General features: G+C 41.2%; 1 protein-coding gene across 3 annotated transcripts; it reads left to right on the top strand.

The window, feature by feature from the left end:
- The first annotated feature begins 27,361 nt into the window (after window positions 1-27,361).
- ptprua (protein tyrosine phosphatase receptor type Ua) lies at window positions 27,362-241,685 on the top strand. Of its 3 annotated transcripts, none has more exons than XM_073463613.1 (30): window positions 27,362-27,615; window positions 84,001-84,129; window positions 133,079-133,350; window positions 145,188-145,269; window positions 152,141-152,256; window positions 157,059-157,230; window positions 159,427-159,720; window positions 165,605-165,925; window positions 170,482-170,591; window positions 174,367-174,568; window positions 178,146-178,248; window positions 180,190-180,469; window positions 184,315-184,351; window positions 193,784-193,922; window positions 196,419-196,448; window positions 196,862-197,022; window positions 197,375-197,562; window positions 202,326-202,398; window positions 203,903-203,979; window positions 210,014-210,050; window positions 214,799-214,896; window positions 217,435-217,551; window positions 217,731-217,885; window positions 221,518-221,653; window positions 224,026-224,175; window positions 228,123-228,437; window positions 233,539-233,664; window positions 238,072-238,229; window positions 238,967-239,102; window positions 240,621-241,685. In XM_073463613.1, the coding sequence occupies exons 1-30, from the start codon at window positions 27,546-27,548 to the stop codon at window positions 240,681-240,683; spliced, it is 4,347 nt and encodes a 1,448-aa protein (XP_073319714.1). In that variant the 5' UTR covers window positions 27,362-27,545; the 3' UTR covers window positions 240,684-241,685. The 3 variants fall into 3 exon arrangements, with proteins under 3 accessions (XP_073319714.1, XP_073319713.1, XP_073319716.1); XM_073463612.1 differs by having other exon boundaries at window positions 27,362-27,627; XM_073463615.1 differs by lacking the exon at window positions 27,362-27,615 and adding an exon at window positions 82,210-82,293.
- Window positions 241,686-260,022: the final 18,337 nt, after the last annotated feature.

Genomic DNA, 260,022 nt, shown 5'->3' with positions numbered 1-260,022 from the left:
TCCGAGTAAATTACAGGGGTAGTTTCATAGACTGTGGATTGTGTTTCCTCACATGTTGCGCACAAGACAAAGAACAACAGGAGCAGCAGCAGAAGCATTGGTTACATGTCTCAAAGACTCCTGAGTGTTTGAAAGGCTGTTAAAAGAGAGGCCAACACGCTGAGGTTTGTCAGTATCAGCTCGGCTATGGCACATTTCGCTGAGAATATAGACGCAAGAGCATGACATGTTGTAGTCAGTACTTTGTCTTATAGGCAGGGTGGCTTTGAGCTCTATATCTATAGCATGAGAGCAGGAAAACAGGCTCATAAATAAACTGTCATCATACCCCAGCAGGTTAAACACATACGCTTGACATAAAAATGGAGTGACAGTGTCAAACCATGTGTTGGGTAAACAAAGGGTTTCATCTGGTCTTAAATCATTTTCATCTTAATTCTTTTACAATTTCCAGGATCATATACTGTATATACAATATGTATATAATTTATACAAGATAAGAAAGCCTGCTAATGAACTGGGACTGTTTAACCCATCATAATGAGGCTCTTTAAGCGTTATCCACTACTGCTGTCAGTTTTTCAAAAAAGACAAGTTCAGACGAATTTGAACGAACATGTCATTTGTTCAAATTAATTAGAAAATAACCCAGACCATGTGTGAGTCTGAGATACAGTGAGCTGAGACTGTCACAGAAGCGTGTGGCCAGCAATTTCACTCCAAATGTGGTAAGAGAGTGTGGTACCCTTCAGTAAGGTCCACAGTGTTCCACATGTTTCTGGTCTCTGCTGCCTCAGATTAGTTGTGGTTGTAGAGTGAGGTAGCTGCTGTTTACAAAGTCACCAAAACAGCTATAACTTTGTTGACCATTATTTGACATCATAAAGAGCCGAAGTCACGCCCTGTCCGGTTTGCCCCATGGGACCAAAACACGTAACTTAAACCTTGTAGAACTGGTTCTGTATATTAACTTGCTCACAGAACTAACAAACTACCCATTTACATAACTGCAGTTGTCAATATGTCCAAATTTATTGTGATTTTTACGGAGCCCGGGGTGACATGGATGTGTTTTTTTATTAAAATGCTTATGGAGACTATGTGTGGATATACTAATATGAGAGTCGAAAGCCAAAAAAGTAGCAGTCGGTTAAATATAGGTTTATGAAATAACATTGCAGCAGTGACTACTGCCAATCAGGACAAACAATTAACAATGGATGCAAGTGCATATAGTATCATATCCATATGAAAGTTGTGACAGAAAACCCGCAGGTGGAAGGTCTTTTACATTTAGTAAAAGACCTTCCATTTTCCAGGAGATTCTCACACAGACCACATTATCTCGGCTCTCACAGTGGCACTAAACACATGTTAACTTCCTTCAGTCTTCGTCCTGAAGCCCCAAACTGCAGTGGACAGGCGAGAGCCGACAGATGGAGCGGAGCGCCAGTGCATCGTGTGCACAAAACAAGCATGCAAATGACTAAATTGCACATGTGAATTACTAAACTGCCCGTGCGATGTAGAAGTTCGCGCACGTGTGTTTGAAAAACAAAACAAAAAACACACATCCATGTCACCTCCCGGGTTCCATAGATTTGAACCTTTGTTAATACTTTTTCTGTGTCGAGTTGGCGGCCATGTTGGTGTTGGTGGCGTATACTGAAACCATGTAGTCCACTGAGCGGTTTCACACAATACTAGATGATATTTTACTTTCTTGACTTGGAAAATGATCTTTTAAATTGACAAACATCATATGTGTGGTTCATGGCACAGTTCAAGTGGGAACAAAAAATTATTTGTCTTACAGCATTCACTACCATACAAAGATTTTCTGAAATAAAGTCCCATGAAGCAGACAGGAAGAGGTGTGACTTCGGCTCTCTATGGGGCAGAACCCGAAAATACTTCTAGACTCTTCGATGTCATGATTATCCAGTTTTGGACTGAGAAAACAAGCAATCTGAAGGCATCATCTTGGGTCTGTGAACCTAGTGTTTTTTTTAAAATGTTCACTGTTTTTTAATACATTATAGATAAACATAAAAATGTAAGATTTTTGCTCGATTTGTTCGAGAAATAATCTTCAAACAAAGAAAGCTAATAATTATTAGCTCCAGCCCAAATTTAGACCCCATGAAACAAGAACTGTGGTTACCCAGGCCTGTTTTTCTTTAACAGTGCACGAGCAGCTCTTTAAAGCTTAACAAAGCAGGATTTAAACCTTTCTTATCAGCCATAAATGGCAATTATAGAGTAGCTGTAATGGCTGGAGCTGCTGCCAATAGATTTTATGGACCATCTTCACCCCACTTTTATTCCCTGTGGTATACAATTTACTGATGTAACATTACACCATTTCTGGGTAACAAAATCTTGCAGGTTTAAAAAATATATATAGACAGCTCCTCACTGCCTCTCGGGGTTGCCAGATCACAAAGTTGCCAGGTGCAGCTGTAGGGCAGAGCAAGGCAAATGGAATTTGAAGAATAAAAAAACCTTTGCCTCTGTCAAGTAAAATAACACAAGTCACGTGTGGCCCCAAGAGAATGAAATGTTCCACATACCAGTTAAAAAATATGCTGTAGATTTTGCTAGACCAGAAACCTGCAAGAGTGCCTCGAAATGAAAATGTTAAAGGTTAATTCTGGTAAAAAAACAACTTGGGTTTAGTTTTGTGTTTCTGACCATTATTTATCAGTAAAGATGACATTGTACTCTACATGCCTACATTGCTATAACAACAACACGGAAACACAACAACAGTTTATCCAGATTATGAACCACTTCAATTTAAGATAAAACTGAAATGACAAAACATTAATATCTATCCTTCGGTGCAGAGTAAAACCTGGCGACCCCAGCAATTATCGTCGTCCACAATGTTATTATAACTGATAGGACAATGGCCAAAACTATGGAAATAAGACACAAGCAGTGGATTTTTCCTTAACGTTTCTCCCAAAGATGGCACATGCAGACCAAAATGGAAAGAGGTCATCCTCTGAGAATCATCAAAGTGCTCAGTTGGCATTTCATCTATGTAAGTGGACATGATGGTTGTGCTAGAGGAAAGATCAGTGTATTCCATGGCACTCTGCCCAGTCTGAGAATGAGTGCATATTCTGGCTTGATTCAGAATCCAAAAGCATTATAATTCTTTCTTTGCCGACCATGACCATCCGCACCGAATGTAATGGAAGTCAGGCCATATGTTTTCAATGTAAAGTCAGATTTCAATTGCTAAAATGTCAATTAAGGGGACCTGATGGTGGTACTAAACAAGAGGACAGATAGTCAGCAGATTTATCCAGCGGGGAACACAAAAACCTGAGCTTAACTTGATATAGACCTTGGTAAGGGAGGGGATGTTATTCAGAAAGACTAAATCACTGCAAAAAGGCCATCCTCTCTCCTTTGCCTCTACACCAGGTCACTTCTTCTTCCATCAGCACGCTCCTTCTCCGGTCTCTAGAATAACTTCAGCTGACTAACTTGGAGAACTTGGCTCGTATCAGCCGTGGAGGTGGTCACGAGTTCCAGCTCGATTGTTGTTAAACTGTTGAGTGTCATTTGCAGATAATCAAATAATAATAATAATAATCAAATGATGCTTTGGGTTGGTAGGTTGGGCTGCCATTTTACGTACTGCACTTTTAAATGTCATGGCTATTTGTTGAACTGTTACATAGCCTAGACATAATTACTTAACACATACCAGATAATTCAACTACGATATAGCACTTAGAACCACATAATTGGTTGACACTGTATTCTACTTTGTGTAGAAATAGAAAAGGGAGATGCAATTTTATAAAAGACTGTTAGTGGACTAAGTTCTGTAAATAGTTCTGTTACTCCCATATCAATTTCAGGCGTAAACCAACAACTCCCGGTTATGCCCCGCCCATTCTGAGTATGTGTATGGACACAGATAATTTGATTGGCTGAACAGATACAGATAACGATGTACTCGCTCATCCCTAAACGATACAAACCTAAACAAGCTTGCAGCACTTACCTTTTCTTTTGCAGCAACTTTAATTTGAATGTTTTGTTCCCAACGCTATTTTGCAGGGACGCCGTCGCCACATCCTGGCCAGCCTTTCTCCAGCGCCGACACAGGGCTGTGGAGGTTTCCCCTCAACCTAACCAACCTGCAAATTTTGGGCTCATGTCGTTTTGGGAGTTACTGGCAATCAACCTATAGTCAGTGGTTTAGGTACGAGGATGTGTTGAATCCATCACAGTATTATATAAACTCCTGTGCCATGTCTTTTCATCTGAGAAGCTTTCAAACTCATGGATCTGTGACTCAAACCAGCCTTCCTGGATTGTATCTCAAAGTCACACTGGTACTGAAATAACACACTCCCACACAGTACTGTTTTTGGTCTGAACACCTGTTTAGTATTTTCTACAGTAATGTGAAGGTGATATAGCCATTAAATAATAATAACTACTGAATCGGAAACATAAAAGACCAAAGTCAAAATATATGTTTAAATAAATATCCATTTATTCTAGAAGGGACCTTCAGTGCCAGTGTGACACTACTAAAACTACTGACACAAGAAGCTGAGCTGTTGGTGGGCCGCTAATCCAAACTACTGCATCATCCCAAACACTCCAGTCGGTCTTGCTTGAAGGGATTTCTGGCTCTGAGGACCGCTGTGTTTACAGCGCAGACAAAGAGGATTGTCGACCTTGTCTGATTTTTTTTGGGCAACTGAGTCTGTGAAGAGAACTAATAAAACTCTGGCAGCCTGTGCCACCATGTGCCACCCCATCTCCTCGCTCTGCCAGCCATGTTGGCGCGTGAGCCAGCAGCAGAAGGTGCAACTTCCCTTCTCCGGGGCCTTGACAAGCAGACGGGGAGGGGGAGGGCCCCTGTGAGCGATGGAGGGAGCCCGCCTGATGGACAGAGGTGTTAACCCCATCGTCGGGCAGGGGGAGATAGCGGCGTTCTTGTTTACACACACCGAGGCCGGATTGTCACCTTGTCTGTCAGGGAAACATCCTATCTGCCTCCTCTTATCTCAGCGGGAGACAGCCAGCTACTCTGTTGGGGAGATCAGCTGAAGCCTCACATCACCATAAATCATTTCCCTCAGCCATACCATTGTTGCTTTTCATGTTATTTTTCCCTTCACCACTCCAGATACTGCTGCTCCACTATCCTTAAATGGCTTCCCCTCTTATGCACTCTCCAGTATTGCTTGACAATGACCCTGTGCCCCAGTGCACCCATGAGGCACTGAAGTGTATACATTTCCATAAAAGCTGCTCCGTGAGATGAAAACTTACAACACTGGGGTCATAAGCATTTTTGGTCTTTGTTGAGAAGTATGCAGCCTATTCATCAAGCCATGTCGTAAATGTCCTTTTTGCTATTAAAATGTGCTGATTGTTAATCTCTATGAAGTATTTAGACAGTTTAAATGCTGCGACCTTGCACAGAGAATATTCTCACAGCAGCAAAATGGATCTTGATTGTTTAATTGATACAAGTTCTGAAGGATAGTGAACACTCCGGTAGGAAATATGGCTTTTGTATGACAATTAAAACATTTGTTAGCTACAATGTGAGCTGGCTACAGGAATCCACCAGACAGGTTAACATGAATTAAAATAAAGCCCTGCACGAAGGAGGCACACCAGAGTAAAAGAAGCACACAATGCATAAGGAGGGTTGACAGAGCCTGAGGACGTGAAGAGGCAGCGTGGATGTACTGCGGTGGTGATGGACAGTTATTCTAGATATAGATTTCAAGGACTGAGGGGGTGAGATCAGCAGAGAGAGGAGTCCCAGGAGCTGAACATTTTCATAAATTGATGACTGCTATTGTAGGAAGCCTAAGTGGAGAAACAAATTGATGAGTGGGAAAGACGAGGGTTTCGAAAGGAGCCAAGGCTTGTCTGTCTCTCATTCTCTCGTTAAAATGCAGGAGATAAAATGCCATCAACTGCAGAGTGGGACATCCCATTTAAAATTAAATAAGACCAATTTGTAGTGTCAGACAGATAAGGACCGGAACGGCAGATCACGAAAAAAGGAGAAGAGTTGCTGGTGGAGTTAGGGGGGTGTTGTGGCCAGTTAAAGGAGCTGGGAAGTTCAGTTCCTGTATGCATAGATGCCTGTATGAGTGTGCGTATGGCTGTATGCCTGTGTATTTTTGTAAACGTTTTTTATTTTTATTTTATTTTACTAGCGCTTAGTCACAGTGAACCTGCTCAAGCACAGAAGCAAAGCATGCCCATAAATTACTCACGGCACACAGTAGGCGTTGGCTGCAGCTTGAAAAATACTTCAAAGCATGAACAGCGTGAGTGCGAGGCAAACAATGCTGTATCTCTTGTCAAATTAATAACCGTCAGTAAAAATCTATTTTTATATCTTTTCCAAAAACATGAACTGAAGTGTATTGATTCTCATACAGACACTGGAACAGCAAATAGGAATACAGTACAGAAAAAAGACTAGAAGAGGGATAGATTATAGCAGTTTAAGACAAGTTACAGTTCTAATTGACAAGGTTTACAAGGTGAAATGATTATAAAAACATTTTTTAAACGGATGTATGTTTGAGTCCTTTGTGCTACATTCACAGAAAAAAAAACAGGACAATCTACTTTATTAAATGGAGTGTTGATAATGAATTAAGGCGTCTCACAGCCTGAGGAGTGAAGCTGCTTCATAGTCTGGTTGTACGGCAGCAGATACTTCTATGTCTTTTTCCAGACGGCAGCAGGGTGAACAGACTGTGGCTGGGTGGGTGCTGTCTTTAAGTCTCCTTTGGGCTCTGTGCAGACATCTCACCTCACCAATATCACTGATGCCCCGTGCATGTGATGGTCTTGGCAGTTTTAATCACCGGAGCAGAGCCTTCCTGTTGTGGGCCGTGCACAAACCATTCCAGTTTGTGACGTTTCGACTCAGGATGCTTTAATTGCTCCTCTGTAAAAGTTTACCAGAATATGGCTCCGGAATTTAGCCTTCCTAAGTTTTTGTAGGTAGACTTTTCTGTGCTTATTTAACCAGGGTGGTGATGTGTGATGGAAGTGTTCACCTGCTCCACCTGAGCTCCACTGATGTGAACAGGGGTGTGTGTCTCAGCAATCAGCTCCTTGGTTTTGCTGATGTTGAGCATGGTGGTGTCGTCGGCATACTTCACTATAGAGTTCTCTTGATGTCTGGGAGCGCAGTCATGGGTGTACAGTGTGAACAGGAGGAGGTTAAGCACACAGCCCTGGGGGGCTCCAGTGTTGAGCGCTAACATAGAGGAGGTGTGACTGCCAATCCGTACTCTCTGGGGTCTGCTTGTGAGGAAGTCCAGTACCCTGTTGCAGAGTGTTGTACTCAAGCCCATCACTCTCCTGCTTTTCCAATCTACATGGCACATCATCCAAAATCCTGATTAAATTCCAACACATCAAGAACTCTGCTGCTCGCATGCTCACCCACTCCCCTCCCGAGACCACATCACCCCTTTCCTCAAGAAGCTCCCCTGGCTCCCTGTCCCACAACGCGTCCAATTCAAGGTCCTTCTCCTCACCTTCAAAGCCCTCCATAACCAGGCCCATTCCAACCTCACCGACCTGCTCCACCGCCACACTCTCTCCCGCAATCTCCGCCCCTCTGATGCCAACCTCCCGTCTCTACCACAAAGGACCAAGCACCAAACCTGGGGCGATAAAGCCTCCTCCATAGCTGCCCTGTCCCCCTGGAACTCTCTCTCCAAAAACAGCCAAAACTGCACCAACCTGTGTACTTTTTAAATTTAATTGAAATATAAAAGTGTCTTTGAGTATCATGAAAAGACAAGTTTTGTATGTAGGCTCTTTGTGTTCAACTCAAGGAAATGTAGTTGCACCACTGACTATAGCAGCGCTTATATGCTAACCTCTTGAGGAGCAGCCATTGTTGTTTTCAAACAAAGTGTCTCCTGCTAAACCACACCTGGAGCTGCCACCTGTGTATGAGGCACCAAGTGACTCACAAGGTAACACAGTGCATACAATCTGTCCAAAACTGGCCAAAAAGTTACATTTTTTTCAATGTACTTGATTCATATTCTGGAACAAAAAATAAAAAAAAAATAAATAGAAGGCAGAGTTTAGCAAACAGAGATCTCGGAGGTTCCCATGGGCATGAATGGGCTCCCAGTTGACTCGTATATGTACACAGAGCTATATGGAAATGAGGTGTAAGAGTCTACGTCATGCTAATGGCTCTGTGATGCTTTGAGTCCTATGCTAAAGTCAGCATGATAACATCCTCACCATGCTGACATGCTGATGTTTAGCAGGTATGCACCATCTTAGTTTAGCTCGTTAGTATGCTACAATTTGCTTGAACTAATCAGCTGTACAGCCGAGGCTAATGGAAATGTCAAAGTTAAATCAAAGTACTGGAGAAATTCAAACTTTGACCTGATGTGATGCAAGATGAAAAGTTAAGGGATAATCAAAGTTGTCACAATTCACCCTTAGAGGATGATGACTACCAAATTTCGAGGGAATCCATTTAAAAGTTGTGGAGACATGTCACTCAAAACTACAAATGTCAACCTCATTAGACGCTCAAAGAAAGGTCAGGCGACCACCAAAGCCTGTACAATTGTCTGTAGAATATTTTGGGGCATTCTAGATCTTGAGATATTTCATTGAATGAAGCTGGTGTTGGTGGAATTCATCCTCAGGGGACTGTGAATGTCTGTACATAAATTTCATGGCAGTTCATCCCATAGTTGTTGAGATATTTTAAATGTCTGGATCAAAGGGATGGGATGGACCAGCGGACTGGTGCATGCCTCCAGCGTGGCTAAAAATATGAAATAATAATAAGTATAATAAGTATTAGGAGTCCAGCTCATTAAGTATGCACTATCTTGCTTAGATAAAACACATCTTGAGCTTTAAGCTTCCTCTTACTTTTTTAAGTTACAACAGTTACAACAAAAATGGAACTTAATAAAAGGTCTGTTTTCTTGAACTGCACAGGTAAGTAGCAAAAACCAACAACACACAGCTTCTGTTGTCGACTTGTAAGCAGCTCCCAGACATCCTTGCGTATCACATCCAAAGCAGGACAGGTGCATCTGTCAAAGCCTGATCGAAGTGTGCGTCAACGTCAATCACTTGACGGAGGCGAGAGGTGTGAAACGATGTGCTGTTTCAAGTGGAAAAGATATGATTTACTGCCTGACGCCCTGATTTGACGTGAGATGTTTGAGCGTGATGAGTGTAGAGAATCCACTCCACTATAGTGAACTTTGATGTTGGGAATGGCTATCAGTGGAAAACTCTCTTCTCACATAAAAACTCAGCAGTGAGTGGAAGTTCCTACCAGGGAGAGCATGACTCATTCACCACCTTACTCACCGACAGCAAACTGCCAACTGCTGCCTTCACGAGCTATGAAAAGCAAAATAAAACAGGGGTCCTAGATGCCCACTCTGTCAACAGACTTAATAATGTTACCTTCACAGAATTGGAATGGATATATGTTAGATTTTCAGCAACTAAACTATAAAAAAGTGTATTTGTGTTTGTCACTTTAAACAGTTTTAACAAAAAACAAGGCATAATAGTTTCCACTTTTTTCTACATGATGAGTGATTGTGTCGGTCTAACTTGCTGAGAAAAGAAAAACAGAGTAAGCTGTTATTAAAATCAGTGACTTCCGATGGAAAATGCTGAAGAAAAAAGTATGTGAATACATTAGTACATATAAAAATACCCTCACCAAACACACACACTTACACACGAACACCGCCACAAGGGGCTGATATTTTTAGTAATGCTATTCGATCAACCTGGCTGGCCACTATAATGAGGCGAGGGAGATGGAGGCTGGTTCCTTTCACAGGTCAGCGGGCTGACAAAGCCCAGTGTCCCGGTCTGGAACCGTGGAGCTGTCTGCTTGCTGGGGTTTGTCAGGGCTGCGTGTGCCTGTATGGGAGTGATCTGTATTCACCTCCACTGCGCCATGGTCTTATTCTGTTTAATATGGGCTTGCTGTAGCCTCCCCGCCATCACCTGGCACTGCAGAGTTCATTCTCAGTGTGTGTTTTTATCAGCACCCCTAGGGGCATATGTAATTGCTCCGTGCTGATGAGAACAGCCCCAGCTCAAAGTACCATCTCATACCGCAATTACACCCATGGAAGTGAAGGGAAAAAAACAGTGGAAATAAAGAAAGTACCTGGTGCGGCGTGGCAGGTGAAAGACTAGGGCCTTACCTCCTCCTGCTGAGCCCAGCCAAGGCTGATAGACGACTAAAAGTCAGCCATCTCCTTGGGGATAAAGAGTTTTTAAGCTGTTAATCCTCCGTCTGTGGATGATTGAAGTGAACATCTGACATTTGAAGCCTTTTATGTTAAAGTTTCCAAAGCTTACAGGTGTGTGTGTGTTGCAGGGTAGCTCTGCCAAGACAATACAGGTGGTAAACTTTCAGAAGTACTTCCTGTGTCCTGTGTGAGAGTCGTACACACAAAAGGGGGAATCTGAGGGGTGCTCTCGCCCAGACTGTGACAGCTCGCCATTCCTCTGCTTATGAAAATAAATGCTGACGAGTGTTGAACTGGCTGGGGTGCTCGGGTGTCAGGCGGGGAAGAGAGACGGCTCCGCGGGCTGACAGGCCGACGCGCCTGGTTTGCATTGAGATGCATGACGCAGCCCTTCGCCTCGGCCCCCTATCCAGCCTCTGTGGCCCTTCGGTTGCTGCTGGGGGGAGGTGTCTGGCGGTTGGAGCGGAGCTGAGGCTGGGGCTCACAGCCAAGACAACATGTCTCCTATCAGTATTCCACTGTGACGAGTGCTGATGCTGCCCTGATGCTACAAAACTTCAGCCTTTGTTTTGGTCTGTCATTGCACTTTTCTTCTGACAACCACAACTTTTGCTTTGTGCCTGCCTTTGTGTGTGTAAATGTGTTTTTTTTTCTCTGTGACTCTCAGCATTTGAATGCTGCTGAATATTTGAAATGGCCAGCTGCCAGCTGCTTTTGTCCACATGGCCTCAAAATTGAATAACTTGACCCATGCTTATATTAGAATTCCTGCAAGCAAAACCCATTATACTGCTAATTCATAAAGCGTCAACACCAATCCTGCTGCATCTCCTGTCAGTTTTCAACCAGAGGTAAATAATCAGTAATGGTGAAAACAATAGTCCGAAGCACTGTATGTGTAATATTTGGAAGAAGCTCTGAAAAGTGAAGCCAATGCTGAAGTGCCTTAAACCTGCATTCTTTCCAATGGCCAGCACGGGGCGACTCCACTGGTTGCAAAAAGAAGTCAGATTGTATATAAGCTTATGAGAAAACAACCCTACTTCTCACTTGATTTATATACTCAGTAAACAGTTAAATGAGTTTATGGTCTCAATCATTAGTTTCAAGTCTTCTTCAATACAGCATGATGTTCAATATGTAAATTATGGTCCCCTATAGAGTAAAATAGATGATAAAGCAGGGTATGCTTTAGGACATGGGGCTACCTTGTGATTGACGAGGTGCTGCTGGAGGGTGTCCTTGAGGTCTTAGCCATTTCCAATAAATATGTCCTCCAAGGCGCCGCCCTCTCATCCAAATATGGTCACTTCTGGCTTCAAAAAACACTATGATGGTGATGGCTGTAATGCCAAACTCAGGCAGTAGTCCTCAAACCAATGGGTGACACCACAGTGAGCTTACACTCGGCTAACAGCTATAATAGCAGCTGTGTAAGGCTTAATGGTAAGGTAGGCTAGTTAGTAGTTAGCAGTTAGTTTCTCTGTTTCTGTGTAGAATATATGTTGTGGTACCTGGCACGGGTACAGATACGCACTAGTCATGTGCTCGATATCTATGTGTGTGTGTGTGTGTGAGTATCTGTGGTGTTGGGTTAATGTTAGTGGGTATACTGATATGAATACCCACTAAGTGTCATGTACTTTTAGCTGTGGGCTCTGGGTTGAATTCACAGACTTTTACAGTTGATGTATATCTGAGATGCTACTTGAAAGGGTCAGTGAAGTCGCACAAATTCCAATAATTAACTTGTAAGTCAAGCATATGCACAAATTGCATCACTGAGTTCAAAGTGTTAATGTTTTCTACCAGCTGCACACAAAAAGCTTTGCTATCTCAAGCAATCTAAAAATAAGATTCAGGAATATTTTTGTCCACATACAAGAGGCTGGTCAGGACAGTTCAAGTCTGGACATAACAGCAGGTCCAGTGAGCGAGCTCTACTCTGCCTCCGGCTGTCTGATACCAGACCATCTTACCTGAATGTGGCTGCTGATGAACACATGTTTGACCATAAGAAAAGTACCTTTCCTACTCACAACATTTTGTCTGCATTATGGAAGTTTTCTTGTGACCTTTTTCTGCATTTGTGTTTCTCCCTGCAGAGGAAGGGAGTGACAGGCATTATTATTGAGCTGCAGGGGCAGAGAACCACTGTCACTACTATTTTAGACAAACATTTCTCGGCCAGTTTAAGTTATAAACTTAGAGTAGGTGCCGGTTGAGTTTTCATTGTACAGTATTGGTGGAGAAGCAGTACGTTTCTGTTGGCCTTAATCTGCTGCATTAATCTTACTTGCTTTTCCTCAGTGGTGGGAGAAGTCATCTCTTTCTTTTATTTCAATAATACCACAGGCAAAGGCTGCCTGCTTTGTGTAAATTTCAACAAGAATGCTCTCATGGTGAGGCAGCTTAACTCTCCATTACCAGCTTCATATCCAGCTTTAGAGCATTTATTCAACAGACATTTAAACCATTTTATGATTTGGTCATTTGTATTCCACTTTTTATAATAAACAATAAGTTTATCATCCCAAAAAAATCTCTCATCAATTTTTTCTTTAATTTGTAATCTGCTTGTCTTTTCCCAGCAGGAACCTCTGTTTCTTTTTACTTTAATTGTCTTTTAAATCATGCTCGTCTCCAAATAGTAACAAGTCATCGTGCCTTGTCTCAAGTGTGAACTTCATTTTTCTAATCTTATTTCATAGGGAAATGTGAATTTTGCTTTCCTGCCATTATAAATTGTTATGTTTACTATGTATTAAGGCTAGAGAATTATGGAGCCACAGAGTAGGTTTGTAGTGGTTTAAAGGTTTGGAGGGACTCGTGGTGTTTTTCCACCAGAACTTTCAATGGTGCAAAGTCAAACCGAACCATGCTGATTTGCTTTTCCATCACCAGTTTTACTGCGCCGAGTTGAGCCGAGCTGCGCCGAGCTGTGCCCGTGATGGACGTGCTGCAGAGTAGGGCCAAGCCAGGCCCACCCCGCCTCCAAGTGGGCTGCGGTGATGTCACGACTGCAGCCACCTCTTAACAGGCACCTGTCTCCCCCTCAAACAATTGTGTGTTGCAAATCGATACTCAACTCATGTCTGTGCAGGAAACCTGAGAGAAAGTCATTTTAAAAAGTCAGTGTGTTCAGCTGTCAGTACTTTTGTATCTTCTAACTAAATCTCTTCAGTTTCTCTCGCCCTGTTTGTTCTTTCAAACATCTGCTGTGTTTTACTGTATCATCATGTTCACTTTCAGCTGTTTTGGGAGTCATGTTCAGTTACTGCTGGTGAATATGCAACATTTCCTGTCATGCTGCTTTATAATAAAAGTTAGACCAGTTGTGGTGGAAATGCAGATCCTTCCACGCCGGGCTGCCCCACCAAGTCATATCAAGTAGAGCCAGGCCGGTAGATGTAATGGAAAAACGGCATTTGTCTCCACGACTGCAGCTCTGATTCTCACACCAGCAGACGTAAAGCGCTACCAGACACAACCAGACTGACCCGGTCAACCTGCAGTGATAGTTTTGGCATGTGTTGTACTATAATTCTGCATTAAATGTTTAAAAACAACTAGACCTTTTTGTTATATATTTTGTTGAGTTGTGTAATTATCCATTATCATTAACAATATCTCAAATGTTTCCAATGATGTTCAAACCCAGAGAGTCTGAGAGTCAGTAAGGATAATGAGACTAATCGTAACATGAAAAAAACAAAAACCTTACCCTCTCTGTGAATATTCACGCTTGTCACAGCAGATAGAATTTGACTGCAGGATCATTTGTGATCAGAGCTCCACTCTGTTATTTCGTTATTTAAGAGCTTTTATTATGAAGCAGCACAATGAGGAAATGCTGCTTTTTCACCATTTCCACTGAGGACAACTAAAAACGCCTTTCTCTCAGGTTTTCTGCACAGACTCGAGTTGAGTCTTGCAACACAGACTCATTTGAGGGAGAGACGGGGGTCGTCACTGTGGCCTGCTTCGGTGCAGGGCGGACGCAGTTTGGACCTACTCCCAAGAAGGTCCATCAGTTAATCATGCTTCTATGTTGAATGTATCCTTCCAAGACTTGAATGGATGTAAACATTAATGGCATCCTCCTCGGCTGAGCTGTAATGTTAGCTAGGTTAGTTAGCTTAGTTAGCTAGCCTCTCTTCCAGATGCACGCTCTTCGCAAAAAAAATAGTCCCTACGTGAAACTGCTCACAACGATGAGCAGAGGTACTGCGTTTGGTGAAAGAGACAGGTGCAGGCAGTCTACTCTGACTGATGTACATTTACACAGGTAGATTGCAACTAGTGCTTTGTGCTGCCTAATAAAGTCAGTTTCGAACAACATAGGTAGGGGTATATGCTGTTTTACTGCCCTAACTTTAAAGTTCTGTTTAAACTAAATTTATTCTATGTAGAATTTACTGCATGTCCCCAGCCAGATGCTGCCTCCTAGTCTGTTTCTCTTCACTTCTACCAGAAGACTGTACTCTGCTGGGGAGACCTAGTGTCATTAAACTCCATTAAAAGTGATAAGTAGCTGTGTAATACTGCTATGTTGGGACAAACTGCAATTCACATGCTGTTCTGCTTGATATATAAGGCGGCAATAGCCTGCGACTCTGTGTCCATTACACACACGTGCCAACTTAAAATGCCCCTCGACGTGGCCAATATTTTCAAACGAAGTGTTCTGTGAGGGCGCTGTGCATGCACATTCATCACAAGAGCTGGCTCGCACTTGATGTGGATCTGAATGCAGCAGCGAGCACGCAGTTGGAAAGATGCAGCCTACACGACAGGGTGTATTTAATTTGTACAACACTGAGCACTATCTGAAAACAGAGGAGCACAGGCGGTGTTTCTCTACTACATTTTAGGACTGGCTGAGTAAAGAGGACTGAGGAACATTGGCTGATTCATACTCTATTTGCATAAAATATGTTACTGGTAAACAAGCTGGTAAGATTTTAAAAAATGTATTCAGTCATTAATGTGTTAACAGGCATACTAGTGTCTTTGCTGTGGGTTTATTGGGTGTGTTTGCTCATTTTATCCTGGACAAATTCTAATCCTGAGGTTGAGATACCCGGTGCCAGCTGGAGAATAGGATCCTGTGCTTAATCACTGTCTATGTGTGCAGGTGTCTTACATAGTAATTAGTCAGTAAAACAAAGAACACGTAGATTACAGTGGATCGGATTGTTGTATTACATTAGATAGATTAATCTAGATTGGTTTGCAAAGTGAGAAAACAACAAAAGAAACACAAGTTGGACATGCAGCAATATAAAGAGAAAGATTCTGCCACAACAACAGTAACACCAACACGGAGACAAATGCTCGGAGAGGACATGAGTGAAACTCAGGAGCCTAAATGAAATTTTTTTAAATTAAACACACAGTATGTATTTTCTTCTGCAAGGGTTCTCTCAATCAAAACAAAAGAAGCAAGTAGCGTGGGATCATGGGATTTGTTGTCCTCATTGTTAAATAGCCACCACTCAAAATCCATTTACGTGACTAAGACAGAAATGTTTACACACATTGTATTAAAGTTTTATTCACTTTATTTTTAAGGTGAATAAAACTTTATGTTTATGTCAGGCTCTCAAACTTTCTTCTTCCCTCTACCACCACATGAAAACTAACCCATTTGCCAGAATAAATGTTGGCAATGTACGCTTCTGCAAAACGTTCAAACTTTGCATTTCTTTATGAGACTTAATATATTAGCTTGGTATTGTCTGATTTAGGCACAAAAACCACTTGGTTAGAGATAGGAAAAGAGCACATTTCTTAAAGTACCTGTTTTGGTTGCCACTAACATGGCTGGAGATGTCCTGACTTCTTGTTAAAAACATTTGTTTTTGTGTCGCCACAAACATATGACATCTTTAATATACAGCAGTCAGACAATAAATACAAGTGATCATAAGTGATGACCCTAAAGATGGGACCAAAATAACAGACAATAAATATGAAAAAAAAAGAACTTATTTATTTATTTATTATTCAAATAATGTTTTGCTACTTGGGTGCAGAGGAAATAAGTTGCAAACACAACATTGACATGTCATCACCCGTTAAAGGGAACCTCAACAGATTATATTCTTTATACTAAAGATTTATACTTTATACTAAGTTTGTTTACAGGTGTAGGGGGTACTATTGCACATGTGTAAAAAGAAATGTATAAAGTATTTAATATCACCAGAGGGAGCTGTGAGAAATCTGACAAATGTTCTTAAGTGATGTCACTCAAACCTCAGAAACAATCTGTTGGTGTGGAGGTAAACAGATGTGAGCTTACCAGTCCTCTGCAGATGTTCCTGATCTCTGCTGCAGGCTAGATTCAGACCTGAATCTCTAGCTGAACTGATGAGTTGCATTGTGGGTAATGCAGATGCCAAGTTTTTTCCATTGACTGCATAAAATATGGACTGGGCTTCTGGATCTAATTAATGAAGCCAATGCAAATGTGCTTCTAACCTGCATTGTTTCTGATAGCCAGCAAAGAGTGGCTCCATTGGTTGCAAAACAAAAATCTGATTGTATGTAAGCTAGATGCAAGAGCCTTATTCTCACTTGATTTATTACCTCAATAAACAGTCTCAGAATGAGATTATGGTCTCAGTTGCTCCTTTTGAATCTCTTCAATCCAGCATGAAGTAAATGAAGGTCCCATTTGGAATATAATAGACAATAAAGCAGGGAATGACTGGGGTGCGGTTACCTTGTGACTTGTGAATTCTCTACCACGGCATGTTCTCTCATTCTTAGTCAGATCCAATCATCCAATCTTACCCAGCGCCACGCTCTCATCATAACATGGTCAGTTCCAGCTCGAGAAAACCAAGATGTCGACGGCCATTATGCCAAACTCGAGGCTTCAAAACGGTAGTCAACAAACCAATTGGTGGTGTGCCAGTGGGTTTGTGCTGGGGTTTGACAAGGAACTTGGTTTTCACAAAAATCTCAATCTGTCATCAAACAGCTCACAGGTATATGTAGGTCTGGACGGTTTCATACAATATCATAAATCAGTGTTGGTAGACTGTTAGTGTGTTTTAGTGACTGTTGCACTCTGCACATCCACAACCAGGTTATCTTTTTGCTGCAGTGACTAGAACAAATCTTCTACCCGCATTCACTGGTTTTACTTTAAAGTATGTCACTCACTAGTCACTCCCATCTATACTGTATGTATTGTTTCCATGTGGCCCCCCCACCCACCTCAGCACCTATGAGCATCAGTGCACTTATTAGAGGCACAGTCTCTAACACTTGATTAACACCCACGTTTCCATCGCTAACACACTCGATTTATTTTTCCTTTTGACACTGATTAAATTCCCCCGCAAACCTAACTCAGGTTTATTGGAAAATTAATGTGTGGGAATGAAAACATTGTCCACAAAATGCCCCATAATTACAGCGCTGGTTCAATACATCTGCCTACTGAGTGGGCTTTCTGCCACACTAACTGAGCAACAAATGCCTGTAAGCTTCAGAATGTGTCGCCCTCTGCTCACTCTGGAAACTTTGCCACTCATTGTTTTTTCTTTTAATTTACGTTGTACTTGCTCATGATCTAAACCAGAGACTGTGTGTGAAAGGTCAGCTCAGAAATGGCATTTGTGTTTGGGAGCTTAGTGCGTGTCATGAGTTTGAATAAATATTCTTGGACTGAATATCATTCTGAGATGCCACATATGATTTCGTCTTCTGTCAGTGGAAATGTTCGACATATTTTGTGCAGTCTGACAGCTGAGGTGGGTGGGGAGGAAGGCTGCATTCAGCACAAACCAGCAAATAATAAACATTTTGTTAAATCAATACATTCCACTTACTTTGATTGAATATGATATTTTTTATTCTTAACTGTTTTGTTTTGTGTTGAATACACACATAAATTGCCTTACCTGCACTTTATTTCCTGGGTAAACTCCAAAAAGGACACAGGCTCACCATTAAAATCAGGGTTCATCAACCATAAAAAGCCAGGTCGATTCCTATTTTAATGACATATTGCTGAACATTTAGAATGGGATTTTATAAGAGGTTTAAAGCTTTTCTGTTAACTCCTACACACTGACTTTTGGTGCCTTGTTGATGTTGTCCACTTACTGGGACCATTTGGACCATGGCCGTGCAGAAACATAAAAGGCAATATGTCCACAAAGTGTCACTCTGATGTGGGTTTGTGGCTTTAGTTTGGACCTCACAGACCATTGGCCATTAGTGAATACTGTTAGTTACCATTGTGGGTAGTGTTAGCAGAACAAAAAAATTAAATTTAGAATGTTTTGAATGACAGAAATAAGGTTGCGTAGGTGTTTTGTGGGAGCTGGGCTAACAGCATCTAAGTTAGCTCCTGCAACTGTTAGCAAACCAGCCCTTGACTCTTGACTGTTGTTAGCTAATTGAAGCAGGCAGGCAAACTCTCATCAGACATTTCACTTTTCATAGCAGGAAAACTATCAGCACTAACAATGGTTCCAATCATAAGTATCACCGGTGCAGTCACGGGTGAGAATAGCAGCATGGCCCTGAAACTGAAACTAAATGGACTGCAGCCATTATTAATGCAGACATTTCTTGAGCAACTAAATAGTCTCCTTTGTCTTAGTTAAGTGTATAATCTTAGTTACCTTGATAACGGACAACCACGGCCTTGATAAAGGAAATTCACATCATGGAACTCTTTAATTCTGCCATGTCTGTATTTTATCAGGACACATTTTCATCCATTATGCCTTAAATAACATGATTTTTCATCATTGTCCTTGTATTACCAGCTTTTACTGTGGTTTCCTAAATTAACTTATGCAGACTGTAAATGAGCCGAGGTGCCAAACATGTTACTTGCTAGTAATAGCTTACTCAATTTGCCACCAGGCTAACAGCTAACAAAGAGGCAATGTAAGACTGAATAAGTAATTTATTGGTATGTTACTGGAGTGATAGTAAAATGGACATCCAGATGCTTGCCTCAAAATGAGATTGGAACCACGACCATCTGAAGCTCAGAACTCATTGATCTGATCTCTTTCATACATTGAAGGCCGATATTCGCTGCAGTTGAAGGCCACACTGCACCGCACACCTGACCAACCTCAGAGCAGCTGCTCAGGCCGGAGATCATGCATGATGTGGGTGAAGCTGTGACCATAAAAACTGAGTGCAGTTTGTACATTTTCAAGTGCAAACAAGCAATTTTGACAGTCTAATCCACAACTCCTACTGTCCTGTCAGCCTGTGTTTATGATTGGTAAGTACTGCATGAAAAATGAGTGAATCACTGTTTGTAATGCTGTTTTTATTCCTGTGTAAGGAATGTTATGGCCATTGAGGGCGTCCATCTGAAATTAACTCGTAGACCAGCTTTCATAGGTAACTTCAAATCTGCTCTAATGAAGCTGCACTAATCAGTATATTCACATTAACAATGGATCAATTGACTTTAAATAATCAGTAATTATAGTCAGTCCTACTCTGCAGTTCCCCTCAGGCCCATGGAGTGTTTTTAGCTGGAGCGCATTTAAACCACTCTCATCAACCTAATTTTCAGCAGCAGCATCCAGTTGTTTTCAGTGAAAAAGCTCTAATTAACACACTGTGCACTACCTGGTCAGCACCAAACATGTTGACCATAATGGTTGGAACACATATCCTGCTTTTGTAGTTCATGGCGGCTGTGTTGCTGACCTGCTGCGGTTCGCTTTGTGTGTGGATCCACACAGGCAGCATCCCTGCTGCAGTGCCGCTACTGCCAGACCTTTCTTTTTACATGGAGTTTACCTTTGATAATTATCAAGAAACAATGATCACCTGACTTTCCTTTCCCCTCATTAAAAGAGTGAGAAAGCAGTAAAGACACGGAGCAATGGACAAGAAAGAAAAAGAGAAAAATAGAAATAGAAAAAATTAAAAAATACTGCCCTTCACATGTTGTGTGTATTCTCTTCATGTCTGTAACAAAATAAACTGTAGTGAAATGCTGGTATTATGTTGATATGATATGCTGAGGTCGTTTCAGCCATGGTTCGCATGGCTTTCGCAGAATAAATAGGTGAGACTTCACACCTCTAGGTGGCGCTGCAGCCTTGCTTGACGTGCACTGCTCATGCCGGCTATGTGTCGGCTCTAACCCGTTTACAGGGGCGCCAAAATGAAAAGCACGACACTGCTCACGCAGGATGTGTGTTCAACCCGTTACATGTTTATTGGATGATAATTATTTAAATATGTAAGTGTTGTTTTAGGATGTTTCATCTTCTGTTTTTCTTTTGTTACCAATCAAGAAAGAAAAGAAAAGTTTTTAAATGGACACTCCACTAATTTTACATAATGTAAGTTAAAATGTTTGATGCTTCTCTTTAGTTTAGTAGCAATGTAGCGCTATGTTGAACTGTGACTCATCACATGGAAGAACTCTTGAGAAGAAGAAGGATGAGCTAAAAGTTAGCTCTGACAAGCGACTTCACACCTACCAGCAATAAAATGATGTGTGGAATTAAATCCACCTGTGAGACCAGTGTGCTGCTCAATCAGAGCTCTCCGTCTGGCTGACGCGCTGCGCCACAGCTCACTGAGTCAGTGGAGTGGCTGACTAAAAGGAAAACACTTTTTCACATCATATAGCTTTATTTCTTAATAATTAACCAGTTAGTGACCAATTAATGGGTGTCGCAATATCAAAAGCAAACCATTTATTGCGACTAATGGAATACACTTATGCTTGGTGCTGATGGCTCCACTCTTAAGATGCTCCCTGAATTGACTAAGCTGAATGTTGTGCCAAAGTCAGGGAGCCCAATGCAGAAAACCCTCCCAGGGTACACAAGAGTGAGCCCAAAGCAAGACAATGAATACAGTTTTTTAACCTTGAGCCCTGATAGGACTCTACAGAAAGATTTGGTGGAGGCTGGGGTGGTGGTGGCAAGCTTTCTAGCAGCGGCAGTGTGTGGCAGCGTTAGAGTAGGAGCGGTTATGAGTGAGGAGGGAGCCATACTTAAATGGACTGCATTGTGGTGAGAATAGCTGTGATTGGTGTGAATGACGGGTTACGATGATTCAATCGGCAGACTGTCAGCTGATTACAGCCGGGGCGAATGACTTCTAACGCTTAGCTTCATTTACGTCATGACTGTGTGTTATATCTGGATGTATTTTTGCGATGAGGCACTTTTTGTCTTGAAAATGACCTATTATGGCTGAAAATGCAAAAGTCGAATCAATCAATACACATTTGGACATGTTTTATAGTACTGGCAGTCAGTTAAGGCTGCACACAGTGCTAACGTCCCACTGGCGGAGCAGTGGGTGGTTAAAGGTCAAAATCTCCATCAGCCTCTGAATGTTTCGTCCCTTCGTCATTACCAGGCAAGAGATAATCTATGTAGCTGCAATGTGAAGAAGGCTGTGACTGTACAGGTACTGCTGGTGTAGTGACCGCAGTTAACTCACCAAACTTTACTTAGCTGCAATGCTACAACCCTGGACATTTGCATTACTTCAACCCACCCACGCTACTCCATGAAAACAGGTGCATGCACAACTGCTCTGAATTCCCAATGCTTGCATAATAGAGGCCATCACTTCTCGTTGTGCACTATAATAGCTGTGGAAAAATGAGCAAGCAAAACATTCAAATGCATGAGAAAAGTAAAGTGTGTGTGGATTCCTCAGTTCCAATTCAGGTTTGTTTAGAAAAAAAATCTTTGCTCTTCTGAATAAAAATCCCTAGGGTGTAGAGGAGAGCACAATCCAGTGTGATTGTTTTACCACATGGTGGATTAAAGCGAGGCCTCCTGAAAACACGAAAGAATACCAGCAGATCCTATCTATGATGACTATTCATCAGTAACAAGGGGAAACAGAGGCGAGCTGCGCTGCTGCCCTGATGAATTATGGAACAGCCGAGACCTTAAGATGACCTGTGACTTAACTCTACTGAGCTGCCTGTATACAGAACATATTGTGGATAATAAAACCACTGCTAAAGGCCTGACTCAAGCACTGCATCTCAAAAAGTGCCACAGCAGCAGCAGGGCATCCGCTTGCTCAAAAGCTTCCTGTGCAACCCTTCAGTCACTTTTCTGCTCATATTAAATCACTCTAAATGTAACACATTGACCAAAACAACTGCAGCAGAGGAATTCTGTCAGGTTGACCTCAGCTGTGTGCATTCAAGGGAAAAGGCAGAGAGCACAATACTCTACAGTGTACCAATCTGAGATATAGTGCAGGGTAGACTCCCTTATATTTGCCTTTTCATTTATACACTACTTTAGGCTGATATTAATGTAAAATATTAATGAAAAGATGTTGCCAAGATATCTCTTTATATATTATATGTACTATATTGACTTATTAAGTAATAAGGTCAAAATTGTTATCACCAAAAGGACAAAAAAAGTATTTTTCTGTATTTTTCTACAGTCATAGCACCTCTTCCATTTATGTTTTCCTGGGGGCATGAATGTTTTATATCAACTGACAAACAGTGGAAGTAGTATTTAATCGGTGCAATTTTTGTGAGGTTGAACAAGTTCATAACATCACATAAACCTGCAACCCCGAAAACAAGTTGTGAACATAATTTTATATGTCCTGCGTCGAATGCCTCTGTAGTAGTCCAAGGTGTTGACCGGCTCCAGCTCTGAACGGCTGTGATGAAAACACAACAGCCAGGTGGACATGCTAATTTTGGCCCCTTCTCAGGCGTGATGCCAGGCTATCACATGAAGATATTGGTGCACGCTTCTGAACAATCTTTAATTGTGTTGCACTCGAATGAAAAGTACCAGAACATGTCTTGTAAAGAATGAAAAACAGAGCTGTTGAGAGAAGTTCACACTCTGCTTACTTTCTCACCTTCACACACCTGGAAAAGTTGCTGCTACAGGTGTGTGTTTGTGTGTGTGTTGCTTTTTTAGGTTTGGTTACAGAAACTGTCAAAAGTATCACCAACACTGATTCCCATGAGAGAATGGTATGTGGAGAGACAATTTAAGACGTCATTTGATCATCTGACAAGCAAACCAAGGTGTTAACACTGTGCCAAACCCCCCGTGTAAGCTATGCAGACTAATTTCTACAGCTTCCTTTCTGAGTAGAGACTGGTTTCTGAGAAGCTAAAATAGAAACTCAGTAGGTCCAGATTTTGTGCCAAGACACAGCTGTTACTGTCAGTGTCTAATAGCTAACGTGCTTTGTACTGACTTGAGTCCTCCACAGAAGTTGACAGTGCGTCTCCTAACATTGTCTGTCCTCAGTTAACTATCAGCTGATGTCAAGGAAAACAGCAGCTCAGGTGCTCGAGCCCTCAAAGCCTGATCTGGTTTCATCTTCCTACGAAAAAGAAGTAAAATGACGAAAAAATTGCTGCAGTATGATGATAGTTTATATTTCTTCTTTTCTACACAAGAAGTGAGAGAATTTCAAAGTTTAGTTACTTTTAGTTTAATCCTAATATGAGTTAATTGCCCAACAAATAGTGTTGTAGGTGTGGAAAAGAATAAATGGATGCTCCCCTGCAGATGTAACTGATTTCTGTTTCTACTGGTGGGTGTTTGTCTGATGAAGATCACCAGCAGGAGCTCTTTTGCTTACCACCTTCATCATTTTCAGCTATATTACTGGTGACACGGGCGACATGAAATACAACAGAATTAATGTGGGCAAATTAACGGGTTATATAACATGTAATATAAGCACTTTATGACCGAGCCGTTAACGTAAGCACAGAGGAAGTTATTAGATTTGAAGGGCACGTGGACTGCTATATCACTGACACCAATATATCAACTGCTCCCAATAGTTTAGAAATTCACATTGAATTATTACAGCCCAGCAAATGAAGCAAGCTCACAATATGCCCCCCACTACCATCCTCCGAGAAATAAATATCTCCCAGACACAAGTTAAAAGCCCTGAGGCTACAAAATCAATATTTCATAGGCAGGAGGTGATAAAGAGTCTTGATCCAGCTCTTCCTGTCTTTGAAGCAGCCAGTAGTCCAGTAGCGAGCAGCAGGATGGCTCGATGCCATCTGAAGCCACAGCCAAGTGGATTTGGGCCACTGAGCAAATTTAACAGGTATAGGAAAGAGTTGGCTGCACTTCACTCTGCAGTCTGTTGATAATTTTTGAAATAAAAGCCGGGGAGACCAGCACAGGGTATATGTGAAGCTATTTATCCATCGACTTCCAAACTGTGGCCCTGTCACTTTGGATTGACCCTGTGGAGAATCGAAGGCCAGGGGATAACAGTATCCTGCACAGGCTGGGTCATTATGTACTGTTCAGCAGGTCTAACTGCCTCTGCTCAGAACTTATTTACTGGAGTCCAATGTGATGCAGGAGTTTAAGTCTCAGATCCAAAGGTGGTTGGGTCCAAAAATCAAGATCTTGGATGTTTTACATTGGCAGACATTTGTGACATGAGATCCTTACTTGGATGGAGGGTCTATGGACACTGGGTGTCATACACTGTACAGAGTGTACAGCCCAGTGAAGCTGTGATCTGTGATTCTGGGTTAAATAAGTAAAAATGCCTTGACTACACACCTATATGATGTGGGCTTTGATTCATAGCTTTGGTTGTCAGCCATTAATAGACACCACTGCAATGCAACATGTCTGGACTGTTCACTGTTAGGCTGCTCATCATGCTTTAATTCTATTAGTAACAGTGTTTAGATGATTTAATTTACTTTGTGGAACCGAGTGACAGCTGCACAAAACTGGAGTTACATCCATGTAACTCACATTATTATCTGGACATGTCTCACTACTGAACAGGAGGCTACTGCTGCTGCAACCGCTGTGTTTACGTTCATTCATATAGAGCAGCGAGTGCAGTGAATAGAGGGTCTGCAGGTGGCCTTGCTTGATGTATTTGACTGAAAAGCCATCATTTTGTGAGTATCAATAATCTCCACCAGCATCAGAAAGATGCACATGCATTATCTGATATAAGTGAGAATAATGATGACCTGATGCATTTTTAGAAATCCAGTCCTTTCCTCTGTAACACCAGTGTTCTGATGTGTATCATACTGTTTCTGTCATATTTCATTCTCATGTATTAAAAATAAAGAAAAATCCAACAATTCATTTGTCCATTGCTTATCAATCATAATAAAGTATTGAAACAGCTTTTGGATCTTTGTGTTTAAATGTGCGCTGTTTTTTTAGCTGGATTACCAAACAGGCAAACGTGGCAACTTCCCCGTCTCCCCAAAGGTTCTAGGATCTCTGTGTAGCAGTTAAATTGTGATGTAAATTCATTTTAATTTGCTTCTTTGTATGCACAACTAAATCACAATGTTAACTATCATGATTAACATGCCCTTGTTTAGGGCTTGTGATGAGCCCTAAACACGCTCCTGCACATTTATCCAATCTAGATCTAGGTCCTGTCTCCCCATCTCAAACTGTTTTTTATACCTTCATTATTCCAGTTGGTGCAATGTTTGCATCAGTGGTTCAACATGACAACAGTTGTGGGCAAGGCTGGATTGCTAACTGGGAAACTGGGAAAGGTGGGCAACTGCCCAGCAGCCCTGGACCCACAGGAGGGCTAAAACCCTCCTGTGGGTCTGGGGCTGCTGAGCTCCACCTTCGCATCAACTCAACACCTACATAGTAAATTTAATCTTGAGTTAGGGCATTAAAGGGCGTTTTTGCCCTGGGGCCCCCTTGCATGTTAGCCCAAGCCCACTCTGTGATGTTTGTTTCATGTTGTTTTCAACATGGGAGAAATACATTTTGTTTATATACAAGCCTGATTCAATAAAAAGATGGACATTGTGTAAAAGATCAAACAGAATGTGATCATTTGTGAATCCTTTTTGTCATATCTCAATTGAAAACAATGTTTTACTTCATCAACTCGATATTTCTTCTGTAAATATCTGCTTATTCTGAATTTGATGCCAGCAACATGTTTCAAAAAGATTGTGTCAGGAGCAACAAAAGACTGGGAAAGTTGTGGAACGCTCCAAAAACATTTGGAACATTCCACAGGTGAACAGGTTCAATGGTAACAGGTGATAGTATCGTGATGGGGTATAATAGGGGCATCCTTGAAAGGTGATTGACATGATTGCATAAAGAATATTACTACATGGGCTCAGGAACACTTTGTAAAATGGTTGTTTTGGTTGTTTGTTTGCAAAGGACTGCATTCTGATTTGTTTCACGTTACACAACTTTACACAGCTCGAACTTGACCCTGAATCTGAGGCCAGATGAGGTCAAATCCAAGTTAAAGGTACAACAAGCAGAAACCAGTGCTTAAGAATGAACAGGAACATAGATCAAACATTTTATTCCTGAATATATTTACATCATTAAACGAGATGATACATGCAAAATAAACAATAATTAAAGAGAAACTCCATGAGTGAGGTCAGGGTCGGCTGCAGAGCACTGCTGGAGCTGGGGAACGGGACTCAGCAGCAGACTTTGCTATAGGCGTTTATTCTGTGGCTTGAGCCCAAGCTGTCCAGGTAAAAAACTGTGTGTCGTTTTATCACATTGCCACCCTGCTGCCTCACCAAACTGTCAGAGAGGGGAGACATTTGTGAAAAATAAACTGCCATCTCTCATGGACACTGATTTGGTAGCCTTTGGCAAGGTGTGACTCCCTCAATACCCCTGCACCAATGAGTCAGAATTTAATCTGGTGGGTTTTAGCATAATACTGGAGAACAGCAGCCAAGAAGAAATGAGTCTGTTTTGGGAGCCAGGAATGCACTTAAACGGAACATTGAGGAAAAACGTCCCCCTCTAATGAAACAGTCTGGTGACCTATAGTATTTCTAATAATCAATTTTGCCTTTGGGAAGTGCAGCTCATCATATGCAAGGGGGGTTTGTGCGGGTGTTAGTAGTGAGACGATTCCCCTCCTGGCCACATGGAGGCGCCGCAGACCCGCATTCCTGCGTCCCACTTGCTCGCTTGACAGTGCAAAAAGTAGCGGAGCCGTTACAGGAGGAAGAGGAGGAGGAGGAGGAGGAGGAGGGGGGGCTGTTTTTGAACGCTTGAGCTGGAGATCAGATGCTCCCTGTGCGGGCTGTGGAGGGAGCAGGCACGGGGATTCAGCGATGAGCGGGGCCGAGCGCACAACTTCTCTCCAGTCCTGCTGTCGCTGCTGCTGACTGCTGCTGCTGCTGGAGTTTTCTTTAGGATTTTCCCTCTTGTGCACAAAACGAGCTGGACTTTACTTCTTTCTGCCAACATGTATTCAGCAGCATTGCTACTGATGCTGGCCGTCAGGATCTACGCAGACAGCATGGAAGGACCAACAGGTAAAAAAGAAGGTGAAAAAAAAAAGATGTTTGCTTGTACCTCTCCTTTACAGGGACACTGCTGTTTTAAAGTTGATCCTCAGGGTTTAAAGTCGCTCTTATCTTAACATGTGGAAGCAGAGGGTTGCGTTTTGCTCTTTTGGAGGTTTCACAACTTTCTAAGTTGTCCTTTAACTGCAGTCAGCGGTGTCAACTTTCTCCTCCGTGCGCACACGGGAAGGTTATTATTCCAGGGGCGCGCGGTGGGAATGTGTTCTCCTTCATCCTCAGTCAGAATATAATCACAGCATCGTTTCATTACACGACTCACTGCTATTTGTGATTGCTCGATTTTTCTAAAGGACGCTCCGTCTCCAGATTTAATCTGCAAAGTTAAAAAATAATAAGCTGAAAGAATGAAAGTGGATTCATTGTTTAGCACCGTGGACACACTCTGTCTCTGTCTCTGTCTCTGTCTATCTGTCCGGTGCATTCAGCAACATGACGTTTACTGTCATGTTTTCATTGGTCAGGCTCCACTACGTGCCAACACCATTATCTCCTCCAGTGTGTCATGTTAATGTGAATTACATCCTAGGAGTGATTAAGTCATCCCTTAGTGTGTCTTTTTTTAAATTGCTGATGTGTATGAAACGGGCTGCTAACTTTGCTGCATGTTAACAGTATTGATGGAACATGTTGCATAATGAAGTTGCTGATGCAGGCTGTAATCTGCTCGACTGGTTCCAGTTTGGAGCAAAATGAGCCATCAGAGGAAAAATGTTGTGAACAAACACAGGAGGATGTGTGTGTTTTCTGCTGCTACAGAGCAATACAGTGGGGATGAATTGGTAATGTGAGTGTTGCGCCCCAAATAAAAATCACAGCTGATCCAAATATTCTCTGTGTTTATCCGTCAAACTGTGATAGACAGACACAAGCAGACAGTTTTAAAGTGTGCTCAGAGAGGAGGAACGCTGAGATTTTTAAACCATAATAGGTGAAATCCACAGAGCGTATCTGAGAGAGGAGCTCAAATCCTCTCTGCTTTGCCTGTGGCGAGTTTAACATTTGAATGGCTGAGCAGTTTTTGAAGATTCCTGAGACCTGTGAACCTTTTTTCTTTTGAGGCATGTTGTGGAATACGGGGGGGGGGGGGGGGGGGGGGGGGGGGGGGAAAGCGCCTCTGGTCACATTTTGTCAAGTTGTGTCAAGTGAGAGTACCAGTTGGTTTGTCTCAAGAATGCTTTGCAACTGGTGCGAGCGACGATATAAATACTCTGGTGCACCGGTATCAGTTACACATGCAGCTACCCAAACCAGTTGCTGAACAGACTGAGCACTGAGCCACTCCCTGCTCTCCAGGATCAAGTTGGTTCTGTAGGCAAGATTTAATGGAACAAGCCAACTGTCTTATGAGATTACATTGAACAACAGGGAGGACTGTCTCATCACCAGCTGGCATGCATTCAGTTTATTTGTTGGAAGTGGACACAGGTGGGGCTGCTTCACACATTCCGACTGAAATGTGCTGCACCACCTTTGCATTGAAGAATAACAGGAAGCTGGCAGTGAATGTAATCTTGTTTGCAGATTTCTTTTTAACATTTACCCAAAGTTGTAGTTTGGCTGCTTTTGTTCGAAGTAAGGTGTGCATATATTAGCACTAATAGAACTAATGCTTATTTTTTTATTAGTCATATGTGGACAAAATGCCAGTAGACGATGACAAATGCCTGTCACAATTTCCCAAAGCCAAAGCGAGGCATTCAAATGAAATGTTTTTTCCGACTTAACAGTTCACAACACAAATATATTCAATTTACTATCATGGAAGACTAAGAAAACCGGAAAATAGTCACATTTGAGATGCTAAACCAGAGAATTTTGACATTTTTATGAAAAAAATACTCAAAACTATTATTAAAATAGGTGCTGATTTATTCCTGTCTGTTGATTCATCATTGCAGCTCTAACTACTCGTGTAGTTTCCACAACACACGCTTGGTAAGTCAGATCTGTGGTAGTATCCTTAGACACACACAGGGTGGGTATTGTTTATTTTTGATATACCAATACCCACCTTTGGTCCCAGTACCTATTATTTTTTCTTAGTTGAGGAAATCTGAACTTGTTTTAGGGCTGCAACTAATGTTTATTTTAATTATCAACTAATCTGCCAATTTTTCTTGTCATTAATCAATCAATTGTGTAGTCTATAAATGTGAAAAACATGTGAAAAATGCTCATCACAATTTCCCAGAGCCTAAAATCTCCTCTTTTGTCCAACTGGCAGTGCTAAAGAAAGACTCTTCATTTACTGTCAGAGATGACAAAGAGAGTAGCAAATCCTCAGAAGCTGGAACCAGCAGATGTTTGACATTTTCGTTGGCAACTAATTTAGCTTTTGATCAACTGATTATTCTAATTGTTGCAGCTCTTAATTTGTTTTAACTCATTATTTAAGTTTGTGTATCACAATTTAAGATCTTTGTCTAAATAAAACACACTATTTTGATAATCAGATTTTCTTTGGAAAAAAAAGTCAAAATTCTCTGATTTCAGCTTCTTGAATGTGAATATTTTCTGGTTTCTTTTCTCCTCTCGGACAGTAAACTGAATATCTTTGGGTTGTGGACAAAACAGGACATTTGAGGACGTCATTGGGGACTTTGGGAAACACTGATCAGCAACTTCTGACATTTTATTGACCAAACAACTAATCGATTAATCGAGAATAGAATCGACAGATTATTTGAAAATGAAAATAATTGTTAGTTGAGGCCTTTTACACACATTAGGTTGCGTCACTTGATGCACGTCAGTTGATGGTTGCCAGGTTTTGGTGATTGTGATAAAGTGCAGATTTTCTTTTTCAAAAGATATCTTTTTGGAGTTGAATACCTTTGTTCGACAGATGATAGGAAACAAGGGTAGAGATGGAGAATGACAACTAAAGGTCCTGGCCTGTCGAGGATGTTATGGTTCATGGTCAGCACCTTCACCCCCAGGCCACCAGAGCCCCCAAGGACTATGTATCCTGATGTGTGGTCATCCCTTGTTAACGCTCGTCAAGACATCACCTGTCTGTGTGCTTACATTAAAATTATGTGTGCAGGTGTTTTGATGTGTGTCATATGGTGTGTGCTGCAACTTTCGCTTCTTGACTATTGTCACTAGTCGATGGTACTTAAATACTATTTAGGTTTAGTACACAGCTACATCTTCTGTCTGAGTCTGAGCATTGCAGTTTGCTGTTGTACATGCAGTTCTACCTGCACTTTACATTTCTGTTGTATTCAGGCACATGCTTGAGTGCGTGCTTCTCTTAGAGGTCTCTTACCTCAGCTCCATAACTTCACCTACAGAATGTATTATTGTAGAGGTGAGGCGAAACCTGCTGTGTTGTTAAAGCACACCTGGCCTCTGTTAGCGGGGGGGCTCCGAGGAGTCAGAACAAAAAGGTAATTTAATCCCAAAATGAAGCCACGTGAGCGAACCCCAACACTGAGCGGCGCTGACACGCAGCTCCACACACTCCGAGATTGGAGGTCAGTAGGAGGTTAGCTCGAAAAGACCACACCGAAATGGGCGCTGACACGAGGAGGTGGGCTTTCACGGGCTGCTGGGAGGATGTAGAGAGGGTCCTCAGTGTGTAGTGGTGTGGATCCGGCTCAGTGTTAATCCAACAGAAAATAGCCTGACACACACGGCTCTCCTGGGGCAAATGTGGAGGCTGTAAATGGAGAAAATGGAGCGTGTGCTCACACAAAAGGCTATGATGAAATGTGGTTGTTCTGGAGGAAATAACACAAGATTCTTTAATAGAACAATAGTGAATTGCATAATAGCTACACGTTGTTCAAGAAAATGAGTACACTCTAATTATAGTTCATGATAATGAAATGGGAAGGAACAAGGGTTGTTTCGACACCCATTTTATAAAGGAAGAAAAATCACAGAAATCTATCAATATATAACCCGCATCATTTACCAGACAGTTACAAGCCCTCAGAGCTGTGGGACTGAATTTCTGAGGCGACAGACTAAACAACCTGGCTTTAATTGTCTCTTTGCCTGAAGAAAAATGGATGCAATCAAACTTGAAATGGATAAAAATGACCAATTAGAAGTGATAAAGTACAGCCCACGTTTCACTCCTCACCTTTCTGATGCAGCATTAGACGGACTGCGTATTACAGTCTACCCCGAGCCCATTTCTCTTAGGTTTTTAAATGGATGGGTCAAGCATCAAATGCGTGGACGTATTCAATCAGCCAAAGCAGCCTGTTAGATGGAGCCAAAGCAGCCGGACTAAGATAGAAGTCAATAAGGCCTTTCCTCCCCTATCTTTCACTACTTTGATGGCTTTCGAGAAATTTAATTGCCTCTGCTGTTAGTTGCCAGTCATTCTGTTCGTCTCAGAGTTTTACTGGCAGTGTGGCGAAAGCATACTTGTAAAGGTGTTCCACAGAATTAAAAATTGTACATTTAATCATCACAGCTGAATACTTCATGGGTTTTTTTTAGAAGTTCTGAGACCTGTGTATAGCTGAGAGAGTCTACAAACTTCAGTGGCTTTATTTAACTGTGGCGTGATCATAAAAATGATTTTCTCTTATCATCAAGGGAGGAGTCAGGGCCACTGAAATCAATTTTCTCCAAGACAGTTGGGTTGGTGGAATGCAATATCGACTTCAACAGAGCTTATTGTGACCGTCAACACACCAAACTGACTGCAGAGAACCAGCGTCAGGAAAGACTGACTGTTGCGTTGCCAGTGTCTCGCCCAAAAAGCTGCATTCTGCTTCCACATTCTACTGCTAGGTTCAGCCACTGGTGTATCTACCTAGTTAAGCTAACTGATCAGTAAATGTCCAAAGTCTGGGATGGCTTTTGACAGGCCATTTTATTTTTGATGATGTCAGTTTTTCTGTTCCTACACAAGATGTGATGTGGACAGAGCTGGGCTGAGTTGTACTGGTGGCCATATTTGTTACATTTGATTTTCTTGACTCATTTATTCAGGTAATTGGATGTCTGTGGCTCAGGAAGTAGTCCATTAATTGGAGGGTCAGTGGTTTGATCCCCAGCTGAATCCCAAGATACCGAACCCCAATTTGCTCCCGATGGCTGTTCCATCGGTGTGTGAGTGTGTGGATGTGAATGACTGAGCATAGAAATAATGTGGGGTGGTCCTGCAGGTCTGCAACTTGCACTGCAGCCACTGCCATCAGTGCATGAATGTATGTGAATGTGGCATGTGTGCAATGTGTTTTGAGTAGGTGTTAGCCAAGAAAAGCGCTATATAAATGCAAATCCATCTACCATGTACCATTCAGTCTTGGAAACCAGATGTTGGTCATTCATGGTGGCAGCAATCACACCATCCCTGACCATTATCGGCTTGTGCAATATGTCTGTGACGTTAATCCACCAGCTACTCACGTGTGCCTGTCACCAAAATGCGTTGTTAATGGTGCTGACAGTGCTCCCAGACCGCCGTGGCCCGGACCCACGAGGCGTCTTTGTGGGGAGAATGGAGACAGTCTTCACCTCTCCAGGTGTTGGAAATGTGTTGTTTTTCCCCCCATCAACAACAAATCATTACTGAGCAGATGGAGTTGTGCCAGCAGGCACCGCACTGCCTGTCAAGCTGATCGCTCAACGTGTTTAGACAATAAAGTTAATTTGCTCACTTTTCAGCATCCTCTCCTGTTGGTGAATGCCTATGTCGGTATTCAATTTAGATTACTTTTAAAGAAGCTGCTGGGTTTGTGATTGCAGTTGCTCACTCTTCCCTCAGTGACTCATTTCATTGCTTACACAGCTTTCAGTTTTATTTCAACAAGCTTTATAATGATCTGCTGCATGGAACGCTTCATGAAATCACTAAAATAGTTAAGGAAAATAAATTCACATAGCGTGAGCGCATCAGCTGCTTGAGAATCAGCTGCTGGTGGAATTTGGATGCTGTGTGTTGCAGGTATGCAGAACGCTACTAATTGTATGATTATAGAGTCTCAGAAGGCTGATCTGCTGCCGGGCAACAAAAGCGAAGGAGTGTGAAGCATCCAGACTTTTCTACTATACTCAGCTTGCTTTTTAGCAAATTTTAGAAAAACCTCCAAGTGCCTGAGATCGCTGTCTGCACTCCTCCAACCACTCTCTTCTTCAAATACAAGAGCTCACCGTCTGCCACATATCATGTCTCAAATTGTCCATTGAGCGTAGAGAGCACGAGGATAATGCTTTGAAAGCAGCCACAGAGGCAGCTTACCCAATTGCGGTCGAGCAATTGCACTGACAACAATATTTGTCCCTCAAAACTTGACTAGATTTCACGTCTGGAAAGTGTCTCCTAATTCCTCTAAGAACGGAAATATCATCAAGCCAGGCATGAACACTTATCTTGTCAAAGCTGAAAGAATGAACCTCGCACAATTTCACCTTAAAACACTTAAACACCGACGGGTAACAGTTGGTGATGTGCCCTGCATTCCTGGGCCTCTTTTGTTGCTTTGGTGGTGTATATGGACTCTGCCTAACTGAGAACACTGGAGCTGTGTCTTAATTATAAAAACATAAAAAACAACACAGTAATTCTAAGCAGGTTTTGCGTGTAGACTTTTGAAAAGTGACAAAAAAAAAGTGAATACAAATTCCACTGGCTCTGCTTTTGATTGACACTATTGTCAAATGATGGACAGCACAAAGAATGCAGAGGGACTGTTGGAAGCTGCAAAACATTCAAATAAATTACAGGCTGTGGTGAGACAAGGACAAAGGACAGTCGTTTTGAATAAGTGTATTCAATAAATTATTGAAATAAGTTTCATTTGCAAGTAATTCTGGCTTTATTTACATGTGGAATAGGAAGGAATAAGGAACATGCAACATCTGTAATGTAAATTATTAAGAACAAGACTAAGGTGTCTATAACAAATTCAAAATTAAATTAAATAAATAAAGGGAATTCTGACAATATATGCCTTTCAATGAATGTATACATTTATGTTCTTTCCTGTTTCGGGGATTTCAAATGTAATTGTAACTCAATTAGAAATCAAATTAGATATCACGTCTTGAAATGGGAATGGAAAACGATGGAAGTGTGCCAGCCAGTTGCAAAAATAACCTTTGCATTGGTGCGGATCAGTTAATCACCACAATAGTTGTTTTTTCTGCCAACCAATTATTGTTTGATGTAAAAGTCTTATTTCCTGTTTGTACAAAACAAACAAGTACAAGTGACTGCTAAGTATTATGTAGTACATATCCCAGGCTATTTATATGTAGTATGGAATTGGGACACAGCTCAGGTCTTCATTCAGACACACTCAGATGTATGGCTGTGTATTGAACCCTAAGACTGAAATGTGTTTGTGCTTTAAGTTCTTGTTTGGCTGCTTGTGTTTACACAGCATTTACGAAATTTGGCGTCTTTTGTGAAATGAAAAAAGGCTTTTTTGAGAAAGTAAATGTGAGGCATCCAAAAGTATCACGTCCTGTATCCTCTCAGCTTATCATCATCAAAAAGGTTGCAAATGACACTCTACTAGCCCTGCTTAGAGGAAGTAGGCAAAGCAGGTTGAGGGAAGATGGGTGGAACAGAATAATTATATTAGAGCACTTCTTCAAAATGTAAGTCCTGGAATGCACTCAACATCATTGATGATAGATAACAGTGTTTGAGGGAGGATTTTTGCTTTCAAGGATAATTTACCCTGTGGTATTGAAATCGGTGCACACACAGGGCAGTGTTTCCCCTTGGATGGAGCTGTAAAATTTTTTGTATGTTTCCAGAGTGTGCCATCCTGGAGGTTTTTATAGTACATGCGAGGTGTGTGATGTGCCAGTCAATTAAAGTCGTTTGAAAAGTCAAACATGAAGTGGGCAAAACCCTAATGTCTTCCCTCTGGAGGGGAGAGAGCTATATGAGGGAGACGCACAAAGTAGTGTCGTAACTCTGCTAACGAACACTCTGTCACCAGCTAAGGAAGTTACATTGGTCCTGCCAACACCGCTAGTTGTGTTTACAGTGATATACTGGGGGCGCAAATTAGATTTACGCCTTTGTGATTTAACAAACAAGCTATTAGTTTATGTGTGACCCCCGTCAACTGAGTGTTAGCTAGAGGCTAGCTGGCTGTCATTCAGTCTTCCAGTTATTCATTCTTAACTCTTCCTTTTTCTAAAAATGAATTTGCATCACCACCTTGTTGTATTATCAAACAGTGTTAATTAAATTTAACAACATTTTCAGTGATAAAAAACTAATATTTATGATGATCTTTTAGGAATCCTATCCAAATAATCGTTAATATCTCTGAGGGATTCTGTGGATCGTCTTTGATTGACAGATGTCCCGCGTCACGTGGATCCTCCGAATGCTGTTTGTTTCACAAATAAGTGTTTAGTCGTGTAACATTATTCCTGTCAAATGACTGCGTTTGCTGTAATGTTACTACGCGACACGTGAAGCTGCAGGACAGTTTTTTTCCCCTACTGCGAGAATGATGATCATGATATTCATTTAACCTATATGCTTAATTCTTTACTCATATGTGTGAGAACTGTACGCCTGAATATAGTAGCGAAAAAAAATACATCTTCAGTTTTTTAAGTCATAAGATGGAGTCACCTCTGTTTCTAACTTGACTAACAAGTGTGTTACAGTGCAAAATAATATAAAGTTAGTTTCTTAAATTATAACGTGTCGCCTCTTCTCCGATTATATGCTTTACTCACAGGTGTGTTAATTGACCAAGGTATGAAGCATTTAAAGCGCAAAATCATATAGCGCTCAGAGAAAATGCAGCCATCTCCGTCTCCTCCTGTCTCCTCTCCTTTTCTTTCCCTCCTCTCCAAAATGAATTCAGCAGCGGTGGTCACATTTCAGCAGCGGAGGTGAGCCGTTGCTTGGTGTATACAGGGGAAACACTGCATGGCCATCTTGTTGGGAATGGCAGGTAAGATTGATGATGTAGGATTCCGTTGGTTGTAGCAACGTCCGTGTGCTTGTATTAAGGATGAGCTGGGCACAGATATGAGATATGCAGGAGCATGACTGTTCTGCAGTGACGGCTGCCTGTCCGTTCAGCCCAGGCCTGCTTTCCGTCAGATTCCGCCTTGTTGCCATTACAGCCCAGATTTGTCACCGCCTCTGACAGCCAGCCATGAATAATCTTTATGAATATTCTTCTACCGCTTGGGCTGCCCTGCCGACGGTGTGTTTACACTATGCGGCTGAACCAATTGTCCAAGCTATTCCCTGGCCATGAAACCTGTGGTCGGGCCTGTCATTACTGATGACAGGTTGATGTGAGTTGTGACGCTGGCAGCGGACGGGAATCTGTCGCTTGGTTATTTCTGCAGCATGAGATGACCGAGCAGCAGATTCAGCAGACAGGGTCAGAGTTCAGCCACAAGATGATTTTGTGGGCGATGTTGTCAGCAAGTGTCGCTTTAGATTGAGATGACATCTGGCGCCAAACTGAGGGAATAGCATTCCTCTTGCTTCCTTTCCTCTCTGCGGCTTGCGGAATAAAAAAACTGCATGATGCCAAAAGCTATTTCTTTTCAGCCCTGCTACTTCCTCCTCAACTCTTTATCTCCCAGACTCTTCCCTCTTGGGCTCACATGTTTAGTCCTCCGTGTCATTAAAGTGGAAGACCATGGTGCTGATAAACTCGAGTTAGATTAACTGCCAAACTACAAACTCAGTCCTTCCTACACTTCATTTTCGTAAGATACAAAAAAAAAGTCTGCGATGTGGAGCAAGACCCGGGGTGTGTAGGTCCCAGGGTGGCGGTAGATATTACACTTTAAAAAGTAGCTGTTTAAAGTTATCAAACCTGTGGGCCTCAGAGTGTCCCTGTGGCGCACAAGAGATATTAAAAGTTGAAGGGGAAAAAAAGTGAAATTATTAAATAAATAATATGACATGTCCCTCAGCGGAGTGAACAAGGGCACTGCGGCAGCGCCTGTTCACCCCTGTCAAGGTTAGCAGTGACCCTCCTGTGCACAGCAGGGGAGGTTATGCAGCATGAGCAGCAACACCTGCGTGTCTGCTATCACTGCGGGACATCTTCATCACCGCCTTCTTCACTTCCTCCTTCCCTAAGTAAATTTGGATCAGCGCCACTTTTGGTGGCTCAGTGTTGCCCTTTTCAGGAGCATCTTTACTTTGTAACCGAATACATGAAGTGTCAGAGCTCCAGAGTGCAGGCTGAGGGAGGAAGGGAGGGCGCGATGAGTAATACTTTCCATCTGCAACTACTCCAGAGGTGCTTTTGAGCACATAACCCCCCAACCTCTCCTGTGCAGCTGCTCTGTGGTCGGCCAGTTCATGTGGCATGCTGTTCCACCACATCAGAAGGCAAAAGTGTTTATGGCTGTTCGGAATAGCTATCCTGTTATTTTTTTTTTTTTAAAAAAGAGTGGTGAGAGGTAATAACCATTCAAATGATGATAGAGGTGCATCGATCCAACCTGTTTCTCCTGACCCTAAGTCCAACACTTTAAGTCAGGGTGGACAGAGTAACAATCTGGTACCAGTGCTGGGGGCGGTTCTGTTCCCAAACATCACAGAACCTCCCCCAGCACTAGCATTAGAGCATTCATTTTCATATTGAGTGACATCAGTTGAGAAAGGTGTGGGGGGGAAGGGTGGTTTCATACTCTTTACAAGCAGTTAATGCTTACACCTTAACACCAAGCAGTTCCCGTTGTGACTGGGAAGAACTGTGTCAGTTTGCAGCAGGATGTGTGAAACAATCTGACATTTCCTGGAAAGATAGGTTTGACAGTGAAATGAATTCAACACTTCCACCATTGGCTTCCTGTTGGGAATCAAACCCCTAACCTCGGGAGTGTTGATTCCTCACTTCCCCATCTTGGCCCTGTTGCCCCTCAACCCATCTGTCATTTCTCTGCTTCTTCGAGACATTACTTGCCACATGCGCATTTTCTGTTAACTCCGTCTCTTTCCTCTTCCTACCTTCCCAACTTCTATGCAGTGGGGCCACCTTGGCAGCAATTCAGACGATGGCGGTATTTTGGCAGTTCTAAGATGCAGTAGCACCTGGGCCAGCATCTGCTGTGTTTGCCCTCCAAAAGCCGTCTGCTTTAGTAGCGAGTGTGGAGGTTGCGGCCCCTGTGGCCTCTGAACTCAGACAGATAAACGTAAAGGATTACATTCATGAGCAAGGAGCCGAGGGATCGTGTCCCGCCTGGGAATGAGAGAGCTGTAGCATCTTTGCATTCACAGAGGAGTGCGTTAGCCTAGCCAAGAATGATTGGAAGCATATACCTCTAAAATCCTCATTCTGTTTTATGAGATGTATCGCAGCCGGTGCCCGGAGCATGATGTTGTGGTTTTTATAAGCTTGCCGTTACAGGAGGCATTGAATCATTGATTCAATAAGCAAGACCCTCAAGAGCAGGTGCAGCATTTCAGATGGAGGCAGAGAAAAAGAGGCTGAGACTGAAGTGAAGAAAGTGGGAGAGGAGAGGAGTGTGTGGAGTTCAGGCGGCGGGTGGGGGGGGATTATTGATTTCATTGGTGAAAGCTGTTGGGAAACAGCATGGAAATCAGCTGGTGGTCGGCTTTCTGTCTGTGCTGCAACTTTGAGCATCACCTTTCATCTCCTCGCCACTTTCTGATGTAGCAGGCCGGCCTGAAGTGAAAGTGACTCAAGGGAGGCGTCTCCAGATCGGCTATGGAACATGTGTGTCCCTGTGCCCTCCTGGCCTACACCCCTAATCTCAGCATCAATAGAGTCTGAGCAGATGGCTCTGTGGCCGGGGTCACTGAGCCCGTACACAATGATAATAGGGCAAGAGAGGATGATGAGGCTGGCCCAGACGCTGGAGGGATGATGCAGGGATGACCTGAGCAGACATTGAAAACAGATCTACTTTGTTTGTCCTTGCATAAGGCGCCAGTTGACATATGTTGTTTGTGAGTTGGTTTAAACACAGCCTCCTGTATATTGACCTAGAAATGTGATGAGAGCAGCAGAAAGCCTGCCATCAAAAGGCTGCAGCAGTTGATTTTTTCTCCAACTCTGTGTTTCATATTGAAGCTCCTCGCTGGTGTTAATGTATTATGAAACTAAAGTAGTTTCTCTGGCGCAGGAGGAGCACTGGCTCTTGACTGTAGGAAACAGGTTACCCATGGAGTTAAACTGATGTTGGCTTTTGAGTCTGGCAGCCATATTTTAGGATAGATGTTACTTGATTTTGTTCTATATTCAGGCTACATTATTGCCAAAACAGTTCCCTAAAGGTAATTAAAATTCATTTTAGGGCTTGATCACTTTGGTGTCTAAAGTAGGGTTCAGCCACTGTGGATTTTTGAGGGGAGATATTAATATTATGCCAGCGCTGATCATTCTTATGCCAAAACTATTCCCACTATATTAAATATTTAGTTTTATTCCAAAATCTTACTCTCGTCTGGATAGAAAAGCCTCTGAAATAGCATTTCAGCCGATTAAAACTCTCTATTTAAAGCCAAGTGAAGTGGCAGGCAGGGTGTTAGCATCAAGGTTTTCAGGGGAGCACTCCCAAGGGTGCTATGGGCAATGCCTATAGCATGTGTTCAATACCTGCAAACTGATGTAACAGTCTTTATGAAACAAAGTCAGGAGGTGGAAGAGCGCTCACCTGAGCTCAACTCAACTTTATTTATATACCACTTTAAAAGCAGCACAGTCGATCTATGATGTGCTTTACGGTGCAGAGAGAAGATAACAAAGGCAAGGAGACAAAAACTACAGAAAAAAATGCAAATCACTTATCAAGGCATGACACAAAGCAACATCTGTAGAAAAAGACAAACAGGAGTAAACATTAAAATCAACAGCAGTAAATGCATTGGGACGGGAGCGTGTCTAAGTATTCAGACACATGAGAACTTTGATGTCGACAAATGTATCGCATTCTCGAAATACAGCCCAACATCCGTACCACAGCTACCTCTTCTGTTTGCATGGAAGACTCAGTGTGTGCTACAGTTGTCAAATGATGCAACTTAACGGTATGCGTTGCACTTCAAAGAGCATTCCACCGATTAAGCATTGCACTACTCTTGACATCTTCGGACTCACAGTAGACAGTTAAAAAAAAAAGAGGATCAAAATCAAGGCAGCGGAACCAGAGACATCGTCTTTTTTATTCCACACTTTTGTCTTCATTGTCAAAACCTGGCATTGCCCGTAATACAACTCGACTTGGTTCACTTGACTGTCTTGAATCGAACTGTGTGACATTTAAAAGTAACAGTAAAACCCCTGTGTGTGTTATGTCATTTCTCATTTGCATTCTGAACAATTTCTTCATACAGAAGCTACACATAGGCTTGCTATAAGAGCCATGGACTCTGAGTTAACATAACTTTTTAAGCGTTATTCAAACTAAGTTGGAGAAAGTTCTGAGCCATCCAGGAATTGATGTCCTCCAGGCAGTTTTTCAGGTCTCTTAATTTATTGTGGTTACAGGGCTGTAAGGGTAGGTAAAGCTAGTTGTTGTCAGCATAACTGTGAAAAGAAATATTGTACTTGTGGATAATGTGTCCTAAAGGGAATATATAGGTGTAAAAGAGGCTAAGACGTATCAAACCTTGGGGACACGGCAGGAAAAGGCTGTGCTTCAGCCTTAAAGCGAGAGTTTAGTACAAAGTCCTGACTCAGCCGCCAGAGGAAGGTCATTTTCCACCTTTAGTTATGCAAATGTGCTACCTGACATCCCCATTCTTTACCTCCTCCATTCATATCGTATGACATGTATAACAACTACAGCATAAAATTTCAAAGAAGTCGGGACGCTGTGTAAAACATAAATTAAACAGAATGTGATGATTTGCTTTTCTTTTTTGACACACTCAATTGAAATCAGTACAAAGACAATATATTTATTGTTTTGCCTCATCAACTTAATTGATTTTTGTAAATATATTCTATTCCGACTTTGATGGCAGCTTTCAAAGAAGTTGGGACAGAAACAACAAAAGACTAGGACTATTGTAGAATGCTCCAAAAACACCTGTTTGGATCATTCCACAGGTAAACCGGTTCATTGGACACCCGACCCGAAGCCGGTTCAGACAAAAATGTAGAATAGTGATATTAAGTGAGAACTGATAATAAGTGATGGACCTACTGTCTGTATTGGGGCTGAAACACAGAATGCCAGTCGAGCTCAGGTTCAAACAAAAAAACGGGTTACAGTGGCCCCAATATGGTTGGCAGAAGAGAGGAATGCATTTGTAGAACAATGTATGACATGTTTGTCATTGTCACTCCGGAGGGACGGCTCGCACATAAATGGCTTCTGCCTGAATCTGTGCAGCCCCGCCCACAGAGTCCCAGACATCTCTAATTATATGCACAGGAAAGTAGGCTATGTATTGTTTTCATATCTCCACATTCACCCCACCCCCTCCACGCTCACCCCACAACCACTCACCAACTCTGTCACCCACTTTCTGCCGGGCCGGAAGACCTGTTGTTAATTAAACCTGCCAATCATAGAGAGAGAGTGGGGGAGGGAGCAGAGGATGGAAAGAGTTCTTCACTTACCAGAAATTGATTTACGGCAGTGCTTACTTTATGGTAATAGAGTCAGTCACATCTTCATTTTAGAGGCTGTAGCCAAGGACAGGAGCAGTTGACTTAAACAGTATGTGTGTGTGTGGATGTGTGGATGTGTGTTTTGTCCTCAATCTGTATACGCATGAGTGCATTCAGGGAGGGTGGAGTAATTAATGGAGGACCAGAGATTAGGACTCCTGTCAGAAGTGACAGCTCTTCTTTTTTGTCTTCAGAGAAAGGAAGAGAGGTTGAGTAAGGAGCCCTGTAGCACAGTCCAACACGAGTTTGAGCCTCCTTATGCCTGCGAGTCCTTGCCACCAGGGCGATGTCTTTGACCCCATGTGTTGTCCATGTTTAATTAAGAATCCGCTTGAGAGGGATTACAGTAACAGGCTGGGTGAATCTGTAGAGGCAAAGAAGTGAGAGCATAAGTAGAATCACTAATAGACGGTTTTGTGTGGCTGGTTGGCTGGGTACAGAATGGGTGGGGTGGGGTTGGGGTACTGAAAGCATCAGCCTAGCCATGTGAGTGAAGCCTAACAAGTTTGTAATAGGATGGCCAGCATGTTTTGAGGTGGTTTACTGTAAATCCTCAGCTGAGCGGTTTTCTGCATAATTAAGTTGATTTGTTTGGGCTTAATTGGCCTAGAGGCATGCTCGACTCGCTCACCTTACTGGACTGCTTACTGCAGCACCGATGTAAGAATGCCCCGCAACAATTCTTGCCTTTCAGCCAAAAGAGAAAGTGCACACGGACACACAAACAGTGACAGGCACATGCGTAGGTAAGGGGGAAAAAGGAAAATGGTACACTTAAGAGTACTGAGTGTAAAATCCTTTTTCTCACATATGTGTCACTGAATAATTTTGAGGTATGCTAGACCACCACCTTTACTGAGCCACCATCACTGCTACTCCTATTGCTGTGAAGTGCTTACGCTGCTGCTCCTGCTACTAATTCTTCTTCTTCTGTTACTACTGGTACTTGTACTAGTTGTACTTTCATAGCTGCTGATGCTACAAAGTACTAGTCATTGCTACTACAATTAATTCCACTGCCACTACTTTTACTATAGCTACTGCAACTGTTAAAGCTTTTGCTGCTTTGTACTAAGGCTACAACTACATCGACTACTAATGCTGCTACTTCTGCTACAGCTAATTCGTCTCCTGGTGCTTGCTACTAATGCTACCATGACTATTACTAATGTCCCCACTTCTCCTACCTCTGATGCCAATGCTGCTAAGTGGTATTACTATGAATGTTCCAATATCAGTGCTTCTTCTGCTATACTTCTAGGACTGCGTGATACAGCCTTACTAATGCATTATTTTTAGACTATATCGCAATGCACGACATATATCTTGATATTTTGAAAACTCCTCAAAAGCACCTCATAAATGCTAGGACTGGGAGACGACATCAAATGCCACAACAATTTTACCGAATACCTCGATATTCACATTGCAACAATATTGTATGGATGGCCGTGGGTACTTTCACAACATATTAAGACAATGAGATTTTTGATAGATAAGCATCAGTAATGTGGATGTAATGACTAAGTGGGTAATGGCAAATAGAACAGTCCATTTAGTTCAGAAAATGACATCACTTTACTGTAATGCAGCTTTTAAACCCAGGAAAAGACAACATTTATGCCATATCACAATATAACGATTTAATGTAGGTATATTGCTCATTTTAGTATTCTACTAATAATACTAATGCTGCTAGCTACAATTACTCATTTTCAAACAAAATGGCCAAATTCCTTTGTTCCAGCCTCGAAATTGTGATGATTTGCTCCTTCTCTTTGCCTTATGTGATTTCAGCAAAAGCTAACTATTTAAGGATGACACCTTTGACTGTGGGAATTGTTGATGGATGTTATTCACTATTTTTTGACATTTTAATTAGAGCTCGGACAGATATCAATATTAGGGAGTGAGAATTTCCAATATTAATGTATCGGTAGATATATGCACATTTTTTTGCAATGATCCCTCAAAGGTCGTTGTCAAATACTTGTGTCAAAGACATGTAACGGAGATAGAATATTTTACAGTTTTATAATAGACTTCAGTCTGAAATGACATCAGTGCACTGAAACAATAAACTTAACTGGGAATTAAATAATTATTAATTACCCCAAGCATCTTTTTCTGAATTACAATCTCTAAAACTAAAGTTTGTCACATTGGCGCATGATGGCAAAATTGGCTGATAATATTGGTCAAATGATATCTATGTGATCAATTGGAAAGAAATAAAAATCTTTAGTTGCACCCCTAATGCAGACAGAAGACATAGTCACATTACAGTAACCTAGATTTATCAATTGAATATTATTAAGAGGCTGCTCTGCTGGAGCATTGGCCTGAGTCAAGACTGGGAAATAGGAGATTGGTGTAACCTGAGGGGACCAACACATGTCATATGCCACTTGTGAGCTGCTCTTGATGCACGTGCAGGGGCTACTACAACCACTGCTGCTAGTAATGATACTGCTACTACTAATGCTGCTACTCTCTCTGCTGAAGCTACTACTACAACACTTGCTTCTTTCAGTGCTACTCCCATTTCTATGACTAGAATTAATGCTGTTGCTTGTGCTGCTAACATTGCCCCCCCCCCCCCAAAGACAACTGTTGACACATTAATAAAGTCTACAATTAATTATAACCATTAACTTCACTCTTTCTCTGTACATATCTGTCTAACCATGGTTTGAAGACGTTAATAGTATGTGTTAGCCCCTGCTGTGACTTGTCTAGCCTTGAACCTGGGATATGGAACCCTGGCTCTGGCTGATGGGACCACTAGACACCTGATTTCAGGACTGACCTCTAACTCCTGCCGTTGCGGGAGAAGACCCAGGGGCTTGTGTGGATTTTGGTGGTGCAGTTAGCCAGAGGGCACCAGGTTTGTTTGCTCTGCCCAGACTCTGACAAGGTATCTAGTGGGCGGGAGAGGCAGAAAAGACAAAGGACTCTGCAAGCCTGTGGGTGTATTTGGGTGTGTGAGGTTTGACCTAGCCCAGGGCATGAATAAAAATGTCCAGTAATTGCCTGATTCTGTCACTGAGATCATTACCACAGGTGTTCGAGCCCTTGCGGATGCAGACGGGGATGTAAGCCTGGAGAGCTTTGACAGAAAAACAACCTTTTTCCCCAGATTTTTTAAAGACCCGGCATGAGTTTATAATGATTAGGTAGGTAGGGGCCCTTTCACTGTCACTAAATTTGACAGTTGGTCTTAATGATGTTGACATTTCAAATATGCTTGGGAGAAATGTTATTTGCAGCAGTCGCCCTCTCCCTTCATGTTATGAAAAACAAAATCATTGGCATGTGAAATTTGCGTGGTGGAGGAGGAGGTGGGGAAGTGGTTGTAGCAGGAACTGGGAGGAGGGCACAGGTTTTTTTTCTAGTTGATTAGGCAGCTGAAATCATCCTTTGTGAAGGCAAGGGAGGGAGGGAAGCTAAACCTCCCAGAGGAAGGCCTTTTGGGTTCATTGCTGCTGGATTGATGCATGGGGGGGTTTGTTCTGGGCTCGCTTTCAGGGGCGTGGGCCCATTCAGAGGCGAGACTGGAGGCTCCTGGATTTATTCCGGCCCAGTGGGTAGCTGCAGCGGTGCCGACGGGCTGCGCTGGAGGATTTAAACCCCTATCGCAACGGCAAAGCAGCATGCTACTCGCAGAAAAAACGAGAGCAGGGAAGCAAGACCGTATACTCTCATTATCAGAGTCTACAGGAGACTGAAGCAGAGGGATAGACAGAAAATGATTGCTGCAGAAAGAGAAGCAGAATGAGCTGTAGCAACAAAGAGTCACAGCGATGGAAAAAAGTACAAGATGGAGGAAGAAATAACAAAGCAGAAAGTTTGTGATGCCTCAGTGACAATAAACCTGTCTTCAGCTGCAGACTGAAAGAAGAGTAAAGGAGAGAAGGAGATTAGGAGAGGAGGAAGATGAGAGGGCTACTTAGTGACTGTGTGAAGGATAGAGAGCCTGTTGTCCACTGTTCGCACACAGCAGAGACACTGTCTGCAGCTGCATGGACCCTGTGGTGGAGCTCCATCTGTGGGACTATGTGTATCAGAACAAACGCACATAGAGAGAAGTCGCACTAAAGGGAGGCTTCTCATTAATGTGCGCCCCGGCAGAAGGCTCGTGTTAGAGACCATTACGTCCTCGTAAGAACTGCTCGTTTGTCAGGATAGTGCAGGAGTCACGTCTGATTTGTCTTCTTTATTGTGCTGCTGCACTTATTGCAAAGTCAACCCAGTCCACAGATAGTTTAAAACTGGGTCTACGTAATTCCCCATGTGGAAAATATCCATGCTGAGCGTCTTCACATACATAGAGGGTGAGTTAAAGAGAGCGCAATCTATTTATTCTCCTGGCCCTCTGCCGTCTCGGCCTTCTTTCTAGAATTCACAACACCCAAGGGAGATGCTTCATTTTTGTAAACCAGGTGCAAGGGACAGGAAGCAGTTTGTGTGAACGCTGTAACTGTGTCTGTCTATACATATATGAGTTCAGTTAAAGATGCCCCTTTAGACTTGGGGAGTAGCTAAGCAAGTTTTCTGGGGCATCCTCCCTAAAGTGTTACCCTCCAAGTAGCACAACGAACCAAAAGTCCATCTTAAACGTAGATCTGAGGCGACTTTGGGGCGATTTCATGGGGGAATGGCTGAATGGGCCTGTCTGCTGGCTTGCCCCAGGGTTACAGATGATGAATGGACGATCTCAAGGACTGTGTCCTGGAGTAGAGACTTTCCAGGACTGTACAGTGTGACCTTGAAGCAAACATGAAGAAGATTCACAACTCTGGTCTGATTGATGATCTGTGGACCTGATCTCTCACCTCCAAACTCTGTGGCTGCCGAGTAGAGCGACATGTGGCGGCTATTATGCTGATGTATTGGTCTGCTGATACAGGCCTTCTATTAAAATATCAGTATCAGACAGATAGAGCTGTCCACAATGCGTACAATGATGATCTTCACCTGTTATAAAGGAGATGTCCTAAATCCATCATGATTCTAATGCTAAGCTTTTTCCAACAGGCTCTTCAAGTATGCATTCATTTGTTATTCAAGGTTCGAGTTGTATCTACTTGCCATTCTACAACACAGGTTTTTACAACTAAATGCTAATTTTTTTTACGGTAAAGTGCAGAGGATGAGTTCAGGAGTCTCACAGCCTGAGGAAAGAAGCTGATCTCTAGTCTGGTGATACAGCATTGGATACTTCTGTATCTTTTGCCAGATGGCAGCAGGGTGAACAGACTGTGGCTGGGATGGGTGTCAGCCTTCATTTTCCCAATATTGTGCCCAGTGGCAGACTGGAGATCCAGTCAAGCTGGTGGCCTGGCACCATTTCCATCTGCTGTCATGTCTCATGAGACTAAATGAATGAATAAACTCACGGTCTGTCCTGTGTTGTTGGTAGGAAACGATCTAGTTGTCTTTGCAACAGTGGCGCCAACAATAATACCACTTGGACACAATAGGGCTGAAAAGTTTTCTGTTTCCGCTTTGGAATTTATAGACTCGACAAATATCAATAGCAGTATTTACCTTAAAATTTCAGTCTTGTGCTTTCATGATAGTCTCAGTGCAATACATTTTCATCCTGACAAGAATACCATACAGTTAAAGTTACAGTTAAGTTAAAACATTAAATTCTTGATGTTGAAGTCAGTGCACAGTGGCACAGCAGCATATCAGGAAGTGGCAGATGATTATAAAAAATACTGTATTCCCTGGAATGCATATCAGTAATATCCTGTTTCCATTGTGTCATCGGTGTCACTCAGTGCATCCATTAGGATAAAGGTAAACTGTCAACACTGACAGACTTCACAAACAGGACTTGTGCATCTAATGTGAGCAGGAGGCTGTAAATATATTAGTCAGGTTAATGCTGCATTCATGTCAGAGCAGATTTACCGTAACAGTACCAGCTGATGATGGCAGTTTGGTGACAATGTAAATGACACAACAGCTTCCAAATTATAGGAATAAAATCCCAATTTCCCACTTTTCATTTATCTCCTGAACTCATAACTTTATGGTCCAGCTGTTGCTCTACTTCTCCCGGCCAGTGCGCTATTTTCTACCGATACATTTTCCCAACAACCGTGCTGTGTTAGCCATGTTCCAGTCCCCAAACCTGACTCCGCAGATCACACTGGAATGGGCTTGATTATTTCAGCCAATATCACAAGTGGATCTGATTGCAAAGACCCTCAGCTATGAAGAAGAGTGATTATCCAAAGTGTAAAAAATGCATTTATCAGAGAATACCTCACTATGTAATCTATGGTTGTAGTGTTCCATGTTATGTAGTGCTGATTTCCAGATTCTTCTTCAAATGGATGATAATTACAGTCCTGCTCTGACAGATCGTACACTTTACTTTATTGAGTGGCGGGGATAAAATGAGAAAATTGGTGGTATTCTGTCCCCAACAGCAGCTTTTCTAGCCCCCAAAAATACAGAGAGAAAATGCACCAGCAATCATCGATGCTTCATTAACAAACTGATGATCAGTGCCTCTTTTTAAAGCAGGAAAGGGAGCTGCTGGCCAATAGTTGGCATACCATTCCTCTTGCAAATAAATTACCCACTTTCTCAATGACTCATATACAATAGATTCTAATTATAATCATTCTCGAGGGTTTGGAGGAATGTGTTATATCGCTAAGAAGGCTGCCCATGCTGAGAGAGATCCCAAGACTCTGCAATGCTGAACGCCGCCTGTTGCTTTTTAGGTTCTGGGCGGGATTATTCTAGTCAATACTCTAAAGTAAAGACAGGTTTATGAGGGCGGTTATTGCCCCCCCCCCCTTCCGCTTCCCTCTGATGTTCTACTAAATTCGACTGAATATCTTTAGAGAAGCGTCTTCTCTGAGGAATGTGCTCCTCCACAGGGGACCGGGTGTATTTGTAGAAGCGATCTGTCTACTTGAAGAATGTGTCTCCTGAGTGTCTTAACTCTTATTTCTTCTCTTACTGCCAATATGAAAGAAGACACAGCGCTGTCTGCCCATTATCCTCAGGGCTTAGTCTCTCCTGTCTTCTCAGATGAGACTTGGGATGTGTGTGAGGATGTGTGTGCACATGTCTGCATCTGTTTATCTGCATTAGTTCATGTCTCTGCTGCCGTGATGACATTCACACCTTGTGGAGCTCTCATCAAAACCTTCTCCTTCCCAAAACAATATCCAGATATTTAGTGGAATTGCAATCGACTTGTTAACATAAAAGACTTACTGTAAGATTTACACTACAAAAATCACTGTTTTATTACTACATGTTTTATTAAACTCCCCAAAACCCTGTAATAAGTGAAAAAATCTCTCTGTGTTGTAACATAACTCCCAACATGTTTGAAATGCAAAAGAACTTGTTTCAACAAGCGCTATGCCTTTTATTAATATTATTTCACTACATTATTTCTCTTATGTCAAGAATGTGTTGTACACCATTTATTTCTATTTTTAGCATAAAATAATAATAAAACAAATGGTGTGAAAATTAAATCTTACAAGAAAGACCAGGTGCACTAATACAGAAAATGAAAAATGTCCAGTGTTGTAGTGTTGTTAACAGGATCAGAAAGAATACGGAAGTGTAAATTCAGTCACGTAAAAACTATCAGGCAATAACTTTTCCCACTCGTTTTCTTTACATTCTATTTGGGGTTGTGCTGATACTGATACCATTATAGGAAATTCCTCCAATACTGCCTAATGGACTTGGTATTAGTAAGTACATTGGCAATGCGCCAATCCAATACCGCACAATTTATTGATCAGAAACTGGAAACTCCTACTTCCTAGCAGCGACCCGTACACCTGTATTCAACTTAACAGAATTTTTTTTTGTGTAACTTCAAGCATTTACATAACAAAACATGAATACTCATTTAGTAGTTTAGTCGTTTCTTTGCACTGGTATTGGATCGGTACTTGGTGTTGGCTGATACATAAAATTCAGGTATCAGAATCAGTATCGGGAAGCCAAAAATGGTATTGGTATCTCTTAATACTATTGTCTAATGACACCTATGATCAGTTAGAGTCTCCAGTTTATCTACCCTGCCCTGTATGGACTGTTGAGGTCGTGGAGCAAGTGGAGAAAACCTACTAACATATGGGGAAAATAATCATACTCCAGTTAAATTCATTGATGTGAGTATACAGTAAAGTATCAGATGTGCTAGTATTTCTAGCACATCAAAACAAAAGCTCTATGTGTCATTTTTTCTCATCTGCCACTTATTTTACTCAAAGAAAATGACACGTGTCCAAAAATAACAGGTGTAGCGAGAATCTATGAAATTAGCATAATATAAAACCTCCAAATGAGTGAGAGAGTTTTTAATTAATACCAGCGACTCAACAGTTAGTCAGGCAGGTGTTGAGATTTCTGACTTTCAGAACTCACTTTCAGTCCTGCCTTCTGTTGTAGAACCACACACACACACACAGACACATGCACACATCACACACCACACACGCACACACTCCCTCAGCTACTGGCATTTCCAGCTCACTGATGGATGGTGCAATGAGCAAGCTTCAGCTACGAAAGCTAAAACGCCTTGTTCTCACGCCAGAAAATGACAGAGACAAAGCAGCATTTTATTACAGTATTTATCACCATGTTTTGCATGGTGACGTAGCACCTCTTAACCTCACATTTTTATTTGACCTCAGCTACAGTTAGTCAATGGCTTTATTGTTTCTATACTATCTGCAGCACATTCAACTTGTCAGCATCGCCTCAGGTCTCACTTTTTGCCAGTAGAGGTCGATAGAAGTCAGACTGCTTCATGCAGTTTCAAAGCCTAATGTATACAATGGGCTTCATAAGTTTTTAAAAAAACATTTTTTTTCCACAGAAACATAGTTGGCAACCCTGCAGTAGCACTGCTCTGTCTGTATGAATAACACATGAAGACAGAGATGGCTGGTAGCTGCGCTGGTTCCCACGCAAAACCCTCTGCCGCTGGCTTTCCTCAAGGATCAGCTGCTCATTAGAAGCGTGTTGTTGCTAATTCATCAGCAGCGTTAGGGCCTGCATGACCACCTCCACTCAAACCCTGGCCATGTCAAAGAGATTTCTGTTTCTTCTTTTGGAAACACTGGTTGAAGCTCCAGCATGATCCAAGCAGCATGAAGCCTCAGAACTACAAGCCATAGAAGCAGACAAACAGGAATAGCTGAAGGCGTCTCTTTCTTCCTCCCAGACATGCATGCACATTCACACTCATGCACCATCCCACTGTCACCCACTTTTTTTTTTCTTCCTCCCTGTGCTCTTATAATCCACACAAAGACAAATACACACAGGGTTTTTGTGCTTCGTTGCTACCCACCTGCCACCCAGCCCGCACCTCTTGCCTGTCCTGGCCATCAGTCAGCCTTCCTGCCGCGCTGCTGATGTGACAGAGGAGCCGTCAGAGCATCTCAGTCAGAGACTCTGATGCTGAGCCAGAGTGACAGAGCGACAGGGGGAAACGCGCCAAACAAACAGCCAGTAATATTGCCCTGTCCTTTCACTTCCAGCTCTCTGTCAAACCAGAGTGCTGACAGAGTGGGAAAAAGTACAGACACCCTTTAACATGCACACACCCAAGCATGTCCTCACACACATACATAAATGCAGCATGTTTTATAATTGGATCATTTCAGAGAGGCGTTATTGCTGATGCACATTGAGTGATTTCCAGTAGCTTTTCTGCTGCAAAGCTCCGTCAGCTGAATACAAAGATTCATGAATGCCAAAACTGTATCCCTCCCGTTCGGTATGTGACTTTGCTATCGTAACCCCCCTCTGAGCTGTGCCGAGTTATTTACACAGCTTCGGGTGAGGATTATGTCCGCGGGCCCTGATTGTTTCCCATGCATGGCGGGCATTAATGTGTCTGGGTAGCTAAACAGGATGGGTGATGCACAGAGATGCACAGGCTCTTACCTCAATCAAGGCCTGGATGATCCGGGATTACTGGAGATCGCATCCATTCATTCCCTATCGGCTGCAGCTTGGTCGGTCTCCAAGACGCCCGCCTAGTACTACATGCTAATCACTGCTGAGACGCAGCATCTGCAAAATTTCGGCACTAGATGATTGTAGGAGTGCTTATGAATGTAGAGAATTCCCATATATTATACTTTTGGGGTAGAACCCAACCTATATACAGATATTCTTGGCTGATATTGGTCTATCACAGATGTATTGGTATCAATATATATGTTGTTCAATATGTGCCAGTATGACTTAAAACCTTATTCTTTTAAGGTTCAAGGTTCATTTAATGTCATTTTACAGCACAGGGATGTACAACGAAATGCAAGCAGTAGTCCCTTTATGCTACGTTAAAATAAGTTATGATGGAGTGAGAGTCTCACAGCCTATAGAAAAGAGCTGCTCTGTAGTCTGGTGGTATGGCAGTGGAAAATTTTGTATCTTTTGCCAGATGGCAGCAGGGTCTTTCGGGCTCTGTGCAGACCCCGAATCGATATAACTAATGCTCAGTAGATGGGTACCAATGATGTTGTGGGAGGTGTATTGGCCTATATGTTAATATTGGAATATTTCAACGCCTTATATCGGTATCAGCATCTGCCCTAAAAATTTGTATCTGTTGGGCTCTAATTTGGGGCAGTAACTGTGGGAAGGTATGTCTATTCAGATTTGATGCAAGGACATTTCCTGCTTTTCTTGCTGTAGGAAAAATTCCCAAGTCTTGACCATGTTTTATAAATGCTAGATTAGAGAATCAGTGACAGACATGCCTTCTTACATTCAAACATACAGTTTTATAAGCACTACACTGCAGCAATTGTGGAACATTTCTCCACTTTGTGATTCTGCACTGTGCGACTTTGCCAGCTTTGACAATGGCTCATTTTTCTGTTATTTAGGGTGCAAAATAATTAAAGCGTGCAGTGCCATTATTGAATTTAATGTGGAAAATCAGCCCCTTTCCTTTCTGAAATAGTCATTGTCTCCTGGCTGAGTTCTGCGGAACAGTGACAAAAGAGATTAAGAGGCCCTAATTCTCCTCAGAAATCCACTTCAGCCCGTCTAGAGAATCTAGCCCGAGGGTTGGAGAAAGCTTTATATCCCTATCGCCAGACTGAGCTCCTCTTAGCTTTATGTGTCCCCAGTCTCACTCCCATTCAGCAATGACAGGTGCATCTGATAGTGTTCACCTGGGGCAAATGACTGAGATTACTTCTTGGACGCCAGCTCGCCAAGACCTTCTGACCTCCAGATGGACTCAACGGGTTTTCACACATCTGATTGCCTGTGAAAGATACCATATCCATGCTAATGTGGATGCATAATTCAAGAGACTACACTCCTCTTGGCTAACTGTTAGGTGACCTTTGACCCAGGCACCCAAGCAGATCTAGCCCTCTACACTAAGGCAACATGTTCCGGCATTAGGCACTGACTAGGCACTCACACCGTCTCGCCACTCATCTTCTAAGGCATGTGTTTCTGTAAGTGCAAGTCCCGTCAGTCTTGATTACACTCAAACACAAACATAGATGTGTCCAGCAGCATGACTGCAGGCTACAAAAACTCTGCAGGCTGCCAAACACTGAGATCTGGCTGTTCCCAAAGGTGACACCCGTGTTCGTTGAGTCGGCGATGAATTATTCTCCCCTTAATCAGGACAGAAAAGACGCTGTCCGTCTTCAAATGGGCTGCACGGCCGGTGTCGCTGGCATCAGGGAGTGTCATAAATCACCTCCTAGACTTAGATGAAAGTATGAATCTTGTGTGGGGGGCTTGCACGGTGCACAACTCCATGGATCTCCTTACTCTTTGGGGCTTGTGGCCAGATGGAACAGTTAACAGGTAGTTAATCTACCCTTTGGCTATGACAGACCACCAATGGAGGGGAAGCAGCTACTGGGCAGCCTGTACCTCGATTAATCTCCCTTCATTCCTCCCATATCTCAGAACCTATGGATTTCAAGATTGTGACCAAAGAGAGTAATCCCATTTAGAGCACCCCATCTGGTCCAGATGTATTTGTGCGTTTCATCTCTCTAAGAGTGAATGATTCATTTTGTTGTGTCGGGGCTCTCCGCCTGAATAAAGCATTAGCTGGCAGGTTAGCCTAATGCAATGCTCCCTTCTGGAACTTCACCCTGTGATAGCCTAAGGGTGCAAACATAAGTGGATTAGAAAACACACACGCTCAGAATCCACTGTCTGGTTTATAAAACCTGCATGTCCCGGCTTCTCTATCTCTCTCCCCTCCCCTTAAAACAAACCAAAGCACTTGCAAACAAGCACGTGCATAAGCATGAAAAGACCCACATGCTGGAATATATTTCCGATGCATTGACTTGCGCCGAGCATCTCAACCTGATGCTAACACGAGGTGAAGTACTATCCGGAACGGCCCGGCCACGAGGCTCGTCGTCTGCGGGGTGGCACAGCACCAACAGTGTGACAGCGGACAGTAGTTACATCCTCGAGCAAGGCAGCAGGGGAGAGCGAGACCCAGAGATAATGATGCAGTACATGTTGCTTCCATTTCTTATTTATTTTTTTTGCCATCATTATGCTGTTTGCCTCATGGCCTTTTTCTTCAGGCAGGTCATTAGTGGGATGTGATGGTGTCCAAAGCTTTTTTCAAGTGACAAACGTGATTTAATTCTACTGCACTTTCTCCATTTCAAGAAAGGACGTGGTCCTGTGCCCAACACGGGGATACATCATTACAGAGCGACATGTCCTCTGTTTCTCCTTCACAGAGTTTCCAGTGAGGTCCCAGGGGTCCTTGTGTTGTCTGCATTAGATAACACATACAGTGCGCCTTCCATGCACACAAAGAAAAACATTCATTACTTCACTATCGACACTGTGTACTGTAAAGACGGTGTGTATATTAATATGCGGGGGGATGGCGTGGCTTGTTTTTGTTCAGGCATGGCGTGAACTGAATGTCTTCAGACAGCATTAGACAATGTAGGCATGACAGGGGCTTCACTTAATTCATTGACCTCATTCTTTGATCTTGTTTATTTGTATTCTTCTGGCTGCTTAGCAGGCCCGTCTAATGACGGCGGGCAGCTAGTGCGGCACAGAGGCTCAAGCTAATGCTTTGTCTGTTTTGAGACCCACAGAGATAAAGAGAAGGAGATGTCAGATTATTAAATTATTTCAAACATTATTTCTGCTCTTCCTCTTATCCTTTGCGGCGACTACACGCGAAAGCAGGGGAGTAATAGACTTTTAAACTAACTCTGTGAATGGCTGATTTAATGCCTGTATTTCAGAACACTAAATCAATACTTTGCCCCACCTTCAGGCTCAGCTCAGCAGCTCCTATAGGATATCCATAAATTGAGTGGATGATGGCGGCCAAGTCAAAGCCACCTACTCCCATTAAACCCCATGATGAGGAGGGATAGGTACAGGTCACATTGTCCAAGGCCTGACAGAGATTAATTGAGGCCGTGTGACTTTGTGCACCCACAGGGCCTCAGGAGGCATCTCTGTCCCTGCCCTTAAATAACCTCGCCGTGCCCAGCCACCTTGCCGACAGTAACAGGTGAATATTTTATGAACCACAGGGATTTGAGAGAGACCGCTAACGATTTTTTTTAGGTGACATCTAATGGCCTCAGATGTGAGAGAGGAGAAGGATTGGAGTTTACTTTCTCTCGACTCAATATGAAGATTTTGCAATCTCTTCCACAGGCAAGGGATGTCTCGATTGCTTGGGCAAACTAAGTGTCGTGTTCATCTGCCCTGGCACTTGAGTTTCATTTTTTTTTTTTTCTTCTTTTAAAGGGAAGGCCGAACTTGTGAGAGAGCAACTACAGTAAACTCTGTAGGGAAGTGTGGTTTTTAAGAAAGGCACAGATGGCAATGCTGGAAGGAAATGCAACAACAAACTGCGGTGGAGAATCTAGCTGTCATTTGTTTTTCAAATCTTCAGCTGCCTGGGACTTTGTCTCCGTCTGCTAATGTCAACCTGTCTGTCTGCGACAACGCTTCAGTTAAACTGCTTTTCATGCCGGGGAATCTTTCATTGTTTGTGAGTATGAGGCATGCAGGGCTTTCATAATTGGTGATTTTCTGTCACCAGCTTATTTCTGAATAGCATCCTTCCCCCTACACACACATGCAGTATGTGGTAACACTTTTGGAGATGTACAGTACACCTCCTAATTTAGTAGTTTTGGATGAGATCTTGGAACATTAAAACACTGCTATAAAGGAGTTGGAACGGGCTGGAAACACGAGCTGTCAGGCGATCAGATTGGATGGTAGGTGTGTTTGGCATTGACGCCAACACACAGACAACATGTGATACCTCAAATGATTACATCCATACTATGCTTTCTATGCTTTACATTGAATTGGGACTTGCCTGTCTTGTCTTGCAACAGGGGAGTCAGACTTTGGACTAGGGCTTTGTAAGCCGTGACTTAGGACTTGTTGTTCTTGACTCTGGACTTTTTGGTCTTGACTGAGGACTAACTTTGGACTTGGGAATTGATTTGGGACTCATCTGTCTTGAGTTGGGACTTGTTAGTCTTGTCTTTGACTTGGGACTTGTCTTTGACTTGGACATATCTGGACTTGACTATAATGGTCTCGATTCAGGACCAGTAGAAAGTAACTGGGGACTTAGCACTTAATGGATTTTACTCTGAACTTGACTGGTGACTTCATTTATTTCCGTCTTGGAAAACAACGACTTTGCCCTACCTGTTGAGGTAATCAGGCTAGTCGATGAAAAATAAGACGGGAAGTGTAATAAACCAGAATTATCCTGTAATCTTGCTGTGCTGTATTACTGCCCAGGAGAATTACACAGTTAAATATACTTCAAACAAACTAGAAAAACTGAAATGCATCATTTTCTCTGCAACAAAAGATTCTTCCTACGATAAAGCAACCAGACACAGAGTTTTTAGAGAGCAGCATTTTTTACCTTAATGAACCCGCTGTGAGCAATCCAAGCCCACCTTGATTTGGCTCACACAGGTTTTATTGAGCTCCATAAATGTTTGGACAGTCTTTTCCCTTTTCGCCTGTGTGCTGTTATTAGTCTGAAAATGAAATGACACAGTAACTAGAGCTATGGATTGTTTGCTTCATTTAGAAGCCATTTTCGAGCATCACAAGATCAATAGTTACACAGTTTGAAAATCATCCTGCCATTTCAAGATGCCAGACTCAGTCATATCCTTTTTCACTGCAAAGAGATACGTATGCGAAGGGAAAGTACTGGGGATTATCACTTGTATTTGTGTGTAAGTGTCTGTATTTTCACATCTCCCCGATCCAGGTGTGTACAAACTCTTGTGTAGGTGAGGATGTGCTCATACGTGCCACTGCAAAGTGTGTGTTCTCACATTTTTGCAGTGGTTGTGTGAGTGTTTGTGTGAATGTGTGTGTGATTCCATCTGTTGTGTTTGAATAAATGCATGCCTTTTCAAATTGCTCTCCATAAACGTCAGAGCAGAGTACATCAAAAGGCCCCATTGCCTCCCCCTAGGCCATTTCACCTACCTGGTGAAATTGCGAACTCCCTAAATCTCAGCGCCCGCTGCTCCATTCAGACTAAATTACCTTTTGTACACAAAGATGTGACACGTCGTTGCATGAAAAACATCTCAGATTTCATCACTCTTTCCGACAACTCGGTCGCTCGTCCTAGCTCCTCTCTTTTCCTGTTTTTTCAACTCTCATTTCCGTTCTGATGAGCTGCAGGGTGACGAAACCCAGGGGAGGGAGGGTGGGGATGGATGTCGTCTAGACGTGGTGGGTTACAGCTGAGATGGGAGAGGGTGGAGTTGGAATAATTCGTGCACTGTGGGGGGTACGAGGAGAGGAAGGCTCTGGTAGGTTTGCAGAGGCTCGTGGGGGGTAAATGGAGATAATTGGACACATTTTGGAGGCGCAGAGGGAGGCTGAATGTTCGAAGGAAGGACGCTTCCCTTCTCCTCCATCCTTCCATCCCCTCACACTTATGATGAGATGAGGTGTTTGCTGCAGAGAATTGCAGTTTAAATGACAGCAATGCAAATGCAAATAACCCCTATGAAACACCTGCATCCTCATGTGGCTGCTGTTTTTTTTCCCCCCTGCACTTCGCATACGACTAATTACCACTTGTGACTGAGAATAATGCTGCGGTGATGATAAGGGGATGGCAAGGACATCTCTCCTCCACTGGGGGCAGTTTCCTGGGAAAATGCAGAAGTTTTTGAAAAATGAACGGAGTTAGAAGAAAGAAGTAGAAGTACATTATTTCAGCCCCACAAATAAGAGTCGTCTGAACCAAAAGACGGTTTCGATGAGGCAACTGTGAAGGGATATGTAAGTCCTGTTTTGCTCATTATAAACCCATGTAACTCTAACTAACGCTAAAACAAGGCTGGCAAGTAATAAGTTTCGATGAATCTGTCTTTTTTTTATTTGTAATGGATCTCTCCACGTAAATCTCAGATCCCCAAACTTTCAATAAGATAGAAACGGGAAGAGCAGAGTACCCTGATGCTACCTTGACCCTGAAGAGGGTCGATTTATCAAAATTTAACCTAAACTTTTTACATCATCCCTCCTTTTTGACTGGTTCCAGATTTCCTACCCCACTGTAATGTTAAATATTGTGTAAATCAATAGAAAATTTAACAATATTTTGTTGAAATAACATTAAAACTAGCAAAAACTAAATGTTTCTTTTCAGTATTAAACTTGTGTCTGTTGAGCAAATGACAAACGTTAAACTCTTCAAATAATCACTTGTCATCAACTGACATCACAAAACGAGTTTTTCTTGATGAGACTTTGACTGATTTCTGTCACCTGTCTTTGCTCAATGAGCATCACCTGCTTTTCTTTTCTTCCCTGTCAAAACTTTTCCATTTAGTATTTGACACATCATTTTGATATCTGAATGACACTTGCTAACCTGAGCACTTATCGCGTGTGAACGCCTCTTCATGTGAAAGAAACTCATCCAACTTCAGTCCTGATTTATTTTGACAACTAATTAATCTGCCGCTTATTTTCTCAATTGATCCTTTCTTTCAGTGCAATGTCAGAGAACAAACGGCTGTTATAAGTTTTTCAAGCTTAGGATGATAATAAGGATAATATTACTTTTTTTAAAATTTGGATTAACAGTACAATATACAAAGATATTCAATTTACTGTCATCCAAGGCCTTGAAAATTACTCAGATGATTAATTATTAAAACACTCATGGGTTCACTTTTACTCAGTTAATTGATCAACTAATGTTTGCAGCTGTAGTGCTAAAAGCATGTTTGTGCACATCTTGTATTGTGCTTAATCATTGTTTCACACTCTATTAGGGCTACAACTAGCAATTATTTTCATTGTAGATTCATCTGTTGGTTTTTTTTCTCGATTAATCTGTTAGTTGTGTGGTCTAAAATGTGCAAAGATACGCAAAGATATTGAGTATCCTTTCGTAGAGGAGAAAAGGGCTGTAATCAGAGAGGTTTGACTCAAACTGATGAATGGATTTATAAAATAGTTGGCGATTAATCAATTAATTGGTAAACCATTTCAGCTCTGTGGTCCATATTTTCTATGCCTGGTCATTGCGTCCTTGCCCTTGAAGATTATATTCTCTTGATTGACTACTCAATGAACTGTATTATGATTCCTGCACTACTATATGCACTACTAGATAGATGAACATTTTCATGTACTGTAAGAAATCATAATTTTTTCTGAAGTATGCCCCTTCTGCTTTTTTAGTACTTTTCATTACACTTGCCAGGTGTTTGACTTTCCTGCTGAAGGAAGCATTTACACGCACAACGTGCACAGTGCAAGTGTTGCACAGTGTGTGACAGAGGTGCTCTAAAAACTGATCTCGTCCTCAGACGTGTCACTGAATGTTAAAAAAGGAGAAAGTGAACTGAACTGAACCCTTCACTCGTGGTGGCTATTGAGCACCACAAACATGCTTAAACACCCCTGTGCTGTTGTTGTTTTTAACGATCAGGTTTTTCCGACAGATATTCCCACATGACTTGAACGCATCTTTCCTCTTCACTTCCCCTCTTCTCATGTGTCTTGTTTCTCACTTTCTTGCCTCTTAAGCTCACTTGAGTTTTCCCGTCGCAGCTCTCTTGAGCACCTACCCAGTCCGTCATACATTCACACTCCGCTCTTCCTGTGTGAATGCGAGTGTGTGTTTGTGTGAGTGCGATGGCCCGAGGTAGTGTCTATCATCTTTGAAGATGATAAATCCAGTCATCTGTTTGTTTTCTCGTTCCTTCAAGGTGTTTCACCTCACGTGCCAACGTATATTGACATGTTTGCATGTTTCCAATTTCCTGTACGTGAGTGTCCTCTGTCTGTAGTTTGGATCATGTGAACAATCTCATAAACGTCAAGATTCTTCACATAAACTAATATATTCTCAAGTGAGTTCTGTACAGTCTGTACATGTCCAGACATGCCTGTTGGTTTACTGGTTCCAGCTCCTCCAATATGAGGTTTTAAGACTTTTCTCATTTTCCTCCACTACTTCCTCAATAGACCAAACAATCCATCAATAAGCCAGGAAAATAATTGACAGTGATGGAAATAATAGTCAGTTAAAGCAGAAACTTTCAACTCTCCCACCTCTTAGCGTTTCCCTGTGGTATTACTGTTGGCACTGCCATAGCAAACATGGCAACATAGCTACTGTTAGCAGCCTGGCTACTGTCCAAAGCAAAAAAAACTACTGTGAGAAACCCAATCTCAGTTGCTGTGAAACGGCAGAGTAGAACACTTGGTTGTATTAATAAGTAGGCAGGTTTTGTTGCTCACTGATCTAGTAGAAACAACGGCAGGTTTGAACCGTCCCAAGTCCCAGTGGTAAAGGGAGACCCATATCAGAGAGAGAACGGACTTTGACACAACACCGGAGCGCTCTCCATTGAGTGAATGCCCGTCCGTTCACTCATGTTTTACCTCGGTTTCTGTCACGCTCCCTCCTCTCCTTCTTTGTCTTCTCCATCAGCAAGGTTATTTTTCTTTTGCAGTGTAGTGTTTCCACAGTTATTCCAGTTGTTCCGCTGATACCTGGAGATGGTGACCGGGGAAAAGTATGCCTCTTGGACCTTAATTTTCCGGAGAAAAATTCAGATTGATTCTCGGGGAAAAAAAAGAATGGATGCTTATCATTTAGATACCTCTTCCTCATAATTACCTTTCAGATATGCTGTGAATCTTGTCTCTTTATCTCACCACAGTGTCATAATGGAGTAATATTTTAACTTAACTCATTAGGCACTGGGATTGTTGGCTGCATTATAATTAAATCTTCCTGTATTATAGCTGTATATCTATTGTATTCTATTTCATTTAATGTTGTTTTTTTGTTTTATTGCTTTGGTATTTTGTTGCTGCAACAGTTAAATTTCCTCAGGGCAATCATGAAAGTTTCATTTTTATCTCATCTCATCCTCCTTTCTGTTTTTCCTCAAAGTATCTGCTGCATTCTTTTTCTCTCCAAAGGAGTGAACAGCAGCACAGCGCTGCCGCTTCAGAGCCGGCACCCGCTGTGCGCTCAGATCATCACATGATGCTGGGTTTCTGCCTGACAAAGCAAGGGTTTCGGCTGGAAGACGCAATGATCCTCAGGGAAAAATTTTTTCAGCACTAAACAGTAAAGCAAAATTTAAGACTGCAGCATATAAACAGGCTCAGATAACGATTAGAGGAAACTGATTTTTTTGGCCATCCAAGTTGTTCAAATAGCCTCAGCACAGCCTATTAATATAGACTGTTTGTATATCATGAAAAATGCATCATTAAAGGGGCACTCCACTGATTCTGCACATTAGACCAGATTACTTGTCATGTTAACTGATACTCAGCCTGTGAAAACAGTTTGTGAAATGTTTATTCTGGCTCTTGGGAGACTCGTCAAGTCTGAGGAAATATCCCTGATGATGTCATGGCGATGTTGTCATAGTCATCTCAACTTAGGTTTCCAAATCATTACCACAAGTCTGCATTGTTCCCTAGGGGTGTCAGCGTTTGTCAAAGCCATTTTTACAATTTCATTTCATTTAATTGATTTTTTTTATTTCCCGCAAGGATGGCTATGAAATTGATCATGGGTTTCATGTTCTAACAACTGTCATTTACATGTTAAATTCTCCAAATGCTGATTTTACCCTGGTGGCTTTTTGCAGGTTATGGTTAGACAAGTTCAAATAATTATTACCAAAAATAAAGATGCCAGAGTTCAACAACAAATTGATGCAACAATAAACAACAAAAGATAGAAAATTCTGTTTGACACAAGATTTGGTTTCTTTTCCCCAAGCAAAGCAATAAAGGATCTCTGGCAATGTCATCACATCTGTTCGATAATTGAATTTGAAAGGCTGTTTCGGTCGATTTTCGATTTAAAATTGTGACATAAATGGGAAGTAGGAGAGGGTCTAATGAAATTATGAGATGGAACTATAAAGCTGCATAATGGGAATTATAGTATTCAATGTTTTTTGAGTGTTGTCATGCTGAGTGTTATCTCAGCTTCTGTTGCGTAGCCCAACTTTACTGAAGTACTGAGTCAATGGAAAAGAGTTTATTATAACAATGAGCAATAAAGAGTTTAAAGCTGCGAGAATTAATTGATTAATCGATGAATTGATCTATCAAATAAATTGCCAACTATTTTGATAATCAGTTACTCAATTTGGGTAATTTTTTAAGATAAAAAAGTCAAAATTATCTGATTCCAGCTTCTTAAATGGGAATATATTCTGTTCTCTTTCTTCCTTTATGACAGTAAACTGAATATCTTTGGGTTGTGGACAACACAAGACATTTTAGGATGAACACGACACATTTTTCACCATTTTCTGACATTTTCAAAGAACAAACAACTTATCGATTTATCAAGAAAATAATCAAAAGATTAAGCAGCAAAATAATCATTAGTTGCAGACCTACAAGTGTGAGATGATGAGTACAATACAAGATGTGCAAAAACATGCTTTTATACACTTCCTGTGTCCTCAGTATTGCCCAACTCAATATTTAAGGCCAATACCAACATCAGTAATTGAGAGTATAAAAATTTTACAACATTTTTTGTCTTTCAGATGAAAAAAGGATGTCAGCATGCTCTGGTGGTCAGACTTGTACTGTAGTGGAGACATTTTAAACCACCACATTTTCTTCTATGTATCAGCTGACATACTGTATATACCGATTACTGTAGGGGTTGACGGGCTCTATATCAATTACATGACTCTCGTTGAAAAGTGAATCCTCTCACACATCCCAATCAAAACAACCACTTCATTTTGTCATTGAAGAGCAGAGAGCTGCACTGCAAATCTCATCACATGGCATTTCATCCTGAAAAGAGAAATGGGACGCCTGCGAATACAGCACTACTGCTGGGATCAAAGTAACAAGATTGGGTTATCATTCAAATCATAATGAATACTGAGCTGGCTTGGCTTTAATGGGGCCAAGTGAACAGATACACATATGGAAATAGTCCCCAATGATGCATGGAGATCAAGTCCATACTCCTTTTTCTCTGGACCTGCAGGGAAATGCTCCACAACAACATGTCTGCAACATCATAAGATTGTTCTGCTTTTTTGTGTGTTTTTATGTGCAGCAGGTACAAGCGCTCGAATTCTCTCTCCCTCTGTTGTACTCATTAATTTTGCATTTCACGTCATTTAATAAGAGCCCAGGGAGAAGAACACCTACTGATTGCTTCTGAAAACAATTCAAAAAAGACAGATTGTCCTGATATGATAAAGAATATTTTCCCCACTATGTAAAGAACAGCCCCAGGGCTCATCGCTCTGTGCATTATTTTGCCTTTTTTTCCCCCAGCAAAATGAAAGTACAAAGTCAGATGTAAGAGGTGTGAAGACAGCCTGATGAAGTAAACACTTGTTCTCCTTTCATGCCTATTTGTACAGACTCCTGCTTTACAACACCACTTCTTTTCCAATCCATTTGCTCTTGAATGAAGCCAAGAAAGCGGTCAGTGGCTTCAGTAGAACCTGTGCTGAGAGTGTTTGGGCTCATTAGCCCCTGGGAGACTTTGTGCTAATGCTCTTTTTCATTGCTCTCCAAGATTATGAAAAGCTACTCTCCTCTAAGCACGCTCGTTTCCTCTCCGCCGTGTCAAAATACAAATGGAGGCCTCTCTTCATAGGGTGGACACCAACACACGCACACACGTGATGACTGGCTTGACTTTGCTGTTTCGTTTAGCGCTCGCTCAGAGATGAGAGAGAAGAGAGTGAGGCAGAGGAAGAGCGTGGCCGATAAGGCAGATGAAAGCTGTGGAAGAAAAGAGGGAAACGAGGGAATAAACTGCTCTTTGAGGAAAATGTTAAGATCAGTAATGTGCTTCAATGTGGTGATTAAGAGGACCCACGGGTGATAGAAGTGGTGGGGGGCCCAGGGGTTAGATTTTTTTTGGAGCCAGGATCAAGGCCAGATCGACAGCTCCCCAATTCCCCTTCACCCCGGCTCATTTCCTTGATGGTTCAGCACTCCTGGCTCCCGCGTCTCTTCCCACGATACGCACTCGCAGACACACTCTACTACACAGAAAGCCGATGGTCATTATCACCCACGAGCATCCTGCAGGACTCCGAGGGCCCTTTCTACTCGTCTTCATACACCAGTGTCTGAATGAAGCCATCTGTTCATGGCTCCTCTGTGTCTGTAGTTCCCCGAGGCTTCTCTGACACTGTTCAGCTCTTATTGGAGCAAAGTAAAAAATGGGGTGACATCTTGTTACTGCAACTCGTACACATTCATGTGCTTAGATAGTTCAGACAATAAGATTGCTCGAGTTCATTCTGTGAACTGATGCTGTTAAAAGGAATATGAAATGTTCCTTTTCGTCCGAAGCAGAGGCAGGGACATACTGTGGAGCAGGCAGACTCTGGATTGGGCATATAATATGATTTCACCCTGTGTCATTTGGACTGGGATGAAACTGAGACAACAGGCTCTGGGACTTGAAGGGAATCAAGAGAAACTGTGTTATAATCTGAAATAATAATTTGAGTAAGCCACAGCCTTGAGTAACGCATCATAATGTTATTTTAACATACATTTGTGGGGTCAGCTAGATAAGTAGGTATAGATGAGAGAGGTCAAATCAGGAATCTTTAGTCTAGTGGATCCTTAATCAAGATCAAGGTCAACCCCACTACACCCTTTGCCCCTATCACTTAGCTCAGGGCTGGGGTGCCCTGATTTTTGTTGGGATACAGGATGGAGGGGTAGGGTGAAGTGTTAGTGTTATGGCCCTTTCATTATAACAGTATATAACAAGCTAGCGAGCTAACATTACATTTTTATTGCTGATTTGTGCATGACTACTGCATTTTGACTTATATCACTGCTTTAAGTAGACAGAACTACTACACATCCATGGTGTCTACAGTTTATGTCCGTTTAGTAATATAATCCAGGCCTTAGTGACACTTAACTGTTCATTTTTTGGTAGTTGTTTTTGCAGTTTCAGATATTTTGAGATAGAAATTCTCTGCTTCCACCACAACACGTTGTTTGTTTGAAGCATTAAAAGCATTATTAGAACTATTTCTGTGGGGAGTAGTTTAATTATAATTTTTTTGTAAATCTTGATGCCTTTAATAACCAGAAGTAAGGCATCATGAGGTCATTAAACTACACACAGCACTTATGATAGAAATATATCTCTTTTCAATTGAACATTCTGTGCACTGTCAAGAAGCTGAAGCGTGAATGGAAAGCAACATTTCCCCTGAAATTCTTACATGTGGCGTGCAAAATGGCAATACTGTAGTCTACTTTCTGGTAATTTCATTGTTTATTGACAGTGAAATTAGCTGCAATTTTCACTGGTAACAAAAAGTTCTTACGTGAAAATGAAACAATGTCACATGTGAACTGGATATTTTCACAAGATATTGGCGTCTTAGCGTGAATGAAAATTTCGGCATGAGAAATTTACATTTTCACATCTTCCACGTGATGAAAACGATGTGTCCGTACAACATGTTTTTGCAGTTCACGTGTATGTTTTTCGCATGCAGGGATTTAATGTGTCACGTGAAATAACATTTGCGTGCAGTTTGCATGTGAAATATGTAAAACAAAATGTACTCTTCACGCTGGGCGTTCACATTTTACTTGTTAGTGTGGGTGTTCATATTGCTCTGATCTTGCATCCAGCCCTGACATTATCAGCATAGGACATACATCTACTACAACAACCTTTTCCACTCCGTTCTCCGTAATTACCACCATAAGGCTAATGTGTTCCTCCCAGTTGGGAGCTTGATATAATGTTAACACTGCATGAGGTGTGAGAGCCAATCTGATCCCCTGTTAAGAGGGTGGATGTTTAATGGGAGGTCAGTCTCTGAGTTCTGCCCACTGACATACACAACCTGTGCAATAGAAGACTTATGGACGAGGTGGTGCCACACATCTTTTATTACACTACCTGCAAAGGGCTGGGTGTTGGCAGGATGCCCACCAACTTACCTTGAAAGGACAGTATATCCAAATACACACAAATAAGCTTAAGGGATATAAGGGATAGCCCTGATGGAACAGTGTAGTGCCAGTTTTAACAGTTTTCTTTGTCATTCCCTCTATCCTAATGTAGTTCTTAATGTTTCAGTGGAAATATTCTACCTTTAAAAGCTCTTACTGCCAGCTGCTAACTGTTTCAGCAGGGAGTTTAACTGTCCCATGATGGTCTGTGGTTCTTTTTTTATCCACAATGACAAAAATAATATGTCAAATTAAATCTGGGCATAAAATTGTTCAAATTTGTAGGCATTTAATGACTGTTGGCATATTTAAGGGCCAAAAACACCACACTTTCATTGTCCTTGGGAAGCCTGTCAAATAGCAGACTCACTGATAGACACACTGACCCTGTAAGCAAAGGTTATATGGTTCAACTCCGTGAACGTGTCCTGACTGGAAATCAGTTTAAAGTTACACTTTATTTCCTTCTGTTTCGAGCTGATCACCCGTGTTGTTATGTGGCTGTATGCTGTGTTAAAAGGCCAGATGCCAAGTGGTGCTAAATGAAGAACAAACTGATGTGTTTGCTCTGTGGTCCAGCCTGGACGCTGCTCCTTGTATAATATTGGCAGCTGTTTGAGAGTGTGAATGTTAAATGAGGATGGGATCTGGGCTGTCAGAGGGGCCTCGGTGGTCCAGCCCGAATGATGGATGGAGAGCTTTAAAATATTATCTGAATGTCGGCTTAAGTGTCATAATGGATATTACCACGTCATAAACTTTCATTCCTTGCTTAATGCTCCGAAGACAGACACATAAGCTTCTGTGCATGCCTGCACATATGCCCATGTGAATGGGCGCTGCGTGCCCGTACACATGCTAACACACACAGACTGCCATTAACGCGCACAGACACTCACACTGGCTCTAGTTAACCTCTACAGAGTCCCAGTTGCTCTCTAACTCAGCCCAGATGGCCATGTGGGCTGTGGGCACTGGCCTCTATATTGGCTACAATTAATATGCAGCACAAATTCCCAGCCCTTGTAATTCTTTACCCTTGCTCTACAGTCTTTAAACTCCTCCCTAGTGACTCTACAGGCCTGCATATCAGATCCGTACTTCTGTATGACCACTGCTAAGCACCTAATTATCAGCTTATACTGCCCCGTGAAGGAGGTTATCATCTGTGGTCAGGCGACGCAGTGTGTGTCGCGGGGCAGAGCTGACATTGTCGTTGCCGTTGTGGTTTCTGAGGGGCCTTGTGAAGGTGTCAAGGCCGGCCCACTGACAACATGAGAGCAAGTGGAGCAGGCCCCTGGCTGTGGTAATTACATGCCCCCGCCATAGAGCCTATATCTCAGACACACTTGTCTCGCCTCCTTGCTCACAGTTGTTTTTTTGGTAAGATATCGCATGAGCCGCTGTCTATTCCAGGCTCAGATGTTACATATTTTTTTTGCTTCTGTCGCCTTGTGTAGAGCTGTAATCTGTGAAGCGGCAAAAAAGTGCTCACAGTGTTGCCTTGAAGGGAACAAGAAAGTCAAAAATATTGACTAATTTAGCTAAAAATTAGTGTCATTCCATGAGATTTAGATAAATCTGCCCCTAATTAACATGTTAGTTAATTAGAAACTTCCACATAGCGACACTGAATATTGGCATGTTTCTTGTGAATCTCGATGCCTTTAATACCAAGAAATATTGCATCATGAGGTCATTAAACTACACACAGCACTCATGTAAACCAACATGATGGTCTGTATTGCGTTTTATGACATGATACCGAAGGGATCAGAAAGCCTTGTGTTTTTATTTTTCTTCCAAACGTGATGCAAATAATAAGTTTTTCAATTTCACTTGCTGTGCACTGTGAAGAATTCATTGTGACTGCATGGGTTTTGATAGGCAAACATCTTATATTTTGCTGTTGTGTGTTTTTCTTCCTCGTTTTAGCCAAAGCGTGAATGGAAAGCAATATTTCCCCTTAAATTCTTACATACGGGATGCAAAACGGTAATACTATAGCCTACTTTCTGTTAATTTCATGGTTTATTGAAAGTGAAATTAGCTGCAATTTGTATTGCACCATCTTTGGTGGACCTGATGAATACAGTTCAGTTGAATTGGTTAGGTTTAAAATCCATTGTGGTTTGGCTTAAAACAATTGCGTTGCCGTCTAGCAAGAAAAGTAAATATGGGTTGTAATAAGCTACTTTCACAGTGATCTTTATGGTTGTTTTCATGATGACGACTGGCTGGAAAAGGACAGGACCAGGGGTTGAACCCTGTGGAACTCCACAGTGTAGGAGTGGAAAAAGGATCTTTGTGGTATCTGTTCAGAATTGTTAAATGTGAAAAAGGTTTATGTAGTCTTGTATGTACATATATAGATATATTAAATATATTTACAAGACAGTGGTGGAAAGATGGGCCAATGGTTATTTTTATGTAGTCGTTCACAGCACAGGGATGAACCCTGTCCCCTCAGTTATGTTGAGAAGAATGTTTCGAAGCTTTTATACAGAGACACACCAACACATGCTAGCAGACACTGTATCACATTCTGATGAAATATTGTGTTATCTGGCTGTTATTACATCAGCCACTACAACCCTGTTAGAGTGGATTTCATATTTTCCAGTTGTAGAAATTGCATCAGGTCATCGAACCATCAGACCCATGCCAGTGGGGTGTTGTGATTTTATTTTGGCCGACCCTGAGTGTATCCTGTCCTGACCGTTAGTCATGCAGGGCATGCTGTCTTGAAAACATATCAGGGGACTGTTTCATTTCTCACACGTCCTTCTTTCTCCATGGGACTCATAGCCAATACATACTGGCCAGCAGCCTGACTAAGAAAAAGCCTGGTAGATTTTGTCCTAAGTATGACCTTCCCTGTGCTCTCAGATTTTACAGCCTTGAACTGTGAACCTCTCCTGTTTTTCTCCAGTTGTTGCTATGTGCGGCTGCTCTTGTTCAAGATACCTCCTTATGTTGAAGAGGTTATTTTCACCTCAATGAAACAACCACATTGTGCTCCATTTTTCCTCCTGTTGAACTCGCATCCAAATAAATTTCACTCTCAATTCAGTTCACTCAGGGGTTTATAGTTGATACAATCTTCCGAGCTACTTTGTCAACTTTTCTGTACTTGTGCTATTGTTACACTACACTTACCATTATTTCATAATTGTCTCTTGCCAATGCCACAGTGTCCTGTGTTCAGCAAATGTAACATAGTTACATAGTTGCTTAAATGCTTTTTAAGCAGAGTTCATATGCTCACACACCAGATTGATTGACACTTGCTTCTCATTTAGCTCTGCAGTTACAGATGTTGTGGCTTTAATATGATGTGTATGAGAGTAAATTGACACTATTTATTTGCAGTTACTGGCCTGAAACTTCCTGCTTCATGTGGCGTCTTTTGAATAAATAGGAGCATTTAGAGGCTTTTCGTAGAACATGAACGCGTTCTACTTCCATTTTCTCTTTCCTTCTCTCCCCTCCTTTATTTTCTTCTTAGAAACCATGTTACTCGAAAAAACTGCATGCATTATTTCCATATGTGCTTGAATTAAGCAGCTCACAAAAGTCTACTCAGAGATTGAAGGGCAATTATGTCTGCATCTTGGACATTTGGGTAATATATTTTTATCATAATAATGGACAGCACTCTCCCAGCTAAGCCTCTTATAACAAATGCTCATTTAAATGTATATGGTGCTGAAGAAGTGCTGCTCATAATGTGATGTAAAGCCTCTTGTTACTGAATACCACTTTGTGCCTCCATGACTTACATGTGCAGCTGAATGGTGTAACCTTGTGCTCCTACTAGAAAGATGCTTGATGCATCCTCAGCACAATGAAAAAAAGGAAAAAGTGAGAGCAGAAGACAGAACGGCTTAGTGAAGGGAAGTAAACGATGCCACCGGAAGGAAAGGATCAAGTGTTCCACAGGGCATCTGAATCAAAGCCCTCTCTTCTCTCCTCTCCTCTGCAGAGTGAGAGGGAGGTGTGAGCTGTAATTAAGTCGAAGCAAAGACAGTGCGACTCTCTCGGAGGAGCACTGATCTCTTTCAAAAAGGGGCTCTCATCGCTGTGGTTACAGTGCCCTATTATGGGAGTTTAGCATATTGTTTGTGCGTGCAAATGTGAGTGTGTGCACATGGATTTTTAAGTGCTATTGTGTGGTAACAGCTGCTTTTGGGCTCGCGCACTTTGTTTAACTTCTCGACAGTTGGCTTTCAGAGTGGCAGAGTTCTGCATATGCTCAGTACATTAAAACTTAGCACCAGTGCCAGGTGGTACACTGCTGTGCCTGCAGAGAAGAGTTCTTTGGCTTAGGTGCTGAAAACATATGAAACTCAAGTTTCAGTACCTGACCCAAGAACACCTCAGCTCCAAGTTTGGGTTGAGGCTTGAGTATTTCTATTTCATGCTACTCTATATATTTTATGAACAGATATTTGACAGTATCACTAGTTATTGAACAGATTAAGATATTCCTTTCAAGACATGTTTTTGAGCTCATAAGATACTGTATGACACACTGTTAAAGATTAGGCTACCAGTATTTTAAATGGTTACAATCAGTCGAGCTGCAATGATTGGTCGATTCTTCGGTCAACTCTTAGAAAATTAGGTGCAAATATTTCCAGGCCATCTCTACCATTACAAGGCTCAGGCGCAGCGCCCAGGCTGTTTTGGCCACCACCTTAGCTGAATGAAGAAAATCAATGCGGAGAGCATCACACCTCAGTGACTCTTGTTGGTCCCTTATAAACTTATTTTTAAAAACTAGTTTTTTTGTTAAGCTTTCTGTAGGTTTTTTTATTTATTATTTGCTCTATCTTTTCTAACTGTTCGGCTAAGACCAAAATGATGTGAAACTCCATTTATTTTTATCAAAAATGTAATTTTCTCTTGGAGGAGGACCCTCAAACCTCCCTGCCAAATATGTGCACCCATCTTCCACAACCCTAGGGAAAACATTTGTTAGAACTCCATTTGCAAGCAGAGATGCCAGATGGTTGCAGCTTTTTAAATGTGAGAATTTGCTGTTTTCCGTTGTCTTAACATTATAACAAGTGGAATGTCTTTTGGGTTTGGACAAATCAAGACATTTGAGGACCCTTGGAATCTAACAAAAAAACGTTTGTGGCCATATTTTAGTGTTTTGATGTTTTATGAAGTAAACTTCTAAGAGAACAATGGGCAGATTAATCAGTTATGACAATAATCGTTAGCTGCGGTGCTAAAACTAACTCAATCAGCTACAACAGTAAAATGCTACTTGTAAATAAAAGCATCTTTGATAATTGTCAGGGCTGCTGACAGGGGGGGAACATCAGGTCAAAGGGCCAGGGCCCTCTAACCCTTAAAATAATCTGCTCGGGGGGCTTTGGAGATCATCTTTGGAGATGGGCATGAGCAAGACTATCAGCAGCCCTGCTAATAGTGCAATGATATAAAAAGGGAAAACGCTCACAAGGACTGTTTTTATTATGAGTACTTTTAATTTTGATACTTGAAGTATGTTTGACTACTTTTATTTAAAAGTATTTCTACCATCTTATTTAGTTGAAAAATACTGTGTTTATTGTGTTATTCCTGAATCACTTTATATACTGTTTATGCTCGGTGTCCACTGCAGTGGACATTTATGTAACTTCCAGAAAGTTTAATACTCTTTGGACCTGCTCTAAGGAAAAAACTTTCACACTGTTTGCATAAATGGGGAGGTGTGCTAAAGTGTATTGTCTCGCCATGTGCCTGTAGGGATAAGGACGGCAGGGACGCTGTGCAGCCAGAGCTCTGTCTCAGTAATGGAGGTCAGGGCCCCACAGCTGCCTGGAGCACCTAAGGGACGAGCTGCAGCCGCGGTGTTAGGGCCTGTGGAGCTCTGAGGACAGAGAGTATAGTCATCTGAACTTGTACATCTTATCACTTAGTATTCTGGTCACGTTCTTTTTCCCTATTTATTATTTTTGTATAGAGTGTGTAAAAATAAAAAGTAAATCTTGGCTTGCGGTGGATTGCGGAGGGTTGTGTTCCTGTGGCCGACCACCCGCGGTGAGTACCAGGACTGAATGCATTATGTATTCTGCAGCCAACGTGAAGAAGAAAGTCACCAATAAACAACCAGAACTATCAGTCTTGCTGCAGTAGAGTTGTTTCCTCATTTGTGGTTTCACATGACTGAGTTCAGTCTGCTCGGAGCCATTGGAAGCAGTTATTTTTACCATTTGATTGTATGGAAATTGACATCAAAGCCGGCGGGCTGCTGGTTGTCGTAACATCATGCAATCATGCATGTTGTGTAAATCTATGCACGCCATTACCATAACTGGGACTAACATCCAGCAGATACATGCAGGCTAATTTGGAGGCCTCTGTATTTTAAGTCTTGTGTTTGATTTCAGATCAAGACATACCTTATCTTTTAAATTATCACCATTCATTAATGTGTAGCTTCTAATTGGCAGGAATTTATGAGGAACTTAATCGTGGAGACGGTAATAATTTCCAATATGAATCCATCACTAGCAAACAGAGATATAAAGCTTTCAACTAATGCATTTAGGTCAGTCCTGAAATGAATATTCCTCTGTTGCAGGGGACAAAAAAGACTTGACATAACCACTTAAAGCGGCTTTCCACATGAAGGGAAGAGTGTCTCCTCTAGCACTCTTGATTAAATTTTCACATGTAACAGTGGTTGAGTGTATCTGTCATTTTCCTCCCTTTCACCGTCAGTGAAGAGGCCCAGCGCTGTAATGCAGGTGCTGAAGAAAAGCCCTCCATCTTCTTAGTTAGTGTGATTTGGGCCTCATCGGACAAGGTCTGTTTTTATTCATCAACCTCTATTCATGCGACCGTCTCCTCATGACATCTCTAACAATAGCATTAACTGGCTAAGCAGTTCCGATTTTTGGAGCGCAGCTTCAGATTGCGAGAGATGGAGGCCTGTAATTGATGTCTCTGTGGAGGGGGGTGATGGGGATAGAAAGATTAAATGAGAAATGAAGGAGAGAGCCTGCCCTAATGAAAAGTATCTGCTTCGTCCGCAGCGAGCGCTTTGTGACTCTTTTTTTCTACCTAAATAAACTGCTGGCAGAGAATTTATCCAGCGTCTCCGTGCTGACAAAGGGTGAAGTATATCTTAGCCAGAGTCTTTTCTCTCTGCCGGTATCTATCTATTTTTCTATCTCGCTTGCTGGTATATCATGCAGCCACCCCTTTAATCTCGCTGTACACGGACCAGCTCGTCTGTGCTGCAGTGTCGGCTCAAGTTAGACTGATACTCGAGGAACTAAAGCTGTGGAAACACTGATTTTTCTTCTTTCCCTAAACAGGAAACTAGTTAAATTTAAAGCACATTAGGTAATCAATGAGCATTATCCACTTCTAATAGGAACTTTCACACATTCTTATCCAATTCTCTGGTGCAACTCATTTAACTGTGTGTATCAACAACCCCTGCAGGTAGACCGTGGTTACTTTGTGCCATGGGGGGGTGAAAAATCTATCCATTTCCCTCTTAAACATACAGAAAGTATGTTAAAGAGCGTTATCGATGCCAGAGAGTACTGGCCCTGGTTGGCTCCAGCTACTGGGATTTCCCTGAGTTGCAGCGACTGGAACCATTGTGCACCAGTAATGAAACAATTTCACACAACAGCATATGCCCTGCGGTGCCAATCTTCCAATCCACTCCCAACCAGAGCAGGAAAAGTGCACCATGCAGTAAGAGGGAAATTAGATTTCAGATAGACAGATAGATTTTTAACTTTCACAGCCTTGTGTGTTCATTCTGGCTTCAGCCCACTGTGTTGAATCAAAATATGGTGGGTTTGACCAAGATGGTACGACAAAGCTGCGGCAGGAGGGTAAGAAGGAGGGCGTGCATGAGAAGCATGGGTACAGCATAGAGGAGACATAGTTCATCCTCATTTAATGGAGACTTATGACCGGGGTTTGTCGCAGGTTGGACAGCCGTGTAGCCATTACCAGACCATTTACTCTACATCTTGTAAAGGTCACAAGAGCACAGAGGTTCAGTCCATCAGTCATAACATGCCTGGATCTCTCCAGTCACATCCCCATATCATGATAAATGATGAAAAATGACTGCAGCTGCAGCTCCGCCAACTACATTTTGATCGATCTCTCTTCACATATGCAGTCTGTTTACCCTCGCAGGTTATCACAGCTGGCAGTCTCAATAAATTCAACCGCTGCGTTCGGCCTTATGTATGTACTCATTTAGTGACCGTTAGGCCAGACCTGTGATTGAATTTTACTTTGGTTATAGACTCATGTATCAGCCATCTGATATATTAATCCAAGATCTCGAGCCAGATGTATAAAACATAGGTTTACAGTTAAAACTGTGTGAATGCACAAAGACAGAAATATGGATACATCTGCACTGTATGTGAACTAGTGTACTGATGGTCCTGTTTTATATCCACATATATATGAGGACACAGTGCTTAATCATCCATTTGCATATCAATACTTGCCTCTCCACCAGTCCCTCGACCTGTCAGTGTAAAGAAAGGCATGGTAAAGTCTATAGCCAATCAAACTTTAGCTAATAGTTATTTTACACGACCATTATTAGAAACACTGACCCCTGCTTATAGCACTCATATCATTACTTCATCACGTGTATCTACAAACCATCACTGGTAAGAATCAATCAGGTCTGTCATTATCCTCAGACGTCAGAAAGATAATCAACGATCAACAAGAATTAACACACATAAGACAATCATCAGTATACACAGTTTGTCCATAGATGACTTTGCTTTGAATTGTGTAAAACAATTACAGTCATTGTGTCTGAATTCTCCGTTGGATTATGTTTTCAGGAAAATCCTTGAATGAACGCCGCTTCTATTCAATGTCCTTGGGTTTTTCATTTAATGCTTATTTATTTTTTCCATAGACAGTGATGTTTTTGTAAAATGAATATTAATTTTGATTAGACTAATTGCTCCCACAAAAGTAATACATTCATTGTAAGTTTATAAATGTGCCTTTATTATATGTGTACACTACAGGGATCATGCACAATCAATACTATTGGCTGGCGACCTAATTGACTAATGTTTTAGTATTTTATTCCATCCATCATGTACATTTTACTTCCACTCCACTCTATCACACTATCACGCTCATTTTAGTAAACCGCATGTATGCATTAGGGCTGCAACTAAAGATTATTTTCACTATTGATTATTCCGCCTATAATTTTCACGATTAATCCATTAATCATTTGGTTTTTAAAATGTCAAGACATTGCGAAAAATGCTCATCACAATTTCCCAAAGGCAAAAATGACACCTTGAAATTGTTCCTTTTGTCCACTCAGCAGTCCAAAACCCAAAGACTCTTCATTAACTGTCAAAGATGAGAAAGAAAAGCAGCAAATCCTAACAGTTAAGAAGCTGGAAGCAGCAAATGTTTGACATTTGACTGTCCAAAATTTGATTGTTCAAGTTGGCAACTAATTTTCTTTTGATTGACTAATTATAAAAGCAGCTTTAGCCAAAGTATGTGTATATTCTGTCAGCCTTTTCTGTTGGTATAGATACTAGTTAAAGGTGCCCTGTGGAGTTTTTGACCACTAGTAGAGCTATGGAGCAACGTTTTTATGAGTGGGGTTGCCATGTCACCTGTGTTTGCACTGCAAATGAGTAAAAGCAGATGTAAACAACAATGGAACAAACATTGCAGCTTTAATGGGGGATAAACATGGTTTCTGTTTGTATGCATCTTTTATACCTCAGGCCTTTGGTGTCTGTGTTTCATCTCTTACTGGTATAGTGGTGGTCTCAGTGCAGCTTCAGGTAGGAAAGAATAAAATTCACTGAATATTTTTATAGTATGAAAAAGGTCATGTTTGTAGACATCCATATATAGGCTCTCTCCGAAACCTGCATATTGCTTTCGGTACTGTCAATCAAAAACTTTTATTGGCTGATCCAGGAGTATTGTTTCTCTTCAATAAAACCAACAAACTCTAGTCTTTTACCTATTCTTCTTCTTCACACCACTCTCTCTCTCTCACACTGTTTCCTGCCCTCCTCTGTGGTAAGGCGTCGGAGAATGCGGTGGCTGTTATTAATGGTCCATGAGGAAGTGGTGTTCCTCTGCTGGCTCACTATTGATGAGCTGTACAGCTGCATCTCTCCCCTCCCCAATCCCTCCCTCCCTCCACTCCCCACCCCCTCCGTAAGTAAACTTGTCAGGCCTGATGCATTGCCTGCACACGCTCAAATGCAAATCACGCAGCAGCGGAGCTTTATCTCAAACCAAACAAGAGACGCGGCAGAACATCCTGGATGCTTAGTCCCAACAGAGCTGCTGTATCTGAGAGGCTCTGATTAAAGGAGTGCCAGCAGAGCTCTGCTGCTGGTTACACAGTATTAGGTGGCTTGCCTGCGGAATTTGCTTTAATGCAATGGGAAATGAGCTTAACAGATAGAGCAGCCTTATCAGCACCGGATGAGATTTTTGGTCAGGTTATACCCGGTCAGGTTTAAGTCCGATTTTTTGGTGACTAACAAGAAGGTGCTCCATTTCTGAAGGAAAAAAATCGGCGTTAAAAATAGAACTCACATGCAGGAGAAGTGGTTGTCCTCGACTTAAATGAACGTTTCACCCGAATAAGGAATTTCAGTCATTATCTACTCACCCCCAAGCCAATGGAAAAGTCAGGTAAAGTTTCATAGTTCACAAAACATTTCTGGAGCTTCACAGTAAAAGAACATTCGTAGAATTCTCCTAAACAACTGAAGTAGATGGGGACTTATAAAAAATATATATATATTTAAATATATATAAACAAAACACCCACTTTGATTTGAAAAGACATTATCTATAACGGTTTCAAGCAGAAGTCCTCACTGTAGCAGCTAAAAGCGTTAGAGCGCACGCGTCTGAAGTGGGTGCACGAGCTCGACTGTTCATTGCCGATGTAAATAATGCCTTTTTGAATCAACTTGGATTTCGCCAGACAAGCTGTATGGATACATTTTAGGTTTTGTTTTGCTTTTTTCTTATTTAAAAAGGTGCAATATGTAAGAATTTTGTTTTTAGACATGAACTGCGGTTCAAAAAAATGAACTGTGGTTATCAACCAAATGGGAAGAAATTCTGTTTTGTGGACTATGAAACTGTCACATTCGACTTTCCATGGGAAAGTGTTACTTTAAATTGAAGAGAAAAAAAAAGTTTCCCCTGAAACAATAAAAATTAAGAACAGGAATCAGTTTCATCACGAGAGAGGAAGTCCAAGGGTATCTTTTTAATGGAGCTTTCAGCAACATTTACTGTTCATTTTCTTCAAATGAGCAGTGAGAGGCAATCTTTCTGACTGGCTGCCGTCCATACCAGCTCGGATTTATGTCTGTGAGAATCTGTGAGTCGCCACTCTGCCCTGCACTGTGTAATCACTGTTATCCTTGTAAGAGTAATTGCAAATGAGTGTCCTTGTTAAATCTGTATATAGATGATTTAAGCCCATCTGAGAGCTGCACTGGATCAGTGTGATCAATAAAAACCCATCCTTCGTCCCAGACGTCTTTGATTACCTCTTGGTGTTTTATACTACAGTATGCAGCTTTTGCATATGAAGAAAACAAATTGTTTTCCACCGAATCCTCTTGTTCTACACTATCTGTGATTTGTTTTCATTTTGCCATCCCTCTTTGGCTTTGCTCTTCCTCTCTCCTTCTTTTGTTTGAGGGCTCTTCACCCAGCCCACGGATTCTGTCTCGCCCCTCTAATTTATTTCTCCCTCTCCAGGATAAATGCCTTGTAAGAGCCTTGTGTTTTCCTCCCTCTCCATCACAACGTATTTATGATGTGCCTGCTGTGTGGGCTATTAGTCAGGGTCATGGTATCCACTGTAGAAGCAGGCTGGGTTGGACAGTCATACCTGGGGTCCATCACAAGCACTTCAGACTGGTCTACACCATCTTCCATTAATCTCTCTCCAGGGCCTCTTCTGGCTGCCTCACAGCCACTTTGTGCAGCAGAGTTATGCTCTTCCTGCTACTTCCTGACTTTGATACGACACAACTCCTGCTAATGGGATTCAATTAACTCCTTCTATGGACACTAAAAGGTATTAGACCCCTGACTGGTTCCGAAAGGCATCTGTTAAAGTGTTGGTGCACCCAACTCCTGTTTTCTCTCTGTCTCTGCTTTAAATGATCAAATAAATGTAAAACACAATAAATAAATATATAAATAGATACATTTTCGTTTCTGAAACTGGCATTAAAAACAAAAAAAGTGATTTTTTTTATTTTAGTTATGTTAGTTAAAAGCTAAAAATTGAAATTGAAATACAGGGCGTTCTTTCTTTTTTATCATCAAAAGAAAAACAAAGTGGTTTGATTTTATTTCTATTCATTTATTTCTGTGTACCAGACAGTGTTGGCAACAGTTTTAATAAAATATATTTGGTGACATCACATTCAACAAGACTTTATTGAATCATGATGTGTATTACAGTATATGTATATTATATAATATAACGTGAGGCATTATTACTGTAATGGGGGTCTTTTGCCCTTTTTAGCCGCTCCAAGCAGTGCCACCACAGCAGCACTAATAGATATGCATCAAATTCCATGTAGTGGTGGCTTGACCGCAGTAAGATTCATGCAGGTGACAGGGCTCGCTTTGACATGACTGATTTACAAGAGTAGAATTCTATAGAAAATTTTAGCCTGGGCCAAAACAACACCGTCTGCCAATCCTGAAGTCTGTGCTCTTGTCTTGTAATTGATCAAACCCGGTCTCTCTTTTTTTTTTTTTTTACATTTGACTCATTCCTTTATGATCATGAAAAAGAAAAACGCCTTGTATTTCAAAAAGGAAAATCAAATAACCACTTTTTTGTTTTTTTAATACATGTTTCTCAAAAGGAGATCAAATGACTGCCAACCCTTTAATGCTTAAAGCCAAGGTAAATCAGGTATTTTAATCATTTGTCAAAATCTACATTTGATGCTTTCGCTCAAAGTAATTTTGGCTTAGGCTACTGTAAGGTAAAGAGGCTGAAAATGCTATTATTTAATATGTTTAATGTGTTATTTTTATACTTCCTATGTCAATAAATCCGATGAAAAAACAAACACAATGAATTGATCCACAAATCAATCAGTCAAAGTCTGATATATCTTCTTTCTGTGTGCCACACAGCTCCATTGTTGTTGAAAAGCTATTAAAAACACACCAGTGGGCCACAGTTGCAACGGGTGACATGTTCCTTTATTAAACACACACTGTAGTTTATTTTAATTCAATCCCAAACCGTCCTGCTGCCACAAATACTCAAAATGTGTATTGATCTGTAGCTGAAAATAGTCACCAACAAACAACAGATTCACCGTTTCTACCTGTTTTTGTAATGTTTGATGAAAAGTACAAAAAGAAAATAACTTTTTTTGGACATTACTGAGGCTTTTTCAAAAATGAAAATAAACATACATGACTCCTTATCAAAAATGTACATTTTTCAGTATTAAGAGTAAGCATGATATTTGTTAACGATGCGGAAGAATATAGAAGAACGCCCGCCTTATCATTTAAGTGTGACCATTTGAATAAAAAAAAAAGAGGAAATTCAGAAAAAAAGACTAATATTGGGCTTTCCCCTCAGAATTCTGTCACATCATGGGGAAGCCTCTGTAACAGAATTTAGACCATCAATGAAAGCCGTATTAATGAGATTCTTAGCTGCCTCTTGCAGGCTTTGCCAGCTGTTAAGTAAAATCCCCCCACACCACATAGAGGATTACTCTGATCAGCCGTCTCATTTAAAATTACTAATAAGAAAAACACATGGTTGTTTGCTTGTGTGCAATCTGATGCCACACTGCTATAGATTTTCCTGCAGGAGAAATAAAGTGAGTGACTTGGATAGGGACGGCTTTGAAAGCACGTTAATATTTAACTGGGTTGAAACAGTCGGGAGGTACAAGTTAGGTGGGATTCTGCCCACTTGATAATATTTCCTTTGCCAGCTAGAATAAAGACAGTGTGTCGAAGTTGAGACGGGAGGACAAGCCAAACAGAGATAACACATTCCAGGCATTGTATCTAACGACAAGCTTGCGTCTTGTTTGGCAAATTACCTCTCCTACCTCTCAAAGAGGAAGGTGCTTCTTTCTTGCACATTTATTTATTTCTCCCTCTTTGTTCTCTCCCTGTAAAGCTTGTCAGCTGTGATAGTGGCTCACTAAAGTTATCTGGGGCCCCGCTGTCCACGTCTCTAGGTGTTTTTGCAGCTCTGCGTGGCGGCGCGTTGCTCTGGGACTGTGCCGAACGGCGCGGCGCTATCGCCTCTGATAAGCAATTAGCAGGCAAAGCCGCTTTCTCTCACATTCAAGTTATTATTATGTGGAAATTTGAGTAGTCTTGGTCCCACATTGGCTGGATTCTCCGTCGCTGCGATGAGCACAAATAATTCATTCCCACAGTCGTTACCGCTTTAGCTTGTGTGACACTGATGGATTCATTATAATTTTATTCATTTTTAAGTAAACATCAAACCCGCAAACAACCTCAGCTAACCACACACACACTTCCTTCCAGACACACACACGCACACATCAGTAAGAATTCAGCAGAATGCACGTGGCTTTTCTAATTACATGGGCATGCCCTCCTGCTGCCAGAGAGGCTCATTTGGGCACTGAGAGGAACGTGCGCACTAAAAGCAAAGGAGGCTGGGAAGGATGAGTCTTAATGAGGGGAATCAGTGGAACGTGTCTGATGGTGACATTTCTTCCTGGAACTGGAGGGCTCTCGATGAAAGGCAGGCCTTCACCGCGGGGCCTGCTCCACCACTCAGCCCTCTCATCCTCGTATAACCGGGCACGGCGCAGCACAACAAGCAGCCCTCACACAGGAGGCAATTAAAACTCTGATCTGCTTACACACCCGGAAACACTTGGTTGGCTGCGGGCTGAGGGGAAGGGGGGGGGTGATGATATTTGTTTGTCAGCAGGAACGGCGAAAAGCGGTGGTCCAAAATTAGCAGTCTTAGTAGTTTATTGCAACATACTATATTTCTTCAAACTTATACATTAATAAAGAAAACAGATGGAGCCGCGAAAGAAAACACAAAAAGCTACACTGGGGGAGTAGGCCAAACGGGATAGTATTAAGGAGAAGCTGGCACTGAGTCAGAGTAGCTCTTTAACAGCAGCGGCACTGCTGCCAAGCCTTAATACGATCTGTTAGTGAAGAGGGTCCTGGGACTGCAGTGGGCTCAGTGCGGGTGGAGTTAGATGTGCAGTCAAAGTCTGCAAAAGCTTCAGAAGCAAGGACACTGAAGCTGAAACCATGAAAGGAAAACTCTGATGTTATTGTTGTTCTATCAAAATGGGACGTTATTGATGTGATGAAAGTAGGTTTTGAGATCCTGGAACGTAGGTCCAACATAGAAACATGAGACCGTCAGACAAGTTGTAAACAAGACAACAATTCAGCCAAGCTCACCATCTCTGTAAGTGATTCAGTGCTTATCGACTCCCCCCCATGCTGACGGAAAGCTGGGTGAAGTTTCATAGTCCATAAAACATTTCTGGTGCTTCACAGCAAAAAAGCATTGCAGAAAATTCACCCCATTTCCATCGGCATGGGGGTGAGTAGATAATGCCTGAATTAAAATTTTTGTGTAAACTGTTCCTTTAATGTTGCCAAAACTCACACTAGAAGATGTAAGTGTGCACAACTAGGGCAAGTATAGTAGGTCAAAGTTGAACAAAGGAGTCAGGCTGTGAGGTGACAGTTTAGGTTTTCATTTTACTGTTCATCTTTGTTCTCTACTCCACATAAATGTGTTAAAATCTTTTAAGCAACTTCTTCATATTTGATTTAATACCGCCATGTTTGATTGATGAGCAGTCTGTTTTTCATTGTGTCACTGTCACTCTCCATCGTATGTAAATGTTGCTTTGCTTCTTGAATAAATCTTACCAACCAGATTGTTGATGTTCTTGCATCATCAGAGCTTGAATTTTGATCCCAAATCGATGTGAGTTCACAGACCTTTTCACAGCCGGCAGTTTGGCTTGTGTTAGCAGGAAAATCACAGCTGGAACTAATAATATTAACGATGCTCTGGTCCAGCAATGACTGCAATTAGTGATATGCGTTGCACCTGTGTTTGACATGTCAGAGTGTTTTCTCCCTGGTCATGTGTGTCCCCTCTGTAATAGCTCTAGGTCCCTGTTATGGTGGCTGCTGTTTCAAGGTCAGAGCAATAACATGCTTTTTTAAAACGGTTCAACCATCGGTCAACCCACAGAACTTAACCAACAATTTTAGTAATTGATTCATTTTTTTCCCCAAAGCAAATGCTCTCTGTGAAATAAATATATCGCACTTTGGACAAGACAAGCAGTTTGAAGCAGCTCTAGGAAATATTTCACTATTTTTTCTGAGATTTTATGGATAGAACCATTCATAGATGGGTCAAAATGATCACAATCTCTAAAAGGCTCATTGTGTCTAAACTGTGTCAGTGGGAGATGATTCAATGGATGAAATCAAGTAGAACATATGACACACACCAATGATCGGTCTAACCAGACTATTCATTTTTAGATTTTCTGAAGTACACCTGTGTTTTCTGACTAATTAAAAAACACTACACAGTTTTGCGCTCGACTTTGCGCACCATGCTTGTGGCTTTAAAAGCCTGTGGTTTGTGTGATAATGGCAGAATAGTGAATGTAACCATTAGAGGCCAGACAGGGTTGGGTCACCTTCACAGGCTAAGAGCCAGGCTGTTGTTGTCCTCCATCAGCTGGAGAACCCCCCTCAGTGCTCTGGCACTGCTGCCCATTATTTCTGGCTATCTGGGTGACCTGTGGCTGCTGTGTCATTTTCACAGCACAGGGCTAATTGCACCAAATGGTGGTACATTTTGAGGGAATAGATGCGTTAGGCACTCGGTGCTGACCGCCTGGTGCCAACCATTAGCTGTAATTTACTTCATAGCTGCAAAGATTTTCCAGTAGTTGATGTATTAACACATTTACAGCGAGCCTGTGGTGATGTAACAGCAATTATTTCTCTGGTGTCTATGATACGTTTCTTTACCAATTTTCTCCTGACAGCATGTAGCAAAGAAAGTTTAATAGCTATAACTATAATGTTTTCTTTGGTTTCGCCTCGTCTAACACACTTTGCTCTTTCCTTGTTGTAGCTGGCTGTACCTTTGATGAGGACTCAGACCCTGGCTTATGTGAGTACCGACAGGGCCAAGAGGACGACTTTGACTGGCAGCTGATCAGGACCTATAATTGGCCACACCCGACCCCGGATCTTCTACGAGGTAGAACTCAACATGTGTCACAGATGAACTTTAAGGGGTCAAAACGCACCACCTTAGTTGACTTTCAGCATAAAATCCACCTTATGTTGAGTACACTGCAGAATATCATACATGATCTAATATCGCAGGGTTGTTGTTGTTGTTCCTGGAACATCATAATTATTAATTCTCCAGGACCATCACTGTGACTGACCAATCTAATTTTGGTAATGTTTAGCTTCGTGTCATGGTAAAAGACCACAAAAATAAGCACATTGAAGAAGTTGTCATTTCTAGCATGTTTTTAACATTGTGAAAGGGTATATTTAAACCCAAAAGCCTTGCCTCAACCTAATCAAGTATTTCTGTTACCTAATGCTAAACAACTATGTTTGTGGCCTAAAACCAACCAAACTGCAACAGAAAACTGAAAAAAATAGAAAATTTAAAAACCAAAACACCAACAAAAACAATAATAAGTCGACAATATAAGAATATACTCCAAGTGAGACATGAACCCCAGTCTTCTGGGAGTCCTGTGGGTCACTTTCTGCTCAGATGTAATGATGGTCCTGGAGCAACACTACTTATAACGTTGTAGGAACAACACCAACATGACGACATCAGATAACCCAAACCGTACCATACTGGAATAAACTCAACTTTTGTCATTACCTTAACGTAAATATGTAGCTTTTATTAAATGTCTTGACCCCAGACTGAATGAGAAATGTAGCTGTAGTCTATGTGCCTGTGGCCGCTGTGCATAATGCACACCTGCTGCAGTGGAGCAATTCACTCCATACCAGTTGTGCACTGTGTTCACATTGGACAGCTCACATGCATGAAAATCAACAGGTGGAACTGAACATCTGTTCTAAATGATTTCAGGCAGTTTGAATAAGTATCTCTCTGTTTTTGGAGCAAACATTTAGGATGCTAAATGTGAAGTGAGCAGAGGGAAAGGACATGATGTTATTGTTTGTGTGGCTGGAGGGAAGCAACACACCAGGGGTGCACATTTATACAGGATGGGATTTGGAAAGATCCATCATCAAACATAATCATTCTTTGTGTCTCTGACTATTTCAGACCTGGAAAGCTATGTTTATCTGCATAGCACATTCAACAACAGTGCTTTACATAAGGTATAAAAGGCATTAAGACAGGCATAAAATAAAAAGCAAGACAGTCTAAAAAGGCACATTTAAATTGGATATAGAAGAGTAAAATAAAAGCTATAATAGAATAAAACTGGTATAGCAGGAGAGTAAAATTTTCAGTGCAACTACAGCGCACCGCAAGGTATGAATGAATAGTCCCTAATGTAATTTAATAAAAGGCGGTGGCAAACAGCAGGGTCTTTTGCCTTGATTTAAAACAACTGAGAGTTGGAGCAGACCTAAGTCGTCTGGCACTGTGCTCTGAAAACTAAGTGCTTCCTCTCCATGTTCAGTTTTCAGCCTCGCGACATTAAGCAGACCTGTCTCAGACCATCTGAGAGGTCTGCACGGTTCATAACGCAGCGGCAGATCGGAGATGTAATGTGGCCCATTAACTATTCAGTGCTTCATAAACCAACAGAAGTATTTTAAAATGAACAAGCATGGCTGATCACAGTGGTTCCTCTGATCCCTTTTAATAGCATCAGACTCCCAACCAAGATGTATTAACAGCTCATTATTGGAGTAAAGACGTACAGTGTCGCTCAAGCACCTCTACAACAGCATCAGGTTGATTTTTCTTTCAATAGTCTTACTGTCCAACAGTCAAGAAGTGAAGTGCTGCACCTGCTCATTATTCTTTTATCAAGTCATTTTTGATCATGGTAAAGATTATTTTTCTGTTACCCGGCTGAATTAACAATTAAATTATTTACCCCAAATAATAATATGGATTTATGTCATCACTGTGGTAATTTGCAGTTAGAATAATCACTGGCTAATGTTTTTTTTTTGCATCAGTGTGGAGCAGGGATAGTAATTAAAAGGATTTACAAACAGTAATGGCAGTCTTTAACATTGGTTTGAGCCATTTTCTCAATCATACATGGTCCCCATGGAAATATAGTGTGATGATGTAGATGCGTCACCCCAGCCAGACAATGAGTTGCTAAAAATTTTGACACACTTTGAGTTACCTTCAGTTCTTGCTGTGCAAAGCATAAGATGCAACAGTGAGTGAGTGTGTTTTGGCCTTTTTTGCCCTGGGTTTGTGTACTCTACAGTAATTTTAAACTAAAGGAATTAATTTTGCATTCAAACAAGTTCTTCACCATGGATTCCATCAGAAGTGTGCACGTGTATTCTTATTTGAACCATTTCTACATCTCACTCAGTTGTCATATGAACACCTTTTGCCAGACATCCACACACATACAGTATGGAACTTTAGACTTGTGAGTCTTGATTTGAGAAATATGTGCTGGCAGACCTGAAAATGTTACCAAGGGAACAGGTGTAGGTAGGGTAACCACTGAGATGTTATTTTTTTAAGACCATCCAGTCTGATGGCCAGTCAGTCATCAACCCACGGGCTTAGTTCTGCAGTTAGGTTCCTGCTGCGGGTTTTTAAGGATTAATATTTTGTATAAACAAACATGCACCAGAGAAGCTCTGTCTGAAGTGTCTGAAGATATTTACTATCTAGTCCAGAAATAGAGTTATAAACAGTGTTGTTTGGGACAAAAACACATCACAGAATAACCCACCAGTCTGCTATAAAGCAGGCTCGCCGCAGCTTTTATGTCCTGTGCTGTTTTTCCGACCATTCATTATGGCAGCTCTGTGAATGTTCAGAATAAAATAATGACATATTTAATGAAAGCAAATTTACTGCACACTGACTGGGACTGTTTGTGCCACATTCTGTCAATTACCAGAGGGGGACTGCAAGTCCAAACATCAAGACTGAAATAAATTCAGAGTGATAATAATTGTATGGTTTTGAATGGGGAGTGTCCAAAGAAAATAAGCTGCAGTATCTTATTATCAATGCCAGTTCGGTGGAAGTTAGATGTAAGGCCTCATCAACTGAACCTCTGCAAAAAGAGTGATTTTTAATGGGAGTGCATGGTAATAATTCAGTCTTTTAATTTGGATTATCACCAGCACAGATCATTTAGATGTTTACTGTAGTCCAGAAAATGTTAATTAAATATGAATTTATTAAGTTTTACAAAATGGACCTCTTTGACATTGTCACTGTGCTCAAAGTTGTTTTTTCATCGGCAATATGAAGACTGAGGACTTTACACATATCACAAGAGAAGAGGCAACATGTTCTCACATATGGCACAATACAGCAGCCTGATCAGTGGCCTTAAGCTTCAAACCATGATGCTCTGAGAGGCAGTTCAGGAAGTGATGCTAGAGGGCATACCTACAGCATCAAACTTTGAAGCACGGGGCCACTGACCGGGCTGCTGTATTTGATGTGTTAAGAGTTAGAACGTGCTGGGAGAGGACAGCACAGATTTGGATCTGTTCAGACTTAAGAAACCTGGATCAAGATTGATCCACATTCTGTCTCTACCCGGCTGGGACTGTTTGCAGTCCACCCTCCCCTCACCTAGCATCAGATACATCTCACACACATACAACTCAAGAGATCACACTTGCAATCAGATCTTTCCTCCAGACACGCCTTTGATTTAAAAGCAGTAAACTCTGACTGCTAAACAGAAAAAAATCCACACATTAGCTTGTTCGTGCAGCTAGAGAAGAGAGTCATGGTGACTGTTGTATGTCTCGCCTCAGGGAGGGTACGAACTTCATCACCTTGTGCCGAGTTGTTTGGCAAATGAACCGTGTTTTGGAGGTTTGTCTTGCTATGTGCACAAAAAAGAGTGGACTGTGTGGTCCCTCAGTGCAGGGATGCATTTGTGTTTACTATATATCCTCCAAATGTGATGCGAGCAATGCAGAGCCAATTAATTTCTGTATTCAGGCTGCTGCACACACTTTTGTCAGCTGTTTACATGAGAAGAAATGAGAAGGAACAGTTTGACGACGCCGCCTTTATGTCTAACAATCAAAACTGACAACTTTGTTGAGCTGTCATGTTACTTCTTTAGGAAGCTCTAATCAATGTTTTAGTATTTACAATGAATCCAGTCACTTTGTGTAACGTTTTCTAAAAATTAGAAACTAGCCAGTGAACATATAGGAATGTTTAGCAGATATTTAGTAATTCGGTTAGGGTAATTATGTTTCCCCTAAACATATTTGTTATTGTAAATAAGTTCTATATAAACATAATTTCTAGGGCAGAGGGCAGAGTAATCACAACAGTGTCTCAAATATCTTGAAAAAAGTGTGAACACACTTTATTTCCTCTCTAGTTCAGTGTTAATGGATGTTGAAAATGGACTTACAGCAGACGTCTGTGTTCTCACCAGGTTTCCTCAGTGATTTATGCCAAACAATCTTATTACCTTGGTCCCCGTTCCAATCATCGCCCTACTGACAGCTTGTTTTCCCACACTCAGTCCCTTGCTGCTTTTCTATTTAAGTTTGTCATGAATCTACACAGGTGGCCTGCTTCCAATCAGTGCTGACATTTAACATATATGTTTATTTAAAGCGCTCTGTTTTAAGAAAACACTGTGCAAACATACATCTGAGAGGGAAAACTTTGGAGAGAGGATGATGCAGGTTTAAGGCTGCTGGCTCGGCTAAATTGTTGCAATTTGTGGAAGGAGCCGACAGATGCCCGGGATTTCATAATTCATTCGCAGTTAGTGCTTGTTCCGCTGTTCCAGGCACAGCTCCCCCGAGGCGGGCTGGGTATGTTAAGGAACTCCCTGGGATTGGTGGAGTCTAGCATGGGTCATTGCTGATTACACTTCCTGGTGTTCCTCAGGGGCCGGCAGTGCCACAAAGACCGCTTTTCATCTTCTTTCATCCATTAGAGAAGGTCAATTTCAGCCGGGATGAGCACATGCTCGGATGACTTGCATGCATCTCTCGGATGCTGCTGGATAAGATTTGATGTATAGCTGTGTGAGAGCTCATCATCAGAGGAACCTGTTGTGAGCCCTCCTATGGGGGTCATACATTACATATACATACACATTTATGAGGGGACTAGTAGCAAGTGTTACACTGACATCTGCTCCTTTATAAGTCTCTGGTATCACCAGACATTATCATGTTATGATTTCTGATAATCTTTTTCTCACAAATATGAATTTTAACCCTTGTTTAGGAAATAGTCTGTTATTTTGTATAGAATGGTACATTGTGTTTATTAATGTTAATTTATTTTGTGAACCAAACTGTGAATATCAGTTAACTGCATTACAGCTGGGATATAGAAACAAATGAAATCTCATCACAACAAGCATTTCAGTTCAAAGCCCGAGAGGGGAGTTGAATTAGCAGAAACAAAGATATTTCTAACCATTCACATGGCAACCCTTTTAGAAGGCAGAGCCCACTTGCCAAAAACCGGCACAGCAGGCTACTTTATTCTTGTATTCCACTCCACACATTAGATTCAAATAGTACTTTCTACTCCACTGTATTTTATTTATGGCTATGGTTACTATTATATATATTTTTTTTCATACAAAACAAATGATGAGCATAGTTACTATGATAGATTCTTGCAGATTAACATACCCAATGGTATATTAAATGACCAGTGTTTGTGGGATTTAGTGGCAGCTAGTGGTGAGGTCGCAGATTGCAACAAACTAAATACCCCTCATCTTTTCCCAGGAGACTCACATTTTTTATTGTCCTCTAATACTAATAATAATAATAATAATAATAACAACAACAACAATAATAATAATAATACCAGTATATAAGAGATTATAACTCACTTTTGTGCATTAATGGTTTTTGATTACACATTTTGATATTAATATTAACATACTTTATGTCAGTAATTGTTTTTACTTATAATTGAGTATTTTTGTATTGTGATATTGTCACTTTTATTTAAATAATGGATCTGAGTTCCTGTTCGACCAGTAAGCGCACCAGCAACAAACTGTAACTACCTGCTTTTTACCAGCGTTAAGACACAGAACTGGCAACAGACACGGTGCTGATATGCACCGAACTGAGATTTTGCATAAAGCTGACTGACCAAAGAGCATCACAGAATGTATACAAACAACAGTTATATTATTTTTTGTATTCATTTCTATAGATTTTGTCTATATAGATATAGATATCTACTGTTCTGTGAGGGAATTTTGACCTCAATGGTATTTTAAGTTCAGCAAAGAAAGTAACTTAATATAATATGGTGTACTAATATCAACTGACATGAAAAAAAATTGCCTTATTACATAGCCCTACTTTGGATTGGAACATTTTCATCTGTACTGCATCAATATGGAGTCCAGTGAGACACGTGGTTATATATTATCTGCTTGTTAAGCTTCCATGTGTATTTTCCTTTAGTTACCGTTGCGTCCATATGTAACACAAGGAAGTGTAATTGATTTGCTGTCAAGGTGTAAGTGAACGCGCTGTCTTTGTTAGAGTGGAAATATTATTTTACCTGTTCATCTCAAGTGTGAAGTCAGCTTTATCGCTTGTGTTTTGGTAACAGTCAAAACAGATCTGTATTTTCAAGCCTCTGGTTTATCCGGCAGCTCAGGAAGAATATGCAAGGTCAGAGTTTTCCAAGAGGACCTCTGAAGCAACACTGCAAATATATGTTTTACCTCGAGTTTTTCCAAGGGCTTTAAATTCTTTCTGAGGCGCTAAAGAGACTGCGATTGAGACAACAACTTAGTTTATTGGGCACTAGCAGCTCAATAGTATTGATTTGTGCCCACCAGCCAGTGGAATACCAATGACATGAAACATTGCAGCTAAAAAGGAACATGTTATGCCCTTCAGCTTCGCAGCCTTCTTTTCTTCTGAATCTCTCAGCCGGCCTTGTCAGTATTGTGATGCAGGATGTGAGATGCCAAGGCTCAGTGTCTGGAGCGATGTGGGAAGGCGGACATGATTGGTTTGCATAATAGACAGTGTTTCTGCTGTTCTTTTCATTGTAAAACTGAACAGGTTTTTGCTTTGTGGGATAATACAAAGCAGATTCAGGGGGCTTGACAGAGATTTTATTGGAGTTGAATTAAATTGAACCCACAGAGGACATCTAAATAATGGACTATGTTTTAAGTCGATAGCACAGCAGGGTCAATTTGAGAACATCTGAAAAGGCTGGTAAGAATTAAATTCTCAAATGTTGTCCAGCATAAAAATATGTCCTTTAAATGTTCCTTTGAAAGTACTAATACCCAATTGCAATTTATGGACTTTATGCATTACTATCTGTAATTAGCGTTTTGTTTTTTAAAATAAAAAGTGGTATCCAGTTCATTTAAAGCAGCAACAACAACTTTAAGTTTTTGGTGATTCTAGCGACCCTTGTGGACAAAATCAGTAGGAACACCACCGCCTCCTGTGGTAAACATCTAGATCTCTGGCTAGTGCATGCTTTTGTTTTGTAAGCAAGTGAAAGAACACAACATAGTTTTAATACTACTTAAACAAATTAAAACACACACACACACACACACACACACAGCTGTTTACAGGATGCATAGCGATGAGGTAATGTATCTGTTTGTGGCTATATAAGATTAATAACTGTGATATGACAATGGTGAACACCTAAATTACATGTAATCCCACAGCTAACAGATGTGGTCCCTCAGTAAAAAGAAATTGTTGCGATAAAGCTAGTGTTACCAACATTCCCTAGTTATGTTTTGTCTTCATAATGGTAAGACAACAGCAAGATAGAGCTCGGTAGGAAGGTCAACATCGAATATTAAGTTAGAAGCCAGATGTTCTTTTGTGCCGCTAGTGCCGCAAGAATGAGTCCTAAAAACTGGAAACGAGTTAGCATTTTGCCACTTCTGCTACCCTCATCTGGAGATCAGTGAGTTTTTAAATTATTTAAATCACTTAATTTAATGCCTGAAAAAGGTCTGTAGTTAACACAAGCTTAAGAGATTTTCACATTTTGTATACGTCAGTTAATACCCCAAGTTTGAATTACAAAGCGTTTAATCGTCTCATAAAAAGGTTGTTGCTAACAAATGGCTAAATGTGACTATAGAGGGTGTGGGGGACATTAAATAACATCACACCAAACAATGAGACTAATCTACTCAATAGTTTGTCTTTATAATTCATAGATAGATTAATCAAATTATAATAAAGTATGTCTAGTATAGTATAGTATGTTGGACGTTGGAGTCATGTCGTTGTGTAACGTAACATTAGCGTTTTGCTTCTGTCGATTTCATTTACGCTTTGAAAATCATAAAAGTGGTGTTCATCTGAGGAGATTATCTTGCTGAATAAAACTCGTAAGTATCATTTGTCGAGGGAACCAGAGCGCTGTTTGCCTACAAAAATACATCATCCTAGACTACTCTCAGACTACAGAGCAGCTTCTTTCCTCAGGCTGTGAAACCTCAGTTCATCCTCAGCACTCAACATACAAAATAGCTTTGATTTTTGGAAACCAACCGATGACAGAAATTAGTTTTAACTACAATCTTCACACCAATCTACGCTAATGGTCTTTGTTTTTGTAGGTCGTATGGAGGCATCAGTATTAAATTGAAGCTGTCAACCAATGAAAAGTCCCTTGTAATACATTTAATCATTGTTTAATCAAGCACACATATTCAATAGGTAGTCCGTGGTTAATACCCATTTGCTTAATTACCTCATTGTGCTCAGGCAATTGTTTTCAGCTTGAGAAAGCATAGCCACACCTGTAAATCACAGTGAAACATGCCTCACTGCTTCACATGAACCTCATACGAGATGGCAATCTGGAAAATGAGGGTAATTTTCACTGCACTGGAAGAATTCTTTTAATTGATTGTTGGTATTTTTGCAGATAGCTGAATAGTTACATGGATGTCAGCTTTCAAAATAAATATGAAAAGGGTATGTTGATGTATTTTCCATTTGTGGTTACTTTAACATGCAGGTGGAAGCACAAAGTGATGAGGAGAATAAACCACAGCGGCCACACTCTCATTTATAGAAAGAGATGATGTCTGTTTTCAGATTTCTTCAAATACTGAACCCTGCCATTTCATACAGAGACAGAATGTAAATATCATGCGGCTCACAGAAAATGTCATCATTAATGGCAGCTTCGGTTCAGCATAAATCACCTTTGAGCTGCAAATGCTATTGCAGCGCTTGTCCAACATGCACAGAGCTCGGCAAAGTTCAGTAAAGCTAAGCAGACTTCTGAGGTTCTTCTCCCTTCAAACTTACCTCTTGGGGTTTGAACATGATGCTCATTTGCTGAGCAGAACTTCAAACTGTTTATGGTTTCGTGCCTCCACCCTCTGCCCTCTCGCCTGTCCCCACTCTGCTGGGGTTTTTTTCCTGAACACTGCTGGCTTTGATGATCCGGGGCCCCGAGTAGAAAAACTAACTAGAGGAGGCAGAATGACTCTTTGCATTTAAATGGCACATTAACAGAGAGCAGAGTCTCTTGATCGCATGACTTATTTGAATTTGTCAGCATTGGTGAGTCCGTTGTTGTGGAGGTATAGTAAGGTCTATGTACTGCTGAAGGGCTTATTCATAAACATTGGGACCAACCAGGCATAAAGGTATACATTTTTTTTTGTAAAACACGGACATCACACACATGCCGTCGATAGGTAAAGAACGTATGTGACACAGGAGTTAGCAACATAGGTACCTGGCTACTGTCCAAAGCACAAAACAACCGTAAGAATCCCAATTTGACCTAGAAACCCTGATCGATGCTGTGAGAAGGCAGAGTAAAACACTGGTAGTATTAATAAGTGGACATGTTGTGTTACTTACTGACTGGTTACACAATGGCAGACGCACTTCTTTTGTGCCGTAATTTGACCTTTGTTCTTCTGTGAAAAATGAAGCCCAGTGGTAGACAGAATAGCATAGTGTTAGCAAGGCTTATAGGGAACCAATCTATATGCAGATGGAGTCATTTTTCTACGCCCATTACATTGTGCAAGCAGTATTTACTTCAGAATGATAAATTAAAGCAAGAAAAGTTGCCAATTGCAAGTTTAAAGGAGCAATTTAAATTTGGGGAAATGCACTTAATTTGCTTTTATTGGCAAAAATTTGATAAGAAGATTGATATCACTCTCAGGTGTATGTGCTAAGTGCAGAGAAAGAAGACTGGAAGCTGGGTGAAACGACTAGCATGACTCTTTCCAGACCTCAAAAATCTTCCTGCTCAGTAGGCTAATTAACATGTTGTATCGCACTTGTTTGAACCTTATGCAAATAGAAATGTAAGAACAACAATTTTTAATTTGAGGTTGTCCCCAGATTAATGTAGCAATTAGCCATCTTTAAAGATACAGTCAATGCTGGTCAAAGCTAACTATAGGTTTGGGAAACTCTCGCGAGATTTGCGCTTGTTGTTTCTTTGTTGTGCACGTTGTTCGAACTCATTGTGTTTTATAATATGACGAGGCTGTGGATGAGATCTGGTAAGGTTCAGGCACAAAAACACTTGGTCTGGGGTTCAGAAAAGATCAAGGTTTTGGTTGTCACTTTAACCAGATCTTTCTTGGGTTTGGGGATACCACCTATGCATGATCCGCCTATAGAGAGACCAAAGCAGAAAAACGCTTCAATGGAAGTCACTTTGAAATAACATTGTCATTTAGCTTGGAGGCTTCGTAGTCATGTAACCATTAGTGTTTGCACCAATTTCATCTTGCTTCCTGTCATCTGGGGTCCAGCAATTTCAAAATCTAGTCACTAAGATGGAGCGTGGGTAGCACTAAGATGGGTCAACTAGCTCTTCTTAAAGTAAGCCATAATATCTCATTAGTACAGACAGTAATTTCACTGCAATGCCTTGGTTTGTTGACTTGACAACTACGTAGGTGATAATTGGTCTTTGCTTTGGTGTTGTGAACCTGCTGCAGGCATTGTACCAACACAGTGAATGTTAGGATTTATTTTCTTCTGCCTTGTTTTACTGAGTCAATACAGATTAGTAGCTGCTCCTTTGAAAGAACATTTGATCAGGTTTAGAACAGCTGATGATGAACTAGATGCTTGAATCTGATTTTGGCTAGTTTTAATTGGTGTCACAGACAGCAGCAGAATGGACCTGTCTTCCTGACCATTCAGTAAAGTATTGATAATCTGCACCCGTTTTTTTTCTTCTTGGAATAGTGACACTTCTTCACAGTTGTTGGTTCCTCTGAGGTTCTAAATTAACTTTCTTTTATCAAACTCAGGGCGAAGTTAAGGGGAGGACATAAACCATGTGTGCGTATCTTGGGTGAGACTGACTGCGCCCGCTAAATACCACAAGCAGACCATAGACTGACTGGAGAAATGAAAACAGGATAAAAAATATATACTGAGGGAGAAAAAGCGATGTGTTGTGGGAGATGGAGGAGTGATAGGCTGAAGCCAAGCGATAAAAGCTTTTTTTTATCAATGTAGCCAGAATTTTCCATGTGGAACTTTTACGTTCCTGTTGCTTTCTTATCCTCTTGTGGCATGTTGAATGATAAAGGCTCAGGACAAACAGTGAAATTGCACTTTGCGGTGGAGGAAAAACTGATGATAACAAAGCCATCTAAAGCTCCTGTCCTCTGTCGCTGAGGCTCGACCCTGAGCACCGCACATTGTGTGCATTATCGAGGGGTGAATGCACGTTTTTATCCTCGTGAATCAGCCATACGACTACAATGCAATAGAAATGATGTTGACAGCACACGTTGATTAGCTTATGCTGCTAGACAGAGATGTGATTAGGGCGGGCTCCATCTGATTCACTATTGTCTTTGGAGAACTGCTGCTGACCACTATAATCAGTCCATTCAATAGGGAAGATTTTTCAACAGCGCATAGAGTAATGCAGCTACGTTCTTGAAACAGATTAAAATGCAAAAGGACAAAATAGTCATTTGTGAGCTTTGACAAGGAAATTATTAGCTGTTGAATCTTTTTCCCAAGTGTGCCATCATTTCTAAATACCATAGTGCACCTAATGGGGAAAAAATGCTGTAATTTATTCTAAATCCTAAATAGATATACCACATGTGTACACTTTGACAACAGAGTATTTTTTTCCTCTTTTTTCATGCAGCACCATGTCGCGTTCAATCACAGGCATGGGTTGGCATTTTAAATTAAGGTGCCCATTTTGTCCTCACACCTACAGGGCATTATTCCGTCTCAGCAGCAGGTATGACAATAATGTGAGCGGCCCTCTGTAATTAACATGACTTTAATGACAGGCCTCTAAATAGACGACGATGTGAGGCTGGTCACGTCGTTAGAGCGAGGGGCAGCAATATTTTGTCAGTGACAGTACTCACTCCACTCTTACCCGTCTGACTCACCCTGTTTAGATGGACCCGGTGTCATGTTGACAGCCTTATTGTTGTTGCTGTACATTGAAGTGTGGGAGTGTTGGGGGGGGGGCAGGTTTACAGAGAGCATGTCAAAGAAGAACGCTTTTATGAGGCAAGGATTTGTCTATAGAGAGTTTTTATTAAGGTCACAAAAGTAGAAATCTTGGCTGACCCACAATTCATGGGTAGGTAATATGATGATACATACAATAAGCTTTTGCTTCTATCTGGAATTTAATATGTCTAGGTGTATTAGGTAACTGTTAGTAATGTTGTAATGCAAATGGATGAGCAGGACTGCTTTTTGGTGATATTTCATAGTACCTTGAATTGTGAAATATTTACCTGCTGTATAAGCCAAGAATCAATCATTCAAGTTTAGTGACTTATCCTTTTATTCTACCAATTAACTTCTAACATGATTCAACCCAGTATGATTTTAAACCCATGTCACTTTGGTCTATCTTGGACCTTTAAACCATTTCAAATTTAACTCTCTAAAAGTTCCTTGCTTAGGGTTAGAGCCATGCCAGTGTAGACTCCCACGAAGGAATATTTTTAAGATCATTTTCAAAATCCATTTGAACCACTCTTCCCATCGGCATGAATCAGATTCACCGCACAGCACTTATCTAAAAAAGAAAATACCTCACTTTTAAAGCTGGTTCTCCTACTACCTCCGTGATGAGGAACAACAAAAGGAGGTGCCAGGAGTTGAGTTTTCATCAGCACACGTGGGCAAATAGCCCAAGTTGCCGTATGACTGGTTGCTGACGTGCAATGTAGCACTTAAAAGGCTATTTTTTAAATAGAGTCTTGCTACCGAGGCTACACTACATCACTTCCAGTAAACTTCAAAAATGGCTGTCAGTGTTATGTTAATGTTACCTAAAACCCTCTCCCCATGTCCTCGCAAGACTTCAGTTTTTGTGCCTGCAAGTGTGGCTCTTGAGTCCTATGCTAACAAGGGGGTCAATCGCAGCGCCCTCACTAAGCTCTCTCCAGTTTATGAAAGACATTTAGAGTGGATTTGCATTATTTATTAGCTTTGCCCATGCCCTTCAATGTTTGCTTGAGCTTTTAATACCTGGTATTAACAGCACGTTGCGCCGCAAGTGACTCTTCCTACAAACAGGTCCCACAGCTCCAAAACGGCCTCTGCTCTCTCTCACTACCACTGATTATCATAAGGCTGCTCATACTCTGTGTTTACTTCTTTCTCTGAATACTTTATCTCCCTACTCGCACATCAGTTCACACACTGCATATACACCCACAGACACATCACAAATCTACCTCTGACTAAGTAGCTCCTGTCACTATTTCAGAAATGTAAACATCCTAGAAAGCCACACATAAAATACTTTCGGAAAGGCTAAGAACATCTTAAAATAGAGTAGTGTATGTGAATCTGAATACAATCTAAATTTCTTTTGTTTGCTGTTGATCTAAATATACATGACCTGAGCTTGAAGAAGGATTTCTGCACTCCACAGACCTGTTTTCACATTCTGCATCTCCAGATGTATTTAGGGTAACAATGCTGTGGAACAAAGTACACAATATCAGTGCAAATGGCTCTCTGTGTGGTATAAGTCAACAGTTATGGTGGAGGATGAGGAGTCAGAATGCCTCTCCGTACTTATGTTAAGTTTGTAGTGCAGTGTTGTGGCTAATAGCTTGTTTTCTGATAAAGGTCTTACTCAGGTTAAGCTGCTTTACTTGCATGCATTTTCATATCCTGACCACGAATATCCGTGCATAAAATAATTCAAACATGACTTTAGATATGCTGCTTACACAGGCAGCACACAGCATGATAAGGTGTCTAGGTATTTGAGCTCTTACATTTGGGTTGTAATAATTGGGATTGGGGCAACACTGAGTAAGAATTTGCATACTTTATGCTCAAACCTTTGACTTTTTGTTGTGAGCTGTTATTCTTTTACCATTATTTATTTTGGGTAAGGGGTGAATAAAGGGACATCAGACATATGATGAAGTAATCCTGCCCATCCATCTCTTCACTATCATTGTTGTCCCACTATGACCATAATCAGTGTATTTTTTAAAATATTGATAAAGATTAACTGTATGTAACATTTCTGTGTTTGATTCAAGTCAACCTCTCACTAAACTCAGCACTCACCAGAGACTGGTTCTCTCTCTTCTTTTTCCCCTCTCCTCTCTGTAACGTTCATGAAGTAAAGTACATTCCCCCTCTAGATCCAGTCAGCAGTCAACACAGTACTTGCAGTACATAAACACCTGACAATGGAGGTCACCATCGCGGATCGTTGTTGCAGTCCGGTTGATAAACAGCAGTGAAGATAAATCCATTTTCCTCACATCCAATGTGACTCTAGGTGTTTATTCCTCCAGCAGGTTTGGCTCTGCACCCTACTCTCTCCTGCCCTGAGCGGCAGCTATGACCCCCTGCTCTGCCCCCACACTCGTCTTTTGTTTTGTTTTGATGGAGACACCCCTAGCAGCATTAGTTATGCATTTAGATATCCGTAATAATGATTCAGCCTGAATGTGCATCCATGTTTTGATATTAATTAAGTTGAATTTCATGGAGAAATAATTATTTTTATAAACAGCCGTCAGAGCAACAAATGGTTATTATAGTTTGCATCTTATATCTTTTGGTTTTAATTGGCTGGTTGGCAAAGCCTGTGATTCTCCCTGTTATCTAAAGTCTTTTGGCTCTTCTTCTTCCTCCTGCTTTTTTTCCTGTCCATTGTTTCATATCTTCTTCTTACCCTCTATTTTTTTTTCGTTCTTCATCCCCTCTCCCTTTCATCGTCTTCTCCCTTCCCTCAGGTGCTGACAGGCTATCTTTAGGAAATATTTCCATATCCCCTCGCTGCCTCACTGTCTCACTGTCTCACTGTCAGTGTAATTGATATATTATATATTATAGGTTCCAGAGTTAGGATGAGTCATTTGCATATAATGGGCTGATAAGTGATGTAATAATGAAAGCCTAGAGCCGTGCGCAGGAAGGATGAGGCTTGTGAGACTAATGACCATTTAAATAATGCACAATAAGTGATATTTTCCAGCCAGATCAAAACCTCTGGAGCTCTGGAGTGAGCTGAGGCAGAATACACAGGATATCTACAGTCTGACTGAGCTGCAGAACAAAGTCAAAATCCTTCAAAGAACTTTGCCGACTCCTTAACTCCTTTAACTAGTGCCTGCTGACAACACAGGATCTCTGACCCTTGGTCCTGAAAGACCCAACACAAACATTTTGAAACTGCCAAAAGTGAGAGCCGTGCTTTTTATGGCCAAAAGGTTTCAGGAAGAAATCCGTCACTAACGGAAATGTATGAACTCTGTGAACCTCAACATGACTTAAGTCTTTTGATGACCAAGGCAACTTGAGTCGATTAGTGGTGATACTATGCTTACATAATATGTCACAAATGCGCTACTTGAAACTGAGTTTGTCTAGGCTGCCAGTTTGTACTTAAATTCCAACTACAGTGAGCCTGAAAATGCAATTTTTTGCAGGTTTTGGATTAAATAAGTTTGTCAGATTCTGACAGCTGCGCCTCATACTCAGTCGCTCAATTTTGTTTACACTGTGTGTAAGTAAACTTAATTAGACAAAACAAATCTGTAGAATAATTTCACAGTGACTGCATTAAGGTAAATTGGCATTAAATGCACTGTAAAAGTGAGGTTTTAGCACTGCTAGAATGATCTTTATCAAATTGCACATGAGCCAATAACCACCAACCTTCCCGGGATAGTGGAACATCTCTGTCTGGAGGTTGGGAGTGTGTGTGCTGTTAAAGTTGGTGCTCTGCCTGGTAATTAAACAGACATACTTCTGTCACTAAAGAGTAGCTTTCCCTAACCCTGACTCAGTCGTCACGCTGTGTGAACCAGCCGCGTCTGGCCTGTGAGCCACGCAACGTGGCTTCACTTCGGCTAAGCACCACATCCCTCTCACATCACTCAGGGGTATTCCCTGTTTGGGGTGTTATATCAGAGAGCTTCCATAACACGAGTCCAATATATGACTCATATTAGACTCATGTTAAGGAATGAGTCTAATATCACATGGACACTTCCTGTATGCCTGTGGGAAGATTAACCACTTTCCCTGCCCTGATGAATGTGAGGACTTTTCCTACACATTTTTCAAACTCTGACATTCTGAAGTCGATAGTTCTTTCCATTCATACCGTCTCTACTGTTTTACCCTGCTCTTCTGCCCATTCAGTCTTGGACCCCCAGTGGGCTCCTCCACATAACGCCCTAGATTGTGCTGCCTTGGTGAGTGAATGGCTTTCAGGCATGATGAACACATCAGATCATCACATCAGAGTGTGAGCGCTCCAGACAGCATGTTAATTGAATTAATTATATCGTTAAGATGAATTGCTATATCCTGCTGAGGAATACAAAAAACAAAATATGGCCATATACTGTGCAACATATAGTGAAATGTGATCTCTGCATTTAACCCATCCTATAAGCACTAGGAGCAGAATAGATAATTGAAGGTCACGTCACCACTATTGTTTCTCCGTCATACTCCAGTGCTCAGATTGGTCAGCCAGAAACCGGTTTTCAGCATGATTGGCCTTGACTGGTGACGAGACAATCAGTGTCAGATATATCAGATTCTGTGCCGGTCACACACTTGACGCCAGCACCTCCAGTGTGTTGCAGACTCACTTTTACAATAAGTGTCCTGGATGTACCAGTGAACACTTTGTAAATGCTTATCAGGGGGAGCTTAAATTCACTTGAACCATTTCACCCACAGGCTGCTGAATATAATGGCTTACAGCATGTAAGATAAAGGATACACTTCAGTTCATTCATTGAAAAGCTCTGTCCAGTAATAGGGCACTTTATTTTGAAATCTGTTTGAGTGAGAGTGAGAGAAAATGTAAGAGCTATTTCACAGTCAGTGTTTTATTATGAACACGCAATTCAAATGTTTCATCAAAGAGGCTCTATTTAAAGAAAGGTTACAACATTTTTGTGTCTGCTGTCATTTATAGTTTGTAGGAAGAAAGAAAATAGTAATCGGCCAAAATTGGAATTGGCAGGTCCTACTTTTAAAAAAATCAAACATGAGAATCGGCAAGAAAATTGCGTTCGGTGCAACCCTAACATGTATAGAATTTTAATATGGTATTAAAAAGGCCTTAAAAAGTCTTAAATTTCACTCAGTGAACCCTGAAGAAACCTAGCTGCAGCAACTGATGCTGACAGAAGGAAGCTACTGCTACATTATACTGCAGACTAAATTCCAAACACAGACACTGTATTCATCATACATTTTGAAATAAACCACACAAGCTGTGTCTTCAGCTTGGTGAATGTGACTGGCATCACATTTGTCCTCCATCTTGACACTCGTGTGGTGAGGTTCAGATTAACACAATGCGGTCTTGCCTGCGTATGAGTGGCCAATGCAGTGATTCTCTGGATGATGTTACTCTGTGCTGCAGCAAACACTGAGTGAGGGGAGTCATTTTTTTCCTGCAGCAGAACCCCACCACCCAGCCCCCTCAACAGCCATTACATCTACAGCCACCAAAACGTGGGAATGATTTATTGAGGTAAATACCCGACACGTCAGGGGTTTAATTACTATGGAGCTGTTAATATTGTTGAGCTAAGAAATTCTCTTCCGTCTTTTCTCTTGCCTTTTGTCTGAAGCAGCAAATGGGGGGAAACTGTAATTAGTTTGTACACTTCTTCCAAAAATATATCAGGAGCAGACATGATATATTGTGTTGTTTCAGGGCTGCTGTTTCAGGCTTTTAACTTGGTTTGACTGTGAGTTTTTGAGGTTCAATGCTGATTATTTCTGGCTTCCATTAGCTGATATTTTACATGTTATCCTGTTCAGACCAGATTACAAGTGGTACAGTACAAGCATCAAAGACCTATAGGTCATACTAGAAATGGATAACATGAAAAGTGAAAGGATGGCAGTGTTGGCAGATACACCAGCAAACCAATATATGGGTCCAGCCCTACTTTTTAATGCCTGTAACATTTTTCCCCTTTAGTCCACATCCCTGATAGTGTGCCGTGTGTGATGAATCCCCCCGTGTGTGTTAGTATTTCCCACTACTCCATTTCCTTTCAGCTCATGTGTTGCGTATCAGTTGCCCCTGTGGTTGCCTGACTCTCTTAATTCTCGTCTCCGTCTGTGGCTCGCGGCTCCCTTTGGCTGCAGGTTGTTGTTGTTGTTGCCTATGCGGCGGCTGTCTTTTCCCTCCGAGCGGCAGATAAAATTCTGGTTGACACAGAGGGATGACACAGGAGGGTTATCGGACTCAGAACAGGCAGCCCCGGCGCTCCACTTCCCCACGGTCGGCTTCCCCGCATGGGTAATTGGCTTCTTCTTCTGCTGCTGCTGCTTCTTCTTCATCTTCCCTCCTGCTGCCCACTGATGAGTGCTTGTCGCTATCTCTCCTTTTTCTTTCATTCTCACCAGCCCTTTCTTGCTCATCTCAACTACGGTGAAATTGAAAGTTTGTAGGATTAAAATTTGAAATGGTGCCGCTAAACATCCCCTACACTCCGCTTGGCGCTTGAAAAAGCTGAGGCAACGTGGGAAATGAGTCTGGTGGAGATGATGATGTCAAAAGGAAATATTTCCACTGTCAGCTGCTCACATCCAAATGTGAAAGACTGTGTCTGGGGATGGAAAGACATCATTTAGCTTCCTTTTAAACCTGTTGAAGTAGTGCTGAAGTGTTAGTTTTACTCTGACCGACCGGTGACCTTTTACTTTTTGAGTTTACTGTGTATTCTCAGATAGTGGCCATGCAGGGATTTTATTTACCTCTACTGCATGCTCTCCTGTTGTCTGATCTGCTTCTATTTTGGCATACTCTCAATGCAAACTTCACACTAACTGTTGTTGTCATGTTAAATTAAACATAAACATACATTTTCACAGCACTAAATTCCAACAGTATAACTACAGAGTCATTTCATAACTCCTAATTGGCTGCTCTGAGTTCCTCCTCTCCAACAGAAATATTGTTTTTAATCATCAATTATCTTCTTTCGCCTCTGTTTTGCAGCTTTTGGATTGCTACTGATAAGCAACTGTTCTGTTAATGAACACTTACTGCACATATGTTGTACATCAAACACCTTGTAGCAGTTCAAAGGACATAATTCGTTTGAAACATCCCTTGATGCTACTTACGGTTGAATAAAAATGTGTAAACCCAGTTAAGGTGAGCATGATTATCCTCCATGGACAGACAGTTATTTTCAACACAAACATAGAGAATAAATGTAATGATTTACTATACTGTATAAATATTATATCTAATAAACTCAATAACAAGTATGTGACAAGAATGGAACACATGCAAAACTGGATGTTCCTCTCTCTTTCTCTCTTGCCATAGCGCTGTCCGTATGCTCTGTTTAGGTTTAAGCACAAAACCAGTTGGTTAGGGTTAGGAAAACATCATGATTTGGTTTAAAATACCTGTTTTGGTCGCCACGCTCACGGATGGAGATTGAGACGGAGATGGAGTCTTACTTTCTGTGAAAAACACCCAGTTTTCACGCCACAAAGATGGAAATGTCTCCAGGTGTCCTCAAAAATATCCAGTGGTGTGACTTGAACTCCAGTCCTCTGTTTGGCAGCCTTGTTGGGTTGTAATAATGGCAGCACTTTCCCTTCCACCTCCTGCTGCAACAGGTGGCTAATAAGCATATAATGTGAGCATGATATGCCATGTTTGGCACACATGTCAACCGTGGACTTTCCTGTGGTTTGCAGAGACGTTAACTGCTAACATAATACCCTGGCGACTGGGCTGGGCAGAGGAGTGGTGATAAATTGCTCGACATACTTGAATGTACTTTGGTGGAGGCTTGCTCTTCCTTGCTTAAAGATTCCCTTCAGACACATTTTAAGATATATATTAAAAACTGCAATTTGACTCATAAAATGTTTCTGGTTTTTCTACAGTTTTATTATCTTGTTAAAATCCTTAAAATTACATCTACTCTTTCTCCATCATTAAAAAAAATCCTTAATATGAATTATTAAAATATGTGTCATTTCAAAAGTTTAACTACTTCATAGGAGATGTCTCCAACTTCACTGAAAAACAATTCTCTGTTCTTTTCTCTGGAGGCTTCACGTTTCAAGTTTTCCTGGGCAATATGGCCTTAAAATGATATTGCAATACACAATATATATCTCGACATATTGAAAACTCATCAAAAGCACCTCATAAATGCTAGGACTGGGTGACAAAATCAAACATCACAGTGTTTTTTACCAAGTACCTCAATATTGATATTGCAACAATTTTGTAGGGATGACTATTGGTACTTTCACAACATGTTAACACAATGGGATATTGGATAAATAATCATCAGTAATGTGGATATAATGAATAAGTGGGTAAATACTTATGTTCAGAAAAACACATCTTTACTGTAATGCAGCCTTTAAAACCAGGAGAAGACACTTTTGTCATATCACAATATAACGATATCCAAAATCTATTATGATATATAGTCTCATATCAGGATAACGATATAATATTGATATAATGCCCAGCCCCAGTTTCCACATCAGACTGTAAGCTGAAACTATTTGTGATGTCACAAATCATGCTTGTAGACCCGCCTCTTAGAATCAGATTTTCAGTGAGCACACACAAACTTTACAATGTCAACAGATGAATGTGAAAACAGCCTTTGAATGTCAACTCTGCACATATATCATTCTACACAGTGAAGCTCAAACATTCAACTGTAACAAAACACAGTTTTGAGTGTAGGTGTACTTTAATTATGACTGATTTGTTATTTATTTAGTGTAAGGAATGTTGCTGTTGAGCTGCTGTCATTGATACTCAATACTTCTTGCACAGATGTTCCATATTAAGGAGCCTTCCAGCATCTCAAAGAACAAACATCTGCAGGAAGTGTTGAGATAAATTGATGGTAACCTAACAAGGCTTAAAAAACTCAAATTAAATAGTGAATTAAAATAGAATTCTGCAAAGATAGGGAAACCCAGATCAACAGATTGGTGAGTGTGCCCACAGATACCATAAACGAATGCCTAATATTTGAATATCCACCATTATTAGAGCACTTATGGCATATACTGTATACACTGCTTTTTTCACAATACTGGAATTTCTAACTTGACAAATATCAATAGAACATTCAGTACATAAGATTTAAGATTTTTATTAAAAGATAAATGTAGCAGGGCTTTAACATGTCCTTTTAAAAATACTGTTTGTGTGTCAAAGTGCACTTGGTACTGATGGATTGATACTGCAGAAAATGGGCATTGAAACTTACATTGAAATCGAAATGTACAGTGATGTACACTGTAACTAAAACTCTCTGAAAATGATCCAAAACATTATCAAATGTTTCACTGGCTTAGGCCTACCCTTTAGCTGTTTTTATTCTAGAAGAATCTCGTCGAGCCCTTTCTTCCAAATCCAAAACTTGCATGTTGTCTTGTGACAAGCTGGCAATTACGTCTGATTTCTGTCTTTGCACTTGTTTGCCTGCTTGTCTTTGAATTACCACACAGTTCCCACAGTGCCTGTTAAAGTCAAGCAACTGAAGGGCTGCCGAGCACTCGCAGCGATGCTTGGAGGTGCACCCATGGGTACCACATGGTTCCTGTGGCGTGCTTCAACAGCGGATGGGGGTTGTCTTGGCTTTCCCGTGGTGCATCTTTATGCTGAGATGAACTGACATGCTCTCCTGGAGCAGCCGTCGAAGGAAGAGAGAGAGAAAGTGAGGGAATCTACACTTGGCAGGGCTAATCCAGACTTCAGGATGTGCTGTTCCAGGCTGCTATCTTTAACCGGGGGCTGCAACTCCCACAGAGAAGAATGCAAGACTTTGATTGGGCCGCCCACACTGGTGCAATGTTTTGGCCAGAGCTGGAGGCTTACTTGTATCATAGTTGTTGCTGTGCACTTTTTTACTTCAGGCCAGAGTGAAACAACGAATAGAGGGTTGTGACCTTGAGAATTGCCCTCGGCTTAGATAAACATACAGTGTTGCTTTCCCGGACTCGCTCTGCTCCACGAGGAGAACAAAGACCTCAAAGAGATGCTGCTGCACAAAGAAAAACCCCAAATTCTCAAATAGAGAAACAGTGGAACGGCACATCAGTTCACTGCATTGTAGAGATGGTCAGGAAAAATCTAAAAAATTCCTCACAAAACCAATTAAGTCTGTGTTTTCATTTCTTAACAATAGCTGAGATGGATGGTCTCCTGTACAGTTTTAATTGGGTATGGAACAATCCCTCCTGATTAGACAGAGTTAGAGTCGGTGTAGAGGGTAACAGTTTGCTCTCCAGTATTCCCCAGTGTTGGATTTGAAGCTCCCCAACCATCAGAAAGGGTGAATGCTTCTACAGCGATGGCACGGCAAGATAAGGAGAATTTATTTCCCCAAACAGGCGGATAATTAATTGGCAGAGAGAGGATTGTGTAATCCTGTTTTCCACGGTCCGTTACCACCCTCGTCCTGGGACTGCGGACCCAGGCACTTTAAAAAGACCTGACAAAGACTGAGCCAAGTCCACATCTCAACAATACACCCCCCTCCCCCTCCTCCGCTGTCTAGCTCTATCTCCCTTCCTCTCCTCCGGTTCACACCAAAATACTGTAAAGATAGCGAAAATGAGGGCGATAAAGTAATTAAAAGTCAGGAAAGTTTCTCTCGGCGCTGCACATCGAATTCGTTTTTTGAGTAATTTTTTCCTTCAAGTGCTCTTTGAATGCTGCATTAGCCATATCTCTAAAGGAGCGGTAATGAATTAGTATTAAATTTGTGCAGGTCTTCATTTTCTTTTGTTCTCCTTTTCTTCTAAACGGAGAAAACGGCCCTCAAAGATCATAAAACTGTGCAGGGTAATGTAAAAAGGCCCATCTGAGGAAAGGGCCATCCACACTTGTTAAAGTATATTTTTTTGGTGGTGGGGGGGCATAGTTAGTGATCCCCGACGCTGCAGGTGCCTCTCTACAGCTGTGATAGCAGAGCTTTTGTTTCTCACACCTGTCAGCTAGAAGCACAGATGGAGGGGGGGTGGTTATCATGACTTTCCTGCAACAAGAGGGAAAAGTGTCCAACAAAAAAAAACAAAAAAGGGAAGGCAGGCTGTTACAGGCAGTGTTTGGAGGAGTAATCATAAGGTGTGTATGTGTGTGGTGTGCAGAATTATAGACTGAGTTTATCTTAAAAAAAACTGAACAATGTTCAGATGGTGGTCCTCCTCCAGTGTAATGACAGTGAAGCATTGTTTAGAAGCTTTCGCCGTCTTTGTCTTTGTGCTGGAGTGAAATTGGTTAAAAGGTCTACATATTTAGATATTTAATAACAGGAACATAGTCGCCACCTCAGTTAAAGATCATCAGTTTTGGACTTTAGTGGCTTATATTGGTCCAACCCAACATTACACTTGAACCAAAGCTGTTCGGCGACATGTCATCCAAACCCGTCTAATTGCCACCCCTGAAGGTGTAGGAAAAGCCTGCAATCATAGTCTGCATCTGGCTGCATTCAGGGCTGATGGCTGTGCCATTGTTGGACTATCGAGTGTGATATAACTCTGATAATTTTGTATCATGTAGCACACTAAGGCCATATAATCAAATTATAATCATTTATTAAGAACTAATGGAAAAGAAGAGTTGCTAGATGGCAGATGAATACTGTAACAAACTGTCCTGTGTTTACTCAATGTGTTTTTGTAGTTGAGGTTGAGGTAGTGTGTTGAGGAGTTGTTGGCTTTCTGTTGGCTTTCGACACATGTAAGAAAGACTACAAGAAACTGTTGCCGTTGGACTATGTCTCTGTCCTGTTAATTATTTTCTCACTAAACCTGCCCACTGTGTCGTCTTTGAAGTGTTCGTTTTTCCCTCCGACATGCACAGACGGCGATGGATCACAGATTCTGCTTTTGATTTGGATGATCAAATGAAAACTCATTTCAATGGATTTGCCATTTAAAATTGCAATCGTGACAACCCCTGGTGTTGACACAAATCATGCTAGACTGTGAAGAACTCAAATCCTAAGAAAAAAACTCTGCCTTACTTTTACACCTCTACACAACTGGCAAGTCACTGCACAAGGTGGGCATGATTATTGGATTGTCCGTTTGCGAAAAGTTGCAGAAATGTTTGAATGGAAACTATTGTAATTTTCTTCCAATTTTTTTAGGAACGGAAATTTGGCCCTTGGCTATTGTTAAAGGATTTGAGAAGTATTTTGTTTTACGCAAACCAAGCCTATGAGTATTATGCATATATGGTTGGGCTTAGTACTGAACCTCAATATTTCGGTACTGTCTGAAATGTGGTCCCAGGACTAAATTTGAAAAACTGTTTGTAAACAGTTTTATTTTGGATCTTCTGTGGTTCTCTCTAGCTTCTTTTGTAAAATAAATATCAAGGTTTCTCAAAGGAAGTTATGTATCAAAATAGCTCAGGTATTATATCAGCAGCTTTCAAAAATTTAAATGAAACCCAGCTCTAATACAGTGTAGATGTTAATGCCATATATTGTGTAGCATTAGCATCATTCCTAAGTGGATTGCCACTACCTTTGAGGAACCGTCGAGTGTAAGTGAAGTCTCATGCAGGTCTATTTATTGTGTTAATCATACAAGTCATTTAATGTATTTGTTGCAACCCAACTTTGTATGACTGTTTGTGTAACAGTTGTGAAACAGTAAAATAAGCAGTAAAACGAACCAGTTCTCTGAATGTTAAATTGATCCACTGTGGTCTCAGAGTCTTCAGTCTTGAAGTCAGCCGGCTTTTGTTTTCTGTCTCAGCTCAGCTGTGGCAGTTCAGCTTTTTCATCTCAGCACTTTGAGCTTTGTCATTGTTCAGAGTGCAGAACACGGTTGTGATTAATAGAGTCTATAATGCGCCACGCGAATATACTGCCCTTCTTCAGCACACACACAGAAAAATAATACACGTAAGCAGCATGTTCATGATAAGTTTCATTGTCAAGATGCTTCTCCCCTGGATGGAACCACTGCAAATGTCAAACAAATACATATATATCTTTACTTCACACACACACACACACACACACACACACACACACACACACACACACACACACACACACACACACACACACATACACACATGCAAAGAGTCTGATCTGAGTCCTAAAGCATTTAATTTCTGACTGTGAGTGTAGTTGCAGCGGAGCACACGCACACAGACACACAGACACACACACACACAGACACACACACACACAGACACGCAGACACACACACACACACACACACACACACACACACACATTTGTTTTTAAAAATACTTCTTGAAAACAAACATCTGATAATTTGGAGTTTGGCCATCTGAGCTAAATTTCAGCATTTTTGTGATTCCTTGTATTCAAAACGTCACGAATCGCTCATTTTTCTCTGGTTTGGGTTAAAATTTGTCCTGAACTAAGGAAATTTTTCACTTTCTTGCAACTACATTTTGGTTCTGTGTTGTATTAATGTAGTTCTGTCACATTTAGGTGACCATTTGGTCACACATTTTGGGCTACTCTGACTGTAGTTTTTTTCAAAAAGGATAATTTTGATTTTCCTTGAAACTTTTGTTTTTTTTGTGAGTGTTGATATTCATTGTATATATATATATATATATATATATACATATATAAACAATCCAAAGATGTAATATTACTCCTTCATTATTTATAATGTTTTGAAATTAGGCTTCTCTCTCAGGGGCCGGTGCAGAGTAGAAAAGTCCAGTTTGTTTGAAAAGTGTGAGCGCTCTGTACAGGTACACTTTCTCTGCCCTGGCACAGTTGTGCAAGGCAGCGGGGGTCTGGGGAGGAGGATCAATCACATTTTGGCACAGTATGGAGCAACTGGGCCAAGTGTGAGTGCGCCCTAAGTGACCAACTGTAAACAAATGATATCAAAGGTAAAGGCATTCCCATCAGCCTCAGCTGTAATATTGAGATAATGTTAGCATTCAAACACACTTAAGTCTGATGTTGTCTCCTTATCGTTATTATCGTCCTTTACTGATTTTGTTCTTTATTAATTATTTCTATTTTTGCATTACTCTCGTTTTGTTCTGTGATTTTTCCTGTTTTATCGCTTTAATTCCTTTTACTTGGACTTAATCATATTGACTTTCTGTTCTGCCTTCTTGTTTTAACACTTTAGACTTGGCTTCGTTGTGTTTGGCTTGACTGTTGAGTGTTTATTCTGTAATATTTTCTTCCTGAGTTTCCTGCTTTTTCTTCATTGTCAAAGCACTTTGTAAACTCTCTTTTAAAGGTGCTCTATAAATAAAGTTTATTATTATTATTATTATTAATATTATTAAAGTGAACTGTTGAACACGATAAACTTAACTTTGCATTGACATATAAGCCTTCTTCTGAGCATGTTAGCTGATATTTCAGTTTTCCTTACTGAATGAATTTTATGTCCCTCTTGATCAGGATATTTGTCAGACCATGTTGACAGTGTGCAAAACATGAAATACCACTTGAGGTACAAAATTTGTTCCGACCTCAAGAAAGACAATGTCCTACATTTTACATACATTACTGTACAACTACTACATACTACAAAACAAAGCTATATGTGCAGGAATTTTATTTTCTAATTTTTTTGTTATTTTTTTTTCAATTCAGATACAAATTTAACAGTTGTTTTTAAAATTGTGGGAACCGGAGCACCCGGGGGAAACCCACAGAGGCATGGGGAGGACATGTTAAAGGAATAGTTCACTCTAGAACGAAATTCAGTCATTATCGACTCACCCTCATGCTGATGAGAAGTCCGGTGTAGTTTCTTATTCCTCAAAGTGCAGCTGGAGACCCGCGGGGGTACCCTCCAGCAGCAATAACACATATAACGAGCGTCAATTGTGCCCGAGAGGAAAAGGTCCATAAAACTACACAAAAACTTTGTAATATTCCTCCATACTGCTCGTCCGCTGCAATCCAAGTGTCCTGAAGTGGCGACATCCAGAGTTTACTCGAAATGACGTCATTTAGTACATTTTTACAGCCTAAACAGTCACTATACTATGTTTACCTATCTATCTATTGCGAGTTCTGTTGATCTTGTCTGGTGCGGCTTCTGTAGTGCAAACGCTGTGAGGGAGACTTGCGTGAACGCGGAGCGTGCCTCCAGGCAGATATAGCATAGTGACTGTTTAGGCTAGAAAAATGTACTAAATGACGTCGTTTCGAGTAAACTCTGGATGTTGCCACTTCAGGACACTTGGATTGCAGCAGACGAGCAGTATGGAGGAATATTACAAAGTTTTTGTGTAGTTTTATGGACCTTTTCCTCTCGGACACCATTGACGCTCGTTATATGGATTATTGCTGCCGGAGGGTACCCCCGCGGGTCTCCAGCTGCACTTTGAGGAATAAGAAACTACACCGGACTTCTCATCAGCATGAGGGTGAGTCGATAATGACTGAATTTTGTTTTAGAGTGAACTATTCCTTTAATGTCACACAGATAGCACACATATGGCTTGGAGTTATAGACACAGTATGAGGAGCATTTCTGATTAACTCCCCGTACTATGTCTGCAAGATATATGTGTGCTGCTGTGGGAGGTAATGGTGAAACACTGCCCCCCCCATGCCTGACCACAGATGACATATGGTATCTACTGGCTGTCCACAGTAGAGAGGTCCTTGGTGTTGATGTTTGATGGCGAATGTGACAGCTTGAGTTGTTGAAGCCATCTTATTTCTTTCACTTCTTTGGTTTCCTCAGTCCCAGAAAGTGACGGGCTCTTTTCCAGACACTCTTTTTTCTTTTGCCTGGGAGAGTCTTCTCAGAGACTTGAGTCACCTTCAGAAGTTCAGGGGCCTGTGCAGTAGGGATGGATTCCTGTTGATCGCACGTCTTCGCCTCGGGGACTTCAACGTCTTTCAAGGCCTTCAGCTCTGTGGAGAGCTCAAGGTTGAGAGAGATCTGAAGGTCAAGCTGAGTTTTCAGCTCCTCCAGATGTCTCTCATAACAACCCTCCTTCTCCAAGGTGTTTTGCTGCAGTTTATTGATTTCCTCAGTCATCCTGTGACGGAGGTCGCCCTGCTCAGCCCTCAAGTTGGTAATCATCTGCAAGCCTTTTGACACTGTGTCGGAGTGAGACTTGACTTCCGTCTCAAGCTCCTGCTGCAGAGTATCAGCCTGCTGTCTCACAGTGATGACTTCAGTTTCATACCTTTGGCTGATCTCCTGTTGTGAAGCACTGATCTTGTCCAGTTTGTCTTGGAGAAGGTTGTTCTTCTGCTTCTCCACTTGGAGCTCAGCAGTGAACTTCTCATGGTTGGATGTTTGGGCCTTTTTCAGCTCCTCATGTTCTTGTTGAAGGAGGTTTCTTTGCTGGACTTCCTTCTGAAGCTGATGTTGAAGAGTCTCAGCCTGCTGTCTGACAGTGTTGACATCAGCTCTATACCTTTGGCTGATCTTGTCCAGTTCTTCGTGGAGAAGCTTGTTCTTCTGCTCCTCCACCTGGAGCTCAGCTGTGAAGTTGTCCTGGCTGAGTACATGTGCCATTTGCAGCTCTGCATACTGTTTTTCAAGAATTATCTTCTGCTGCATTTCCTTCACAAGATCATGCTCAAGGGTTTCAACCTGCTGTCTGACTTTAATGACATCAGTTTCATACCTGAGTCTGAGCTCATTGTGGGAGACACTGATCTGATCCAGTTCTTTTTGAAGAAGCTTGTTCTTGTCCTTCTCTGCCTGGAGGTCAGTTTGAAACTTCTCCTCATTGATTAAATGGGCCACTTGGAGCTCTTCATAATCTTTATGAAGGTCCTTCTTCTTTTTCTGCCTAGTGTTATCTCTCACCTGCGTAGCTATCTTTGCGTTGCTGAGAGTTACATCATCGCTGTACTTTCTCAGCCGCTCTAGCTCTCTGGTTGTTTCTTTTCCTCTGTTGATGTACATTTCTTTCAGGGTTTTCTGCTTTTTCAGCTGCTCCTTTGTCACTTCCAGCTCTTGAAGAAGTCTCTGCCGAGACATGTCTTTTGGGTGCTCGCTGGAGAAGTCCATTTTCTTCAGCTGGTATAATCTGTCTCAGAGAAATGCTGTTGTCTTCGATGAACAGATATCGTCTGTATCAGACGTCGCTCTCTTGAACCTTTTCTTTGCTTTTCTTTTCAACGTTTTCACCGCAGTGTCAGTAGTTGAAGAGTCGGACTGAAGAAATGTTGCTCGACAGTTTATATATACCTGCTTATGCTGCTTTATGTCGCCATGACGATTGGAGGTTCTATTTGATGCAAGAATCAAAGCCAAATAGAACCTCCAATCATCATACTGTCACACACAAACACACACACAGACACACACACACACACACACAGACAGACACACACACACACTCACACACACACACACACCTAGACAGACACACACACACACACACACACACACACGAAGATACAGTCATTTAATTTTTTTTTCAAATTGATGTATTGTTGTCATATGACTGACATACCCCCTGCTTGAACATTCACCCGCATTAATCAATAAACTTGTGGAAGTTCTACATTCTACACATACAGATTAAAACTGTAGTAAAATGCTGGCATGATGTCCATACGACTGTGGACAGGTCGTTTTTAGGTCGATTTTTGCTGAGAACTGCGTGGTCGTGGTAGAAATAGGCGAGACTCCGAATCTCTACCTGACGCGACGTAGCGGCCACGCTTGATATGCACGTGAGAAGCGCGTCTCAGGCATCCAGTGTGAGCGGTCTAACCTGTTAACAATGAAATAAAAAGCGAGAGGTAAATTAGGGTTTACAGCCATGCAGTTGGCAGTTCTAGGGGGGTACTTTGAACTAGATGCAAATGTCAGCGTGCTTACATGCTCACAATGACAATGCTAACATGCAAATTTAAATGGGGCCTTTGAGCCTCTTGGCAGTGGTGGCCCTCTTTGCCGGGTTGATAATACTTGGTGGTTTTGAGCAGGAAAGACACAAATGCAAAGATGTCATTGAATGAGCCTCCTTGCTCAGAGCGACTCACTTTTTTATTTCTCGCTAGTTGATTATTAAGCACTTTTTAGGGTCATCTACCACTTAACTTTATTTAACAGTTTTGGGATACAATAGCCGTTGTGCATGTGTCTCTCAGTTGCTGTCTTATGTCTTCTATCTTCCTTTTCCCTTCCCACTCATTCTGCTGTTGAGGAGTTGTGCTTGTTTTTTGTACCTTGTTGGGTGTCAACAACACTCGAGTGGGATGTTATGAGCGAGTGTCTTCTCACCAACAGGATCTCATTATTTTCAAGGTGCCCTGGTTCCTCAGTTAGGGAACAGCACCAGCACTTTTTCCACTTTGCAGGGGACAAAGGGAAATACCACAGTGAGCCTATTCCCAGAAACCACCGAAGGCACATTCTATGTTTTTTTAAGGTCAAGTTAAAGGTGTACTATAGAAACCGCTTTCAGGTAAAAATACACAACTCTATTTGGATCGCTGTTGGTGCTGAGTGAGAAAATAGTGTCCCCTCATGCTTAAAGATTTTCCATTTTTACCCAAATAAAGTTAGATAAATAAAGTTAGTTTTCTGATTTTCTTTCGTATGAAAGCTTCAAAAAGTAAACAACAAATTAAACCTCAAGCTTGTCTCTGAAACACCTGCGTTTTCAAAGATTTCAGGTACATCTGATGGAACCTGATTTGCAGAGGTTGATACAGGTTGAACAAAGAGCAAACTCTTGTCAGAAAGGAGAAAAAAGGGGAACAAAGCGAGATGAGATCATGCGACAGTTTATTATGCAGATGAGGAGAGTCAGCGACTCCTAAACTGTCTGAGCGTTTCCTAATTCATCACTGTCGCTTTCGGTGCGCGCGCCTGTGTGTGTTAGTTACGGTACGGCAGAGCATCTGCGTGGCCGCCACCGGCTCTGATTGATCACCCTTCTGCAGACTACAGGAGCGCATTCCTGGGGCCATGCTGCACCCGCGGGTGCCTCAGAGTCTTGATTAAGGCAGAGACGACCCCAGAAATGAGGGCCACCCTCTCATGCATTGTTCTTTCTCTCTCTCTCTCGTTCCACTCTTCAAATTAATCTATCTGCCCTCCTTATTCACCCATCTGCTCATTTATTTCCTTGTTTTTTTCTTTTTCCACTCCTCTTTTTTCTAGCTACTTGGCGTCTCTGTCTCTCTAAGTCTGTCCCATCAGAGCTTTTTCTTTGTGTTTGCATGATTTTGTTGGTTATTATTTGCCACAAAAATCTTTAACACACTTTGTTTTTCCTGGAGCTGATCATGGAAGTAGTAAGGAGTCATCTCGCTTCTATCTCATCTCTGTTGAGAGCTGCACATATGTGGTACTCATCAGGCAGTTGGCAAGGCAAAGTTTCAGCGGGATGGCGTTGGAGCCCTGCATGAACAGAGACAGATGGAAAAGTATTAACTAGCCAGTGTCCTTAACTTACGTCATGGTATCGTGCTTAAAAAAAAGGGGCCAGAATTAGCGTGTCCAGCCGGGTGTTGCGTTTCCATCCAAGCAGATCGGCGCTGGAGCTGAAAAAATAACTGTGACTACTGCAGAGTCATTTGACCTGGGAGTGAATGCTGTATACACACTGAAGACAAAAGCCAGTTGTTAGTGGGTGTTAGTGGGTTTTTTGTCCAGTGTGAGAAGGGTATTATTTAGTAGATAATTCAGTATTTGCCTGCTGGGTCAGCTTCTTGTTAGCAGTGGCCCGACTTATCTACTGTTCTGATCCAAGCCAAGGTATGTGTGTTACAGCGACAGTTTACAGCTACCCATAGACAAATATAGATAGTGCTCGGTCCCATACTTAAAATTACTTCTTATGGTCCCAAAATAGTCGCGATGACTTGCTCATTCACCAAAAATGTGGTCAGAAATAATTTAAGTATCATAACAGTCTCAGCCAAAGTGTATCTCAGAATAGTCAATTATAAAAATAGTTCTCAAAGCAAAGCAATTGTTCTTCTTGGTTTAGTTGTAACCAAAATGAGTGTTTGAGCATCACTCAGCAGGAGATGCAAGAATAGAGGTGACTGGGTGACAAGTTTCTGTGTGACAGTTGACAAAATAATAGCTCTAAGGGGTCACTGAAGTTATCATGTATCTAACCGGACTGGGCGTAGGTTTACAGGGTAAATCTATACTGACTGAAAAGCTGTAGATATTTTTGACTTTGACAGCTGATGGGCAACGCCTGGTGGGACAACGCTGGTTGGGGAGTGACATGAAGTACAGCATGCCTGAAAGTTTATCACCATACAGTCGGGGAATTGTGGAGGAGAAGGAAGGATTTCCTCTTTAAAGGGCAAACCAACTTACAGAATAATTTACTGAATCGTAGTGTGTTGCTTTAGTTCTCCTCCTCCTCCTCCTCCTCCTCCTTTCTCCTCCTTTGTTTCCATCTCTGGTGTGCCGCTGACCCTGGAATCGGAGGCTGGCGGCTGTGGATTTGTCTTCCATTAGAATGGAGCATTCCCCAGGAGTGTCACCGACTCGAATCATACGGCTGCTATTACATCCCATAGGCATTACATTATTTATCTTCCCAGCTGACACCAATCACCTGTAGTGACTGCTCCACAGCCCCGCTGACATCCCTGCTGTCACCTGACTGCTGCAGCCCATTCGCCCCACATTAACATCTCCGGAGCCCCAGGGGACCCAAACATGCACTTTCCCCAGTTTCACTCAGTGGTGAGAGCCTCCAAACTTCCCCAGCCTCACCCCCTGCCCCCCCACAGGAGCTGGGATTTGTGGACAAACAGTGGAAGGATTAGAGAAGAACGTAAGAAGTGTGGCTAAGGTAGAAAGAAAATACCACTCCCCAAGTGTTTGATTTGCTCCTCACTCCCCAATCAGTCGGTGCATTAAAACAATGAAAGTCAAAGCAGCTTTTTATGTACAATTTGGGGAAAGTTGATAATTCTTTCAGAGCACTTCAAAAAGGTACATGGAAGAATGCCAGCAATCCAAGTACATTAGTTACAGTACCAGCACTTACAAACAAACTAACCAACACAGCCTGACCTTGATCCAAACTAAATGCACTTGCAACATAACCACACACACCACTCCCTCTCTCTCTCTCTCACACACACACACAAACACAGGTCAAGGGGCAGTGGTGTATTGTTTCCCATCTCTTGTGGTTTTCCTGCACCGTCCCTCTGAGGGTCTTCCAAACCGTCTCTCCTGTCATGGATTAATTGGATTTTTGACCCAGTTCCAGTTTGCTCCCCTCCCTCTCATCGTGCTCCGCTTGGGTACTGTCATGAGATGGTGTTAAATAAAATGCTTGTGTGTGTGTGCGTGTGTGTGTTGGGGGGGTTATCAAATGTGTGTATAGGATTTAGTTTGTCGTTGGCTACCTCGTCTCCAGTCTGTTGGAACCCTTTGTGTCTCTGCCACCCCCCTTGTCACTCCCCCATAGGAGGGCAACAGCCGGCGCACAAAGCCAGACTCCCTCTTTGAATCCCTCCGAACACACTCAATCTTGCACTTCTATACTTGTGAGGACCCTCACTGACATAATGCATTCCTTAACCTTAACCATCACAACTAAATGCCTAACCCTCACCCTAATTCTAACCAGCCTTTAGAAGTGCTGAGGACCGGCCAATATGTCCTCATGTCCCAAAAATGTCCTCACTCTGTTGGTTAATAACTTGATGCGGCCCTCACTGACAAGTACACACACACACACACACACACACACACACACACACACACACACACACACACACACACACACACACAAAGGCGTATTCCCCCTCCGTCCCCTCTCAATTCCAGCCACTTGCTGCCTTGTCACAACTATAACAGCCACGGTCACCACTGCTGCTATTGTTCTCGTGGCATTTTGGGACTGCGCTAGGGGGGCTGCTGCCGTTAAGTTCATCTATAGTGCACTGCACAGAGCGCCAGTAAAGGAGAAGAGACAAGGAATTACACTGACTGCATGGCTGAGAACTCCTGTCTTTTATTTGTTGTTCTACCTCTGTCGCCCTAAATCAAGCCCTGGCTCTCTGTAATAAAACTGATGAGAAGGCCGTCTTGGGATGCCTCCGCTGCTTCTCCTGCGCCTGATCATGCATTACTGTCGATGGCTTCTTCTCGTCTGCAGTCAGTCATTTGCTCCGGAGCTCATTTCACAATAGAGCGTGTGACCTTGCGCCAAACATGCAGGGAAAAAAAATAATGAATGTAGGTAATTGCTGCAACTTTGTGTGAATATTTCCCTGTGGGCTTTCATCAGGATTTTTCATCTCTGTGTTTGCTTGTAATTACAGACCTGAGGCAGGGTCAGCCTTTGCAGCCCCTTTATGGACATTGGTCTGCTCTCTCGCCATGATTTGTAGTCAGTCGGACGGCTCTGCTCCCCCTGTTAGCGGATCCAAGGATTAAGAGTTCCCCTCATAAATGTCAAATGATAGATTCGAGAACAGCGTGCATTTTTCCCTCCAACTTCAGCCGAGATGCTTATTATGCTGATTTATTACTATTGATTTCAATTTCCAAGGCTTTATTTGCTGGAAGCTGTACCATTAAAAACTGCAGCCACACAGGATATGAATTAAGATCCTGGGGATTACAAACGCCTTTCAATTGTGTCTGGCAGAGCAATGACTTTTGAATGAGCAACACTGTGTGTGTGCATCTGTGAAAGTAAATGAACTCCAAGTAATGCCTGCTTTTTGTTTGGCCCGTTTGAATCCCGTGGCCAGGCTATTGGCTGGTTTTGTGTCTCCAAGGAGCCAATTGGGTTGAAGCGTGGGTGATTTTGAATTACTCACGGCCACGGCGTTGTGTGTGGTACGTTAAGCCGTTAGTCCGTTGCTCAAGTCTCAAAAGGGCTTTGAAAGGCCCCTTGTCAGTTAACGGTCGGCCTTTCAATGACACTTTTAAAATTTAAACCACCCTGCTTTTTTAATCCAACAGGGTGCCATGTGTTTTGGCTCCAGATTAGGGACACATGCAGGCTCATTGTTATTTAAAGGGCCTCAGTAAATGTTGCAGGGCAGCATTAGTGTGCCACCTACTGCCAGACTGAAGACCCCAACCATCTCTACTCACAGACTGAGGGCTTTTTTTGTGTTATATTTTAAATTTGAAAATATATTTGGTATATGCATGTTTAGTGTTTTGATGATATGGAATTAAAGCACACTGAATATGGCTTCAAGGGAAAATGGGATTCATATTGGTCTAGAACATGAACTGTCAGCCAGTAAAGATCTGCCTCCTCTTATATGATGCTTATACAGCACCATGACTATTTAAATATTGAACTAATTGTAGAACATATTACTTTAAAAAAAAAAACTTAAAACAAAAATAGAGTTTTGTGCACATGATATATGAAGACCAGAAGCATTTGGAAATGAATCAATGAATATGACTTAACTTGAGTATTTCCTTTTTCTGCTACTTTATACTTTCACTCCTGTCTACAAATATTGTACTTCTTTTTATTTGCAATCAGATCTAAAAAAAACACTGGTAATCAGAAAAGTGCTGGATATCAGATATAATAATCAACCAGGCCGATAATTGGTCAACCCACAGTATGCAGTATATATACGTACATGTGCATACATGTATAATTTACTTATACTTCTGCTTTTTATACTTAAATACATTTCTTGCAAAAAAAATACTCTTATAATCAGATTTTTACTCCAGTACTATTCATATGGGTGACTATCACTTTTACCAAAGTAATATTTAACACAATATATTGACTTTTACTCAAGTATGACTTTTTGGCACTTTTTACCACACTGTAAAGAATTAGAAAAAAAAGATGCAGATAAAACATATAATATAAACCTTAAATTGTGTATCAGTGTTTAATACTCTATTATTACACGGCTCTATTGGATGCTGCTCTCTGATTGGTCCATCGCTGCGTTCTACGATCCGTTATTTCTGTATAATGACTGTCGTCAAGTATAACAGACCGTTGCTAGGGACGGCGCTCTGATGTGCCCTGGCAACGTATAGCAACATAAGCAAGACAGCTGGACTTTCAACGCGTTACACCAACGCTGTCCAGCTCCTCTCTCAGGCCGGCCGTGAAAGTGAAAACCCTTCAGGTTGTATGACACCATACAACCTGTCGGGGGTTCATTTCTTCATAACAACCTCCGAACTATACATTATCCCTTACATGATACTTTGTTGTTGCCAATGAGCAAGCATGTTGAGCTTGAGTTTACTGGATTACTTTTTTTTTTACTTTTTATCGTATTTAGTGTCTGTTTTTCTTCACACCACTATTTGATTAATGTTCTGTGTATTTATTTATTTCTGACCTCTTTGGATCTCCCTATGCATGCTTATCTGAAGGCTTTTCAGTAGAATGAAACTGTGGTCGAAACACTGTATACTAAAAAGATTTTTGTGAAGTGAAAGGATTTGGTGTTTGGCACAGCAAACAGCAGCTTCAGTCAGAAAATATTTGTATCTGTCCTCGACGTAAAACCCTGTGTGAGGCAAACACTAACTCTTCCTGTCCAAGTCCCAGGCATTGCTGCTGTTGTTTCAGATTCCACATCCAGCGTTTTCAGCATTTTCCCACCCACGCTAACCATGGCTGACAATATGTTCCTGGGGTCAGGGCTTTGTGGCCGGGCTGAGGAAGGGACAGGTGGAGGGAAACAAGTGCTGGTCTTGGCAGCTTGAAGGTGATCCGGACCAGATGGTCTCTGCTCTCCTCCAGATGTACTTTACCTTTCCATATCCGCCACTGGCACACAGTAGGACTGTAACAGATAGGGTCTTATCTCAGCCGTGCTATGTGTGGAGGTGGGTGGAGGGGGTAGGTGGGACTGGGACCTGCAGTGGGCCTTGATCCAGCCTGGCAGATCCAATACCCCTCCTCCTCCTCCTCTTCCACACAGATGCTGCAGCTCTGCACTGCACCAACTGATGAAAATCTGATCCGAGGCTATTGGCCTCAAACTTCCCACCCACTTCTCATGGTCCCTATCAGTGAAGGGCAAATACAGCCAAGAAACAGGCTTATCTTGAGAGGAGATGGGTTCGGGGAATGGAAGACTTTGTTTGTCTTTGCCAAGCAGCACGGAAGCTGGGGACTCTGGACGGCTCCTCTGCAGGACCTGGTTTTATCGATTGGCCTCTTCCTCCTCTTACCTCAGGTTACTCTACCTGAGTTGTTCTCGTGTTGCCTTGTGTAATGTGCCTTGCACTTACAGGATGTTGGAGATCTCCTCTTTCCCTCACCTCTTTGTACGACCAGATGTCTGGGAGATTTCATTGTCCTGCCTGTGATGGAGTCATTTACATCACAGACGCTCTTTCTCTTTTCAGCACAGAGACTCACTCATTACGACTAATATGACTGTCTGAAGTAAAAGCATTCTTTCTTATGTTTTTCTTACCCATAAGGGCCGCAGCCTGTCACATCCATTTGTCCTTTTCAATGAAGCAGTTACGTGGCATTTAATGGAGACATAAAAATAAATAAAAGAAACACATGGCCTCTGATAATGTATGCTTCTATTTTTCATGTTTAGCTTTTGTTTTTTTCCACATTAATGGACAGTGTGGTGGTGAGAGAGACTGTGGCGACCATTAATATTTACTGTATCGGTGAATCCTAAGCAAAACACTCAAATCTAAGTATGGAAAGTCTAATATCAAAACTAGTATTTTATGCGAGGTGAAAACCATGCTTTCATTTGCGCGGATTAAAAAAATTAAGAGTATATGTGAAATAAATAGGGCAAATCTGGAGGGGGAACTTTTTGCATATTTATATTTTTCAAAAATAAAATGAATAACTTGCTATGCTGTTTCAGTACAGAAGTACAGAAGTTCACACTACAACCGTGAACTTTTGTAGACATCACCCAGAGGAGCTGTATGTGAGAGCGCAAATATTCAACAGTTAAACCAGACGTTAACCAGACTTTATCCTGCCAGCTGCCAAAGAACTAAGTCCGACTGATCCCACATTTGAGTAGAGCACTTCATTGTCCAGAGAATACACAGTGGGCATGTTGATGACGAGTGTAGCTGCTTTGTGCTCTTTTCTGCTTGCCTCTAATATTCTTTTCAGTCTTTCGTTGGTATTGCAGATACTTCCAAAATACATGTAGTATTGACATCAAGTCAAGTAACATTCATTAGTACGAATGAGGCCTTTTGTTCCTCCTGCACACTCCTACTAGAAAGACCCTGGAGGCTTTCTAGTAGGTGAGAGCACACCTGGCACTGACACCTGTTGTGTGCTTCATGTGTGAAATGGCAACTTCTGAAAAATGCCCTGACCTGATGATATAGATATCTGGAGTTCATATGAGAAAATGACTTTAGATACACAGAAACGTCGAATGTTACCCCGCTACACCACTGTGTAGATGTTTATATCTGCTTTTGACATTATAATTTCCTATATTTAATGTTGTTTGGCTACTTGGGGGAAGCACAGCAAGCTAAAAGCTCAACCCTGACATTATCACCCTGTAAAGTTGATACTGTATGCTGAAAGCATTGGCAAACACTATTATTTGTTATTACTTATTTTACACATCCAGCCGGCACAGAGCTACATTAGCATTCCTCTGGAGTTAGGACTGTAGACACTTGCTTTCCTTTGTGCTCTGTTTTACTCTCCACCAATGCCTGAGATGTTTGATTGTTTCGTTGATGTTGATGAGGTAATTTATCTGATGGTACATATGTACTCATATATACTTATATATAAATGTTAGTACAAAATAAAAGGCCACTTTTTTCTTCATCCTTGTTCTGTCTAGGCTTCCAGATCATTAGTATGTAGCATTTGCGTGACCCTTCATGGCCAAGCTAAACATATGTATTAACCCTTGTCAGAGGTTGCAAATGCCTATAGCCTGTAAGAGGATCAGCCAGTGACTTTTGACTTCTCAGATGTAAACTCTAAAGCTGAGATATGATGAACATAAAAAAATAAGCATATCCGTTTTCATCCTCTCTTTGATTTTTACTCACCTCCAAATCCCTCAGGTCCACTTCTTGGTCCAGCTAGACAAATGTGTAAGAACAAATAGTGAGTGTTGGTTGGTATAAGGTTAATTTTGGACTACTTTGCACTTTGTGTTACCATACTCATTCCTTACATAGAGTTTGAAACAGGCCTAAAGGTAGTCGTCTCGTGCAGTCTCAAGTTTGATTATACTCAGGATAACAAGCACAGCTAGAAACAAGATAATATTCTATTTACTCCAGGGACTTCTGCCCATTCAAGCACCGTGTATGCTGACGGATGTACTCTAAAACTCTAACAGCTCCGATACATCATTCCCTTCAGGGCAGGATACTCCTCAGGGAAGAGCTCCCTGCTACTGTACCTGTTAGTCCAGGATGTCCCCACATGAGCCCTGCTCCTCTGCAACCAGAGACAGCAAAGGAAAAGAGCAGGGCCTGGGAAATGACATGCTCTGTTTACTAAATGACCAGAGAAACCTCGAAGAAATAGGGCAGCGAGAGCGAGGAATACTGGCATGAAGAGCAGAGAGAGCACCAGCTCCCCAAAAGGCCTGCGGGATGGCGAGATGAAACAAACAGTAGATCACAGGAGTTGGATGAAGAGGCTGAGGGCGGGTGGTATATATCAAGATGCAGCAGAAGGGAGGAGAGCTGGTAGTGGTATGAGGGAGGATAGTCAGCCCACACGTTGTCGCTGGGTGGCTGCTAATGCACTATTGATTTCTGCCACTGAAAAGATTCCCCCGCATCCTCAGTCCACTTCCATCCACTCACGTCTGTCAGCTGGCCTTAGGGCCAGTGTTTGGGGTTGAGGGTTAGGATCAGGATTGGATTTATTTTTGGGGAAGCCTGAATCTATGCCGCAAGGAACAGCAACAAGTCCATCTTTTATTACTAAGCAAGCTTGTCAGCGATAAAAGTTGGCCTCAACTAAACTTTTTTCATGGTCATCGGCCACAGACAGCCAATCAGATTCCTCTCTCCTGCTGAAACAATTCTTTGATTTGGTTTTATGAACAATGATTGAACCAGGCAAGTATAAAATGAACAATGTTTACTACAGCCGTTGATATTTCTTTTTCTTTGTACAAATTTTACTTGAGGCTGTTGGAATAATTGCCTCGAAAACAGTGATTGGTAAAGAGTGGCTGGGTTTTTTTTTGTCTTGTTATATTTAAGCAATTGGTTTACTGCATGTCTGGGGAAAATCTGAAACATTTCCTCCAACAAGGGTTGCTCAGCTTTGTTTTGTTTTTTTCAAATTGAAAAGCATCACACCCATTATCATGAGCTATCAGCTAAACACTACCCTCATCTCCTCTATTGACATTGACAATGGCTGCTTACTGGAATGACGCAACATGTAGTAGTAAACTCACCTGATTGAGTAGAACAAACTGATGATATGAAGTCATTTTCCCAGTGTGACATCACACCTTGGGACAGTTCGAAATGGCTTGTAATATCTCAGACAGCAAAGTTATTCCGAGACTCAACAAGTTTTCTTTTCTATTTTATTCTATTTTATTCTATTCTATTATTTTTAGTGTTTTCTATTCTCTGCCTTAAATTGAGGCTTGTTGAAATCAAACTACAGTTTATCACATTGTGGGTTTTATTTTCGCAGCTCCAGCCACCGATCCTATTTGATAACATTGTACTTACCAAAGCAGCCTGTCCTCATCAGAAGGAAAACACCATATAGGCTGACTATGAAAGCATCTCATTGCAACCCATATTTATGTTTCTTGTTAATGATAACAGCGACAAAGAATGAAGAATTAGTGTAAAGAACGACAAGTCTGTACAGGGTGGAGGTCAGGGATGGATGGTGAAGTGAAACAAGCACAGGACTTTCATTCATTCACACCAGAACTCAATGATCAGTTACTTAAACTTACTAACATAGTGAAGGCATTTCGCTACATAATGTAATTTATGATACATTTGCAATGTAGGTACGTGTGTAACTAAATTTAATGGCAGTGTTTCCGCTGGTAACATTTTGGGGTGGCGCACTGCCATGCCAAAATCTTTGCCACGTTTTCACTAATAACATAAAACTAGTTTCCGTAGGTATTTGTTAAGTTAATAAAACGCAGGCGAGGTAAACAGAGCAGGCATTTGCTTAGGGTGGACTGACTACGTATCTCTGAGTTAGCGGCGTTAGTTTGGTTCTGTCCAGCTGAGTTGTCCGAAGATTTTGTGCAAGCTTACGCTTTTCAAAAGCTACAAAAATTCAGGTCACACACATTAAAGGGAATCATTTCTTCAATTTTTTTAATGAGCTGCTCCGTTATAGGATTTTGGTAATATTATGGCATTTAGGCTACTATGTCAATTAACCCTCGTCGTCTTTGATGTCTCATCAACATAAGTCATAAAGGACATACTAACTAGCCTATCTCTGATAGGCTGCATCTTACAGATTTACTGTTTTTGTCGTCCAGACGGATAACGTTGTGCCAAAGAGGGCTCCGGTGCGGTCATATCCCTTTGAGCTGCTTTGTAATCCAGCATGGAACTGCAGTGTCTTACTGGAGACTTTGTTAATCCATAATGATAAATCCCAGGATGAATGTCTTCTGTGATTAGCAATCCATTTTCTGTGTAGAAAACAGTGTTACTGTTGTTAACCTCTTGCATTTTAAAGACAGATGATAAGCGTAGTAAATTATTGGGGAACCAGTGGCGACCCCAAAGGGGAGCCAGGAGGCATCATGGCCACCCTGATATAATTGCTGGCCACTCCACTGCCCCCACCCCACCCCCCCACCTCTCGAGCAGACGACAGTAGATACAGGGTTTTAATGTGCTAATATTTGACACAAACATCCTTTTGTGATAGTTTTGGCAGTGAACAGAGTCCTCTTGAGTATAGTTTGTAATCCTGCAGCATAAACAGAACAGTAGCTCAAGGTTTACCGTTACATTTGATGCAGCATTTGCATAGACAATGAAAGCGCACGTTGTTGGCACATTTCACTCAGTATGCGGTGCTAATCGGTGCATCTTGGAAGCGCCAGTGTAGAAACACAGTATTGACTCTGTTGTTGTCAGCGGTCTCCAGGTTGTCTGTTGGGCTCTGGAGTCTCACCTGGGGAATTCATTAGCTCGCGTTGTCAGCTGCCGTCAGACTCGTATTGTTTGCGGGGCGTTTAGGCTCTGTCAGTGTCGCATTCATGACCAGCTGCTGTTGGTTTGCAGATTTCCCATTTGCACGGTGTAAGCACTGTGTCACTTTTTGTAAATGGCAAAATCTGCATTGCCTTTTGGCTCCACTAAACAAGCCGCAGCCCCACTGTTCCCGCCAGCCGAGCAGATCACACACTACAGCCAGAGATACAAAGAGGAGCAAACAGCGAGACCAATCTGTGCCCTCCCAATCATCTATACTCGCCGCACTTCACTTCTCTTGTACATGCCATCATTGCAGGTCACCATGGCTCAGGGTTGCAATATCAGAAAAAAAAAAAGAATAAAAGGCAGAAAGCAAATGAAGATCTGAAAGACCAAATTGAAAATCTTGGATGACCTTCTCCAGATGCCCTGGAGGAGGAGGGTCGAGGAAAATAGTCTAGCTCGCCCTCACCATTCGCACAATCTCGATCAGCATCTCCAGAAACCAGACTCTTAACTTTTATTCACAGTGAGTCGAGGTGTAGGCGGCTGTGGAAGGTAAAAAATGTTAGATAAAAATTGATTCAAATACAGCAGGTTTTAACTGGCCTTTTCCGAGAAAATATGGTTTTATCGTTGTGTAGAATAGTGCTGCCTGACTTTTACAAAGCATAAATGATGGCATGGGAGGAAAGCGAACGAAAAATGACGGAGACAAACATAAAGATAAAAGCTGTCGCTATCTCTCCCTCTTTCCTCGCTGCACCTACCCGCCTCTCCTCTCCACTTTTGGCTCCTCTCTGTTTTTTCTTAGTGTAAGTGTGATAAAAGCGAGCAGACCTATGACTCAGGTTCCCACCCCACATTCTGATATGAATTCAGGGAGCTGAGGCCGTCCCCTAATCTCTTAATGCATGTTCCCTCGCCCTTGGCAGGGTCATGGGAGAAATAGATGGAGCCTTATCAGCTTTTATGGATTTATGGAGAATTTCTCTGCATTGGGTTTTTTTTTTACACCAACTGTGTGTGTGTGTGTGTGTGTATATATATATATATATATATAGTATGTGTTGCTGTGCATGTGTGTCCTCAAGGATGTTGAGTGAGGTTATCAGAGCTGGTAATATCTCTATGAATTTTATCAAGTTTGTAATTACTGCATCAATCATGTTGACTTACTCCATTGAGCTAAAATGAAAAGAGACGCTGGGCCTGTTTTGAACCAGTGTGCTAACCTTCAGCAGCTGATATCTCATCCCTTCTCTTAATACTTTGGCAAAAAAGCAACAACAAACAAACAGAAGATTATGCTACTTCATAGCTAAAAGCTTCACAAATCTATATGTTTACTTGAACGATGTGTGTGCAGTGTGAGGGGTAATGCTCCTTGTGATTTACTCACAGTAAATTACCACCCAACTCTGCATTTTCCCTCAGCGGTTCTTACAAAGGGTCATTAGCAAATATTAGGAAGTGGTGATCAAGAAGATAAATCTGCTAAAGCCTGGATAGAACAAAGTTGAAGAATAAACTCTGGTTGTTGTGTACGTAAATAAATTAAAGTAAGTAAATCATCATCAGTAAATCAAGTTCCCCAAGTAAGAGTACATAAGGAACATCATCTTAATGTAGTTAAAGCTGCACTTATCAATACTTCTATATAAATAACTAATCAAATGACTATGTATAATGCAAAGAGTGTCACTTGTAGTTGTAAACCCATCGCCAGTTATCGCAGAACTCTGCAGTTCCCCTCAGCTTTACAGTGAATTTCTGTGTCTTTCAGTTTAAGTTTTTGGTTTTCTGTCCAACAACTCGTTTACAGGAAGCTTGTCAGCAAAAATCTCCCACAATGCACCTCACACTACCTGCCCAGCCCAGTTAACGGAGCATTTAGCAGCTAAAGAACTAGATATTTCCCTCAGGAGTTGGTGGAGACCAAAAACAGAGCTAAAAGAGAGTGAAAATCGGACATACAGTCATCAGGTGGCCATAGTTAATGTTGCCCTGTGTCTACTGGATGCATAAATGGGCAACTGTTTACAACCTGTGCCAATTCTCTGAGGCCATAACATGTAAAGGTTCTGACCCAAAATGTCCAAAAACCGATGAAGGCTGATTTATAGACAACAAACTTGGAATATCGGAAATTTTGTCTCTGAATGGAAAACAGTGAATGTTTGGAGTCATTTGAGATAAATTCCGCCTCGCCTGGAATAAAGATGAGAGCAGGGGGTTGAAGTGTGGAAGTGACAAAAAGCTGGACATTAATTCACTTAGAATGCAGTATATAACTATAAATAGATATATAGTGTATAATATCAGATAGTGTTCTGCGTTATACCTTAACGGTTATCAAAATCAATATATTTTCATTGCCAGTTTATTAGGGAAACCTAGCTAAAGCTCAGTCAGTCTAATGTAACAGTCTTGCAATAAATGATACCTTCATGAGGGTTGCAATGTTCCTTTAGTATAAAGAAAGAAATTCAATATAAAGACATTCAACTGCAAACCGATTACCATCATAAAATAAAATCAGTTAATAGTCAAACTATCTTTATAATTATAAGAAATAGCAAATGTTATGTATACAAGACATTTCCTTCAATTAGTGTTTCAGGACTTAACATCAGTTGGCACAGAGTCTGGCTTTCAAATGTGAGAATAATGTGCTGCTTTACTTTGTCTAACATTACAGTAAATTGAATATTTTGGGGTTTGGGATTGTTTATCAGATTTTTTATGTCTCCTCGTCCTCTAGAATGTTGTGATAGGAATTTTTCTGATGTTTTATGGACCATGCGATGAAGTTATTAATCAAGACAACAAGTTGGTTAAGAAATAGTGAAAATAGTAACTTAACTTATCCAGCTTCAGCTGTACCTGTATCTAAAACCTGCAGCTTCATGAGGTTATCGATGCTGATGTCAATGTGACATCACAGCAAGTTGGGATCAAGTCAGAGAGAAATCTAACCAGCATATGTCATATGGTGATCATACTAATTGATTCTTAGCAGCCTTGACTCATATCAAACAAGTTCAAATCACATTTAGCAGCCATGTCACGGTGTCTTTAAAGTTCCTAAGTAGACAAATCAGTTGACTTGCTTGTACTTCACTCTTACAACCACTAGGTGGCTTCAGTTGAATCAAAAGAAGACTGTAGCTCACAGTAACAGATATACAGAACAGGCTGGGTCTGTATTGGGTTTATCAAACAGAATGAGTTGCTTAAAGATATTTGAATATAATGAGAAAAACAGCATCAGCTGAGACTTTGTTTCGTCAGTGTCTCTCCCTCAGTCTTCCCACTACAGTCCTGTCATGAGGACAGTTGGAGACTTGCCCTCTAACAATGAGGGGGTCCAGCTCTCATAGCTGAAGAAAAAGCAATTTAGCCACAGAGCCCCCCTGAGAGCCAGCACATCAAAGCAGCAGCGGCGGCAGGGAGGGGGGCAGTGGGGGCTAAGCCAGAGCCTGCCTGGATTCGCCTACGAGCAGGTGAGGGAGAGAAAAATATCAGCATAGTCCAAGAATACAGTGAGATCTCAAAGGACAGCAGCTGCTTGTTATCACAGGATATTTCTGGCAGTTTGACGTCTCATCCATGCTTTTGGGGCCAGGAAGATGGAGCTGAGGGAGGGAACAGACGGTGGTCAGGGAGGCTTTCTGACACGCATTTTAAATCTCTTCGTACTCAGGTTGTCCGTGGATCTGACCCGGCTTTTGACCTGTTTCTTTTTTGCATCATTTTAGATTTCTTTAAACCGAGGGACCGATGAAAGAAATCAGAAGTCCCTCTGTACTGAGAGAGCAAACCACGCTCCAGGCCACACATTGAACCAGACTCCTGGTGACTTGCCTTTGAATAGCAAATGATGCAATTGCAACACAGACGAGATATGGAAAATTACTTGATAACACAAACTTCACATTTGCCTTTGCCTAAATAAATGGTATGCCTTCAGAGGAAAATGTCTTTTTTTCAGGGCAAATTAAAGAGCGGAGAGACTGTCTGTAGTTTGTTATCAGCACTCTAAAAAACACTAACGGCAACAATGGCGATTACTTCCAGGAACGTTTCTTATCCTTGACGAAAATGAGTCCACACATCATCTGTTAATGAAATACCTTGACTGATATTTTTCTTTGATGCCTGGTTTTTGCCTTCACTTAAAAACAGTAAACAGATGGCAAATCTTTGTGTATAAATGAATCAACTTGCTATGTATGTGTGTATGATTGTTTGCATTTTCAAGAATGTGGTTGAGGAGGAGCTGGTGGAGGTAGCGGATTCCGAGATAGAAGACGAGAAGGTGAAAAATGAGGCAGAGGAAGAGGAAATCGGGACAGAAAGAAAATAAGATGATGAGTGGAGGAGTGATGGGAGGGTTGAGAGAGGAAGCCACTTCTCACTCTTGGGAAGGTCAGCCCGCATCTGAGTCTGCTTTGGGGCTTGTAAATTGTGTGTGTGTTTGAGAAGGAAGAGTGTGTGTGCTCTGATATGTGTCCTGCATGTCAGTGCGCGAGTATTACAGCCATCTCTCTGGTTTAAGCATTCCCTCGGCAGCCATTATGGCCTAATAACCGTGTCAGTGTGATTAATGGCGAGAGGCAGGGCTCTGATTGTGCTCTCGCTCAACCGCACTACCTAGGCGACTACACTACCCACGATCCCACTGTCCCGGCTCGTCTGCCATGGCTATCTCGAGCGGCAGCGCCCACCGCACCAGATGTGAAGGTTACACGTGCGATTAGCATGCGTTCTCCCTCCTGCTGGCAGCATCAAAGAGTCGATCTGATGATGATTGGAGGAATAGAGGTTGGGGCAGAAGGCATGTGATCCCCAAGGCCACTATAACCAGTCCAAGGTAATAAACAAAGACAGCTAACCGCCAGTCCTGTTATCTCCTGGTGTTTATCTTCATCCCTGTTGTTTATATGAAGTTACAGTGGCAAACAATTATTTCCTGAGGTTGATATATTTCTAACTGAAAGGATCAGACAATGGACGGCTCAAGGTTAATTTAATTGTCATTCTACAACACGGGGTTGCACAACCTTAATCCTTGTATCACCGTCATCAGATCGACTCTTTGATGCTCCCTTTACGCTACATGAAAAACTACTTTTTATGGTGGAGTGTTGAGGATGAGGTCAGGAGTCTCACAGCCTGAGGAAAGAAGCTGCACTGTAGTCTGGTGGTACAGCAGCAAATACTTCTGTATCTTTTGTCAGATGCAGCAGGGTGAACAGACTGTGGCTGGGGTGGGTGTTGTTTTTTAGTATCTTTTGGGCTCTGTGCCGACATCTCACCTCAACAATGCTCAGTAAATGGGTACCACTGATGTTCTCGGTGATTTTAATCACCTGCTTTAGAGCCTCCCTGTCCTGGGCAGTGCATGAACCATGGAAGTTTGTGATGTTACCAGTCAGCATGCTTTCCATTGCTCCTCTATACTTGACAAGAACTTGGCTTTTTCTGTGCTTCTTTATACCAGGGTTTATGTGTGATGAAAAAAAAAATGAGTTAGGAAGGATTAAAACAAGTTACACTAGGGCTGGGACCTAAATGGTTTTAATGGTGTACCTTTTATTTATGATTGTTTTTGAGGATCTAGAAAAAAAAAAAACATTTCAAATTGATAAACAGTGTTGGTTCTCTTAAATTGCTTCCTACTGCTGTGAAGGCCGCAGTCGAAGGCTCCCTCTTTATTTCCACTTCCTACATTTGCGCTCTTCTGGTGGCCAGTGGATCTCTGCTGTGCTGGAGCGACGAGAGAGCCAGCAGTGACTTTGTGAACCTCCGTCCAAAATGAAAGACCAATCTGACACCCAGTGCTGCCGCTTTGAACACACCAGATCTGAGGCAGCGCTGAGAAACTGATGGAAGCACCGGTGAAAGCAGGGAAGCAGTGAAAAGCACAGACGTACCGAAATACAGACAAATAGCCAGAGAGGATCACAAAGATATTCTGGGTAACAACCTTGAGCCTGTCAACTTTGGCTCTCCTGCTTTTTCGAGGTTTAAAATAAAAAAAGAGAGGTGAAGCGTTCTTCAGCGGTTGAAAACTAACATGACATATCTATCCTGGGCTGAGGTGTTACAGGTGAAGCCCAAAGCATTGGATCTTGTTATTTTTTATATTTCAGGTCCCTCAGTGCTGTCTGGCAGGTGAAAATGCTGAAATAGCTGCTATTTATGAAGTAAATGTAGGTATAGCAGCTGCTGTGTAGAAAAGGAATATTCCCTTGGCAAGGTCAATCCGTTTCATTAAGACTAAACTTTCAAACTGCTCTTTATCTCTTCAAGTCACCTCAGTGGGCTGTTTCTGACAATACTAATTTAACTGTGAAATCAGCAGTATTTGAATTGTCCTTGTCTTCTATCTTCCCTCCCAGGGTCCTTCATGATGGTCAATTCCTCGCAGCATTTTGGGGGCCAGCGGGCTCAGCTGCTCCTTCTCCCGCTCAGCGAGAACGACACCCACTGCATCCAGTTCAGCTACTTCCTGTACAGCCGTGACGGCCACAGCCCCGGGGACCTGCAGGTCTACATCAGGGTCAACGGCGGCACCAAGGGCAGCGCGGTGTGGAATATCACAGGCTCCCAGGGACGCCAGTGGCACCAAGTGGAGCTCGCCGTCAGCACTTTCTGGCCCAGTGAATACCAGGTGAGAGCCTTTACACAACTGCATTAGGATGGCATGAGGGTGGCATATTAGAACAGGTGAAATTCAGTGGTGGAAAGTAACATCTACTCAATTACTGTACATCATTTGTAGAGGTAATTATACTTTACTTGAGTATTTCCATTTTCTGCTACCTTATATTTCTACTCCATCACAATTCAGTGGCAAATATTAGACTACATTTATTTGAAATGTGATGAACTGGCAACAAAGAGGGACCCAAATACAAACTCCAAGGCAGGTGCAAGTAAAAAAAGTGAGATTTCTTAACAAAGCTGAATCCAAATGAGCAGCAAAAGGCAGGCAACAAAAGCAAGCTGATAAGAATCTGAGAAAAAAACAAAAAGATATACAAAAACTTTGAACACGAAAAAGAAAGCCACAGGGAACAAAAGCAGGAACGCTAAACTACACGAGGAGCGAACATGGGGCCAGGGACCTGATCTAGAAACTGACAAAGAGTGAGGGAAAAACAAATACACTGGGACCAATTAACAAATGAAACACAAGTGAACACAGATAACAGGCCGGGAAAAAGACAAAGACAGGAAGTGTAAAGCAAGAGCGGAGTCTTTCAACATAAAACAGGAAGACAAAATCTCAGATCCATTATATGAAAACTTCAGACGGGAACAGATCGAAGGTTTCAGTTAATGAGTGACTGAGGACAGGATTCCAGACAACTACTCAGAGCTGTCCTGAGCTCTTTGAGACGTCTGATCACCCTATCACAGCATTGGCCTGCTGGGATTATTAAATTTGGCAGTCAGTATTAAAGCCCTGAATAACTATATCTGATATCACAGTTTTTCTTCTTTCACATTAGAGATTTCTGTATTTCTGTCTGTGCTCTTCTCACCAATTTTATGTGGGCGGGGCTCAATTGGAAAAATGTGAGGTCACGTGCTTCCATGCATCAATCACGATTCAGCATCGTCCAAATCAAAATGTGATGACAGTTCTTGTTGAAGTGCCCCTCTAGTGTAGTAGTGTAAAGAGCAAGAAAAGTCAGAGTTATGGGGTGCTGGGGGTAGTTGAATGGGTCATACACTGAAGACCAGATCTCCTGTCCCAGTCAAGAGTGATCTGTTTTTAAGTTATTTTACGTAAGTAAACTAACATTTGTAAATGATGTAACTAAATTACAGTAACTTACATAAGTGACTTGCTTACGTCACTTATATTACTTGACGGGATTTATGTCACTTACCTAAACGTAGTTATTTTAACCCAAATTATGATAATATCCTAAACCTAACCAAGTAGTTTAGCTGCCTAAACCTAACATAGTAGTATTTGTGACTAAAACACTAGTGTTTGCGATTAAACCTAATCAAGTATTTTTGTACCTAAAACTAACCAAAGCGCGACTGTTTGACAACGTTTATAACAAAGTCATATATCCTAATATGTGAACGGTTTGTCAACAAGTTTTATTCTGAAAGTCTAGCATGACGTTGTAAATTACATATTGTGGCTAACTTGAATGGAGCTCTCCATGTGCTTAACTGATGCTAAAGGAGTAGGTAGAGCGTCATAGTTTGAAACTTTAGGCGTCTTAGCAGGGAGTCTAATTAAGTCTGGTGTGAGAACGTGTGGCTGATGAAGCGGGTTCGCTGAGTTTTTAGTATCAAACTTATTTCACTTTAATATTGATTGTTCCCTTTTTTTAATAACTTATTTAGTGCGTCTCTGTAACATTAAGTATTTAAGTTTTGAAACCAAGTTTTCAGGGGTTTAAGTTCAGTTGATTTCTGCAGTAATCTGGGACTAGTGCCAGCACAGTTTTTCTCCTCAGACAGTGCACTGCCTTCACGCAACTGTTTTATTCATGCACTCATTTGTCAGAAAGAAGCCCTAGTAGGTAATTATAGATTTGCAATCCCACCGCATTTTGTCATAAAATGGTAAACTGTATCCCTCAAACACTGTGAAATGTTCCCATTATTATTTAATCATTTTAAGTACATGGGATGAAGACCACTTGTGGCTCAAAGCAAGTCTAATCTTGCAATGTTGTTCTTCTTTTTTGTAATGAATAAAAATTTGACGTTAAAACAGGAGCATCTGAGTGCAGTGAGATACTTTTAGTTCAAGGGGCAAACCACAGATTTAACCCCATGAGGACCAGTTCACTCTTAATGGGAAACACAAATCAAGTTATCATCCGAGTCTCTGGAGGGAATTTTCTGATGTAATTTGACTTTGACATTTCTTTTTTTAATCTGTCTGCCTTGAGTCCCCAACTTTACAGAAGTGCAAGATTACATTTCTAGAGTGCCCCTTAAAAAAATCCAATACTGTCCTATCAGGAGTGCTAACATTATTAGTTAAGTGATAGCTCCGTAATAAGTCGATTGACAGAAAATGGATTTTAATTTTAATAACTGTTTTGTCACTTTAGTCATTTAGTAGCTGAAGTTATTGGACACACTGTTCACAGCTTCACAAATGGGTTCTTAGAATAAATGTTCTTTTCCCTTTTCAGCTTCATTTCTTATCACTATAAAGTGAATATATTTGAATTTTGCTTCTCAGACTAAAAAAGACATCAGTGTGCGTTCTGGGAAATTGTGGTGGACATGTTCAATTTTGTGTGATATTTTATGAAATGAGTGATCAATCAGCCATCAAAAAATAATTAGTACTTGAATAAATAATGAACATAATCATTAGTTGAAGTTTTTTCTGTTAGTGTTCCCCTGTGATATAATGAATAGTGATGCAGATTGATTGATTACAGACAGCATGCACTAACATGGTGATGGCAAAAGTCACTGTCAGTGCTGAGCAACAACTCAGTAATACTGGAAACTGACTGTGTGAGTGAACTAGTAATGGAATGTCGTGTTACCGTTTTGTATATTTTAAAAACTTAAAATGGTTTTTGCTGTACATGTGTGGGGAGTTTTGTCAGATTCCAGCTGCATTACAGTGGAACACAGAGTTTGATTGAGCATGTGATGATATTTTTAGCAAAGTTAGCAGCATAGCTCTAGTGACGGCAGTGTCAGTTGGTCATTCCTTCACTTTGGTTCAGACTGAAGCAACTCAACAATTATTGGATGATTTTCATTGAATTCTGTGCTGACATTCATTTTCCAAACAGGATAAAGAACGCTGACTTGGTGATCCTTTAACTTCTCATCTAACGCCATCATCTTGTCTATATTTAAAGTTGTCCAATACTTGGTAAATGCTTTACACTTTAATTGAGTGCTAAATTGCATATGTTAACATACTAAACAGAGTATCTGACATTAAATGTATTAAAGTATCAAAATTACAAGTAGAAGTAAATTATACATATATTTACATAATTGTATATACTGCATACTATGGGCCGACGGATGATCGGTTATAATATTCAGCATTTTTTAGTTTTTTTAAAATCCGATTGCTGATCAAATAAATTAATTTAAAATATGCTACTTTGGCTCAAATGCAGCATGCAATCTATAAATTAACTGGTAGTTAAAGTTTTCAGTTACATGTTGTGGAGTAAAAAGTACAAGATTTGAACTGAAGTATGTAGTAAGTAGCAGAAAGTGGAAATACCCAATTAAAGTATAAATACTTCAAAATTGTACTTAAGTGCAGTACTTGAGTGAATGTACAATTACAAGTAAGTACATTCAACTAAGATGGTGAGTATGGGAAACATTTAACAGCTTAGCATTAGCTGAAGATCAGCCTCAGAGAGTCTTTCTTGTTATCTCTTTTTGCATCTGATTTGATCAATATTAGAATTTTTTTTTTATTTACAGTATATAACGATGATTGCTTTGTCCATTATAAACATCAGTCTCTACTTTGTTATATATTTCAGGTGTTAGTAAACCACCAGCTGCTCCATTGAGCTGATCTGTGTTAACCTAATGCTGAACCTTGGCTACTGCCAGCTTCAGCAGCTTTATTATCACATGCAAGGATTAGCAAATTGCAGCTGTGTCATATATCACGGTGGCTCAATAGGTGTATAATTACAGTAGGCGTGTGTTTGCATTGTATCTTTATTTATTGGTCAATTTACCTGCGTGCTGCAGTGTAATCAATAGCTCCGTTTGATGCCTGTATTGTCGATGCTGCATTATTAGCGCTGTTGTGTAGCTTGTAAGATTGTGATGACTGGATGCAGCCCTGCCTCACCTCATTACGGCTGATAATTTATCCCCTAATGCTCTCTTTCTTCCCACCAAGCCTGTCCCCTCCTACACACCCCGCCGCCCCACACCAAAACTGTTGTTAATGAGAAGCCAGTGGCTGGTGTAAGGGATTGTAGGAGCGTGGGTCCGCCGAACAGTCAATTGACCTCAATTCCATGCGACCCTCAGTGCGGGGGATCAGGCTGGGTGTTTGCTTCCATAACCTTGGCGCACTGTGGGCCCCATCTCAATAAATCAAGAGCCAGTTAATGAGATTAGAGGGCTGCACAGATCAATGAGGACAGCCTGCGCTTTACCATCCTCAGCTCTCCTGTCCTGAGCGACTCTCACAAACAGCCAAACTGATTTAAAGTAATGATTTTCTTCCCTTTGTATAGCCGTTAGAAGTTTGTCTGCGACGCACCGTAGCGGAGGCAGAGGTGGAGGCAGGGGGCGGCGCTCTCACAGGGGAGAGCTGAGGTGTACAATCAGACAAGTCGGCCCAGGCGGGGAGTTTGCTTAGCGCCGCAGTGTTTACCATGCAGACAGGCGTGCATAAGCAATGTAATCTTCGACTCTGGTGATGTATGTCCAAGCTGCCTGAGTGATGAGACGGCGCTGTTCTCTAAAGTCCTCCCGCCAGGCATGTAGACACAGGACAGATTGCTTTATTTGTCTTATAAACCTGGATGATCAGCAGTGCGTAATGAAGCAGGTAAAGCTGTGCAGATGAGTGAAGAGGCTTAGATAGAGGCCCGAAGGAACAAAGTGGGTCTATCTGCCGTGTGAAGAGGGACAGGAGTAAGCCCGGAGTCAGGCTCGCTGCCTTTTTCCATGTTGCCCTCATCCTTTTTTTGCCACGGGAGCACTCCCCCTCTCCTCAGCAGCTCCCACCGCTACAGCTCAAAGCTCAGCACTGGCCCCACAGGGCTCCACTCATCCATCCAGTCCCATTGATAAAGATCACTGTCCAGCACTCGCAGCCAAGAGATCAGCTCCCGCAGGCTGCCGAGGAGCGGCTCCACATAGGGAGAGGACAACCACTTCAGAGGGCTTGGAGGAGAAAGTGTGTGTATGTGTGTGTGTGTGTGTGTGTGTGTGTGTGTGTGTGTGTGTGTGTATGTGTGTGTGTGTGTGTGTGTGTGTGTGTGGCGGTTGTGCTGCTGGTGGTAGTGGTGGTTGAGATTAAATGGAAAAAAAATCCAGTAATCAGCAAGCATCAACACCCCCTCTGGAAAGACAGACTGCTCCAGAGATATGTTGGACTGTGATCAGAGGTGTTGTTGGCCTTTTGCATTTAGGCTTTCACTGAAATTAGGTTTTAAAATTCAAAGCCAATATTTCTGTGTTTCAACCACTGGCTTCATATAGTTTTAATCACTTGGACAAAAACACAAATTTTGACTACTGAAATCTTATCTGAAAAGTGATTCACAGATAGAAATTAGCACATGATTATCTGCAACTTTTAGAAGAAAAAAAAAAGTTGTTGTTGTTTGCACTGCTACACGTAATACTGGTTAAACTTGCACTGGCTGACAATCTGATTTGATCCGATGTGTCATCTGACTGAGTTCATGACCCTCCACCTGAACCATGTCGAACGTGTCAGACACTGTTTGACTTTGGTGAACTTTCCTATTGGACATTGGACTTCAGACTGTCATTGATTTGAAGGACAGCAGAGAGAATTGATCAGACTGGTTCACACTCTGTCTGTCAGCTTGGCTTTGGGAAGTACAGTAGGTGTTAAAGAGGTGCTCTGTTGGGAATGCTGTCTTCTCTCCTTTGGATTTCTTCTCTCATCTCCCTCTTTTTTCTCTACTCACCCATCACCTTATTTTACCCATGCAGTGAAGCAGTGTGGCAAGGTTGGGTGAACTAATACCTTTAGTCTTTAGAAGGCAAAGTACCATCAGTCAGGGTTATAGCTACAGAGGTCAGCTATACTGTTTCTTTCCTGGAAACTTTCCTCACTTTAAAGTTGTAATTCTTAAGATTTTTATGAAATCAAAAACTATTTTTGATACTATTCCTGGTGATCATATATTCATTAATAGCTATTCACTGTATACACATTCAGTATTGACCTCTATGTAGTGTTATTTATTACTCTACAGTTTTGATCTATAACATGCATCCGATTTTATCAGCTAATAAAACTGTCTTCTCATAACATTTCACATTTTGCAAATGCCTTAATGTCAATCTTCCAAGTAGATCCTAAGTGTTTTTGTTGTTTAACTGACTAAACTCATTTGTCCATAAAGCAACAGTGACAAGTAGACAACCATGCTTGTGTTTCTTTACTGAAAAGATAAAAACCAAGCAGCAGTATTTCAGTTTAGATTCAAGCATCACACATTCACAAGCACTCAGGTACCAAACATTACGTGTCACGTCACATGACAGAAAGTCAAGCAAAACATCTTTTCTCCCCATCCCAGGCTTTGTGTTCAGTCGTGATTGGACAATACTTTGTTGAGTTCTTGAAACCATTTTTCAACCAGAACTAGATTAATACATATGGGTTAATACTTTGCTTCTAAGAATGATTCATTGTACTTTTTTTCATTCAGGCTGAAGTGTGAGGGGAACTGGTGAGCCAAGAAATGGCCCTTTGTTGGCTCATCAGACTACTGTTGGTGAATGTGTACAGGTGCCAAGGTCCACTGTAGAATAGGTACTCAAGTGATCACCTATAAATGCATGTGCTCACACAAAGAAAACATTAGGGAAATATGCTGTCTTATCCTTCAACAGCCATACTGCATTGTGCACCTCACTTTATTTCTTTGGCCTGTGGAGAAAAAGGTGGCAGGCGCAATTGCACATCATGTATTTCAATGTTTTACTGCCTCATTGCCAATATGGATCAATAGAGTTGGCCTCATGCTAGCTGAAGAAATCAATTAACAGAACGTTGTTGCAATTTTTGTGCACCGCACAACTCAAACCATTGCATGTTAGTCATTAAGTGAATCAAAGTCCTGATGAAGATTGATGTCACCGGCAGATCAATTGGGAGCTTTATCATTAGCGCAAACACATAAATAATTTCTGCAGCGCTGTAATGAAAACTTCAAGCTTAAAATATTAATTACTGTGCAAATCTTGTTTTTAATGCAATCCCTTTTACTGCCACAACTGACTTTATGTATTCACTGGGAGGCCTCCCGGGATGCAGTATGGATTTTGTTACTCTACACTATCAATTCTCCGGCATTGAATTTTATGAGCCAAACACGATGCAGCAGGAGGCGCATATTAAAATGCTTGCATGCTTTTTACATCAAATGTGACTGTCCAGCTGCTTCCGTCTCCTTAACTGTCTACACTTGCTGTTCTTGTGCCAGAACTTGCTTCCTGACTCGGATTTGTTTCTCGTGTCATTTCCTTTGGTTGCTGACGATGACACGGCGCTCCATCTCAGGAGATGGCTCCCTGCTGCTTGCAGTAAACCAAACCTTGATTCACACTTCACAGATTGTGCCTGTGCAGTGTTACAGGCCTCCTTTTGTTGCTCGTTTTTGTCACAACAAAAGCCTGAGCGACGCTGAATGAAGGCTTGAGAATGACATCACCTTGAACTGGATACTCTCAAGTGGACGAATCCATCTCTTATATTGTTTGCAGAAATAGATTTTTCTCCGTGCCTACTCGTGTAAGTATTGGAAAAGGGTGAAACTTTGCTATCAAATATTAAAGATGCTATCAGGCTCTGTCATGACAAACAATATCAGTGTAGCCTAAGCCTCCACTTTCCACTTTCTATCTCCTTCTCCTATGCAAGGTGCTCCCTCGCTATTTTTTCCTGCACTGTTTTTCTCTTTATACATCTCTCTGTGGTGGCCCTGACTTTTTAACAGAAAAGACAAAGAAATAATAAATGATCTTTACCAATTCAATAGCACAGGCACATTATTTAGAAACAAAAAAATACTGTAAAAATAGTGGACAGAGCTGCTATGACGTCGCTCATATGTTTTTGAAGAGCCAAAATGAAGCTCAGAGTGGATGGCAATGGCCAGCGTCACCTTGGCAGTACCTGACCCTGCTCCCTTGGCAAAGAGGTGGAGCGTGAGTGGAGCTGAAGTGGACCGTTAGTTGGACAAGCCCACCTAGTTGGAAGCTACCTAGCTAACTAAAGCTACCAAGCTGTCTATGTTCACATACAGAAGCAAATTTAACCTCACGTTACTAAAAATGATCAATCGATCATTATGTTCGTTGGAGGTGGTCGTGTGAGTATGACACAGGTTTATTTGCCCCAAACAGACAGAATATCTTTCTCCAGTAGCCACAAGATAGTGATTAACAGCATGCATTGAGGTTGTGTGTCTGTGTTTGTGTTCAGTTTTGCCTATGACCAAAAACCAGCAGTCACCATAGAGCCCTGATCTTTCTGTTGTCTCCCGGCGTTTTTTCTTCTTATCTCTTCTCTGTACTTTCATAAAGTAAAGTAAATGTACCCTGCAGCAGTCAATTAAGAGAGACATACAGTACATTATAGCTTGTCATAGGGTTTCTGTACCTCCTCAGCTTGTTGCTACGGACAGGTTGAGAGGCGAAATCCGCTTTTCAGTCTCAAAAGTTAAAAAAACAAACTATTTGTGTTAATTCCTCCAGAAGCTCTGGCTCTTCCCAGTGCTGTCTCCTCTAGAGTTTACCAGCCACCTATCTGCTACGCTAACAGGGTCACTCATTTATCCAAAATATTGCTGAATAGCAAAGTAGATGAGGTGAAGCTGAGCAGACAGCTCGTGGCTTATTGACACTCAAAGCACCCTTTATTATGCTTAACTTTAACCCTTAAAATCATTTAAATGAGAGTTTTGCAAAAAAATGCCCCCATACAGTTGTCACGAACAGGGAAATTAGCTATAGAGACCAAAGCTGCTTTTTGTACTAGGCTGATGTAAAGTTGGGCATTTTAACATGGGGTCTCATGGGGATTGATCTATTGTTGGAGCCAGCCTCAAGTGGCCATATGAGGAACTACAGTTTTCGGTGCTTCTGCATTGCTTCATTTTTCAGCCCCGCAGGTTGCCTCCCCAGTAATCCACATCCATGGCAACAGTGAACATGCCTGGGCATGTTCATCAGTTTTTCTTTCTGCTAGGGACTTTGTGTTATCACTTAGTTAAATTTTTATCTGGACAACTTGCTATTTTCTGTATTTACGGCACCTTTCAGTAGCTGGTTGTGTTTTCTTCTATATGTTTGTATTCTTTATTTTTTGTGTGGTTTGTTATGTTATTCACAGTATATTATGCCTGCAGTGCATTGACCTCTCAGGGCCACCATACTATCTCCTACTCCAGCTCCTTTACCAGCCAGTTGTCTCATTTGCAGTGTCCTGCTTTGTGTGTGCAAACATGTGGAGGGATTCTACTGTAGCCATTTGTGTAATAGCCTGTGTTCGCATGTAATGCAGCTATTGGGTGCCAAGTTTTATTCCTCAGTGTCCAGCACAGTCATACTCAAACACACTTTTCTATAAGGGAGGGCAGATGCGGAGGAGCTTAATGATGGCTCCCAGCGCAGAGCTGAGTGAATCGATGGTGGTGGGTGCGTTGACGCGTGATGAATTGAAGAGTTAATCGGTCAGACGTCTCTAATGGCCCGACATAGGAATGAAAAATAAAAATAAATTAGTGGAAAGAAAGCCTTAGTCTGTATCCATCTGCCAAGGCCTTTTGTGGTATTGATTGGCTCGAGGCACTTAAAGCTTGATGTATTGTCAACATTGCAATCTATTGCTCGTCTGAGTGCACGGTCACAGTCTGACTTCCACTGGGCTTTGGCATAGATAACTAGAGTTTGTATGAGTGGGTGACTCACACATACAGATGGGTGATGTAGTATACAGTTAAGGCTGTTAATGCACTCAACCCTCAAGTTCAGAGTTTGTTGCGCTGCAGTAAAAAGTGAAGAGTTGCTTTTGGAGGGAATGGTTTGGGCTCTGCTGACTGTAATTACTACCCAGAAACCCACAATGACTTTGTTGCACTCTGGGAGGCCTCCTGATTCATTTTGAGGCTCTGCATGCGCTTAGCTCATTTAAATAAGGGAGTGAATATTGAGGCTGTGTTTAAGCGCACCTTACACTGCTGCATGGATTGATAAAATGGACAGTAGAAAAGAAGAGAGTAGTGTATTCTTGTTTTTAGTACTGTGTGGTATTGTAAGGTAAAATCTCTGTGAAAAAGATAGTTGTTAGATGTACATTTACAATGTCTAATCAGTTGACTAAATCCAATTGAAGACTTTACCATTAGAAGTGTTTTTGCCATTTGAGAGTGCTTTTTAAGTAAGTTCTGACATATGGAGTATGAAGTAGCAGAGTGAGTCTAGCTTTAACACAAGGGCCAGTAGGGTTATTTAAAGTTATTTTGTCCTAAAAGTGTCCGTATTTTCATTTAAAATGTTTTCATATATAAATAAAACAGAAGGCAAAGAAAATGTAATCGTTTGTACTTATTTCAGCCACAGGTGGTCAGTGCCAGTGTGGGTGTGTTTGTGAGGGGGGTATTGGTTTATGCACCTGACTTTTTAAAAGATATCTTAACACAATAAATTCTTTGCTCTCTATAATGTGTATTTATCATGAGAGGTTATGGAATTGTATTTTTTCAACCACATGTTATGTAACACTTCGTATTGTCAAAAAAGGTCTTTGACGTTCAGTTCTGGAGGTAGTTTGTTGGGCAGCTTTCAACACAAGTACAATTAGACAATCAAGTTCAGGTCCCGAAACCTGAGTCCAACACAGCAGGTTAACAAAACAATGCACCAAAGATGCTATGCATTAGCTGTTAACGCACCTGCTCTCTGAGTCATTTGCTAAGTCCTGTCTACTACTACAGAAAGCCAAAGAGAAAGAACCAGGTTGATAGCAAAGGAAGTTATGAGCCTAGCACTCAACTTAATACTACAGAAAGTGCCGTGGCCATGTCTGAAAGTGTTCACTTGTGTGCCGTTTTGTAGACTCAGAGGTTGGACAAACATGTGCATTGAGGTGTGACGACCAGCAACCGAAGTGACTGTTAGTTTCAAAATAACAGTGGCAGCTCCAAGGTTAGGGAAGTTGCTACCTGCATCAAATATTTCAGGACTGGAGAGTATATTCCATTGAAAGAAGAACTCAAGGCTTTTCTCGATGAAAAACATGTTTTTGCTCTTCTCCCTACTGGCTTCAGTAAGAGTTTGAATTGCCAACTAGCTCCACTGGTGGTAGCACTATCCTACTGTTGATCTGACTGGTTGAAGTTGGACCATGATAGAAGGGGATGGAGAGATGGTTCGTTCAATCACCTGTCAAGTATTTGTTTTCTGAATATACAATGCCCCAAAACTCCCTCTGTAATTTTTTTTTTTTTTTTTAATGTAGCACTTGAGGCTGTTCAGCATTTTGCAATTTCTGGGTTGTATCCACATGGTCGCATGCAATTATTGTGAGTCGCTTTGGATACTGTTTGGGAAAATAACGATGGAAAAAAGGGTCCAATGAAGCTTCATTTTAAATGTGCAGTTGAATTAATGAAAAATCAGTGCAGTTCTGTTCTTGACAGACCTTTGAACCCCATCCCCCCAATTTCCTTCTTTGTCAGTCTACTTGCCACTCAAGATGTAATGGTCTGTAGTCATTTAATTTATCCATTGTCTCCACAGGTCATCTTTGAAGCGACCATTTCCGAGGAGCGACAGGGCTACATTGCCTTGGACGACATTGTGCTGCTCAATTACCCCTGTTGTAAGTACCCGTTCTGCACTCCTCACAGCCTACTTGCTGACCTTTATCGAGCCTGGGGAATGTGTTGAGCTCCAGGAAGCTCAACGGTTTCCCGGAGGTGACTCAAGACTATGAGGCAATCCTGCTGACAGGGGGGGCAACTGAGGCACACACACCTGGTACTTGTCCGAGTGTCACAGCTACAATAACGCAGCAGGAGGCTTCCTTTTCGTCCTGGCAGAATGGCTGACCTTTACCTCTTCTGATCGCTATGCTCCCAGCTGGGAGCTTTTAAGGCTAATGTGATGTTACAGGCAGAAAAAAGGACAGCTAGTGGTTGTACTTTGATCCTCTCTGGAAGATCTTTTTTGTTGGCATCACTTGGATATCAGGGCGTTGGAGCTGGTGATATTACATTTTGTTCTGTTCTGTTACATTTACCATTATACCCCCCACAGTCCTTTGGTACACAGGCTCTTTGTAGATGTTGTACCCATCATAACAGCCGCCTTTCTTTCACTACTCTGCTGTTTCCAAGATAAGCTCTATTGGATACCATAGATAAATTGGATCTGATCGCTCTGCCTGGAAGGAGTTGTAAAAGCTGCACTGACCTATTCTGACGTCCATAAAGAGATAACATGGTGACAGAAGAGAAAATTATATGATATAGCTGAAAATGGGGTCATTATTGGCATTTTATTAAATAATAAGTTTATCCATTTGATAGTTATTGGCTTGATCAATTATTGTTTCCGAACTGTGGTATAGTGCAGAGTGTTTGATTACATAATTACTCTGTAATCGGTCATTTCTGCGGCTGGCTGTTGATGGAATTCCATTAACCTAAATTGAGTATAATGCAAGGTTTTAATTAGATTCCACACACATATAGCTGATTATGTTTTGGTGCCATTATTATTAGTTGATGTAATATTTGTTTTCTGGGTTCCAGTGGTTTTATTGAATCGTGGTGGTCTGATTTCAGTTTTAGAGGCAGAAATGAAATGAAAAGTTGAACTTCAGGAATTTTTATGGGTTTTGCAGCATATGTTTCCTCAAATTTATATATAAAAGCTGCACTGATCAATATTTTATATTAACAGTGGATGAGATGACTATGGATTATGAGAAACATGATGATCATCATGATAAACCCATAGAGAATTAGCTGCAAACACTGCAGAACCCACAGTGCAGCCTTTTTTTTTTGGATTTCCAGCTCAAACTATGTTTGTTTCTCTTTTCTGCAAGAAAGCTTTGATAAACCCACTGTCCACTACCTGTCTGCCACCAACTGCCTGACAGGCAAATTGTAACTATTTGGTGATAATAGTGGTGAATCTAGCAGATAGAGACACAGATTTTTTTAGGAGTTGGTGGATCAAATCAGAGCTTAAAAGAGGATGAATATTAGACTTAAGTTTAAGCTGCTTAAAGGAACTTGAATGTTTTGCTGATTGTGGCAGCCCCTGTGGACAAAAGTTGTACTAGCGTAACCAAATTCTCTCATGAAGATCTCGATCTGGCTAGCGCATGCATTGGTTTTGGAAGTGGGTAGTACTATTTTTCTTTTTTAAACACAGCTTAAACAGCTAAAACAGCTGAATGAATTGCAATGAGGTGAGGTATCTTTGTGGATAATGACTTAGATGGTGCTGAAACAAGTGAACTTTGTTTAAATGTTGTGCCGTACCAACAGACTACAAAGCAGCTTCTTTCCTCAGGCTGTGACATTCCTCAGTTCATCAACAGCACTCACATGAGTTGGAATCCGAGCCAGTGACAGGCATTAAGAATAACTATTGTAACTATGCGGAAATAGCCAATATTCCCACTGATGATCTTGTTTACTTATGTAGGTAAAAAAAAGACATCAGTATTACATTTAGACAGTTTCATAACCAGTAAAAAGTTAGTTGCAGCACGTTTAAGATCATTACATTGCCAGAAACTTGTGTGTTTCCGTGTCTGCTGTAAATAGGTGATTGTTTGTCTAAAGCCCTCACAGATTTACTATATGATATATGTTTTTAGGTTGATCTGCTGCCTCCATGGGGCCAAAAATAATTTCATCCAGCTTTAAACAATGTTATCACACCTCAACTATCTGCAGCCTTAATCCAACAACACTGACATTAGTATATGGCTGTCAGAAACCCAGAATTTCTGTCAAACCTTGCTGCTTAGATCCACACTGGCCTTCTATGAGAACACTAATATTGTTTTTTAGCTACATAAATGTGGAAAAATGTTAATGAATGTTAATGTTGGGTATTTATGAGCTCATGAAATTCAGATATCTTTTTGTGGCTCTATTGAAAAATCAGGCAGGCCGCACGTTATAAATCATTGAATCCTCACTGGGAACCAGACCGAGGAACTGAAATAACCCTCTCTAAAACCAGTGAGGATCTATTCTTTATTTATTTTCATTTTTGTCTTACCCATGGTCATTTCAATGTTTGCCACTTGCCCTCTTTCACCCTGTCCTCAGTGCAGCAGGATGCATTTTCATGGTAATTTTGAACAGGGCTTTTGGGTAGGTATCATTGCCAGGGATGCTCAGCATGTGACTGTGAGTGGCTGAGTTTAGCCTTGGTGCAGATGGTGATGCTTGGACCCTCACCATGCCTATTAGCTTAAGTTTGGGGACAGTGTCCTTGCCAGGGGTTGCTTTATATATAGTAACACCATAAATACATGAATAATAAAGCACAATTGATATGTACTCAACCACGCATATACACCCTCATCTACTCATAAACAAAGTACCAAAAATGAATACATGTGCACAATCACGTATTCTTTTGTAGCAGCTGGTGTAGCTGTAAAATCAGCCACCCTGAGAAAAACAGTCACAGAAAGATTTAAGTAAACATTAGTTAGCTGGTATAGATTTCCCCATAGACAGACAGAATAATATTACACCCCCTTAGGAAAGATTCAAGAGGAAAGTCCTATTCAGTGTGCATTCACACTCACTTGACATTTCTGTTTTTTTCCTCTGGAGTCCGTGTCTTTATTCTGAACACGTGTTTCAGTCAAGACCAATCCCTCCTGCATCAATAGTAGGAGGCAGCATTACTAATTTAGAGAACCAACATCTCAGACAGTCGGAATACATTTGAGACTCAAATTACCTTGCCTCTATTTACGTTTAGTGGTATTAATTAAGGCTAAACAGGTCACACAACCACACTACTGGGCTTTTAGATTTCAAATTAAATTTTCCCAGTCACTATTAATGCAACTGCCTCGTCCTCAGACGACTTCTCCTATAATTGGGGCTGTGAACGTTAGTCTTTAAAAGATGACTTGAAAGTCTCTGCTTATTTCCCCCTGATAACATACCCTGACTGGCACCATAGGATGTTTGCAATACACACAATGTTTACACATGTGAAATGAGTCGGGTATTGTTAGAGATATGCACCTGAGGAAATGTGTTGCCGCAGAACCCTTTCACTCAGCTTATTGGACGGTTAGAGCATGGAAAGGAAAGCAAAGAGGAAATAGAAAAATCAGCGATAGGTAAAATGTGAGATGCAATTTCTATCATCCCATCCTCAGCCAGATGTTGCTGCTGGTTACTGTGGAAACGAAGCATGAAAGTGTGTGTTGTGCGAATTGTCCCAGCCGCTGCATCAGAATTTAATTTTGTCCGTCACATTGGTGTCCAGTAGAAACAATTTGCCCAGAACACATCCTGTTTACACCACAGCAGGGCCTCCAGTTATTTTTGTCCATCTCATATGAGGGAAGTTATTATTTTCACATTATATTGTTATCATTTTGTTTCATTGCCTGAGACACATTTCCGGTATGATATAGGATTGTTTCACTGACCGTGTAAAAACATATTAGCTCACTTATAATAGTCATTCATTTGGTTTTTGGATAATTTAAAGCTGTTCAGATTCAGATTTAGTGATTTAATTGGAAACAGAGAGTTAATGAATGGATTTTAGTACAAATTAGCAAATTGTCATCTACTATATATAGTGTATATAGTAAGTAAAAAAAAGAGATGAACAAAGCTTTCCACCTGTCACATCCAGCCATGTCTATGTTTAAATCAAATCAAATCAATTTTATTTATATAGCCCAAAATCACAATCACATTGCCTCAATGGGCTTTACAATCTGTACAGTGAACGACATCCTCTGTCCTTAGACCCTCGATTCCAGTGAAGAAAAACTTGCCATGTTGATGGAAAAAGAAAACCTTTTAACAGGGAAAAAAAAAAATAAAGACGATGGAAGAAACCTCAGGAAGAGCCACAGGGGAGGCATCCCTCTCCCAGGACGGACAGACATGCAGTAGATGTCGCATGCACAGAAAAGAACAACAGAATCACAGTTTACAAGTTGCATTGACAGAATATCTGATACAAATTATAATTATAATAAATTATAAGTATAATAATTTAGTGCAGTTGAAAAGTTACTTGTTTTGAAGAAGAGTTACACAACCTCCCACATCTAACTTTAGGCTAGTTGTGTCACACACACACACACACACACACACACACACAATATATATGTTTTATAATAATAATAATAATAATAATAATAATATGTAAATATATATATACATACATATATATAAATATATTTTTGAACTCAACTTAAACCGTTTGTAGAAGAAAAGCCTTTACCCCACTTGGAGCCTTTTGTTTTTTAACTTAAGTTTTAAGCTGCCGTTTGTTCATTAATGGTTATTATGTAAATGAAGTTAATGGAAAGCTTTGGTATTATACATCGCTAAAGCTGGCTCAGATCATTTTCTGCCTGCCAACAAAAAACAACTAATGGTGGTGAGAAACAGGGACTGCTTGCAGTTGTTGGCATGAAAACTGTCAAAACTATTTATATTATATATTGGAAAAAAAATGTAATTGCTGCCAGGTGTGGTCCAAAAGTAACAGCATTATATACTTTATAAACTTGTTTCAGTTAGTGTTGTGAAAAGAGTGAGAGAACAACTTTGGATGTAATTATATTGGTAGTGCTGGTGATTTTGTGCCAACTTGTTGGAGGGTTTGAAATATTTAGAATTCCAAAGATAATTCAGTCGAGAACATAATACTTTTTAGTTTGAGTAAGTGATTTACGAGCTTGACATGTAGCCAAGCATGGTATTAGTGAAATTGCAACTTCCAAATAGTCAATATGATATGTCAGAGGTGGTATAGGTAATACAGGTAAAAGTAATACAATAAAGGATGGCTGAATGCCAATTAGCTTGCTCAGTTTTAGGGTCCTGGTTTGTGCATAGTGTCTCACTGTCACGCTGGTATGGCAGAGTCACTGTTAGTGCCATTAGTAACACATGGACTTCAGAAAATGTGTGCCCCCTAAAAAAGGTCTGTTGTTTGAAGAAATATCATATATTACACATTAGTTTGAGTCGTAACACTCTCTCACTGACACTTTAAGGTCTTTATGAGCCACTGAGTTAAAAAAAAAACAAAAAAACTCTCAAGTTGTTTTTTTCTGCATTGCAGTGACTCAAATCCTGATTTCCGACTGATGCATTGTACATATAATAAAAACACATACCGTATAGCATTGTTATGCTTTGCTACTTGCTTATAGATCAAAACAGAGCTGAAAATGAAAACATGACAATGAAAATGATCCTGCAATACTTTGACCTGGTAACAAGGTGGCAGGGGATCCAAACCAGAACTCACAATACATGGAACAAGCAAGAGAATCAGACCCCGAGACAAGAAGAACAATTGATTCTTATGATATGATTCTTATATATGATTTTGATAATGATTACATTATTTTAAACCAATATCAAATATTTGGAGACAACACCCAGTTGTTTTTGATATAGTGTTCTTCTAGCATGTGCCACATATTTTTTTGACCGTTTCATACTGATTGACATATGGTGATTGTAAGAAATGGTGCAATATGTGTACAAAAGGCAGCCTGCTAGCTAGCAAACATGGATGTAAACAATGTGGACCTCAAAATATAAAAAGAAAAAACATTTTTGTGAATGTTTTATGAGGAAGGAAACACATTCAACCTGTTTGTCAGACCTCAGGGAAGCCAATGTTCTTAAATGTAAATTCAAATGAAGAAAAGTCCACAAGATACCTTAAAGAGCACTTTATTAAATGTGGACAGTGTGGATGTATTAAGACTCTGTGGGCTTCCATATGGTGCTGCACACATTACAGTAAACAAATGTTATTCTGCTTGTGCATATTGGCAGAGACTGGCTGGGGGGTACGTGATGTGATAACACAAAACATGTACATTTCAACATATTCACATTAATTATGCAAACAGCAGTGTACAGAAGTCATTTGGTAAAATTAAGCCCTGTTTTGCATCTCAGTGTTTGCTATTTCATATTCCATTTAAAATATACAATAGAGTAATATCAAGCAGCATTCTTTAGCTAGAATAACAGAAGAATGATTCACTTGTATGCTTGATAGGGCTTTAAAAGTGATACAGACTCCAGAGTCAGAGGGTTTCTGATGCCGGGAGAGAACAGTATTTGATACTGCAGAAGAACAATGTCTCTCTGTGATCATTGGCAGCTGTCTCTGTTAAACAGAATACAGGATTATGATCTTTATTTTCCTAATATATGTGGCTTTAGCTTTATTATATTAAAAAAAAAGCTCATTAAAGGTTTGATTACATATGTTGTCTATACTTGAGTGTGATAAATGTATGCATTCATGTTTGGGAGGTTGTATCCATCCTCGTGTGTGTAGCTATTGTACAGCCTGTGAATAAATTACATTTCACATCTGTGTGTTCAATGTATTTAGACGGTGATGCTCGGCTCCAGATGTTCCACTCTCATCACTCTGTGTGTGTTTGTGTGTGTGCGTCTTGTGTCCTCCTTCCACAGACAAGGTGCCTCATTTCTCTCGGCTGGGTGACGTAGAGGTGAATGCCGGGCAGAACGCCTCGTTCCAGTGTGTCGCCACGGGCAAAGTTTCTGAGATTGAGCCCTTCCTCCTGGAGGTGAGAACAAGTTGTTTGTTTATAATCTCTGCTCGAGCCGTCAAGCCAACATCTCAGCACCTGGAGAGTAGGATGGGATTGGAGATTGTAGGAAGACGAAGCAATGCAAAGGATAAAAAGAAAGACGTCATACATGTTTGGCATTTAGCTGACAGTCTTATCCAGATTAGCTTACAGTCGTTATATCTACATACACGGCTGCTCGCCATTCTCCCATTAAAGTCTTATTGTTTAAGCGAGCTTTCTGTTTGGTGCTGCTCCAGCACCTGGAGACAGTTGCCATGAGTAACCATCAGTTATAAAAGGTAAATGTATAGTTAATTAAGCTTTAGTTAATAGTTATTTCACCGTTACAAACTAAGAAATGCTTTATTAATCAATTATGAAGCAATTGTAAAGGTTTATAAACATCAGTTGCAACCTTATTATGGCCATTTAAATAATGTTTGTAGATGAACTACACAGCATCTATTAACTATTAACATCAGTTGTAACGTTACATGAAACAATTGCTTCATAAATGCTATATAAAGTATTTCATTGTTTGTTAACAGTGAACTAACTATTAACTAAAGTTTAATTAACTGTAAATTTACCAGTTATGTATGATTGTTATTATAAAGTGTGAACAGGTTGTCAGACTTGTCCCCTCCCCAAGGGGCCTCTGTGGTCTCAATGGCACCATCCCAAAGCATTGTTCAAATTTCAAAATGTCCTTACAGGAAGTAGCTTTTGAAGGACTTAAAAATGTAAATACCATGCGATGTCTCTTACAAAAATGTCCCTGGAACCTGGTCGACCTCGCTGTGAACAGTTCTCATAGATAATATCTCTTCAATTCCTCAATGGAAAAAAAAAAAACATTTTGAGACTAAGAGCAGAAGTCTCTGAGACGGAAATATCCCAAAACATTGTCAAACCTATATCGTAAAGGCATTTGAAAGAAATGAATGAATTTTTGTGTTTAATTTAAATTGACCCTTCGAAATATTTCTCAAGGTGTCTGACAAAAACATTCTCATAAACTCTTCAGTGTAATGTCATGTAGATATTATGTAGGTTTGATTAACAACAGCAGCCTGACAGCCCTGGCTCGTTGATCTCAAGATGTCAGGGGAAAGACTGGACTGGCACCCGGAGCTCCGTGAGGTGGATAAACATAATGTCCAAGCTGCTAACCAGGTTTAATGGTCCCAGATGCTGCATTGGTTATCTTCCACTCTGACACATTACACAGGAAAAAACAAGCAACTGCCAGGACCAATGTTCACTTTTCTCCCAACGGTCAGGCAAAGTACGACTCAGACAGCGAAACAATCGACCCTTCGCACAGCAGACATTTTGAAATGTCAAAGCAGGGAAAGCACATGTGGAATTTATAACATTAATGGCGCCCGCATTCCATTTAGGTGAGCTCGCTCCAGGACTCTGGTATTGTGCAGGCTCAGGACACTTAATAGAATGGGGCCATCATTAACGTTATCGGTCACACCTGTGCTGTTTACTGCTCTGACAAGTCAAATGTCTGCTATGAAAAGGGTCTGTTGTTTAAAGTCCTCTGTATGTGTGTTTTCATTCGTCTGTTTTTATGCACTTTTTCAATGAATGCCACAAAAAACCTGCTTGCAAACACCGAAAACTGAAAGAAAAGTCAAACTGTTGCAAAAAAAGCTTTTACTCTTGGCTGAACTTGAAAGATGGCTTATCAATAAAAACAAAATGTGACAGAGTACAACAGAAAGAGACTGAGTGAATCAATCATGACATACATGTGACTGTAATGTCCTTCAAATTAATACATGAAACAAACAAAAAACTTTTTTTCGTAGCTATTTGAGGTTTGATTGATGCTCTCTAATTACATCATCTTGTTGCTTCCTCTTCCTCTGAGATTATTTAAGGGAACCCAACTGAATTAGCACTAGCAGCTGTTTAACTCATTGAACCAACTCCCAACATTCTCATAAAGGCAATGGCTGGAAACATGCATTCATTTGCATTTTGGCGAAAGTCGATGAAAGTTTGCACTTTGTTCTGTTGGAAAACTGACTCGAGGCTCTGGGGGAGTTTTTAAAAGCCTGCATTACAAGCTGGGGGCTTGAAAGCTTGTTTGAGAGCTGTAGGCTTTTACCAGGCGTCCAGGGTTTAAAGAAAAGACGCATTAGTTGCATTGTGGGTGTTGGATTGCTGTTTAGAAGCTAGATCCATATAAGGGACCACAAGCCAAGATATCCCAGCTTTTTGCCGCATCAGCCACGGATGCAGTAAGTAGGGGTGCTGATGGGGGCTGCAGCTCCCCTTTAAAAGAGGCTTTAGAAAAAGCATCAATCGATTTAAAAAAAACAAACAAACAAAAAAACGTGATGCAGATTAGCAGCACTGAGAGAGAGAGAGCGTTCATGTGGACAAGTGAGAATGAGGGAGCAAGAGTGTACAGAAGTGTCCAAATAATATTAACCCTTTCTTTGAACATGAAGCTCTACTTTTCTGTGGTTTATTATTCAAATGTATGAACTATACTGCAGACTGGAGCCTCCGTTAACAGTGACAAACAGGCACATCTGCGTTATATATACGCTTATCTCCTCTAAATGTCTGTATCCTCACAGCAGACATTTTGACTTGTCAGAGCAGGAAAAGCACAGGCGTGACCAATGTAAATGATGAATTAATACATAAAGATGAATGTCACGCACCCCCAACTGGGACTAACATCCTGCGTCTCTGATTTCTACCGTTGTTTTTTTTTTTTTTTTTATCTGTCCCCCACAGGTCCCCCAACTTTATGGAAGTTCAACACTAAATCTTTGTTGATGTCCAAAAAATCGAAACGCAACCTTCTCTGACCTTGTGACGAACTGTGTGGTAGTTGTTAAAGGGAAATGGGAGCCATTATCTTTACCATCGGCATAATAGAAGTAATAATAGTGTAACTTGATTATGTTAAATAATGCAGGAGGTTTTGTGACTCTCACTTTGTCTTTTAACGGGTGTGTTGTTGTGGAGAAATGAGTCATTGGAGGGTTTGGAAGATTATTAAGTTTGTGCCTCTACTTTTGTAGCTTTTTGATTGTGATGGCATTTAGTTTACTAAAGCCCCTTAAGTCATTTCTCTCATGCACCGACTGAAAATAGTTTCAATTTTCTTAGTTTGAATATGAGCTAATATTAGTCTTCAAAAATCCATCCCTGAATGCCTCCACTCTTCCTCTGGCCTTGAAGCCTGCACATCTAAGTGCTTTTGAAATGATGGCAGCAGGGAGACGGCGCTTTGCAAATGAGATCTCACTATACTTGGTGATCCATCCCTTGTGTTTCTGCCCGATTTTATTTCACAACCCCCCCTCTCCTCTCTGAATTGAAGCCTTTGAAGATCATTGGCATGTGAAAGAACCATTTTTATCAGTTTCAGAGTTTGCGACTTTGTTGACGGAGCCACACACACACACACAAACTCTCGCGCACACACAGAGGAAGATGCAAACAAACAATGCGAGGCTTGTCTTTTGTAATTTGACGGCACGCTGCAGTGAACTTCTCTGCCTAAGTTAACACCGGCTTCAGCTCCAGCTTACTTTTTCTCATTAAGAAAAAAAATAATAAACACACACGGTAACGGCAGAAAATAGAGATATATCACAAACCATTACTGCCTTCTGTTCCTCCATTTGTTGTTCAGGGCCCGTTTGATCATCAACACCGAGCCTGCTAATTGCTGCTTTCTCTTTGATCTCCCTGGCGCTGTAGAGGTCCTCTCTGGACCAGTCTGTAGCTGCTCTCCGCCGCTCTTTCTTCTATTTAGGTAGTCCAAACAAATTGTTAGCATAATGTTTCTTAATCAATTAGCATCATATTTCCTCCGCTGTCCTCTGGCCCAAATTGCAAACGGCTGTCTCAGATGCTGTTTACATCTTTAACATCAACGAGTCCAAACCTTAATTAGTTATTGCACCATCTCTTAATTACGATATGATGTGGGTCTCGCAGCCAGGAGACGGGAGTGACAGCAGACTTGGCAAGTGGAAGCATTCACTTGCGTTCAGAGGCTGCAGGTGGATAAGGACGTTTAATGCTCGAAATCAAAGATCTCCTGTACACGGCGTGCTCTGAAGAGTCACTTTAAAACAAGTGTAAGAAAATAAAACAAGCAGTGACAAATTATTAAAAAAAAAAAAAAAATCCATATAAGTTTTTTAAATTAGAGGAAGATTACATTGATAGCTAAAGTTAAAATGAGTTGTAATCTGTAGCTGCAGGCAGTAGTACCCAGCTGCTGTATATCTAATTTTGTATTTTAAACCAGCACTGTATTTTCACCCTATCTTCCTAAACCAATTCAACACTCAGATGTCAAACCCACTTACTTGTAAAAGTGTGAGCAGGGGACAGTTTACATAATAATCTGCTTATTCTGTGAGAGAGCGGCATATATTGCAGCTCACACCTGGATCAGCTCATTGCGAGTGTTAGCCTCTGATTTCCTGTTCCACTAGTTGAGCCAATTGCCAGTGTGCCTGGAGCACTGACACATTAGCATGGCCAGAGATGAGGAGATGTCAGCTCGAGCTGGAAACAGCAACCCGGGAGGCCCGCATCAGCAGCCCCGCACGCAAAAGCCCCGTCGTTAGTGGTGACATTCATCACGTATTTATTATCTCGCCTTCTCATGTAGCTAATTCCAACCCTCCTTTGTCTTCCTGTCGGCCCCACAGCCGGTCTAATCACTTGAGTAGACTTGAGGTAAACATGCATGGTTGGGTAGTTGTGCTCATTGCTGATTTCTCTCTGTGTCTGGCTGTCAGCGGCGAAACGGCATGTTGCTGGACGCTCCCTTGCTGTCTCGGCTGAGCCACAAACGGCTGATGGCGACTTTCCAGGTGGAGGCGCAACGTGGGGAGCAGGACCTCTACCGCTGCGTCACCCTGTCCTCCAGGGGCGCCGCCATCTCCAACTTCGGAGAACTCATCGTCAGAGGTAAGCGAGATTTCGGAAGATGTGACAAATATTTGCAGCACATGCATCGCTTCATATCTGAAAATGTAATTAGTTTCATGCATGCATTACCTGGCAGCGCCATCATAGGTACCTTTAAGCAGCTGTTCCCTTCACACCCACATGTCACAGGATCTGTTTTTAACACATGTGAAATAAAAAAAAAGACGTGTTATTTTTATAGAACCAATGACAATGTTTGTTTACAATAACTTCCAGGTAGACAAACCCTGCATCACATGCTAACTTACATACAGTTGAATCATCTGTCCTCATCATGTTATTTCCATGTTCACACAACTCATTCATCTAAAATGCATATTTGACGCTTCCATATCTCATTAATAACACTATCACACTTTTAGTAGAGTTAACTTGGAGTTTTAATTTACCTGATGGACCACAGACTAAAGAAAATGACACCTTGAGTTTACCCAAAACTAACAGTTAGCTTGACCAGCAGTGGGATGTCGCTGTTGGGTGGATTTGGGTTTATCAAAGACCCCAGCAAAGCAACACAGTACATAAAAAAAGCACAGCAGAAACGTCAGATAGGTAGGACCAACATTTTTAACTATACAGTTACTGTTACGGCTGAAAATGACAACAGAAATAAACAAGTTTGCCGATTTCACATATCTCAGCAATGCAGATCCACCACCAGTTGTCAGCCCAGATGTGACTGTTGTTAGCATGACGTCACTGTGATTCAGTTAGTATTTACTGACCATCAGCTGCCAGCAAAACCAGATGATTATCTAGGATCCACAACATGTAAATAAAAAACAACTTCAGAGCTTTCAGATTGCATATTCCCCTCTTCTGGTGGAGGCTCGCTCTCCTACAAACACATAGAGGTGAAACTCTTATCTACCCTCTGTCTAACTCTCCAACCCACCAACATGCCAGAGTAACAAAGTGTTGTTGGAATGAATAACTGTGTTAAAATGATTGAAATTCAAATTGGAGTTGTCACCTTTATTACCTTTAAAAGTAATCATCGTCCACACTCCAACTTAAACACGTTACTTTTATGTGTGTTTGTGTGGCAAAGGGACTACAGCTTGTATTTCATTGTGTGTTTCTGTATTATAGAATGGAAAATTAATGAACCTCTAACCTTGGAAATAAATTAATTAATTAAACGTTCAGGTGTGATGTAGATACTATAGTAGATACAAATCTGATGTCTATGTAACTACTTTCAGAGCAGAAGTCAGGATGTTGTTAGCCTAGTTTAGCATTCAGACTAGAGCCATGGGCAACAGCTAGCCTGGCTCTGTCCAGAGTAAAAAACATCCCAACAACCACTCTAAAGGACACTAACTAACATTTTTAATGTTATTTTTTAAATCCATGCACAAACAGAAAAGGCAAAGATGGTTATGAACTCTTGACAGAGCCAGGCTAGCTCTTTTCCCTACCAGTCATCATGCTAAGCTAGGCTAACCACGTCTTGGCTTCACGTCAATACTCTCAACGGCCTCACCTCATTCTCAAAACCAAAGAAAATAAACATCCAAAAACTTCACCTTTAAGTAAACCAACAGGCCTTCACCATGCCTCTTGTTTCATATTTGAATAAGTCGTGTTACAAAAGGCTCTGGAGGCACCGTGTATTGTCTCAGTAAACAACCCTCACCTCGTCCACACAATACACACATTTCCCGCCACACAACATGATGAATTAATCTGATGTTTGCCAGGTTGATAAGGGTCATATTATCCATCAAGGCTGACTTTTTTATGTGCAGAGAGGACACAATTAGTTATACAATTACTCATGCAAATAAGCTCTTATTCGGCATCATTAGAATGGAAATTAAGAATTTACAGCTTATCAAGGGTCTCTCCGTCTCTTTCTCCTCTTTCTGCGACTTTCTCTCTCATCGTCCTGATGTGATTAAAACAATTTTATGACTCAGTGCTCTGGCAGAGCAGAAATAATGTTATTGAAACTGTAAAACAGCAAAAGAGAAAATCAGTGACAGGAATCCTTGACTTCCCCTTTGCTAGCATGATTGGCTTTGACTGTCTTTCATCAGTGTTTTGGAGGACACTTTTTCATCTTTATGTTTTTGTTGTTTTCAAGAAGGATCACTCATAAGCAATATCAAAAACTCAATTTTAATATGTTTATAGATATAGAGTATAATGATAAGACATTCTTCATTCCAGTGCCACCGACACCGATCGCTCCCCCCCAGCTCCTGCGGGCAGGCCCCACCTATCTGATCATCCAACTCAACACCAACTCCATCGTGGGGGATGGACCGGTCATCCGGCGGGAAATCCAGTACCGGGCCAGCCAGTCCATGTGGACGGAGACTCACGGTGTGGGCTCACTCACCTACAAGGTTTGGCATCTGGAGCCAGACACAGAGTACCGCATCAGTGTCCTGCTTACCCGGCCCGGGGAAGGGGGCACCGGAGCGCCTGGCCCCCCTCTGATCAGCAGGACAAAGTGTGCAGGTGAGTCAGATGGAGCATGGACTCATCCTCCGAAATCCTACATACCGCCCATCTCAAGAAGCAAATAAGTTTTAATTACAAACACAGTGACGGAGCTGCTTTCGCACTGGAAATAATCTCATTGGTTTGGATGAACATCAGTAGGCAGGATTTAAGTAGCATTTTTTTAGATAAAAAAAAGGCATGAGAGGAAAAGCTAATATTGAGGAGCCTACAGTTCTAATTCTATCCATACTAAGCTGAGCACTGAGGTTACTCCAGCCTCTGTGAGCATTTCTACCTCCCGCCTCAAAGAAATACCTAAAAGACCTAATTAGAGCTGAAGCTAACTGGTTGATCTGTTTAAGGTATTTTCTCAATAAAAGCATTGTTAGCATGATCTGATATCGCCCTGTTGGTGTTGTACCTGAAACATAATAACTAATGTTCTTGTGCATGTGAAAGATCTTGATGTGTTTTGAGGGCGAAAGACAGGAAAAAATATGCACATGAGAGACGTTATCCGTTCAAACATGTTTTAATTTAAAGGGCCTATTTGATACCAAAGCATGTTTTTACTGTTTTCCTTAACAAATGTTATAGTTGCCTAACCGAAGTATTTTAGTTTGCTCAGCCTGTCCAAACACCAACAGAAAACTGAAAGAATTAATCATGATGTAGGAACAACACCATATCAGTCTATAAATGTCAGAAAATAGTTCACAGCAAGTTCTCTGCTTGTTGGGTCTGACCAGGTCTTCAAAACCCTAAACACATATCAATTTTACAGTAATATGAAACATTGAAGACCAGCAAATCTGAACCACCACCCTGAAATATCTCAGCAACTACTTGATGGATTGTTTTCAAGAAGAAGTGATGATGCCAAACGTACTGTAAAGCCAATCAAGGAATGACACGGGGTGAAGAGTTAAACAGTTAATTGACAGTAAAAGTCCTTGTTTACTAAGATCATGTTGCCTCTGATGTTTTGTGTAGAAAGTGTGTATCGGCATGTGACTTTTGATGAGTTGCTATGACGGCGCTCGTAAATACTGCAATACGAAGGCTTAAAGAACTGGCACGAAACAAGACACAGGCTGTTTTCAGAGTCTGTTCCTGCTCTGATGCTCCGATTCAACCAGGTTCTGAGGCTCAGCTGGGAGCTGCATCAGACCGGTGTGATGCATCACTTATCAACTTGTACTTTGCCTGCAGCCACCGAGAAGTGAAGGTGTGTTTGTTGTCATTGGTGTCAGGATGGAAGGTGGCTGATGCTTTTTATTTATCCCGGGCTTACCTCTAATAAAAACACACATTTAATTGAATGATCGAGGTATGCTTTCGTCTACAGTCCTTTACATGCGAGACAAGGACTGTGGGATGGAAGAGTGTGTGAAGATTCGCAGTTGAAGCACCACACCCTCAGGTTAATGACTTACCCGAAGCCAGCTGCAGAGGAAAGTTCAGTTGAATAGCTTGTGTAGCAAGAAGCTTTCTCATGTCGTGCGAGCAAAGGACAGTGTCTTCTCGCTACCTCTCATCTGTGTTTTAGCCGCAGTGCTGCTCATCCGGGTGAAAAAAGGCTCCCCGCCACTCTGTCAAGTAGACAGCATGACGCCCCTGTCACCTGCCACACTCTCTGATCCACTCTCGTCAGTGTCTTCGACTCGCCCACCTCCTGTCAGCTCCCATTGCTCAGATCTGAAGCTTTATCCCCGGGGAGAAAGCAGCAGACAGCAGAGGACCTGTGACACAAAACTCTGGATGAATTTGTCTTCCTAATGTGTCACAGAGAGCCATGTCTTTTAGCACAGAGACTTCCCCTTTTTGGACATTTGTCGAGTGTGACATTTCGTGCTGACTGGTGGAGACGATCGCAATTCCATGCAGCCATTGTTGAGGATGGTCAGACCCACAGTGGTCCAGTTCAGATGCTAAACGAATAATGTGCCCATTTTCTTTTCGTGCGTTTTGTGCGGTGACCTGAGAGCAGATGTACCATTCATAGACCTGCATTCATGCTCCCTGTCTCTTGATTACTGCAGAATTTTTTAATTATTATAGAATGTTTCAAATTACTCTGATGGTCCAGTTTTTTGTCCGTAGGAAAATGACATAATCCTGGTGAAAACTGGTTGTATGTGTATTGCTTTCACCCCATTCTGCTCGAGGCCTCGAGATGCTTGAAACATAGAGGCTGTTCAGGCCTGCTATTAACATCCATCCATCCTGAGTGAGTGGACACCTCGAAGTACACTGTCCCACTGGTACCCCTGATCATATGCATATAGAGCTGGGAAGCGATATCTGACCAGAAGTGGTCACTCGAGACACAAGTCGAGACACATGTTAATGCCAGGTGTGAAATCACAGACTTCGAGCTGTCCACTTTGTCGCGATACCAGGTCTGAACAGGTCTAACCTCCTTCCCCAACGCCATAAAGGATAAGACTGTCTCTGAAAACGTTTAACAACTGAACAATACATGTGCACTCAGCATTGGGTCGGATCTGTGGAGGTCATAAAGTGGGCAGCTGTGGCTAATAGTGGGAATAATGTTAACGGAGATTGATTATGTATTTTGTGGAGGTCACGCTCTTGGCAACTGTCGGTTCTTTGGGAAATCCTCCTGTGAAAACCAAGTGTAAACAAACTGCAGATGGAATTTACAATTCGGCACAAGTAAAGTTGTGGAAAAGGAAACGTGCATTAAATACAACATGCAAAGACTTGTGTGTCAATAAAACTGATAATTAGCAAGAAGAGTTAAGCAAGTAGGCTTTAATAAACTAAACTCTTCTTTCTTTTGTGTCATTTAAGTACATATTTGGCTGCATGTACCTCAGTATTATCATATTAACACCATCTTCACCTCCACCTGCTCCTCTCTGAGCTGCTGAACCTCCCTCTCTCAATATTTAATATTTTGTAATCAAGTTTATACTTGAATTATTTCATTTCCAACTACATTGAATGTGTTGGTTGTTACCTTATAACAAGAACTTTTGTAATTAATATTAAATAATATTAAACATTCAACATTATAGCTAAATATGGAACATTTTTGCATTAGAATATTGAAAAACAACAAGACCTTTGTTATAGAATTTGTTGTGTACTTACAGTCAGTTAGCAGTGGGTCAGTCAGTGGACATGACTGAACATATTGTGATTTAAACTAAAACATTACCTCGTCTTTGAACATTTCTGCCTGAGTCACATAGATAGATTTTCATCAGCAGTGGTTTTTGTTTAACAATGAAGGCAACAAGTCACAACTCCCACTCTGACCCCTTGCGGCAGAATTTACATATTGAGTAGTATTTCAATATAATCTGTCCTGCGGGTCAAAGATTCTGTAGCTTACAGCTTGTTGGCGTCATGGACTGTCTACATGTCCAGAACAGATACAAGTCCAAATAGCAATAAGCATGTCAAAAACAATTGAGAGTTCTATTCTTATTTGCATGGCCAACCTCGTCTTTTATTAAACTGTCATGCACATTAATAAACTTTGTATTTATTATATTGATCCCTGCAGAGAGAAACTCATTCACTCACAATAGGCATGTCACCAGTCGAAACCCCATGTGTTTTCATGGTAAGTATCAGGGTGTGCACTGATATTCCATCATAATTCCAACATAGCTCCTGGCAGGAGGGACAGGCCTCAGTGGCAGCTCACTGAGGCAGCTGTTAAAGATGAGGAGAATGAGATGAAATGTGCAGACCCATAGGGACTCTCCCTCATTCATCTTTTTCACTTCCCCTGCTCATCTCCTGTGCGGCCTCCCCATTCCTCCTCCACTCCCTCTGCCTCTGGCTAATCCCTCTGATTAGGCTAATCAAGCTGAATGTCAGATTGGGGCAGGACTGGTGGAGGACTGGCGGGTGGAGAGGACAGGACCGAGCCTGCTGCGGTGCTGCTGTAATGATGAGTAATGGTGCGGAGAGCAGAAACTGCACATTCGGTCGGTGGGCCTCTGGTGGCAGAGCTGGTTTTAGCAGGATTAGATTGCTATACAGAGCTGATCTTGTTAAAAGTGGGCTTTTTGGACCAAAGGATCATTTCTAGTTTTACTGTATATCAATTGATCAATTCCATGGGAAGGTTTTAGCTTGGGAAGACACAAATCAACCAAACTCTGCCTGTTTCGCCCTTTTGGAAAAGAGCAAACATCCTTCAAATCAGCAAGGACTCTCAGGACATTTTCGTCTCCGTCTCCATTCTGTCCCCTCAGAACTGATGTCTCCTTCCTGACATTGCTCCGCTCATTTACGCAGCAGCTTTTGATCTATGTTTAGTGAAGCAGCAGGGCTCTAGCTATTGCTTCCTCAGTCCAGCCCGCCAGCATTCTCCAGCTCTGCACTGGCAGTCCGTGCCAGGCTGAAGGCACTGCCGTCCTCTTGGGTTTATCTGATGTCTCAGCAGTACACTTGAATTTCCAGGCCAGGCTACTGGACAGAAATAACCTCCCGTGTGTTTTGACTGGACACTTTGCACGACAGGGACATGGAGATCTGCAATCACAGCTTCCACACATGACAGCATTAATCAGGCTTCAGTCATTTACAATGGATTCTCTCTGCCTCAGCCGTGCACTGTCTCCCACTGAACCTCATTCATGTCAGGAGAGTTGGGAATGTAGATTGTTGTGTGGTATGCTACCTCTCCAGGCTGTTTTGTTTTTCATTGATTCACCTCTCTGTAACCTCGTAGTGCAAGTGAGCTGCAACTGTTGCTGTCTCCCTTTCCCCATCAGTATTGCTTCTCTGAGCTGTGCTGGTAAAGACTTGTAGGTAAAAATACAGTTGTCTTGTCAGCATAAATCACTAAATTGTGCTGCAATGGAGAACTCGCCCCCTGCCGAACAAGAAATATATAAACCAATCACGTTTTTTTTCCATCCACGCATACATACATTTTCTTTTGTATCAACATTCCAGTAGCCAGACACCTGTCTTCCCAGTAACGTCCTCTTGAGAGATCCCAGAATGTTCTCAGGCTGGATGGGATGTGTAGCCCTTGGGGCTCCTCCCAATTTGACATACCCAGAATACCTCCACAAGGCAAGCATTCAAGAGCCATCCTCATTAGAAGTCCGCACAACCTCAACAGGCTCTATTCAAAGTGAAAGGAACAGTGATTCCACTGCACAATCCTTCTGACTCTGTGGAAATCCTCATGCTCACCATGTTCATCGGGATGATGGTAAAAAGGATACTACTTTTGACCATTTGTATCTGTGAACTCATTCTTTCAGTCAAAGCTCATAACTGTAGGAGCGGGTTGAGGTGTAAATGAATGGGCACGTAAATGAAGACAGTGCACTATGTTCCATCTTACTGAACACGTAAACATCGCCCGTCTCTTAATGACGATTCTTGACCTCGGGATCAGTCTGTGTGAGAAAAACATCATCTCAACTCGACTTACTAGCTTTCCTGATCTGTCAAGCACATTCTACAGTCTTTATCAACTATTGTATATAATGTGATATAACTCAGTAATTTTGGGTAAGCAGAGTGGCTGCTGTAATACAACTCAAGTGATTGTGTCATTTTGTAAAGTAAAGTTTTGTTTTAAGTTTTCTTACAACATTGTGTATACTGTCTTCAAAATATACAAAATCTAAGAGACATTTAGAATTCACATCAGTAGATGTATTGGTTATTTGAAATTGGTCAGTTCTGAAAAGCCTGCATTGTTTCTCACCTGCAGCCTCATAGATTTACCCATTATTTGTCCAAAAGTAGCTTTGGGTATGAGTATTGCCATGAAATGCTATTAGTGAGCTTCTTCCTCAGTATTTTACTGTGCTCCCTTTGGTATCTTGTATTATAAATATGACCCCACTCTTTGCACTTTGTTGATATATGTTTTGCTTCCTGTCCCTCTCAGAGCCCATGCGTGCCTTGCGAGGTCTGACAGCTGTAGAGATCCAGGCCCGGCAGCTGGCCCTTCAGTGGGAGCCTCTGGGCTACAACCTCACCCGCTGCCACACCTACTCCTTGTCCCTTTGCTACCGATACTCCATGCCAACAGGGGGTAGCGGAGGGAACAACGCAACAGTCAGAGAGTGCCTCTCCGTGGAGCGTAACACGTCTCACTTCACCCTGAGAGACCTGCCACCCTTCCGCGCGGTCCATGTCCGCCTGGCGCTGGCCAACCCGGAAGGCAAGAAGGAGAGCAGAGAGGTCACCTTCCAGACCGAGGAAGACAGTGAGTGGGCGGTTTTATTTTACCCGCAGCGAAAAAGATGCAAGGGTTTTGCTGAAATAAGGCATGTAATTGTTACCTCAGTGCATCAGCAACAGCATTATGGAAAAAAGGGATGTTTTTTATGTATGCACTGAAACTGTTTATTGTCATAGTAACTCAGCTCTGGCTTCACATCTTCTTGAATTTCTCGTTTTCTGTGCATGCTCCTTCATGCTCAGATAATTATTGTGCACCGCTTATAAAAATCCATGCCTGTAGTCATCCAGTACGTGTGAAAAAACACAAATATTGACTCACAAAATAAGCTGGATCAGCGTTACTAAATGGAAGATCAGCCTTTTAAATGGAAACCAGTGGAACATTAATCAGCTGTGGCCGTGGCCGGAAGCAAAATGGTAAAATGATTTTGCTTATCTTTGTATTAATATTTTCCTGTGTACATCAGCAGATTAGGCACATTTCTCATGCAAATTCCCAGAGAGTGGAAGTACAGAAGGTCAAACACGTATTGTTATGTAGAATAAAGAAGACTTTTCAATGTAATTGAATGCCACTCAGGGATATTCTTGACCCAGTTGAGGGAGGGAGGGAAACAACTGCTGTAATATGAGATTGACAGCTTTGTTTTTGCAAAAGGTATTTCACTGTCTGTGGAAAAAATACAGTAACACTTGAAAATCTCAAGCAGTGGAGATACAGAAAACAACAGCACCCATAATTATATACACCTACACATCGGTGTCTTAGAGGCTGGAGGAAATGAATAAACATAAATGGAATAACATACAGAATGTGTTGTAATTTTATTCATTAGATTTGACTGGTTAGGAAGTGACAAGTTAAAACAGAAATGTCCAAAAAAATAGTTTTTTTCCGCCCTCACACTGCTTGATATTTTGAATGTCAGCACCGATGGAAAGTTTTTGCTTTAGAGCCACTGAATGCCAGTCTGACAGCCTGACAGTGCCCAATCCCCCTGTCACAAGGAGAGCCGCCATCACCCTCTCAACTACAGTAATTGAGCCGCAGCCGGTGACAGTTCCTCCTGCCTGCATCCTATTGGGCTCAACAATCAAACACTGGTGTAGCGCTTTGCTTACGCTGTGTGTCTGCTGCTGGGAGGAAGCAGATTTGGCTGTCAGGGATTCATGGATACAGCAGGATTTTCTTCTAGTGTGCTTTGCCCACCTTAGCTTCAGCTTCTGAGGCTAACAAACTTACAAACATAGAGGTCTCACCACTAACTTTTTAGAAATAGACAGTCACAGGTAGTTCATTTTTTTTTTTTTTTTTGCTCTGGAAGCATTAGAATAACAACACCATATGTACAGTAGAATGATATTGTTTGCAACCAGTCCCTAGAAGAGTTGGAAAACTTAAAGCAACTTTAGTATAAGTACCCTACAATAAAACACTACAAATACAAATAAAACAAAATATGTACACAAAATAATTCAAACATGGAAAGCAATATTTAAATGGTGAAAGAGCAAGCAAGCAATTTCAGGAAGAGAAATAACGTTTTGAGGCTAGCATTGCATAATAAAGATAATACTTATCTTTTTATTTGTGTAGTTTTGGCCTTTATTATTATTGTTAATGATGACATTGTAATCACCAAGGCATTTTCTAAGATCTGGGGAAGTGGTGACATTGCTAAAAAACAAGTCTAGCATGGCACAACAGAGTCCAGTGATGCTACATACATCATTAAGACCCAATTAATACTCTAAATTTCTGCCAGTCATACAGATTGGAAATGGAATTTCTGAATATCTTCAGCCTGGAAGGTGTTTTCCAACAGGTCAGGTCTCAGTGACCTACCCTGCCGTTTATGTTTACGTGTACCAAAGCCAAAAAAACATAGAAAAAGCTAGGCCTTAAGAAGCCATTGATGTGTGAACAGGGCCTGGTGATTACTAACCGGGCAGCTGCCTGGGGCCAAAACCTCCCTGAGAGTGTTAATGGATTTTTTGAAAACTTGATTAATTGCAGTTGCGTTGCGATTGATCTTTACGTCTTATCTTTGAGAGTTTTTCTAAAACACCTAAAAACGTCGACTCGTTATTCTTTTGTTCTTTTCTCTGATTTTACACATCCCAATGTGTTAACAAGTCATGGGGAATACTACTGTACTGTACATTCGGACAGAAAGTTGTGTAAAGCTCCGTGAAGTCTGCCAGTTGTCCTCATGTGTGGAGCTGAACAGAGGTGAGCTTACCAGACCTCTGTCGCCCCCTCGTCTCTCCCTGAGGCTTCATTAGCCTCTGCTAGCATAGTACGACTAAATCTTTGACTGAGGGATTATTTCAGCGTCTCAGGTGTGCTCCCTTGTATTTGTTCCTCCAAAACAAGTGGATCAGCTAATCAGTGATGATTGTCTGACTGGTGTTTTTGTTGATATGCTCCTGATCAGAACAATGTTAGCGTGGTAACTGAAAACAAGGAGCAAGTTGCAACTTAAAAATGAACTAATAATCTAATTGTAGGAAAACAAAATCTTTTATGACTCTGACTTAACACCTTTATGAGGAATACTCAAATCATTTTCCATTGTTTGGTACATTGAATGAGTCAGTAACACGTTATTCAGGACATTATTCTTCTTGAGCTTTCATTTCCTATATTTTCCTGAATATTCCATCATTTCATAATGGAAATATGACTCACTCTCATAAAGATGTTACCACGTTTCTTTTTTTTTGTAATCCTTTCAGGTGAGCAACTGTGTTTTAATCCACAGTCTCTCATGATCCGTCTGAACTCACTTACCATGAAATGGGAGCATACAGTGAATGATACTTCAAAGCATATTTGAGGAACATTTTTTTCATCAGACATGGCAACATATCTTTCAAGATTACTCTCTAAGCTTTAGAGCTCTCTTAATGCCCATTTTGTTACATGTTAATGCTAGAGGGATATTATCACAAAGTATTACCACAAGGGATGCACCGATTGTAAAAGTATCGGCCAATATGATACAAGAGTTTAAATTAACAATTTTGCCAATAGCCCATGCCAATCCTGATGTTTTGGTTGTTGTCATTTTAAAGATGTGTTCACTGTTTTGTGCCTTCATTATAAAATAAATTACTCCTTTAAAGTCATCCAGTTAGTTATATCATTAAGTTACATTATGATTTTTTTTGTTTATTCTTTCTAAATTCCATATTATTATCTCATACATTTAACACAGTTAAACTCAGATACCATCCCTGTCATTCCCCTTCACTAGGGACAATCAATCATAGAAAAGTTGTCACTAGCTACACTTTTTCTTTAAAACGCCAAATTTACAGCAAACCCAACTGCATGATGTCCAAGAGGAAAAGAAAATGGGAACGGGGAAACTAGAAACTGTTTTAGCAAGTAGCACTGTTCTTTAAGTCACTATCTCATTATGTACCATGAAATCCAGCAATGATCTTCATGTTTGCAAACATTAGGCTATTCTAGCTAGCTAGATGATCAGTCCATTTATTTCTTACATTCTGATGTTTCAGTATATACTGATCACATCTATTATCAATGAACAGTAACAGTTTTCCTGCACATGTTATAGGATGTTACTGTACATACCAGGTCCATCACCAGCAGTCTGTTAATACTACAAGTGCTGATGGAGAGCAAAGCATTTGTCAGTTAACATTTCTTGATGCGAGTTATTTTATAGAATATTTTTAACACATTTTGCCCTTAAAAAGACACCCATTCATTACACTATATTTCAAAGAGCACAAATTCGATCAAAGAATTTTGGAAATAACCTTTATTATAACCTTCTTTCACGTGAAAAACGTTTTTTAAAGGGCTTGAAAGGCTTTTTTATTCCGCTTTACAATGATAGGAATTTTTCTGGACTTACGCAGTCTTACAAACTGATGGCAGCAATGTCATGAGCCAGTAGCTCATGAATGAGCCGGTGCAAAAAATGTGTTACATCAGATAGAAATCGGCCACTTTCATCAGTAAATGTCATCGTAATGCAAAGAAGCTGGTAGCAGTCAGCAAGATGAATATTGACCGCTACCAATGATTGACCAATTGGTGCATCCCCAACTACCATATTGCACCAGAGCCAGAGCAATTGATTATCTATTTTATATTTACATATTATTTGTGTCCAGCACTTAAGACCAAAAAAGTAGGTGCACTTCTTTAAGCAGATGCATGTCATTATATCAGAAAAATGCAGAGAAGTACTCAGGCAGTTCACGGGTTGGATTACTTTGCTGTTTTTCTGTCAGTAAGGTGCTAAAGAAGAAAAATCGACTGTCATCCTCCAAGACACGGTGCTCTGTTATCAGACAGTAGAAGCCAGAATCTCAATTCATCCTGAGGGGTGAGAGCGAGCCAGTCCACAGTTTCCTTTCATCACTTCCCTCCTGCTCTGTCTCTCTGATCCCTCTTTCTCGTCCTGCTACATCCCTCCCTGGCTCTGTGCCTTTTTCGCTCTGTCAAAGTTGTTTTTACCCCCTGGTGCCTGGTCCATTAACTTGAGACCCGAGCAGAGTGTTTGTTTCAGAGAAGCTTGTTTTTCTCTCCTGCTGTAGTTCCTGGTGGCATCGCTCCGGAGTCCCTGACCTTCACCCCGCTCGATGACATGATCTTCCTTAAGTGGGAGGAGCCGGTGGAGCCCAACGGTCTCATCACGCAGTACGAGGTAGGATACCTTGTTAGTCATGCAAAGAAATCCACGATTCACAGGGATACGGCTGCCTTCACATCTCACACTAATCCTCTCCAGGTGTAGGATGTTATTTTCCCCTTGCCAATATCTATTTTACTCATCCTCCCTCAGTACAATGATTCAAACGAAGGAATAGTCTCCTCTGCTCACTTTAAACACTGCACCGCTCCACCTCTTTGATTTCCCCCAGGCTTGTTTTTTTTTTTGTTTCTTGCCCAAACGTTGGTAGCGCACATGAGTCTGAGCCACTAGAGTGGGGAGGACCCACTTTTCACAGTTCACGGGCTTTACTGTACATGTTCATATGGTAATGAAGCTGAGGCACAGACTTCAGGCTGTAATTACATGGGGGACAACCACTCTAATTACTTATTTGCCTAAGAGATGCCTCCACAAGGGGGCAACTTTTAATGTTTCTAATTAATTATTGATGGCCCCATATCAACCCATAGACCTTTGCAGTTTGGGCTTTTCTGCTAATAAATATGAAGACCACTATGGCTTAACACATGGTTACCTGATGTGAAAAGAAACTAGTTCCCAATCGCAGGCTTGGAAAGTAAGGAAAAAGGCAGAGTGCTGCTATAACCTTACTCCGCATACAGATGAGGTACCCTTTCCCCTCACCTCCAAACTACTACTGCTCTGGATGTACAAAAGTGGATTTCTGAGGCAGAATCCATTACCAGCGTCCATTACCAACTAAATATTGGCCAATATCTGCTTGTTTCCAGTGGGGCTTGTTACAACATATATGGCACTGCACCTGGTTTGTCCTAACACAGCCATTACAAACTATATATGATAAAAAGTTTCTTATTTTTGTAACACGAGTACATACAAAGCACCACAGTAACATATTACCTTTTCTGTTTCCATTGAGTCCAATGAAAAAAACTTATAATTTCCTGTTTTAAATTGTTATTAATGATCTTTGTTTTGCTGCATGGGTAGTGCTGTCATTGGAACACAAGCTACCCTAAGAAAACAAGTCCTCACGCTAGCATCTACGACTATAATTGGGCAGGGACCCAGTCAGACCTGGGTTTCTTCTGGAATTTCAGGGCCATCTCCCAGTGTCCTCCTGTTGTGTTGTTTCTCTCGGGAAGCTACTGCAATGCGCCTGGTCTTCAAACTTTATTATAGTCACCCAAGTTGTCAGCTCATCTAACCCTATCTACACACACAATCCAGACACTATTTACAATTCCAACCCATCTGTCAATCAATCTATCAACCTGGCAACCCACAACCCAATTCAAAAGTCAGACAGGCCAGCTAACTTAATGTCAGCTGTTGTCAAAATGTCAAGGCAGGATGGCATTTCCCCTAAAAATCTAAATTCACCTGCAAATTTAAGCAGAGTCAAACTGAAAAGTTTCCATTTATAAGTGCTATTCACCACGATAGTGACCATGCTTTTTTACATAGCCTGAACAGTCATTTGAATATAGGGCACAGTGGCGAAAATGAAGCGAGCCAACATTAGCTCCCAATGGCACAGGCCTGCTGAGGAACAGAAGGGTACTCACAGATACACTCAATCTAAGAGGCTGCCAAGTTGGCCACATAAAATGACAACAAGTCATTTTCAGTGCACCCAATGACGACGCAAATGCATATTCATACATTCTTACAGGCATACAACAGCAACACACATAAATTCATACAAATACAAACACAGACACGCTTATTATGTCCATGAAATGATAAATGTTCATATAAATGAATGTGTTTTGCTCCAAAATGTTTAACTGCAGTGTTCTGTCATTATATAAATATAAACAAAAATATAAATGAATTACTGGTAAATAAATCATTAATACATTTAATTATTTATTTATTCACTAATTATTTCCTTATTTATACTCCCCCAACCCCGCCAAAACAAGACTACAACAGTTTATTATCTAAATGTCAACGCAGTAATTCTCCCATGTGCCAACACTGTGTGATATGTTCACACAGAGAACAAAGCAAATTTTCACCTTCCATCATTGCCGCAAATTTGACTGCTAGACTTTTTGTGCCGTCTGAATGAGTGCAAATTGTCACTCCAGTTGAAACATTTCCACATTAATTTGTGCCGTTATTGGATAATTTACAACTAATCATCTCTCCATTGACTTTGTATGCAATCATGCTACCTCTAAAGTGTATAATAGTAAATAATAGTAGCATGTGTGTACATCAAGCCTCAAGTTCCACACACATACATTTGCTTTTGTGAGTAGTTTCATTGGTGTCCTTTGGTCGTCTACCTTCGACAAAACCTCAGAAAAAAACAATGACGACTATAGTTTTAGTGTTATCAACATTACATTTGGAACATCCCTGTGACAAAGGCTCCGCTGTGTTTCTTAGCTGACCAGACAAACCATATGCCTGCCACATGTTCATTCAGAAACTTAAAACATTATTTATTAGCAGAGAAATTTGCATCTCAACACATTTATGTTGGGCTTAAATCAGTCATGTCAATATATATGACTGTGTCAACATCACAGAAAGGGCTTGGGCTCATCTTATGAAACTTAACGACTGTGTTACATCATTGAAGAAGGAAGAGTTAAAATACTAAACGAGGCAAGAGCAATCATCTTGTCCCCCTTGATTTATGTCCTGTAGTTAATCAATAACAAATATTTCACATTGCTCTGGACCATTCATCCATTTATTCATCTGTTTACTGCTCATACTGTTCAGGGTTATGGGTGGCTGAAGACTATTCCAGCATGCATTTGTCCAATTTTGACGGGAGCATGTTTTACAGACTTAAACACATTTATCAAATTGCAATAAAAAAGCAATAACATCATGTTGGTCTTCATTCATACTTGTCATCTCCAGCACTTAGCACTTTCTCTGGCTTTACTTTATCAACTAATCCAGAAAACTGTGGAAAATCAGGCCAATGGTGGCGTAGAACGAGGATGTGACACAGAATATACCTGAGTCTGATTATCAGCGGCTAACTGCTGCATAAGATTTATTGGATCTGCGCTGTGAGATGACATCTTTTTGCAGAAGTCCAAGGATTAATTGAGAGACGCTTCTTGTGAGAGAGCCTTTAAATAAAATGCCATCTAAATTTAATCTTTCAGGAGGTGTGATAAATAAACTGTGACTCATATTACAAATAGTCTGCAGGCTTATACAGTAAGATTTGTTCTGACCTAACAATGCTAAATTGGGAAGTACTGATTATGACCTCATTTGAACACATGCTGAAGTGAGCTTGGAAAAAAAAAGCAAAAATATAACTGACATTTTTGAAAGTTTGATAATTTCCCCAAATTTAAAAGCTCTTAATGGGTCATAGTCCAGGTCCTTTTTACCAGAGCTACAGAGATGGCACTGTTGGCCACCACTTAAATCCAGACTGAAATATCTCAGCATCTATTTGTTGGTTTGCCATGAAATTAGATACAGACAGCCCATGGATGGATTGTAATAAAGTGGATCCCCTAAATGTTCTAGCACCATCATCAGATCATCATTTAAATATGTCCAAGTCATACAGATTGGCTTGAACTGTACTCTGTGTTTAGTGCTAATTAGCAAACTTTAGCATAAAAACATGTTAACAAAGGTCTTGGTAAACATTACATGGTAAATATTTTACCTGCTTAACATTGCATGTTACCATGCTGTCACTAGCACTTAGCACAAAACATCATTGTGTCTAAGAGGTGCTAGCATGTAAACTCTTGTTTTAATCCAATGGCATTTTTTTCCCTGCTTCCAGATCAGCTATCAGAGTATCGAGTCATCAGACCCAGGCATTAATGTGCCAGGTCCTCGCCGCACAGTGTCCAAGCTGAGGAACGAGACGTACCACATGTTCTCTGGCCTGCACCCTGGAACCACCTACCTGGTGTCAGTAAGGGCCCGAACCGCTAAGGGCTTTGGCCAGACGGCACTCACTGAGATCACCACCAACATCTCTGGTGAGGCCTTGCGCTGACTGATGTACATATTGTGCTGTGTTCAGTCATAGTAGTGTGTGTGTGTGTGTGTGTGTGTGCGTGGTTAAGGTTAAGACTTAGTTTTAAGGGTTAGGTTAAAATTCAATTTAGGATAGGGTTATGGAAACGTTTGGTGTTAGACATGTAGTTCTTATACTTAAAGTTAGGGTCAGGGGCTATTAAATGCATTATATCAATAAGGTCCTCACAAATATAGATTTACAAGTGTGTGTGTGTGTGTGTGTGTGTGTGTGTGTGTGTGTGTGTGTGTGCATGGGAGCATGTAAGGTATGTTTGGGTAAGGTCTTGAATAGCAAACTGCAATAATTACAGGATGTACTTGTGCATGTATAATGTATCCCAATAGTGCAAAATTCATACATTGTGATTATGCCACTTTAAAGGAAAAAAACGTTATTTTTCCAAGCAAAAAGTGTTTCTACTCAAAGCATTTGCAAGACTATAGCAAAGAAGCCTAAGAAATGACTTGTAATACCGCTCTTTTGAAGAGCTTTTGATTAAATTACACATATACTTTTACTTTATACAAATTATCTTCATTTTCTCTCAGCCAAACAGCTTTCAGACATGCATTTTCTCCGTTTGATGAAATAACTGCGGACCTGAATTACAGCTAACTACAAATGTTCCATTTGAATGGTTTGGGTGAAAACAGCTTTGTTCAGCCAACATCACCACAAACTGAGTCTGTGTTTATCATTCAAAGGCGACGCAGCAGCTGAGAAATTAGAGCAGCAGTGTTTGTCAGTGAAAAGGTTGCTGGTATGGATCTTGAGATCAGTCTGGAAAATGTGCCTGTAGGGAATGTGGTACACTCTCATCTACAAATGGGTATCTGTGAGCTGTTTCGCTAATTGTGTTTACTGAGATGAAACATCAAATGCTATTGTGATGTTTTCCCAGTAGAAATTACTGGGAGTTATTAGAGAGTGTGGACTATTTTTTTTTTTTTTTTCCAGGAATTCATACTTAAACAGTGAAAGTAGGCTTCTCAAACAGGTCACCATATATCACGTTCTCCTTTTTGCTTATTTCTGGATATACATCAGTATAAACCTCTTGATGCTGCCAGGGGAAAGGGAAGGGATGCTATTTAAAGATGTCTAAAACATCCCATGTTTACAATTATCTGTCAAGCATCCTTAGTCGCCATGTCAATTTTGAATGTTTGTGTTAAGCTAAGTCAGAAGTAGTGACATTCATTTTTTAACCATGAATAAACACAAACATTGTCTTTTTATTAACACAAATCAACAGAACATAGAATTAAACAATATTGTTGGCATTTTAACATTGCTTCAGTGTGCTTTACTGCCATCACTACATTGGTTCTTGACAGGATAGAGAACATTACATATAAAACATTTATTTGATAGTGACCAAGGGGGTGCAGGATCCTATTAAATAGATTTAGGTCCCAATCTGGGTGGTCCTGGATCCTGTTCCAGCAGGATCAGGCACAAATTAAGCCCTGATGCCTACTAAACTGTTTACATGGCTAATGAAACTGAATATTGCGCTCATATTCCTGTTTACCTGCAGCAGTGCATACTCTAATTAACAAACACAGTCTCCCTCTTTCATTTGTTAAAAAAGTACTTTGGAATAGCCAAGCTAAATGCACTTTTTACATGACCTGTATCATATTCAGCGTGCATGCAAACTTATTGTGTTATCTATGCATCCCTTAAGAATATAATAATGTGTTCTGATAGTTAGTGTGCACAATTTGTTAACTCGAGAGCGCAATTAAGTAGTTTTTGCACGCTAAAGTTTTTTGATTGTAAAAGGATGATTGTATTCCCCAAAAAGTTGCACAGGGCGACAATGATGAGAGCAAAGGATGATTAGTAGAAAGAGCCAGAAAGTCTGTGATGAGGGGAGGTCAGGTCTGATCGAGGATTCATTCATTCACCCAGGCGATCAAGCTTCAAGTCCTGTGAGAAGCAAGTTGTCTTCAAACCTAACCAAGTAGTTTTGACGCAATTATTCTGAAAGTGTAACAGACATTGCATGTTTGTTATTGCTGACTTGACCACAGGATGAGAACAGGTAGGTGAGAGCAGTGACACGGTGGACCGGTGGGTCTATTAGTCAATTTGCTGTGATACTGGGTTGTATATTACTACACCTTATATAAGCAGCGCGGGTTCAAATCTTGTGTGGCTAAATGAGGCTCCCTTGGATAATATTAATGCAAAACATATTGAAAGGAAATGCTGAAAGTATTGTAAGGCTACTCAAAAGTTTTTTAGTTTCGTTTGCTAGTTTTGTTTTTTGTCTCTATGCCACCTGCTCTGTATGGATCAGGTCGTATAAATCACTTGTATTATAATGATGTCACCCTGCTGATAGAGTGTCATATCAGAATGCTCAACGCTGCTGGTGCAGAGCTGCACAGGTGCGATAGAAGTTGCTGTACTTGGCTATACATGATACTGCTGATGCAAAACATGGAGCTCGGTTGACTGTTACCAGATGATTAAAGTTTTATTTCTTGAAACATGTCAATAAAATGGGCCTGAGTGGATCTAAACAGCAGGAATTTCAACAGAAAGATTTATCTTAAGTCCTTTATTTGTCGTAAAAACCCACACTGTAAACAGTGCAGCCTGTTCTCCATCCCTCCTTATTATCTGTACCTGTTCCATCTGGTTTAGCCTCTGTGGGCTCACAGCTGTCAAGGTATACAATTCAACCTACAGTACCACATGCTCTCTCCTGGCTGCGCTGTCAAAAAAAGCCCAGTGGGGAAACCAGCTCCTGCACCATTTTTGTAGCGAGCATGAGAGTGTAATGTTGCACTATTAGTCTTTTCATAATTCATGCTGGATTTAACCACCTAACACACTCTGGCTGCAACAATCCTCGACACCGCTGCGTGTACTGCAGACCTCAGCTGTTGTGTGCAAGCCCGAGTGTGTGTGTTTTCGCGATGACAGGTTACACAAGCTGATTTTTACAACAAGCGTTAATGCCTCAGACGCAGAAACGTTTCCCCCTCCCCTTCTGGAGCCTTTTTTGTTTCAGCTTATCTGTCGTACCAGGGTAGCCATTTGCTTCACTACATACTCCAGTTAATTCTCTCCCTGTAGTAAACAGAGATGGGAACACTCAACCTGATTGTCCCCAGAGCTTTGCTGAGGTTGTGCAGCTTTGAGATCTGTCCTAATTATATTATAAGGGCCTCTTGTTTTCTCTGTAGTTGGCTGCTGTTTCGAGTCATCATCAGTCAGTGGCACTGTGTGGGAGGCCTCCACACACTGTAGTACACAGGGGACAAGTGTGGGTAATGAATAAAGATAGCACACTCTATCTTTGCTATGTAAGGGTGGATGAAATACTAAAATATGCAGGCAGAAGTGCAGCTACGTGTCTTTTTAAACTCTTGAATAAACAACCCATATTTGATCTTTCTTATGAAATGCAAAAATGAAGCACTCAAAATGATTCAGGTTGTCCTCCACAGTATTTCAACTTTCTTCTGACTCTGCCTTAACCCTCCTGTGTGACTTTCCCACTTCATTTCTTCTCTCAGCTCCGGTCTTTGACTATGAAGACATCCCCTCTCCGCTGAGTGAGTCGGAGAGCACCATCACTGTGCTGCTGCGACCTGCGCTGGCAAGAGGGGCTCCTGTCAGGTACAACTAATACACTGTTCACTCCTACGCCAGCATTCATTCAGTGCTCATCCGCACTGTGATATTTATAGCTGCAGTCAAAAAGAGCTCTCCTGAGCAAATGCTTCTGGAGGCTTGTTGCATGGCAGATACCATTTTAAGAACATACATGAAGAATTTGGGTTTTTTATTAAAGTTTTGTACAGATTTCACCAGGGATCTACTCCTCCATCTGGCCTGGGTCACATCTGATCCTGTCCTGAGTGAGGTAGCAAACATAAAAAAGAAGAGAAAAACAACATCACTCTCTCTCTCTCTCTCTCTCTCTCTCTCTCTCTCTCTCTCTCCTGAAACCTGACTCACCATGTCAGGCAGTTTTGGAATGACAGCACCTACCAACCAATCATATGTTGACTGGTTGATAGCTGAGTCACAGTAACGAGCGCCACACTCCAATTTCAGTCAGGATCCTGGTGAAGAAAAAATTGAGGCACTAGGCTTTGAGAAAAACGAAAAACGAAAGTCCAATCCTTCGTAAAAGAATAAACTCCTCTGGGTCAAACATATCTGCGAGGCAAGCCTCGGTCAAAGACAAACAACAAACTCTCTAAAGGTGGCCATGAATATTGATTCCTCTGGAGAGCTATTGACATTGCTATTGGCAAGATAGACAAACAGTACATCATTGAAAATTTTAAATGAATTTTGCATTTTGAAGATGGAATTTAGTTACTGTAATACATATGACAGAGCATAAAATGACTCGACCAATAACATTGTTTAAGGAGCTTAAAAAAGAAAGTTGTTAAAATTGTATATAGTTTATTTAGATACTGTTGTGCATACACCTTATTATAAATTACATTTTTTACTGTGAAACCTCTTTCACATTGGACAACAAACCCCACTAACATCTGGCTTTTGTCTTTAGTGTGAAAGAGTTCATGAGGCATTCACTCCCAGGTCAAATGACTCTGCAGCAGTCATGAGTGTTCAGCTCCAGCTCCGTTCGACAGTGATGGATACATGACACCCGGGTGGACATGCTAGTTTTGCCCCTTTTTCCGGAGCGTTGCTATGACGCACAGTCCAAACGATGTGTGTGAATAGTTTTTCATCCGTCTCGGTCAAGCAGCGCTCAAACATTGTTCAGTTTATAAGACAGGCTGAAGTAACAGATATAAAAACCTAACCACTGCAACATCGCCCCTGGCCTCTGTGACAGTACAAGATCTGTACTGCACATGACAACTCTCAGCAGAGACGGGAAAGAAGCGAGATGGCTCACTCCTTGTAAGAATGTTATTGACTTAAGACTTTTAAAAAAAAGTTTTTAATGACATTTCAAAGTTAATGTTTAAAGGTAAAAAAAAAAAAAAGAGGAAGCAGGTAATCACCAGAGTGACAGCTAACTGCTGCTAACTGTAGCTGCCATTAGCTAGATAGCTAACTTCAATCAGCAGTCTGCTGCCTTCCACTGTTGCCTTTTTTCCCACATTTAAAAAAACAAATTTGATGTAAGAATGCTGTCATTCTCCATTTCAGCAGTTTTTATGAAATTTATTTGGTATTCTGCATTAAACAGAGGCACACGTCTGATTATCTTTTTTTCTTCAGTTTTTTATCTTTTCTTCCTTTTTTTCCCTCAGAAGATTTCAACTACTCTATTTGAAGGGGAAATTCTGGTTTCATCTAACTCAGATGTTAATTGTTTGTTGTCTTGACTGTTTTGACTTTGACTCATTCCTTTAATTATTTAGAATATTGTACTCCAGTTTCAACCTCGACCCACAAGCTACTGAGGAAAGAAACCAGAAAATATTGAGAAGTTTTCAGAAGCTGGACTTAAGACTTAGACGACTTTATTAATCCTTTTGACTGTACAGTCTGAAGACATGTACATACATGATGATGTATTTTGCATTATTTTGGAGTACTAAGCACCATACTGTCCTCCTCCAGTGCTTACCAGGTGGTGGTGGTGGAAGAGGATGGTTCCCGTCAGGTGAGGCGGAGGGAGCTGGGTGCCGTCGACTGTTTCCCTACACCGAACTCCCACAATGAGGCGCAGGCCAAAGGGGCCCCACATTACTACACAGCTGAGCTGGCTCCCAGCAGTCTGCCAGAGGCCACCCCCTTCACCGTGGGTGACAACCACACCTACAACGGCTACTGGAACAGCCCTTTGGACCCCACCAAGAACTACCTCATCTACTTTCAGGCCACCAGTAACTTCAGAGGGGTGAGAACTGTTCAGATGCCTGACAAGGCTTTTGTTTCTGGTGCTCAGACGCACTGCTTTTATGTTTTAGCAACCTTGACAGTCAATTTAGATTTGCGTCGAGCAAGTGAGAAGCTGGGAGGCAGTATGCTGGCAGCGCTACAAGAGAGGAAGCAGTCTACTGCATAAACAAGGCTTTATTTATCAGCGAATGGGCTGATGTGTGTAATGCATTTTCAGGACGGCTTCGGGTCGATTGTTTCCCTCTGGTAAATCTTGGACTTGTTAATGTTGCACCATTTCTAAATGAAAAACCCTCAAAAACATCACAAGAGCAAAGTGGCCGAATTAATCTTAACTGCTTTGGGAAGATAATTACATGCAGAATACAATGTGTACTCCTGCATTTTTTTGCAATGGTCCAGTTGTCAGATTCTCTCATATTCAAGCTTTTTAAAAACTTTAAGAATCGTTTCTTTCTGCAGGGAAAATCAAACACTGCCTCCCAGGCTTAAAAGCATCTGAAAAGCAACTCCTCGAGCAATTTAAAAAGTGACTGAAGCATGAATAAGGAATGTGCCGGCCTGTGTGCACAGAAGCAGTGAAAGTAAATGCTGTTTAATTCATTAGGGCCATATGGAGCTTATGTGTGCCTGCCTGTCTGCAGCTTCTCATCTAGATATCAGTATGTGAGTACTCAGAGGATGCTGCCAGTGTCCTCTGGGTGCTGGTAGGGGGCTCTTCAGAGCTGGGGCGACCACAATTAGCCTCTGGTCGGGGTCGGGGCAGACATGCTGAGTCTGACTGAAATCTTGATCATTTGATCTGAAATCAGCATTGAACTCTTCCCCTCATTGACAGCAATTCTTGATAATTCTCCCTTAAGACCAAATTAAAAGCTCTGTTGGCACAACAGCTCTGGGACAGAAATCAGCCAACACAACAGACTGAATAATATCATTCATGTTGAGGATTTTCTTTTTTGTCCTGCAAACATTTTCATCTCCAGTCTATTTCCTCAACTATCGCCATGTTTCACGAGAGATTGGCTTCACACAGAGAGAGAAAGAGAAAATTATTTTGACAATTACCCCGGATAAATTAGATGTAGGGGCTTATTGTGGACCATGAGCTGCCATTGAATTGAAACAGTAATTGCTTTGGCAGATTTGCCTTCAGTGGGGCTTGAAAGATGCATGATTGGTGCTGCCAGTTTCTTTTGATACACACAAGCAGGAAGCACACACACTTTTTCCTCTAATATCTAGATTACTGCTATCTATTACACTAAAAACAAAATACCAGCGCGCTGATATTTCATTTTCAGCCCTCAGTTGAGTTTATCATTACTCATCATCGGGGATTACCTGTCACTCATCACAGTTTTCACTTGCTGGATATACTGGCATGTGTACTGGCTAGTGTTGGGTTCTTATCTGTTTTTGATCCAGCTCCAGATTGGCAAACCAGCCACATTCACTAAGTTAACAAATCTGTTATTGACTCTTTTATCTGTCCTTGAAGCAGTTTACATCAGCAATAGCTAATTGACTTTAATTATGAATGTAAGTAACCTTCTAAAACACCAAAATACATTCATTTCTTCAAGTCAGTGTCTGTACTGTCATTTATTATACTGTCACCCTGTAACAGCGGTGTCTGACTGTTGGTCGAACTGGGTGTTTTTGCTGTATTGAGGACAGTCAGATTGGTGGGTGAACCTTTAAGAGAATCAGTATTGTAAAACAAAGCCAAACGTCATACTGGAGTAAAAGTAAACATATCATGTTAAAATATAATATATATATATATATGTAATATTTAATATAATATATAAAAATGCCGGACACATCCCCGTGCCAGGTTGAAATGGGTTTTTGTCTCCCCATCACATGTCCGTAACTTAGCTGCATTTCGCCTCAATGAAGTTAGCTGGCTAGCGAGGAAGCTAAGCTAAGAAAACGCAATTAGAAAGAAACACACTAACAGCAGCTTGTAGAGACGAACCACTGCTGCCAACAATGTAACCGAGCACCTTGGGTTAGCTTATCGTGAACTGAGCTGGTTTAATGGAAAAGGAAAATAATAAACGGGACACAGAGATGTAACGTTGAGCAGCAACAAACCTTATTTTCTTCCACATCTCAACACGCCGCAACACCAACAACTCCTGCCTGGCGGGAGGGTTTCCTTTTTAAATCACAACGTTGCGATGGCATCGTCTATTGGCCCAACCCATCAAGTCGGGTGACTAGATGATGCCAACAGTCAACATTTTTCTGATTATCCGAATCAGTATTTCTTTTGTCTGAATTATTTTTTTTTTTAATCCAATTTCTGGTAAAATAAAAAAATAATAACATTGCAACTTTGGCTTGGAGTAAAAAGGACAATATTGGCCTTCAGAATGTAGTGGAGTGGATTGTAAAGCAGCAGAAAATAGCAATACTCAAGGAAAGTACAAGTACCTCAAAATTGTACTTAAGGACAGTACTTGTGTAAGGAGGGGTTGGTTGAGACCAAAACTCAGCTAATAGGAGAGAATTGGACCCAATTGTCAGGTACTAGATACATGGCTGCAAATAAATACTATTTTTTCTCCATGTGTGCTGGATGTGTAAATGGCCAAAAGCTTGCTAACATACCAATTATAATGTGATAAAACTCTTTTCAGCTTGTTCCGCTGTTCTCAAGTAGCCCAAAATATCAATTAATGCTGCTTTAATTAAACTCTCAATCATATCATATTGATATTTTAGGCTGATGAACTCAGTTGTTCTTAATCAGGAACCACTCAGAATGAAAAATAAGGTGTGCACGATTTGAAGGCTGTCATTTCAATGTGATATATTTAATCAACAATCTCATACCTCATGTTGCTCATCTTATTTCCGGGCTGTAGATCAAGGTTGTGAACACTTAAGTAGGCTGCCTGTCAAGTCTGGCGTATATGTTCTCACATGCATCAAAACTTTATTACACCTCCCAACTGAATCTTTGAGTTCTTGTTATTTATACCTATATTTGCTTACAAACATTGAAAGCTGAACCTCAGTGGATTCTGTAAGGGATTAGAAAGGATTCAGATTTGATAAGCAGATCCAAAACTGAAATCAAATTTGATAAAATGATTAAAAATCCACCCAGGGATGGAGATTCTTAAATATACTGTATATCCTTCTTTTTAACAAGATTGGAGGCTCAGTTGCATCAAATTGCTACTTTGACAAGGACTGGGGTTTCTGTTCGAAAAGGCTAAAAACCCACCTTGACAGAGGGCAAGATGACACATGACATACTACCTGCCTCTGCTTTAATAACCCCTGGGTGGGAGTAAATATGACTTATCTGTCACTGTTAGAGATGAGAGGAGATGAGAACCCACTTGAAACAGATTTCCAATTAAAAAGGTAATTTGGCAACCGTTTTAGGTGAAAGGGTTTTGACTCCAATCTCAGAGCACAGATTAGCATAATTGCCCATAAAGGCTGATTTAACTTCCTTAAATCTTAATTTGGGAACATGGCCCTCCATCTCGAGGATGGAGGTGGCTGTTTTGGGGGGGTGCTGGAGCCAATCAGAGAACCAGGGTGCAGGACCTTACTTGGTGAAGGGTAGCGTAGGTCTGTCGAATCACAGGGAGATGTCATCCTCTCGGAAATTTCAATTATTTCCTCCACGTAGCAAAGGTCTGGGTGACTTTGACACACACGGCTGCCTGCGTTGCAACTTTTAGACAAGGTTGTGGATTTTGGCGGGCTGACTCATAATTAACTTACACCGCGGTGTGTTTTTTCTCATCTAATCATTGTGTTGTCATGCTACCAAGCCAAGTGAAATAACTCTGCCTTTTCTTTTACTCACAGGAGACCAGAATCAACTGCATTCGGATTGCTCGCAAAGGTAACACTTGCTTTCCTTTTCAATTTTCGAGCGTGTTTCATGTAACATTTTTACATCAGTTAGTCATTATCATATTATTATGATTCAGTTTACCTTTAAAATGGCTATCATGAATATCAGATAGAGAAGTGGTTTACAGCACAAAACAAGATAATGGTGCTCTTCTGTTAGTGCAGGCAGAGCCTCAGCTTTATGGCAATTGCAAATTTTGGAGGAATTTAAAGTTAGAAAGAGCTAAAGTGAAAATGGAACCTCAAAGTTTTGTTCCAGAAGTAAGAAAGCCTCAAATAAAATCGCACTGCAAAACAAAAATAAAACCTAAAGACAATAATGGCATAAAAAACATTAACATTGCTGTTGTTGTACAAAACTAAACTTCTTGAATCTTGAATCTGACATTTGTAAATACAATTCAAGCCTGAAACATTTAGACAGTAATGGTATTTTTTTAAATGATCTATTGCTTGTGTTTATGAATTATGTCTCCTTTAGTGGCCTTTAACAGAGGTAATTTAGCACACCACGTCGTTTTAAATGTTACCAGCTCGACAGAGTGAGTCGGACAGAGAAGACCAAACAGTGTAGCTGTTTCTGACACCAGAGATCACAACTAAACAGTTTGGGGAAAAGAAAATGTGGAGAACGTGTTTGTGGGTATCATGGATATGGAAGAAACTAAGTCTTAGTGACACATGTACATTATTGGAGCTGTATTTTTTTGTATGCTAAAAAATAATTCATTATTAAGTGTGGCAATAGATTTTTTTTTTTTGCTTGAACTTATCATCATGAACTCAATGTTGATTGTCTGATGTAATATCTATAGAATAATGATACCATCTGTGTGGCAATTAGTTACTCTCACTATTCAGTCTACTGGGAAAATGGTGATCCAGTCAGCCTGGCACCATTCCTATCTGCATTCACATCTCCATTATAGACTAAACGAAGGGATAAAGTCACATTTTGTCCTGTATTGTTGGTACTACGACTCTGAGGACAAGGGTTTTGCTACGGCAGCAAGAGTAATACCTCTAATGAATGCTAAGGCATGGGAAAGTTGTTTGTTTCCGCTTTAAGTCATACAGACTTAAACTTCAGATAGTGAGTGCTGTAGCAGATAATAATCTGTCTTCAGATATGGATAGTTATCTTTGGAACACGCTTAATTTCTTCAAAAAAACAAATTAAGGAATGCTGGATGGAAAGCTAATGGAACAGTGGCTTTCGAGCCACAAAGTGACGTAAGGAAGACTCTCAATTCATCAGACTAATTTCTGACTTTGTAATGGGCGGCATTTTACACAAATAGCTCTATAATATATTTCCATTCTTGCTTTCCTTTTGTGCGTACACAGACTGTGGAAGAAAACATTCAATCATGAGTTTGTCATTAGTGCACTGGACGGACGACATATGTGGCTTTTTCTGATTATCTATATTAGAGCCTATGTATTTAATCACTTGAATGAAAACTACTTGTTGTGTCCATAAGCCAAAATGTTTTCTAGCCTCCTGGTTTATTTCCACAGTGAGGCCCGCTGCAGCTATAGAGGTGTCCTGTTTTATAGACGTCTCTTTTATAATGGTGGTCTATGGGGAAAAGGCTTGTTGAGCCACATAGTCACCGGCTGTCACTGGGTGCCTATTTCAGGCGGTATTCATCTCCCCTCTGCTTTCTGTGTGTTACCCTTTTCAAAATCCCCGTAGCTATGGGAAATAAGAAAAACAACCTCCAAGGTAGCAACCTATACCCTGAAAATGGAAAGTTACTCTCACCCTAACCTGTTCGCTAACAGTATAAACCTAAACAAGCTAGCAGCTCTTACCTTTACTTTTGCAGAGATTTAGCTTTTTTAATGCCAGGGCTCTCCTCCCCAGGGGTGCTGTCACTGCATCTTGGGCTTCGTACCGCCCAAGATGATTGTGATTGGTTAAAAGAAATACAATCAGACAGAGCCCATACCAGAATGAGAATTGGTGCAGCAAGAACTTTTTTCCATTGCTTTGGAGTGGCGTGGGCCATATACAGCTCTCTAAAAGGGTAATTCCACCAATTTTACACATTAAAGTGTGTTTACATGTCTGGTGCCTACATTACCCACGATACCATATAGCACTGAGTGACATCACTGGAGGCAATTTATCAGATAACATGCAGCTTCCTCTGGAGCCACAAACCATTTTATAATACTTTTTTTTACATAAGCAGTAGTTCTTCACAAGCCCTGTGAACACACCTTAATGTGTAAATTTGGTGGAGTTGCCCTTTAAATCATCCATGAAACTGCATTTCTTTTGCCTCCTGGTAGTCACCAGTGATTGATTCACTTGCATTATTAAAAGACACTAACCTTTACCACCAGTGACCACATGTCACCAAATCAACCAAGAATCATAACCCTAAAGGTTGTGGATGTAAATGATTCACTCATCAGCTTTATTGTTGAGATGTGGGTTTGCCGGGTTCTTAGTGACAGCTTTACAACACGGATCCTGGGGCTGATACATTAGCAGTCAAGTTTTTAACAAGTCCCTGGTTGAAACCTTTTATCTGATCCACTTATTCTGAGGTGAAAATGAATTAGAACAACCTAACCCAGCTAGTATTGTAGGATTTGTGTTATATTTGGGAGAGCTACTTTGTGGTGGCCGTACATCCTGTTGTATTAGCTACAGTTTAGCCAGTGTGTCTGTCTGCACTGAAATGGAATCGGAAATGATACTGGCTCATAATGATAATAACTAGTTAAGATAATAAGGTAATATACTTGTTTAAGGTGTAATGTGGTTGCCCGATGGGCTCCTTTGTTAAACTGTGTCTTGCAGTGTCGTAGCCCCATGTCTCACCATTTATACTGCTGGATAAAATGTTATCATTATCTATTGTAATAAGAGGCTGAAAATACGAAATTCAAATTCTGAAAATGCTTCCACAATAGCAGCAGCACTGGGGTGAGACAGAGGCCACCGCTTTTCTCCTGGCTAAAATAATGTTGAATGAGTGAATAGTGCTTCTCTAGGTGATCATAACCACTGCAGGATTTTCTCATGGTTTCAACAATGTGATATAGGGTCCATGTGAGGGACTTGGGCAGTTATCCTGGATCAGGTGGCTGTTCAGGGGCTTTGACACAGACTTAGTTTTGTGTTGGGTGCTTCAGGAAGGAAGCCCCCTGTGCCAATATCCCCCTCAACAGAGACATGGCAGGAAAGGTGAAAGCAAACATGCATCCGTGTCTTCACTCTGTTCCTCTAGAATCACTGACACTGACATTTTGGCAAACCCCTCTTGGGCTCTGATGGCTTTGAAATCCAGAATGCGGCAACGTATCCTTTTCTTTTTTCTCCCTGGGAGAGGAAGTGACCAGGAGAGAGTGTTTGCTTGAGAGACAGACACAGATAGAAGGCTCTCAGTTCAAACAATAGGGGAAGGGGGGGTGGGATGGAGTTGTTTCCCCCCTTTCCTCCCTACTGAATTATGTCTGAAGTTTGTAGTGCTCTTGAGAAAGGTGGCAGTTAAATTGGATTCCTCTCCCTGAACTCTTTCTTATCTGAAGTGCGATGACATCAAAGAACCCTACCTTATATTATTGTCTGCAGGCGTGTCACAAGAGCAGAGGAGGTGAGCTGCAGGATTATTTAAAGGAGCCATTTTTTACTGTAGTTGTGCATATATGACTGTGGCAGGCAGGCCCAGAGGACATGCTGATGTGACTCCAGTTCCCTCAGAGGTGGCACAAGGGTCCTGTTGAGACTGTTCCTGCCTGCTTTTCATTTCCTCTCGCCAGCTTCCCACACACAGATGCTGCCAGCTGTGTTCACCAGAGCGCTCGGCCAAGCCGCTGCAGTGGTGGGCGACTGCTTTTTTCTTCTTCGACACCCGGGTCTTCTTCTTTGTTTTTTGTGTCCTCAGATGAAATATGGCCAACCTTAGCTGACACTAAAGAACAGTGTGAACATGTTCATTACAAATCAAATCATCTTGAAAGACACAATTCTGTTAAAAGAACAGGCTGTGATTCATGTCAGCTCAGCCTGGAGAAAAGCATTACATTCACATTTAGCCTTTGCAGCATTTGACAAATCTGTGTGACAGCTCAATGGAAGGACATCATACCATAAATACTTAAATTGTTTATTTTAGGGCTGCAGAATATATCGTTTTAGTATCGACGAGCACAACAGTCACATCACAGGATGTACAATGTCATGTAGGGCAGATTAACTGAAACCTTTTTGCTGCTCGACACAAAAGTAAAACTTGCACAGTTCTAATTTCCAATGAACAAGAGACATCTGTCTGATGTTATAAAATTGAGTCAGATTCAAGGGTTCTTGGATACATGGGTGTTTTACTCTTGTGAGTGACGCACAGGCTCTGCATGCACAGAGAACCTCAATCTTTCTTAATCAGTTAATCAACAGGGCCTGCTTTGATTGTTTAATAAAATGCACTCCCATCAAGAATGATTAAAGGATGAGGTCACCCAAAAATGTAAATGTAGTCATTATCTACTCACCCCCATACCGATGGAAAGTCGGGTGAGGTTTCGTAGTCCACAAAACATTTCTGGAGCTTCGCAGCAAAACAGTGATGCAGCATTCTCCCAGAGCAGGAGAGATATTGTTCCCACTTCAGACCAGGTACACGTTTAGCTTAGCAGCTAGAGTGAAGATTTCGGCTTTAAAAAGGGCGTTTAAAACTGACTTTCTATCAGCGTGGGGATGAGTAGAGATAATGACTGAGTTTTTTTTATTTTTGAGTGAACTTATCCTTTAATTCTTCCCACAAATTCAAGTTAACTGATGGAAATTCATGCAACTTATATTAGATAACCTGGTTTTAAATGTTAAATGTGACAAAATATGTATATGCTGTTTAAGCATTTGATATACGGGTTAAAGTTGGTCCTACACTGCCATTTACTACCACAGATGAAAAAATAAAAGCTTCTAGCAGCTCAAAGGGCGTAACTTCTCTTTTTCCTGGTCAATTTTTAATGTGAAACATTTTAGTAAGTGGTCAGTGTCACTGACATGAGCTGACATTGATTTTTAAAAAAGAAGAAGAGTGGAAGTGATTGGCTTTTTAGATTTTATACATTTATTTCATAAGTTCAAAGGGGGTACATACTGACACATTTACAGAAACAGAAGACAAAACAAGACAGCATTTTGAAAAAGAGAAAGAAGAAGAGGGAGAAAAAGAGAAACCAAAAAGAAAAAGCTACCCACAATAACTTAAGCATTATTTATTGCAACACGGGGCAAAAGGTCTGCAGACATGTGCAGACACATCCATACACTGCATATACAAACGCATTTACAGAATGTGGATACGCATCTACACATGTACATTATGCTGCATTTATCTACATTTATAGTGCAGGTAATTCCAGCCTCCTCCATGCTTGTTGCCTTTATTTGTTTTATATGCATTTTCTGTCTTCTTTCACAGATGATGAAGTGTTTACAGTACAGCGCCTTAGCACTGATTAAAAAACAAACAAAAGCAAAAAAAAAACAGGAAAGCAGAAGCGATTAGAATTATTACGTAAGGAGAAAAGTGTTTCTGTTAAAAACTCATTGCAGGAAAGTGGTGAGTGTGACGGGACTCTTGTGTTGCACTGTGGAAATGTACTCCACACTGAATTTAGTGATGTACTACTATAGTACAATTTACAGTGTGTGTGCCTAAGTTCTCTTTTTCTCTGTTCTGCCTGATGAACTACAGACCAATTATAAATCATGATGACACATGTAACCTAATACCTAAGACCTCTCCCGTCCTGGATTTCCCTGCTTGACCACTGCTGGATATTTTGGTGCAGTGAAATAAACTGTGATAGCCAATTTCTAAATATGGCCCTAAAAGCAGAATGACTCACCCAGTATGATTTGTGTGATTATGGCAAGTCTGTTAGGCTGTATTGTCTGCCAGGAGCTATAGCCGCCACCAATCCACAGCTTATCAAGCCAAACTCAGCACTCTGCCTCACTGTAAGGCCTTTTTTTTTTTTTCTTTTCAGTCACAGACAAATGCCAATAACTCCCCCGTGAAGCATCATCGCTTTGTGAAAATACAGAGATGTTGTCCAATTCAGTTGTGCTGCCAAGCTTGCTGAGAAAGGCCTGACAACCTTAAATGATTATATCTCCTTGCATTTTGTTGTATTCCCCGTCTTATTTGTTTTCTCATCAGTTGGCTCGTTAACGAAGAGCGCGCTGCCAGATGTGTAATAATACTCCTTCGATTCATTCATACCTAATAGCAATTTTTCACCTTTGGATAAAACACAACAGGGATCCGGGATGATTCACAGGAAGGGAGATTTCATGCTCTTGGCGAGCTGAGATGGCGATGCAGACAGAAATGCGCTGCGACTGTGACATATGGGTGGGAGGGAAATAGCTGCGGAATGAGCGCATGCATCAGTTCAGTGAGATAACCAGAGCGTCGCCTCTCACAAGCCAAACACGTTTAGCTCCTCTTTGTAGATGCTCGCGTTGCCGATATCAGTGTGCTGAAATCGTGTTCAAGCTCTCTCTGACACTGTTAAGTGAGCTCTTTATTCCCCCAGAGCCTCTAGACATTTTATATGGTAATACACTAGCTTGCTGACTAGTTAGTCTTTTTAAAGCTCTAACTGGATATGCGAATACCTCTAACACACCTCACTCTCTCCTCAGCTCGTTTGAATTATCCTGGGGGTGATAATACCACAGAGTGATGATCCTTATCCTATCAAGGCCAGGATTACTGTAGGAGACTCAATCAGGATCTGCAGCAACACCAATCTGTTTATATATACAGTGGTAACACTTTGTTTTACAGGTCATGGCAAGTATGTGGTAATTACCAAGGGAAATATTTGAATTTTTTTTAATTACCCCTAATTACCACAATAATTATCTCAAAATGTGTTGCAAAACTTCTGCTTGTGTCATCCAATGATCAGCGGATATTATCTTGAAACTAGTTGGAAGCTAAGCTGCAACAACTCGCTTCTATTTAGTGGCCTGCTGAGTGGAAGTTTGGCAGAAGCTAATTGGAAATCATAATGGCGTGATCAGCAGAAGTTCAGCAGAAACCACTTGGAAGTTTCCTGGAAATGTATTACAGAAATTATCAGGTATTTATTAACTGCCTGTTGGAAAATAGCTGCATATTATTATTAAATGATATTGGGGTAGTTGGGTCTGTGAATTTTGAGGTAAATATTGTAGTAATTGGGCGATAATTTTAAAGAAAAGTCAGATGTGTCCCTTGGTAATAATCACCTACTTACTGTGAAATTTCCAGACCTGTGTTGTGCCTCTATAACTGAGTATATATAAATTGGACTTGTACAGTTCACAGTTATTCTTTGCTAATATTATCACCAGGTAGTCAATGCATTATAATGTGTCGCATAATGGAACACATGCCCTGTAGTGCTCTCAAAGATTTCCGCAATGGAACAAGAAAAAATAGTGGCCATGCCCTGTACATCACCATCTGCTAACAATTCTACAATGCAATGTATAGGCTGTTTTTGCTATGAAGTTGCAGGAGCAAGTGAAAATGGTAAAAATAGTTTCAAAAAAAACTTTCATCCATTCTCCTTGTGTGTTTTAAGGTAGAAAAGTGTTTGTCAATGACTTTAGTTTGTGCTCCACCACAACACTGTGCACTGTGCAAAACAAGTTATCACTGCTTTATTGGAGAACCTCAGGAAACTGCCTTGCACGTAATTTTTGTTGGTAAATGTGAGGCGTTCGTGTCACACATGCCTGCAACCACACACATGTTTAAACTGATGTGATTGGTAGAACTGGCAGGAAAACATGATGAGTGGGCAAATTAACGGCAAAGTTGCGTTGCTTGGACAGAATTCAAAGGGATCTGCTGAATTTGAGTTAACCATTATAATTGCAACATCACAATTTCCTGGAGGAACTGAGCAGTTTATAGATGGAAAAATTACAATCATGCAAAAAGACTATATGTGTCAGTGATGGCACAATATGATGAAAGTGTATACTGTGTAACTATAGAGTAACTACGGACAGACACAGACGTAGAATTTCTAATCAATCCCACACAGAAATAGAAGATTATTTAATTAACACATTAACGCTTAAATTGTACAAAACCATACTCACTAATTTCCCCATTAGTAGCATCTGGCCATGCAGATGGCTGTAAAGAAAGGGCAGTTCAGGTTTTCATGGGGGTGTGTGATTACAACTCAAATAGTACTTACACTATTCTTAATGTACAGGCCTATATGTAAGAGTGGTAAGCAAACAGCTGCTTTACACAAAAAACAATAACAGGATGTAAGATAGCATTATACACAAACATGAAATCCCCAAAGCAATTCAGCTTCAGCTCCAAACGGTTTACAATGATAGCACCGACGCAACAGCAGATTTCAGTGCTTGAAAATTGCAGTGCTCTGCTGTACTAACTTAATACTGTCATTCTGTCTTAAAAGGTTATTGAGTTTTTTGTTCAGATATTGTCTTTAGTGATTTTTTTTGAGTTGAGATTGATGTCTCTGAGGTTTCTGTCTCTGCCAGCAGGATACTATTACTGGAAAGACACTTGGCTGCTGAATGTTTTTAAATGTCATGTTTCAGAAAACACCGCCAAGCATTCATCTCTGTGTATTTGTTAAATTACATTTACACATATCCTCAAACCTTGGAAAATAAAACCAAAACAATTTGCATAGCTAGATAGAAACCTCCACGAGGGGTAAATGAGAGATTATTTTTCTGCTCACCGTTTAGGCTCTGTCTGAGGTAAAAGAAAAGCACATTTTACTCACAGAGCCTACAACATTTTTCTTGTTTTGTGCAATAAATCAAGGTACAAGGTTCACTTATTTATCATTTTACTCAGCGTCGTAAAATGAAATGCTATTTGTAGTCTCTCCATGCTACTCACAAAACAAAAATATAGATATGGATGAACAGATAATAAGTCATAAAAAGAAAATAGAACTATTTTCTGAAGTGTGGAGTAAGAAGATGAGTTGGGATGTCTCACAGCTTGAAGAAAAAGCTGTTCAGTAGTCTGGTGGTACAGTAGCGGATACTTCTGTATCTTCTGTCAGATGGCAGGAGGGTGAGCAGACTGTGGATGGGATGGGTGTCGTCTTTTATTTCTTGACTCAGAATCAGTCAAAACCAGCAGATTTTCCACCCAGCAGACCTTCAGTAATAAGACCAGCAGCCGCTGCCAATCGTCTTGGCAATAGTTTTGTTTGTTTATGGTAATTATGCTAAAATGAATGTGCCGATGATTTATCGACATCAAACCACCACATGTAGCATCTTGTTTTTGCAATTAGAACCGAATAACCATTCACAGATGCTGTCTTTTGTAAGATTCCTCCTCTCTTCCTCCTGCGTTTCCTCACCTCCCTGTCATGTGTGCAGCTGCCTGCAAGGACTCGAAGCGGGCTCTGGAGGTATCCCAGCATGCTGAAGACATGGGTCTAATCCTTGGGGCCTGCGTCGGCGGTCTGGTGGTCCTCATTCTGCTCCTCGGAGCCATCGTCATCATCGTCAAGAAGGGGTGAGTGGCTGCGAAAGTGTTTGTGTGTCTGCCTGCCAGTCGATGTGAGATGGGTCGGACCTTTTCTGAGTCAAACATTTACAGTCTTAAGTCTTATTGTTCCTGTGTAGCATTTCTAAAGGAGTAAATTTATCTCTATCCCACTTGGCAGCTAGGGTCTATTGAGGAAAGCATTTGGCAATAAGAGTGAATTACAACCAGAGTTAGTGGAATGGTAGAGCATTAATCCTTAACTCTCCCACCGCTGCCGCAGCCAAGCTTTTTTGTTTCATCTCATCTTTTAATTTCAAGGTCTGCGTGCTGGCTGGGCACATTCAAATGCAGCCTGCTCACACTGGAATCGTTGGCTGCTTTCCACCTGCAAATTACCTCTGTCGTCAGTCGCACCTGCAGTGTATTCTTCCTCCGCTCGCTGGGCAATGGTGGAACACTCATCTGAGTGTGAAATATTTCATCAAGGGGCATGTTATTCCATTGCCCACTCAATTACATGAGGCGAGCAGCTGTGAGGTGCCAGTGGATGGGCTAGTAATTGGTTAGGAAGGTTGTTTTTGCTTTTTTTTTTTTTTTTTTGGAGAGAGGAACTTCTCCGCCTGAGAAATTTTCTCTCAGAGAATAGAGGGAGAATGAATGGGATGTCTGGAAGAAGGCAGTGACTGATAAGATTCACTGGGCCAATCTTGCAGGCACAATAGGAAGTAGACAGCCACATGGGGGCTACAGGAGCAGACGTGTTTATATTTAGCCACATGATATTGCCTCTGTGCACATTGTATATGTAAATGTGGTAAGGATTCCTGTAATTAAGGAGGAGTAAGATCATCCCCCCATTAAGGCAAAAGTAAAACAATGGCTGCTCCCTATCAGAAAATGTATAATTTATATACAATTTAGACAATAAATATATATTGATATCTTATACTATATGTCATACAAGCAGGATTTCCTTTTTTTAATTTCTTTTTTGGCATGTTTTATTTTTTGTTTCTACTTTGTTTCCTTTTTTTTTTTTTTATATCTGGGCCCTTGGTATGTAAACTTCTAGTAGGTACAAAAAAAAAAGTTGGGAATTGGTCCAGTAGATCACTTGTTTAATGAAGGTGAAATTACTGTTTCTGTAAATGTCTGGGCGATTTGGTGAGAGCGACATAGCAGCTGTTTCTGGTTTAACAAAAAGGTTTATCTCTCCAGGGATCCTCTCCACAATAATGCTAGACACTAAAAATAATAACTAAACTGCAGCCGTTTCAGCCGTGTCAGGGCCGCCGGCTGAGGCATTCTACTGGAATACACACTAAAATATGTAAACATTAGGCCTGGTACAGGATATAAGTCCAGGATATAAACTCAGGAAACATCATTCAACAAGCACTGAGTGTTCTCAATTAACCAAGCCAAAGGTAAAAATGCTTATCTTCAGGCCTTTTGGTATTTCAGTCATTGCCAAACAAAGTACATTATATATGTACTGTATTAATGCCAGTGAAAGAACCAAAATCCCAAAAATCTATCACTTGTACTCTTAACTTATTTATGATGTTTTGGTGCTCAGACCATCGTGAAAAATTCAACTGATAAATTCTAAGCGTTGAAGGTCAGAGGACCCAAAAGAGTAAATACTTTAATCGAGTGCAATTGATTGTGTGCAGAATTCTTGGGTCTTTCACAGTCCAAGTTTATGATCCAACGCCCCTGAATTTGAAGAAGTATTCCGTTAAAAATTCCCGAATAATAAAGCACACTGTAGCCATTCTGAATGGGTTCAACACCTCGGCACACAGCCAAATAACTGCCTTGCTCTATATATTAACCTGAGATGTTGTACTCTTGTTGGCGAGAAGGGTGAGAACCAGAACATGTAAAACTGGAGGAAAAAATGTGTGTTAACTGTATATTTACATTTATTCATAAACTCAATTATTTGTTAATGCTATGTACATTTATTGGTACAAGTGTCTACTTTAGTTTAAGCCAATAACCACTGCTAACCATAAGTTATTAAGCATTCACCCAAAACTGAAAATTCAGTCATTATGTCCTCACTCCCATGCTGATGGAAAGTCAGGTTTTGTCAGTGCTGGAACATTCTCTTAGATAATGACTACATTTTCATTTTTGGTTGAACTTATCCTTTAACTAGAGGTCTGTGTAGAAGGAGGTGGAAATGGGACCAACCCTTGAAGGAATAGGTCAAGAAATGACATTAACATCCTAAATACAGCAACATAAATACAGATATAATTAAGATAAACCTTAGAAATTGTAAAAAACAATTAACATTTTCATCGGTGCAGAGCTGAGTTTTGGTGTGCAGCGGGCCCTTTCCTCATTCTCGATGCTTTGATCCTGTTTCATGATTGCTTGCGAGGAACATTCCAACGCACTGAGCATCTTCATTTATCTCTCTGATGCCATCTTGATAAACCATGGTCACCTCTCTTTTTTTTTCTCCTCACTCTCTGTCTCTCTCCTTTCCTCTTCCTTCATGCTAATCAGAAGGGACTTCTATTCTTACCCTTACTACCCGTAAGTTACTCTTTTCTCCATCTTCCACCTTGACACCATCTTCCCCTTTGCTTGCCCTTCGTAGCCCCAGGGTTACTAGAGTGGAAGTCAGCATTGCTATCTCCACCCCATCCTCCAGTATAGACTCCCCCCCTTGCCTCCTCCTTCTTCTCCTTTCGCCTCACCACAACCCCACCGCCACCCCTGGCACTCTCTTGCTATCACCAAATCGCACTTTCCCCCTTGTCCAGTTTCAATCTCGTAGCTCTTATATTCCCCCCACAGTCCAATTTCTCATCTCCTCACCCGCCCTCCTTTCCTTTCTTCCTTATCTCTTTGCCTGTCTTTCTCTCATTCTGCCCCTTCTCTGCTGTCTTCTGCCTATTATTACTCCCTGCCCCTCTGTCCTCCCGCCTCTCTCTGACTCTCTACAGTAGGAAGAAGGTGGCCATAAACAAGGCAGCCATGTCCTACAGGCAGGAGAAGAGTCGGAAGCTGAGCTCTTTGGACTGCAGCATGACAGAGCAGAGCACTCTTCAGCAGGATGAGAGGATGGCCCACTCCTTCATGGATGCCCACGGCTGCAACACTCGAAGTAAGACAGCGAGGAACATATGGGTACTCTTGAGAAAGTGTCTAGAGAGATGAAGCTCCCTCCTTCCTGACCTTCAGCCATGTTTACTTCCGAGCATGTATCCAGTCTTTTCTGCCAGGCCACAAGGTGCTCTTAACAGAGAAATATCCTGCAAGTCTCTTGTCTGTTTGAATATTCTGCAGTGCCAGTCAGGCCTCATGTCTCTGCAGAACCGCTGACTTTTTTTTTCTTCCTTGAGCTGCCCCCTAGACTTTTCAGCCGGGTTTACATTAATAAAAAAAGAGTAGAGTCCATGTCACCGAGTGCACGATGTCAGCAGCACGCTTTGAACTGTATGTGTTCTCGTTCCCAGATGAGCAGCGGAGCTCTGTCAATGAGTCCAGCAGCTTACTGGGAGGCTCGCCCCATCGCCACTGTCGCAGGAAGAGCTCGCCTTATCACACAGGTCAGCTGCACCCCGCTGTAAGGGTGGCTGACCTCCTCCAGCACATCAACCAGATGAAAACAGCCGAGGGATATGGCTTCAAACAAGAATATGAGGTAAGAAAGGAGAAAAGAGTAGGAAGTAAGATATACAGTAGTAGTAGTGAGGTGTACTTTTTCACTCAAGCTTTTCTTTATGGTTTGAGCTTGGACCTCATTTCCAGTTGAGGGAAATCTTGCTCCGGCTTACAGTATTATATGATGCTTCTAACAAGTCGGTAAAGACATGGTTTTCACTTGACTTGCATGCACAGAGCCCTGCCAGCTGGTGTATGTGTAAGTTCAAACGTTGCTTATTTTAAAAGTAGTGTTGGAGTTCTGGTATAACATGGGACAAAACTGGAGACTTTCCTTTCAAGAAAAAAGACAGGTGACATTACGGAAAGGCCGAGGCTCCGTCACATTTTGAATTCTTACACCTACCCCTTGTTTTCAAATGAACCCTTGACCCTCAAAACAGAGATACAAGGAGTAGTGGTTGAAATCTCCCCCTGTGAAATAGGACAACCCTTCAAGACCCTCATATGTCATCAGCAGTCGTCGATGGTGTTTATGTAAACAGACATTTCCAATATGCCGTCTACAGTTGTGGTGATTTCTCTTGTGTTACTGTGGCAACCCTTGTATTATCACATTACCATTTGCAGTTTATCTGATGAAGAGAGGAAAGCATGGACGCTCACATTTTGTTCACAGCGTCACGCTGTCAATCAAGTCATCAAACATAAAAAGAACACTGCTTCATTACCTGGCCCTAGCGGTGCCAACGTAAGCAACATGTGTACCCTGCCAGTTTGCACTGATATTAAGGGAGCAGAACCAAGTGCAGCAACTTCACTGCTGGACTTTAGTTACATTTCAGGTGTCATATGCCATCACAGGGGGGACTGCAACATGGAATTAGGTTAAAATGAACAAATGACAATGTAGTGTTAGCTAGCTAGTTGAACAAATAGTTTAATGTCTAATGTTTTGGATAACCTCACCTTGCTTGGTAATCCTTGCTTATTAGAAGTCCATCTTCAGCCACACCAAATTGGTTGAAACCATCCTGAATCTCAACTGTGCCCTCCCATCAACGCAACAACGCGATTGGCTGATTCCTGTATCGAATGTGATGAAGCACGCGATTAGCTTTTGTAGGGGAAGGAGCAGGATATGTGTGATACAACCGCCGTCTCTAGACTTTTCTATTCAAAAGTCGTTTGTCTCCTCTCTAAAACGTCTCTGCTAAGTGGTCTACCTCTGGGACAATGGTTTGATTACAGCTGACTCGGTTAAATTGCAGCCCTAATCGAGTACAGATTAAAAACTGAACGAAGTGTCAAGTGCAGTGTGAGAATAAGTACCTGCATCAGTGTTTACTTCAGTCAAACTTGGATTCAGTTGGTGGAACAAGCTGTCCCTATTAATTCTCATGAATTTGGAATGAGATGAGGAACTTAACAACCCGTAACCCCTGGCCTCTCATAAACTGAACTTTTAAGATATTCAGGCAGTGCATGTTTCTGATGCTAACGAGCTCAAACCTGTGAGATGTTATGTACAGAACACAAGGTAAAAGGTAGGAGGTAAATGTAATGCTTTCTCCAACAGCTACACCAAGAAAGAAAAAAAACGAGCGAGAACAACATAAGAAAATTAGCATTGTTCAAAATTTCCAGATTTTTTTTTTTCGGTGCAGTTAGTGTTACCGGGCCCATCTGTATTACTGCAGACAACTACTGTCTACTTTGAAAAGGTTTAAATGGAGCGTTTAATATTCATGAGCAAGCAGTAAAATGCTGTTTTACCTCATCTGCATTACAGAGATAATGCAGATATACTGAACTTTCCGGTGCTGTGGGGACTAATTATGCCTTTCCAAGTTTCTCCTTTCAGCTTGCTTTTTACTTTAATATGAATCCTCCACATCAACCAGTGGTGATGAGGCTTTTTTACTTTTTTTTTTACACGTCCACATGCAGGAAGCCAAATGCACTTTTTCGATTCATTATGATCCCTAAGGGGCCGACAATTTCCCCCCCTCCAAAATCAATATATGGGTCGCTTTTTCACTCCTTGGTCTGGCTCCCCATCGCCTGGAGAAATAAACAAGATGAAGGGGATCAGCGTGCACACTACTGTCAGACTTCATAACCCTTATTTCCCACAGGGTCGTGCTGCTGCCATTGATCAGGCATGTTGCAAGGCATTGTGGGGGGTTGTGAATGAGTCAGGCCCTCTGTGTGGGCAGGGTACTGTATGTGTTCGCTCGGAAGCCAACATCTGGAACCAGAGCCACTGAATAAACACAGTGACAGTCACCCTCCATGACTGATGCAGCCCTCCTTTGGGTACAGCCATGTCATTTTGTTTTCACCTGAAACTGCAGCGCCCCCTCAACGCTGCAACACAGTGATATGATGCAGAGCCCATATTGGATTTAACAGTTTTGATGCATTCATCAAGGGGCCAGACAAATGACTTTAAACGAGTCCTCATGTTGCCTCTGTGTCTGCTGGATGTGCAGAAAGGCGAATGTTTCAAATCAAATGTACGGTATCAGATAAACTCTCCAAGATGTATCATCTTGTTTTCAAGGGGATCCCAAATGTTTACATTAGTCATAACAACTTTATTTTAGCGCGTTCTTCTGCCTCCAAGTGGCTGAAAATGGTCAACTACTGCAGCTTTAAAGGTGCAGCAACTACTCCTGGAGAAAAGCTAGTGCATTGAGTCTCTTCCTCAGGTGGTCAAATACTTACGCCCTGGGTTAAGGACCCACAAGAAACTGTTTGGAAAAGGGCAGGCACTTTCAAAAATACTTGGCAGGACCAACCATCCGTCCATCACTGTCTATCACAGGTTAACGTCAACCAACGCCACCACTAGTGGAGCCGGATGGTAAATCAGACTCATACCAAAGCCAGCCGGGAGAAAAGAGAGACGTCTATAGTGGTGTTCTCTGCCAGTTGCTATATGACTGATTCTTTAGCAGCTACGCTAACCTCGTTAGGAGAGGCCATTGTTGTTTTCAAACGAACAGTCACATCTCCCACTGGTTGTTACATCTAAACAGCACTCTTAGCTGCCAGTAGCTCCTCGAAGGATGCTGATTGGTTCAATGCCTGTGTGTTTGGCCACAAGCACATGCTGTAACTTGAAGCCTGTCTGAATAGATTTGTGAGATCAAATGACCACGCTCTGGGTCGGGTCTCACTGAGTGGTCATTTTGATCGCTGGAGTCCAAACCCTATAATCTCTCATTTATCATGAGAGATTAAAGGGTTACCCAATATAGTGAGTAATGCATTTATTGTGTTAGGATATCTTTTAAAAAAATCAATACAGGTATATAAACCAATATCCCCCTCAGGAACACATGGACACAGGAGCTGCCCAGTCTTCCCTACTTTATGTTCTTGAAAGAAGCAGCGCAGCGCAGGGCAGTGGAGCGAAGCTGACCTGTATCTGCGGTGAATGGATCTGGCTGACCCGTCTCCCATGAAAGTGGTCATTTTTTGACAATAGACAATGATAGTTGCCAAGCAACCAAGCTGCATCTCCCAAACATAAAAAAGTATCAATGGTAAAATGTGAGCCATCAGTATGACTGCCTGTTGCCAAAGTAGGTACAAAAATGATTTGGCTTTTTTGTGTCATTTAAATAAAAAACATTTTAAATGAAAATACAGACAGGTATGTTAGGTAACATAGGTAGTGTTTAATTCAACAAAGTTATAGCACATATAACACATAATTGAAAAAGGTCAAAATGACCATCATGGCCGTTCGAGTATTAAAGAACTGCGAGCAGGGCCTGACCCCAGTCAGTCAAAACCAATACAGTCACACAGAAACAGTCCTGACACTTCAAAAGAAAGAAGCAAAGAGATTTCTGAACTTTGACTTTTATTGTAGCTGATTTATTCATTTAGTGTCACAGAAAGATTGTTTGAAAGTTGAACCCAAATTTTCAGGGCTGAGCATGCTGGATCAAGCCGATAAGCTAATAATGAAGAAACAGGCAAAATAAATCCCTGTGAAGGTGAACAGGATGTTGTTGAGGCTCCAAAAAACAGAGGGTGCTGGGCGGAGGCAGGTTTGTTAAGCAGGATTAGATCAGGTATTACCTGTACAGGATCCACTAGCAGATGTAATCCCCTGATCAGCTTGCTTCGTGCAGCCTGTCCGGGGTCTCAGGTGGTCCCAATTTGGCCCCCTCTTGCTCTGTTGGGATCGGTCGGCTGCAGATGCCTCAGTCTTCGAGGATGTGCCTGCTGATACACCGCAGCACAGACTGTGACTTAAGATTCAACAGAATATGACACGACTCGAGCAAGGCCCATCCACACTCATATTTGTTTATTCTCTCCTCCTGCGCTTCCTTCACTTACAGTATTGATTTATATACAATGACTCATCTTGCCGCAGCAGCAGATTTAGTAGATGGGTGTCATAAACAGCTGTCACAAATTTAGCTGTTTAACACTGAGGTATTATAGAGCCATGGTGTCGATGAGCAGCGAGCCTCACACTGTGTCTAGAATGAGAATGACTACAGGGCCCCCTCCTCCTTCTCAAGGCCGCAGCCATCTCTCAGTGCAGCGTGTCATCTCCGAGCCGCAGTCTCTCCCCGCTAAGTCGTGGCAGATGTCTGCTGATGACTTGGCAAGATGCTGTAATAGTGAAGTCGCCCAGACAACCTCAGGGTAACACTTGCATTAGCAAAGTCGTTTCTGCTGTGAGTTTCACGAGGCATCAAAGATAAATCACCGCTGTTTTTGTCATTTCTTTTTTTCTCATCTTAACTTATGATCTCTAACTTTATGTTGCAGAGTTTTTTTGATGGCTGGGATGTCACGAAAAAGAAGGACAAGACCAAAGGAAGGCACGACAGCCTGCTTAGCCGTAAGTACTCCGGGTTTACAAGAAATACAACAGTGATGCTGTCACCGCCTGGCTGTGTTTCACTAGGTTACAGCACACCTTAACTTTAATGGCTTTTCATACATACACTGTAAAGTACATTACCATTTAACGACACTACTGCTGTATCTCACGGGTCTGCCAAAGACACTCAATAATTATTTTTACTCCCAGTTGAACGGTTGTTAATTCTGAAAAAACAAAAATCTCTTGTTATAATGTAATTAAGGTTTGATTAATTAAAATTGATTGTTTAACAGTGGATCTAACAGTTTATTTAAAAAGTGCCAAAAGCAGCCTTTCAGTGTGTCAGTCTGGAAACAGCAGCTTGGTGTTTCAGTGTGTACGGGGGTAAACAGAGCTGACATGAGGCGGCCCAGTGAAGGTCAGGGGCTGCGTGCAAGTGAAGCTGAACCAAACTTTCTGTGGTCTCAAACTTCCTCTGTGTTCATTTATTTAAAATAACAATATAGCTGAAGATTTAGCACAGCTGATGTCATTAACTTGGATTTGTGGTCATTTTCTCAGACTATGTCGTGACATGTAATGTTGACGGGCCGCAGTTAAATCAGAAACAGAAAAATTGATATTGAAAACAACACTGTGTTGAATTTGGCTGTATCAGAACACAGGTTAGGTGACCGCAGAGTGCAGGAGGAACCTGAATGGAACAGACAACTTCTCAGAGGAGTAACTGTCTGTGTGTGTAGCTGCATAGTCAGTCTTTGTTTCAGTCTTCTCTCAGGGTCACTGTGAAAAAGCTTGAGGGATAAAATGTAGACACAAAAACCCTGCAGTTAACTCTTTAGGTGGGATAGCGGCTGTCCGTGAGACAGGTGTCTTTACGGGTTTCCCCAGACTGACTCTTAAATGTGCATTCCGTATTATTAGCCAGCTCTTTCAGTTAGCGCTGGCAATCGTGTATTGGTAAACATTGTACTCACTGGAGTATTCGCAGAGAACGTGGAGTCATTGCCTCAAAGACGTGCACTGAGGCAGAAAACACAAGCTGTCAGGCGATCAGACAGGTTCTAAAGGAGCTAAGAGTTTATCCAGATTATATAAACTACTTCATTTGGAGGTGAAACCTAAAGTGAGCTCACCCAAACTGTCAGTGAATTCCCCAATCTCAGTAGTTGTTTTGTTCAGAAGAGTTCTAAGTGTTCTAATACATTTGATTTACCCTTTAAGGTGATGAGGAAATCAGACCTGAAACATTTAGTTGGTAGACAAAAAATGAATCGGGGGGCATCTGGTGGCCAGGTTGTTTAGACCCATATCATGTAACTGCTACGTCCCTGGTTTGATTCTGGTCAGGGACTTTTATAAGATGTCACGTCCCTTTCTCTCACTCCTCACCTTCTTTTTATTTGAACTTGTTGAGGCAGAAACCCTGAGATCTACTGATCAATAAAAGCCAATATCGTGACCGATACAATAAATGGATCTTGTAATTATGCAGCTAATTATTTTTTGTGCATTTCAGATGACCGCCATCGAGTCAAGCTCCACTCTCTGCTCGCAGACCCCAGCTCCGATTATGTCAATGCCAACTACATCGATGTAAGTCACCTTCAGTCTTGTTCTGCCTCCTCATTCTCCTCCTACTCCTTCATGTCTGTCTTGTCAATGCTTGATCTCCACATACTATCTGAGGGTTGTGTGAGCTCTCTGTTACTTAGTCTGAACTGTCATTTAGTAACTCAACCCACAACACAGCGTTAAATCTACGCCTGCTGGTACACGCAGGCTTTGAGGTGAGATTTTATCGCAGCGACTCCAGAGATCCTACAAGAGCCCATAAGCTCGGAGCACGGGGCCTCATGACTCACCCAAATGCTTTTGTAAGGCGACATCGCACCGCAATTGGACCCAACATAAAACGGCTGATCCTTTCATCTACTTTCAGATATTTTGATCTCACCTGCAGTTCAGCTCGAGTGAGTATCTCAGGGAGCCTCTCCGGTCCCTGCAGCGCTACACGCTCCTGCCACATCCTGTCTGGAACGACTCTACCTGAAGGACAGTCTCCTTCTCCTTCAGTACAGGCCAGGATGAGAGTTCTGCTGCTCACTCAGAATTAAGCATGACTGTGTAAAGCTCTGATTAGTCTTGCCTCAGTTTTTGGTCCTACCTACGAAAGCACTCATCGCAGGGCTTACTTTGAGTTGTGATTGTTTCTGAATTGCTTCTACTATTGTTAACTGAACAAAAGGGAATGTAAAGTGGATCAGTAGTGGATGCCTGACTCAGCATATGTAGGCAGCGCTGGTTAAAGCCCAACATCAGAGCTCGCCGTGCCGCGCATGGCCACTTTATCCCCTTTAGTGGCCCATGAGGGCCACATTAGGACGAACGCTCCAAGGGCCTTTGTATCATTAACTGTGCCGTCTGCAGCACCGCCTCCATGTCATGCCAAGACCCCTGGCTCGCAACACTGAAGCGAAATGATTCCAAATGATTCATGGAAGACGCCAAGGTTGGAATAAATGGAACATTACTTTTATCTTTAATGGTTGGACTGAAAAGTTCCGCATGCAGGGTTGCATATTTTTTCCTAGGCATGAAGCAAGACATGACATCTTTGTGTCAAATCTTTAGATGCTCTGTCTGTTGCTGACAGATTTAACACAAAAGTGACAACATCTTCACTCGGTTTCTCGAAAGATTCTGCATTCACAGTTATTTACACCCACTGTCAGAGAGTCTGTTCTTGCTCTGGTGCTCAGGAAGGGGTGCCTGTCACACTTGTGTTGGAAGCAGCAGTAATTTGTTTGGAATTAGATAAAATGGGAATGAGCATGGGAAACAACGGTTGCCATGGCTGAGCAGACAAACTGAAAAGCTTAATTTCGTTGAATCACCAACAAATTCTGCTTTGGCTTGTGTCTGTTAATCTTTTTGTGTCTTGGGGAAGGCTGAACACCGCAGTTTATTGCTCATGTCACTACAAAGAGAAATTCTGTTGTTCTACAACTTTGTTCATTCAACTTTCAACTACTTAATACAGTAATTTGGGACATTTTTCCCATCGGAAATAATAACATTGTACTCACCAGGTTAATTTCTGAGATCTCTGAACGCTGCTGCGCTGTTAAAAAGTTAGACCTGGAGCGAAACACAAGCAGACAAACAAGCTGTCACAGAAAACATTTTTTCAACTTGCTAAACCTGGTGCGCATGTACAGCAGAGGGTTGTATGAGTCACAGGCACAGCATGAGCTTCCTTTTTTTAGGGTTGTGCCTTTAGATTTTGGATCCAGCACAACGCTGTGAAACTTAAACTTTTACTGAGTTTTTGCAATATGGGTAAGTTAAGATCAGACTACAGTGAGCCAGATAAAGTAACTAAGCAACCACCGGTTGCTAGTTAAATGCTGATGATCAAGAGAGCAAAGTGGAGGCCAGCTAAAGTCATTTCCTGCTTTCCGGCTGTGCACACCTCATGTGAAATACAGTCACAGTTTGGTTAGTTTAAGCCACTAAAACTACTTGGTTAGGTTTAGCAAAACATTATGGTTTGTCTTAAAATAACTACGATACTTTCTTAACTTCGATTACAGACATACTTATGTTACCTAGGTAACTAACGACAACAAACATGAATATGGGTCGTAATTAGTTGCTTTCATTTTCAACCTATGTGGTCATTTTTTAGATGAGGACCGGTCCAGAGAAAGCAAAGGTGGCCATTAAAAGTTTAACCAGAACTGTTAAACATCCGTTACTGTTCGTGGATCTACTTCCTTCATCAATCTTGACCTTCTGTACACATTATTTTGCATGCACAGGAGGTTTATTGTCAGTGTTCTGTGTGTGCTCACTCTCGGTTTTACATCCAGACAAAGGGGATTAGATCGTCTGGATAAGCTGTCGACAGGCTTGTTTACAACCTGTCTCATAATCAGACGTCTGACTTTTTAGCAATGTAGATGTTTTCCCAGAGCTCAGGGTTCAACACACTGAGTACAGTGTTATCAAATTGTATCATTTGCATAGAGATATGGGAATTTAAGCCTTTTGAGCATTATTCTCTCCACAGGTCCTCGAGGCAAGCTGTTCTCTAACCATTTCATGACCCTCTTTTCCTGCTCTTTAATCACATTAACTAGCTCTTGTTTCCTCCCCTACTTTCCTTCTTTCTGTCTCTCTGTGTTCCGCCCGCCCCCATTTTCAACCTTTTGGCATCTCTTAGATTCGGATAAACAGGGAAGTAAGTACCTTGCTTCTCTTCTCTTTCCATCTCCTCTCCCCTTATTCGCGCTGCCCCCTCTGGCTGTCCCTGCCAGCCCTCCATGGCTTCCCTCCAACAGCAGATCCTCCTTCCCCTTTCTGCTCTGAGCTGCTGAGCCTGTCTGCCTTCAGCCATCACTTTTCCCTCTTTTTTTTTTTTTCTTTTCTTCTTCTTTTTTTCTCAAAACTGAGTGCAGCCGGCTCTCTGTCCTCTTTCATCCATAGTCAGATGCTCACCTGAAATTCTTGTTTAACATCAGGCTGTCCTACAAAAGGCCTGGAAGTATGCCACAGAGGAGAGTACGCTAGGTCAGGTCAAGCATCTGAGATCTAAGACAGAGTTTACTGACACCATGACACGGCCAGCATTGGATTCACATTCAATGACAGTGAACTGAGGGAAACAACAGATACAATGCAGGGTGCATAACATTATAGATACCTACGTACATGGATTTGACCTAATACCAGACACCTCAGGGCCCACCTTCATCAAGCGTCTCAGAGGTAACTATGAAGTGACAGCAAAGTACATTGTCTTGTCCTTATAAGATGATTGCTGGAATTTTGTTAACGAATCACAGGGATACTTGTTGAGGTAATGTGGCTAGCTAGCTGAGCAGTAATATGCCAGCTAGCTGGAAAAGTTAGCAACGAAAGTTAAAAAGAGCAAGTCAGTGTCAATGTGTGAGCTGGCTGGCTCAGCCATTAACAGAGTTTATTTGGACCATTATCTCTCATCTAACAAATGACTGCAGACTGTCACTTTCTTGTGGAGCAGTTCAAACTCCGGCAGAGCAGGGTTTCTAGAAAATTACATGCTGTGACACAGCTAGCATGGCTGCAGCTCTTTGTTCCCTCAAAGGTCAGCACTGTAAAGGTTTTGCAAATGACAGCACAAAGTTGGGTTTCCAAATTCATGAAAGCTCTGCATGGATGTCCTCCATTTAAATTAAGTGATTCTGATCAGACATTTTGCTTTTAACAATACTGTTGGAAATGGGTACTAAGTATAAAAGTAGGAAATTTAGTCTAACTGAAAGTGAATCATACTTATCTGGCGTGTGATTCAGTCAGTCATTTTCTCAATCTTGGATACTCTCCACAAACAGCTGCAAAACTGTGGTAACTTGAGTCTGTAAGGAGGACTTACAGACTTACAGTCGTGCCTGTAGGTACAAAACAGTAGAATACTACAATGGCACTCAGTAGAGTGCATACCTCCGCCCAAGGCCCAACAGTCCCCTTTATCTGCATCAAATTGTACTCACTCATAGATACCATAGATCTGTCCATTACTACCTGAGAAATTAACAAAATGTCGAAAAATCTTGCAATGTTAAAGAAAGTGAGAGAAGTTTCTGGATCTTTACCTTTCTCCTGACCCACACCAAACGTTAATGGGGTCTATTCTGGGCTGAGACCCATCCTCCATCCAAGTTTCATGGAAATTCAATCCATAGTTTTTATGCAATCTTGCTGACAAACCAACCAACAAACAGACTCCGGTGAAAACATAACCTCCTTGGCGGAGGTCAAAATGGCACATGTTGTAACAGGTTTATATTAAAAGTAAAAGTCTTAAATAGTCTGAAATAACAAAGACATTTCCAAAGTCTAGTGAATAACAAACTTCTTGTTTATTTTATTTTTTTTATTTTGTGTAGTATGTTTAGTTATTAATAACTAATAATAATAAGGAAATGAATTCTTTCAAATTTGTTGGCAACAAATAAATGAAGGGTATTTTTTTTAAACTCACAGCTGTCATTTGGCCGATTTAAAACTCTAACACTAATACTGTGGATTTTTAAGCCTTAACTCGCTTTACACCCACAAGTGCAGATTATCTCCCTCTTGCTTCAATTTCATACAGCAGATTTTCAAATGCAGGCTGTAACTCATTTGAATTTGTTGATTCCACAGTTTGTCTTGTAAAACAACCCCGGAACAAAACAAACACCAGGTGCTGCAAAACCCTGGTGTCATTTATTTTCGATGGAGGAATCATCAGAACTCCCTTTAATGTCCTCCAGTACTCTCACAGAGCACATTTATATTAACATTCAAAGTTTCAGCGCAGTTCCTACAAGTGATTCAGAGATGCATGATAAATTCGAGCACTGAGTTCTGTCGACATGCATGCACCAAGATTTTCCCCAACTCGTCACAGGTTGTAGTTAGAGTGAGCCAAAATTGTCAAAGCAAAACAAATTGATTGTTTTCTCTCCTTTTGATAGAATTGAGAAGCGTTCCACGTCTCAAGTGACTCTGCATGTTTTATTTTGTTTTTCTTTTCGATCCATTGTGAATTCACATTGCTTGATGTTTTTTTCTGCTTGCCTGCTGTTGGAAAATGTGGTTGCCAAGGTGACAGACAGGAAACTGGTCGGCCCAGGGAAACTCAGCAAACGGAGGCTCATGGGAATGAGGGTCCCTGCACTCTTTCATAGCGACGGCCATCCATATCAACTTCCCTCTGTGGCATGACAGTTGTGGAATGTAATTTGTGTGCCTGCCTGCTGCCTACATGTATATCCGTGTGTGGGGGTTGGGGGGGTGATGTCTGTGCAGTATTTGTATAAATGTTTACTGTATACAGCAGTTGGAATCACTTTAGCCATGAGCGATGAGGAGCCACACTAATCTTAATTCTTGGGATCCATCACGCTCAGCTGCTTTGCATTCAGCGCGCAGTGTTAGCCTGGTGGAGGGCCAGGACGCCCCTAATAGCCTTCCAGACCGTGCACACTGTATCATAACGGCACTAATGCCAAGCTGAGCAGAAAGGAGGCAGCCAGATCAGTCAGTGTCACTCAGGTAGAATTACTCCCAGAGCTGAAGATCCTTCACTTGTCAATCTAGCTTTGATCAGCAGCCTTGGCTGCATGCAGAGCACCACACGGCGAGCCGCCTTTGAAATGCAGCTCCCTCACTCTGTATGTAATGACCTGGCTCAGAGACAGACAGCGAAAGAAACTTGAATTAATGCCATTTCTCCTTTATCGTTCAAGCGCGATCTGGCCAGCCATACTCAGGAGCCTAAACATTGCGAAAGAATCCGGCCGGTCAAACACGCGAATGTATTTTAAGGCGTCACCCATTAGCACGGCGCAGATGAGTTTTCTCAGCCGCTGAAATATCTTCAGTCAGAAGCAGAGGCGAAATTTAGCAGAGCGCTGACATCAAACCCAGCTCTGAGATGAATAAGAGATGACTTGATGCTGAAAATGGAGAAAGAGAATGGATGGGAGGGGTGAAATGAGAGTTAGAGGTCCCAGAGTCTCACTTCATCATGCACTCTTATAATTATTAACTCTCTCCCATCTCTTTTTCTGTCTCTTCTCCTCTATCCGTCTCACAGGGTTACCAGCGATCAAACCACTTCATCGCCACTCAAGGTGAGTGTGAGATACCCAGCAACAGAGTTTGACTGCTAATGTCTGCCTCAGTGTTGTGCGTTCTGAACACAGCAGACCAGCTGACAATATGAAAATGACTTAACTGAATTATTGATGTGTAAACAACAAGGAGCCCGTGTTGCCTCATGCTCACATCTGGATTTCCACCATAAAGCGTCACTTTCCTCCGCCTGTGAGAAACACTCCCATAACAATCAACTGTAACTGTCAGTCAATCTGCACTGTAACACTACTGACTGTCGCTCGCTGTGAAGTTCTGCTTTTGTGTCTCTCCTCCCCGCCATCTGCATGTGTGGTGCCCCATCTCTCTGATGTCGGTTTGATACACTATATAGGCTGCTTTCCCCAAGTGGCAAGGCACACACACACACACACGCACACACACACACTCACAGAGAGAAGGAGAGAAAGAAGGAAAGAAAGAGACTGAGCGAAAGAGAGAGCAAGACATTCTCTTTATTCTCTGCCGGCTCTGATCCTATTTATTCAGTGAATATGTTTTTCACTTCGTAATCCCCCTCTGATTTCTTTCCATCTTTCACTTTGGTCTCAGTTCTACAGCTTCACAAAAGTAACCTCCGAAAATTTCTCTCTCTCATTTTGCTCTCAAAGTCTTTTGACGTGCAAGGGTGCAGGCAGAGGTGGTGAGAGTGCCACAGTGTGCTCGCTATTCAAGGGGAAGTACCAGGTGGATCAAACAAAATGTTCAAGTTTCTCTGATTTATATCAGATGATACTGCTGGGTATCTTATTGAAAACAAAAAAAACCTCATGAATCTTTAATATTTACTAGTTTCCTGCTTTAAATGCCTAGAAAAAATGTTGATTTCATTGTGTTATAAAATAGAATTCATACATTACATAACCTGCAGTGTGGACAGTAAGATTACATAGGAAAATTACATAAACCCAGAACATAGACAGTTACTATAGTTAATTGTCCAGGCCTGTAGTTCATTAAAACAGTGGATACTGCAGAGATAATTTTCTGAATAACTTTACTATTGAATTAATGATTGTGTCTTTTATTTATTACAGGCTAATGTTGGTACATCAGTGGTTAAGTATGCATTCATGAGCTTGGGTGCTTGGGACACAATACGTGGTAAAACTTATTAAAAATCATCACTAAATGGTAAATTTATAGTTAGTCTAACTTTAGTTAATAGTTATTTGACTGTTAACAAACAATGAAATGCTTTATAAAGCATTTTTCAAGGTTTATAAACATCAGTTGCTACTTTTTCATGGCCATCCAAATAATGTTCATAGATAAACTACACAGTATTTATCAACTAAGTATAAAGTATTACAAACATCAGTTGCTACTTTACAACTAGTGTTACTGTACCAAGGATACTACTGATTATCTTGTTAAAAAACAAGCAACAACAAAAAATATCATCATCAGTTTTACATATTTACTAGTTTCTTGCTTAAAATTGTCAAGAAAAATTTGCATTTTCAGGAAGATTGATTTTCTTCTGTGATAAAATAGAATCCATACATTACCATATACAACTGGACAGTAGGGTAATATAGGAAAACTCCATGAAAGTGGAACACAGAAACTTACTACAGTACATTTCCATAGTTCTCCTGGTCTGTCATAGTTCAGTAAAACAGTGGATACTGCAGTAATGAAGATATGAGATGATCAATATTTCTTACATAATTTCAGGCTAGGTTAGATATTGAAATAAGACCCAGGTCGTAAAAACTACAGACATAGTGCAGACACATGTAGACCATCTAACTGTACACGGACTTACACACACACACAGGACACACACTGCATCATTAAAGCTGTCGCTGGCCCCTCGTGCTCTGCATGCACTGAACAATGCTCTGCCCTGCAGGCGTTGGTCTGCGGTGGCAGGTTGAGGTTGATTTTCTGTATCTACGATGAGTCTTAAGGCAGCTGTGCGTGTGCAGCAGGCAGCAGGTGCTCCGGGCTAACTCTCTATTATGTCCAGAGATGAGGGAGAGGGAGGAGGCGGCTGAGGGGGAGGCGGACGAGGAGGAGAAATGCCAAGGCGCACTCTGAAAAGCCTGAGTCCAAAGCGGCGCCGTGTTGTGCTATGCATACAGATTCACCCACCCAGCCACTGGTATCACACATCATCTGTCTCTCCACTGACTGGCACGTACCCCTGGCGATGCATTAGCGGGCTTCTCCTGCTGCTGCTGAAAAATTAACATCTCATATCACTAATACACATAGAAGCCGGCGCAGTGGCTGCTAACAGGGGAGGGAGCTGTGAATAACCCTGTGAAGAGGAGGGAAAACAGTGGTTAAAGTAGCTGCCTACGTGTGTGTATTAAAGCGTTAGCAGGCTGGCGTCGTCTCACCTCGGGTCAACTACAGTAAAGACCAGTATCTCGCTGTTACGAAATGCAACACTGTTGTCAGGCTCTGCACATGCCCTGTTTATTTAACAGGCAAGTAAGGTTGTTACTCCTCCTCCTGTTGTGTTTCTCAGCCTTCAGAGGTCTTTGCTTGTTTACCCTGGGGCATGTAGTCAAATGTACATCTTTTGATTCCTCTTGTTAATACAAACTGCAGAGAAAAGAACAGTGAAAACAAGCACTACTGTACGCCTCACTTTATTTGTTTATCTGCAGAGACAAAAAAACTTTTAAAAAAAAACCCTCTATAGGCCTTTGTGCTGTGTTTCTATTTCTTATTTGACTTAATTCAAAAGCTTTCTATGCCAGTCTGACAATCTGAAACATTTGTCTGTGCTTCTGTCAGGCTGGTTTGCAGCAGTGACCCTTTTGATAGCCTTCCTGTAAAAGCCATTTGATGAGTTCCACTCTTTCCAATTATATCTGAAAAATACAAAATGTTACAAAAACATTTCTGCATTAAAATGTCTAAAAACAACTAGACCTTTGTTATATATTTATATATATTTAACGGTGCATTTGCAGCCTTCTGTCCCTTTTACTTCCAGCAGAGAGTCAGTGAGTGAGGAAGGAAGTCGGCAAACTAAACTTAGCTTGAATAAAACTTTAACACATTACCTCGTCCATGAACATTTGTGCCTGAGGCACATAGATAGATTTTTATCAACAATGGTGGTTGTTTAATTGTGTGTTCACCACTAGCGAGGTGTTACTTGCACAATTGTTTATTCACCACAAACAGCCAGATTCCTTTATTGCGCATAATAGCTGTAAGTCAACCTCTCACCGAGCTCAGCATTCACCAGAGTCCCCATTATCACTCTCTTTTCTCCCCTCTCCTTTCTGTTACGTTACATTCATGAAGTAAAATACATAAGGAACCAACAAAGGAGGTCAACTACGCAGATCTCTGCTGCAGTCTGGTTAATAGATGGGACTGAAGATAAATCCGCTTTTTAATTAAAAAAAAGTTTGAGCTCTCCTCACAGAATCTGATGTGACTCTAGGTGTTTATTCCTCCAAAAGGTCTGGCTCTGCACCTGACTTCCCCCTCATAACAGCCCCCCCGGTGGCAGAAATTACTAACTGTGTTTAATTAGGACCCCAGGAAGAATAGCTTCTACCTTGGTAGTGGCTAATGGGGGTCTAAAAAAAAAAATAACAAAAGAAAAATCTAGGATGTAATCACGTTACAGATTCTCAAACGTCTCCCTTGGTAAAGTAAGTGTTAATTACAGAGTTGATTTTAAAGGATGAGGCGTATAGTACTTTAAATATTGGTTATCTTTTTGGTTGCTTGGTAATATTTGACATGCTTCTCAGAGATTAAAGCAAAACAGGAAACATTTGCACACTTCAACACAGATAGCACATTGAAAGAATAACATGAAAGATTATAGAAAATATTTAATACCACTCACCTTATGATTTAAGAATACATCACTTCATGGTCTGGCAGCAGATTTTTAAATACCTTTAATATGACGGAAAGTTGCTGTGTGGACGTCTTTGTTACATATGCTGTTGCCAAAGGTCAGGACTGAACTTCCAAGCTCAAAGTTTAGCATTTTACCAAGCTTTTATTCAGTTTTAGAGTTATGTTTCAACTTTTTTTTTTAATTTCCACTTTGTAAAGCAGTTTGAATTTCCTTCAGGTATAGTGCTCTACAAATAAACCTGAATAGAATAAATGATGTAATGCAGACAGAAAAACTATGACACTCTAAAGAGTAAAACATATTCTACTCTTACAAATGAGAGTCATCATAAAGAAGTCATCCAGGCCAGTTACAGGAGACAAGATAATATTCCTATTAGTTAAAGCGAGTGGGCAGAAATGATTAGACATCTTGTTCACTAAAAGGGGTGTACAGTAGTGTGTTTGGCAGAGGAGTCAGCATGAAGGAGGACCTTGTGATATTATCAACGCCACAGTGTAATGAAATCAATGAAAGTGTCATCTTCTCCGGGGGGGCTGTGATTTGTGTCAGCCGCTGGCATCCAGGAAAGGCAATGCAGGAGCTTGTTTGCACAATGGCTGAGGATTTGTGGGTGTATTGAAATGACATTTCTCTGTAGTATTAGGAGAACACGGAGTGGGCAATAGTTCATGAATGACACGTTGTTACTCTATTCCCTGGCATGGATTACACAGCGCCTCTATATTGATGGTTATTGCCACTATTTTCTCTGACTTATGGCTTATCTCTCCGCCCTCCTCATCCTCCTCTCTTTTCTCTTCCTCCACCTTTCTCCCCACCCTTTTCTTTTCCCACTCCTCCATCTATACCTCCACTGTATATCCCCCTCCTCTGCAGGCCCCAAGCAGGAGATGATCTACGACTTCTGGAGGATGGTTTGGCAGGAGAACTGCTTCAGTATTGTCATGATCACCAAGCTGGTGGAGGTGGGAAGGGTAGGTTTCCCTTCCCTTTGTCCTGTGACCTCTCCGAGCCGCCTGTAAAGATGGATGGAGGGAATGTATTTCCGGAGCTCCCTTTATCATTCACTATATATTAGGATAGCTGCTGCGCCCTGTGTTGTGGGAGGAAATGGCTGCCGCTGTCTGTTCATGAGTGATCACCTTTTGCTTTGGTGGCTGTGATCCAAGGTCAAAGCTGTGATGTATATGAAGGCTCATGGATGAACATTGTGGCCTCTGATCTAGTTAACTATTCTTGCCTCTGTTGATTACAGCAGGCTGCTGTTTAAGTATTCAAAATGTATACGGCAAAGGACTATAAATGACGTTAGCTTGCAATGAACACACCAAATATAAGATCTGTTTAACCTGTCTATCTGTTAATATTGAGCAGAAAAGTGTTTACTGTTTATATGACATATAAAGGAGAAGCTCAATCAAATTTAGACATCAAGTTTAGTTCACTCATCACACCAGGTGCTACTCTACCTCTGAAACAGTCTCTTTGTAACTGCTCGCTTGTTTCAGGCTAGTGAGTTACTAAACCGAGTTGCACCATCAAAACCAGAGGAACATCTAAGCTTGTAAAGATATTTAGAAATTTGTGAAATGTTTGCGAGGAGCATCTGCATCACCGTCAGATCAAAAGCAATCCCATACCTGCCTTTTTAGCCCACTTTCCAGTGTGCTCCTGACTGATAATTCCTCCCGTTTATATACTAATTTCATAGTGATACAGTTCAAATCGGTGTTTCTCAGTTTCTGTGTGGGATATGTGCTGTGGAACCTGGCAACCCAACCTCAAAGCAGAGGTGAACACCTTCCTTTTCTTCTTTTTGAAGGTGTTCCTGGCAGAGATGGCTCCTCCAAACACACACACACACTCGCAATGTTTGCACTTGATCATTTTTGTGAGGTGAATTTAGGTTGTTCACGTTTGTTTTCTTTTTGCACATTTTTGAAAAAGATATATATATATATATATATTTTACTGTGAGCATGGAATTTAGGACAACTTTAAAGACATTTTGCTTTCACATCCCTGTCTTTGTTATATTAATCCGTTGTGTAGGGTTATATGGGGGTGGGGCATTTGCAGATGCCCCAGAATACCTCCCTTTTTCACAGCCTAATGTTGGCAGGTATGCAATCCACTATTTAAACAGGAGGTCACTGTAGCATCAAAAGCTGTCGAATAAATGCCAAAAACAACAGTCTTAACTGCCAATATTTTCTATGGTATTTATGTATGCATGGTGAAATATGTGTTCCAGGTAGATTACAACTTTTAGGATTAATACAAAAGTTGTTGTACCAAAACTTTTTTAAAAAGTTAACTCTACACTATGCTTTTTCTGCTCAAAATGAGTTTCTATCTGTCTGCCTGGATCTGAAAGTCCTCTCCTCTCCCTCATTCTGACTGAATTGGCAATGCTCCGAGGTTTATGTTCAAAGCTTATGCCAAGCCAAGTATGAAAACAGTACTAAAACACTGGCTGAGTGTGGCCCCAGTTTATGCATCTCACACACAGCTGCTGATAGCATTAGCATTAACAAGCCTGATGAGTGACAGACAACAACATACATAGAATAAGTCTGCTTCATGACTTATTCTACTTAAGTGGCAGTAACCACAACTCATGAGCCCACTGATACTGCATATGAACAGAAACTAAATTATAGTTATATTAAACTTAAGTACCAATATATTGTATATACAAGTATGACTTTGCCTTAATTAGACATGCAGGAAGTATCTGATCATGCTTACCTGGCTGATGTAATGAGGTAATTCAGTCTAACATTATTGGCATCAGAATTTATAAATTGATGTATGCTGTGTTGTTTTTATTTTTTGTATGTCACAGTCAAACACGTGTCAGCCAACATCACAAATGAACAGTGACTCAAGGAAAAGTGTATATAAAAAAATATATATGAGAGTCCTAAAAATGCCCCGTATGATTAAGAGTGCCCTTTCATCCTTTCCCATAATGGTGCGACTTCCATCTCCCAAAGGCTACTGTAGTCTTTCCCCGGCTTTGTAGGTGAGAAAAATATAGTGTCAGAAAAAGTCCACAGCCTGAAGGTGGAGGAAATGTTGACACCGTGCAGCCAGCAGCAGGAGGAAATGTTGACGCCACAAAAAACAACTGCCACAAAGGAAAAATAAAAAAATATAATAAAACAGAAAGAAAGCTCTTAGGTTTGGCTTAGGACCCTCTTGTTGGAAAATAACACCATCTCAGACAGTAAGCTCTATTTCCAAAATGCTCCTTTAAGTCATAAAAAAATGTGTTATCCAACCTTTCGATCGACACTTTAATGCCTCACATCTAATGGTGGAGAAACAAACGTGGCAAAGTCCAAATATTTTGCAAAGGTCACTACAGGATTAACGCTTTTTCAATTTGTCTGCTTGTTGAAATCTCAGTGCCTGGTGACGTTGATGTTTGTTGTCTAGTGTTGAGATAAATCAGCCGTATGTGTGTGTGAACCTCTCTGAACTTGAGCTGTTTGTTGTTTGTCCAGATGAAGTGCTGTAAGTATTGGCCTGATGACACTGAGCTCTACGGTGACATTAAGATAACGCTACTGAAGACGGAAACGCTGGCAGAGTACACCGTGCGCACCTTTGCCATGGAGAGGGTGAGTCATGCTCCCACATTTTTTTTTCAATCTCAGCTCTCTCATATAGCTTCTGTATCAAGCATACCCACCGACGCGTGTCTCATCTAGCTTCAAGTATGTTTAATTAGTTTCTATTTGTGGAGTTCTCTTATAGAATATTAGCAACTCATGTATATGTTTCTAACTGTTTCTTCCAGAGAGGTTATCCTGCTAAACATGAGGTGTGCCAGTTCCATTTCACCTCCTGGCCTGAGCACGGTGTGCCATACCACGCCACCGGCCTGCTGGCTTTCCTGCGCAGGGTCAAGGCCTCGACACCTCCCGACGCTGGGCCTGTGGTGGTCCACTGCAGGTAGCTCACCACTTTCTATCCCGATAATGACCTTAACACCTCGCAGATGTAGGTGCTTAAAATAATTCCGGCCTCGGATATTCTTATACTCTTTAATACCGTATTCCTTTGATGGTAACACTTAATTTGCCCTGTTTATTTCTACTTCAGCTTGCGTTCTCTTTACATTTCCCAAAATATCTTGCAGTGTCTTTGTGCTGTATTTGTGTAGGTGGAGAGCACAATAGTGACAACAACAAATCCCAGAACAAAAAGACAGTCTAACAGGATGTTGTATTTCACACATAACTAGCAAGAAATTCACAAAAAGTGCCATTTTTGACAATCAAGGATAGCTATTTCAGTGAAGGACTTTTATTCTCTGTTAGACACTGGTGTTACAAAAGAAGCCATTTCTCACAAGGCAATTCCTGCCCAACTGTTGATATGTGCAATTTAAGTACTGCATTATAAAAATAAAAAAAGACCTGAGTGCAGACACCAGAAAATATGGAAAAACATTAAAATATTGTAAATAAAAATGTGCTTGGTTGAGTTGGTTGTTTGGTTGAAAAAAGAGGAGCAGCAATAAAAGTGAAGACACAGTATTCTAAAACACCTTGATGTTTGTGACAGCCGATCTGTAATTTTAGCATGAATTCAAAACTTAAATGTGTACTATTAAATCCATCTGCTGATCGTCAATGCTCAAGGATGCAATTTCATAATAAGCAATCTGTACAAGTGATGCAGCCTATATTCATGCAAATCCTTGTAGTTAAAACTGCAGTGTGTTGTGCCTGTATCCTACTGAAGCCAATGCGTGGAGGTACAAAAAACTGTAGTTCCTCAAATGGCCACTTGAGGCTGGGTACAAAAGCGAGTCAAGCCCCAGAAGAGAGCATGTTAAAATGCCCAACGTTACAGCACGAATGAACATGTTTACAGCCTGGAACAAAAAACTATTTTGTTCCTATTACCTGATTTATCCCTTCATGACAACTGTCCAGGGGATGAATTTTTATATGGCTCGCTCGTTTATATTATATTAAGCCTTAAGGTTATGCATAACTAGGGGCATGACTGCTTTTAGTGACAGGTAGCCACCAGCTGACTGCTCGGCTTCACCTAAGCTAATTCCAGTCACTGACTTCACCTCTCGGCCGTTTTTATGATGTTCGTGCCTTTTGGATAAGTTTTCATGCAGATATCGGACAAACAATGTCTTTCTGTGCGGATAATTGGACTAAAAGTGGAGGGACAGACGCTGGTGTTTTGGATTAATGAGCAACTCTGTTAACGTTAACAGACAGCAGACAGTAGCTGGACTCAGGGAGCTCTGGAGGAGACAGCCAGATCCCGGAGCCTTGAGTGTTTTTTTTTACTTTTGGGATTAAAAAGTGGATTTATCGTCACCTCCTGCCATAACTAGCCATGGAGGTGCCAAAATCCATTGTAATGTACTGTAACTCTCCCTAAATTGACTGCTGAATGGAGGGGTATAGAAAGAAACAGAAGGGGTAATGTACTCCATGACTGGATAACAGAAAGAAACGGGTATCTGGTGAGTGTTAACTATGATCAGGTTGAACACACACCCTCGATGCCAGTTGTTGCTCCTTATCTTGTGGCTAATCTACAAGGTATTCTGGCTCTTTGGGGCAAATAAACCCGAAATAAGCTCAAACTCATGTGAGTAACCTGAGCCAAAGTTCATCTCTCTTTATGTGTGAACACAGATAGCTTGTTAGCCTTAGCTAGCCTGGTAGCTTCCAGCTAGGTGGGGTTGGCACCGCCAAGATGGCGACAGCCAGTATGATCCACATTGGGCTTCATTTGGGCTCCCATGGGTGACGTCACCGTGGCTCTGTCCACTATTTCATACAGTCAATGATCCTACTCTGTGTTTCTTGGAACTGCATTGAGTCATAAAACTGTTCTACAATGCCCCTCTTTCCTGTCCTGTCTCTAACCTCGTGTCATTGTAACAGGCAATTTATTTACAGTCTAATGATACTCCTATTAACGTGCAGCAAGACTTCCTGTCAGATACCACAATTTGATTTACCCAAATGGGCCCATATAGTGGTGATGATGAGAGTCAAAAATATCAATGAGATCCCTGCCTCTAAACTTCACGCCTATATGTAACATTTCCACATAAAAGTATCTGAAACAAATAGACCTTTGTTATGTAGTTTGTTTTGTTGTGTACTTGTATTACCTGAAATCTTCCCAGCAATGTTCAAACCCAGAGAACTCCTAATTTTACTTAATGGTGCATTGCATTCAGTCGTCAGAAAGTGAGGAAGTCGGCAAACGTAACGTGAAAAAAGCTTTAAAACATTAACTTGTCTGTACACATGGCTGCCTGAATCACGTAGAAAGATTATCATGAAAAAAGGTTATTTGTTTATGCATTAAGACAGCAACTCCCATGACCCCACTCTCCCTATGTCTTTTGTTTTGTTTTAATTGAGAAACCCCATATTGACATACCGGGTATGTAAGGGAAACAAAATGCCCTTTTTTTCTATGTGAAACAAAACCGAGCCTAGAGAAAACACAAGGTTACAGACTCAACTGATTCAGACCAGAGCAAAAGATCTGTAGGTTTAGAAACGCCCTTGAAAACCCGCCTCTTCAGGGGGTCTCACTGTGGTTGTTTCTGCACCAGAGTTTGATTGACAGCTCTCACACCATCCCAAATTAAATTATGAAATCACCCGTATTCATGGTTCATTTTCCCGAAATATTCTTCAAACATCCAATAGAAACACATTTGAGTTTAAGGGAATGATGTCAAAAAGTAAAGGACACAAAATTTGTCCAGTGATCTTAGTGTGTGTGGCTGGGTTATAATCATACTTTTGATTGTTTTCCAGCTCATGAATCTCCCACTTCTTTTCTTTTTGTACATTCTACCTGTCATGACATGATTGCAGTGTGCATTATGTGCCAAGTCAGCCCACTAAATATAGTGCTGCCTGCCAAAAAATAGCAGCATTGAAGGTCAGGGAAGGGTGAGAAATATGAACAAATATAATAGGGAGGTTTTTAATTATCACGAAGATGCTGAGATTTATTGCAGATTTATTTTTTTATTTCAACATTAACCATCTGATGGTGGCTTCTAATTCTGATCAAGTACCGACCCTATTGCATCTTATCATAAATGATGGGCTTGTTTAACAATATTGATGCGCTGCAGGCAAACTGTTTTTCTGTTCGATGGAGAAAAACAAGGCAACACTATGAAGACAGATGTATTTTTGTGGCTTAAAACATCCCAGTGCAGAAACTCAGATGGGTTTTAAAATAACCAAGCCTCACCTGGGTAGGGCTGCGGCATTCGCAAACACCCACACATGCCTTTACCGCGGTGTTAGACCCAGACAGGGGAGGCAGAGGTCGGCATTTCAAATTTCTATCTGAAAGGTTTTTCACTTTCAAACTTCAACTTTGACTTTTTTTTTTTTGACAGAACATAATGGTCATTGTATTTCCTGTCTTTCTTCCCAGAACAAAGCCTCTTATTATACTTGACTTTGGGCAGAGTATCTCGATCATTACTAAAGGCTCCCCGCTGAGACTTTTTCATTTCAGAAGTGTATTCAGCTTTGTCAATCCTTCTCCTCTCTCCTCTGCACCAGTATGGGAGCAGGTAGGACTGGCTGCTACATTGTGCTGGATGTCATGCTGGATATGGCTGAGTGTGAAGGAGTGGTGGACATCTACAACTGTGTCAAGACCCTCTGCTCCAGACGCATCAACATGATCCAGACTGAAGTGAGTGGGATGGCTGACAGTGTTATCCATAAGCTCACACGTTTTAACTTTTTAAAAACAATATAATAGACCAAAAAAATAAGCTGCTGGTAGCCCACGTTACTCATTACTTTTGTATTTAACCATTGTTCTGCTTGTTGGCACCAAAATTCTACATTTTTCAGGCTGGAAAAGCCTCTAAAACAGCATTCCTACAACCATGGGCAGCAGTGGAGAAATCAGATACAGTAGCCACATTACAATGAAAAAGTATTCCGTTACAAGTTAAACTTCTAGATTAAAAAATTCAAAAGTGAAAATGCAAATGTTAACAGGAAAAGTATTTAGAGCGCCATTATTTGTAACCCAATCGGCAGAATAAATGTTGGCAGTGTTTCTTTCTGTTGAAACTGTACGTTTCTTTATGTTGCAACTTTAAGTTTCTTTGGGTTGAATTTTCATTTTTATTTTATTTTCATGTGGTTAATGTCAGGAAAAGATCATGTTTTGTGCAGTCTGGAACAGTGGTCATTGGCTTGGCAGCTGTTACCCCCGCCACCATCCGCTGTGTCTCCTGACATGAAAGTGAGCTTATATACATGTAAAGTGAGCGTGGTATTGTAGAAATGTTAACATGTTATGTATGACATGTTACACATTTAAATGTATCCGTGGTTTGCAGAAACATTCACTGCCAACATTTTATCCTGGGAACTGAGCTGTGATTTGTCCTGACAAATGTAAGTGCTTAGCTCTGTTTTGGTCTCCACCAACTCTTGAAAAAATATCTATCTCTTTACTGTGGTTGCCAAATGTTCCACTGTGTTCAGCAGCTAGCTGCACAATATGTCTTTCGGATGTAGCATACATTGGGCTTATCATAGCTTTTACCAAAAACAACTATAGTTAGAAGAAAGGTTGATAAGAGCAGTGTAGCGACAAACCAAAACAGTTGCAAAAAGGCTAAGAAGTTCCGTAGTATAAGAGGCTGCTAGCTTTGTCTGTTTGCCATATGGTTTAGCGTATTCTGTGTTCATCTGAGCATTTTTTCGCTGGTATCTGTGGCCGGAAACGGTTCTTAAGAGTCAAAGATGTGGGCTGTAAAGCCAAAACAAAGAGCTAAAAGAGGCTAAAAAGCTCTGTAGAGCTGAGGGGAACGGTAGAGTAGGGTGATCATTCTCTGTAGATTTGCCACTACAAGCAAAACCCTTTCACACTACACATTGATTTATTGTTAGTATTAAAAATGGTAAGTGGATGATAAGTTTTAAAAACAAAAATACTCATTAAACTGGCCCCTTGCACATTTTATTACTGGATTATTTAGTAAATGTAATTAATTGATTCTGTAGTTGGTCCAGGAGGAGCTAATTTGAATTATTTTCCATTTTTTGGCACGGTTTGATAACCGCACAATTTTTTCAAAAAAGTTTTAACACATCCACTCAAAATTTTAATTAAGTACAGTGTGACCAAATGTGCTCTTCTTTAGTGAAAGCCAGAATGATGTGTGGAGGGTATAATGTTTCTGATATGAAGGTAATTTAGTATAACTGTTATTCTAAACTCATTTAAAAATTGTTCACTTCCAAAGAAGAAGTCATATCAGTGCAGAACAATACTGTCAAGTTGATACACATGTACCAACTCTTCATATAATAAGACACTCACCTTAAATAAATATAAATAACCACACAATTTGAAATTATTTAAGCTATTTAAACTGTACTTAATGTGAACTTCCAACCTTCAAATTAACAAACCAGAGAAAGACATTAATTACTAGAGTAAATAAAACTATTATGTGTTGGAAAATATTTAAAAACTGTTCTCTTGATAATGGGTCTGGAAGTGGCGTGTGTGCAGAAATACAAAAACAATAGTATTTATCTCCTTTTAATTTCATCTTTTCACCTCTCAGCTGAAGCTGCTTTACCAGTTGAATACACATTTCTGCAATTACAGAGCATAATAAGAATTTTAAATAAGTTGGACGAGGGACAGTTTTACGCCTGTAATTCTGAATGTACCCGAGCCTCTTTGATCTTTTGTTTGGTTGGATGTCAAAACAAATTTCTTGGTTTCCTCGTTAATTGCTCAGCTCATGACGTTATTTAAACATTGTGTGTGGGCAGTGTTTTTTTCCTCTGATGTCTGATTTCTGCACTTTTTTCACCCAATTTATACACAATTTTCTGCTCAGAAACAATACCTAAGAGTGGGCGTGACGGTGTGAAGGATGTTTTGACAGCTATTACTATTTGTCAACATTCAGCAGCAGTAATTAAATTCTCCATTGTCTTCACAAGTGGCCAATTAACAGTTAGGAGGCTCTTAAGTGCAGCATGGGTTTTGTGTGACTTTGTAATTTCCCCCTGCTGTCCATCTCTCAGGAGCAGTATGTGTTCATCCATGATGCCATCCTGGAGGCTTGTCTGTGTGGAGAGACTGCCATCCCTGTTAATGAGTTTGCGCTCACCTATAAGGAGATGCTGAAGGTTGACTCTCAGAGCAACACATCGCAGCTCAGAGAGGAGTTTCAGGTAAGGCACACAAACACACCACATGGTTTGTAGTGTCTATATGATCATTAAAGCTAAATCTGTCATTTCCGTACGTTTCCCTTGTTGCCCTCGATTGTGGTATGGTGTCCCAGCTGCAGTTTAGCCACATGGTGACACCAACTTACTTAATCACACAAAATACTCTGTCGCCAGTTAATTACATCTAAGGTACACCCAGCTAAAACTAATACAACCTAATGCAATGATGCACTGTTGAGTTGTACTGCGTTATACTGACAAGTGTTTTTATTATTTTGTCCACCACATTTATATCAGTGAGGGTAGGTTAAATATCAGAAACAACTCTCTGTACTGGATAATGTAATGTCAAAAACAGCATCCTCAAAAATGATTGTGTGGGGTTTTTCATAGACTCGGCACGTCGGCCCAGCGCAGCAGGGATTTGTATTTCCATTACAACAGGACTACCTGCTTGAATTTGTGCTGAGGACAGGCTTGTCTTGACTAGTAGTCAACAGTGTGGCTGTAAATGCCCTTCCCACCCTCAGTCCTATCAGAGAATAACCCCTAACAAAGTTCTGCTCATTCAGTTATAATCGCATTTCATTTCCTATAAATTCCTCACAAGAAAGACCACGGTTAATCAACTTAACAGCTGAAAGTGAAAATAGCAGATATCTGAAAGCACGAACAGGCACACTGGAGAGAAACTACACTTCAAACCGGTTTGACTCAGCAAAGCCAAGAAGTGCCAGTGGAAAAGCTCCAATGCAGTTATATCAGGCTCAGTTTTAGCCAGGTGTACCTTATAAAGTGTCACCTGAGTGTGATTCACGGTTAAAAGGCCTGTTAACAAAGCAATCTCACATGTCATTGTTTTTAGATAAAGCTAAACAGCGAGCAGATATTTACATATACAGCATGGCTAAGTGAGTTTGCTATAAGATAAGGAATTTATCTGCATCTGACTCCAGCCCTTTACATTGTTTCCACAATGCAAAGTCTTCTTACACAGTGCAAGGCTGGGGGAGCAAACCGACTGTTTAGCTGCTGACAGCTGAAATACGTCTGTTTTGAATTACAAAATAAACAATAAACACCATTTAGCCTCATACATTTGGGATTTTCGACTCATCTGCTGTCACAGTTAAGTGCATCACCCACTGTGAAAGTTGAGAAAAATCACAACCTTGGCAACTGCTCCGACTTGAACAGACAAGTCAGCTAGAAAGGTGAAGAAATGATACCCAGAGCTTTGAAAATGAATAATGCAGAGACAGTAAGTCCAACCACAGCTGGTTCTTAGAGTCAGTCTTACTGGATGAAACGTGTCACCGGGAGTCACACTGGAGATGTCTGTGTTATAGGGTGTGGTTCATAGTTGAGAATCGTATTTCTTACACTGATATCACTACAGTAACACTAGACAGATCAGGCTGTATTGTGCTGTAATTAAATACCCCATGTACTTGGCGACACTGCGCAACACTAGAAATGTCGCCATAGCTTTATTACTCAACGTCCTTCAAGTTGTTTGCACTCTCAACAATCTGAAAAGAAAATATATGCAGGCTAAGCTGGCCAATCACAGATCTTGTGAAGGCACATTTTTTCAGAGATGCACATAGGCTATGTCACAGCCTTCAGCTTTTACTTTATTAGATGTTTATTTGTATAGGAACAAATATGTAGCATAAACTGATTCCAGACACCACAGCATCTATAGCTTAGCTAATTTCTTAAAATACCTAAAACATAATACTCAACAACAAAAACGAGCAAGTACCACAGGCTGAACAATATAAGATACCGACTGTAGTTCAATATGGTAAATCACAGTAAAACAAGAAGCACCTGATCCTGACTACATGACTCATCCCTGTTAAGAAACTGTTTTAGTTTGGGTTCAGAGTGATCCCAGTCAGGATCTAGTTTGAGTTCTTTGCAGGTAGCAAAATCCACATATTGATCCCCCAAATAGAAAAGCCGTGAGGATTCCCATTGGACGCTCCACCTGTTGGTTTTGGTGTGTAAATGATTCATACTTTCCAAAAGTTTTGGAACCGGTCCAGTAGATCACCTCAGCTGCCAGCTGCAACACAGCTGCAGTGTAACCCATTGGGTCAACTCCGACCGTCAGAGTAACGTCCACTAACAGCACTAACAGTGCTCCTTGTTGCAGACAGGCTAATATTCTGAGTGTCTGACAACGTTATGAAAACAATTCCTCTGGAATACCGACCTTTTATTTAAATAATAAGATCCTTTTTGTAATCAGAAACACAAGTCTCGTTCAAGGAGAAGCCTCTCTGTGAGCTCTTGCAAGGTGAGTTGTTGCAGGAAGACGGTTGTGGAAACGTGAGAGGAGTTTTGGAGATAATGTAGACAAACTGCGATGTCTGATTTTGCCAATCTAGATGAGGCAATAACTGTAGCAACTCACCTCACGAGATTTCAGAGTGAAACTTCTCCTTGAACAAGACTTGCGTTTCTTGTAACAGAGGATCCTGTTGTTTATCCAAAAGGTCTCTCTCTGTGGAAATCATTTCAGTAATGTTGTCAGACACTTAGAAAAACAACCTCAGTCTGTCAGTGGCAAACACAAACACTTTTATTGGACGTAACTCTGACAGTCGGAGTTGCACTGCGGCCGCTGCAGCTGAGGTGATCCGACCAATTCCAAAACATTTTAACGGTTAAAAAATATCTAAATCCTCCTTTAAGAACACGGCAATGATGTCATCTGATTGGCTTCACAATATGGTAGCTACATATCCAGGGCTGTAGCTGTGCCTCAACCTCCAAATGCAAATCATCTGTTAATGTCTGCAGTAACAGTAAAAGCATTCCTCCATACAGATATTTGACATTTGAAGTGAAAACAGTTCAGACTGAATGCGCTCCATCACCTTTCACTACTGTAAGCTCTAAATCTCAAAAGTCACTCTGCTGGTGCCTCAAAAGTCAGTTAATACATACTGAAATTCCCCAGACTTGACTCCAGTCCTGCTATTTTATTCTGCACAAAACCTTCCCAGCGCTTGACTTTTTTTCATTTCGCCCATATTATGTCCATTTCACTACAACGCTCTGATCGCTCAGTCTGTATCCTTTTCAAGAGAGCCTTTACACCTACACTGTATCATGTACTGTAGGTCTTTCCTCTGGTTGTTAAGATTAAATGGGTAGTTAGCCTTCACCAAGACTGACGCTGCTTTTTCTAATCAGCATACTTTAAACATGAAAAAACATTTTGCTCAGCAGAAAGGTTTCAGATTGCGTCTAAGAACATCTATTTGTCTTTTATGTAATGATGCTGACTGGTCCAGTTAATGTTAGTTATAATGACGTTATTGATCGTTGACCTTTGGCTAGAATAATTAGACTTTTTCCCTCTCCACACGCAGCACAATAACCTTCCCTCAGTGGTGCTCACAGTCGTCCAATAAGACAGACTCATTATTGCAACTTGTAGCCGAGACGCAATATTCCAGTTACGAGCTGGAATGTTTCTATTCATTTTGTCGACACCAATAGGGAGTCATTCACAATATGAAGCGAGTTAGATAATCAGTTCGCTTCAATTTTCCATTGCTTCCTAATATGCTTATTCATAATGTATGAGATTGCGCTAAATGTGTTTTTATCCATTAAGCCTTGTGGGGGTTTTGATGATTAATGCGTCAAAAAGTTTCCCAGAGATGATTGGAGATAGTTGTGCTTGTCAAGTATTGACAGTCAGGCAGTTTGAGTGGAGAATGTTATCACTGCCTCTGTCCATCTCGCTTTGATCCCATTTCTGTTCCGCTACGTCTGCCTCCTCTTATCACTATCTTCATTCTCACTCTCTCATTTTATCTCTGCATCTAAAAATTGAACACACTCTCGAACACATATGCCAACCTTTCTAATTATCTCTTCTGCACACTCTCATCTTCACTTTACCACTCCTCCTCCTCCCTCAGACTCTGAACTCGGTGACCCCTCACCTGGATGTGGAGGAGTGCAGCATCTCTCTGATGCCCAGGAACCGCGAGAAGAACCGCAGCATGGACGTCCTGCCGCCGGACCGCTCCCTGGCCTTCCTCGTCACCACAGAGGGAGAAAGCAGCAACTACATCAATGCGGCGCTCGCTGACAGTTTCCTCCGGCCCGCCGCCTTCGTGGTGACGCCGCATCCACTGCCGGGGACCACCACTGACTTCTGGAGGCTCGTGTACGACTACGGCTGCACCTCGGTGGTGATGCTCAATCAGCTCAACCAGTCCAACTCTGCCTGGGTAAGAGGAGCTGTCAAACCAGCTGGATATTAAACTGTCGACATGCAACTTAGATGAAGTCACTTTGTTACTAATCTTATTAACTTGAGCTGTAACTTCTACCTTATCAGCGTGCCTTTTTTAATTAAGCCATGCACAACCTCTGTGTGACAGCATCTGCATCACAGCTGGATTTTGATTAGTGACACACAGTGTATTTAGATACATCCTAATATAACTGACTTTACCGCAGTGTGATACCAGAGCGAACTTTCTTCACATTTTCTGAAATATGACCCCATTTTTAGGACCCAAAAGTCTCAAGACTCCCAACAGAGAGTTGTCATATAAATGTGCCAGTGGTTTCATTTTGTACTTCAGAAACATGGAAATATTGTTGTTGAAACATTGTATGAAAAAATGTGTTTCAAGTCTGTTAAAGGGGAAACACGACAGGTGAAGAGGGTAGCATTTTTAACTACTAGATATCACCATAAAACTTTCCCAGTTGATCATTTACATTGTGACAAATAGTTTTTTGTATTACAAGTTTCTGAAATTGTACGTTTTGGAGGCTAATGAGGCATTATCTATTTAAAAATGCAGTAATTTGAATACATTTCTGGAACAGAAATTTGAATAATGGATCAAGCCACATTCAAAATTCTGTTGAAATATTAGAATCAAGGGTTTTTACTGAGTCCATTTTGGATATCTCTTTTTATCAATTCATAAATAAAAAAAATACTGTCAACACCCATAAATAATCCATTTTCACAATGTTTTTAGGATGAAAATGTTGGTAACATTTTTATGTAGCCCATGTCTATAATGCAATATAATGCATTATGAACATACTTATAATAATAAAAGAATAGTTATAAGCACTTTATATTCATAATGCCTTATAATGATTATCACAACTCATTATGACACATATGTTCATAATGCATTGAAAACATATTTGTAATGCGTTAAAGTGTGTCTTTAGTTATAGTTATATAGTTAATCATAAATCACAAAATGCTTCATTACAATAATCATAACACATTATAGAGCCTTTAATAATGGCTTACATGGTCAAGTATCAATACCAGGAATCGATCACTCCAAAGTAAACTTGTTATTGACATTAGTGTAATAATGAGTTAGATTATTGTTAGAAAGCATTATGAATCTTCATGAGTGCTTGTAACTATGATTATATGGCACTGTAGGGCATTATAACACATTAAACATATGTTATAATGCTTGATAGACGTGGGCTTTATAGAAAGTGTAAACAAATGGTGACTAAATCAGACTTTGAATGATATTTGAACAGAGCCCTCTGTAAAGACCTTCAGAATACAGATAGGAATGAAATTGAAAAGTTTGGTGTATGTAAGTGCTGCTGAAGTGGAGATTTCTGGCTCAGAGAAAATGGCCTTCAATAGATGTATTGTGAAATTCCACATATTTTTAGATAAAAAAATACAAAGGTGAACAGGGTAAAAAAGTTTACGAAGAGATATCACCATGAAACTCCTAGTTGATTATCTTAGACTGTTTATCTAATTAAATATGTGCTTGTATATGTCCTTGTAATGCCCACAACAGAAATCTGAACTCAAATAAGCACTGTGTATACTAGACATTTTGTTAACACTGATCTGAAAGAAGACCAAAAAACAGCTTCAAATCCTGAAAATCGACCAGTGCGTGAAAAAGTGATACTTTCACCTGCAGTGTTTTCCCTTAATACACTTTTTTATTATTCATCCATCTTATTGCAGTTTAACTTCTGCCACTGGAGCAGATTTTCCTCTGAGAAATGTGCAGCATGTATCCCCTAAAGAAGATAGGGGGAGTGTTGAGCGTCAGGGCCTATTTCCTACCACTTCTAAACACTGCAAGGCAAACAGTAATTTGAAGAGAAGAGCAAAAATAGAGGAAAAAAGAAAAAAAAAAGAAAAAGCTGTCAGGCACACGCTTCTTGTCCACTTAGCCAGAGCACTCTCCTGCACAGAGTGATTCCTCCTCCCTGAGAAATAAAAAAAAAACCCTGCCTTGTAGGTCTGGGTATTCTCAAACATGAGGAGCTCTTTGATTGCTGTGTAGAAGGCAAAATACACTTGTATTCCATCTGGAAGGAGAAGACTGAGAACAGCTCTTCCTCAGCCTGACATTGATTCTATTTAGTTTTCTTACTCTCATCAATGGCATCAAAAAGATCATTTTTGGACATTTATTATTTATTTATTTATGGAATAAGTTAAAACATCATGAACATATATATTAATTGTAGGACAAACAGCTCTCTTTTCATAATCCTGTGAAGCTGATAAATGAGACATATCGAACCCTGCACTGACAAATGAGTCTGATGAGTAAAGCTAACATGACACACCTGGGCTGCTCACAAAAGATCTTATTTTACCAGCCTGGCACTAAAAGCTCCTTGCTAAGAGTTCCCTCTTAAAAGCTCATCACAAAGCTGCTGAGAGCAACTTTTAGTGAGGAAACAAAGAGAACTGCTGAGCTCCTGGAAGCTGAGAAACAACATGTGGTGGTCCTGAGCTGATGCAGCGCATGTGTTAAAATACAAAACATCAAGTGTTGTTTTACACATCTGCTCTAAGAGTGCATACACTTTTAGAACAAATGTATTGAAGACATTAGCAAGCATCAGCAAATTACTAATACGGAAAATGTACATATGTTACGTCATTGTCGCTGTCATCCTCGACAACCCCCTCGTTTGTTAGGAAAGGAAACACAGATTATAGAAGTCAAAACTGTTCATGTTTCAACTCATTATTTTCATTTTTTGACTATTGTCAAATCATAAATTAATGATGAAGTTTATAAAACAATGCAAAATGTCCATTCTTTCTTTTGAAGAGCCTGAGGTTTTGCTAGTTTTTATATAAAAAAACAAAAGGATAGTACAACTGCAGTGATTTAAAGCAGAGAATAGGGATAGGGATGCAGAGACAGAGCACAATCAGTAAATTGCAGCCTGCTGTGTTTATTTTGTTGATTTTCCGGCCTCGGCTGGACATTAAAGTTGCGTCGTGATGTCGCTTTTGTGATTTGAAATTCCGAGCACGAGTGACTAAAAAATGCATCCAGTATTTTGACAGCGGACATCTCAGGGCACATGTCAGACTTTGTGAACTCACTGGGCAGCACGAACTGGACGAGACACGAGACAGAAGTGTGTGACTTCTGCCTCACGACAATTATAAAACCATGATAGCCATTTTCAGCTGAAGCTAACGTCTGCGGCCATGAAGAATAACTGTTATGAGGAGTCCAGCTAATTAGCCAAGAATTGAGGAAGTGCTGTCAAATTTACCGTCCAGCTCTGAGAGAGGTGTGTGCAGCAGGGTGTTCGTCACGTTAAATAAGTGCCCTGTCAGAGCTACTATGTGAAAATAAAATTATTGTAGATTACAGCACACATGTAATGCAGTGCAGACATATTTACATTTTGTTTTTGTAATGTTTATGTACTAATGTGGGTCACACAGATACTGGTATTGAAAAAGATGTTGTAGCCTGATTTTGAGAGGACCTTCAGGTAAAAATGCTGGATACCTAAATATTATTTATATTTCATAATCACAGCATTGTGGGCAGACTGACACAAAGATAAATTGGGATTCTTGTACCGTTATTCATCTTAACAACACAATACGATGCAGAACTGAAGTTTGTTTCAACCGATTTGGTTGCTGTGTTTTATCATTTTTGAAAGACAGCAACTGTTGTAGAGAGTATAATGGTACAATCAAAATCTATAATCATCACGTCCCTACTCCACACTGTTTAGTGTCAAATAAAGGCAAAAGATGTGTTTAAAAATGTTGTTAAACTGCTTCAGCTCGACTTCTTCTCACAAGTTGAAACCTGCGTATGAATGTTTAAAAGTACCTGCAGGTTTTACGTCCATATATAAACATGACGTGTTCATATTATCATTCCTCATGATGTAACGCGTCGACAGCAGTAGTGACAACATGTCACCCGCATCGCTCCTTCCTCCAGATGAAAGTGGCACACAGTGCAGTGAGGACGGGTCATCACTGTCTGGCCTTTAACTGGTGCTCCGCCACCGGGATTCAATCGTGCATTCAATGCCGTCTGTTTAATTTGCACAGGCTGTCGTGGCATTAACACATTCTTATCGTTTCCCCCATGTTTGCTCATGCGTGGGTTTGTTCTGCCGTCTCCCTATCGCCGCTCTGTCACCGTGTCATGTTGAATTCCCGCTCAACATTTCCACCATGCCTGTCAGCTGCAACCTGTCCTTCTTCCTCTGTCACTCTCCTCTTGTTCTTCTTCTTCCATGTCTCTCGCTGCCAGTGGATTAACAGTCCACCTCCCAACACACACACAAACACACACACACACACACACACACACTCTCGGTTTGCCCTCCTGAGTTGGAGCTGCCTGTCTCCTGTCTGAATGTATAAATATTTATCTCGCCTCGTGCCCAATGTCACCTGTTAATACCCTTCTGTCAGAGTGAAATGCCATCATCACTTCCTCCTGGAGGGCTCCCCGCGGCCCCAGAGTCACCGCGGAACACGTCAGCGTGTCAACACCGCTCCCTTGTGTTTTTTTTCCCCCCGTCTTGTTGGCCGGGGGACGCGTCTTTGAAGCAGCGGTGATGGGGAGACCTTGGCTTTTCGCGTGCGCCAACCTCCAGGCTAACTTCCTGTTTATCTCTCCCAGGCTTAGCCAAGGTCTCCTCCTCCATTAATTTATAATGTGCTAATGGTAATGATTTGGACTCATGAATAATTCACACTAGGTGACCGCGGCTTATGTGAAGGATTGTTCGCCGTGACGAGAGGCTTGGTTTTTTTTTTTTTTCCGCTCATTTAATTTACGGTTGCTATTTGTAGATAATCATTGTCATTTAGGCTAATTGTCTCCGCTGTCAATACTCAGGTGTCTTGTTACTGGGCCTCGCCATCACTGGCTGCTGACATAATGATTTGTCCTGCCTCAAGCAAGTGTGGACTAATGACCTGTTATCTCTTCTCTTCTCTTCTCTTCTCTTCTCTTCTCTTCTCTTCTCTTCTCTTCTCTTCTCTTGTCTTCTCCGTCTCTCTCTCTTGCTCTTCAGCCTTGTCTGCAGTATTGGCCTGAACCGGGTCTGCAGCAGTTTGGCCCGATGACAGTAGAGCTTCTGTCCAGGACAGCCGACGATGACGTTATCATCCGCCTCTTCCGGGTTCAGAACATCACTCGGGTAGGTGGATCTCACCACAAGTTTAAAAAAAACCCAATCAGATATTTGACTTTCTCTTTTGACACTCCAAAAACAAACTGTACATGTTGTTGGACAAAATAACGGGAACACCTGTAAAAATCTACTGCAATCCAAATAAAGCATTGAAATAGCTTATTGAAGTTCTGCAACAGTTCTGTTCCCAGAGCCACTTTGAGCCGGTAAAGAATTAGTAGCTGTAGTCGTTGTGTCACTACAACAGTCAACATGATTTTGAGTTTGGTTTTCTTCCTCCTGAATCAGAAACCTGACGTTCCGGTTACACCTCAGCTTTCAGAAATCTTGACTTGTTGTTGAGATTTTGTCAGAAAGCTGTTGATTCATCTCTAATTGGAACATAATATCAACTCTGGTTCTGTTTGAACTCGTGTAATTTATGCTAACAAACTAATTGTGCTAGCTGACAAAGCGGCAAATAAAAGCAGTGTCAGAGGAGCTAAGTGATTGTAGAGACAAAATTAAATCCTCCAAAAAAATAAATTAGTGTTCTTCACACGGAAAAACAATTAGGAAAACAGGTTGAGTGATGAGGGGGCAGAGCAGGAGAATGTGCTTAGCTAGCTTGATCTTGACAGTTATCATGAATTTAGATATGAGATGAGTGCCTCAACAACAGACTAATAGATGCACTGTATATAGGTGAGAAATACTCCCTGAAGGTGTCTTTATTAAAAATGTCTGACATTGGAGGGAGTCATTCTGCTGATGTTGCCCACCTTTGTACATAAAACACTGCTGTATCCACAGTGTAGTCTTTATGATGGTGTGCTGAGGTTTTTTTAACCAACCTAACATTCAGTTGTTCACTCTTGTATTGGGCTAACATTTGTTTTTTTCTGAACAGTAGGCCAGGGTTAGTAAATGTGTTGGTAACTCCATGCCACAGAAGTTTAACAAAGGTCAGACTGTATGAAAATTGGATAAGCAACACCAATATTTATATATCATGCACGCCAACAGGCAGACAAGCTTTGTAATGGCAAGTGTGATTAATCATGCAAACTGTCCTGAGTAATAAACATCCAAAACAATTAATGTTAGATCATCTGTAAATGCATAGGAACACGTATATAAGGAACTACAGTACAAAGCCATATATCAGAACACATCTTAGATATAAATAAATGTTAAAAATATCAAATTCATTTTCTCATGAAACATAATCCAAAATGACCTACATTCACAAATACAGTAAAGGGGCCCTATGTAGTTTTGGAGAAGAAATTCAAACTCAGAATTTTGATTTTTACAATATTAATAAGGTAATAGTACAAACTCAGAGATATTTGTCGATAAATGAATTAACAAGCTGTTCTCAGAGGAAAATAAAGTCCCCAGGACACTGTTTGAAGCTGGGACAGTTGGCAGCCCTCGAGTCGTGTTGCGTTGGATTTGTTCTCCAGTGTTGCTGTTTCTTCGTCCACAATACCTGACCTTGAGGAGGAAGGTAGTCGTAGTAGTAGAACAGACATAAGTGCTGTAGACTTTTACAATACTTAACAATATAACGTTAGTATCCAGCTATGCGATAGCAATGTTTTACCTGGACTGCACTCAGCCAGATGACAGCAGTGCATGGTGAAAGGCTGCACATGTCAGGTTTTATGAAACATGTTTTCCCCAAACTTAATTTAATGGGTGAGATTCCCCTCGGTTTTCACAATAACTTAATGGCAACACTGCTATTTACATGTTTAATTTTCTCATCAAGTGACATGTTTTGTCTTTAATTTGGATGCTGACGAGCGCTCAAGTCCTTCCTCAGCAGAGAACTGCTCCGGCTCCGTTGCAGTGGGAGGCATTTCCTGGCGCTGAATCAATTCATTTATTTTTAAGAGGGTTAATGAAGCCTGATACTAATATAATGATTGTGAATGGTGACCCGGGTCCCAGCTGGCATTTGTTGTTCCCAGCGGTCGGAATGATTTGCAGCATAATAATCCTACTTTCTGAATCAACAGCATGATAACATAATTAGCCACATATGTATAGTCCCAAGACCTGCTTAACGAGCAGATACGCTCCTGTTTGAGCAATTATGTACTCAACACTAAAACAAATACAAAACTCCATGTTTTTTACAGTTAACTGAGAGAAGTTTCATGATTTTGTTTTTTTTGTGTGTGTTGAGCTTGTTTGTGAGTCTGTGTGTGGTGTACATGTCCGGCTGTTGTCTGAATAATTTAGCCGAGCTCCCACTTTTCACTTTACACCGTCGCAACATTCCTAGCTCCCATCCTTTGGCCTTAGTATCCTTACTAGATGCTTCCAGCAGCTAGTTGAGCAGATGTGTCCTTTAGCTGCCAAAACCCTGCTAGCCCCTGTGCCGCCTTACCTGACCCTCACTGTAGCCCATCGCCCTTCCACCCCTACCCAGCCCTTCAAATATCTCGACACCATATCAGAAACTGTTCCCACATGGCCTCTCTGCAGGATCCCGAGGAGACAGACACCACAGAGCGAGACACCGATAGCCTCTGCCCCAGGAAGGAACTCCATTCTCAAGTAGATGCAGAAAAGGTGCTACCAGTAGCGTTGTTGCCAAATACACTGTTATAACTGGAAATAAGGTGACATCGTTGTTGAGATGATTCCTGGCCGTAGTATTGTTAGAGCTTGTGATCCTCCAAAACACCTTGTGGAGTTTTTGACAGCTAGTTGTGCTATGGAGCAATGTGCTTGTTCAATAAAACCTGAAACCCCAATTAGAAATAATGAGTATCACAACGGTAGTCATCAACTTTCTTTGTAAACCCAGTCAGATTTTCTTCTTCAGGGTTCCAGAAAAAGGAGCACTTACTGCTTCATTTGCCTTTTCTTCCACACAAGATAGACCGGTCGCTTGCTGCCTGCTATAGTCAAGACGAACAGATTGCTACAATAGATAGCCATAAAAAATATGAACAAATACTTTATAGAATTTATTTTACCATTCATCGCACGCTTAATGTCGATGGTTTATTTCTAACATTTCAACCGTATACTCATACTACATTTAGGTCTGACTCTGTGCCATTGTGACGGATACGAGTAAATCAATGTAGTTTCTGACTAAATCGGGATGAAATTAATTTTACTGATTGTATATCTGTGATGAATACAGATAGATCAGTCCATTTCGAACTGGTGTTCTGTTAGCTGCAATACCAGCAGTGTAAAATGGACGTCAGCAAATCAAGACCAAGATTAAAAATAGAACCCGAAGGGGTCTATAGTTGCTGTGCTCTATCATTCTTTAAGTGTCTGGATGATACAGTACGCTGTGTAAATATTAAAGCGTTAATATTATCAAGTGTTCCCTCAGCTGAGATTCTGTATTGCTCAAAGAGAAGATCAAGATCAAGAATAACTAGAACTTTCTTTGGACCAGGTTAGATGTGCAGCACAAGTTCCCATGGTGATCTAGCCAAATTAAAAGAGAGTCACCTTCATGATATTGAAAACCCTGGCTTAAGGCTCAACATACCTCACCTCAACATGCCATTAATTTTGCTCCATAGTACACCCTTCTGGACATAAGTGTGTGCTAATGGCACCTCCCGGCGAGGTAGTAAAAAATAAAAGAATCTACTTCTCCGTTGTTTCACAGCAGGGAAATACTTTCAACATTCAACATTTTATTTTGGTGAGAACAACTGTAAATATGACAGCGTTTATTACAAAATCCCCACAGGGCACCTTTAAGGTGCCATTTCCCACAATCCATCGAGCATCCCCTGGCTGTCTTCAGTCTGATATAAAGTTGTAAAAGTTAACTCAGAAACCATCAGCTCTGCATGTGCAGGAAGAACAAACTCCATTCAATCCCCAGACTGCAGAAAAAGAGACCGTGGAGAAAGGAGCTGTGGCTTCTCTGACATTACCAACAGTTTTCTGGGACATTATGAAGCAGGAATTTGGGTTAACTGCTCAGTGGAATATTAGAGCCCAAAAATGTCAAAATTTCATTTGGACAGCAGGGAGAAAGCCTCAGAGTACAGCAGACTAAAAATGAGCTGATATGCTTTTTTTAAAGAAAACATTAAAAACTGCTCTAATCAACATTTCTAATGTAAACGACTTCACTGTTCTGATTCACTGTCACTGCTCTCGTCAACCTCATTTCCAGCAGTACTCTGCTACTCAACTTTAACAGCCAATTAGAAGTCAGGAACAGGAGCTCCACAGCTGAACTTGAGTTGGTTTGAAGTTTTTGACAGAATGCCCTCCGGCTGAAAGATAGATCAGCTAGATGTTTGAATGAGTGAGCGATGTGTGTGGAGCATATGCGATGGGTTTTAATGCATATATGGCGGTTTATATTGGGGAAAAAATAAATCATTCTCACTTTTTTCTTTTATTCATCTCCACATCTCTTGCTTTCGATAGCTTCAGGAAGGCCAGCTGGTGGTGCGTCACTTCCAGTTCCTGCGCTGGTCCCCATACCGCGACGTGCCCGACTCCAAGAAAGCCTTCCTCAGCCTTCTGGCTCAGGTTCACAACTGGCAGAGAGAGTGTGGAGAGGGACGCACCATTGTCCACTGCCTGTGAGTCCACTTACAGACATCTACAGCACACATACAGTACATGTGTTTTTGATGGCCAATACTCATATGAGTCCCTTTTAGACTCAGGCTTCACTCTATAATGTATTTTAAATATGAAGCTCAAATCTATTATGAATTCAACATCTCCTCATGAATTGTATTCTCCTCTGAATAGAAACAGCTTTTAGACTTTCTATTGAAGCCTGTGCTTTTGAATTTTTGGACCTCAAGTAGACCTCTCGTGCCACTGTAAGGCTTTCCACGGTTGTAATCCTCTTCAGATTTATTAAATCTCATCAAGTCAGAGTTCCAAAGAAAAAAATAACTATTAAGTGTTTGTGTCTCTACAGTACATTAGCTGCTCGAGTGGAGGTGCCGCCTGCCTTCCATTAGATTTGTCCCCATCTCCATGTTAGAGCCCTTTGATCCCTGGAGGTCAGGCTGTGTCTTAGACGTCCCATATCTGATTAAGTCCCCGCTCCTGTATTTTAATGAGAGCTTTACTCAGATATTCATCTTGAAAGTCTGCCAGTTGGCCTTTTTCTGACAGCGTGCTTGATCTGCGCTCAGTCAAACTGTGACATTTCACTCTGTAGCACGCCCCCCCCCCCCCCCCCCCCTCCGAGAGCGTCTGAGCTGCTGTACCACATCTTTATTAGGTCACTCATGTCTTTATGCCTCTATTGTGTCTGTTTGTGTCTGTGTGTGTGTGTCTTTGTTCGTTCTTTCTGGAGTAGGAACGGCGGCGGTCGAAGCGGTACTTTCTGTGCCTGCACCATGATACTGGAGATGATTCGTCACCATAGCGTCGCGGATGTGTTCTTTTCTGCAAAGACACTGCGCAACTCCAAGCCAAACATGGTGGAGACAATGGTGAGTAAGCAAAGGGTCTTTTACTGCAATATATTATACCGTATCACACTCTGTTGTGGTCTGACAGAGGGAATGTCAAGGAAGTGAAATGTGTGTTCCAGCAAGACTAGATGATTAAATAAGCCATTTTCAGGAAATAAATACATTTTTCACTTCTTCAATACATTCCTGGATCTGTATCTTAAGGAAAACAGCATAATGTAAAATTCAATGGTAATTAATGGTTCAATGTTTAGACTGAATGAGAATTACATTTTTCGATGTAGCCCATTGAATATAAAGTCAAAGGAAAGCAGCAAGTGGGCGTGAATCAATACGATTTCTCTCTAGCTAGTGCAAATTGAGGTGAGGATGTGTTAAAATTTGTCAAGTTGAGCGCTGCATTTGTGCTTATCCCGAGGCTGTACGACTCCACTTTATGAGCGTACAGAGACAGAAAAAAAAGGAGAGAGACTGAGAGGAAATAATAGAAAGAACAGGGTTTTTATTAAGTTCTGACATTAGTCAGAGTCAGCCCACTTCCAGACCTCTGAATCAGTACGTCACCTTCCTGCAGAGCTGCTAGCTACCTAGCTACATCCGAGAAAAATAGCAACATAAAAACGAGTGGTTGTTAAGTTCACTTACTAAATAACAACTGAATAAAAAAGGCCATATGTTAAGATTTGATATGTAAAACTGCTAATAGCAAACAGTACTGCAGCTGCCATGCTGCTGTTTGGTTAAAAACAAAACAAGAAAATCAGCTGATGAAAACATGACGTCTGCCTGAATAATGAAGTAAAACAACATGGCAGTTCAGTTTGATGTCAGGCAAAGTCAGAGTCTGAGCTATCACACTGGGCACTGTAGCTTTTAGCAAATGTTACTCAGTGTGACTTATTGTGGACTATTTCTAGCAGCGGATTAATACACATTTGGTGCCCTTGGATCAACCAGGCCGATGTATGTGGGATTCATTTGAAATAAAGTCCAATCATGGTAGTGAAGGAACATGTAACCCAGTGCAACAGTGTGGCTCATTGATGTATTTTTGTACTTGTACTTTCTGCCACTTATCTCCAGCCGTGTGGTGTTAATTTAACTTAATTGAGTAATTACATCATTGATATATTGCAGGAAAGATACAGTGTAATGGTTAAACAATTTCAGGCCATATCCTCCCTACTGGTATTCCGTCATACCTTCATACTTTGGCTGGTTTGACCATGAAACAGGTATTAAATTAGATTCTATGTAGTATTAAAGGATTCTAAATTTGGACAGAAATGCTGTTTTGGCAGGATTAAATAATTGTTTGTTTTGGTCTGCACATGGGATTCATTAACAGTAAGACAGATATAGATGTATGCTTTCACTGACAGCAGATGGAGGAAAAGTAACATCAATTGTAACATTTGATCACTAAATAACTCCTGAGCATATGGAGATAGGAACATCCAAGGGAGGATTGATAGTTCATGGAAATAATTTACTGCATATGGAATTAATCTTGGTCGATATCTGTGCTTGTTCTAGGAGCAGTACCGGTTCTGCTACGAGCTAGCCCAGGAGTACCTGGACTGCCTGGAAGTCAGATAGCACCAATTCCTCACTTCTCGTCCTTCTTCGAGGAGAAGGTCTGGATCCTGGATCCTGCATCCCGGATCTCTGCTCCTGCCTCCTTAGTCCATGTACACAGCTCTGGTTGTCTCCTTCGCCATGCCTGGATGAAACGTCGTCTGCCATAAAGACTAAATGAGAAAGCTCACTGGACTACTTGTAACATACTACTGACACCCTTTTTGCTTTTCCTCGGCGCTCCAATCCAGCCTGTACTCTCTAGTGCCACTTGACATCTGCCAGACCAGAGGACACTTAACAGAAGTGGAGTTCATTTTCTATACACCCACTGTCAAAGCAGCCGGACTACCTGTTGTACACCTTGATGACAGGATTAAAGAGCTCAGCTGTGTCCTGCCTTACTATGAACAAACAATGAAAGGGAACTACAGTTGATGCCAACCACTGGGTGATATTTTGTGTTTGTTTGTAACACTGTAAATGGTGCAATCTGCTGTTGGTGAACATCCCATGTTGTACTGTACTATATTTGAACTTTATGGTGGGTGAGACTGACGATTGAAGGTTAACTGAGGGTGAAACGGAAAGAAGTCGGTCACATCCAATGGACATATCTGTACAGTAGAGTTGTCTTGGACCTAATTTCTCTTTATTTATTTTTTCTGTGTATATAGATGTTTTTTTTCCTCCTTATTCCGGGTGTTTCTAGGTGTTCTCAACGTCTTATCAATGTGCCAATCCATTCTCTCTGTGTCTGTAAATGGGGACCACTTCAGCATCTGCATGCCCAGTCTTAAGTGTTTCATTGCAGTGTGTGGCCCAAGTCTGCTTTAGGGTGGATTCTGCGACGTGAATCCCTCCGCTAGTCCCGAGAGAGCTCCGTAAGAATAACCACGTGTTGCTGTGAGAATCCGGCGAAAAAATCTGTCGCTTTCTAAATTTGTATTTATTCAATGTGTTTTATTTTCTAAATAGTGTATAAAAGAGGAAAAGAAATAAAATATGTTGTTGCTTAACAGCCACGCTTTTTCGAGAGATTTTGTTGTGCACCTCACAGACAGGGGCAGGGCCAGACGGGTGGCAGGGGTCCCCCGAAAATGGTGCCCCCCACCTGCTGGGACAGTTTGGGAGACGACATAAAGCGACGTGAAAACAGAGGTTTTTCTCAAGCAGGAACCTGGAAAATGAAACCAATGTGGAAGTGCCAAAAACTACATTTCCTCGCAAGTCAGTCCCCACAGACCTCCATACTGAAATGGTCAACTTTACAGCAGCATTAAAGCAACATTATGTGGAAATTGGTACGTAAATACAAATCCCAGGTTTCTCTCACAGTTTGTCAGATGCAGTGTAACGCTAAGTGCCAACTGCGAACAGTTTTCGGCACGTGATAACAATGTTATGTCTTGAAGTAAACAGACATGCTCAGCAAGCTAGCTAACAGGACCAAGTCCAGGTCAGCGTCTGTCTGCAGCCTTTCATTCAGCAAAGCTGTCACCAACAACTAAAAGCCAGTCTGAGATTTACTGTGAGAGTCACTGTGTATTTCTCTTCTTAGCTTCCTCCATCGGCATACTCTTTGGTGTCTTCACCTCTGTCCTCATGTCGTCGGAGGCTGACGAGTCCAGTTCTGTTGCCCACTGGCCCAGCTCCGGTCCTCTCCTCCTCCTGATCCAAAGCTCCTGTGATATCGGTGTAAACACCAACACTCCTCAGCTGTGCTCCGAGCAGAGTCAGCAAACAGAGCTAACTCGTAGCTACACTACAAAGCAATTAAATGTTGCTTTCAGGAAACTCAGAAAATTGAGGACATCAGAGGGAAAACCAGAAAACATTCTCTCCATTAAATGTGATCCACTTTCACCAAAATCAATGACAGTTGGTGCTGTAGACAGTTGGTACTGTAGACACAGGTCAGTGATGATACATGCTTAAGCAAGCAATAGGGGGACAGAGTTGCTTAGACAGAGCCACCATTCGCCCTTTTACGAGTCACTGTAACATTAAAATGATTCTTACTTTAAGGTAAAATAGTAACATAATGTTGCTTTAAATCATATCCGGACATGAAGGCATGTATAATTAAGGATGTGACTGCGTTGACTGACAGCTAACCATTAGCTTTTGGATTATTCTGGATAGATACAGTCACTGAAAGGATAGCGACAGCCGGTGCCTGTTGTTGATGTCATGGAGACTATGTCCATAGGAGGGGTGGGAAGTATTTAAAGTTGTTTATTTGGCCTTAATTTATTACACTGAATAAATTATGTAACTATTAATAATGTACAGCTTACAGTGCCTGGAACCAAAGCTTCAAATTAGAGTCTTAATCCATTTTCACCCATTTAAAAGTTTCTCAGAGAGCTGCACTCTGCAGAAGTGTTACCAAGCACTCATGAGTTTTTGAGGGAACAGTTGTTGACGCTCCCCAACACCTCCACCTCCACCACCGCCACCACCCCCACCCCCACCCCAGCCACTTACAAACAGCAGAGATATTGCTGCTTAAAAATCCCACAGTTCACTCGCTTGACCTGTGTTTTAATTTACGCTTATCATTTAATTAGCAACTTTAATGGACTTTTTTTTATCATTACCGCCAAACAGAGCCTGTAGGATTGAGCCACCTCTTTAATTGGAGAGTCTTGATGATCCATTGATCGAGGGCCCGACGCACTTAATCTGCATGTGGCGCTCTACAAGCGATGTCACATATAGTTACTGTGTTTTATGAGTAGCTGATAAGCTCTGGTGATTCACTGTTTGACCCTTCTCTGCACTCTGTGTCTTATCAATATACTGTACTCTTTCTGCTGCCTGTGCACTTTTTTAAATGAGAGACAGGACAGTGACGGATGATTTTGTAACGTATGGAGAGGAGAGTGCGTAGACAGCAGCGCAAATGAACTCCAGAAATAGACGAAACGATGCGATAGAGGTCAAAGGCCACGCTGGGGTGTATTGTTTAGCTGTCAGCGTCGTCTCCTACGTTCAATTACAGCCTCTCTTTGTATTTCTGAGGCGATAGATCTCCCTTTACTGCGTTTAAAAGATGATGAAAAGCCGCATAATGCATGTTGGATAAAAAAAAAAAAACACACAATTGCTATTGTGCGCAGCACACAAAGGAACGGGGACGACGCTCTCCTCAAAGCGTCTGTTTATGTCAGAATACAAAAACCTGGGAGTGATGTGATCACGAGTTGCCGAAGAGAAAACACAGGTCTTCAGATTTGCCGTTGTGGAATCTTTCTTTTGGAGGCTGATCTGAATGCTTAAGAGTACAGTGTGTCATTGTCACGGCAACGGTGTCTGTAATTACTGCGGGAGCCATTGTTTCACAGCGAGAGGCTGCGTTCAAGCGCTGGAAGTGAGACTTTTCTAGATGAATGAATGCGATGAAAGGCGGAAAGAGGGCTTGTGGGTATCTGGGGATGCTTATCTTGATGATTTCATTAATCACAGGACATTTTGCAGAGAAATTATATTCTTTCCAGGCAATCAACAGGAACACACGGATTATCTCATTAGTATATAAAGGTGGTAATAAAGCACTGTAATCCTGAAAATGGTGGCAGAGCTTCAGTCCCAGACTACCTGCAGTCACCGCTCGCACTACAACTCTGCACATGAATAGTTTATTATTTGCTCTTTTGTTTCATTTTTCATAGTCACACCCTCCTACTAAGAGAGCAATCACAACAGACTCATGCATGCCTTTTGATTGTTCAGATTCTCACTCATAAGTTATTAATACCCACATAAAAGAGCAGACACGCTGAGCTGTTTTAGCAGACTCTAAGCCGATGATAAACAACACCGGGCTGCTTTCCACGACAGATCTGCTGGCGGCGGGTTACAGTTTGTCTTTAGTCGAGTCCAACAGGCTCCGCAGGACAAGACTTTTCCTTATCCCTGTCGTGTAAGTCCGCAGCTTTTTAAGTTGTGCAATCAATCAGTAGCTTGTTTGTAGTGTTCATAGTGTTAGGGCCAAATGGGCTGATGGGCTGTACGAGCACGTGGGAGCAGACCCCGGCATCAGAAGTCTGCAGAAGTAAAGCTGTGCAAACACAAACACAAAGATGCATCTCTTCCCTCTGCTGGCTTTGTGTTAAGGCTCCAGCCATGCAGTGGGTAGCCACATGAATCAATTAATGTCTCCTTCATTCTGACACAAATTCACTGTGGGAGGTGGGCTGCAGCCCGGCTGGTGGATAGAGATGTATCTGTGTGTGTCCCTCGACTGATGGCAGATTCAATTTGAGCTCACTTTATCTCCGTGCGGATTCATCTTATCTCTGACATGACTTTACATTGCATTAAATTAGATTTCTCTTAACGGGTATGTGGACCGGAAGCTTCTCTCATCTCTTTACACGCTCAAATCGAATAATGTAGCACAAGGTCTGAGAAAACCTATTTGGAGATGGTGGGGCTGCTGACGATAAAGGCTGGTGTTTTTAAAGAAAATGTCTCATTCAGTATGGCAATCATCATTGATTATGTCAGGCCCGGATGATAGAACGTCCATGAAGGCGGCGGTTAATGGTGAATATGTCGTTTGGTGGGAAGGCAGAACATCAGTCGGTGTAGCCTGTGGCGGTGCTGAAAACATGGGACAGGAAAAAACTGATGAGACTGTACACCCACCCCCGGCATAATCTATTGAGGTGGGAGGAAAGATGCGAGGCGATGGCCGAGGGCTAGTCAATAATGACCCCGCTTTATCCCAGTGGCTTGCAGTTCACAGGGCCTGCATCTCCATCTTCCGCCTCTCTGTGTGACAATAAGCTCAAAGGGAGGCCGAGGGGGTCCGGGGTGGCATGACCTGCAACGACCGGACTAATATGAGTAATGCTGTGCTCCCTGACCGACACACACGCCTCACTTTTGATGTATCCACAGCTGTCAGAGCTCCATGCCCATCTCACACTGATGGATGTGATAAAGAGTTTTGATGCTGTTGGTTTAAAGAACTACGTTTCTTTATGTTGGTGTTTTCACCTCTGTTGAATAGTACATACTGTGATATGGAGGCAGACAGAGAACACATGCAGAGACATGACATGCAGCAAAGGCTTTCGGCCTTAACTCAATCAAGGACATTACAGGAATGTGGTATGCACCTGAACCATTCAGCTAACTGATGAAATACAGTTTTTAAGGTGTTTTTTCACAGTGTTCCAGTGAGATAACAGCTGTATGTGATGTAGACTGTAAGTCCAAGTGTGTAAGTTAGTGCCTTGTCAGAGGTGTGCGCTCTACCAAGTTCCTTTTTAGTTACTTCCCCAGTGACAAGTTTTGTTTTACGTCCTTCATCCAGCAAGCTAGAATTACATAAATGTTTGCTGCCTGGAAAATCACAACTAGTATCTGTGATGCGTTCAAAGTGTTGTCATGTAAATAACAAATCCGAGAAATTAACAGGTCATAAAACCCCAAAAGACAGCAGAGCCATTATTATCACTTAATATCACTTATTTGTACTTTATTTATTTATTTTTACACCATATTTTCTCTAAAAGAACTTGAAAGCAAAGTGTCATTTGGCATGACTGAACCCAACCTGAAACCGGACATAATTTCTAAAACCGAGCCTGTGCGGTCCCTTTGCCTCTGCAAGTGTTTGCACTGTGCTAAATGTCCAACCTCACAATGAGGTAAGAGCAAATTCTCAACATCTGAAGGCAGCGTTATAATCAGCCCCGAGACAAAGTCAGAGTTTTTACTGCATAATCTGTACAGACCTGCGTGGGACTGTTTTCTTCATCCTGCTCCAGCTGGATTTCTGACCGTTACCGCCCGCTCCAGCATGCTGTGTGTGCCACTGCTGCCCGCACCCGTAAACACATAACATTCACACCCGCACAATAGAGTTCCATTGATTTTGTGCCATCTCCATTCCACAGGGAAAACGGTGTGTGATATTAACAAAGAAATGCATACAGGTCGGCAATAATGCAGTGAAATTGAGTTGTATGCCAGCACACTTTGATACATAATAAAGTCCAGTTGTTGTCAAAGCAAAAAGCAAAAACACATAAACTCAGTGAACAATGCATTTCCTGTGACGAGCCTCCTTCCAAAATAAAAGTCAACTTGTGTTTTGACAGTTGAATGCTTTAAATGTGAAACTGCAGCAGTAGGAAATGTTCAGTTTGCATTTGCAGTAAATTAACACACAGCGCTCTACAGATAAATGAGAGCAGCCCATCCGGGTACTTTGTCATGCCCCTGCCTACTTTTGTGTGAAAACAGCCACTTTAATTGGCGGTAAATGCAAATTCTGGGGTCTCTGCCAAATAAGAATACCATATGGATTCTTAGCTATTAGGAGCCCAAATCTGATGGCCAGACAGGCAAGTAATCACATTATGTCGTAGTCGATCTATGATCGGCGCCATTAAATAGAAAAAAATGAAAGAAATAGTGGATGAATGTCCTTTCAGTCCCAGTCTCCATCAAAATGAACAAACTTGACACACTCAACTACCTCATTGAATGTCCAGGTAATTTTTCTGTCATCTATCATCTTTTCTGTCATTAAGACGCTTTATTTTGTTGTTTTATAATCTGTCCAATGTGTCATTACTGTTAACTAATTACATTGCAGGGGCAAAGCAGAACTGCTGTCTCTGTTTTGAAAGCCATTTGTGCTTAATTGTGCGACCATTTACTACAAGCTGAGAGGTGGTCGAAACAGGTCGGATTTCCGCTTACAACTTTACTTTATGTTATTTACAAGATTCATTATTAGAAGGTAGGTCATCTCAATGTGAATTGTTAACGTTAACATACCCTCTGCTCCTGGCGGTCTGTCGACTGGACAGGCTGGTTAACCAAATTCCATTCTAACAGCGGGGGTTCTATATTATTAAAAACTATAGTTACAACAGGCAAGCAATCATAGATCCGCAGACCACATGTCATTTACTCAGCAACATCATTAACGGTTTACCGTTTTCATCCTCTCTGCGTACGACCTAAAGCCACAGAGCTATTGTTTTACTGTCCTTTGGGGAAATAAATAAAATGATGATCTTTGGGATTTTTTATTGTTTGACATGAAAAATGCAACACGTCAGTTTTTAGGCATGTCGCTACTAGCTGTTGTCTATTTGGTGCCAGGACTTCAATTTCACCCAGACGGGGGTGTGGTCTTTCTGGCATTATGTGCGACTGCTCTCATCTACAATGAGCATCTTTTCCAGTAATAAAAAAAACACAAAAAAACAGCACACTGTGAATTACTGGTGTTGTCAAGTGCTTATTAGTTGGTGGAAAAACATCAACACAACCTGGTGAGCTTTGCTACTGGTTGAGCCCCATCTATAACAGACAGTGGAACTAGTACAAAGACAGTAAGACGATGCAAATGCAGATCATCCAGCATTTGTTCTGTACTGCATTATACACCAGTAGGCACTGTGCAGAAAATGCTTAAAATACAAACATGTCATGTCATTAGTTACATCAGGACCAGGAGTTTATGGAACCGCCATTTCCAGGCTGTCTTAGAAGAAATCGAATCAACATACTGAGCACATCACTAAGATGTGCTGGCTCAGCAGTGGATAGATGAAGAAGCTGCCATCTAATGTTCCTGAATTTTATCAGGAACCTAGGATTTTAGAGGAACGTAAGGTCTTCCTTCGTGAACATACTACATGAACTGATTATACTTAACCTGAAGCTCCAGGGCTCAGGTCAGCTCACCACAGCAGCTTATGAAACTGTGAAAGCCTTCCCAAAACTGATTGTGGAAAACTCAGCTTCCTGCAAAAAAAAAAAATCAGTCATTTCACAGCATGCAGATCTCTTGTGGAGGAGGGCACAGCGCTCAGCAGTGATGAATATGCCTCTGCTGTTGGAAATGTATTGCCGTTTTGCTGGCTTCAAGTTGATATACGGTGACACTTTCCAGCTGTTGGCAGACCTCTTCTCAGCTGATGTGGAGAGTGCCCCAAGCGTGTTGCAGAACGAACTTATTGACTTGCAGTGCAATAGTGAGCTAAAACCTAAATTCAGACAGGCACGGGGAAAAAGCAGACATGACTGAGCAATTTCCTAGAGAATTACCTCCATCCTTTCCAGAGCTGTCCACAGTGTCCAGTCGGGCAATGTGCCTTTTTGGAAGCATATATCTGTGTTAGAAACTTTTCTCAGCTGTGGACTTAAATAAATGCAAGTGCAGGTCCAGGTAGGGAAAATGTGGCAAAGTACAAGCGATTGCATTTGTTAGTTCAGCGCAACATCTCAATCTAAGATAAAAAAATCAGTGTGGAAAAAATGATTTGCCTTAACTGTTAGAATAGATAAAAACATATAGAAACTGTTTGCATGATGAGATATGTTAATAATGAAAAACATATATTTTCAAAAATATTGCCCTTGAACACTGAAGTGACCCTCCTCTGAGATGGAAAATACCAGCAGTGGCCTCAAGCCAATGGACCCCTGATGTAAGTGTTTTATATAGTTTTTTATAAGCCTTGTTTCTGAAATCTTTTAACCCTAACCCTACAGTACAGTAATTTTTTGCTATATGGTTACCTTTTGTGAGCTACTGATAGAAAATAATAAGAATAAAACCACTGATATTAATGCAATTCTAAGTTAGGTGCTATTGTACATATTCAATGTAGGTTTATAGCCTGTTGCTAAAACTACTCAACCAGTAATCTACCAATTTTACACACCTAAAGCTGCTCCAGAACCACTCCTCCAAAACACATGAACGCCAGTGCCTACTACACTGTTTGTTTTACAATCCAACTGCAAGATGCAAACAGCCAATGCCGGGCCTGATACAGCGGATTGTGCATAGTTTCCAGTAAACACACCACCTCTTCAGCTGTCACAGCTCGAGCACCAGGCCAGTCTGCTCTGCTTAACTCCCAGAGACATTCAGGCAGTGAAAACCAGCTCTGGAGGATGAGTGACCCTTGGAGAAACACTGGAAAAACAGACATAGCCAGAGCTACACTATGACCCAACAGTTTTAGTAAAGCATGGAGAATGCTACCAACAAGGGCAACCAATCAGAGGTGGAGTAGGGCAGATCTTACTGGAAAAGAAGTGGGATCCATAATTACGCTTCTGGGAGACATTGTTTGTGCAATGACAGCCAATCCTGTATGGAAATGTTGCATCCCTCTACTTGTGTGATGTCACACAACCCTCACCCCAGACCTGAAGTCTTCAGCAGGGTTAATAAGCACCAGAAGGCATTTCAGTGGGACAGGACATCTGCATTTTCATGTTGCATTCCGGTCCTGTGAATGGCAGAGAAGTTACAAGGCTGGCGGCCTAAGAAACAACTATTTGCACTGTTGTTTATCTCTTTGTTTTTACCCTCCACTGTAACAGAGAATGATCTGTCATGAGAATGAATCTTCTTCCAAGCAGGTAGTATTGTTTTTCAAGAGCCCATTTCATAACTAGGCAGTCTTTCTCTTCTGTGGCAATTCTTCTCTCTTGGCAGCAACGGACTTAAATGAAGAACTGGATGTTCCTCACCTTTATTGATCTGGGCTAAAGGAGCAGCCAGACCACCTTAGAGGCATCTTTCAAACACAAGGCCCTCCTCAGGTTGCCAAACACATCTTCTTTACCATGGGTCCTTTTCACCATCCTGGAGTGCTTCTTAGCTAGTTATATTGGCAGCGACCATAGCAAAGTCAGGGTCAGTCTGTATTAACCTAGATCTATTTGAATAATCAAGGTATCATAATAAAGGGAACACTTGAAATATTTGTTCAGATGTGTAAGACTAAGTATGTATGTCACTGGGTCAAAGTAAATTAAGTTGGCACACAGTATAAACAAAAGATTTTTTTAAAAAATACAATTTTAGAATGAATGTCCCTGAGGAACGATGCAGCTGCAGCTCCAAATCGCTAGCAAACCATAGCAAAACATCTGAACATTACCTCTGCCAACTTTTATGCTAATAAAGTGAATCAGAATAAAATTAGAGAGATTTTAGTACAGGGCACTCGGGCAGAATTTTTCCAAAAACCTTTCCAAAATTTGCCATTTTCAGGTACCAAATTATTGCATAACAGGTTAAATTGCAAGGGCCCAAGAAAGATTTCACCTGCTTTTTTGTTAACAGTTTTGGCCCGTCCTGGAGGGCAGAGAGTTTAGCCTCCTGGGGTTGTATGAGGCCCAAAGTAGTTCATCTTGCTGAAGGCCAGTTTACATATCTTGGTACTCTCCATCAAGCCTTCTTGTTGGAGGGACTCTCGGACTTTCTGCATCCGAGGTAAGTGGCTTTCCCAGTTTGGGCTCTGGATCAAGTCATCATCCAAATAGCCACATGCATATATTTGGTGGGGGTTTAAGTACCTGATCGATCAATCGATGGAAAGTGGCGGGGGCGCCACATAGACAAAAGGGCATCATCAGGTAAGGCCAAGGACGTCCAAGAGGCACAAAGGCAATCTTGTCCTCGGATCCTGCCAATACGCCTCATTGAGATTAAGGGTGGCTATAAAATGCACTCATCGCTCATCGACACGAGCCATGGGGTATGCATCAAATTCAGATACTTCATTTACTTTGCTGAAATCATTACAGAAACATACTGTGTTACCAGGCTTATCTGTCAGGACGATGGGGCTAGACCAGGCACTCTTGGATGATTCAATTATACTCAACACTAACATCAGACGGAGTTAAGCTTTAGAGTGATCAAAAGAATAATTACATATGATACTTGGGTGTTTTATTCCTCATATTCAGCTTGAAGACTCCCATTAACACAAACTCACATCTACACACACGAAAGGCCAAAAGGTGTTTGTCATTAACATAACAGTATAGAAAGACTCAGACAGACAGAGCTGATAGGTACAGTATTCTTTATGATAAAGTAATAATGACCTTGTGTGTCAGTATTTGCTTGGCAGCTGTCCTAATTTTTTGCAGTGACCTGTCAAATTCTCTTATAATCTGGGCAGGAACCTCTTGGAATGTTGCATTTAGACTACTGATATCAATTAACAGTATTTCTAAATGAAGATTATGTAGCACTGTTACCTTCTAAGTCCTCATTTCTTTTCTCCCTGACTGTATAATAGACTGTACACAGCAGACATTTTAACTTGTCATAGCAGGAACAGCACAGGTGTAACTAATGACATTAATGATATCTCCATTCCATTAGGACGCATTAAAGTGTGTCACTATGAGCCGGCATGCACAAGGCTGGGATCTGATACTGGAAGACAGCCATTGTTAATTAATGTTATTAGTTACACCCGTGTTCAGACGCAGGGGCAAGGAGCATGAGGGGGCGCCTGAGCTCCGCCTCAGAGCACCAAGTCAAAATTGACTTTATCTTGCCTCTGTGTTTTTTGTTAGAACTAACATTGTTATTTTACATCAGAAATAAAAATAATGGTAATTGGATAAATACATTTTAGTTCAAAATCACCCCAGATGACCCCAAGTTTTGTTTGGTTACTGAATGCTCATGTGTTGGAGTAAGAAAGTTTGGCAGAAAGAAAAATGTTAATTCAACTTTAAATAGATGTATTACTGTCATCTGTCAAGTGTCTGTAAATAGATGAATTTATTCCTTAAAATGTGTGAGGGTGGAAGGACTAAAGGACTGGACATTGTCAAAAACAGGCAGATGTTCTGTAAAGAGTCCACAATTTTTAAATTCACAAGTGGCTGTTATACAATAAAACTTGGTAACAGTTGTTGTTTGAACCAAAATGATCTTGAAACATGTGTTATGTCACGGTTATACTGTAAGTGTAAGGTCTGTTTTTGTGTACCTACACTTTGTTTTGCCTTGCTAGTAGTTGCACATAGCCACACTTAGTTTAAGCATCTGTAAGGTCTGGCTGAACATATTATTTTTCTGATGAGCTAAAAAAAAAACCTGTGACTTCCTTTTTTATTTCTTTGAACTGATCACAATCGTCAGCCATTTTATGAGGAAGTCCCACCCACCTTTCAAATGACTGGTTTCCCCAAATTTTATCATGTTGAAAATGTGTCAATCAATACACTCTGTGCTCTTTTCACAGCACTACATTTGTGTTTCATTAGCTATTTAATCCATTCTGCTTGCCTATTCGAGAGAATGCCCAAATTAATGGAACTCTACCACGTTTTCAATGCTACCTTGCACCGAGGCAGACAAAAGGCTGATTTATGATTGCGCGTAGGCTCTACACAGAGCTGACACCGTAACCTATGCAGGTGGCCTATGCTGTAGTGAGCACGCGCGCCAGCATGTCTGCGTTGCTTGCAGTGGTTAGCGGTAAGCTGGCTGTACTTTCCCCTTTAAATACACCGACCCATTCGGCTCGCAACTGTGTCTCTGGGCTATGCAGAGTGGAGGGCTGCTCCCCCCATACATACTGAGCTTGAACGACTTGGTATCAGCAAACCGCCGTGTGCGTATAACCAAAGAAGAGCAGCAGCCAGTCAGGCAGAAGAGACTGCAGCAGCCGAAAAGTGTTCTGTATTTACTGGGGAAACTACAGGGTCACAATACATGTTATTAGCACCACTGTTAAGCACTTGAGGAGAAGCCAGAAAATGTGATTCTACCAAGCGGACCAATCACAATCATTGCAGTCTTTCGCTGAAGTGCTGCAGTTGCATTAGATGATACAACTGGGGGCTTTATAATAGAGTGACATTATGGAATTTATAAAATAGAAAACTCAATTCAATGTTGGTGATCACTTGTGTCATTGATTTAGATCTTTCATTCGATTTGTTTGTTATGTGTTGAATTTTAAGTTGAGATATTAGCAAATATTTATTTTTAGCCAGAAAATTACAACCTGTGCCACAAAGCTATTAAGCTTAGTCATTAAATCAATTTACATCCTTTCAAATATGTGTTCTGGGGCACTCCATCTGGATGAAATTGCAAAATGATGTCCTACCAATAATTTTTCCCATGCTACTATAGCCAGATAAAGTATCAAACCATCTGTTAAAAGGCACCAGAATACATGAAATGACATCTACTCCATTAAATGCTTCCTACGCCCACGGACACACTACTGTATAGGATGGTGTGTGTTCAAAGTTGTGTAGTGGCTGATCCCAGGGTGCCTTTATATGAAAGGAAAATGGGAGGCTCAGGCTGGTGATGTTGTTAGCCTTTACTATCAAAATGTGATTTATAAAGCATTTGAAAGTGTTTTGTGAAGCTTCTCACTGCTTAAACGTTTTGGTGTCAACAAATGATTTGGAAGTGTCGGCTCTCTGTGTTGTTTGGCCTCATGTTTCACTGGACAGTCTGAAGGCCGAATAACACATTAATACATAGTTACTCTTACCTTTATTGTCTTAAAGGGGTGTTTTATAACTTGCATTATAGTGTAAAAACACACCAGATTATTATGCTTATTATGTTTAGTCATGTTATTGTATTCAGACCAATTTTTAGTACCCATCATTATTACTTAAGCTCCCCCATCGACTGGCTGTATGAACATGCTTGGGGGCCTAACTGCTGGGCTCCTTCCTTCCCATGCAAATGTTATCTTTTCTGGTAAAATACTACCTAGCCTGACCCTAGGACTCACTTTAAGGCCGTTATCATGTCAGTTGATAATATGCTTTAGTGGTGCATGTATTAATTCTATTAATTAAGCAAAGAGTACGCAAGCCTGGGGCTTTCAAGGCCCCAGGAGTTCTGGTGCTCCAGGGTTGTTGCCTGCTTTGCCCAGTTGGTAATCCAGTCTTGTCCCATAGCCCACTGTTGCCACAATAACCTGCTGACTTACTGCCTGTGTCTGACATGTTAAAATGTCTGCTGTAAGAGAGGGTTATTTTATGCTACAGTGGCCCTGAGAGTCCAATGCACTACATCTTAAGAACACACATGCAAAGTGAACAAGAAGAAAACATCTTCACCAATTTCACAACACCTGGTCAGTATTTAGAAACACAGAAACACAATAATATAACCATACAATGGCAAAATAACAATAGAAAGTGTTTGTAGGGGACAGTACAAATTGATGCACATGGCTGGGACACACTTGGGGTGCGGTCAAAAAGTCTTTTTTTGCTTGGGAAGGTTTCTAACTGACCGAAGAGACAGTCATGATAGAAGCTATTCAAAATTCTAAGCAAAGGCGCCTTAATGCTTCCTTTTGCATTTCCTTAAGCTTGGATACTCTTTTACAAAAGGAAGGGAGATTTTTCTTTAAAAAGACAGCTTCTGAGTTGAAGATACCTACAGATGTTTCTCTGCCAATTTAACTGACCCTTCAATATCTCAAACACCTTTTTAGCGTCAAGTGATAAGGCCGCCACCGAGGAAGAAAGATCCTTGGCTCCAAATTATGTGTAAGATGTCGTAGGTTGCCGGACGATTTACGGCCTTTGACAAACCCTGCTCGGCCGTGGTAAGTGATGGTGTTTATAATATGGTTACCTCTTAAGGCTAATGATTTTGTAAGCAGTTTCCCATTTTTCAGAATTGGTGTAATTACTGCCTCAGTCATTGACAGAGGGGGCTCACCTTCCTTGATGGCTGCTCCAAAGGTCAGCAGTAAGCCGTTCAGGGGAGAGTTTTGCAGCAAATGTTTTGTAAAATCCACAGCAAAGCTTCGCTGGCCTTTAACTGACTAGCCAAGAGATTCCCAGGCTTTTCTCTCAACTCATACAACGTTTGTTTGAGTCTAAAGAGCCAATACTCAGCTTTCTTATAGAATATTTTATTAAGTTCGTATTTAGCTTTGACTAGATCTGAGGGGCAAGAGTTGGAAGAAGTAGTACAAAACTCTCTTTCCAATCTGTAGATTTCAGTCTCATCCCTATTGAATTTTTCCTGATCAAGCGTCTTTATAGTGGCACTTTGTTGGATTAAAACTCCCCCGATGTAATGTTTGAAGGCGGCCCAGATATAAATTTGTTTTGTGCTGTCCTTATTTGTTTCGGAAAAAGGCTCTTACATGATATTTTATCCTGCAGAATGCTGGTGTTCATTCACCATGTTTTAGTTCTCTCTGCCTCTTTGCCAATTGTGATAAGATAATGAGATGAATAGGCCTGTGGTCAGAAATAGCTATTGCACCAATACTAAAGGCTCCATCATTATTGATTAGAGAATGTGTAATTATAAAATAAGCCATATGAGAGTAAACAGAGTGCACATTTGAGAAAAATGAATAGTCACGAGCAGTTGGATTAAGTTGTCTCTATATATCATAGAGACCACTGTGTTTACAGAGGGATTTAAAATCTTTCAAGGATTTGGAAGTAACTAATGTTGTAACGTTTGGTGACCTCATGTAATAGGTATTTTTCAAAGAACACATTTTAGCATGCCACTGTAGGAAAAGCACAGGTGTTAACAATAAAATCAATGACAGTTGAATTCCATGTAGCTCCGTCCTTCAGGCTCCTGCTATTGTGGATCCTGCCTCACTGTCACAACGCCATGGTTTCGTAGCATGGTGTATTGAAAGACAAAGAATAGTGTAATGTGTAGTATCACATCAGTATAAGAATTTCTATCCTTAATTGGGCACAACCCTAATGCAAACAAACATAAGTAATGTTTACGTGAAGCATTTCCCACCTTCACACATTATGTGTATCCTCAAGTCATTAAATGTGGTTCTCGACACCTATTGAACTATCACAGAGGTGGTTTTGAGTATTTTGCCAGGTGTTTATATGTCTGTCAGTCTGTGGACAGAATCTTGTCAGCACCATAGCATCACAACTGAAGGCCAAGTTTGAAAATGTGTGTGATCTGAGCAAGGAAATCATGTTGGAGGTCGTTTTTATTCCAGTTCTGAGTGCAATAGAACTCACCATTACGCCTGGTCCCCACTATACGGATATTTTTGGAAATGAAAACAATCTCTGTCCGTACTTGAAAAACACACTTGAAAATCCATATCCCATGGCCATTCACTTTCACTGGGCAAGCATGTGCCGTTGTAAAACAGGAAGCAGATTGTATACTCTGGGGTTAGTTGCTCAGGTACAAAAAATACTATGAACGAGGCCAAGAAATCTGACTGCTCCTCACAGAAACTTCCTGGTCAAAACTTTGACAGTAAAACATTGATGGAGCCCCGACAATAATGGAAAAGATAGACACAAACAGCTGTGTTTGTCTCTCTTTTCCATCATTGTATTTTCAATGTCCATTTGTGTCTTTCTAAATATAGACAATATAACATCCTTTCCGTCTATGTATGAATTCAATTCCTCCAATATCATAACACAAACTCTGAGATCACATTTGCAAATGTGTGTATCTGTGTCATCAGTTTCTGCCTGTTCAGACGTAAACACTGACAATGGAATATCTGAAGTGACTTAAGCTGTTTATGTGTGTGCACAAGGCCAAAAGGCAAAGTAAAAGCTTCATTTTAAGAAATGCCTGTGTGCGTGCAGACAGGGCCTTAGGTTCTTGTCAGCCTGCATTTTGTTCTTGCTTTAGTTTTATCTTATTAAAGCTATTTCTTATTCCTGCCTGTCCTGTGTCCTGCATTTGGGCCTTATTTCGCAAACGCTGACAGTTTGGTTTGTTATGGTAGCTAGAAATCCTACAATTTGTTCTAGGCCCTGTAAAAGATTGATGAGCCCTCACTTAAAAGACTCACTAGATTTTAAGTGGCACATGACTTTTTCCTACATGTACACATCCTAAATACAGTTTTAAAAATGCTTGACAAATCCCTTAATTATCACCTTAGGTCCATGGTCCTCAAAAGGCCAGAATTAAACCCCTTAAGAACAACTACATTTCAAAAAGCTTTGATAAAAAAGTCTAAAGTTGCTTTCCTCTAAATTATGAAATACAGTAAATATATAATGTGTATGGCTTGAACTGAATAAAAAATAAGTCTAAATTCTGAGTGATCTCCCACCTCTGTAGACAGTCCATCCATTGTTTGCGTGAGCTGAGAGGAGCAGACGGCCGCAGCCAGAAAACAAAACAGAAGTCAGAAAGAATTTGCGGATGGCACGGTGCAGAGCAAAAAGAGATAATCTAGAGAAGAAGCAGTGACTCAGTCCCTCTGCCCTGTTCTCTCACTTACTTTTGCTTGGTGGTAGATGAAAGACCTCTGTGCCTCGCTGGCGCTCTTTTGATTTCTCTGCGTCATTCAAATGGAAAGGAAAGAAAAGTCTGCAGAGGACCCAGTTTGTCTGCACACAGTGAATACTAATACCACATCACTATTCATTAAACACATTGGACTCCAGTCTTACCGTGCTTTAGTGCAGTTGGCTCTGCTGAATAGCCAGGGGTAGCAGCGTATAGGAGGGGAAGTGTCATTGTATGGACTGCCATATCGCAGATAGTCAATACCTCCACAGAAATGTGCCACATACCATTACACCTCTGAATTCATTATTGAACTGGACTTAACAATGAGGCAGCGTCATGTTTGAACATGACAGATAGTCCATGAACAACTGTGATAGGTTCCCCAGTGCTAATGGCTAGAAATGAAATGGCTAAGAACCATAGTTCTCTGCTGTTTGTCTGTTTGGTAAAAAACGGAGACCAATCTACTACACAGATGGAAAATCAATAGCCAATCACCTAGCAAAGACATGTATCAGTGTACTTACATAGTTAACCCCCTGGACAAATGTGTCCATTCAGATTGAGATACTAAAAACTACCAGCCATTTAGTGGAGAGATGTTTTTATTATTATCTAGACTTGAAGGTTTACCGTGTGTGTGTGTGTGTGTGTGTGTGTGTGTGTGTGTGTGTGTGTGTGTTGTGTGTTATAATGCATGATTTCAAAGAAATTGCAGAGCCCATGAGATGGACCTGAGGGAGAGGAGGGGAATAACAGCAAGGCTCTGTGAACACACAGGAGTAATGATCAATGGTTTCTTTCACTTTTATGCTAGCTGTATGAAAGCACACGGCTCCTTACTGCTGTAGGCCTCACTTTGAAACTGTGGACTTGGGTTAGTGTGCAGATAAAAGCAGGGAAGAATAAATAAAAGCTTAGCCATATAGGATCTATTGTTTCCCCCGCCCAGCATGTTACACCTGTCTGTATCAAGTGGAACAGGGCCAGTTAACCTGTTGTAAAGGACTATTATTATTCATCGATCATACAAAATAGACAGAAAGAAGGGTTGAGGCATTGGAAGATAGTTCAGTGTCCTGTTATCTTACTGTCTGTTGAAGCCAACATAGACACAGGTTAGAATCATGTATCCAGGCCTACTTAGCTTAAAGATTAATGCTGATGGGTTTTTTTTTTACTACAATGAATGAATTATTTTAAAACAACAAAGAATTAATTTATGCCAAAGCCAAGCATTTTAACTCAAGGTCAGTTTACTAGATTTATTCTGGAGTTTTCATCCTCACCTTGTGGTCTTTATCAGGGCGGAGTTTGCTCAGTTATCAATGACATAGTTCAGGGTTCTTGCTGTTCTATGACCCTGTACAAATGAATCATCTTCATTCAACTGAGCCATGGGATGTGGCTGAAAGCTACAGAAGTAATGGTTTAAGTGGTCCTTGAGTTAAGAATTTAATTTTGTCCTATGGTAAACATTAAAGGCTTTTAATTGCACTCTGCCTTTGATTTTTTCCCCCTCTAGTTAGCAATTGTGATGGGCTTTGACTCAAAAGAGAACTGTTGTTCATTGAGTGTGATGAAAGAAAATACACTTTTACTTTTTTTTTTACTAAACCAAGACACACTTCAGTTTTTTCCCTTTCTTTGTCATAGCTAATGATAAAAACAAACCGCTCCTCTGAGCATGCATGTGGTCTATCCAGTCAACTTATCAATTAGATGATTGACAAAAACTTAAAATTATTTCAACCAAGAACCTGAAACATTCTCTGGTTTCAGTTTCTCAAATGTGAAGTTAGTTTCTGCTTTTCTTTTATCTCGTATGATTTTAAGTTTTGGACTAGCTCTGGGTTCTGATCATTTATATACCAAACAATAAAATGAGAAAATAAATGGCAGATTAAGGGACAATTCAAATAAGTATTAGTTGTAGCCCTAATTGGACAATTATACAGAAACCTAGATAATGAAAATCTACATTTTATATATAATGTACATTATATATTATATAAACTGTAGTTAAAGCTGCTGTAAGCAGTATCTTCTCATTAAGTAGTAAGTGTTAAATAGCTCTGTATTCCGAGTGTTTGACAGGAAGTTGGCTAAAACGATGGCAATGCTTAAAGTAGCTTTAAGGTTTGGTAACTAAAAACTGTGCTAACACATCCTCATATCTGAACAACCGCGGTTGATTTCATGTGACTTCCAAAACAATGCATATCAATGTTCCCACAAAAAAATATGACTGTTGCAGTATACCAGCGACAGGTGTAGGCCACTGGACCTTTGTTG

The sequence above is a fragment of the Pagrus major genome, chromosome 3, assembly GCF_040436345.1.
Source record: "Pagrus major chromosome 3, Pma_NU_1.0".
NCBI classification, from domain to species: domain Eukaryota; kingdom Metazoa; phylum Chordata; class Actinopteri; order Spariformes; family Sparidae; genus Pagrus; species Pagrus major.
This window is presented reverse-complemented; position numbering and strand designations above follow the sequence as displayed.

Coding starts and splice junctions, on each gene's coding strand:
- ptprua (XM_073463612.1), top strand. CDS start 27,546: ATGTATTCAGCAGCATTGCTACTGATGCTGGCCGTCAGGATCTACGCA. Junction 157,231..159,426: donor CGGAGAACTCATCGTCAGAG/GTAAGCGAGATT, acceptor TCTTCATTCCAG/TGCCACCGACACCGATCGCT. Junction 174,569..178,145: donor GATCACCACCAACATCTCTG/GTGAGGCCTTGC, acceptor TTCTTCTCTCAG/CTCCGGTCTTTGACTATGAA.